Source organism: Sciurus vulgaris (assembly GCF_902686455.1).
Source record: "Sciurus vulgaris genome assembly, chromosome: 5".
Classification (NCBI taxonomy): Eukaryota; Metazoa; Chordata; class Mammalia; order Rodentia; family Sciuridae; genus Sciurus; species Sciurus vulgaris.
In genome coordinates this window covers 62251956-62512894 of record NC_136465.1, presented here as the reverse complement: position 1 = coordinate 62512894, position 260939 = coordinate 62251956, and the positions used below count along the sequence as shown (strand labels likewise).

The 260939-nt window shown below is 35.3% G+C and overlaps 1 protein-coding gene across 6 annotated transcripts; it reads left to right on the top strand.

Moving 5' to 3' along the window:
• Positions 1-17745: 17745 nt before the first annotated feature.
• WRN (WRN RecQ like helicase) lies at positions 17746-150419 on the top strand. Of its 6 annotated transcripts, none has more exons than XM_079140207.1 (34): positions 17754-17934; positions 18541-18653; positions 27508-27653; positions 28735-28883; positions 29589-29738; positions 31090-31159; positions 35052-35166; positions 38084-38513; positions 40462-40542; positions 41446-41581; positions 42943-43018; positions 44674-44741; positions 45020-45128; positions 46819-46887; positions 56962-57044; positions 61780-61886; positions 71328-71515; positions 74330-74504; positions 89340-89521; positions 90759-90860; positions 91337-91429; positions 95770-95911; positions 103008-103178; positions 103255-103352; positions 103908-103980; positions 105025-105098; positions 116769-116844; positions 117086-117198; positions 120297-120411; positions 130753-130881; positions 133149-133311; positions 139404-139600; positions 146465-146596; positions 148476-150419. In XM_079140207.1, exons 1-34 carry the CDS (start codon positions 17839-17841, stop codon positions 148596-148598), a joined length of 4344 nt encoding a protein of 1447 aa, XP_078996333.1. In that variant the 5' UTR covers positions 17754-17838; the 3' UTR covers positions 148599-150419. The 6 variants fall into 6 exon arrangements, 5 of the variants coding, with proteins under 5 accessions (XP_078996334.1, XP_078996333.1, XP_078996332.1 ...); XM_079140206.1 differs by having other exon boundaries at positions 105022-105098; XM_079140208.1 differs by lacking the exon at positions 103008-103178 and having other exon boundaries at positions 17752-17934; positions 105022-105098.
• The last annotated feature ends 110520 nt before the right edge of the window (positions 150420-260939 follow it).

The following is a 260939-nucleotide window of genomic DNA, read 5'->3' as shown; positions in this document are numbered from 1 at the left end:
TTTTATTGTTATAATTGTGATTATTTGCCTGAATGTTTTTGATGGCTTTTGTGTTATAATGGCAGACTTGAGTAGTTGTGACAGAGACCATCTGGCTCACAAATCCTAGAATATTTATTGTCTGACTCTTTAGAGAAAAAGTTCGCTAATTCTTGTTCTTTAGTATGAAAAATAATTGTAGCCTTGATTGTTCATTTTTAAAAACCTTTGCCCCTTTTATTATCATCTACCTTTTTTGGCCCCCTTATTAATAAAAGGAACACATGTTCTATATTATAGAAATTTGGAATATATAAGAAAGTACATATAAAGCAGAAAATTAAATACCATCTACAATTACTGAGATAACCAGTAATATTTTGGTATACATTGCTCCAGAATCTCTTTTTCTCTCATGCACATACACCATATGCATACATAAAATTAGAAAAATTGTTTTTAAAAACTGTATTATGTTGTTTTATGTATGTACTGTAATTTTTTATTTAACTGTAATAATTGTTAAAAACGATTATCAGTTTGAGCACAAGAAGCTAGTTTATAGGTTGCACAGTTAACATAGCCCTGATGGCATACTATTCTCCAAATCAACTCTTTTTTCATGCTTGTATGGAACCCTGTTTGAAACTAGTGAGGCAAGGGAGGTTGAAAAGTTGCCACTTTCAAATATTCTGTTAGAAGATATGTTGATGATTTGTCAAATGACATAGAGACAACACTAATTCAGGAAGATTGTTTAATCAAAAAGGTGTTCATTTCAGATATGAATCCATAAACTTTGATGGTGATCCCTAGAAGACTATAGAATCCTTAAAAATAATATCTAGAAGACATTACTTGTTTGGCAAAGAAGTTCCTAAACTAACCAGGGATGAATTCTTCAAAGTAATAGATACTTTAAAATGTACAAGATATTTGGAAATAGGAAGGCACCAAGGTTTTACTTTAAGTTCTATCTAAAAATATATTATAAGTAATATGTTGTCTATTCACAGAGAAGTGATTGTATATTAAAACTTACCTTTATTTTATTTTTTTATTTTTCAACATTTTTTATTGGCATATTATAGTTATACATACTGATGGGATTTGTTGTTACATATTCATACATGTACACAATATAACAATATAGTTTGACCAATATCATTACCCAGCACTTCTCCACTCCCTCCCTGCCTCATACCCGTGAGTCCCTTTCCTCTACTGATCTCCCTTTGATTTTTAGGGAATCTACCCCATCTTTGTTTTCCTTTTTCCTCTTTAGTTTCTGCGTATGATAGGACATATACAACCCTTAACCTTCTGAGGTTATTTTGCTTAACATAATGGTCTCTAGTTCCATCCATTTTCCTGCAAATGACATAATTTCATTTTTCTTTACGGTGGAATAAAACTCCACTGTGTTTATACACCACATTTACTTCATCCATTCATCTGTTGATGGACACATAGGCTGGCTCAATGGTTTGTCAATTGTGAATTGTGCTGCTATAAACATGGGTATGCATGTATCCCTGTTGCAAGATCACTTTAATTCTTCAGAATAAATACCCACATGGTTGTTCCATGCCTAGTCTTTTGAGGAGCCTCCATACTGATTCCCATAGTAGTTGTACTAATTTACAGTCCCACCAACAGTGTCGAGTGTTCCTTTTTGTCCACCTCCTTTCCAGCAGTTATTATTATTTGTATTCTTGATGACTTCCATTCTGACTGGTGTGAGATGAAATCTCAGTGTAGGTTTGCATTGCCCTAACTGCTAATGATAGCGAACATTTTTTCATGTGTTTGTTGGCCATTTGTATTTCCTCTTTTGAGAAGTGCCTTTTTAATTTGTTTGCCCATTTATTAATTGGGTTATTTGATTTTTTGCTGTAAAGTTTTTTTATCTTCTGAGGTCTTCAATTTCTTTCTTCAGTGTTCTATAGTTTTCATTGTAGAAGTCTTTTGTCTCTTTGGTTAGATTTATTCCTATTTATTAATTAATTTATTTTTTCTGAGACTATTGTGAATTGTTTTTCTGATTGCTTTCTCAGCAGATTTGTTGTGGGTACATAGGAAAGCTTTTTTTTAAATGTTGTTTTTATAACCTGCTACTTTGCTGAATTTGTTTATTGGTTCTAGTAGTCTTTTAGTGGAGTATTTTTGGATCATCTAGATATAGTATCATATCATATGTGAACAGTGATAATTTGACTTCTTTCTTCCCTATTTTTATCCCTTTTATTTCCTTCTCTTGCCTAATTGCTCTGGCTAGAATTTCTAGCACTATATTAAGTAGTGATGAGAGTGGACATCTTTATCTTGTCCCAGATTTTAAAGGAAATCCTTTCAGTTTTCCCCATTTATTATAAGGTGGTTTTTCATGTATAGCCTTTTTGGATGTTGGGGTAGCTTCCTTGTATTTATAGTTTCTCTTCACTGTTTATCATGAATGGGTGCTAATTTTGTTGAAGGCCTTCTCTGCATTTATTGTGATTACTAAGTGATTTTTGTCCTTAATTCTGTCAAGTGATGAATTGCAATTAATGATTTGTGTATTTTAAGCCTCCTTACATCTTTGGAATAAAACCAACTTGATCATGGTGTACAATCTTAATATGTTGTCGAACATGATTTGATAATATTTTATTAAATATTGGTGCACCTAAGTTCATTAGGGATATTGGTCTATTGTTTTCTTGATGTGTCCTTATCTGATTTTGGTATGAGTGTGATACTAGCTTCATAGAATGAATTTGTAAGTGTAAGTGTTCTATTCCTTTCTGTTTCATGGAAATTTGAGAAGTATTAGCATTAGTTATTCTTTAAAGGTTTGGTAGAATTTAGCTGAAAATTTATTTTTTTTTATTACTGCTTGTATTTCATTACAAATTAGTGGTCTGTTTAGGTTTTCTCTGTCCCCTTGATTCAGTTTTGGCAGGTCAGAATTGTCTAGAAACGTATCCATTTCTTCTAGATTTTTCAATTTTTTGTAGTATAAATTTTCAAGAGTCTCCAGTGATCTGCTGTATTTCTTAGATGCCTTTTTCATCTTTATTTTTATTAATTTTGTTTTTCTCCCTTTTTCTTTTGGTTAACTTGGCTAAGGGTTTATCAATCTTGTTTATATCATTTTTTTATTCTCAAGTTCATTGATTTGAGCTCTGATCTTAATTTTTTCCTTCCTTCTACTGATTTTGGAATTGGATGTTCTTCTTTTTCAAGGGCCTCGAGATGCATAATTAAGTTGTTTATTTGGGATTTTTCTTATGTAGGCACTCATAACTATAAACTCTCCTCATAAAACTGCCTTCATAATGTCCCAGAGGTTCTGGTATATTGTATCACTGTTCACATTTGAATCTATGAATTTTTAAATTTCTCCCTTGATTTCTTCTATCACTCGTTTATCACTCAAAAGAGTTTTGTTCAATCTCCATGTGTTTTTATAGTTTCTGTAGTTTTGATTGTACCGATTTTTAATTTCATTCCATTGTGATCTGAAAAGATGCAAGGAATTTTATCAGCTTTTTTTTTTTTTTTGGTAGTTGTTAAGAGTTGCTTTGTGGCCTAAAATGCGGCCTATTTTGGAGACGTTTCCATGAGTCACTCAGAAGAAAGCATATTCAGCTGTTGTTGGGTGACATATTCTATAGATATCTGTTAGGTGTATTTGCTTTATAATATTTTTCAGGTCCAAAGAGCCTTTTCCAAGTTTATGTCTGAATGACCTGTCAAATGTGAGAGAGGTGGGTCAAAGTCACCCAGTATTATTGTACTGTGCCTATCTGGAGCTTCAATTTGAGTAGCGTCTCTTTTATGTAATTAGTTGCACCCATGTTTGGGGCATAAATATTTATTATTTTTTGTTTTTATATATGTATATATATATATATTGAGTTACAGATGGACATGATAACTTTATTTTTATTTATTTATTTTTTTATGTGGTGCTGAGGATCAAACCTACTGCCTCACATGTGCTAAGCAAGTGCTATACCACTGAACTACAACCCCAGATATTTATTATTGTTATGTCTTCTTGTGGATTGTTCCCTTTATCAATATGAAGTGACTTTCTTTGTCTCTTCTGATTAATTTTGGTATTAAATATGCTTTTTTTTTTTTGTGGTGCTGGGGATTACAAGTGTGTCTCTTGCAAACAACATACAGTTGGGTTTTGTTTTTTAATACATTCTGCCAGCCTATGTCTTTTAATTGGAGAGTTGAGACATTTACATTCAGTATTATTATAGAGGAATGTTTATTAATTCCTGACTTTTCATTTATTACTTGTGTTTAATTTGGTCCTATTTCTCATTTGGTCAGCTATTCAAATGAGATTTGTTCTTTTGTGAATTTGGAGGTATTTCTTCTTTGTGCAGTATTTCTTTAAGTAAGTTATATAATGCTGGTTTAACAGTCAGGAATTCTTTTAGTTTTTGCTTATCTTGGAAGGTTTTAATATCATCTTTCATTTTGAATGATAGCTTTTTGGGATATAGCAGTCTCAATTGATGGTTATTTTCTTTTAGGACTTGGAACACATCATTCCAAGCTCTCCTGGCTTGTAGAGTTTGTGCAGAGAAATCAGTGGTGATTCTGATTGGCTTGCCTCTAAATGTGGCCTGATGTTTTCTCTTTAGGCTTTTAAAATTCTACTCTTGTTTGTTAAGAAGTTCATTTTTGATTTTGTCTATTTGGGTTTCTGAATCCCTCCTGTATCATGGTGTCCATCTCATTCTGATGGTTTGGAAAATTTTCTGTTATTATTTCCCTGAAGAGTTTATCCATTATGTTATCTTGAATCTTACAGTCCTCCTCAATTCCAATTTTTTTTTTTTTTTTTGGCACCAGGGATTGAACCTAGGGACATTTAACCACCAAGCCACATCCCTACCCCCTTTTTATATTATATTTAGAGACAGGGTCTCACTAAGTTGCTTTGGGCATCACTATGTTGCTGAGACTGGCTTTGAACTGACAATACTCCTGCCTCAGCCTCCCAAGCTGCTAGGAATACAGGTGTGCTCCACTGTGCCTGGACCAATGATTCTTAAATTTGTTCTCTTTATGTTGTCCCACAGTTCTTGTCATTATTACTTATTTTCTTTAATACTCTCTGAATGTTCAAGGCTGACCACTTGGTCTTCCAGCTCTGAGATTCTGTCTTCAGCGTGGTCTACTCTCTTAGACTTTCAATTGAGCATTTTATTTGATTTATTTGATCTTTTATTTCCAAGATTTGTTTGGTTCTTTTTCAGTATTTCTTTCTCCTTATTGAATTTCTCACTCATATCCTGTACTGACTTTCTTAATTCATTCAGTTGTTTTTTCGTGTTCTCTTGGAATTAATTGATCATTTTTACAGTGTTTTTTTGAATTCGTTGTCTGGTATTTTGTCTACACTCAATATTTAGGGGGTCATTTGCTAGTGAATAACGAACTTTGGGAAGTGTTGTTTTATCTTGCATTTTCATATTTCTGTAATAATGTCTTGGTTTTATGCAGCTGTTGGAAGGGATTTCTCTTCTACTCTTACATGTGAACCTTTGTTGGGCACAGTCTTCATTTGCGAAAGTGTCCTAGAGTACTCTGAATCAAGATTCCCTTATAGGTGTGGTGTCTACAGCCTTTATGTTATTTGTTTTTGTTTTTGCTGTATCAATGGATATCTATAGGTAGGATCTGGAGGTCCACCCCTAGCTGTTTCTCCTTGGTATCTGCTTGGTTGTTTGGTCTTTTTTCTCTTTGTATTGTAGTTGAAGATTATGTGTCATTAATTTGTGTGTGGAGCAAGGTACACTGTCTTTTAGTTGAGTTTAGTTCAACAGCAGAATTTCTATCCTGTGAACCTGTACACAGGTTCCCAGTACCTCACAGAATAGGGGAAACAAACAGTGCAAACAATATACAGCATTAAACCAAATACTTGGTCATCTACAGTGTTAACAGCAACAAAACCCAGAAATTATAGGGTCAGTAATTGCCAGCTGCAAAAACAGTAAGTATCCATGAACTTTATCTGATATTTAAGCAAACAACAGGTGTCAACTACGTCACTCACAGCAGTAATAATTTTAACCACATTAATGGTGGGGCAGGAGTTATGTAGGCCAATTAGTACTAAATGATGATAAGAATACACTTCAGAGAAAATGTGATAGGAAGGTAGAAAAGAGTTTACAATTTGAAAAGTGTACAGAGAATGAAAAGGGATGTAGGATGTGATGGTTATAAGGAAGGAGGGGGGAAATTGAAGTACAAAGTAAAGGGAGAGTGAAAGAGGTATAATATAGCTGTTAGAAGAAAATAAAAACAGACAAATGAAAAACAATATAACATAAAACCAACATATACTGAACAAAAATCCTAACCCTCAAAGGACAATACAAGGAAAAGTAACTACATTTAAAATAGGCTAAATATGAAAAAAAGAAACAAATATGTATATGTATATATACGTACATGAACCATGAACCAATCAGCACAGCAAACACACACACACACACACACACACACACACACACACACACACAAGATTCTTTGGGCCTGACAAACCTGTGGAAAGTGGGAGACTATGGGCAGTACCCTATGGGGAGCACAGGTTGGAGAAAGTGGAGAAAACTGGGATCTCTCTAGTTCAGTGAGTCCTAAAGTATATGGGGATGGAAGGGACTAGCTACAAAGGGGGTAGGGAAGACTGGAAGAGGGCTTGAGGGCATCTTGCTATAGGGTTGCCCAGCCAACCAGTCTGGCACCCACCAGACTGGAGCTACCATTAAACTTCAGACAACCCTACCTATCAGTGGGGAAAGGAAGCTGAGAGAAGTTTTGAAAACCAGTGGAAGCATGGTCAATTTTCTGTAGAGACTTTCCCTTTCTTTCTTTTCCCTTGGTTTCACCCCTCTGCCTCACATCTCTACCATCTTTGAGTCCAGATGTTTTTTATGCATCAGTTTATTGAATAGTGAGATGTCTGAATAGTATAGTATAGTTTGGTTGGATATTCTTATGTTTTTAATTTTTTTAATTGTATATATTTTTTCTCTCACTTATCTGTCTCCGTGAATGCTTTCATTTCTCTCATGCTTATAGACAACTTCTATTCCTCCTTTTACTATAAAATGTTACCTCTATCTTCTCTCCTCCCTCATAAACATCACATCCTACCCTACCTCTGTTCCCTCTTTCATTTGCAACAGTAAACCCTTTTAGAAAACTTAATGTTTGTATTGTAGATAATAATTGAACATATCATTTCTGTTTATTGTGACAAAACTGTAAATACCCTTAATAGGAGCTTTTTGGTTTAAGGTTGTATATTGTTTGCAAAGTAAAGGGAGAGTGAAAGAGGTATAATATAGCTGTTAGAAGGAAATAAAAACAGATGAATGAAAAACAATACAACATAAAACCAACATATACTGAACAAAAATCCTATTGAGTGCTGTTAATATTGTTCTCTTCCTTAAAGGTGAGGTGCTAGAAGCCTTCAGGGACACTATAAGAATATAGATTAGAAACTGTACTGCCTCAGATCCCTACCACTAAATGGGAAGACACACAAAAACATGAAAAAACAAGGGATAAAGCACCTTAAACCAAGATATTCCAACAATGGAATCCATAGACAACATAGTAGAAGAAAGGTCAGAGAAGGAGTTTAGAATGTACATAGTATTAAGGAATGAAATCGAAGAAGTGAAAGAACACTTCGATAAAGAGTTAGAGATTGTGAAAAAAAATCAGGCAGAAATCCTTGAAATGAAGGAATCAATAAACCAAATTTAAATTCAATAGAAAGCATCACCAACAGACTAGACCACTTGGAAGCTAGAACCTTGGACAATGAAGACAAAATATATATCTGGAAAATAAAATTGACCACACAGCAAAGATGGTAAGAAACCATGAACAGAACTTCCAAGAAATATGAGATAACATGAAAAGAACAAATTTAAGATTTATCAGAATAGACAAAGGTTTGGAGATACAGATCAAAGGAATGCACAATCTCTTCAATGACATATCAGGAGTTTCCCAAATCTAAAGAGTGAAATGGAAAATCAACTACAAGAGTTTTACAGGACGCCAAATGTACAAAATTACAGCAGAACCATACCAAGGCACATTATAATAAGAATGACTAACATACAGAATAAGGATAGAATTTTAAAGGGCTGTGAGAGAAAAAAATCAAATTACATATAAGAAAAATCAAATTACATTCTGAATTTCAGCTGATTGCTTAATCCACATCCTCAATGCCAGAAGGTCCTGGAACAACATATATCAAACTCTGAAAGAAAATGAATGCCAACTGAGAATTTTATATCCAGCAAAACTAAACTTCAGATTTGATGATGAAATAAAAACCTTCCATGATAAACAAGAGTTAAAAGAATTCACAACTAGAAAGCTGGCACTACAGAACATACTCAGCAAAATATTCCATGAGGAGGAAATGGAAAAAAAAAAAAAAAAAAAAAAAACCAATGGGGGCCTTCCCTCCTACTCGTGGTGCTGTAGTGTTGCAGGCTGCTGAAGGCTGGTTTGCTTTGCTATGGCCATTACCCTCACTCAGCCTGTTGCTGGGCTGCCGAGTCTGTACTGCTGTTGCTCCCTCGCTATAGGTTTGCGACCTGGGGGCTCGTGGGATCAGGCCCTACTGGCAGTGAGCTGGACCTGATTCCCACTGGGAGCCAGAGGAGCAGGAGCTGCAGGAGTTCCAGAGGTACCTCCTCTTTTCCAGGCTGCCAAGATTTCTGTATGTGGATAGCCACTTTGGAATAAGAAGAATTGATGAGCCTGGAATATGAACACTTCTTGGATCACTGTTCCCAGTCTTTGTATCTTCAGTATTCCCCATTATTGCTTAACTTTTGTATACTGAAAATCAGTGTTGTTTCTGTGATACTTGCCAATAATATGTTTGGGAGGAAGTTAAAAGTTTGCCTTCTGACCTCATTTTTTTCCCCTGATCACTGAACACTTAACAGTTTTTGAGTAAATCGGTTGTTTTATTTTCCTTAGGTGCAAAAATAAAATGTAGGGGTTTGTGTTGAAAAAAACAAAAATAAAAACAATGAAATCAGCAAAGGGAGGACTACACTAAAGGAAAAGTCAATGAAAAGAGAAACAAAGTCAATTCAATAGAAAGCATCACCAACAGACTAGACTACTTAGAAGCTAGAACCTCAGACAATGAAGACAAAATATATACTCTGGAAAATAAAGTTTTATTTTTTTTTACAAACAATAACCAAAATGACCAGGAATACAAATCATATCTCAATAATAACCCTGAATGCTAATGGCCTAAAGTCATCAATCAAAAGACATTGCCTGGTCTGGGGTTGTGGCTCAGTGGTAGTGCGCTTGCCTAGCATGTGTGAGGTACTGGGTTTGATTCTCAGCACCACATATAAATAAGTAAAATAAAGGTCCATCAACAACTTAAAAAAAGCATAGACTGGCAGATTTGATTGGGAAAAAAAAAAAAAAAAAAAAAAAAAAAAAAAGACCCAACAATATGCTGTCTTCAAGAGACTCATCTCCCAGGAAAAGACATGCACAGACTGCAGATGAAAGGTTGGGAAAAAAAAAACAAAAAAAAAAAACAAAAAAACATCACTCACATGCACTGTGTAAACAAGCAGGGGTTTCAATCCTTATATCAGATAAAGTAGACATCAAGACAAAGTTAGTCAGAAGAGATAAAGAAGGACATTTCATACTGCTTATGAGAATTATACATCAAGAAGACATAACAATCACAAATATTTATGCCATGTCCCCAGTAATGTAGCATCTATGTACATCAAACAAACCCTCCTCAATTTCAAGAACCAAATGGACCACAACACAAAATTACTTGATGACTTCAGTACACCTCTCTCAGCACTGGAGAGATCTTCCGAAAAAAACCTTAACCAAGAAACTATATAACTCAATAATACAATCAATAATTTAGACTTAACAGACATATATAGAATATTCCATCCATCAATGAGAAACACTTTTTTTTCAGCAGCACATGGATCCTTCTTAAAAATAGACTGTGTTATGCCACAAAGCAACTCTTAGCAAATACAAAAAAATAGAAATGCTACCATGCATTCTATCAGATCATAATGGAATGAAAGTAGAAATCAATAAAATAAAAAATAGAAGCTACTCCAATACATGGAGATTAAATAACATGCTATTGAATGACAAATGGATAGCAGTAGCAATCAGGAAGGAAATAAAAAAATTCTTAGAGGTAAATGAGAAAGTTGATATGATATATCAAAATCTCTGGAACACTATGAAGGCAGTGCTAAGAGGAAAGTTCATTGCATTGAGCTCATTCATTAAAAGAATAAAAAGTCAACAAATAAATGACCTAATATTACATCTAGAAACACTGGGAAAAAAACAAATCAACACTAAAAGTAGTAGAAGACAGGAAATAATTAAATCAGAGCTGAAATCAATGAAACAAAATTGAAATAAAAGAAACAATTGAAAAAATTGACAAAACAAAAATTGGTTCTTTGAAAAAAAATAAATAAAATTGATAAACCCTTAGCCCACTACTGAGAAAGAGAGAAAACTTAAATTACTAAAATTTGTGATGAAAAAGCAAATATCATAATGGATACTTCTGAAATACAGAAGATAATTAGAAACTCTTTTGAAAATTTATACTCAAATAAAATAGAAAATCTTGAAGACACTGACAAATTTCCAGAGACATATGATCTACCCAAATTGAAACAAGAGGACATACACAATTTAAACAGATACATTTCAAGCAGTGATACAGAAGATGCCTTCAAAAGCCTACCAATTAAGAAAAGCCCAGAAGCAGTTGGATTCTCAGCTAAGTTTTACAGGACATTCAAAGAAGAATTAACACCAATGCTTCTCAGATTATTCCATGAAATAGAAAAGGAGGGAACCCTTCCAAATTCATTCTGTGAGGCTAGTGTCATCCTGATACCAAAAGCAGACAAAGACACATTAAGGAAAGAAAATTTCAGACCAATATCTCTAATGAGCATAGACACAAAAATTCTCAATAAAATTCTGGCAAATTGCATACAAAAGCATATTAAAAAGATAGTCCACCATGATCATGTGGTGTTCATCCCAGGGATGCAAGGTTGGTTCAACATATGGAAATCAATAAACGTAATTCATCACATCAATAGACCAAAAGACTTTGATTATCTCAATAAATGCAGAAAAAGCATTTGACAAAATACAGCACCTTTTCCTTCACCACTCCTATTCAACATAGTCCTTGAAACTCTAGCTAGAGCAATCAGACAGACAAAAGAAATTAGAGGGATACAAATAGAAAATGAAGAACTCAAACTACCTGTATTTGCTGAGCACTTGATTCTATGTTTAGATGATCAAAAAAACCCACCAGAAAACTTCTAGAACTAATAAATGAATTCAGCAAAGTAGCTGGATATAAAATCAATGCCCATAAATCAAATGCATTTCTATATATCAGTGATGAATCTACTGCAAGAGAAAGAAAACTACCCCATTTACAATAGCCTCAAAAAACAAACAAACAAACAAACAAAAAACTTGGAATCAATCTAACAAAAGAGGTGAAAGACCTTTACAAAGAAAACTACAGGACACTCAAGAAAGAGATTGAGGAAGACCTTAGGTCTAAATCTCTCCCATACTCTTGAATAGGCAGAATTAATATTGTCAAAATGGCCATATTACGAAAATTGTTATACAAATGCAATTTGTATATAAATTCCCAATGACATTCTTCATAGCACTACATAAAGCAATTGTGAAATTCATTTGGAAAAATGAGACCTAGAATAGTCAAAGCAATCTTTAGCAAGAAGAGTAAAGCAGGAGGCATAATACCAGACCTTCAACGATACTACATAGCAATAATAGCAATAGTAACAAAAACAGCATGATATTGGCAACAAAATAGACAGGAAGACCAATGGAACAGAATAGAAGACAGTGACAAACCCAATTATAAATACAGTTATCTCATACTAGACCAAGGTGCCAAAAATATACACTGGAGAAAAGATAGCCTAGTCAACAAATGGTGCTGGGAAAACTGGAAATCCATAATGAAATTAAACATTTATCTCTTACCCTGCACAGTGGATTAAAGACTTAAGTACAGAGAAGGCCCTTGCTGGTTACCAGATCTGCTTGGTGCCTTTGCACCTTGCCAGCACTCTTACACTGCAAGAAGTTTTAAGAATTCCCCTCCTCCTTAGCCTTCCATACACTACTGTCCACTGCATCCTGCTTCCTCCTTGATGATCCAGAGCTGGAGAGCACAGGTTACACTTGCTGCTTTGAAGGACAAGGTTGTTTCTGTTGAAGAGGAACTCGTAGAATCGCAAGATCTAGAAAATGAGCAGAAAACCCTTATTGAAGTGTATAAAACTCAGGTACAAAAGTTGCAAGAAGCAACAGAAATGGTGAAAAGCAGGTGTGAAAATTTGCTCTATGAAAATAATCCAATAACAAAAAGCAAAAATAAAAATTAGAGAAGATTGAGGAAAATCAGAATCTTATATCAAAACTTTCTTTGGAGGAGGAAAATTAGCTAATTCAGTTGAAGTGTGAAAATCTTAAAGAAAAATTAGAACAGATGGATGCAGAGAATAAAGAAGCTGGCAAACCAAGAAGAATGCCTTAAGCACAGCAATCTGAAGTTTAATGAGAAATCTGCATAATACTTAGCATTGGCTAGGCAGCCGGAAGCTGCTTTAGAAGAAGGAAGACAAAGTGTTCTGAAGAAATAGAGAAAATGTCATCCAGTTATGTTAGTTACACCTATGCTACACCGAGGGCACTTGCCAGAACAGTGTAGCCATATTTGCTTCCATCTCCCAGCTCCTGTAGCAAAAACTGCAGCCTGACCATCTCAAGTGGCTGGGGCTGATCTCAGCTCTTCCAGGCCAGCTGGAAAACACAGCACTTTTTAAGCACCAGTGCACAAAACAAACTTCTGGATTAGCTAAGGGCAGGCTGCTTTTTTGATCTCAGATTTTTTGGTACTAAATTGTCCCCTTGTGTTCCTCTGTGCTCTCCCTCCTTACAACAACACTACTGAAGCCAACACTGCTGCCACTACACTGCAACCCACTTGGCTCCAATTTAGTCTGTCTTCTTTGTTTAATATACCCAGATTTCTTAATCTCTACAACACTCTTGACTGTCCAGTATTGAATTTTGGTGAAATCCCTTTTACCCATCTTGCAGAAAAGCGGTTCTACCATTGCTTGAATCCCAAGCCACAGAGTGACTAGGAATACAGCCTTCCTCTAGCCTGCCATCTTGACTCCCCTCGCCTTTAGTTTTGAATTCTACATTAAGTGATGTCATAAATATAGTGAGCCTAGTGAAATTCAATCTCCTCTGTTACCTTCTTTTCAGCTTCAGGAGAAGTGTGCAATTAGCTAAGTTCATTATTGAAATGTGTTGACAGTCCAAAGGAAGTTTTTAAGCTAAAAAGAAAATTTTAAATTATTCCTCATGAATGTTTCTTATTTTGTTTTATTGAAGTAGTTATTGGCTCCAAAAAATGGCACATTAACTGACATTTTTAGTACTTGAATTATTGAATCAAAAATGCAGTGATCATGTGGAAAATATATTAATTGGTACTGCCAGTTTATGAATTCAGAGCAAAAATTCACCTCTAGAAAAGTGAAATAGCAGTGGTTTTAGAAGTGATTTTTAATTAGTGTTATTTGAATCCTAAAGAAGACTTAATAGTACTAATTGAGCAAAGTCTGTGTGTGAGACAAACCTTTACTATTTTGAAATATTTGACATAAAAATTAAATTGTATTAAAAACATATCAGAAGAAATTAGAATATTTCTTAAAGAAAAAGAAAAGGTATTAGATTTAAAGAATTTTTGCTGAAGAATAATTAAGGAGATTAAGTTACTGGAATAGTGGTTAATGATGAAAAGGAGATTTAAGTTTGTTGAGGCAAAAGCTTCTCTTTTGCGCTTTACTAACACTTGTTTTTTTGTGATGGTTGCTGTGTAGAATTTGAAGAAAATATTAAATCTTGATCAGAAGTGGAGTGTAGCATAAAACCTAATATGTTTTAACATTTATAGTGGGAAAGGGATGAGTTTAATAAGTCAGAAAAAGTAGAAGAAAAGGAATCTGAAGAAAATAAGATGAATACTAATTTAGTCAAAGTACAGTGAAAAGGGAAAACTCAGGCTGCCTATGAATGAGATGAATTTCCCTATTGAAAGACAAACCTGTTTAAATTGGGCTATTAAAAATAAAAATAAAAATAAACAATAGCAAAAAAATCTCTTGACAGCCTTAAAAATTGGGATCAAGGTTGAAAAGTATTTGATAGTAGTACAAGGATAGGCAAAGAGATTTCAGGAAAGTCCAGTAAAGTCCAAAGAAAATCAAGACACATTATTTATTTCAAAGGTGTATTTAATTTCTTTTAAGGAAACAACATGAAGCATTATAAAATGTTAAAGACATGATTTTGGAAAATGATGGGTCAAAGTTGCTCATGTGTAACAACACACCAACTAAATATGTGAATGCAAAATTCTTTTTTGTGTGTGATTTTGTGTGATTTTGATGCTTTCCAACAATAACCGTTGTTCAATCAAGAGTTTAAATCCTTACGTACATTAAAGGATTTCCCTATTGCAAATTATCCCACAACTTTAATTTTGTGTTTTTTTTTAACCCCAAGATCTAAGTAAACTTGTCAAAAATGTTGGATTTGTAAACAAATTTACTTTTCAAATTCTTTACCTGGAAGTATTTAGATCAAATTTTATGTGCAAAAGAGACTTTATATCTAAAAATTAGATAATTCAAATTAAAATGATCTTAGGTAAGAGCTTTTAATATTTGTTTTTGTTTTGAGAGTGTAAATGAATTACCTAAAAATTTCAGGATTCTTGGTTGTTCTTATAGAGTTTGCATTATTTTCTGAAACCTAGTTTTCTGTCATTTTGCCAGTGATCTACTCTGAGTATAGCAAAAACTAGTTTTCCAACTTTATAGGCATACATTTGAAGATTAAGAGCAGATCATATATATACAATTTGGGATAAACTTGACTTCTTCAAGGATTTTGAATTTGTGGCAGATATGATCTTATTAACCACTAACATTTGTAAGATGCTTTACAGTTTATAAAGCATGTATATTTTGCACATTTTGTTACTACTTATAATGCATATGGTAACACCAAGAGTTGAGTTGTCAGTTCTGATTCGGTGAATCATAGGTCTTACCCAATCCCAAACTTTCCTGATGATTCAGAGAATAATTTTTTTTTTTTGAAGGAGTCTTCTGTATTAGGGAATGACTTTGAATTAAGAAACAAATTTTGAGCAATGTGTGCAAAATCATTGCATAAAGGCAGTTTTGGAATTCCTATTTTATATTCTCATAATCATACAGCTGTTTTCATTACCCTTCATGTATTAAGGAATCTGTAATTCCGGACTTATTTACAATAAGCAGTTTAGATGGTTGGGCTCTACCTTGATGATCACATTTTCTAAATAGGTATTCCTTGGTTTTTCTTCTAGTAAATACTCTTTTTTTTTTTTTTTTTTAGGTGTTTTTTTTTAGTTGTTGGAGGACCTTCATTTTATTTATATGTGGTGCTGAGAATCGAACCCAGTGCCTCATACATGCTAGGCAAGCGCTCTATCACTGAGCCACAACCCCACCCCCTAGTAAATACTGTTAAGAGGTTATGAGGCTACCATTTGACTTGAGGTCATTAGGTCATTAGCATGTTTGCTTAGGGCCCCTGATTGAGCTTTTCATTCTTCCTCCTCTTCCTGTAGTCAGAGTGTTACAAGCCCATGGTTAATTCTTTTTATTCCAATGCATAAGAGTAATGGATTTTATTAAGTAGAACAAAAAATAAGAAAAGGTGATGGATTTTGTTTTGTATGGAAAATTTAAGTTTGATAAAGTAATTGTTTTAAGTTTTTTTGTTCCATAAATTATCAGTGTTCTTAGTTTTTAGTTCATGCTTTGAGAAATGAGCAATTAGGGTTAGGGGTTGTATTACCAAATAGTCTCAAACATAACAGGCTATCCCTAAATCCTAAGTAGTGTTGACTGTTTAATATCATGTTTCATCATGAAAATCTTCAGGAGTATGTTTATAACTGCTACTCCTTTGTTAGAAATTTGATACAATATGAAGTAAAGATGAGATTTGTTACTGAAAACATAAGGCTTCTTCAGTTTAGTGTAAGTCACATCAAGGTATGGATCCATTAGCAAAAAGAACATGTTACGATTCTCTGATTCTCTCATTCATAGTTTTCTTTTCTTTGTTTTGTTTTTGGTACCAGGGATTGAACCCAGGATGCTTAACCACTGAGTTACATCCCCAACCCTTTTTTAATTTTTTTTTGAGACAGGGTCTCACTTATGGCTTTGCTAAGTTTCTGAGACTGGCTTTGAACTCGCAGTCCTCCTGTCTCAGCTTCCTGAGCCCCTCAGATTATGAGCGTCACGCCCGGCTCATTCATTGTTTTCTCATTCTCTGTTTTCTTTAGCCATACTTGGAAGTTTGGTTACATTGTAGAGAGCCCTCTAAATGTGGTGTGTGTGAGTATATGATGGAATGTTACTCAGCTTTAAAGATGAAAGAAATTCTGGCATTTGCTGGTAAATGGATGGAGTTAGAATATCATGCTAAATGAAATAAGCCAAAAAACCAAAGTCCGATCTCTGATATGCAGAAGCTAATTCACAATAAGGAGGTGTATAGTGAAGAATAGTTACTTTATATTAGGTAGAGGGGAGTGAAGGGAAGGGGAAGGTATGGGGGTGGGAAAGATAGAGCGAAACAGACATTATTACCTCATGTACATGTATGACTGCATGACCAATATAATTGTGCAATATGCATAATCAGAAAAATGAGAGATTGCGCTCTATTTAAGTATGAGCTATCAAAATGTATAAATACATTCTACTGTCATGTACAACTAATTAGAACAAATAGAATAAAAAATTAAGAAAAAAGAATACTGGTGGCAGATCACAGTACACACACAAAAAAATACTAGTAACAAATTTTAAAAAATCTCTAAGAAATTCTTAGTTTTAGGAAACATGCACTTTCTAGGAAAGGACGTAATAAAAAAAATCCTTAATATCAAAGAGCTATTATCTGTCTTAAAAGGAAATTTTCAAGTGTACTTGTAAATAAATCTAATGATCTTGCTTACTTTACTTTGATCTTAGATAATAATCTTTATATACAGAAAATTAATGTTGTTGATTTTATTTTTCTTTTGCTGTACTGGGTATTGAGCCCAGGGACACTCTACCACTGTACATCCTTAGCCCATTTAATGTTTTATTTTGAAACATGGTCTCACTAAGTTGCCAAGGATGACCTCAAATTTACAATTCTCCTGTCTCAGCCTCCTTAGTCTCTGGGATTTCAGGCATGTGCCCACAGTACCTAGCTGAAAAAAATTTAATATTTCATATATCCAAGGTTTCTCTTTGTTAATGAGGTAAAGGTTATTTGAAAGGATTAAAGTCATAGAATAATAGAATTTTGAAATTGCTGGGACTTTAGAAAGAACTCAATTAAAATAACCCACTTGCTTTAAAAGACAGATACTTAATAGATCTATAATATTATGTTTATTTTGCAATTCCAACACTTATACTATACTTGGGCCTAGATGTGATAATTTATTATGTGTGTCCAGTTTTAAGTCTCATTGATACAGCTCTCTCTTGAGTTTTCTTTCAAAGATTTGTTTTGTTTTTTTTAATTTTTTTTTTAATTTTGCAACTAGGGCATTTTAAAATGGATGAAAAGGAGTTGGAAACAAACCCACAGCAGCGGAAATTTCCTGAATGGATGTCAGTGCAGAATAAGAAACGTGCTGTAGAAGAAAGAAAGGTATTTTGTTTATTGATTATTCTTTCAGGTAGGAAATTTAACTTAAATCTGGCTGTAGAATGAGTCAACCCCACTCATAAACTTCAGGTAATTATTTAGGTCAGTTGTGAATGAACCAGCATCTAGTTGTTGAATGGGTAAGTAGTAATAAATTTTAATTGAGTTTATTGTATATTTCCCTTTTATGTCCAATTTACGTGGTTGGCCTTAGTAGTTTTTTCTAATTCAGATAATTTAGAAACACTAACATACGTGAAATTTTGGGGTAAACCAGTTTAAATCCTCTTAGAATTAAGTTCTGACAACCAGTTGTCAGCATTTTAAGGCCATATTATTACATACAGAATAATAATATAATTACCAGATAAAAAAACCTGGGTGAAATAATGCTTTTATGAAAAGGATGAGAAGTTTAAAAATAGACTTATTAGAAAAAATAATTTTAACAATGGCATAGATTTTGTTAAAGTGACCTTATCTAGAAAAGCATTAACTATAAAACAGAATTGTACATTGACTGTTTCAGTGGACTTTATTATTTTGGTGAACATTTATTATTTGATATGAACTTTACTTGTATCTGTTTTGAATTTTATTTTACTGAAGGCATGTATTCAGAAGAGTGTTTTTGAAGATGACCTCCCCTTCTTAGAATTCACAGGATCTATTGTGTATAGTTATGAAGCTAGTGATTGCTCTTTCCTGTCGGAAGATATTTGGTAAGAGATTTGAATTTCCTAATTTCATTGATTTTGCATCCTTAGAAGATAATAACTATTTTGTTAATATTTATATATTTAGTAAATTTTACAGTTGGGGAATTATTTCTACATGTAGGCTATTACTAAGTTCTAATCTACTTTTTAAATAAAAATAACATTATAAAAATACAATTTGTAATATATGTTCATTCATAAGCTTTCCTATTACTTTTTTTTACTTTCAAACTTAAAATGTTATTTACAAAACTACTGAACACATTTTGTTTATTACCAATTTAGAAAAAAATGCAAGAATTATTCAACCTCTAAATGTTGAGTAATATAATATAAAATCTTATTAAAAGCACCAATATAGTAATATTGAATAATGGCTATGATTGGTTCTTTTATTTCCTTAGTGACAGTTGTACCAAATGATCCTTAAAAAGAACTTTAGAAATGACTGACTGTTAGTTTTAATAGTTGCTGTAACACAATTATCACAGACTGTGTAAATTATAAAGTTATTTCTCACAGTTTTGAAGGTTGGGAAGTCAAAGACCATGGCACTGGCATTTTGTGAGGGCCTTTGCACTGTGTCATAACATGGTGGAAGGACAAGTGAGAAGAGAAAGGAAAAGGGAAATAGGGGGTGGAACTTGATAACATTATTAGTCCATTGAGGAGGATAGAGTCCTCTTATTAGCCACCTCTCCTAACATTGTTGCATTGAGGTTTAAATTTCCATATGAGTTTTGGAGGGGGTATTTAAACCATAGCAAATTAGAACCATAATCTTGCAATTTAAACCTCTTGAAACATTTTACAGAAGTAGTGAGGAATTAATTCGTATCTTCTTTATTTTTATTTTTTCTTTTATTGTAAATCATAATTATACATAAAAATGGATTTATCATGCCATATTTGTACATGCACATAATTTACTCAATCTCCTTTTCTACTGTCTTCCTTTTTTCTACCCTTCTCCTCCATCTTCTTTGAAGTTGTTACAACTGTTTTTTTTTTTTTCAAACTGTTACACATTGGGTTAAAAAAATAGAAGTAAATTAAGCTATTTATTAATGTTCTCCTGGTGGTAGCTATAATCTAGAGATAGTATTCAGTTGTCCTGACTTTCACTCCAGTTCTTTGGGTTTTATTGTATTGAATTAAATTAGACTCACAGATAAGGCATATTCTTTATATATATATATATATATATATATATATATAAATTTTTATTTTTACAGACTGCATTTTGCTTCATTTTACACAAATGAGGTACAACTTTTCATTTCTTTGGTTGTATGCAATGTAAATTCACACCATTCATATAATCATACATGTACATAGAGTAATACTGTCTGTGTCATTCTATTATCTTTCCTTCCTCCACCCCCTTCTGCTCCATTTTCTTCTATACCATCCAAAGTTTCTCCATTCTTCTCTTCCCCCCTGCCGTGACCCCCCTTGTTATATATCGTCATTCACTTCTCAGAGAAAACATTCAGCCTTTGGATTTTTGGGCTTGGCTTATCTCACTTGGCATGTTATTCTCCAACTCCATCCATTTACCAGCAAATGCCATAATTTTATTCTATATGGCTCAGTAATATTCCATTGTGTATATATACCACAGTTTCTTTATCCATTCATCAGTTGAAGGGCACCTTGGTTGGATCTACAATCTAGCTATTGTGACTTGAGCTGCTGTGAACATTAATGTGGCTGCATCACTGTTGTATGCTGATTTTAAGTCCTTTGGGTATAAACTGAGGAGTGGGATAGCTGGGTCAGATGGTGGTTCCATTCCAAGTTTTCTGAGGTATCTCCATACTACTTTCCAGAGTGGCTGCACCAATTTGCAACTCCACCAGCAATGTATGAGTGTGCCTTTCCCCCCACATCTATGCCAACACTTGTTTTTGCTTGTGTTCTTGATAATAACCATTCTAATTGGAGTGAGATGAAATCTTAGGGTGGTTTTAATTTGCATTTCTCTAATTACTAGGGATGATGAGCACTTTTTCATATATTTGTTGATCACCTGTACATCTTATTCTGTGAAGTATTTGCCCAGTTCCTTAGCCCATTGATTGAGTTCTTTGTATTTTTGGTGTAAAGTTTTTTAAGTTCTTAAGTTTTAATTTATAAAAATTTTGGAGATTAGTGCTCTGTCTGAAGTGTGTGTGGAAAAGATTTTCTCCCCTCTGTAGGCTGTCTTTTCACATTATTGATTGTTTCCTTTGCTGAGAAAAAAACTTTTTAGTTTGAATTCATCCCATTTATTGATTCTTGCTTTTATTTGTTACACTCTGGGCGTCTTGTTAAGGAAGTCTAGTCCTAAGCCAACATGATAAACATTCGGCCCTTCTATTTGGTGAAGGGTCTCAGGTCTAATTCCTAGATCCTTGATCCATTTTGAGCGAGTTTTGTATAGGGTGAGAGATAGGGGTTTAATTTCATTTAACTGTGTATGGATTTCCAGTTTTGCCAGCACCATTTGTTGAAGAGGCTATCTTTTCACCATTGTAAGTTTTCGGCCCCTTTGTCTAGTATGAGATAACTGTACTTATTGGGTGTGTCTCTGTGTCTTCTATTCTGTACCATTGCTCTACATGTCTGTTTTGGGGCCAATACCATGCTGTTTTTGTTACTATTACTCTACAGTAGAGTTTAATGTCTAGTTTTGTGATACCTCCTATATCACTCTTCCTGCCCAGGATTGCTTTGGCTATTCTGGGTCTTTTGTTCTTCCAGATGAATTTCATGATTGCTTTCTCTATTTCTGTGAGGCATGTCTTTGGGATTTGAATTGGAATTGTGTTAAATCTGTATATGGAAGTATGGCCATTTTGATAATTTAATTCTGCCTACCCAAGAACACAGGAGATCTTTCTATCTTCTAAGGTTTTTGTTAATTTCTTTCTTTAATGTTCTGTAGTTTTCATTGTAGATGTCTTTTACCTCTTTTGTTAGATTGATTCCCAAGTACTTTATTTTTTTTTTTTTTTGAGGCTATTGTGAATGGAGTTGTTTTCCTAATTTCTCTTTCAGATGATTAATTGCTTATGAATAGAAATGCATTAGATTTATGTGTGTTGATTTTATATCCTGGTGTTTTTTTTTTCCGAATTCATTTATTAGGTCTAGAATTTTTCGGGTGGAGTGTTTTGGATCCTTTAAATATAGAATCATTTTGTGGGCAAACAGTGATAGTTTGAGTTTTTCTTTTCCTATTCATATCCCCTTAATTTTTTTTTTCTGTCTAATTGCTCTGGCTAGTATTTCAAGCAAAATGTTGAATATAACATCTAGTCTTGTTCTAGTTTTCAAAGGGACTGCTTTAAGTTTTTCTCCATTAAGAATGATGTTGGCCAGGGGCTTAACATAAATAACCTTTATAATGTTGAGGTATGTTCTGACTATCTCTATTTTTTCTGGTGTTTCGAGCATGAAGGGATGTTGTATTAACTTCACTAACTACCTTTGACTTTGCTATAGTATATCATGTCTGACATTAAAAAGCATAAATGATTTGGAGAATTAGGGAGTTAATGAATTATATTTATTTTATAAAAGGCAGAATTGTTTTGGTTTTTGGTTTTTTTATCCCCTGTCATGTGGTCAATTTTAAGATTTATACCATCTGTCAAACTAAAAAACTTCTTCCCAGTGAAGGAAGCATCCAAGAACACTAAGAAAGCCCACAGATTGGGAGAAAATCTTTGCTACCTGCACCTCAGATAGAGCATTGATTTCCAGGATATATAAAGATATAAAAAAATTTCATACACACACACAAAACCAATTAATAAATGTGCAAAGGAACTGAACAGGCATGTTACAGAAGAAATATGATTGGTCAACAAATACTTGAAAAAATGTTCAACATCTCTAGCAGTTAGAGAAATGCAAATGAGATTCTATCTCACTCCAGTCAGAATGATAATTATCAAGAATACCAAGTAACAATAAATATTGGTGAGGATGTGGGGAAAAGTTTCACTCATACATTGCTGGTGGGACTGCAAATTGGTGCAACCACTCTGGAAATCAGTATGGAGATTCCTCAAAAAACTTGGAATGGAACCACCATTTGACCCAGTTATCCCACTTCTTGGCATATACCTAAGGGACTTAAAATAGGAATAGTATAGTGAGACAGCCACATGAATGTTTATAGCAGCTCATTTCACAATAACTAAACTATGGAACCAACTTTGATGCCCTTCAGCCCTTCAACAGATGAATGGATAAAGAAAATGTGACATATATATATATATATATATATATATATCTAGATATATATATATATATAGATACACACACACACACACACACGGGAATACTACTTAACCATAAAGAATTGCTGGGGTCCAGCTCTAGTACGGTTGGGGATCCTAGGTGGATGGGAGGCATTGGCGCAGTGGAGAAACAGCACACAGAGACACCAGACATTCTGAGGCTGAATCTGTCTTTATTTTTTCTGCCAGCCTTTTTATAGATATTGTTCTTTACTAATGATCATATCATTTTATGGTTGGTTTAAAATAAGAAAAACCTTCAAAAGTACAATCTATGCTTCTTCTCAAAGTACACATTCTCTCTGTATGACAGCCCAGACCAAAACAACCTTATTTCCCAGCTAGCTTAAAACAACCTGGTCTCCCAGCTAAACTGAAACAACTTTGTCTCCAGCTAAGCTGAGGGCACCATGATCTGCCAGTCTTCAACCTTCAGAACAAACACATCATTAGATTTTCTAAGAAACTATCCCCACCATGAACTCCAGTGTTTAACAGTGAGAAACTTTTACTATTATTAAAGGGCAAAGAAATCAACTTATAGTTAATATGTAGTCTATTCTAATTTCATATAATAGACTACAGTCTTATTCTGATTCTTAAAGAATTAGACTAAACATAGGAAAAGCACAAATTATACTTATGACTAACCTAAATGTTTTTATTATGTAAAGTATCTCTAGAATCAACTATTGAAACTAAGAAAGCAACAAAGGCTAAACACCACATCCAAGATCAGAGAAATGCCTCTTTATCCATTTATTATTATACTAAAGCAATCACAGGCTCCTTTTAATTTGAACACAGCTACAGTGGTTTATTTTCATATATTTTATCTATGTACTATTGCCAAATTTTTATTGGGCACTATTTTGTGTCCCAATACAGTAAAACCTTCCCAATGTTTTTCCAATAATTTTCTAAATGATATATTTATTATTATTAAAAAGCAACTACACGTAGAGACATGCCATGCCTATGGCACCCAAGAGAGAGGACGCTCAACAGAACTGTGTCAAGTGTTGAGTCCTTTATTCCAACAGACCATGTCAAGGGTCGGATCCTCTACTCCAACAGACCATGTCAAGTGTCGGAATGGCAGGAAATAGATGCAGCAGAGAATTGAAATTATGGTATTTGCCAGTAAATGGATGGAACTAGAGACTATTATACTAAGTGAAATAAGCCAATCCCAAAAAACCAAAGGCTGAATGTTCTCTCTGATATGCTGATGCTGACTCACAATAAGGGGGTGGGTGGGCAGGGGAGAATAGAAGTACTTTGGATTAGACAAAGGGCAATGAAGGGAATGGAGGAGAAATGGGAAAATAGGAAAGAAAGTAGAATGAATCAGACATTACTTTCCTATGTGCATATATGAGTACATGACTAATGTAATTCCACATCATGTACAACCAGAAGAATGGGGACTGGGGTTGTGGCTCAGTGTAGAGCTCTGCCTAGCATGCATGAGGTCCTGGGTTCAATCCTCAGCACCACGTAAAAATAAAATAAAGTTTTTTTTTTTTTTTTTTAAATATAGCAACCAGAAGAGTGGAAAGTCATACTCCATATAGTGTAATACATTCTACTGTTATTCATAATTAATGAGAACAAATAAAAAATTTATAGCCATTTAAAAAAAGAAGTGGACCATAAACTGAATAATTCCTAGGTATTAGAATTAAAAGACCTTAAATTCTGAGAAGTCGCTACAGAAATTCTTGGTTACCTGGGGTAATTAGCAAAGACTCCAGAAGAATCATACCTTTTCATAAAAAAGAAGTTAAAAAAAAAAAAAAAAGATGTATACCATCACAGGTTTCCAGCAATTTATGATGTGCCTTTGTGTAGTGTGGTTATCCTGCTTTGGATTCATTGAGTTTTTTTTTTTTTTTTTTTTTTGGTGGGTTTATTGTTTTCATTGTATTTGAGAATTTTCTTCAAATATTTTTCCTCTAATACTGATACACAAATTAGAGTGCTTGATACTGTTTCTCTTTTTTCTTTTTTTCTCTTTGTGCTTCAGTTTGAATAGTTTCTTTTGCTATTTCTTTAAGCTATTTTTTCTTCTGTAGTATCTAATCTATTTATCTCTTGTAAATTTTTAATTTTAGTTATTATATTTTTCATTTCTAGAAATTCCATTCAAAAGTATATATCTGCCATTTTAGGTCTCATCATATTCATTTTTTAAAAAATTCTTGAATATATTTAGCATATTTATAATAGCAGTTTTAATGTTCTTATCTCTTAATTTCATTATTGTAGCTTTTTTTTTTCCCCCTATTGAGTCTCCTGGTTATGAAAACATTTTCCTGTTTCTTCTCATGACTTTTAATTTGTTTTTATTAGAGATTGTGATTATTTTACCTTGTTGAATTTTGTTGTCTTTCAAAGAAAGGAGTTTTGTTTGTCAGATAGTTAAGTTACTTAAAGATCAGCTTTATATACATATATATTAATATTTTTAGTTATAGATGAACATAATACCTTTTATTTATTTTTATGTGGTGCTGAGAATCAAGCCCAGTGCCTCACATGTGCTAGACAAATGCTCTACCACTGAGCTCAACCCAAGCCCTCAGCTTTATATTTTAAGGATTAATTTTAAGCTTTATTAGAGCCTCTAATTCTTATGGGTAATTTAACCCCATGAAAAGGTATGATTCTTCTGGAGTCTTTGCTAATTGTCCCAGGTTCTGGAGTCTTTGCTAATTGCCCCAGGTAACCAAGAATTTCTACTGTGACTTCTCAGAACTTAAGGTCTTTTAACTCTAATACCTAGAATTTGTTTAGTTTATAGTCCACTAGTAGTTTCTTGCGTAGGCTGATAGTTTGTCTATGCATGCTTGTCTTGGTATTTTACAAAGACTCAAAGATGCCCTAGAAATACTTCTGGAGCTCTTTTCCTGCCTCACACCCTTCTCTCCAGAAAGCTGCCCTACAACTTCCAATTGAGTTACTGTCTCTTTCAGAGCCCTGTCTCCCCATCTCATCGCTCTCTCCCTGGATTTTTCTTCCTCGCTCTCTCCCTGGATTTTTCTTCCTTGTCCTTAGTGAGCTATGCTATTAGAACTATGCTATTAACATAGACCAGGCACATTGTGTCTTTCCACAGATTATTGTTATTGAATCAATTTACAAGCTGCATCACTTTTACTGATTTTAATTCACTGAAAATACCTAGGGTTAATTTGGTGCCAGGACCAACGTAATCACCAAGTTTTTTTATTTCATTTTATTTCTTCTTCCCTGCCTCCCTTCCTTCCTTCAATCTTAATTACTAATAATCTGTAACTCTCAAGTCACATATTCTACTTCACAAAATGATATACATAGGTTACAGTAAAACTAAGAAAGGATTAAGACAGCCAAGGTAGCCACAGGGTTTCAAGGAGGCAGTACCAAGGAGAAAGACAGTGCACAGATACAGAACTGTTGTATGAGGTCAGATAAGGGAACCAGTTTAGCAGAGTTGAGGCAGGGTACAGTTTATAGTGCCCTTTGAGATAACATCTATCATGAGTTCAGTGTTCAGCATTTCCTCAATGGTTTTTATATTACTTTATGATTTTATATCCTCATATTATTTTGTCCATTTAAAAACATGTAAAAATGATGTCAAACTGCATGTGTACTATTTGTATTTTTTAGTCAACATGTTTTTGAGAACTTTTCATGTTGATCTGTGTAGTTCCATTTAACTTTTATATGATTATATGATATTTCATTGTTTCAGTATGATATAATTTGTGCCTTCTCTGACAGAACTTCAATTTCCAATTTTATGCCAGTAGGAACAATGTTGCAATTAACATTGTTAAACATGTTTATCTCTTTGTATATATGTAATAATTTCATATATTTGTAAGGAAAATAGCCAGGTCATAGTGTTTATACATTTTCAATTAGATATTGCCAATGTTTTTTTTCCAAGAGAATTTTACCAATAAATGTTCATTAATGAACATTCTCACCCATATATATGTCTGTCTTAGCACTTGATACTGTGAACCTTTAATTTTTGCCAGTCAGATACATGTGAAAGAGTAGAGAAAATTGGTGTCTTCACATAATAATTTGATTTATTGGCCATTTGGATTTCCTTTTGGGAGTTGCCTGTTACTGTTTTCCTCCACTTTTCTGCTAGATTATTTGTCTTTTTCCTCCATCCCTCCCTCCCTCCTTTCTTCCTTACTTTCCAGAGGCGTTTTACCACTGAACTGCACTAGCACCTTTTATTTTTTGTTTTGAGACAACCTCTAATAAGTTGCTTAGGGCCTTACTATGTTACTGAGGCTGGGCTACAACTTGTGATCCTCCCACTTTAGCCTCCTAAATCACTGGAATTATAGGGTGTACCACCATGCCTGGCTTCTTAATAATATTTTGAGGAACTTTTAATATTTTTTGACTAGTCATTATCAGTTGTTTATGTCACAGATATCTTCCGCCATTCCATGGTTTGTCTTTTAGTTTTTGTCATTTAGTTTTTAAGGTCTGCAGTTGTTTAAAATTAATGCAATTAACTTACACTATTCTTCTTGCCCCCCTCCCCAAAGCATGAATCTGTCTGATGGAGATGTGATAGGATTTGATATGGAATGGCCACCAGTGTACAATAAAGGGAAACTAAGCAGAGTTGCACTAATTCAATTGTGTGTATCTGAGAGCAAATGTTACTTGTTTCACATTTCTTCTATGGCAGGTTGGTTATCTCTTTTGGTTTCATTTTTATATTGTTGATAATTATAATATGTTGACTCTATCCCTGTAAAGTTAAATTCTTTCATTACCTGTTACTTCTCTCATCATCTTACATTTATTTAAGTATTTAGTTTCCATCTGATTCACTCATATTCCCTGTTTTATTTAATTTTCATAGCATCCTGTGAAGCATTGGTGTTTTTCCTGTTTTAAAGAAGAGAGAAATGAAGTTTAAAGGGTCTGAATGACCAAGAATATACTGTTGGTTCTAGCAGAGTATTCAAACTCATTTTTTCTTTTCTTTTTTTCCCCCACATTTTTAATTGTTGCATTATGGTTGTACATAGTGATAGGATTTATTGTTACATATTCATACATGCACACAATATAACGATAACATTTGGCCAATATTACTCCCTAGAATTCCCCACTCCCTCCCCAACTCTAACCTCTGGTCCCTTTCCTATACTGATCTCCCTTTGATTTTCATGAGATCCCTTGCCTCCACTTTTCCTTTTTCCTCTCTAGCTTCTATATATGAGAGAAAAACATACGATGCTTGAGCCTCTAAGTCTGGCTTATTTTGCTCAGTTCCATCCATTTTCCTGCAAATGATAAAATTTCATTTTTGTTTATGACTGAATAAAATTCCCATTGAATGAATGAATATATGTATATATATCACTTTTTAAAATTTGTTCTCTAATTAGTTATATATGACAGCAGACTGCAGTTCAACTCATTATACACAAATGGAGCACAACTTCTCATTTCTCTGGTTGTACATGATACAGTCACACTGTTAATGCAATCATATATGTACGTAGGGTATTGTCCATCTCATTTCACCATCCTTCTCAGCCCCACACCCTTCCCTCCCCTAACTCCCCTCTGCTCAATCCAGTTTTATTTTTTCTTATTATTTATTAATCAGGAGTTTTTGATTTAGGCAAGAGAAATACATAAAGTGTGTTTCTGAATTAAACTTAACATAAACACAATTTAAAAATACAAATGACATGTAAGAAATAGAGATTAAATCCATCATACTTAATAGAACTTATGGAAATAAAATGTTATAGTTTTTCCCCAGGGATTAAAAATGCTGCTTGAAAATAAAGCAATTAAAAAGGCAGGTGTAGGAATTGAAGGAGATCAGTGGAAACTTCTACGTGACTTTGACATCAAATTGAAGAGTTTTGTGGAGTTGACAGATGTTGCCAATGAAAAGGTAGAAATAATAAGTGTATCATTTTCATAAACAAGATGATACTGTAGTTTTCTCTCTGAATGTTATCTTGTTTTTTTAAAAAAATAAACTTAAGCTATAAACTATTTTTGTATCAGTACAGAAATTCTGAGTGAATGTACCATAATGAAAACCAATTTTAATCCGTTTTGACCTATACTTAGTTTCTTTAAGCAAGTTTCCTGTCTTCCTTATCCCTAATTCTTGATACTGTTTGACTTTATTTCCTGTATTTGCAAATTTAAGTTTTTAAAGTATTTGTACTAGTGCCTTTTTTTTTTTTTAAAGGGAGAGTATGAGGTAGCTATTGTGATATAATTCTCTGAGTGGAAGTTTGACCACTAATTCCACTTCCTGTATTTCACATATTTTATTAATGAAGTCATTAAATTAAATTCTCATATTTGACTGGGATGTGGAAAGCCTACTAAACTATTCAGCTTATTTTTCCATGAATAATACTTACAAAATCTAAGAATTTCAAAATCTGCATTGGCAAGATTCCAGAGTTAAATTATTTTACTGTAGACCACAAATGAGGTGTTTAGTGACAGAAAATTTACCGAGGATTGTATTTTGGCATAAGACTTTCAGTTTTATTTGTAGTCTGGTCATGTGATAGTATTTAGGAGTATCTGACAATAGAAAAAAGTAATTTTTGCTATGTTGCTTTTTTATTACTTCTAGCTGAAATGTATAGAGACCTGGAGCCTCAATGGTCTGGTTAAACACCTTTTAGGTAAACAACTTCTGAAAGACAAGTCTATCCGCTGTAGCAATTGGAGTAATTTTCCTCTCACTGAGGACCAGAAACTGTATGCAGCCACTGATGCTTATGTACGTACTTAAAGATTTTTAGGTTATTACATATTTTTTAAACCTTAGCATAAATTACTTTAGAAAAACTTTATTGTGGAAATGGCATAAATTCTACTAAGATACTTAATACAGTTGGGCATTAAGAATGCTTTCATGAAGTGAAACAATTCTTGGTATTAATTAACAATTATCAGTTAATAAATTACTCAGTGCTCATTATTTTCATTGTCATGAAGCCAAAATCATGTCCAATTTGTATGTAAAAGTAATGTGAAACTTGCTGAAATCATGAAGGTCTAATAAGCTCAGGCTCAGAAAGCATAAATGGTATTGATGATGTATTTGATAAGCAATTCAGAATAAGAAAAAGTATAAGGAAATTTCTATATTGAAACTAGCTTTATTTCTTATATTTGTATTTAAACTGTGGCAAAAATTTAGAAAAATTGCCTCTAAGTTTAACTCACTGCTTCTGTTAGATATGTTTTTATAAGTACAAATTTATATATAACCAAATCTGAGCTTATCTTTATAGATAGTACTATTTGTGTGTATGTGTTTAATATGAGGAATATATTTTGTTGCACAAGGAATATTTTTCCCTAATTCATACTTTAATTTTTTGATGAATTTGTTTTCCATTTTTCATCTATTTTTAGGAATGTAAACTTCTTTAATTTGTAACCTGAAAAATAATTTTTTTTTTGTCAGGGTAATAGGGTGATACTTTTCCTTTCGAAAAATTACAATACTTTTTCAAACTACCAAAAATTCTGTAGCATCTTCATTCGTGAAAAATCAGTGTTACATGAATCAAACAACATTACCCTATGTAAATTTATGATTACACAAATGGTATGCCTTGACTTCATGTACAAACAGAGAAACAACATGTATCCCATTTGTTTACAATAAAAAAAGAAAATAAAAAATAAATAAAATAATATCTATGTATTAAAAAAAAATCAGTGTTACTTGACGATTCCTGTTAACCATGCTCAGAAGAGAACTGCTCATACATTAACATTCTCAGCTGATTTAACGAAATGGAAGAAAGTAGATATCTGTAATCAAAGGTGATTTCTCTTACTAGAATGTATTTTGTTCAATTACATTTATAAGTCATATGATACCTGCTTGTAATAGTGAGTGTTAATAAATGAAAATTCATATTTTAAGGCCAAGGCAGGTTATTTTCTCTATTCTTACAAATTGAATGGTGATTAAATGAAGACATTTGTGTAACATAGGAGGTTGAATTCAGTATTCCAGGTGCTCTGGATATCACTCTTTTGGATTTATAAGGATGTGACATATACCTTTATTTTGATAATCTTTAACCTGCTCATTATTTTTCTCTTTTCCTTAGGCTGGTCTCATTATTTATCAAAAATTAGAAATTTTGGGTAATGCTGTGCACATGTTTGCTATAAGTAAAGGTATGTTATGATTTTAAATGATATAAGGTGAATTTGCTCTTATGAGATTTAGCTCCAAAAAAGACAGTATTCATATATTTCAAAAGTATTTTGCAATATTAGAACTTTCAAATGTCTGTGCGGTGTTAATGTGAAGGTGAGATCTATCAAGGTCAAAGATTAGAGTTTTTGGTATGTTACTTGTGGTAGAGCACTTTTGTTTTGTAGCATTGCTATACATTAGCTTTTAGAGTTGGGGTTTGTGGGTTTGATAATATCAGTGAGGCAAAAAGCTTTTCTCCAGGCTGGAGATTGCTATAACTATTTAAAATGCTTTATATATATAATACTTTAAAATGTTTAAGTTGCTATATGTTTTTCTGGTTTAAATTGCCATATTTTTTCTGCTGCTTTTCTTCACTCAACTTAAGTGCCCTTGTCAGATGTTGTGATAGGTCAGTGACTGCAGAAAGAGTTACGTGAAATGGATGAGCAGGCAGCTTTTGTGTTATGTAGACCAGTGGTTGAATCCCAGTCATGTGACCTGGGATATATCTGTTTCCCTATGTTTGGAATTTGGATAATAGCAAATATCTATCTCAGAATAGTTGTGAGCACTAAAAGGGACAAAATATTTAAAGCCCCTATATGCAGTGGTAGAGAGAGTTTTTAATGCAGATTGAACTTCTCTAATCTGAAATATGGAAGGCTCTGAAATCCAGAACTTTTTGAGTGCCAACATGATGTGTGTATTTTGAGGTATTCAAAGATATTTCCTGGAGAAAGTGATGTTTAAGGCAAGACCTTAAATATGAGCAGGATTAGCTAGCTGAAGAGTAAGGGAAAAGTGTTGTAGACACAGGAAACAGCAGGTGCAGAGTTTCAGAGGTCAGAGATATGCTGTTGTGAGCAATTAAAAGTAGTTTGGTATAGAGAACCATTGAGTTTGACAGGGCGAGTAATATAGGAGAAGCAGAAAAAGGAAAGAAGAAAGGCTATGTTAAGGAGTTCACATTTCCTCCCAAGAGCAATTGAAGCTATTGAGTGTTTTAAACACAGGAGTGAAATGCATTGTTTCAAAACAAAGCAGATCAAAACAAAATTTGAGCTATAAAGTAGAAAGTGGATCATAGAAGGCGAGAGTCACAGTGTGAAGACCTTTTGGGAGGCTATGAGAGTAAACCCAAGTGAGAGGTAATGTTAACTTACCGGTTCTTTGTATTGAGTGATGTGTATAGCTTCAAACTACATTTAATAGATCAGTGTTATCAACAGAGTTTGAGAGAAGGATGAGAGGCCAGTGTCAAAGACCATTCCTGTGTTGTTGGCACAAACAGTAGAGATGAAAAACATTGTGGAAGAAGAGCAAGGCTTGGGGATGAGGAGTCATGGTAGGATTAAGATGTTAAAGGAGAGAAACTTCTAAGATACAAAGGGGAGGTAGCTTATAGGCACTTAGATATGTAGGCTGTATCAGAGGACATTGTGAGTTAGAGATAAAGAATTGGGACTAAGCTATAAAGAACACTTGGTCTTTAATGTTTGTGTAGAGAAGGGAACACCACAGGAGTTATCACAGACAGGGAGAAATTCGAGTGAAGAATATGTTCTAAGTAGGAGGATGTTATCAACTGTTAAATTCTGTAGAGTTTGAGGAACTGATACCTAGAGTTAATCATTAGATTTGGCAATATGGCAATGTTTGTAGCCTTTTACTATAGTAGCTTTAGTGTACTGGGTGACAAAAGAGAGACAGTGGTCATTTGGGACATGTGCTATTAAAGAAGAAAAGGATCTCGAGGCTTTGATAACATGAAGGTGTCATAACCATAGCAAGAGTTGAGTAGTGGAATTATATGGTTGGAATCATATTAATGTGAATAAAGGAGTAATTAAATCTAAGGAATGGGATCTTAAGTGTTGATTGGGTTATTTGTATTCTTGGTGTAGAGTTTTTTGAGTTCTTTATATATTCTGGAAATTAGTGCTCTATCTGAAGTATGAGTGGCAAAGATTTTCTCCCACTCTGTAGGCTCTCTCTTCACATTGCTGATAGTATCCTTTGCTGAGAAAAAGCTTTTTAGTTTGAATGAAATAAAGAAGAGAAGAGGTATTGACATCAAGGACACTCCAACACTTAGGTCAGGAAGATAAGAGAGCCGCAAAGAGAACTGAGAAGGGGTACTAATGAAGCAAGAAGTATAGGAGCGTTCAGAAGTCAGGTGAAGCTGTTTTAAATAGGAGGAAGTTTTCAGCTGTTTTAAATCTCTGAGTTTGAGTGAGGTGAGGATTCAGGGTTAACAGTTAGGTTTAATAAAGTAGAGGCCATCACTAACATTTCCAGTAGGCAGCTTTGCTCTACTGATGGGGGTGAAAGATTAATTGGAGTTAGCTTAGGAAAAAATGGAGAAAATTTGAGACAGTGAGTATGGACAATTCTTTTAAGGATTTTTGCTGTAAATGGAAATAGAGAAATGAATACAAAACAATATAAGGTTTGGAAAGTAGGAGGATGAGGTAGTTCTCTTATTGTTTCTATTAGTGAAATTAGAGGTGAAGCTGTTTCTTGAGTAAAAGGAGGAATAAGCGGGTGTTGGAGGCTCAAAGAGAAAGAAAAACGTGTCAAATAATCGTCTTTCCAGTGGGAACTATAGATCTGTGCCAGGAATTTAAAGTGAAATGAGTTATTCTCGTTGTGTTTTATTTTTATCTATATTCTTCTGCTTGGGTATAGGTAAAAAACAAAACAAAAAAACTGGATTTAATTAGAGTAGGGGTTTTGCCAGATAAATACCATTGAGGGGGAGAATAAAGTTGTTGAGTCTATGCATCACAGGAATGATTACTAAAATGGGAGTAAGAAAAGAAAGTAAGACAATGGAGTGGGACTAGGAGAATAATGGATAGGAAAAGGTGGTAGGATCAATAAATTTGGTTCTGAAATTGTCAAAAAAATTGGAGGGAAAGAAAGGTAGGCATGTCAGTGTTCATGGATAGAATACTTATAATTGAGCTTTTTTATGTTTTATTGATGTGTACTTGCACTTGTGAAATGGTGATTTTATTGGCAATTACAAGGTCAAGGATATATTTATGGGAATAGGTGGCTGAGGTCAGTTGAGGAAAGAACTGTTGGAAATGGAGATGTCAGGGAATGGAAAAAGCCACACTTTTGGATGGACCATCTCTGTGAATGCTGAAATCACCCAGGAATAATTGTGGAGGGAAAGACAGTTCATGAACCAGGTGTTAAAATCAACAAATAAAAGCATGTGATTTTGAGATGATAGGATAATTGTAGTAATCAGGAATAACAGGTTATACAACCCAATGTCATATGCTTTACAGCTAGACTTTTTGAAGGACAAGGGAAGTGGTGATGAAAAAAATGCTAAGAAAGGAAAGGTTTGGGGACAGGAGGACTGAGATTTGGTATCGATGGAGAATGAGATTTAATGAAATTGCGAATTTGGAACATGATCACTGATTACAAGGTCTTGCATTTTATTTTGGTTATGACTGGTAGTGAGGGCAACGAGGAGTTAGATTATATTATGTTTATCAAACTGTATCAAGTAACAACTCACATGTGGCTGTATGAATTTCTGATTTAGAAATAGTGCAGATGAGCCCACATTCTCATTTCTGCCTTCTCCTTCTTTCTAGGTCAATGACCTTAGGTTGTAGTATATATAAATACACATCACTTTGAATTTATTCTAAAATTTAAACAGCAAAAATTTTAAAGGGAAGCCAAGGGAGATGATTTGGAGAGTAAATAAAGAAGTTTTTTATTGGAATTCATTTAGGGAAAGAATATGAAAACATGAGCTCTAACTACTTAATGAAGTAGATGAATAAATATCTCTGCTTTGTAATTTGAAAATTAATACTGATTTTTATTTTTCCCTAGAGGAGAAAATCCTACCTGGTGGAATGAAGAAACAGTTGATTTCAATATCTGAGGACATGATGGATCTGGTTAAACATTTTCCTGACGGTTGTAGAAAATTGGAAAATGCACAGAGGTTAAATATGTTTTTATCAATTACATTTGTTCTTACTCCTATATATGAAGAATTAACTCTTCATTAAGGTAGATTCATACATCCAAATGTCTAAGGATTTTCTGACTTCTTTTAGGCTATTTTGAGAAACATTGGATTTTTGACATTACATTTGTGTTTTTAATTAAAGCAAAACAATATGCACATATTAAGGGAAATACTTGAGCGAAAGTTATCTTTTTTTGGTTATGAACTTCTTTTCATAATTATATTTATGAGCATATTTTTAATGATATTTATAGTTTGTTCACTTGAAATTTTTAAATAAAAGCAAGTTTTATACTTAATAGCTTCATTGTTATCAATAGGTTATTATCTGATTATTATTTAAGACTCTTACCGAATTGGTAGACAATTAGAACAGAAGGCATACAAATTTTAAAAATTGTTTTGTAGCAAAATCACTAGATAAGCCAAGGTACTTGATGGAATATTCTACACAGATTCATAGACCTTAGACTCCAGGTGCTATGTTGCTAAATCATTTTGGAACCAAACCTTGCTTAGGTCTGAATTGCTGAGCAGGAATGTTCTTGAATGGTGAACAATGTAATAATGTAATTCGTGGGCAAAGATATTTTGTAGAATGTGAAGCACTTAGTTGAAATAGAAAATATTTGACATGGGGTAAGTGCAGTGTTACTGTATTCTTATTTGGATGAGATTTGTGATAGATTTTGATTAAGAGGTTAAAGAATACAGCATAGAAATTCAGCTTTTTCAAAGTCATTTTTTCCCCTAAGTAGTAGTTTTGGTGGTTTTTTAGGTAACAGAGAATCTCCAAAAGATATAACTTTTAAATGGGTAAGAAACCACTAAAGCCATTTCTTTCTCATTTTTACATTTTTTCTATAAAATTAGAAAAATAATCTTTTATGTGATTTTTTTATATGCCTTTCAGGTTTTTGTACTGGCATATGAAATATATACTTAGGGTAAATTGCATATGCTTAGTGCTTTTCTTCATAACAGCAAAGCTAAATAGATTTTCTTAAAACTTGAATAAGAAATACTGGGTCTTATAAAGTTTTAGTGTCAAAACAAGAACTAATCAAATCTCTTATTTCATGTTCTTTGTTATATGTCTACAGTAAAACATAACTTACTTAGATTATACTTCTGAACTTGGAGGGAGCAAAAAAGGCCTCTCAGCAGCCAAAATACCTGCTATGTGCTCACTTTCTGCATTTCCAGTGGAGTGAATAAGCCACATTCAGAGTACATTTGTTTTTTGTTTATAGATTCCGTCTGACAGGCTTGGATATCTAGTTAAAATGACAATGATATGAATAAAGTATGGTATGCACATGACTGCAGCTAGAACTGACAGCTAGCAATCTATGAAGGAATAGAAAAAACTATAAAAATCCTGTGCATTTAACAATTAAACTGTGTTACATAACTGTTCCTACTAAACTCAGACAGTTCTTCAATTTGAATAACTGTGTATAATGCTAAATATTATTTATAGTTGTATAAAATGCTCAATATTCTTTATAAGATTTAGAGAATTTTAGAATGTTAAAATCAGTGTTTTTAGTTTTTGAATTTAATTTTGCTCTCGATTTTGTGTTAATGTAGACTTTGCTTACAAGCTTGTGTCCAGCTTTGAAGTGCTATTAATGATACAATTTTCAGTGTAGAAATAACTCCTGAAACAACTTAGCACTTTGACAGTTGGTTCTCATAAAAGAGCAAATTTTTATTTGAATCCTTAATAAAAATTTAAAAGGCATGTTGGATTTTATTATTGATTTTTAAACACTGAAAAATTAGAAGACATACAAAAGCACTAATTACATGGTAAAATATGTCTCTCTTATCATACTCCCATTAATTAATTTCTACTTTTATGAAGTATCTAAAAATTACTTTAATAAGACCTACAACTAAAAAGCAAAGATGTACCTACTTTTACACTCTAATAGTGGTTTTCCATTCTAATTACTCAAGTTTGGTGATAATATAGTCAAATAGTTAAAATGTTGTATGTTAGCAACTGCAATTTAGTTAAACTCAGTTAATATACATCTTATCTGTATTTTCTCACTTGTTACTTGCATACTGGTGGGAAATTTTTCTTCTGTATTTCAAAGAATATGTGTTCAGTTTTGAGAATTTTGAAAATGCAAAACAGTATCATTTTAAAATGGCAGCATAAACACTATTAGGCGTTGCATTTGGGACTAGTAATTGATCAGTAAGTTGAAAAAGTTAACTATAAAACAGGATCATGAAAGTTTGCTTTTAGCACATATTAATATATTTGTTCCCAATTTTTTGGTATATACCAAGACTTTTTCTTTATTTATAGACCTCCTGTTGGAGTTCTTCAGAGTATATCTGAACAAAGGATACATTTTTCTCATTTCAGTTTCTTTAAAATGGAGTGGAAAATTAAGATGCTTGAAGCAATCTGAGTGTACAGTCCTGCAAATTTTCCTCCAAATTTTTATTTTTATTTGACTATAGTTTATCAGAGAACTTTTTTTCTTTTTAAAAAGAAATTTGCTAGGTCTTTCCATGTGTTCAACTCAGAATTTAATGAAATAGTTTTTCTTTTATGTGGTCATGTATCATTGATTTTACTTTATGATTAATTAAATTAGTTACCCTTCCCCCACCAAATAAGTATAGATGATATAAACAAGTTGAACAGAAACACTGCTCACTATTAGCATACAAGTCAATTGTTAGATGCAAAAGTACCTAACTGTGCTAGAGTGTCTATCACCTATAATCACATGGGCACTAGGGAATGAAGAGCAACTTTTATCCAGTGGGTCTTCTAGCAGAAGATCAGTTTAGAAAGCTTTAAAACTTTCCAGTATAGTTATTACAATTGAAATTGAATAATCTTTCTTTAAAAATGTTTTAGGGTTTCTATAATTTTGAAGAATATTTCAGAAAATCTGTGTTCACTGAGGAAGATGATATTTGGTTCTACTAACACTGAGACTGAATTGAAGTCCAGCAATAATTTTAATTTATTATCATTGGAGGATTCAACTGTTGGTGGAGAACAACAGAAACAAATTAGAGAACATAAAATTTTAACTAAAGTTAAAGATGAGCCATGGGATATAGCACTTGATAATTTAGTTAAACATGATGGAGAAGATGTACTTGGAAATGAAGTAAAGCAAGAAGATGGATTTAAAGATGAAATAGAAGACAATAAATTAAAAGAAAACATGGAAAGAACTTGTTTGATGTCATTAGATATTACGGATCATGAACTCAAAATTTTGGAACAGCAGGCTCAGGAAAAATCTCCTCGTAAAGATGTTTCTTACCTATCTGCTGAGGTACTAAATAAAGAGAAAACACTTTGTTTTCTATTCATTATAGGGGTTGTCTGACATTTTTCTGTGAAGGGACACCTAGCAAATATTTTAGACTTTATGGATCATACAGTCTCTGTTGCAGCTACTCAGTTTTTCCACAGAGACAGTTTTGTAGTGTCACTGTGGCCATAGACAAATATAAACAAATGTGCCTTCTGTTTTTTAATAAAACTTTATATGCAAACATTGGGCTGTATTTGGTTTGTGAACCATAGCTTGTTGCCCTGGACTTAGTATAATAAATAGCATTGTATAGTAGAAAAAATTTATCGTATCAATAGACATTTGTTGTAATTTCCTATTTTATAATTTCTTATGCTTTTTTTCTTCTTATTTTTTTATATAATAGGTATCTAATTTTTGTGAATTCTTTACGTATCTGCTAGTGTTTACTTTATGAAATTTGACTTTTGGGTAGTTTTTACCTCATATAGAATTTCTTTACCTGCTATAAGTTTTTAGTAAATATCTTTTTTTTTTTTTTTTGTGGTGCTGGGGGTCTTATGTTTTTGCTTGACATGCCTTTGCTGTCATCTGTAGAGTCAGTAACTTATATTTTCCCCCCTTAATTTCTCATTTGTTTTTCATTAGTTTACAAATTAATTAAGAAGTTCATATTCTCTGGAATTTTATACATTTTTTGTAAGAAAATTTTAACTTTTGAAAACTTTCTAATACGACTCTCATTTTTCTAATGGAATGACATTGGAGAAATTGTTTTGGTAACTTCAATAATAATCATTTCTATTATTATATAGATCTATTTTGTTTTAAAATTGCTTTTCAAATATTCTCATTTCAATCATTTGTAAAGTAGATTCCTCCATTGGGTAATACCATCTTTTGCTACATCTATCTTACCCTTTAATTTTCTAGAAATTTCTTTTTAGATATATACTTTATTTTAAAAAAAAAAATTTTTAGTCATTGATGAACCTTTATTTTATTTATTTTTTACATGTGGTGCGGAGAATCGAACCCAGTGCCTCAAAAATCCTTGGCAAGTACTCTACCACTGAGCCACAACCCTAGCCTCTGGATATATACTCTAAACTGATATTTTTCATATCCTATAGAATTATGATGATATTTCATGACTTTATTTTTTAAGCCAATTATAATTTTATTGTATAATTATTAGCAGTTTTTCCTTTATTCATTCGTTCATTCAGTTTTTTCAATTATTCATTCAAGACCCTGTTTAAAAAGTAAAAGAACTTTTATCTCTTAGTAAAAAACTTAAAGTCTTTTTTTTTTTAACTTAAAACTAGCACATTAATTAAGACTATATTTTTCTTCCTTATAGCTTAAATATGCATTTTGGGGGTGTTTTTCTATATTCTTTTGTGAGTTTTTGAACACTTGATTTATTGGGGATTGCCAAATTATTATAAAGATTCCTCATATCCAAACTGCAACAGCAGACCAAGTAAATAACTGGATACTTTTTCAAATATGTGTAGATTTTCTTGGAAATTTACTGATTTATTTAGAGATACCACAATCATAGTATATTAGCTTCTGTATCTTTTTTTTTCTAATCAGTAGATATAAAAGGATAATTACTGTTCTTGGCTTGTATGGTTTTTCAGCACTGTGAAGAGTTTCTTGTACTTAAAATGTTTGGGAGAGACAGTTTGACATTGTTTAACCATAGTTGAAGTTTGTATTCTTATTTAGAGCAGGAATTTTATTTCATGTATGTTTATCTAACTCGTCTATCTTGCTGTGTTTCTTTTTTTCCCTTTTTGATTCTTTTCTTTTGGTCATTCCTCCTTCTCCCCTTTTAAATACATTTGTTTAGTAGAGAAGAGGAAGATATCTAAAATTATCTAGCATATGGTAACTTTATTTTTTAGGAAGGATGGTTAAAATCTGGAAATTAATATTTGAAATACTTTTTTTAAAGCATTTATCTCCCAATGATAATGAAAAAGATTCATCTTATGTAATTGAAAGTGATGAAGATTTAGAAATGGAGATGCTTAAGGTATGTTTTAAATTTTGGAAAAGTTACCTATTCTTTTTAAAGGACACTTAAGTAAACTACTACCTGATTCTAAACCAGCTTCCACAACAATGAAATCACTACTAATTATGTAACATTAGATTATAATGTTTTTTGATTCATATTTCTGTGTACCTTTATATGGTCTATGAAAGTCCTTTAGTCAAAATTATAAAAAATAATAATAAATGGAAGTTTTAATAAAAACATAAAATGAGAATGGTGGTTTCATGGTCTTCCATATCACTTCTTTGTAAAAACTTTCATGACATAATTTTGAAATATCCTAATATTCTTGAAGTAGATAATCTTTATTTAGGGGAAAAATTAGATATTATGGAACCAGAATAAAACCAAATAATTTTTTTCACATATGTAATATTGTTTTCTAAAATTATTTTAGTCTTGGTTTCTTTTTTTGTTTTGATAATTGCAAAAACATGTTCATTGTTTGCTTATGGTTTAAATCTTATCCTTACTTAATAAGAATGACTGACATATGATGTAGAGAAACTTATCACAAAAATAGCATTGAAATCCATATTTACTGCTTCGGAATTGAAAACATTGAAATACAACAAAGAAAAAGTGTTTAAAATTATCCAAATTTAAAATTTATGGTAGATTTCCCTAGGGGCAGTTCATTGTATGCTATTAATGAACCTTGTTTATGCTGGAAGTATTCCATCTTTGGCCTTGTGCCTTGGAAAACATTCTTAGGCACATATTTATAGAGAAGCACACATGTTCTTTTGTGCTATTCCTTGCACATCTGCCAGCTTTGAACAAAATTGTAGGCTCTGTTAATAATACTTCTTTGTGTTTGATGAAAAAGATATGATACTGTCAGTGGTTTTGCTTTTAAAATTTCTTTTAAACTTTCAGTCTTTAGAAAACCTAAATAGTGGCATGGTAGAACCAATTCATTCTAAATGCTTAGAAATGGAAAGAAATCTGAGAATTCCTACTGAAGAAGAAGATGAAGATAAAAATGAGGTTATTGAAGAGGAAGAAGAAAAGGGTAAGCACTGAAAAGTGTTTTCTTTAACTCTTCTGATCCACACCACTGTGTTCAATTTAGAGTATAGGTTTTAAGTGTTCTGGAGGTCAGGGACTTTGTGATATATGGTTACTGTCACAAAGTAACTATAAACTTGCTATAACCTATAAAGTTGGTATTAAATTCCTTAGTGCTCTTGTCTCCATAAAGCAGTCTTACTCTTTATAAAAATGGAATAGAAGTGTTGTGTCATTCAGTGAATGTGGTCAATTATATATTCACCTTTTTCATCCTGAATTATATTTTTTGTCTATGTCTTAATGATGGTCAGAATTATTTACTAATTACTTATATTAAAGATCATTGTAAGTCACATGCATGGAAATGTAGCATTGTTCTTCAGGAACTTATTAATTAAATAAATAGGACAATGTAAAGGAACAAAATGGACTTATTTTCACCTGACTGTATGTTAACTATAGTAAAGAATGTATTAAATGAACTTTCTGTGTAAGTGTAAATAATCATATTAATTTTGGGAAATTTTGGTTATTCTCATAAAGTAGGACTCTTACAAGACTTAGGCTTCATCACTGATACATGAAAATTTTAAAAATATTTTGTAGGTGGAAAGTATATATGAGTATGTTGATACATGTTTTCCTCTGTTTTCTTGTATTACATACAGGCATACTTTTTCCAAATCTGTTTCGTTTTCTATCTACAATTGTTAAAGTCAAGAAGTAAAATAACTTTAAATTTTTTAGTAATAAATTATCTTGATTGTTTTGAGCTTTCTTGGTCACACATGAGTTTTTCAGCCAAAGGATAGATGGTGAAAGTCACTTGGGTAGAAATAACATAACTCCATTGTACTGTGCAGTGAGAATTTTGATCAGATAGGTAGTTAAGTTTACCTAACTAAATTGGTTTTTGTTTAGATGTAGGTTAACTAAATTTGGGTAATTAGATTGAGTTTTAGGTAACTAAATTTTTATTTTATCTGTAGACTTCATTGTGACACTAGTGTAATTTCTGATTACCATTAATTATAAGTTAATTATATTATAAATTATGGATTGATATATTTCTTGTTATGGTGAATTCTAGATGTTAGAAATTTAGCTGATTCCAAAACATCAGTTTTTTTGCAGTGCTAGTAGAGGCTGAACCACAACAAAATTCTAATACTTCAGTAGTAATCAGATGTTCACCTGGAGTCATCACTGATACCCAGAGGACCAAACTGGGTTGAAATTAAAAAGTAACCTCTGAAACCTACTACTGTATTCTTTAAAAGAAACCAATGAAATAAACTCCTTCTTCCTCTTATTTAATATATTTCTATTTGAACATAAATGCCCATTTTGTTTTATTTTAAGATCTTTTACTGCCAGAACCCCATGCAAAGCATATTATTTGCCTCAAGACCTACTTTGGCCATAACAGTTTTAAACCGTGAGTATACTCTCAATTAACTAAGTGAAATACTTAGTATTTTCTTCACAAAGAACGAAAAGGTAAATAACCCATTCATTTAACAGTACCAGCACAACTTCTCTGTAGTCATGCATGCCACACTATATTTCTTATACGTAACTATACAATTATTTCAATGTAGTATTTATATAAAACTTATTTCTGAAAATTGGTTTTATAAGTAAGGAAAAATAATTTTTGTTTTAACTGAATGCTTCTGTTTAGAAACTAGCTTAAATATATTAAAAAGTGAAATTTCATTTAATGCTGATTTTTTCCATTAAATAAATATCTGTGTGCCTTTTTTGTGCATCGTATTTTCCATAGTATGCTAATGTAATAGAAGTTCATAAGACAATAGTTTAAAGAACAGTGGCAGTTTTATCTGTTTTAATATACTCAAATGTATTCACATCTAACAGGCACATTTTTGCAAATAAAAAGATGAATAAAAGTGAGAATAAGTAAATTTGAATAAAAGTATTAAGAGTATAAAAATGTGGACTGTATTCTTCCAGTTTTGAGAATTTGCAGAAGAATCTATTGAAGCATTTTTTTCCTTAAAAGATTTTTATTTAAATATATCCTACATACAGAAAAGTACACATAGGTGTACAGATCAGTGAATTATATTAAAATTTTTTTTAGTCGTAGATGGACACGATTTATTTATTTATTTATTTATTTATTTATTTATTTATTTATTTATTTATTTATTTAATGTGGTGCTGAGGATCGAACCCAGTGCCTCACAGATGCTAGGCAAGTGCTCTACTACTGAGCTACAACTCCAGCTCCAGATCAGTGAATTTTGATGAACTGGGTACCCTGTGTAACTAGCACTTAGATAAGAATAGGTCATTATCAGCATAGCAGAAGACCAGCTCTCCAATTGTTTTTTCCCTTGACATTTTCCTAAGAAAAATTTCTAAGATACAGTAAGTTGAAAGGATTATTATTGTTATTACTACTACTACTGTGGACATGTGCATATCCACCACCTAGATTCTACAGTTAACACTTTAGTTGTTTTATCACATATCTATTTATCCATCTCTCTATCCATTCATTACTCCATCTAAGTTTTAAAATGTGTCTCAGGGTCAACTGTGGACACCATTATACTCCCAAAGTACTTCAGAGTATAAATCTTTGATATAGTATTTATTTACAGTTTTTGGTGTGAAATTTACATATAAGGGAGTGTATAAACCTTCAATGTATGTTTGCAAATCTCAAGTGTACACACCCACATCCATATAACATAAGTCTTTATTAAGATAGACAACACTATCACCATGAAGTTCTGTCGTTTTAAACCTGAAACATTTGTTTTAAGCATTGATTTTTTTGACTATCTAGTATAAAGCTTGGAGTTTATTTTATATTTTGTATATATGTAACAAAATTTAATACATATACCAAATGGAAACTTGTGGTTCTTCAGTCAGCTTGAATGGGAAGTTGATCAAATGAAGTTCTTTGTTTTAAAGCTCCAGGTTTTGAACATATTTATACATGAAGCTCAAAACTATAAAAGAAATTTTATTAACAGAAGTAAAAAATTTAATAGGTTTTAACTTATCCATTGAATTTCTTATTAATAATATAGCTTTATGCTTTTTACCTTCAAGGGTTCAGTGGAAAGTTATTCATTCTGTATTGGAAGAAAGAAGAGATAATGTTGTTGTCATGGCAACTGGTAAGTTATACTAAGCGAGTAAACTATCCTTTAAAAAATAAAACTTGGAAGGTTTAAAAATGTTTAATTTCTCACTAAACTCTCAAAATACAAATAAAACTGCTGTAAAATATATAAGACTGGGTACAGGGGATAGATGCTCAAATTTATGCATGAACAGTCTGAGGAAGATGGAATGTTAATACTTACCATTCAGCTATACAAGTGTATTATAAGAAGAAAATTAAAGTTTCAAGGATTTATTTTAATTTCTGTGAATGTATTATTTTTATTTTAAGGATACGGAAAAAGTTTGTGTTTCCAGTACCCACCTGTTTACATGGGCAAGATTGGCATTGTCATCTCACCTCTTATTTCTTTGATGGAAGACCAAGTGCTCCAGCTGGAGTAAGTAATGTTTGCATTGCCACATCATTGCCCTCTTCTTTTATTCTATGAGAAGAACTCTGATTTATCATGTATGTTAAAATTTAGTTCACACTAATGCATTTCTAAAAGTGCTTGCTTTATTTTTATTTATTTATTTATTTTTGGGGTACCAGGGATTGAACTTGGGGGCACTTGACTACTATGCTACATCCCTGTTGTGTTTTGTATTTTATTTAGAGACAGGGTGTTACTGAGTTGCTTAGCACCTCACTTTTTGCTGAAGCTGACTTTGGACTCTTGATCCTCCTGCCTCAGCTTCCTGAGCTGTTGGGATTACAGGTGTGTGCCACCATGCCTGGCTTCCTATCTTTATTACTAATAAGTGAAATGACACTTTGGAAGAAGAGCTTATCTTTTTTTAAGGAACAAGCTCCACCACTGAGCTTTCATCTCCAGCCTTGATTTTCTTCATTGAGTTCTCTGTAATTCAAGGCTATTAGGTGGCTCTGCTAAAACTTTCTGAAAAAGCATTATTACATTATGCCAGTTTACTATTGACTATTTCAAAATTCTTTTCTAGTTCTGTTACCCATATTCTTTAGCTTGGTATGAAGTAAGTATGTAGAAGTATATTTTTTAATCTATGAAAACCTTCCCATCTTCTTCAACCTGAGCTTTCAGTCTTTTTTAAAGACTCGCTTTAACAACTGCTTTCTGATGTGGCCCTTGAGAAACTTTATCAAGTTAGTGAGATACAAAAAGGGAGATTTCCTTTTGGTTTTTAAGTTTTAAAAAGCCTAATATATCTTTTTTTCTACATTATTTATTGATGCATTATAGTTGTCATAATGATGGGATCTGTTGTTACATATTTATACATGCACACAATGTAACAATATAATTTGTCCAGTATCACTCCCTAGCACTTCCCCCTCCCTCCTCTCCTCTCACCCCTTTGTCCTTTTCAACTACTGATCTCCCTTTGATTTTCATGAGATCTGCCCCCACCTTTCTTTTCCTTTTTTTCTCTAGCTTCTACATATGGGAGAAAACATATGACCCTTGATCTGAATTTGACTTACTTTGCTTACCTTAATGGTCTCTAGTTCTATCCACTTTCTTGTAAATGACATGAGTTCATTTGTATGTATGCCACATTTTCTTTATCCATTGATAGTTCCATAATTTGGCTATTATCAATTTTGCTGCTATAAAAATGGGTGTGTATATATATCATTATAGTATGATGACTTTAATTCTTAAGGATAAATGCTGAGGAGTAGTATAGTGGGTCAAATGGTGGTTCCGTGCCTAGCTTTTTTTTTTTTTTCTTTTTTTTTGGTGGAGTGCGATAGTGGGGATTGAACTCAGAGGCACTTAATCACTGAGCCACATCCCCAGCCCTATTTTGTATTTTATTTAGAGACAGGGTCTCACTGAGTGCCTCACTGTTGTTGAGACTGGCTTTGAACTTGGGGTCCTCCTGTCAGCCTCCCTCACCACTGTAATTACAGGCATGCCTAGTCTTTTGAGGAACTTCCATACTGATTTCCATAGTGGTTGTACCAATTTAGTCCCACCACAAAAAGGGAGATTTCAAATGAAGTGTAACATGTTATTATATTTTTTAAATTCCTTCTCACTTAAGAATGATGTTGATATTTGTAGTGTATACATTGGTCCAGAATATTTGTCTTTCTTCTTATAGAATGTCCAACATTCCAGCCTGTTTTCTTGGATCAGCACAATCAAAAAATGTTCTTGAAGATATTAAATTGTGAGTAATTTATATGATTTCTAATCATGTCAGTTTTCTGTGATATTTTGTACACACACAAAATTTATTGAATCCATGAGTAAAATGACCATGATTTTAAGATGTCTTTTTTTATAGTTCATTTGAAGAATTATTAACTTTAAAATCTTCAAAACTTAAAGATATCTGTTATTCTTAGTTCTTAGATTAGCAATGAATTATCAAATTTTGATTTTGAAAGAGAACTTCGAGAGTATCTAGATTTGTCTCATTTTACAGATGAGAAAACTGAAGCCCAGAGGTAAATCATTTGCCACTCAATGAATTTATGGTTGAAAAGGGACTGGATTCTAGGTCTTCTTGTCTCACTATTTCTATCATGATTAATTCCTAAGAAGAATATCATCTCAGATATACATAAAAACGTGTATATATTAATATATGTATATATGAATATACATTCATATACATGTATATTTACTGAGTAACCCAAACCCCATCAAGATAATAGAATGTTACTGTTAATCTGGAAGGTTCCTTCATGTCCCTTCCTAGTCAGTCTTTCTCATCTTGTATCCTGGGGCAAAGCACTGTTCTAATTTTTCCTACCACAGTTTAATTTTATCTTCTTTAGAGTTTCCTGAATTTGGAATCACACAATATGAACTCTTGTGTAACATTTTTTCAATCAGCATAATGTTCTTGTGATTTCCTTTATATTGTTACATGTGGCAGTAGTGTTTTAAAAAAATTTCTGAATTAGGGCTGGGGTTGTAGGTCAGCGATAGAGCACTTGCCTCAAATGTATGAGGCACTGGGTTTGATTCTCAGCATCACATAAATAAATAAAATAAAGGCATTGTGTACATCTACAACTAAAAAAACAAAATAGTTTTAAAAATTCTGAGTTATATTTCATTCTACAAAAAAAATAGTTTGTTTTTTACGTTTCCTCATTGATGGATTTCTAGGATATTTTTGGTTTTGTGCTGTGAATCATAAAGCTAATTAAAACATTGTTATAATAGTCATTCATGAACATCTGTTTTGTTTTTAAAAACATTTTAATTAACTTTATTGAGATATAATTTATATATAATAAATTTTACCTTCTGAAAATATATAACTAGATAAGTTTGATGTATTTATATACCTACAAAATCCTCATCACAATTTATATAATGAACATATCCATTACATGCAAAGTTTACTTATACCTTTTTTAATCCATTCCTTCCTGTCCCTGCCTTCCCCACTCTAGTCATCAAGTAGCCATTGATCTGCTGTCACTATTAATTAGTTTGCATTTTCTAAAATGTATATAAACAAGAGTCAGCCATACATCTGTGCTCTTTTTAGTCTGGTTTAGATAATGCAGCATAATTATTTTGAGATTTATGTATACATTAACATTTATTAATAGCTAATTCCTTTTATTATCAAGTAGATTACATTATATGGATATGTTGTGATCTGTCCATTTACCTGTTGATAAATATTTGGATTGTTTCCATTTTTTTTGTAATATAATTTTTAAAAAAATTTGTGTAATCATAAGTTTACATAGGGTAATGTTGTTTGATTCATCCTGTTATTTTTCCCTTCCCCCCACCCTCCCACCCCTCTTTACCCTCTGTGCAGTCCTTCCTTCCTCCATTCTTGCCCCCCTCCCTAACCCTAACCCTAACCCTAACGCTAACCCCTCTTACCCCCTCCTTATATGTCCTCATCCGCTTATCAGCGAGATCATTCGTCCTTTAGTTTTCTGAGATTGGCTTATCTCACTTAACATGATATCCTCCAATTTCATCCATTTGCCTGCAAATGCCATGATTTTATCATTCTTCATGGCGGAGTAATATTCCATTGTATATATATGCCACATTTTCTTTATCCATTCATCAACTGAAGGGCATCTAGGTTGGTTCCACAATCTGGCTATTGTGAATTGAGCAGCTATGAACATTGATGTGGCTGTATCTCTGTAGTATGCTGATTTTAAGTCCTTTGGGTATAGGCCAAGGAGTGGGATAGCTGGGTCAAATGGTAGGTCCATTCCAAGTTTTCTAAGGAATCTCCACACTGCTTTCCTGAGTGGCTGCACTAATTTGCAGCCCCACCAGCAATGTATGAGTGTACCTTTTTCCCCACATCCTTGCCAACACCTATTGTTGCTTGTGTTCTTGATAATTGCCATTCTAATTGGGGTGAGATGAAATCTTAGGGTAGTTTTGATTTGCATTTCTCTTATTACTAGAGATGTGGAACATTTTTACATGTTTGTTGATTGCTTGTAGATCTTCTTCTGTGAAGTGTCTGTTCATTTCCTTAGCCCATTTGTCAATTGGGTTATTTGTATTCTTGGTGTAGAGTTTTTTGAGTTCTTTATAGATTCTGGAGATTAGTGCTCTATCTGAAGTATGATTGGCAAAGATTTTCTCCCACTCTGTAGGCTCTTTCTTTGCATTGCTGATAGTTTCCTTTGCTGAGAGAAAGCTTTTTAGTTTGAATCTATCCCAGTTATTGATTCTTGCTTTTATTTCTTGTGCTATGGGAGTCCTGTTGAGGAAGTCTGGTCCTAAGCCAACATGTTGAAGATCTGGACCTACTTTTTCTTCCATAATCTGCAGGGTCGCTGGTCTGATTTCAAGGTCCTTAATCCATTTTGAGTTTAGTTTCATGCATGGTGAGAGATAGGGGTTTAGTTTCATTCTATTGCATATGGATTTCCAATTTTCTCAGCACCATTTGTTGAAGAGGCTATCTTTTCACCATTGCATATTTTTGGCCCCTTTGTCTAGTATGAGAAAATTGTATTTATTTGGGTTTGTGTCTGTGTCCTCTATTCTGTACCATTGATCTACCTTTCTATTTTGGTACCAATACCATGCCGTTTTTGTTACTATTACTTTGTAGTATAGTTGAAGTTCTGGTATTGCGATACCCCCAGCTTCATTTTTCCTGCGAAAGATTGCTTTAGCTATTCTGGGTTTCTTATTCTTCCAGATGAATTTCATGATTGCTTCCTATTTCTGTAAGGTACATCATTGGGATTTTAATTGGAATTGCATTGAATCTGTATAGCACTTTTGGTAGTATGGCCATTTTGACAATATTAATTCTTCCTATCCAAGAACATGGGAGATCTTTCCATCTTCTAAGGTTTTCTTTAATTTCTTCTTTAGTGTTCTGTAGTTCTCATTGTAGAGGTCTTTCACCTCTTTTGTGAGATTAATTCCCAAGTATTTAATTTTTTCGAACCTATTGTGAATGGGGTAGTTTTCCTAATTTTTCTTTCCAAAGATTCATACTTATGTATAAAAATGCATTAGATTTATGAGCATTGATCTTATATCCTTCTACTTTACTGAATTCACTTATGAGTTCTAAAAGTTTTCTGGTAGAATTTCCTGTTTCCTCTAAGTATATAATCGTATCATCAGCAAATAGGGATAGTTTGAGTTCTTCTTTTCCTATTCATATCCCTTTAATTTCTTTGGTCTGTCTAATTGCTCTGGCTAGAGTTTCAAGGACGATATTGAATAGAAGTGGTGAAAGGGGGCATCCCTGCCTTGTTCCAGTTTTTAGGGGGAATGCTTTCAGTTTTTCACCATTTAGAATGATATTGGTTGGTTCCACAGTCTGGCTATTGTGAATTGAGCAGCTATGAACATTGATGTGGCTGTCCATGTACAAACAGAGAAACAACATGTATCCCATTTGTTTACAATAAAAAAAAAAAAGAATGATATTAGTCATGGGCTTAGCATGATGGCCTTTACAACGTTAAAGAATGTTCCAACTATTCCTATTTTTCCTAGTGTTTTGAGCATGAAGGGGTACTGTATTTTATCAAATGCTTTTTCTGAGTCTATTGAAATAATCATATGATTCTTAAGTTTAAGTCTATTGATATGGTGAATTACATTTATTGATTTCCTGATGTTGAACCAACCTTGCATCCCTGGGATGAAACCCACTTGATCATGGTGCACTTTCTTTTTAATATGTTTTTGTATGTGATTTCCTAAAATTTTGTTGAGAATTTTTGCGTCGATGTTCATTAAGGATATTGGTCTCAAATTTTCTTTCCTCGATGTTTCTCTGTCTGGTTTAGGTATCAGGGTGATACTGGCTTCATAAAATGAGTTTGGGAGGGTTCCCTCCTCTTCTATTTCATGGAATACTTTGAGAAGTATTGGAATGAGCTCTTCTTTAAAGGTGTTGTAGAACTCGGCTGAGAACCCATTTGGTCCCGGACTTTTCTTTGTTGGTAGACTTTTGATGACTTCTATTTCATTACTTGAAATTGATCTATTTAAATTGTGTATGTCCTCCTTGTTCAGTTTAGGCAATTCATATGTCCCTAGAAACCTGTTGATGTCTTCGCAATTTTCTATTTTGTTGGAGTATAGATTTTCAAAATAGCTTCTAATTATGTTTTGTATTTCACTCATGTCTGTTGTGATATTTCCTTGTTCCTTCCGAATTTTAGTGATTTGGGTTTTCTCTCATCTTCTCTTTGTAAGTGTGGCTAAAGGTTTATCAATTTTGTTTATTTTTTCAAAGAACCAACTATTTATTTTGTCAATTTTTTTGTATTATTTCTTTTGTTTCAATTTCATTGATTTCAGCTCTGAGTTTAACTATTTTCTGTCTTCTACTACTTTTGGTGCTGGTCTGTTCTTCTTTTTCTAGGGCTTTGAGCTGTAGTGTTAGGTAGTTTATTTGTTGATTTTTACTTCTTTTATTGAATGTGCTCCATAAAATAAATTTTCTTGTAAGTACTGCTTTCATAGTGTCCCAGAGATTTTGATATGTTTCTTTGTTCTCATTTACCTCTAAGAATTTTTTAATTTCCTTCCTAATATCTTCTGTTATCCATTCATCATATAATAGCATATTGTTTAATCTCCAGGGATTGGAGTAGTTTCTGTTTTTTACTCTTTCATTTATTTCTAATTTTAATCCATTTTGATGTGATAGAATACCAGGTAGTGTCTTTATCTTCTTGTATTTGCTAACATTAGCTTTGTGGCATAAAATGTGGTCTATTTTAGAGAAGGATCCATGTGCTGCTGAGTAGAAAGTGTATTCGCTCTTTGTTGGATGGTATATTCTATAAATGTCCGTTAAGTCTAAATTATTGTGTTATTGAGCTGTGTGGTTTCTTTGTTCAATTTTTGTTTGGAAGATCTGTCCAGTGGTGAGAGAGGCGTGTTAAAATCACCTAGTATTATTGTATTATCGTCTATTTGGTTTCTGAAATTGAGAAGGATTTGTTTGACATACATGGATGAGCCACTGTTTGTGGCATAGATATTTATGATTGTTATGTCTTGCTGATTTATGCTTCCCTTAAGCAGTATGTAATGTCCTTCTTTATTCCTTCTGACTAACTTTGGCTTGAAGTCCACATTATCTGAAATGAGGATGGATACTCCACCTTTTTTGCTGAGTCCATGTCCATGGTATGTTTTTTCCCATCCTTTCACCTTGAGTCTGTGGGTATCTCTTTTTATGAGGTGAGTCTCTTGCAGGTAACATCTTGTTTGATCTTTCTTTTTAATCCAATCTGCCAGTCTATGTCTTTTTATTGATGAGTTCAGGCCATTAATATTCAGGGTTATTATTGATATATGATTTGTATTCCCAGTCTTTTGGCTCATTTTTTTTTTATTATTATTTTTTTGACACGACTCTGTTCCTCCTTTATTTTACAATTTATTTAGGATAGTTCTTCCCTTGCTGATTTGCTTCTTTGTTTTTCATCTCTTCCTCATGGAATATTTTGTTGAGAATGTTCTGTAATGCTGGCTTTCTTTTTGTAAATTCTTTTAGCTTTTGTTTATCATGGAAGGATTTTATTTCATCGTCACGTTTGAAGTTTTGCTGGGTATAAGATTCTTGGTTGGCATCCATTTTCTTTCAGGGCTTGAAAAATGTTGTTTCAGGCCCTTCTAGCTTTTAGGGTCTGGATTGAAAAATCTGCTGATATCCATATTGGTTTCCCCCTGAATGTAATTTGGTTCTTTTCTCTCACAGCCTTTAAAATTCTGTCTTTATTTTGTATGTTAGGTATTTTCATTATAATGTGCCTTGGTGTGGGTCTGTTGTAATTTTGTGTATTTGGAGTCTTATAAGCCTCTTGAACTTGATTTTCCATTTCATTCTTCAGATTTGGGAAATTTTCTGATATTTCATTGAATAGATTGTTCATTCCTTTGGTTTGTTTCTCTAAGCCTTCCTCAGTCCCAATAATTCTTAAATTTGGCCTTTTCATGATAGCCCATAGTTCTTGGAGATTCTGTTTATGATTTCTTACCATCTTATCTGTTTGTTCAACTTTGTTTTCACGGTTAAATATTTTGTCTTCAATGTCTGAGGTTCTGTCTTCCAGGTGTTCTATTCTATTGGTTATGCTTTCTATGGAGTTTTTAATTTGGTTTATTGTTTCCTTCATTTCAAGGATTTCTGTTTTTTTTTTTTTCAGTATCTCTAACTCTTTATTGAAATGATCTTTTGCTTTCTGTATTTGTTCTTTTAACTGTCGATTGGTGCGATCATTCAGTGCCTGCATTTGCTCTTTCATCTCATCATTCAATGTCTGCATTTGCTCTTTCATCTCATCGTTTGCTTCCCTGATCATTTTAATTATGTACATTCTGAACTCCCTTTCTGTCATTTTTTCTGCCATGCCATCATTGGATTTATTGATGTAACATCTCCTTTATACTGAGTCCTGGAGCAACATGAAATGCAGCTACCCTCTAGTCCACCATCTTGAAAATCCAGATTGTTTCCATTTTTGAACTGTTACAAATAAATCTTATGAACCTTTGTACATGAATCTTTGTATGAACATATGTTTTCTTTTTATTGGTATATACCAAGGAATGAACTGATGGGATCAAGGGACATATATATTTATATATTTTCTTAAGGTTTCTTTTTTCTAATTGGGGTTAAATTCATATAACATGAAACTTAACCATTTTAACCATTGTTAAAGTCTGGTGGTTTTTAGTGTTGTATGTATTTCCAGAACATTTTGTTAACCCCAAAGTTACTGCCACACTGATGAAGTGGTTACTTCCCTTTGCCCCCTTTTCTACTTCATTCCAGTCACTAGTCTAATTTGTGCTTGTTCTAGACATTTTAGGTAAATGAACTCATAGAGTTATGTGGACTTTTGTATCTGTCTTCTTTTATTTAGCTTAGTATCATCATTACTTCCTTTCCTTTTATTTCTGAATAATATTCTATTGTATAGGCATTCCTGTACAATAAACAATTTTTATCCATTCATCAGTGATGGATATTGGGTTGTTTCTGCTTTGGGGCTGTAATGAATAATGGTGCTATGAACATTTACAAATTTTTGTATGAAAGTATGTTTTTAATTCTTTGTGTTTATGCTTAGGAGTGGAATTGCTGGACCATATGGTGAATCTTTGTTTAACTTTTTAAGAAACTATTGACCTTTTTGACAGTGATTATACCATTTTACATTCCCACCAGCTGTTTGAGCGGTCCAGTTCCTCCTTATCCTTGCTGTTTCTTGATGTGATCAGTCTTTAATTTTAGCTATTTTATTAGTATCTCATTGTGTTTTAAATTTACTTTTCCCTAATGACTAATTATGCATCCTTTCATATACTCATTTGCCATCTGTATGTCTTCTTTGGGAAAACATCTAATCATTCTTTTTGCCCATTCTTGATTTTTTCTCTTTTTAAAAAATTTATTTTTGCATTGTAATTATACCTATTGGTGGAATCCATTGGTATATAATCATGTACACAACATAATTTAGTCAATTTTGTTGTTTCATTCTGTTTTTCTTATTGAGTTTTGATAGTCATTTATATATTCTGCATTCAGATCTTTTATTGTCCTTTATTTTATTTATATTTTGCACATATCCACATTTTTTATTGATGTATTATAGTTGTCATAAAGGTGGGATCTGTTGTTACATGCACACAATATAATTTGTCCAATATCACTCCCTAGCACTTCCCCCTCCCTTTTTCTTCTCCTCCTTCTTAGTCCTTTTCCCTTACTGATCTCCCTTTGACTTTCCTGAGATCTGCCCCCAAAAGTTTATGGCTTTTCTCTTTACTCTCTTCACAGTTCTTTGGAATAGCACCAGTTTTTCATTTTGATAAGGTCCAGTTTGTCAATTTGTTCTTTTTATGAATTTTTACTTCTAGTGTTTAATCCAAGAAATCTTTGCTTAGTCTAAGGTCACAAAGATTTTATGTTTCTCTTAAAAGTTTTATAGTTTTAAGTTTTACATTTAGATCTGTGATCCATATTTTAGTAAATTTTGCATATTGTATAATGTAGTAATTGCAGTTTATTTTTCACACAAGGATATCCATTCGCTTGAGTCTACCTCTTAAAAAGTCTATCCTTTCTCCACTAAATTGACTTTGTACCTGGATCAAAGATAGGTTAACTACATTTGCTGTGGATTTGTTGCTGCTCCATTCTTTGTCCTGTAGGTCTGTTTTTCTTGATTAATGTTTAGACTATTGTAGCTTTATTACATTGAAATCAGGTTGTGCAAGTTCCTTCAGTCTTCTTCTTTTCTTTCAAAGTTGTTTTGGCTATTTTGGGTTGTTTATATTTCTGTAAGTATTTCAACATTACTTTTTCAACCAAAATACCTGCTGGGATTTTGATTTTTTAGTTTACCTTGAATCTAGAATTAGCTATCTTGATACTTATTTTTATTATTGTTTTACACTGAAGAAACAGGCATATTAGAGCTAACTTGCTAAAGACCACTCAGTTTGTAAAAAGTAGAACTGAAATTCCAACCTGGGCAATCTGATATTAGAGCTTGTTATTTCTTTTGTGTCTCATGCTAGTTAGAATATTATATTAATTTCATGAAGGTAAAGACATGTTTGTTGTGTTCCTAATCGATTCCTAATGAAAGTACAATGCTTAGCATGGAATAGTCACGCAGATATTTGTTGGATGAATGAATTAAATATTTTAAAGTTATTTTTATACAGAAAATTATGTTTCATCTTATTTAACTATCTCTGGCTTCATTTGCTGAAATGGAGAAAACACTCTGTAAATATTTTGCCTAAGACCTAGCCTTCATTACAAACACTGTCTTTATGATTCTTTCTGCCTAGAAAAAGAAATGAACTGCCACTAGTTTAAGCAAATACTGAATTTTATATTAGGGGTAATGTCTCTTATGTATTCAGCTAAAAAGAAGTTAGCCATCCCCCCTTAGGAAGAGATTGGAATTGGGTATGGAAATACAGAAGGGCTTTCTTTTTATTTGCATATGTGTCTTTGTCATTTTTCTTTCTGAAGAGATTAACTATTCTTGACTTTTCTTGTCACAAAATAGAAAATGGCTACTCTGCAACTTTTTTCTTTTTACAGTTGCACTGACTGGTTGTTTCTTGATCAGATCTCCAGATTCTAATGCAAAAACTTTTTGGCTTGACTTTGACACAGTGTCTTTCCAAGGCCCAATAAGGTTTAGACAAGAAAGCATAATACATAGAATAAACATGAAGGCTGAGGATTTAAGCATAGGAGAGCAGGGATTCTGGGCTGTAGTTCTCAGAGAAGTGGGTGGTATGTGGCTGGGATTACATTGTGAAAAGTTTATTAAGGCTTGATCATTTAACAAATACTTTAATTTTGGAATTAGACTGGTAGAAATCAGGATCTAGCTTTTAATGTCACCTTAGTGCTAAATACTCCCTGATAAGCATTTTTTATTTTTAAAAAAGCCCTTTACTTTTTATTTTCTTTATATGTGGTGCTGAGAATTGAACCCAGTGCCTCATATGTGCTAGGCAAGCACTCTACCACTGGGCCACAACCCAACCCCCTGATAAGCATTTTGACACATTTTATTTTGATATATTGAAGAGAAATCAAAGAATTATTTATGTGAGTATAAAATTTTCAGTTTTTCATAAGTGGCATAATATATTATTTAAAAATTTATAAGACGTTTTGATTTCAAGTAGTAACTCATTGAGATGATTATTTTCTTTATTGTAGTGTGTTTCCTTTTCATTTTTCTTTTTCTTTTTTTGTTTTTTACAGAGGAAAATATCAGATTGTATACATGACTCCAGAATTCTGTTCAGGTAATTTGGACCTACTCCAGCAACTTGAGGCAAATATTGGTAAGTGACAGATAGGATCTATGTAAATACCTCCTGAATTGATACTGGATTTCCCTTCTGATAAGTTTATTTCAAATATTATCTCCTCCAAGGAATCTCTGATTCTCTAACTAGGTGTTTTTCCTGTCTAATCTCTTAGAACACTATAATTCCTTTTGCCATAGAAATTGGGTCCCTGTATTATAATTACCTGTTTATGTATCTGTTTTGCTTCTCTAAGACTATAAACTTTTTGAGTGAAAAATATCATTCTTGTTTATATTCCCTGAGTGTGTTGCTTGGCACATAGTTACTTAAATATATCATTAAATGAATGTTGACTACTAGATTCTATGGAATTATAATTTACCTTTTTTCACATTCTAAATATGAATTAAATCAATGCAGTTGTTCTTTACCTTTGTTGTTTGTAAGATTCACCCTTTGAACTATAGAAAAATGTAGGTAACCCGCTCTGACCTTGAAAATTCTGATCCAACAAGCTTGGAATGGGGCCTGGCAGCTCGTTGTTCATAGGTGATTCTGATGTATAGCCAGAGTTGGAAACCATAGTACTTTTAATTATAAATGACTATGCTTGATTACAGAAGAACAAAACCCAGAAACTTTGATAATCTAAGTCAGAGCTCATTTATTAGGAAATGTAAATATAGAATTAATCAAAATCTGATGCCATTTTTTTGTCTTTCAATAAGAGAATAAATATATCTTCTTTTAGTATGCCCATACAACAAAATGTTACTCAGAAAAAAACAAGAGAAAAAAATACCAATACATTTGTCAACATGGATGAATTCTAAAAATATGCTAAGCTAATAGAGCTAGATACAAAAGAGTATATCCTGTATGATGCCATTTATATGAAATCCCAAAACTAATCTATGGTGATAGAACTCAGAAAATGGTTTTGTGTATGTGTATGTGGTGTGATCAAAGGAGTAATGAGTGAACTTTCTGGGGTGATGAAAATGATCTCTACTTTTTTTTAAATAGTGGTTATATGGTTTGTACAGTTATCCAAACTTATCAACTGAACACCTAAGTTCTATATATTTTATTGTATGTTAATTATATTTCCAGAAAAAAAAAATAAAAAGAGGACTGAGGGATGTTACTCAGTGGTAGAGCACTTGTCTAGCATTTGTGAACACTTGGGTTTGATTCCCAACACACACACATACAAACACAGGGAATATATAGGGCATTGGGGTGAGCCTCCCCTTCTTGTCATTACAATAAGACAAGAACAGAAGAAATAAATTTGCTTATCAACTTACCTCTGGGACAGAGGCTCAACAGCTACCTGAGTTGTCATTTTCATGCCCTTTGGGAAAACTTTGGGGAAAGAAGAGATTTTTCAGGTGGTCACTTATAATACTCTCAATGGGGCCCAGTTGCTTCCCAAAGAAGTGATATTGAAACCCACTCAACAATGTTCACTTCCACATTGCTAAAGTATGATCAGGGTTCCAAGTTAAAAGAAAGTACACATAAAACAATAGATAGGCCCAGAAGAAAAAAATGTTAAAACCATAACAATAGCTAAGTCAGAGCATTGTTCCAGAGCTGCCACTACTCCGTCTTGAGGTTTTGCAGAAGACATGACTTTCTCTGGACCACAGTTCTTTCCCTATAAAATGAACTTTTATTTTAACTTTAACACTGTAGGATTTTAAAACTCTTATAAGTTCACGTGGCCTCCAGGATCAGAGGGGAAAGACAGGCCATGTGTTTCCCCTGAGCACTTCAGAGATTTACCTATTTTTTTTAGTTTAATGAGACCCCCAGAGGGATTCTGCATATCATTTAAAATAATTCCCTTCCTCTAACACACTTGTGGAATTAAGATTCAGGGAGAAAAGCAACAAATTTAAGACATGAAAAGTTAATAATGTAGCAAACCCAATATGGCATGGAATGAAAGAGTAGATATTACTTTGTACACATTATCTCATTTAATCCTCACAAGAACTCTGTTTAAATCAAGTTTTTACCCCAATTTTTATTTTATTTTTTGTGATACTGTCGTTTAAACTTGGGGGTGTTCTACCACTGAGCTACCTCCCAGCTCTTTTTGTTTATTTATTTTTTTAAATTTTGACACAGGGTCTCACTAAGTTACCCAGGCAGGCTTGAAATTTGTGATTTTCCTAGCTCAGCTTCTTGAGTGATTGGGATTACAGGTGTAGGCCACTACGCCCAGCTTTATCTCCATTTTACAGATGGAAAAATTGAGGTTCAAAAAGATCAAGAAACTGCCCAAGACCACTCAATGCTACAGGCTGGATCTGAACCCAGGTCTACCACACACCAAAGTCTATGCTGCTTCTGCAGCTATTTTGCAGGAAATAACGTGAGATCCTAAATCCCAAAGGGGCCCTGTGGAATCCTAGCATTTTCTTCTTACATTTAGCTCATTTTATGTTCTCAGGCAGCCCCTGGCATTACACAGAAGAAAAGGATAAACCTATAGTGAGGAAGAGGAAATACCCTGGAAAATTGAAACACATTTTGTGGTTCTGATTAAATTTCACACTCCTTTAAAGCCATATCCACGTTTGAGAAACAACTCCTTCCCTCCTTAGCCTCCCACCTGCTGCCTGCCTTCAGACTAAGTTGAAGGAGAGAAAGGGAAGAAGACTATACATACATCTTTGTTTAGTGCATATTTAAGCTGGAGGTGAGCAAACCCAAAATAGGAAGAAGTACTATGTGAAAAAAGTAAAGGAATAATGCTTTCTCATTTCTAATTGAACCAGCATAGCGGAGAACTTTATGACAAATCATAAGGGGATGGATTTCTGCTGGGGAGGAGAAGGCAGAATTTAGAACAATCCCCATTTACACCTGTCTCCTTGTCTGGTATTTTATGTTCAAGTGAACTCTGTATTTCTGTCCATGAGAGTTATGTCTTCTGCAGGACAGAAAATGGGAAGATGGAAACGTTAATTTTTTTTTTTCCTCCTTGATACCCCTTTGACCAGATTCCTGCTCATGACAGTGAATATAGCTATCTGGTATTGGAAGTCAACTGGACAGAAGATGTTTGCAGGAACCTGTTTTATCTTATAGACTCTAGGGTAGCTACCTAGACTAAAAGTGGGGGGAAAAAAAAAAAGTCAAAAGCAACTGATGTAATACTACAACATTGTACAATCAGAAAAATGAGAAGTTATACTCCATTTATGTATGATTTATCAAAATGCATAAATGCATTCTGTAAATGCATAAATACAATGTTTTTTAAAAAGTTTTATTCTTTTTAGGTATACATGACAGTAGAGTATATTTTGACGTATTATACATACACGGAGCATAACTTATTCTAATTAGGGTCACATTCTTTTGGTTGTACATGATGTGGAGTGTCACTGGTGGTTTGTATTCATTCATATATGGATATAGGAAAGTTATGTTCGATTAGTAACCAAAGAATTTGATGCTAATCAACCTACTTTGCTAATTTGCTTTCTTTTTCCTTCATGCTCACAGCTAGTAAAATCTCAATGAATTGCCATTGTTTGTGTGTCTGTCTTCTCTTTTAGAATTGTGAACTCGTCAATGTTTCTTGTTAATCTTTCACTTTTTATTCCTAGAAAAGGATTTAGATCAAAATGACCATGTAATAACTGTAGTAATAATAGTATTTTTTAATTAAAAACTGTTTTTTTTTTTGCATCAGGCCCTATCATTTTATGTGAATGATATCATTTAATCTTTAGAATAATAAGAAATGTTAGGTACTATTACTATCCATAGTTTACTTGTGAGGAAACCAAGACTTGGAAAACTTGAATAACTTGTTCAAGAAAGTACACATGGTAAGTGGTGGATCCACAGTTTACATTCAGGCAGTCTGACTCCTGAGCACAGATTTTTAATCACCCCCCTGGTGGAGTATTATTAGTATTCACATAAAGGGAAATTAATTTTGTCTTAAGTATTAATTTGGAAATCAAGAACAAAAGTAATATTAGTCATGACTTTGAAATATTCAAAGACATTCTAATGGATGGTTTTGCAATGAAGTGCGTTACTACACACTATTGACTATATTAGTATATGTTTATAGTGCAGGGAAGAGTAGAAAGAATGCTAGAGGGAAAAAACCAAATTATATTTCTTCTTACCTGCTTTGTACATAGTGAGATTTAGTTCTTTCTATACCATTTTACATTAGACAATGTGCATTTTATCTTGTCTTCTAATTCTGGCATTTCAGAGGAACTTTCTCAATATGATATGTAATCAATCATGGATAGTGATGCACTTAATCTCAGTGGAAGTATACTGACTCTTTTCATCTCTTTTGATAGCTAATCCATGAGATAAGATTTAAAGTATGAGGAATAGAATGGTTCTTTTTTTAAGGACATTGTTGTGGGATTGTTCATAAGTGATAGTTTTTGGATAAAATATAAGCCATTCATTTTCCAAGGAATAATAATAAAAGCTGAAATTTAATAAATTTATTTGAATTAATATACTTTTCCCTTTTTTTATCCTAATGTCTTTCATCCATTTATCTTTCATTCTCCTGTTCCCAATAATGTTTTTTTAATGTTATCTGATGCTATTTATGCTTATGTTTTCATATGAAACAAATATTTTGGTTTGGGTTATTGTGTTTTTTTGGCAAGATTATATATAGTCTAACTGAAGAAAATAATGTTGATTTAGGTGAGTTTTTCTTTTTGAACTTTATTTTTTTCATTTATGTTTTTCTGTTTTGTAGGTATCACACTTATTGCTGTGGATGAGGCTCATTGTATTTCTGAGTGGGGGCATGATTTTAGAAGTTCATTTAGGATGTTGAGCTCGCTAAAGGCAACTCTCCCAATGGTAAGCTTTGCCAAGTCCAAGGTGTTGTAATGAACATTTTCACCAACTAGAGCATTCAGGTCTGGGGAGTGGCCAAAAAGATGAAGACTTCCCTATTAAAAGGCAAATGGATGATGTAATCAGGGGAACCTTTTTTTAAAAAATTCTAACCTTGGCTTCTTTATAAGGCTGTCCTATAATTTATTGAGAAATATCACAGAATAAGGCTTGGTAAACCTTTTCTGAAAGGATCAGATAACAGTTATAATAGTATCCCCCCTTATTAAAAAGGTATATGCTCCAAGAGCCCCAGTGGATGCCTGGAACAGCATATAGTACTAAAACCTATATATGCTATATACAGCATATCGTACTAAAACCTATATAGTACTAAAACTTATATATGCTATGTTTTTTCCAATACTTGCCTATGATAAGGTTTAATTTATAAATTAGGTACAATAGGAGATTAACAAACATAACTTATAGTAAAATAGAATGTAACAATATACTGTAGTAAAATTGCCAGTACTAGTACTCCTACTTTCTGGAGCAGTTATTAAGTAAAATATCTGAATACAAGCACTGCCATATCTTTTTTATTTTTAATTTTTTATTAAAGCGTCATGATTACACATAGTAATTAGGATCATTTTGACAAAATCACACATGCAAAGAATTTGATTTCTCTACATTGTGTACAACCATAGAAATGAAATTATGTACCCCATATGTGTACAATGAATCAAAATGCAGTCTGTAAATAATTAAAAGCTAAATAAAAAAAAAAGAAAAAAAAAAAGAATTTGATTTCAAGCTTCATTCCCCTCTTTTTCTTCCCCTTCTCCTCCCCTGTTCCCTCTCCTCTCCTCTATTAAACTTCCTTCTACATATACACTATTCCCTTTGGTATAGTGATATATGAGTATAACATGATTTTGTTAAATTCATTCCATTTATCTTCCTCTTTACCTTCCTCCCTCTTCTTATCTTACATCTGCTCCACTGATCTTCCCTATATCTTTGTGATATCCCCCCACCTTCTACCTCTTTTCCCTTATTTTGTTTTCGTTTCCACATATGAGAAAACATTTGACCTTTGATTTCCTGAGTCTGGCTTAGTTTACTTAGCATGATTTTTCTCCATTTCTATCCATTTATTGACAAATGCCATTATTTCATTCTACTTTATGGCTGAGTAAAACTTCATTGCAAGCATTGCCATATCTTGACTATTAGTCTGATAACCAAGATAGTTACTAAATGACAAACCAACAAGTAGCATGTACAGTATGCATGTGCTGGACAAAGGGGCAGTTCACTTCTAGGTAGTAGAGCTAATGGGAGTGATTTTATCACATTACTTAGAGTGGTATATCATTTAAAACTTATAAATTGTTTAATTCTGGAATTTTCCATTTAATACTTTTGGACTGTGGTTGACCATGAGTAACTCAAACCACAGACAGCCACACTGCAGATAATGGGAGACTAGTGTATATGTCTTTGTAACATGTTCCTCTCTCTTTCTCTCGTTTTAAACAAACTTTTAAAAATGTAAAGCGCTACTGTATATTCTTTACTTGTGGGCCATAACAAAACAGGCTGTGGGCCATAGTTGTAGGCTGTTGCTTTAGAAACATGGTTAGATTACCATGCTTCTCAGTGATGTTTCACCTTTAAGTTCTTTTACTCTAGGATGTAGTAAATCATAGTTATCCCCACTTGCATCATATTAGAAATCTAAAAATTCAGGTATTCTAATAGGATTTAAAAAAATATGCTTAGTTGTAGATGGACACAATACTTTGTTTGTTTGTTTGTTTGTTTTTTGGTAAGCGGTGCTAGGGATCAAACCCAGTGCCTCACGTGTGCTAGGCAAGCACTCTACCACTGAAACACAACACTAGCCTCTAGGGATTTTTTAAAAGAAGCTTTTAGTATTAGAATTCCACTTTAGGGCTGGGGAGATAGCTCAGTTGGTAGAGTGCTTGCATCACAAGCATAAGGCCCTGGGTTCAATCCCCAGCACCGCAAAAAAAAAAAAAAAAAAAAAAAAAAAAAGAATTCCACTTTATTCCCTTATAAAGAAAAACACGTGTTTTTACATGAATGTTCTACATGAATGGCATATTTTACATGAATGGCTTGAAAACACATTATTGGCAGTATTTTTTATTTTGAAAAGCTAAAGATTCTCAGGAAATTGTAAAACAAAAATATGTAAGGAGGTCCTGTGTACCTTTCACCCAGTTTCCTCAGTAATTGCTTGTGTGACTGTAATATAATATCAAAACTAGGAATATGACAACTGTACAATATCCAGAGTTTTCATATTTCATCATTTTGTAAGTTCTTGTGTGTGTACAATGTATGTGTGTGTGGTATTCGACACCATTTTATCTCATGTAGATTTGTGTTACTAACTTTGCAATCAAGATATAGAACTTTATTCTAGATTCTTATGGGAATTTTATTCCCATAAGGCTTCCTGGTACTATCCTTCTGTAACCACACCCACAGTCCTCTCCACCCCCAACTTTAGTCCTTGCTAATAATTCATCTGGTCTTCATTCCTCTAAACTTGTTACTTCAAGAATGTTATATAAATGGATTCACAGTTTATTGCCTTTTGGAATTGAGTTTTTTTTTTTTTTTTTCTCATTCCCTTGAGATCTATCCAAATTATCATGTATTTCAAAGGTTTGTTCCTTTTTATTGCTGCACAGTATTCCAGTGTGGATGTACCGAATTTTGTCCATTTATCTATTAAAGAACTTTTGGGTCATTTTTCAGTTTTGGGCTATTATGAATAAATTTACTATGAACATTTGTGTGCACCTTAAAGGTCCTTCATTAGGGCAGTGGTTAAACAACCAGTGAGTATATGTTTTTATTTCTCTGGGATAAATGCCCAGAGTGTAGTTGCTGGGTCCTTCAGTAAATGCATGTTTTGTTTGTTAAGGAAGTGCCTTACTGTTTCCAGAGTGGCTGTACTGGTTTCACTTTCCACCAGCAATGCATGTGAGATGCAGTTTCTTCTCATCCTTGTCACTTTTTGGTGTTAACATTCTTTCTAAATTTTAACCATTTTGAGAGGTATGGAGTGATATCTTGTATACTGAATGTACATTTGTTTAATGATGAATGATATTGAGCTTTTTGTATAATTTGCCTATTTGAAGAAATCCCTGATTTAATTGGATTAAATTTTAATTGTTTTAAATTTTTTTCTGTCAAGTATTAGGAGTTTTAAAAAATATGTATGTATATATACATAACATGCGTGATATTATGTTATACACACACACACACACACACACACACACACACACACACACAAAATAGATATGAGTCCTTGGTTTGCAAATGTTTCCTTCCAGTTTTAGCTTCTCTTTTCATCATTTTCACAGTGTCTCTAAAAGAGCAAGCATTTAAAATTTTGGTGAAATCTAGTGTATCAATTTTTTCATTTAGGACTAGGCTCTGTACTTAGCCCTAGATGGCAAAGATTTCTCCTATGGTTGTTTTCCCTTAACTTGTTATAGTTTTATGTTTTACATTTAGGTCTGTGATCCATTTTGAGTTCAATTTTATATAGGGTGAGGTTTAGGTTGAAGTTCATTGTTTTCCCTATACAATGCTTCAGACCATTTGTTGAAAAGGCTGTTCTAACTCTGCTGAACATTTTTATACTGCTTCTTGAATCCGTTCTTTACTTGTCACAGAACAGCATACTCTCCTGGTTTTCTTTCTTGCTTTTGCCTTAGTCTCCTTTGTTTCTTCTCATCCCTTTATCCTTTTAATGTTGGCATACTTGAAACCTTGGACTTTTTCTCTTGTACTTAAAACCCTTGTCATTTTATATAACATATAGGATTTTTCTTTTTGCAGTACTAGGAATTGAATTCAGGAACTCCTGTAGGCTAGGCATGCATTCTAACATTGAGCTATAACCCCAGCCCTAGTCTTCCCACCACATCTCCCTGTGTTAGGCATTGAACCTAGGGTTGTTCTACCATTGAGCTACATTCCTAATCCTTTTAATTTTTATGTTTTGAGACAGGGTCTTGCTAAATTGCCAAGGTTGACCTTACACTTGAAATCCTCTTGCCTCCTAAGTCTCAGGGATTATAGTCATGCACCACCATGCCTGGCCCAACATATAGTTTTAACCATATATATCCTTCAGATTTATATTGTGGTCAGCAATATGTGAGTGATTCAGTTTCTCTGCCTCCATGCCAGCACTTGGTATTATCATTATTTTTTGTTTTAGACATTTTATAGAATATAAATATAATACTTCAAAGAATATGTATAGAATATGTATGTGTGCATACTTATGTGTATATGGTATACATACACATATAAACACTCGTGGATATATTGTTACCTTCTGAAGATTTATCTACTTAGATGTCTAATAGGTATCTCAACCTATTCCAGACTGCTTTTTTTCAGCAGCTCCATCCTTCTGGTATTGAGATCAAAACTTTTAGAATTTTATTCAACTCTTTTCCTTTTCTCATTCTCTATCATACATTTAAACAATAAGGAAATCTTGCAAGGTCTTCAGAATATACACAGAATCTAATCAGTTGATCCCTGCTATTCCCTGGTAGAAGCCTCCAACTTCTTTCACCTGCACTATTGAGTGATCTCCTGCTTTCACTCTTTTCCCTTCTCTCTATTTAAATATAGCATTTGGACTAATACTTTTAAAATATGTCTGATAGATTCTGCTCCAAACCCTCTGGTAGTAGCATGCAGACATTGATACCATGACATTGATATCTCATCCTAAATGCCTCTTCATTCACTGCATTCCAGCCATTCCACCTTCCTTGGGCTTTAAATATACTGTCATACTTACATTATTGGATAGGGTCTGAGGAGGGCCCCCTGAAGGAAGAAGGGATCTCAATTTGGCTCTGGCATTTTCTTCAGGATGCATCAAAAGAGGCTCAAAGGAAATAGGCTGAGTTGTAATAATTATAACCAAAGGTATATACAGTGGTCCACTTCACCTTTTGAATATAGGTCTGAGGCTTACTTTTAAAAGAGACATGTTTTCCTTTTCCTCTTCATCCTCTCCCAGTCCCTAACCTGGGAGTGGGGAACAAGATTATGGCCTGTGCTCCACAGGAAGGAGGTACCTGCCAGAAGATCTAGGAAGTGAATATCTCCCAAATTAGCAAGTGAATGTTAACACAACATCAGGCCTCAGGGCAGGAGTCCCCTGTGTTTCTCCTTTGCTAGCAAAGCAATAACACAACTTTTTCATTTTTCTCAAAAACCATGTCCTCATTATTAAATTGGCATTAATTGGCATTGGATACAAGGACTGAGCTTTCAGCAACAGGTTGGCCAGGTGCAGAGGCCATGCTTATAATCCCAACAACTCAGGAGGCTAAAATAGTAGGATTACAAGTTCTAGGCCAGCTTTGGCAACTTAGTGACACCCTGTCTCAAAATAAAAAATAAAAAGGGCTGGGGATGTAGCTCAGTGGTAAAGGCCTTGGGTTCAAGTCCCAGTACCAAAAAAAAAAAAAAAAAAGAGGCACAAAGAAAACTATGTAAATGCAGAACATTGGAAGTGCCTGTGGAGATTTGACATCACCCTGGTGAGTTCAGTTTCATGGAGCACAGTGTGGCCTGATCCTTTTAATATCTCTAAGTAGAAATCATCCAGTCAATAAATTGTGTTTGGAATATACTCCTATCATAAGTCTCAAACAATAATTTCTCTTGGCTTTTTTAGTCTAACAAAAATACATGGTGTGTGCTAGCAATGTATGTAGGTATTAATCACCTGTACTCACAATACTTTTAAGATCAAAGATATTTTAAGAATTCAGACCTGGAGGAAAAGAGGCCTTGGTAGTAAATGTGCTGGGTGTTCATGGACCTTCCTTGATGTAAAGTTACAGTTTCTTTTCCCTTCCCTGTTAGTTTCCTTTCTATCCATATTTATTTCTTCTGTCCTACCTCATTTCTACATCAGGGCCTTGCCCCTGACATTCCTTCTTCCTGAATTCTTTTCACCCAGTTAATTATGTGGTTTGCTCCCTTATCTCTGTCAGGTATTCACTGAAATATTGGTATCTCATTTAGGTCTCTTGGGCTACCATATTTGAAATATCATATTAATCTTCCCCAACATGAAGCCTTCCTCATATACCTTTGTTATTTTTAGAAGTAGTGTTTATCTCTCTTTAACTTCCTGTATTTTGTCTGTTTTCTGTGAGGCCCTGCTAAAGTATTTTTTTGTGAGGAGGTATTTTTGATTTGTTTATAAAATCTGTAACAGTACCTGTCTCATAGTAGATGCTCAGTAAATAATGGGATGATTGAATGAACAAATTCTGATCAGAAAGCTGAGAATTAATAACTTTCCCACATAGGTAGCTGTGAAAGAGTTAGGCAATAACTAGCTATACCAAAGGACTATGCTAATTTTTATAGTAAATGATTTGGAAGAGGCATAAAACAGTTTCTACCTTCCTTCAGGTAACTCAAGGTCTAGTAAAAAAAGTTTAGATTCATACATATAAAAATAAAATCAATACTCGCATGCACAAGACTCTGAATTTGATTCAGCAGCAAGCACACCCCCCCCACACACCCACACAAATTAATAGTACCTAACAATATAAAGTATATGGACTGGCACAAATAATACAGGAAGATTAATAGCGTTAATAGTACATGTAATAGAGAAAGGATTTCTATGGTGAAAGCTCCTAGGCACAGTGCCCTAGAACTGATTTTCATTAATTTAGAATGGTTTAAAGTAAGCTTTTGGAAACTAGGAAGATTGCTTTCTGTAATCTTTTCCTAGACCTTTGATTCTGAAAGGATTGTTTAAAAGGAGTTTTAAATATTTTATGCAGTCTTAAACACTTTTCAGGTGGAATTAAGTCTTTTATTATGTCTGGTTATTGACGTCATTGTATCTTTTTCATTTCTTGGGATGATTTAAATATTGCATGTTCCTTCTATTGAACCTCTGGGGCAGGGTGTTTGTCAAGCAGTGGCTGAGAAACTGTTGTTTCCCTGGTGTTTTCAAGAATCCTCTTTATTAGCTAAGTGGTGAGAAATGCCACCTGGTGGTTGTAGCCCGTCATTGTTCTTGGTGCTGTTTTTCTAATTCCAGTGTCACTAGGACAACTGATGAAAACCTGGAGTTCTTACTGTATTATTTCAGTAAGTCTAAACATAGCAAAGAAATCACTAGACCACTTGGCACAAAGACTTCTCTTTGGAGGTAATTACCAAAGGGAGCCTTGAGAAAGGGCAGCCAGGCATAAAGCTCTACATTAGTTTTCAGCATTCTGTGATATTTAAATAAGGGAAACTGTGATATCCATGAGACATGTTGTTCCTTTGGATTACTTTCTCCCCAGCACCTATCAGAAAAAAGATGAGCACATAATAGACACTCAGTAACTTTTTGAAATGAGGGAATGAATTCTCTGTGTATTATAGAGTATAGATTAAAATTAACAACATGACCCAAATTACAAGCAAATGGAATATAGTTTTCTCAGTCTTTGGGTGTTACACAACTGAAATATAAGATAAATATCTTCCTGGATTTATAAAGTCACAGGATTAGTTTATATTTTGTTGCTTGTTTTGGCAAAAATTGGTGACTATAATCAAAGAAACCAAGACTTGGTGATTCAGATAATTAATTTTAAGACTTAATAACTTGTTACAACTAGGTGGCAGTATAATTTTAGCATCCATCCAGATTGCTTCTGAAAATTTAAGAATTCAAACTATTAATTATGCTGTGACTACAAATATATAAACCAGGAATAGCCTAGCAAAATGAGGATGTATGATCATCCTTCTCATAACCTGCCTGTTATTTTTTAGTTTGCTTATAAATTATGTGCAGTACCTGGAATTGAACCTAGGGCCTCACTCATGCTAGGCAAGTACTCTACCACCGAGCTACATCCCCAACCTTGTTTGCAAGATCTTAACATCATAAAGTACCAAAAACTTCAAAAAATAGGTTCTGTTAATTTTTGAAGCGAATCTTAATTTTTTTCTTTGATTTTATTATATTCTGTTACTTTATTTTCTAATTGCAGGAGCAACATTCTAAACTATGACTTTTAGAATGTTGAAGGCAAAAGAGTGAAAATTTATAATAATTTCTACTGTCAGCAGGTCACTGGACTTGGGAATTTCCAAGCAAATGGGGATTTTTAAATTTCAGGGGTCTAACAGCCCCCTCTATCTCATTTTTTGATGAAAAAAGTCAGTGGCAAATCTGGGACTAGTTAGTGTCCATGTCTGTGAAATTTCCATACAGAAATCTTTTTAATTGTTGCAATAATAATAGTAGTTACATTGAAACCTTTTGAGTGTTGTATGCCATCCATTATATTCTGCATTTTACATATTTTGTCTCCCTTGGTCTTCACAACAACTTAATGAGACTGGTTCTATTATTGTAGCCATTTTTATAGGAGGAAACCAAAGCTCAGAGAACTAGATACACAGCTAGAAGACCCATATCTAATAAGTGGCAAAGACAGGATTTGTTTCACTACTGTGCTATTTGTTCTTTTGCCTGATTTTTCTATTAACTTCTTGAAGATGTGACAATTTCCTTATTTTCATAAATGCATTTTCTGTCTACTGATACATTATATTGCTTAGAAACAAATCCAACCCTCTCTTCTTATGGGCTATATCCTAAAAACTTACCTTTTTATCGGCATATGCAGTTTAACAAGTATTTATTAGTGCATTTATAAATAGGTTGATTAAAGCACTTAACGAAAATGATTTATTGTGAGGGTGAGAATGTGTATGTCCTAACAACTTCTAATATTTAAACTTCCCCATTCTCAGCCTTACATATGCTAGTACCTATATATTAACACAGAAATGTATCTATATTAAGTCTTGGTTGGAGAAATTAACTTCTTTGTAAATCAGCCCATTCATCTTTACTTCCATATGTAGGCATTTAAAATTCAGAAAACAGTCTGATTTAGAAGCCAGAGATCAATAAAATTAATTTTGGGGTTAAGTTTTTTAGAAGTATTACAGAATTTAAGGATAAAGAATACAAAAATGATACCAATTAATTGGTCATACTGGTTTTGCCTTTTTTTTTTTTTTTTGCAAAACCTCCCAAATGAGATAATTTTAACTTATTAAATCTATATTAATTATAAATGTAGTTAGTAATTTGTAATAATTGTAGTAAATTATATCTCATGTTTAAATGATTTCTGATTTTTAAGAATCTAATGTATTTAGAAGGCCAAAAAACAAGTAAGTAGTTTCTTTTTTCTTTTATTAAAAAGAATAATTTTAAGGCATTTTTTGACAGGGTACCTTCTGTAATAGTCTTGTTGTAAGAAGGCAGTAGAAATGTTCAGAATTAGTGAGTGCTCCCCTTTTTTTAAAGATCACATTTACTTCACTCAGGTTCCAGTCGTTGCCCTCACTGCTACTGCAAGTTCTTCAATTCGGGAAGACATCGTACGTTGCTTAAAACTGAATAATCCTCAGATTACCTGTACTAGTTTTGATCGGCCAAATCTATATTTAGAAGTTGGACAAAAAACAGGGGATATCCTTCAAGATCTAAAACCATTTCTTGTCAAAAAGACAAGGTAAGAATTTAATGGTTGATGAATTTGGGTAACTGTTTCTTTATAGAAAACTATTTTTTACTATTTCTTCCTAGTACATGTTTAACATATTTCAGATTTTATTTAGTTATGGTTCAAGTCAAGTGTGGTATTATATAATCACTTCAGTGACTTGAGAAAAAGTGTCGTTTTGACTAATTCTATTATTTTTATATTCCTGTTGATGCTTGAATCTTTATTACTTTGTCTATTTTTTTTTGGTAACTTTTTTTTCCTCAATTTTTTGACACTATTGGTCTCAATGTCTTATGCAAACATTTTCTTCTATTTTTTCTGTTAATTCTGCTAAGTGATGTCTTTGTCCAGATTAAATCTCTCCTAACAGATTTCCCTTCTCCTTAGTGCTTGTTATACTCTGTATATAACTTTCAGATTTATCTTTATAAACGCACACCTTTTAAGTCTTGGAGCACCTTTCTGGAATTCTTTTCTATGGAATGAAGATTAGGCTCCTTCACTTAATATTCAAGACCTTCTAAAGTGTCAATATTTAATATGAAAAATTTTTTTGAAAACCAGATCAAGAAAGATTCTATACTCATTTTCAGTCCTCTTCAAGCAGAGTATGGTAGCAGGGAACCACTGAGAGTTAGAATGCTTTCTATAGATCTGAGGCATGAAGTAGAGGGTAATTAAGGCTTCAGATCAATGACTTTTATTTCCATTTTCTTCTCTTCCTTTGATTCTGCTATTTATCAGTATTCACATTTTTTTTTCTATTGAGTTAAATGTTTCTTAAAATAGCCCTATTTTGTTTTTACATTCACGTTATATTTAAATTAGGTAGTTAGATGAACCTCTTTTCCCTATCTCATTTAATAGTTAAGAAACCAGACAGGGACTGCTTTCTGTTTTTACCTTCAGGAAATTGTTATGAAGATATAACAGTCTTTAATAAGTTACTTGGCAAAGTTATGACTCCTTTTGTAAAAGAATTTGTTAGTTCAAATTTATACATATTATCTATGTCTTTTTAAATTTTAAGTCTTAATTCCAATTTGAGTAATACAGATGCACATAAGTTGAAAAATGGCTCATTTTTCAGTCCCATTTCTTTATGTATATTCGCTATTGATACATATTGATATTATGTATATTCGCTATTGATTCGCTATTGATATTGCTACATAGACTTCTTTGATTCTGTTACTGTGCAGATGTGCACCCCTATTTTGTCATTGTTAAGTTTATAAGAAAATAATTTCATACCATATCCATTTTTTCTTTTATTTAAAGTGTCTTTCCATATATTTTATTTTCTTAAATTGGGACTTTAATAGGCTATCCAGATTTTGGTGAGCAGTTTTTTCTTCTTTGAAAATATGTTTTTAAAATAAGATTTTTGTACACTTAAAAATAAAATGAGTATCTTTTCTCACTCCTTTAAGAGTTTACTATGCTTGGATTATTCAGTAAGACTCTTGCAGTAAAAATATTACCTGATTTTTCTGTTTAATTTGTATAGCCTCTGCCATAGTCCTTCTTAAAGATTTTGTAAGGATTTAATTTTTAAAAATGTTTGCTTAGTATCCCATTGTAGGAATATACTTAATGATGAATATTTAGGTTATTTTTCACTATCATAGTATTGCTCTGAATATTTGTATATATGTATCTTTTGGCAGATAAGTATTTTTGTAAGATAAATTCCCAAAATTGAAATTGGAGCCGAAAGTGGTAGCACATGCCTGTAACCCCAACCAAGTGGGAGGTTGAGGCAGGAGGATAAGCAAGTTTGAGGCTAGCCTTGGCAAATTAACAAGACCTTGTATCAAAATAAAAATAAAAAAACGAATGGAAATGTAGTGCAGTGGTAAAGTGCCCCTGGGTTCCATCCCTAGTACCCAGAAAACAAACAGTCCCTAAATTGAATTTGCATCAAAGGGTATATGAATTTAAGTTCATATTTATTTAAATATTTATATTTATCTAAATAAAATAACTTAAAAATAATTTTTTGTAGTTGTAGATGGACAGAATGCCTTTATTTCATTTGTTTATTTTATGTGGTTCTAAGAATCAAACACAGTGCCTCACAAGTTCTAGGCAAGTGCTGTGCCACTGAGCTACAGCCCCAGCCCGAAAATAACTTTTCATGAATCTAAAACAGTTTTCTGTCTATAATGATTAAGTCAACATAAATTAATATACTTAAGTAAATGAATACATTGAGGTATTAAATGTTTTGTGGAAATCATTGTTTATATTCTTAATAAGTAAACACAAATTTCTACAGTGGACATTCTAACATGTTTTTTCTTAAACATTCATGGTCTCCAGATTGCTAGTAGTACTTCTTTGAATTATAAAAGCAGTCTTACAATATTACAAAGCTCTTGTTCTTTTAGTAAATAATTTTAATTTTATGAACATAAGAATAAGAATTTTTATACATATTTCTATATAAATATTAACTTCTATATAAATCAAGACTAATTGTTTCTCTGTTGTGTTAAATTCCTAGAATATTTTCATCAATAGTTGATACATTTTTATCATGGCTTCTGCTAGAACAAGCTAACTTATTCTTGTTTTAACTTTGATTTTAACCAAAACTGAGTCAAAAGTTTTTGGAGCTTAATACAATTCATGTCACATTTGATTCTCTGTAATGTTTTAGATTTTCATTCAGTTAAATATATCATTTTTTTTGTATGCTTTCTCCTTTTAGTTTTTTACTTAGTAGAAAGGGAATGTTAAATAAGATAAAACCCAGACTGGTCTGAAACACATTTTCTCTCTCTCTCTCTCACTATGTTTGTTCTTTTTTTTCAGTTCTGATTGGGAATTTGAAGGTCCAACTATCATCTATTGTCCTTCCAGAAAAATGACAGAACAAGTTACTGCTGAACTTAAGAAACTGAAGTTAGCCTGTGGAACATACCATGCAGGCATGAGTTTTAATATAAGGAGAGATGTTCACCATAAGTTCATGAGAGATGAAATTCAGGTGTGAGAATTGATTATAATTACTCTCTGTGCTCCTTAGAGGAAATAGATATTTCTCAAATTTTATCATGTCTTTATTGAATACCCCTCTGATTAAGGGAATCAGTCTATAATGTGAAAGGCAAGTGTATGAAAAAAACTATTGCAGATTAGTATAAAAAGCAATCTGAGGTAAGTTTTGTAATGTGGGTTGAGCATCCAGGAAGGTGCAATTTGAGTAGAGTCTGAAAATGTAAATAGAATTTTGTAGGCTTGTAGGTGATGAGGGCAAAAGAATTGGTTATAGAATTCCAGGAAGAAGGACTAACAAGTGCAAGGACTGTGATGTGAGAGTGCATGCAGGGCTCAGCAATTTATGAGTGGTTTGGAATGACTGGAGAGAAATAGCAAGGGATAGGACTGGCAAAAAGTATGGATAAAGAGGCAGTGAGGAACTGTTAGAGACTCCTAAGAAAAAAGTTGAATGGATTGGTTGACCAGGTTATGAATGGCTTTAAAACTTCCGGGAAAGAGACAGACTGGGCTTGGTGTCAGATTCCTGTAATTTTTCCCAAATACTTAGCCTTAGAATTTTTCTCTTAAATGAAAATTTAATAGGTAAGACACAGTAAATAATAATTCTAGTTGAAGTTGCCATGAGGGAGAAGGGAGACCTGAACTTCCCTGTCTATAAGATAGCTTCTGTAGGTGTTTTATAATCCTTAGCATGCCACAGAGAAGAGTTTGAAAATTAACATGATGGACTCTTCTGTGTTTTTGAGCAGAATGATATTATCATAAAAATAGACTGGTAGCATTAAGTAGGATTAATTTTAAGGGCAGAAATTGAAGAAGGGAAAGGTAATGATGAAATTATTGTGAGGTGGTGCTGCTGAGATTCCTGTAATGATTGACCTGGTTTAGTAGGCAACCTATAGAATATCTGGGAGAATTTAAATTCAAGTCACATGAGTAGGTTTCGATCAACAATTTGATGCTGTCAGGATCATAGCCACATGGTCACTGTAAGTCAATAGAATAGTCCTCTGTAGATGAACTTAACATCAGCTTTGGAATTTTCCTTCCTATGGAGCCGTCCCTATGATAGGTAGTTGTCTACTTCAAGCCAGCATTGTTCAAATATCTTAAGACTTAAGTATGATTCATATGAACTGTCTATAAAGTTCACTATGCATAGGTATGCTGTAATGCATATCTGCCCAAAAGCATCTGTTTTCTTCTTTCCACAGATAGAAACAGCTGGCACAACTGTACAGAGATTTTATCCAAATTTGTGAATTTTTTTTATTATCTCAGTGGCTTGAAAATTGTCAGATAAAAATTTTTAACTGCTACTACTAAATCTTGGCAATCAATCTTCAAGCCATTAACTGACCAATGGTTTATTCTTTTTTGAGGTATTCATTTAATTTAATAATTATTCATTTAGACTAAAATATCTACCAAAGATATGACAGAGTACAAACTTTATCCCTGTTATTTTGTGATGGGAGACTTCATTGGATGCATCTGATTTTCCTACCAATATACAGCTTCTTTAAATATCAATATTTTGAAATATGACTTAAAAATCCTTGTAATCTTTCATTATACCTAATCTCTAGGTGTATGTATATATGTGTTACTATAGTCTCCTTTCTATGGTAGGATTTTTATACATAGTATGAAGATGAATAAGTTGATTATTTCACTCTAGTCTTGTTTTATTTAGTAGCTGGTCCAGGTAGTCCTTTGTCATTAATAGTTCAGAAGTTTCACATTTGCATCAAAAGTTCTAAAATCATTTTTCAAGTGATGAAACTACATTTAATCTTCTTTATGGAAGAGTCTAATGCTTTTACAATTTATTACTTGTCATTGATATTTATTTGGTGCCTAATGAATGCATAAATATCCTGAATTCTAAATATTCACTTTTCCTGTCTTTTTTACAATTTACTCATACCTTAGTGCAGCACCAGAAGTATAGCTGACCTCTTCAATTCTTAATATCTTACACTGAGTGATGCTTAGAATCTTAATATTTTCTCTTTTATAATTTTGGAAAAAAAGACGTTTGTGATTATTATAACCAAATCTAACTTTTATATTTGCATGTAGATTTGCTTTTTAGTCTGTGACTGTTCATTCTTATATTAATCCTAGCTTTTTGTTTTATATCCATTTGTATTTTCATTTGTCCTTTCATGATGCCTTAAATGCTCTTCCTTTCTGGAATGAGGTTGAAAAATATTTATTTGATAAAATATTTTTATTTTTATCTGAAAGTTCATAGGAACATTTTGAAAATCAAGGCTGTAGAATTGGTTGATCTCATCTAAAAATAGTATGATTAAAATTAGAATCATTATTGTGTTGCTTATTAACTCTTAAATATAGAAAAAAATGCCTAGTCTTCTTTGCACAAAGCTTTAACTTATTATTACTATTTTTATTCCTGTATTTATTTTTCTCTCACCCTTCTTATCATCCTTTAACTTGTTCACTATTTTTTTCTTTCTTCCTTTTTATTCTCCGGTCCTATCTTAGCTCACATATTTTCTTTAAAATGGTACTTTAATTTTTATCAGTTATACATGAACTCTAACTAGCCGCTCATGAGCCTTTAGATGTTTACTGCTATTTCTGAGTTGCTGAGGTTGTCTTTGAATTTGTGATCTTCTTGCCTCAGACTCCTGAGCTGCTTGGATTACAGGGTGGGCCACCATGCCCAGCTCTTTTTTCTATTTTAAAATTTTTTTTAAATTTTTTTGTTCTTAGTAGTTATACATGACAGTAGAATGCATTTTGACATGTCATATCATACATAAATGGAGTATAACTTCTCATTATTTTGGTTGTATGTGATGTAGAATTATATTGGTTGTGTAATCATAATGTCCCTTTCATTCTATTATCTTTCTACCCCCCATCTCCATTCTCCTTTGTCTAATCCACAGTACCTCTATTCTTCCCCTATTGTAGTCTGCCCCCTTATTATGAATTAGCATTTGCATATCAGAGAAAACAATTGGCTTTTGGTTCTTTGGGATTGGCTCATTTTGCTTAGCGTGATATTCTGCAGTTCTATCCATTTCCCGGTATCTTATTGTTAATACTTAAGATTTTGTAGTTTATATTTCCCATTTATTCTTTCTTAAATTTTGCCCACATCATGTAGATCTTATCTTGGTATATTCATTCACATTAGATATTCTATCATATCTTCTTAAAGATGTGGAGATAAAATTATGTTTCACTTCACCATCTTTAATGAGAAGTTTCCATCTTAGAATCATGTTAGAATAAGATACTTTGCTATCACATAAGATTCTTGAAACTTCAAGGTAGTATAAACATTTCATTTAGTACAAATAAATATTTTAAAGACCCTCTTTTGTGTCTCATATTACAGATGTTCAGAGAAACCACTTTATTTTATGCTTTTTATAGAGAATGAACAGAAGTCTCACTTTATAGTTACTAATCTTTTTTAAAAAAAATTATTTATTTTGATTCATTGTAAACAAATGGGGTAAAACTTCTTTCTCTGGTTATACATGAAGTAGAGTCATACCATGTGTGTAATCATACATGTACACAGGGTAATGATGTTTGTCTCCATCTGTTCTATTTCCCTTCCCCCATCCCCTGCCATCCTTCTTTCCTCTATCCTTCCTCCATTCTTGCCTCCCTCCCCCCGCCCCCCCCGTTATGTGTCACCATCCACTTAACAGAGAGATCATTCGTCCTTTAGTTTTTTGAGATTGGCTTATCTCTCTTAGCATGATATTCTCCAGTTTCATCCATTTGCCTGCAAAGACCATAATTTTATTATTCTTTATGGTTGAGTAATATACCATTGTGTATATATACCACAGTTTCTTTATCCATTCATCAATTGAAGGGCATCTAGGTTGGTTCTACAATCTGGCTATTGTGAATTGAGCAGCTATGAACATTGATGTGGCTGCATCACTGTAGTATGCTGATTTTAAGTCATTTGGGTATAGGCCAAGGAGTGGGATAGCTGGGTCAAATGGTGGTTCCATTCTAAGTTTTTTAAGGAATCTCCACACTGCTTTCCAGAGTGGCTGTACTAATTTGCATTCCTTCCAGCAATGTATGAGTGTACCTTTTTCCCCATATCCTCTCCAACACCTATTTATTGCTTGTATTCTTGATAATTGCCATTCTAATTGGGGTGAGATGGATTCTTAGGGTAGTTTTGATTTGCATTTCTCTTATTACTAGGGTTGTTGAACATTTTTTCATATATCTGTTGATTGCTTGTAGATCTTGTGTGGAGTGTCTGTTCATTTCCTTAGCCCATTTGTTGATTGTGTTATTTGTATTCTTTGTGTAGTTTTTTGAGTTCTTTATATATTCTGGAAATCAGTGCTCTATCTGAAGTATGAGTGGCAAAGATTTTCTCCCATTCTGTAGGCTCTCTCTTCACATTGCTGATAGTGTCCTTTGCTGAGAAAAAGCTTTTTAGTTTGAATCTATCCCAATTATTGATTCTTGCTTTTCTTTCTTGAGCTACGGAGTCATGTTACAGAAGTCTGATCCTAAGCTGACTTGATGAAGATTTGGACCTACTTTTTCTTCTATAAGATGCAGGGTCTCTGGTCTGATTCCAAGGTTCTTGGTCCATTTTGAGTTGAGTTTTGTGCAGGGTGAGAGATAGGGATTTAGTTTCCTTCTGCTGCATATGGACTTCAAGTTTTGCCAGCACCATTTGTTGAAGAGGCTATCTTTTCTCCATTGTATGTTTTTGGCACCTTTGTCTAGTATGAGAAAACTGTATTTATTTGGGTTTGTGTCTGTGTCCTCTATTCTGTACCATTAATCTACCTGTCTATTTTGGTGCCAATACCATGCTGTTTTTGTTACTATTGCTGCGTAGTATAGTTGGAGTTCTGATGTTGTGATACCTATTGCTTCACTCTTCCTGCTAAGGATTGCTTTAGCTATTCTGGGTTTCTTATTTTTCCAAATGAATTTCATGATATCTTGCTCTATTTCTATGAGGTACGTCATTGTGATTTTAGTTGGAATTGCATTGAATCTGTATAGCACTTTTGGTAGTATGGCCATTTTGACAATATCAGTTCTGCCTATCCAAGAACATGGGAGATCTTTCCATCTTCTAAGGTTTTTGAAAAATTCTTTCTTTAGTGTTCTGTAGTTCTCATTGTAGAGGTCTTTCACCTCTTTTGTTAGATTGATTCCCAAGTATTTTATTTTATTTTTTTTGAGGCTATTGTGAATGGAATAGTTTTCCTAAATTCTCTTTCAGAGGATTCATCACTTATGAATAAAAATGCATTAGATTTATGAGCATTGATTTTTATATTCTGCTATTTTACTTAATTCATTTATGAGTTCTAGAAGTTTTCTGATGGAATATTTTGGCTCCTCTAAAAATAGAATCATATACAACCAGCAAATAGGGATAGTTTGAGTTCTTCTTTTCCTATTCATATCCCTTTAATTTCTTTGATCTGTCTAATTGCTCTGGCTAGAATTTCAAGGATGATGTTGAATAGAAGTGGTGAAAGAGGACATCCCTGGCTTATTCCAGTTTTTAGGGGAAATGCTTTCAGTTTTTCTCTGTTTAGAATGATATTGTCTGTTGGCTTAGCATAGATAGCCTTTACAATGTTGAGGAATGTTGCCACTATCCTTATTTTTTCTAGAGTTTTGAACATGAAAGGGTCCTGTATTTTATCAAATGCTTTTTCTGCATCTACGGAAATAATCATGTGATTCTTAACTTTAAGTCTGTTGATATGGTGAATTACATTTATTGATTTCCTGGTATTGAACCAACCTTGCATCCCTGGGATGAAACCCACTTGGTCATGGTGCACTATCTTTTTAATATGTTTTGTATGCGATTTGCAAACATTTTGTTAAGAATTTTTGCACCTACATTCATTAGGGATATTGGTCTGAAATTTTCTTTCCTCAATGTGTCTCTGTCTGGTTTAGGTAACAGGGTGATATTGGCTTCATAGAATGAGTTTGGAAGGGTTCCCTCCTCTTCTGTTTCATGGAATACTTTGAGGAGTATTGGAATGAGTGCTTCTTTGAAGGTATTGTAGAACTTGGCTGAGAATCCATCTGGTCCTGGACTTTTCTTTGTTGGTAGACTTTTGATGACTTCCTCTATTTCATTACTCGAAATTGATCTATTTAAATTGTGTATGTCCTCCTGATTCAGTTTGGGTGGATCATATGTCTCTAGAAACCTGTTGTCTTTGAGATTTTCTATTTTGTTGGGATATAGATTTTCAAAATAGCTTCTAATTATGTTTTGTATTTCAATCATGTCTGTTGTGATATTTCCTTTTTCATCCTGAATTTTAGTAATTTGAGTTTTCTCTGCCCTCTTTGTTAGTGTGGCTAAGGGTTTATCAATTTTGTTTATTTTTCCAGAGAACCAACATTTTTTTGTCATGTTTTTTGTTTGCTTCTTTTGTTTCAATTTCATTGATTTCAGCTCTGATTTTAAATATTTCCTATCTTCTATTACTTTTGGTGATGCTCTGTTCTTTATCTAGGGCTTTGAGCTGTAGTGTTAGGTCATTTATTTGTTGATTTTTTCTTCTTTTATTGAATGCACTCCATGAAATAAATTTTCCTCTAAGAACTGCTTTCATAGTGTCCCAGAGATTTTGATATGATGTATCTTTGTTCTCGTGTACTTCTAAGATTTTTTTTATTTCCCCCCTGATGTCTTCTGTTATCTATCCATCATTCAATAGCGTATTATTTAATCCCCAGGTGTTGGAGTAGTTTCTGCTTTTTATTCTGTCATTTATTTCTAATTTCAATCCATTATGATCTGATAGAACACAAGGTAATATCTCTATCTTCTTGTATTTGCTAACAGTAGCTTTGTGGCATAAAATATGGACTATTTTAGAGAAGGATCCACGTGCTCTGAGAAGAAAGTGTATTCGGTCATTGATGGATGGAATACTCTGTAAATGTCCGTTAAGTCTAAACTATTGATTGTGTTATTGAGATCTGTGGTTTCTTTTCTCTTTTTTTTAGATTCTGACATTTTTTAAAAATTTTAATTGAAAATCATAAATTTACATCGGGCAATATTGTTTGATTCATTCTGTTATTTTTTCCCTCCTGCCCCACCCCTCCAACCCCTCTTTTCCCTCTATACAGTCCTTCCTTTCTCCATTCTTACCACCCACCTTATCCCTAACCCTAACCCTAACCCTAACGCTAACCCCTCCTACCCCCCCTTATATGTCCTTATCCGCTTATCAGCGAGATCATTCGTCCTTTAGTTTTTTGAGATTGGCTTATCTCACTTAGCATGATATCCTCCAATTTCATCCATTTGCATGCAAATGCCATGATTTTATCATTCTTCATGGCGGAGTAATATTCCATTGTATATATATGCCACATTTTCTTTATCCATTCATCAACTGAAGGGCATCTAGGTTGGTTCCACAATCTGGCTATTGTGAATTGAGCAGCTATGAACATTGATGTGGCTGTATCTCTGTAGTATGCTGATTTTAAGTCCTTTGGGTATAGGCCAAGGAGTGGGATAGCTGGGTCAAATGGTGGTTCCATTCCAAGCTTTCTGAGGAATCTCCATACTGCTTTCCAGAGTGGCTGCTCTAATTTGCAACCCCACCAGCAATGTATGAGTGTACCTTTTTCCCCACATCCTCTCCAACACCTGTTGTTGCTTGTGTTCTTGATAATCGCCATTCTAATTGGGGTGAGATGAAATCTTAGGGTAGTTTTGATTTGCATTTCTCTTATTACTAGAGATGTTGAACAGTTTTTCATATATCTGTTGATTGCTTGTAGATCTTCTTCTGTGAAGTGTCTGTTCATTTCCTTAGCCTATTTGTTGATTCGATTGTTTGTATTCTTGGTGTAGAGTTTTTTGACTTCTTTATAGATTCTGGAAATTAGCACTCTATCTGAAGTATGAGTGGCAAAGATATTCTCCCACTCTGTAGGCTCTCTCTTCACATTACTGATAGTTTCCTTTGCTGAGAGAAAGCTTTTTAGTTTGAATCTATCCCAGTGGTTGATTCTAGTTTTTATTTCTTGTGCTATGGGAGTCCTGTTAAGGAAGTCTAAGCCAACAAGTTGAAGCCAACAAGTTGAAGGTTTGAACCTACTTTTTTTTCTATATGATGCAGGGTCTCTGGTCTGATTCCGAGGTCCTTGATCCATTTTAACTTGAGTTTTGTGCAGGGTGAGAGATAGGGATTTAGTTTCATTCTGTTCCATATGGATTTCCAGTTTTCCAAGCACCATTTGTTGAAGAGGCTATCTTTTCTCCATTTCATATTTTTGGCCCCTTTGTCTAGTATGAGAAAATTGTATTTATTTGGGTTTGTGTCCATGTCCTCTATTCTGTACCATTGGTCTACCTGTCTATTTTGGTACCAATACCATGCAGTTTTTGTTACTATTGCTTTGTAATAGAGTAGAAGATCTGGTATTGTGATACCCCCTGCTTCGCTCTTTCTACTGAGGATTGCTTTAGCTATTCTGGATTTCTTATTCTTCCAAATGAATTTCATGATTGCTTGCTCTATTTCTGTAAGGTATGTCATTGTGATTTTAGTTGGAATTGCATTGAATCTGTATAGCACATTTGGTAGTATGGCCATTTTGACAATATTAATTCTGTCTATCCAAGAACATGGGAGATCTTTCCATCTTCTAAGGTTTTCTTTAATTTCTTTCTTTAGCGTTCTGTAGTTCTCATTGTAGAGGTCTTTCACCATTTTTGTGAGATTGATTCCCACATATTTTATTTTTTTCAATGCCATTGTGAATGAGGTAGTTTTCCTAATTTCTCTTTCTGAAGATTCATCACTTATGTATAAGAATGCATTGGATTTATGAGCATTGATCTTGTAACCTGCTACTTTACTGAATTCACTTATGAGTTCTAAGAGTTTTCTGGTGAAATTTCCAGGTTCCTCTAAATATATAATCATGTCATCAGCAAATAAGGATAGTTTGAGTTCTTCTTTTCCAATTCGTATCCCTTTAATTTCTTTCGTTTGTCTAATTGCTCTGGCTAGAGTCTCAAGAACGATATTGAATAGAAGTGGTGAAAGAGGGCATCCCTGCCTTGTTCCAGTTTTTAGGGGGAATGCTTTCAGTTTTTCACCATTTAGAATGATATTGGCCATGGGCTTAGCGTAGATGGCCTTTACAATGTTAAGGAATGTTCCCACTACCCCAATTTTCTCTAGTGTTTTGAGCATGAAGGGATGCTATATTTTATCGAATGCTTTTTCTGCATCTATTGAAATAATCATGTGATTCTTACTTTTAGTCTGTTGATATGGTGAATGACATTTATTGATTTCCGGATGTTGAACCATACTTGCATCCCTGGGATAAAACCCACTTGATCGTGGTGCACTATCTTTTTAATATATTTTTGTATGTGATTTGCTAAAATTTTGTTGAGAATTTTTGCATCGATGTTCATTAAGGATATTGGTCTGAAATTTTCTTTCCTTGAAATGTGTCTGTCTGGTTTAGGTATCAGGGTGATATTGGCTTCATAGAATGAGTTTGGGAGGGTTCCCTCCTCTTCTATTTTATGGAATACTTTGAGAAGTATTGGAATGAGCTCTTCTTTAAAGTTTTGTAGAACTCGGCTGAGAACCCATCTGGTCCCGGACTTTTCTTTCTTGGTAGGCTTTTGATGACCTCTTCTATTTCATTGCTTGAAATTGATTTATTTAAGTTGTGTATGTCCTCCTCGTTTAGTTTAGGTAATTCATATGTCTCTAGAAACTTGTTGATATCTTCAAGGTTTTCTGTTTTGTTGGAGTACAGATTTTCAAAATAGCTTCTAATTATGTTTTGTATTTCACTCGTGTCTGTTGTGATATTTCCTTGTTCATTCCGAATTTTAGTAATTTGAGTTTTCTCCCTCTTTCTCTTTGTTAGTGTGGCTAAGGGTTTATCAATTTTGTTTATTTTTTCAAAGAACCAACTATTTATTTTGTTAATTTTTCCTATTGTTTCTTTTGTTTCAAATTCGTTGATTTCGACTCTGTGTTCTACTACTTTTGGTGTTAATCTACTCTTCTTTTTCTCGGGCTTTGAGCTGTAGTGTTAAGCCATTTATTTGTTGATTTCTACTTCTTTTGTTGAATGTGCCCCATGAAGTAAATCTTCCTCTAAGTCCTGCTTTCATAGTGTCCCAGAGATTTTGATATGATGTGTCTTTGTTCTCCTGTACTTGTAAGATTTTTTTTATTTCCCTCCTGATGTCTTCTGTTATCCATTCGTCATATAATAGTGTATTATTTAATCTCCAGGTATTGGAGAAGTTTCTGTTTTTTATTCTGTCATTTATTTCTAATTTTAATCCATTATGATCTGATAGAATACAAGGTAGTATCTCTATATTCTTGTATTTGCTTACAGTAGCTTTATGGCATAAGACATGGTCTATTTTAGAGAAGGATCCATGTGCTGCTGAGAAGAAAGTGTATTCGTTCTTTGTTGGATGGTATATTCTATAGAAGTCAGTTAAGTCTAAATTGTTGATTGTGTTATTGAGATCTATGGTTTCTTTATTCAATTTTTGTTTGGATGATCTATCCAGCGGTGAGAGAGGTGTGTTAAAATCGCCTAGTATTATTGTGTTGTGGTCTATTTGATTTCTGGAATTGAGAAGGATTTGTTTGATGTACATGGATGAGCCAATGTTTGGGGCATAGATATTTATGATTGTTAAGTCTTGCTGATTTATGCTTCCCTCAAGCAGTATGTAATGTCCTTCTTTATCCCTTCTGACTAGTTTTGGCTTGAAGTCCACATTATCTGAAATGAGGATGAATACTCTAGCTTTTTTGCTGTGTCCGTGTGCAGGGTATGTTTTTTCCCATCCTTTCACCTTTAGTCTCTGGGTATCTCTTTCTATGAGATGAGTCTCTTGCAGGCAGCGAATTGTTGGATTTTTCTTTTTAATACATTCTGCCAGTCTATGTCTTTTGATTGATGAGTTTAGGCCATTAACATTCAGGGTTATTATTGTGATATGATTTGTATTCCCAGTCATTTGACTTATTTTTGTTTATTGACATGATTTGGTTTCCCCTTTATTTGGCTATTCCTTTCAGCTAGTTCCTCCCGTTGCTGATTTGCATCGTTGTTTTTCATCTCTTCCTCATGGAATATTTTGCTGAGAATGTTCTGCAGTGCCGGCTTTTTTTTGGTAAATTCCTTTAGCTTTTGTTTATCATGGAAGGATCTTATTTCATCGTCAAATCTGAAAGTAAGTTTTGCTGTGTATAAGATTCTTGGTTGGCATCCATTTTCTTTCAGGGCTTGGTAAATGTTGTTCCAGGCCCTTCTAGCTTTTAGGGTCTGGATTGAAAAATCTGCTGATATTCTTATTGGTTTGCCCCTGAATGTAATTTGATTCTTTTCTCTTGCGGCCTTTAAAATTCTATCTTTATTTTGTGTGTTAGGTATTTTCATAATAATGTGCCTTGGTGTGGGTCTGTTGTAATTTTGTCTATTTGGAGTCCTATAAGCCTCTTGTACTTGAATTTCCATTTCATTCTTCAGATTTGGGAAATTTTCTGATATTATTTCATTGAATAGATTGTTCATTCCTTTGGTTTGTTTCTCTGTGCCTTCCTCAATCCCAATAATTCTTAAATTTGGCCTTTTCATGATATCCCATAATTCTTGTAGATTCTGTTCATGATTTCGTACCATCTTCTCTGTTTGGTCAATTTTGTTTTTAAGATTAAATATTTTGTCTTCAGTATCTGAGGTTCTGTCTTCCAGGTGTTCTATCCTATTGGTTATGCTTTCTATGGAGTTTTTTACTTGGTTTATTGTTTCCTTCATTTCAGGGATTTCTGTTTGGTTTTTCTTCAATATCTCTAACTTTTTATTGAAATGATCTCTTGCTTCCCGTATTTGCTCCTTTAACTGTTGATTGGTGCGATCATTTAATGCCTGCATTTGCTCTTTCATCTCCTTGTTTGCTTCCCTGATTGTTTTAATTATGTACATTCTGAACTCCCTTTCTGACATTTCTTCTGCTGTGCTGTCATTGGGTTTTATTGATATAGTATCTAGGTTTGTTTCGGACATTTTCTTCCCTTGTTTTCTCATATTGGTCAGATATCAGTGGGACTTTGCGATATTGCAGAATTCTTCATTGGCTTATAGTGTCCCTGTAGATTTCCAGTGTCTCACCTTCCTGCCTTCAGTAGCCTGAAGTCTTGGAGTAACTTGATAATGCAGTGCTTCCAAGGAAAGCTGCCCCTAGTCCTCTCCTGGTTCCAGGACTTGGAGCTGGCTCTGTGTGGAAAGGCTCTCACTGGGGGGGCCCTGCTCCGAGAAACTAGCCTGGAAAGGCGCTTCCCACCGGAGGGGTCCGGACTGCGGTCTGCTTGGGGAAGTCCCTGGCTGCCGTGTCCTGGTCCCTGAAGCAACCCGCGGGCAGGAACTTGCCGCCCTGGTCCAGGGACTTGAAGCTTGGTTCTGTGCAGAAAGGCTCTCACTGTGGGGCCTGCTCCGAGATGCTGGAAAATCTGGCCCTGTGGGAGCAGCCCACCGCCGGAGTGTGCAGAGTTTCCTGGGGCAGACTCTAGCTGCTCTGCCCTACTCTAATAAGCCACCCGAATCCGGGCCTGCCACCCGGTCAGCGCTTCACCGGGTGGGGGAGACTCACCCCGTGGCTCTGTTTTAGTCCAAATCTCTCAATGCCTCCCCTTCTTGAATCCTGGGTTCTGGAGCGACTGGAGATGCAGTCACCCTCTAGTCCGCCATCTTGGATCGCCCCATGGAAAAAGCGAGATCTGTGGTTTCTTTGTTCAGTTTTTGTTTGGAAGATCTGTCCAGTGGTGAGAGAGGTTTGTTAAAGTCACCTAGTATTATTGTGTTGTGGTCTGTTTGATTCCTGGAATTGAGAAGGATTTGTTTGATGTACATGGATGAGTCACTGTTTGTGGCATAAATATTTATGATTATTATCTTGCTGATTTATGCTTCCCTTAAGTAGTATGAAATGTCCTTCTTTATTCCTTCTGACTATGTTTGGCTTCAAGTCCACTTCATCTGATATGACGATGTACACCCCCACTTTTTTGTTGAGTCCATGTGCATGGTATGTTTTTTCCCATCCTTTTACCTTTAGTTTGTGGGTATCTTTTTTCTATGAGATGAGTTTCTTGAAGGTAGCACATTGTTGGGTTTTTTTATTAATCCAATGTGCCAGTATGTCTTTTAATTGATGATTTCAGGACATTAATATTCAGGGTTATTATTGAGATGTGATTTGTATTCCTGGTCATTTTGGCTTATTTTTGGTTTTTAACTTGACTTGGTTTTTCCTTTATTTGGCTATTCCTTTAAGGGAGTTCCTCCCTTTGCTGACTTACATCGTCGTTTTTCATCTCTTTCTCGTGGAATATTTTACTGAGAATGTTCTGTAATGCTGGCTTTCTATTTTTAAATTCTTTTAGCTTTGTTTATCATGGAAGGATTTTATTTCGTCGTCAAATCTGAATGTAAATTTTGCTGGAAATAAGATTCTTGGTTGGCATCCGTTTTCTTTCAGAGCTTGAAAAATGCTGTTCCAGGCCCTTCTAGCTTTTAGGGTCTGGGTTGAGAAATCTGCTGATATCCATATTGGTTTACCCCTGAGTATAATTTGATTTTTTTCTCTCACAGCCTTTAAAATTCTATCTTTATTCTGTATGTTAGGTATTTTCATTATAATGTGCCTTGGTGTGGGTCTGTTGTAATTTTGTGTATTTGGAGTCCTATAAGCCTCTTGTACTTGATTTTCCATTTTTTTTTTCAGATTTGGGAAATTTTCTGATCTCATTTCATTGACTAGATTGTTCATTCCTTTGGTTTGTTTCTGTCTGCCTTCTTTAATCCAAATAATTCTTAAATTTGGTCTTTTCTGTGATATCCCATAATTTTTGGAGATTCTGTTCATGATTTCTTACCATCTTCTCTGTTTGGTCAACTTTGTTTTTAAGATTAAATATTTTATCTTCAGTGTCTGAGGCTCTGTCTCCAGGTCTTCTATCCTATTGGTTATGCTTTCTATGGATTTTTAATTTGATTTATTGTTTTCTTCATTTCAAGAATTTGTTCGTTTTTTTCTTTTTTTCAGAATCTCTATCTCTTTATTGAAATGATCCTTTGCTTCCTGCATTTGCTCTTTTAACTGTTGATTGGTGCAATCATTCAATGCCTGCATTTCCTCTCTTATCTCATTGTTTGCCTCTCTGATCATTTTAACTGTGTACATTCTGAACTCCCTTTCAGACATTTATTCTGCCATAATGTCATCGGATTTTATTGTTGTAGCATCTAGGTTTGTTTGGGACACTTTCTTTCCTTGTTTTCTCATATTGCTCATGTATCTTCCCCTCTCCTAATCTTTAGTAGTCTGAAGTCTTGGAGGAACTTGATAGTCCAGTGACCCAAAAAATATGCTGCCCCTCTAGGGATGGTGGACTCTAGGTGGGGTATATTCCCTTCTAGTGGGCAGAGGCACCTCCATGTGTTGACGGATGGTCAGCTGTAGGGATACTAGACTTTGGGCTGGGTCCTGGCTGGTCAGGTCGCAGCTCTGGGCCTACTTCCCCAGCAGGTAAGTCTCGACTGGCGGCTCTCTAGTTACCAATCTTTAATGAGTAAATTGTGCACTCTTTTATTCAATAGGTGATTTGTTGAAATTATATTAAATTCAGTTTTATGCCAGTTACTTTAATGATTGAATTACTGTTTCAAGTTTTAATTCTTTTAAATATGTTTTTCAAACTATTCTGTTATTTATTCTCAGTGCGTCATAGCTACTATAGCTTTTGGAATGGGCATTAATAAAGCTGACATTCGCAGAGTCATTCATTATGGTGCTCCCAAGGAAATGGAATCATATTACCAGGAAATTGGTAGGGCTGGCCGTGATGGACTTCAAAGTTCTTGTCACATACTCTGGGCTCCAGCAGACTTTAACTTAAATAGGTAAAAACTATTGTTCTCACCTCACATCTTTCTTTCTTTACAAGAAAATATTTGAGGCTGGGTTCAAAATTTCAAGTAATTTGTGGGTATATTTAAGGTATAAAAAAAAAAAAACAAAAACAAAACCAAAAAACCTAAATTAAAAAAAAAAAACCCAAATCAACCAAAAAAAAAAATGATAGCAGAAATCCAAAACAGACAACATTTGTGAAGAACATTGACAGTAAATGTTGCCACATAGAGGAGATGACCTAATTTTAGCCATTTCTCAGTGTGAAGCATTACCTGAATCACTTCTATACTTAGGCATATGACATAGGTCTTCAGAATACTTTCCTACTGTTGCACATAAAGTGAATAGTACTTTTTTCCTCCTCATATCTTCTCTTGTTGTAATATCTTCAGCCATAGTTACTTCAGAGTCTAATTTGTTTATTCTTTCATATGTATGCGGAGTATAATTTCATGAAATCAGTTTCATTCTGTAGTTCCTTTTCCTTTCCCTCTTCCCTTCCAATTTGCCTTCTGTTTATTCTTGAAAAGGTGTGCAAAACTATTAAGGAGAATTTTACCATTTGATAATTGTTATTTATAGAATTTCTTCACAGAAGACTAGAAATAAACAGGATGAACTTAGTTGCACTGATTTTTTAGAAGACAAACAAAGTGGGGTGTATCCCTTCTAGTGGGTAGAGGCAGTATGTTTTAATACTGTTTAACAATTTTAAATAAATTCAGGATTGTAGAACCCCAAAATACAAAGATAGTTTTGGAGGATCAAGAAATCCACTGAAGAGATAGTAGGGATAAAGGCTTGTACTGGTGATGAGCCTCTTTTGGTATTCCTTATATAAATGTTTTTAGTTTCTTATAAAGAATAGACTTTTCCTGAGAAAAGATCAAAATTCATATATAATAGAAGACTTTCTGGAAATCAAAGAAGTGTGTGACAAATAAATCAAAATGAAAAACTAGCATTTTTAGTAATTTTTCAAAGACAGCTAAACAGTTGATACTTGGACATAGGTAGAATTCTTTTGAAAGCAATTTTTATAAAAATTACAAAAGTGCTTGCCTCTTTTGGGGGCATTGACCGGGAAGATATATAAGAGAACTTACTAGGGTAATTAAAAATATTCTTCATCATAATATGAGTGTGGGTTTTATAGGTTATAAATAATAAATGGAAAAAATTGCTAATAGTTGTACATATCCTTGTGAAATTTTGAATTGACAGGAACTGCCTTACTGAGATACGTAATGAAAAGTTTCGATTATACAAATTAAAGATGATGGCAAAAATGGAAAAATATCTTCATTCCAGGAGATGTAGGCGACAGTATGTATTATTTATTTTATTTTATTTTTTTGTACTGGTGATTGAATCTAGGGATACTCTGCCACTGAGCCGTATTCCCAATCCTTTTTATTTTTTGTTTTGAGACAGGGTCTTGCTGAGTTGCCCAGTTTGTGTAGGAACTTGTGATTCTCCTGCCTCAGCCTGTTGAATAGCTGGGGTTATAGGCATGTGCCACCATGCCCAGCTATATTATTTATTTTGTATCAATTACTTGCCTGGGTTTATGGATGATGCTCTTTTAAGAAAAACATTTGCTAAATAATTAGGATTATTTGGAAAGAATATTTTGATGATATTATGGTTTGCTAAGTTTTAAAGGCAGCTTTCTTTGTGGCTGAGTAAACTCAAATAATGAGGTTCCAGGTAAATAATTAATGGTGATTTTATCTAATTTTTAGCAGTGAACTTAACATATATTTTTTCTTTTATTTAATTTAAAAATTTCTCTTGCATAGAATCATCTTGTCTCATTTTGAAGACAAACAACTAAGAAAGGCCTCCATGGGTATTATGGGAACTGAAAACTGCTGTGATAATTGCAGATCCAGGTACAGATTTCTTCTTGATTAACATTCTAAAATTTTTGTTTCTCTTTCAAGAGCATGTTTAAATCGAATTTTTGTTGAATATGTATTTTAGTTTTTTAAAACTAAATGGATTTATTTAAAAATTAAAAAGCAAATAATTTGGAGTATTTTACTTTGTGTAATAGGTAATATAAAAGAATGGTAACCTAAACCTAAACAATAGTTAATTATGTGTAAATTGTATAAAAATTAAAGGCATAAATTGTCAGAATTGGTTTGAAAATGTAACCCTATCCTATGTGAGGTAAGAAATCCATTGCAAGTGTACTTATATAGCTAGGTTAAAAAAAGAATGAAACATGGTATACCATGAAAACATAGGTCAAAAGAAAGCTGAAGTTGCTGTTTTAATGTTGGGTAATGGACACTTTGGGCAAAAAATACATGGGTAAAAAAAGGACATCTCTTGATGTAAAAGGATAATTTCACTCATTTACTAGTCAGGATTCTCCAGAGAAACAGAATGATTTCATATTAAAGGGGGGAAGAAGGAAGAGAGGGAAGGAAGAAAGGAATTATGAGGGATTGGTTATAAGAAATTGGCTTACATAGTTGTGGGGTTGGCAAGTTAAAACTTTAAGGCAAACAAGCAGTCTGGAAACATGGGCAAGTGTTGATGTTGCTCTCTTGAAGTAGAATTCTTTCTTTAGCAAACCTCGTTTTTTGCTCTTAACACTTTCAACTGATTGGATGAGACTTTTCCACGTTATTGATAATAATTTCCTTTAAAGCCAGCTGATTATGAATATTAATCATAGCTACAAAGTATTTTTGCAGCAACATCTAGATTAGTATCTAACCAAACAACTGAGTACCTCAGACTAGCCAAGTTGACACCTAAAATTAACCATTCCAACCAAGAAGACATAATCCTAAATGTATATATACTCAATGAAAGAACCTAAAAGAACTGAAAGGAGAATAGAGAACCCACAATTATAATTGGCGACTTTAACATCTTCTCTCAGTAATCAGTAGAAGTAGTAGAACAAAAAATCAGTAAGGGGACAGAATGAACAGAACTGTCAACAACTTGCATTTAACCATAGAAATGAAAAGATGTGCCCTATTTGTGTACAATGAATCAAAATGCTGACTATAAAAAAAAAATCTGGAACTTGGAAAAACAAAAACAAAAATAAAAAAACCACCACAACCTGAATCTAATTAGTTTTTATAGAACACTTCACCCGACAGCAGGAGAGTACACATTCTTTTCTGGGGAAAATGGAATGTTTACGAACATGAATGATACTCTGGGTCATAAAATGTTAACAAATTTGCAAGTAATCTATTTGGATAAAGTATGTGTTTTGACTATAGTGGAATTAAACTAGAAAGTTGTAACAGAATGATAGGGGGAAAGTCTCCAAACCCTTGGAAATTAAATAGCACACTTCTAAATTACCTATGAATCAGAGAGGAATTCTCAAGGGAAATAAGAAAATATTTTGAACTGAATGAAATAAAAATACAAAATGTATAGCATACAGTTGATACAGTACTGGGAAGGAAATTTGTAGCATTAAATGTTTATCATATAAAGGGAGAGAGGTTTCAAACCAATAATTAAGCTTCCAACATAAGAAACAAGAAAATCAGAGCAAAATAAACCAAAAGGAAGTGGAAGGAAGGAAATAATAAAGATAAGTGCTTAAAGTAGTGAAATAGAAAACAGAAAAATGGTAGTGAAAATCACTTTACTCAAAGGTCGTTATTTGTTAAGGTCAACAAAATCGAGAAAAACTGCTAGCAAGACTGACAGAAAAACAGAAAACAAAATTTATTAGTAGCAGGCATGAAAGGGGAATTTTGCTGCAGACCCAATAGATATTAACAGGGATAAGAATAAAACACTATGAACAACTCAGTATATAAATTCAGTATTGTAGATGAAATTACTTAATTTGATTACTTTATAACTTCAAATTAACTACTGAGCCACAATGAAATAGATAAACCTGAATGGTCTCCCAACCATTAGAGAAAGTGAATTTCTTATTAACAGCCTCCAAAAATAAAATTTCTAGCCTAGAAGGCTTCAGTGACAAATTCTAGCAGACATTTAAAGAAGAAATGATAACAGTTCTACAGTATGGTTCCATTTATATGATATTCTCTGAAACTTGTAACTAAACTGTAGGGATGAAGAAAGATCAGCAGTTGCCAGAGGTTAGTGGAAGGGAGAAGGTACATAAAATGGTAGACAGAAGAGTCTTTTGGAGTGATGGATTTGTTTTGTGTCCTGATTGTGGTGAGGGTTAGATGAATCTATGTATATGAATTCATGAAAATTGTAGAATTCCACACAAGTATGACTAATGTAACTATATACTGATTGAAAAATTAAAACAAATGGTACACCTGCTTGGGTTAGCTGTATACCTCAGTGTGGTAGCTATATTATTATAAAACAAAAGAAGTGGTCTTAGGATTGGATATCTTCTCTGCATAAATGGTTCCTTCACCAAAAGAACATTTTTTTTTTTTTGTCTCAAAAAACAAGGTAAAACAAAACAGAAAAACTCCTATAAATAAAGCACAAATTGATAGAAACTGGAAGAAATCTACCTTCAAAGTGGGAAAATTTGATATAATTTTTAGTTATTGTAGGTTAAACAGTCAAAAAATTAGCAAGTTATAGGAAATTTGGTCGATAGAGTATAAGTTTGATTTATCAGGCACCTAGAATGTAGAACCCTTTATTAAGCAACTAGAACAATGTATCTCAAATTATTTTACTTCATGATCCCCATAGAAAATGATAATTATTTGTATCCCACACTGGACTAATTGTCAGAATCCAGATAACATGGACTGAAATAATTAACCTTTCTTCGGCCCATCTAGAATCTGTTCACTGCACACTGGTTGGGAAAAACTGAATGAGAGCCTATACTTCTCAAGTATACATGGAGTATTTGTAAATACTGACTACAAGAGCAGGGATTGGCAATATGGTCTTTGGGCCAAGTCCACTTGCTACCTGTTTTTCTGTAAATAAAATTTTGGTGTAACTTAGCCATGCTCTTCTGTTTATGATGGCTGCTTGAGTTAAGTAGTTATCTATAAAGTCCATTGTGATCCACAAGGCCGGATATAGTTATTATCTTACCCTTTATGGAAAATGTTTTCTGATCCTGTACTAAACTATAGTTTCTCTCAGAATATTTCAATGAATTGGATACCAATTCACCACATTTTCTGACCAGAATGCAGTTGATTTAAAAGTAAATTAGAAGATAAAAAAATTCTTATGCATCTGGAAATTTTAAATAACATTTTTTTTTTTTTTTTTTTGCGGTGCTCAGGATTGAACCCAGGGCCTTGTGCTTGTAAGGCGAGCACTCTACCAATTGAGCTATCTCCCCAGCCCCTTAAATAACATTTTTAAAATAACTTAATCAAAGAAAAATCAAACTGGAAATTAAAAAAATTTTAGAATTTATTGACAAGTGTATTAAAAATCAATAAGATGTAATACAGGTAGTTCTTTATGGGAATTTGATAGCTTTAGTTACTCTTATTAGCAGAGTAATCATCCTACTAAAGAGGTAATCATCCTACTAAAGAGGTTAGAATAGCAGAATAAGCCTAAAACAGTTTTTTTCCCCTCCCTCCAAACATTATTTTATCTGGAATGTTGAATGCATTCTTATTGCTCTTTCAAAGATACCAATTGAATTAGGTAGTTGAACTATATTAGTTGATTTTCCCTAAGGATTTTTTTTTGTTCTCATCCTAAAAATATTCTCACTTGTATTAGTAAAAGTTTCACATAAACCCAAAGGATGATTTATAAATTTAATTCCTAGATGTATTTAAATGAAGGGTTTATAATCTGTCGTGATTTATAGTTTAAATTTAAGTTAGAGTTTAAACTAACAATTGATTGGATAGGAGATTTTCTTTTTAAGTTAAAATTTTCTTTTGCAACAACTCCTTTTTTTCCAACAAAACCTAAAGTGAAAATCCAATGTTCATATAATTGATCAAGTGGAACTGTTGTGCTTTCTTGAACTTCTTAGTCTTCTTCCATCTAAGGTCTGAGACACTTGCCATGAAACTTGGTTTCTTAGGGCACTAGAGGGGAGCCATTAGCATAACATTCTGGGATGCTGTATTATAGTTTATTTTTCATGTTTGAGATATTTCACATGCTCTTGGCTGTATAAATTTTGTATCCTCTGAAGGAGTTGACACATTTGAGATATTTTTTACTTGACTAATTGTTAAATCTTTTTATTTCTTAAGGTATGTACTTTGTCTATGCTGTCTTAATAATTATTGTTTTTATTCAGATTGAATCATGGTGATTCTAGTAATGACTCAGATGATACATCACAGGACTTTGGTCCACAAGCATTCCAGCTCTTATCTGCTGTGGGCATCTTAGAGGAAAAGTTTGGAATTGGGGTTCCAATTTTATTTCTCCGAGGATCTGTAAGTATATGTGAATTGTGAATGACCTTCTTAGTTCTTTTTTTTTTTTTTTTTTTGACTCCGTTATGCTTCCTTTAGAGGTTTATTGTGTTATGATTGTAGCTTTGATTTTAGGTGAATTATTAGAAATGCAGGAAAACACATTAATTTACATTTAAGCCCTGCAATTTGTTACTTTTGACTCAACATATGTGTGTCACATCTATTGTTGTTTTGATGTTCCAAGCTTATGTTCAACTTTGCATCTCAGTCTGAAGTATTATATTAGTTTATTACATTGCAGTTAGGTGAATCCCTAGACTGATCTTTCTTAGGATAATTAAGGAAAGTTAACTTTCATTATCAGGGGGCTGGTAGAACAAATTTGTGTTTTTTAGCATCCAGGAAACTATTAAATTGAGCAAAACTGTAGTTTGGGGGTTATTTTGTGAAAGTTTTAGTTCATAACAATATTTGGCAGCTTATGTTTTTTTTTTTCCCTCTTCTATTTCCTACCAGAATTATTTAAAATTCCAAGAAAAAAATTTTGACTTTACTTGTGTTTTGTAAAATAAAATATGATTTTATTCCTGATAAAATAAAACTAAGTAGTCTCTATTGATACTAGTTGACTAAACCAAGAGTGGAAGTAGGATACTTTATAATTATGCATGTTTATTTAAAATAGTCTTTAAAATTCTTATTTTGTATGTAGAATTTATAAAATAATTTTAGGGAAGTAGTTATTTGTTAAATAGTCAAATGCTCCTTATAAATATTTTTTAGTTTTTATTTTGTTTAGAAAGGAATCTGTTAACTTAGTTAAGAAATATTTTTAATGAAATATGTTGAAAATATATTAGCTTTTCATTTACTGATACTTTAATATTCTGAATGGTGTTTAAAATTTTATTTTTAAATCACAAGTTTGATCAGAAATTTATTAGAAGTATCACCTAAAGAACTTTGTTTTAACTCCTATGGGTGATACTATATTTTTTATTAAAAAAAAAACTTCAATTGCATGAGATAGCTTAAATATAATTTTTATAGATCTCATTTATATTTTGTTACCTTTAACCTTTATATCCCAGTTGAATGTATAACTTAAAAACATTATCCTTGTTTTAATTTGGTATAATCCAGTGGTATCCAGTATCAACAAATAAGTTTAAGTGGGCTCCTAGACCAACTTGAACTGGTCACAAGAGGGATCAGATTTCACCTATTATTTGAAAACCAAGTCAGACCTTTTATACTGACAGTATCTTTGGGGAGTTCTCAAATTAAAAAGTTTATCCTTTGTGAAATTTTATACTACCCTTGCTAGATAAAAGTGTGAAACTTTTTAAAAAGTACTACTTAATGAAAATTTAGAGACACTAACTGCAGAGAAAATAAGGCAAGTTCCCCATCCACCCCCCATTTCAGTGATCTTGCTTTCTACTGGGATATTATTTAAAAAATCATAATTGTAATACCTTTGAGAATTGTTCCCCTTAACCAATTTAGGATACATTAATATCTTTGTAGATAATTTTGATCTGTAAAATAATGTGTCTTAAACTGAGAACCTTTGGAGTTTTTAAAGGAAATAATGTATGTGTATAAATATATAACAAATGCAGTTTCAGTAGTACATGATTCTACTCTTTTACACAAGATTTTCTAAATAACAAACATTTATGCAGCTTATTTACAAGTTTGTAAGTGGAGTTTAAAATTTTGTTTTAAAGGACATGTTATATTAGAAACTAAATCATCATAGTATTGCCTAAAGAACTTTGTTTTAAATTGTTCACCATCTAAAAAATTTTAAACCCCTATGTGGATATAGACAAGATATGCAGTGGCCTTAATTTTATAGATTAGAAAATGGAAACATAATCATTAATCTGTATAGGAAAGATTAAGTGAAACTTCTTTTCCTGATCACATTATTATGGCCCTAACATTAGATAACAGTTTTGATAAAAGATGATTTTACCTAGGCAGCCATTGGAACTATTGGTAAGTTTTAATCAAACTCTAATTTTCAAAGTACCTAACAGTAAAGGACTATCCCTTGATTTTTCTGGACAATCAATTTCATCTGATTGAAATATATTCCTAGATAATTACTGTTACTTTGTCCTATGATTTTATTTTACATAGATTAACAGCTCAAAATGACTTTGTGAAGCCCTAAAGTGGTAACTGTGAGCCTCTTTTGCTTGTAGGAACTGAGGAAGAGCCTCTGTGTGTGTGTGTGTCTGTGTGTGAGATATTTAATAGAAGCTCTGGGTATGTTTTGTACCCTAAGAACTTAGAAATTAAAACTTCTTGAGTTGACGTTTTCAGCTATTTTTCCACTAGCTATTAAACGTCTATTTTTGTGTAAGGCATTATATTATATTTTGTAGTGTATCCAAAGTTGAATTACATGAGTCTTATGATCTAGTATAGAAAAGGTACTTGGGAAGAAATAAGTATAATATAGTATAGAAAGAAGTAAAGGATATATGAACAGATTGAAGTTCTGGGGAGAGTGTTCTTACGGGAATAGAAAAGTCTTTGTGACGATTTCATTGGAGCTTTCTATTTTATGGGGGATAGAGTAGATTTTTGAGAGGTGTAGTTGATTTGGACATTTGGAGATAGAATGAAGGAGGAAGGATGGAGAACAATGCTTCTCCCAGCAGAAAGAATTACTACAAAAAGTAATTGTGAGTTTTAAAGAAGTTAATTTGGAAAAGTGGCAAGATTTTTATATTTTGTTTATCTCTGTCAGATACTGAGACAGAGAATTACTTATCAGAAACTCATATTTCAGGTGGTATACACTGGCTAGTCAGTTCTCTTTATTCCAACTCTTATTCATCAATTAGATTTCCACATCCAAAGATATGCCTTAGTTTTGTTGACCCTTGTTTTTCCAACCTAATTTTCAAAGGAAAATAATGAGATGAAAATTCCTTTTTCAGACTACATCCCATAGAAGTGTAGATTCTTGGTGCCAAAAGTTGTCAAAAGGACTGTTTGGCACTATAATTTTATTTTATTCTAGTTGAAAGGTAGTTTTAAAATGACTTGGTCTTGGCCATACTGTTACTCTGTGCCAGAATCAGGAAGGACAAACAGCTTTCCTGACAGTGCCTTTTGTGTTTATTATGCTTATTAAATACAGTTCTAGATTTGTATCTTTAAATCAAATGATACACAGATAATAGAATTTGTTGTTTTGTTGGTTGACAAGTGATGTATGTATAAAATTGTGCCCTCCTTAAAAATCAATGCTCAAATCCCTTTATTCTCTCAATAGCAACTTTCCCATTCCAAGCAGTATCTGACAGTAGATAACCTGGAGAATTAAGTTAACTGGAACACTTAAGCAATTAATGGAGGATTCCTTGCTCAGTGTGAGAAATCATCCATCATTTGTTGTTGAAAGTTCTTACTATATTTCACTTTAATTCTTTTTTTTTTTTTTTTTTTTTTTAAGTTACTTGGTTCCATTTGGTTCCATATATTCCCTTTTCTAATTGAAAAGGGAATATATGATTTCTTTAAAAACAAAAATGCTCTTTATCAAAGAACAGAGATACTTTATTCTCTGCATGGCTATTACCATAGAAACAAGACAGCATAAATTTATTCACATAGTACTCAGTATTCACAATGATTATTAATCATAAAGGGAAAAGACAGTTACTCCTGACTAATCAGGAAGTCTTATTACGTCATACTAGTAGATGTACACAAATTCAGTTTCTTTCTGCTTAGGAAAGGATGATCTATAAGAGTAATTTTTAGTGTCTAGAGAACTAGAAAGTGCTAGTTAGGCAACTTAATACCTTTGGTGTTACTAGTTTATAAGCAGTAGAATATCCTACAGTAAAAATGAGCCCCATAGCAGATGTACAGGACTGTTAGCAAGTGTTCCAGAGGAGATCAAAACTGTTAGATTAGGAAATTCAGGTTGAGTTAAAGGATCATTGGTTAACTAGTAAAAAGAAAGTTAATATTACTGAGACAGGATTTGTCCTACTTACTCACTTAATCTGTATAATATCCCCAAGACATAGAAACTATTATTATACTTGTGTATCAAGCCAGGCCATAGAAGCATAGTTAAGTAACTTGCCAGAGCAGTGACTTAAACCCAGGTCATCTAACTCAAGAGCCTACCTATATATCTGTATTGGTTGTGTGTGTATGTGTGTGTGCATGCATGCAGAGTGCATGTAAAACTAATAAAAATTTGGAACCAGTTGTCTGGAGACCTGTGTTCTAATCCTAGCTGTAGTACAAAGACACAGTGGGACATGGCATAGCATGTTTGAACCTCTAATTATTTGTTAGCAATATAAGAAAAAGTGACTTAAGATAGATCAAACAGATTCAATTTTCCTTTCAGTTTTGAAATTCTATGATATTTTCTTTTACTTCACTTATTTTTCTAAATAAATTTTATTGTGTCTATTTTTAAGGTAAACAGCATGATGTTTTGGGGTATATAAATTTAATAAAATAGTTCCTGGAGTGAAGCAAAATAATGTATCCATCATCTCAACATAATTACCAATTTTTTGTTTGTTTTTGTGGCAAGAGTAGCTACAATCTATTCATTTAGCAGGAATCCCAAATATAATAGTGTTTTATTAACTATAGTCCTCATCTTATACATGAGGTTTGTAGATTTGTTCATCCTACATATATGATGTTTGATTATTAAACAGTCTATTCAAATCAACCCAAGGTGAGTGTTAGCATAGACAAAGATTGTGGATAAGAAAAAAAGGTGCCATGTTTTACCTAGTTGTTTTATTTTGCTAAATCTTGTTCTAATAACACTTTTATAAATATAATCATCATGCTACTAAAATTCATCACTTAGCTGTTTTAATAAGACTTCTATTTTTATTTTAAAAATTTAATAGAGAGCAATTACAGACTGTTAATTACTCCTGTTGGAAACATTTATTTGTATCCCAGTATCTAGGCACTGATGTCTCTCTCTCTGGTGGGAACTTATCCTCCTTTACTTTGTTTCATCTAGCTTCCTTTTTATGAGGGATATACCATATTTAGGCTATTTTGGAAATCTATGCCTTAGAAATGGTAGTAAATGACATAAATGTGTAAACAAACCTGTTTCGAATTCACATTTTTGGGCTGGGGAGATAGCTCAGTCAGTAGAGTGCTTGCCTAGAAGCACAAGGCCCTGGGTTCGATCCCCAGCACCACAAAAAAAAAAAAAAAAAAAAAAGAAAAAAAATCACATTTTTAGAATTACAAAATGATAACCCTGTAACCATTATGTTCTCATTAGTTGGATAAAGCCAAAACATTTTTAATAGAGCCTTCAGTTCCCTGTATTATGTCTATTGCAACTTATCCTAGATATTCTTTTAATTTTGACCCCTGGATTTGTATATACATTGGTTGTTAAACTTTCATAGATAAAATGTAAAACTGTTGAATTATCTTCCCAATTCTAAAATTTTAGGCTGCATGTTATATCGAAGTATTTATAATATAATCATCTCTTCACATATTGAAGGGATGAATGTTTTTTTATAGCATAAATATAACCTAAAATATAGTACTTGTATTAGAAAGCTAATGATCATTCTAGTTAATTTAAACAGAAAGTGTATTAAGTGACTTAGGACATTATTGATAAGATTACTTTGCAAAGTAGTCCATCAAAGGAACAGCTATCTCTTCTGTGACCAGGAAGCTCTCAACTTGGGAAGCTACTGCTCTGATACTTTACTCCAAATTGCACTGAACTGGAAGCCATAGTAGCACTTGGGAAGGTTCTGTTTTTGCTGGCTCTGAGAACCACAATGTGCTTGCTGTAATCTCTATCAACAAAATGAATGCCTCTTGATACTTACAAAGCTAATAGTTGTTTGCTGGGTTCCTTGCTAATGTTCATAAAAAACAAACCTTGCAATTATATATTATCTACAAACTAGTAGAGGAATAGCTTTTGCCTCGCACTTTGCTTTTGCATATCATGCAAATATACATCTGATGAGCAGAACTTAAATCATATCCAGAGCCCTGGCTGAAAGAGTTCCAGAAATAGTGTTTGTGACTTCTGAGATTAGGCAGTAGAAGTGGATTGAGGTTAAGATGACCCTTGAATTATAATCTGCCATATTCATCTCAAGTACATTAGACAGGAATAATTGTCTATAAAACCTTCTGTTCATATATTACCATACATTTAAACTGATATTTAAATGTGTAGGATGAATGAAAGAGGCAGAAAGAGGGTGATGTGAATGGAAAAGTACTTTATAGGGAGTGTAGGTGGGTAGAGCCCTCTCTGTTAGAGGATAAGCAAATTGCATATGACAGACTGAATTTCCCAGTGTTTCTAGAACTTGTTGCTGTGAAGGATCTCCTATAAGAATTCTCTCATCACTTAGGGGAAAATACCTTTAAAAAAATCAGCTGTTTAGCATGCACTTGTTTTCCTTGTTATATCTCAGTGAAGCAAATAAATCATAAATGATTAAATAAGCTATATAGGATATAATGAAGAAATGCACAGTAAAAAGAACCATGCATGGAAGACATGAATTGTTACAGGACTATCGTGTCACATTGTATTTTAGCGCTCATTGTTCTGAACTTGAGCTGTAGATTGTGATCATCTTTTTAAACAATAATGTATGTTGTTCGAAGGTCTAAAGAGCAGAGATTAAATATTCTAAACACATATTTAAACTAATACATTGGGAAGTGCACCTCAGTTATATGTGACTATTTCTGTGATTATTTAAAATATAGAAGGAATACTATATAAGTTGGATACTCAGAACAAGCAGGATAGGTATAAAAGTTTTATAGGGGTCTGGGGTTGTAGCTCAGTGGTAGAGTGCTTGCCTACCACATGTGAGGCTCTGGGTTTGCTCCTCAGCACCACATAAAGATAAATAAAATAAAGGTATTGTGTCCATCTGCAACTAAAAAAGTTTAAAAATTTACTTTAAAAATTTAAAAACTGTTAAGGTTGAATTTTTTTGGTTAAATCCAAAGAATCAATGGATGGGTTTGTTTTTTATTTAGTCTATTTAATTGAATAAGCATTTTTAGATATTAATTTTATTCCTGATTTCAGAGTTCTCAGCGTATTGCAGATAAATATCGTAGTCACAGTTTTTTTGGCACTGGTAAGGATCAAACAGAAAGTTGGTGGAAGGCCTTTTCCCGTCACCTCATAACTGAAGGATTTTTGGTAGAAGTTCCCGGGCATAACAAATTTGCAAAGATTTGCACCCTTACGAAAAAGGTAAACAGTGTAGAAGTCTACCTGTTTCACTTAATTTTTCTCAACTATGCATTAAGATTATTTTTGCTTTCAATAGGGTAGAAATTGGCTTGATAAAGCCAATACAGAATCTCCTCAGAGTCTTATCCTTCAAGCTAATGAAGAGTTGTGTCCAAGGAAGTTTCTTCTGCCAAGGTTCATTTTTCAGTTTTTATTTTTTCCCTGTTAATTATGGGTTCTTGATGTTGTTGTTGCTGTTTCAATGATTCAAATTATTCCAATTTTAGGTACAACTCAGGTAAAATGAGTTGCCTGTTTTTGCATATTTACTTTAGTTAATTTGGAGGAAAGGGAATCTGGGGAAAAGATAAATCACAGAATATTTTCTTGGTTGATGGGAAGTAGCTGACCATTAGAGAACATCTTTCCCATTGATTAAGTAGCATTGAAATGAATGCTGAAGAGTTCATATACCACATTTCCTTCTCATGTGTAGAAGGTAGGAAGGGAATGAACTTATTGCCTACTTTTTAATACCTTTGCATGTTATTGGTTCTGTATCATTTTTTTCTTTAAAATATCTTTCTTTTCTGGGAAAAGAAATCACTTTTAAAAGTCATCCAGATAATTTTAAAAGGAAAGGGTAATATAATCTCATCTGCTTTTCTGAGAGAGTGGGGGGGTATGATGATTCATGATTAGATAATTGCATTTTCACATTTGAGATAATTTAATTTTACTATTTTTCAGTTCTAAAACTGTATCTTCAGGCACTGAACAGCATTCTTCTAATCAAATACCAACTGAATTAACTGCAGAGAAGGTTTGTTTTAAAGAGGTGGTTCTTCTTTCTTTTTTTTATTGATGCAACTCTCGTTTTAAAACGTTATATTAATTTCCCTTTATATGAAGAAGAAAATGCACATATAACAAATCATAAATTGGAAAGAGAAATGATATGAACAGAGTAAAATCTGATATGTGATTTCTGGAGCTATTAGAAGAATTAGAAGTATTTGAGGAAAAAAACTTAGTTTGATTCTTTTAAACCTATTTGGTAACTAATTTAGCTTAGAGTTTTCATATATTTATAATACAGTTGATAGAAAAATAAGCTTACTTCCTAAATATTCTCATTAAAGCTACACTACTCACATACATACACACACGCACACACATACACACACACACACACACACAAACACACACACAGCCTCTCTCTTACGTGCTTTGTTGGGATCTTAGAAAGCTATTGCAGATTAAGGACTTAATTAACTCACAGGTGGACATTAGCTAATTAGAATGTGGAAAGTAGATACGTAGGTGAATTAAACTTTCTAGTGTACTTTTTCTGCTTTATTAAAGTATTCAGAATGTAATTGCATCAGTTTTGTGACTTGGGCTCTTACTGTGTTTTAGAATATTCTTTTAATCATTTAGCAGTTTTGGAGCAGTGGAACATTGGGCTGTATTTTTGTGTTTTATTTTTTTGGTACTGGGGATTAAACCTAGGGCCTTGAGCATGCTAGGCAAGTGTCTGCTACTGAGCTGCATACCTAGCTTTTTTATTTTGAGATGAGGCCTCACTAAGTTGCTGGCCTTGACCTTGTGATCCTCCTGCCACAGCCTCCAGAATAGCTGGGATTATAGGAGTGTGCCATTGCACCTGGCTATTGAGTTGTATTTTTAATTGCCTTTAGAATTTTAGAAGTTGATAATTTGAGAGCTTATTTTCAATTGATTTATATGATGATCTACTTAGTCAAGAGGACAGATTGTCATTCTGAGATTTTGTGCCTTTTTTCTTTGTATTTAAAGTTTTTTGAAACTTCTAATTTTTTAAATACCTTTATGTGTTTAAAAGCAGTCTGACTTGGAGAGGACGTCTTCTTCCAAAGTACTTGCTAACATTTCTTCTGGGAGTAACATTCCTAAAAAAAGGTACAGCGTTCTAAATATTTATTTTCTATAGTTACATTATCACCACTACTTTCCTTTCTTTCCTGAAGAAAAAGGACTATCACATGTTGGCTATTGCATTGACTGAAGGAAGTTAAAGCATAAGCTTCCAGTTCCATAATTATTAAAGTAGACCCATACAAGGATAGTATCAATTTAATAGGTACCATTTCTTGGGTATTATTGTTCGCTAGATTCTATGTTAAATGCTAAGCACTTCATATGTAATACCTCATTCAATTCTTATAATAGTCTATGAGTTAGCACTCCTATTATTTATCTCCGTCTTATAGTTGAAGATACCAAGGGTTAAGAGGTTAACTTGTTGAAGAGCATATAGCAAATGGCAAAGATGACTTTTAAATCTATATTTGTATACACCTAGCTTTAACCTCTATTATTATATTTGTATGAAATATACCCACTTCATTTTCAAAAAAAGGTATAATGGCAACATAAACTGGTGAACATAAAAGTTGAGAGAGAATAAAGATATTATACTTGTTGAACATCTAGGCTTACTGTTTGATTTGCTGACTTAAGAGTGGGAAGTGTACAAATTCCAGAGTTTCTGAGTGTTATGGGGTGCAACTTAAGAACAGACCGATCACCACTGAGAAGTCCAAATTTGAGAGTCTTTATTAAGCTGGCCAGCTGACTGTCTCACACAATGCCCCAAAAAATGGCTATTAGGAGAACAGCCCCGACCACAAGGTTGTAGGGGTTCTTATACCAAAAATCACATTAATCATTAAGTGTCTATTGCTATGATTTGAAATTACACATTAACATCATGAGATCATGGACACAGGGGGGAAGTGGGTCAAAATGACCCTTACCTAGGTACAAACTAAAGAATGGTTACTAACATCCTCACAATCACTGTTCACATGGTACATTGTTTAGGAGCAATAGGAATCAAAAGAGAGCAATTCTTTACTACATAGGAGTTGCCATTGTATATTATTAAACGTGTCACACCAAGTAACTGATGATGGGCACAGAGGTGGGGTATTCCCATGGGAGAAGCTTATTTCCTACATAACATGGAGTCTCAGAGCAAAATGGAGTCTGTTTAGTCATTTCCCTTGGAGTCTGGCCTATAACATTCTCATGGAGTCAGATCTGTCAGCCCATCACATTCCCCACTGGTTTTTTGTACATAATCAAATCACTGATTTATTAATAGTGTTTAGGTGATTATAGTGAGTGTGCAACACCATTAGCTTAACAGACTGGATTCTATCTCTACCGTATTTAAGTCCAAATCTATTTGTCTACTTAAAGTTTTGAAATTCTGGTTTCCAGTAATCAGGACAGTGGTTCCTACAGCTGTGGAGCCCACTATACCTATTCCCGCTAGGAGTGGTACTAAGACAGGGGCTGCTTGTTTAGATAGTAGTCCCATATGTTTTCTTCTTTCCTCTTTATCATAATAGTACACCTGGGGAATGATGTGAACAGTAACACAGAATTTATCCCATTTGGTAATCTCAGAAAGTTGAAGGACTAAACATGGAGTTATTCCTGACAGTTCAAGCAAGAGAAAAAACATGTTTAACATTTTTTTAGTCTTATCTTTAGATGGTGGTTGGGGTCTCTGAGGGCTGTCCATTTTTCTGTTTTCTTGACTCGGATGTGATGAGTCCATGTTGTGAGTAAGGTCCCTTCCATTTCAGCCGGGTATTAGTCCTTTCTCTGGAACAATTTGATGTAGACATAGTCCTCTGACAGAAATGGGTGTTGGAAATCAGTGGTCTCTTGGGGCTGGTTCTCTCATAAGTTGAACCTGTTAGAGAGACTTAACCCCAGGTTAGAACAGGAGCAGGTTCTTGGTAAGGGTGGAGGAAGGGCTCTGAAAGCATTAACATTTTAATCTCTCAGAGGTCATTTGCCTCCAACTTTCTGGACCCAAACTGGCCCTTATTTTTGTGATTTAGCCCAATTTATCTATATTGACTGTCTTTTTAAAATTTTTATTATTACCCCTCTAATTTTAGGGACTTTTTACTGCTGTAAGGAAAAAGGGTGATGACCGCTCTTGCTGCTTCGAGCTGAGAGGGAGGCGATGTGGGGTTGGGCAAGCAGTAAAAAGTTCCTTTCTAGGGGTAAAAGTCTTGTTCTGTGAAAGAAACAAAAAACCATGAGTACAAAATAAATAGCATCTGGAACATGTCAATGAATATCATGAAGCTGGTAGAAATTAATAATCTCTTCTTACCAGGAGGTGGAAGAGCTTGAGAGGTTGTTCCCATAAAAAGGCCTAACAAAGTCTAACAAGACTGGAGAGGATAAGGCCTTAATTGTAAGTCTTTAAACTGTCGGAGTTATCAGGAATGTAAGCACAACATTTAGTTAGGTTACTCAATGTCATCTGATTTTTGTAAAATATCTTTTTACTGGCATGATCTTTTTGTTTAGTAGAGATCCCTTTGTTTTTGTTACCTTCAGTTTTATTTATTTTGGGGGCTTACACAAGGGTACATCTTAAGTTACATGAAAATAACTATTGTTTTATTTTTAAAATGTCCAGGAATGACTGTGTTTTGGTTTTAACTGTTTTGCTAGGTGTTTAAGACCAAGCTTGTCAAATTGACCTTGTTCCTATCTACTGTTAAGAGTCAGCTGAGTTCCCACAGGGGTCACTCTTGGGAAACTTGAGAGCAGCTTCTTAGCTCCTTTAGTGCCATTCACCTGGTAGGGTCTCCTTGATAAGGTGGCTTCCTTTTAGGGATGTCTCCCTTTCCCAAGGACCTTCCTCTGCAGCAGGTACACTGATTGGCTTCTTATCCTCTAGTGGTCACACCAGTCTCCCTGATCAGAAGGTTGTGTGGCCCAGAGTTGCAAAGCTCCTTAGAGAAGTTCTCTTGTTCCCTGGGTTTAGGCTGACTCTGAGGGCAAGAGCCAAATATTGATTCTCTTGACCCCTTTATTTTAATCTCAATCTTTAGGTTTTGATCTTAAACATCCAGCAAGTCAGTTTCACCAGTCATACAGTAAGAGTACTGGGTTTTAACTTTAATGTCTATGACTTTATAGTCATTTACCCACTTTTATTAAACTGGGGTCTACATTATCTGTCCTATAGGTGATGGCTTATTATCACAAATTAATTTAGATTATTCTTGAAACAGTACCTCTGTAAAACATTAATCAGTCAACAGTTAACAGAGTTTACAAGGAAAATACAAAATGGAATTCAAAGAAAGCTGAGAGAGCTTTTAGCTTTCCTTTTGTGTAGTAAAGTGGCAAAATGTTTTCCTGTTTCATGATATTAACTTTTAAACAGATCAGACTCTCATTATATTTTAGAAATACATTTACATTTTTATCCCAGTGCAGAAGGTAACATAGGGTTCAGGTCCAGTTACAGAACACTAAATGATATAAATAAATCCCCAATAAAATTTCTTATTCTGATAAGTTTAAAATTACCATTACAACTTTAGGTAGAGAACACCAGCTTGATAAAATGTTCTTTAAAATCTTTTAAAGACTTGCATACCTGGAAGATACGAACACATTTAATTTATGAATAAGAATAATAGAATCATAATTACATTGATGTTTTTATATTGACCATGTTTAACTTTTAAAGAAAATTTAGACTTTGTAATGTAATACAGTGCTCTAACAGTTGCTATTTAACCAGAGTTGTACAAACCCCCAATTTTTAAGACTAGTTGCTCTAGAGAATAAAATGTGACAGACACACTGTTAAGAGTAAGTTAATATTTTAAGAATTATTGGTCATTTCAGCGTATAGACTAAACTTTGGTTTATATCAGTACATTAATATTTGACCTTAGGAAAAATCTTGAATAGTTTTAACTGTTGTGTTACTTACATATACATGTAAACCTTTCAAAATTTACTCTTATTAACATTTTTTAATCACTTAGACACTGTTGTTTACTTAGATGTATTACAGTCTTATTTTATCACAAAGACTTTTTTTTATCTAGAAACATTTTTATTAAATATATTTTTATATCTAAAACGTTGTAATGTTTTAATCTGTGGATCCCCTTTTAAAAATTTATATTCTGAAACAATCTTTATAAATCTCTTAATTCAGATAAATTACTCCATTTTAATCCAATGAAATACTTTGTTACTTACAGAACTCTACTTAAATACAGTTGAAACTTTTGGACCCTTTATATAGAATAATACCTGTTAAGACTTTTAGTAATCATGTTTTTAGTGATAACATAAAGTAAATTTAAACCCTTTTTTATTTACCAATTTATGTAAACACCAAAAATGTTTTAAGTATGTTACCCTGTGGAATTTAAGGAGTTAAGAGTACTTGATGTTATATTTAACAGTTAGCATTTTAACTCTCTAAACCAATCAGATGTCTCTAACAAACACATCCATGATCAATCCCATATATGTTAAATCTAATTTAGTTATTTTTTTAAAAAGTCAAGTTATCAGAGAATTGTATTGAGCCATATCAGTCATTTCTTTCCTGTTGAAGAAAAACCTAGAAACAATGGATATTAGACATTTTATAAAATTTATTTTTTGACCACCTGGAAACAAAACTGTGTTAGTAACTTGAAAGACATATTTTTGTTTACCCAGTTTAAAAACCTTTTAAGTCATGTAAATCAAAGTATTTGGATTCATTTTTTAAAATTTTAATTTATGAGCTCACACGTTAATTTTGGTACCAAATATATGTAGACATGACAATACACTAGTGTACATATACATAAAATAAACAGATGGACAAAGACTTTATAGCTTATTTTTAAAACCCATTAGATTGAGAGTTAACCTTTGTAAACTGGCCTTTGAATGAAACAGCATTAAGAAAACTTTATAGTTGGATAAAATAGGTCTGATAAAAAAATTAACCTAGGTGCACCAGATCGAAATTATGAATTCAAAAAAAAATTGAATTTTTAAAAGTCTTTGGCCTCCATCCTAATATGGTCCTTCTTGTCAGAGATGAAAAGGAATTAAGAGAATATAGACAAAGGTTATGCCCTATCCTTCCCTGAAGGAGTTTCCCGAAGAGGCAGCAAGGGAGCTGTTTCCATTGGTCTCCTTGGGAGAGCCCCCTCAGGTTGGGGTCTTGTTCAAACCATTTTTCCTGGTCTCTTGGATAGCAGCCATCAAAATTTTAGCCTAGCATTTTGGTGGACCAACTCCCATAGTTGGAAGTTCCTATTGGCAGCAGTTCCTTCAGTGAACATGGTTAAAAACCCTTTTAACCATTTTTTTCCCCAAATTTGACTATAAAACATTTGATCAGTATGTTCAGGCTGCCCAAAGATAATTTGGTGGTCCCTTGAGGGGGCCATCTGACCTCAAAAGTTGGTCATTCTCTCTCACAGAATTTAGAGAGAGAAAAGACATTGCAGCAGGTTCCGTAGTCACTGGTTCTCTTCTGGAATTCCTGGAAATTAGTTAACATGCACTGGAGGGGAGTACATGACTGACATGAGGGAGACTGACCCATGCTTACACTTAAGGGCAACAAAAAAACATAAAAGGACAAACAAACACAGAACAGATAAAACACCAAAGACACCAAAGACAAGTGGCCACTCCAGATTCCAGACCAGAGGAACTGAGCAACGTCTTGCCAGTCCCGGACTTGGAAAGTAATGCTGCGTCCAGCCTTCCTTAGAGTCCGCAGATGCGGATCCACCAGAAACAGACTTACCGGTCCCTCAGGGGTGCAGAAACTGGTGACTCTCTCAGAGAATTTAGTTCAGTCCTGGGGCAGGCTCCACAGACCGTGCAGCCTGGGGCTGAGGAACGTCTCTCAGAGGGCTTCCCCAGGAGCAACGTTGTGGCCTCTCCCCTCTGCAGGAGTTTCCAGGTCAGTGGTGAGCGGTGGTTACCCACCAGGCAGCGAGGATCTCGCTGGGGCCTCCAAATGTTATGGAGCGCAACTTAAGAACAGACTGATCACCACTGAGAAGTCCAAATTTGAGGGTCTTTATTAAGCTGGCCAGCTGACTGTCTCACACAATGCCCCAAAAAATGGCTATTAGGAGAACAGCCCCAACCACAGGATTGTAGGGGTTCTTATGCCAAAAATCACATTAATCATAAGTGTCTGTTACTGTGATTTGAAATTACACATTAACATCATGAGATCATGGACAGAGGGGAAAGTGGGTCAAAATGACCCTTACCTAGGTACAAACTAAAGAATGGTTACTAACATCCTCACAATCACTGTTCACATGGTACATTGTTTAGGAGCAATAGGAATCAAAAGAGAGCAATTCTTTACTACATAGGAGTTGCCATTGTATATTATTAAACATGTCACACCAAGTAACTGATGATGGGCACAGAGGTGGGGTGTTCCCATGGGAGAAGCTTATTTCCTACATAACATGGAATCTCAGAGCAAAATGGAGTCTGTTTAGTCATTTCCCTTGGAGTCTGGCCTATAACATTCTCATGGAGTCAGATCTGTCAACCCATCACACTGAGGAAGGAGAATTTGAAAAACTTGTCAGAGCCTGTGTTACACATACATAGTTTAAATGGACTGTGTTTACATTCATATCAGGTCAAAGTATATAAATGTGATCTATGATTGTTATGCACTTTCTGATGCTTTGCTCACTTTGATAACAGTACTTTGGGCTGACAAAATGTTTATCATAATATCAGTTTTCCATCCCAATAACTCCTTTTTGTTTAAATATGTGGAATGTAATTACCATTGTTTTATATGAACAGAAAGTATAAGGAGTGTAACAAAACAATATGTCCATTAAATATCCTGAAGCATTTCTTCATTTAAATATTTATTTTGTTTCGACTAGGCTGCTTCTTAGTTTGAGGTGCCATTTTAGGCTCTGAGATTCAGTGGGAAATAATGGAGACATGGTTAGCAGCCCTCGCAGAGTTAATACTGTAATGGGATATATAGGAAAGGGAACATAAAACTACAATTCAGGAAATAATATTTCAGAAACAATAGAGGCTTAAACAGGACTTCCCAGAAGTGATACTTGAAGCTCGAGTAGAAGTCAGTCAAGTGATGTGAGGAAACTGTTCTAAGCAGAGAAACTGTCCACATGTAAAAAGCTGAAAGCAAATGAAAATATGAGCTCAACAGTATTGCTAGAAATTACCTGGTCAGTAGGGAGTGGTAAAATTTAAGACTAGAGAATTAAATAGGGACCAGAATATCCAGTTTCTTCTAAGCACTTGACTAGATCATAAAGGCAGTTAGGAATCTAAAGAAGTGTTTTGAACAGAACAGTGATGTGGTCAAAGCTCTACTTCTGAATAAGGGTTGACAGACTTTTCTGTAAAAGATCAGATAGTAAATACTTTAGTCATTGAAGGCCAGAACTTCTGTGACAGCTGCTCAGCTTTGCTCTTGTAGCCTCAAAGCAGCCACAGGTAATATGTGAAGGAATGAGTGTGACTGTGTTCTAACTAAACCTTATTTATGGACACTGAAAATTAAAGTTTATATAACTTAACATGTTCCAGAATGATCTTCTTTTGTTTTTAAATCTATTTCAAAGTATAAAAGACACTTTTTTAGCTAAGGCCTTACCAAAACAGACGGAGTTGGCCTGTGGACCACTGTGTGCAAACCCTTGATTAATCTGTTCATTGTGGAGGGAATAAATTGCAGGAGGGTTAGAGTTGTTGTAGAGACACAAACAAGGAGGCTATTACAGTGGTCTTTGCAAGAGGTAGTGGTAGCATAGAGGAGGGAAATGGCAATGGGCATGGAGAGACACAGACTTGTAAGATATTTAGACTTCTAAGCACTTGTTTTCTTCAGTGCTGGGGATTGAACTCAGAGCATCACACATGTGAGGCAAGCACTGTACTACTAAGCTTCACCCTTGTCCTGGCCATAGAATTGTTAGGACTCAGTGATTGAAAAAATAGGTGGGTTAGGGTTAGACATACTTAATTTGGGATACCTGTGAAATGGTCTCGAAATGAATTTAAATTATAGATTCAGTGTACAGAAGCACACAAGGCACTTTTATTTTCATCAAATAATACACATGAAAAGTCAGTGATACTTCAAGGTTTGTAACACAGCATGCCAGTCCACTCCCTTCCCAGGCCTACTTAGCTCTCTGTTCTATAGAAGCTATCATTTTCCAGTCTTCCAGCTGATTTCTCTAGTACTTATCTTTGTATTTCTAAATGACATGCTCAGATACTATTTTATGACTTATCAATTTTAGAAATATTTTATTGAATTTCTGTCATGATAGGTTGCTTTCCTTCAGTCCTCCTCTCATAATTATGTTTTGGTCATATTAATAATTTATTTTTATATTATCATAGCCACACAAATATTTTATACTAAAACCAAACTCTGTTATTATGGCCACCACTACCTTTATTTTTCCTTATGTTAATGTCTTTTCTTCCCCCCTGATTTTCTCCTATTTTCAATACTTTTTTGCTTGTTTGCTCTCTTGGAGAGTTCCTTTACTTTTTTATCACCTCCCATCTAGTGAACATTGAATTTTAGTTATCAAGTTTTTAATTGCTGAGAATTCTTGTTCTCTTTTTATTTCTTTAATAACATATAACAGGTGTTTTCTTGTTTCATAAATATAGTATCTTCATTTATCTCTCTAATGGTATTCATTATAGTTATTTTGAACCATTCTTCTGTGAACTTGTAATGATTTTCTTAGCCAGCCCATTTGTTGTTGTTGTTGTTGTTGTTGTGAAACTCTTTCTGAAACTGCCTGAAACTGCCTCAGGGATGTTACCCAGGATTTGACCAGTATATATAATAATAAAATTTCTTTTGTGAAATAGTTTAAAATCATTTTGCACTTTAGTATAAAGATTCTATAAATACTAACATAAAGGTTAATATGTAAAGCAAATTTATGATTTTCTTGATTAACCTGATAGTACTAATTCTTTGAACTGGAGTTATCTTTCTTCAGGTTCGAGTCTATTTACTGTAGTGATAGGATTTGATAATTAATACTTAATTTGATATTTGTGCAATCCTTTATACTATAGTTTCTAAATTCTTATAACAGAAAAATCTATAAACATCTCTTAAATATCAAATATGTTCTCCCCTTAGTCCCCAAAAGCAGGAATTTATTTAAATGTGATAGCTCTTATGTAGACTTTTCTTTACAATTTCATTTTTATAACTTTTTCTGTTTCCAATTAGTTTATCAATGAGAAATGCCTCTTGTAGAATATCTAGTTTGCTGCCTAGCATCTTTCATACCATGTTTCCTCATTGGGTATAGTCTTTTCCTATTTTGAAGTGTCCAAAACAAAGCAGAATTACTTTTTTTGTTACTGGGTATTGAACTTTACCACTGAGTCATATCCCCAGCCCTTTTTATTTTTTATTTTGAAACAGTGCCTCACTTAGTAGCTTAGGGCCTTGCTAAGTTGCTGAGACTAACCTCAAATTTGGCAATCCTCCTGTCTCAGCCTCCTGAGTTGCTGGGATTACAGGTATGTGCTTCCTAGTCTGGCTACTTCTTTTTCTTTATACTTGTTTGATTTTGAAGAAAGTTCTGAATAATATTATACTTCCCATCAACTGAAAATCAATGATTTTAAATCAAGAATTATAGATTGTATCTGTATTAGTTAAGAAAAAAAATGTCATATGGATGGATAAGCAGTATTTTCTTTCAAAACATTTGTCTGAGGAGGAGGATAGGATAGATACTTCTCTTAAGTATACCAATTTTGTAGAGAACTGAAATTATAGTTTTAACTTTATCATTATAATGACCATATTTGTTCTGAAATATTTAAAATCTGTCTGTTGCCATTTAAGTAACAATTACCCTCCTGGCATTTTTAAGAATAAATATTTGTACTAAGTTGGAATTTTTTTTAAATTTATTTTTATTGTAAACAAATGGGATACATGTTGTTTCTGTTTGTACATGGAGTAACAGCATACCATTTGCATATTCATATATTTACATAGAGTAATGATGTTTGATTCATTCCGTTATTTTTTTCCTTCCCCCCCACCCCTTCCACCCCTCTTTTCCCTCTATACAGTCCCTCCTTCCTCCATTCTTGCCCCCCTCCCACCCCCCATTATGTGTCATCATCCACTTATCAGTGAGATCATTCGTCCTTTGGTTTTTTGAGATTGACTTATCTCACTTAACATGATATTCTCCAATTTTATCCATTTGCCTGCAAATGCCATAATTTTATTATTCTTTATAGCTGAGTAATTTCCATTGTATATATATACCACAGTTTCTTTATCCATTCATCAACTGAAGGGCATCTAGGTTGGTTCCATAGTCTGGCTATTGTGAATTGAGCCGCTATGAACATTGATGTGGCTGTATCTCTGTAGTATGCTGATTTTAAGTCCTCTGGGTATAGGCTGAGGAGTGGGATAGCTGGGACAAATGGTAGGTCCATTCCAAGTTTTCTAAGGAATCTCCATACTGCTTTCCAGAGTGGCTGCACTAATTTGCAGTCCCACTAGCAATGTATGAGTGTACCTTTTTCCCCACATCCTCTCCAACACCTATTGTTGCTTGTGTTCTTGATAATCACCATTCTAATTGGGGTGAGATGGAATCTTAGTGTAGTTTTGATTTGCATTTCTCTTATTACTAGAGATGTTGAACATTTTTCCATATATCTGTTGATTGCTTGTAGATCTTCTTCTGTGAAGTGTCTGTTCATTTCCTTAGCCCATTTGTTGATTGGGTTATTTGTATTCTTGGTGTAGAGTTTTTTGAGTTCTTTATATATTCTGGAAATTAGTGCTCTATCTGAAGTATGAGTGGCAAAGATATTCTCCCACTCTGTACGCTCTCTCTTTGCATTGCTGATAGTTTCCTTTGCTGAGAGAAAGGTTTTTAGTTTGAATCTATCCCAGTTATTGATTCTTGCTTTTATTTCTTGTGCTATGGGAGTCCTGTTGAGGAAGTCTGATCCTAAGCCAACAAGGTGAAGATTTGGACCTACTTTTTCTTCCATAAGATGCAGAGTCTCTGGTCTGATTTCAAGGTCCTTGATCCATTATGAGTTGAGTTTTGTGCAGGGTGAGAGATAGGGAGTTAGTTTCATTCTGTTGCATATGGATTTCCAGTTTTCCCAGCACCATTTGTTGAAGAGGCTATCTTTTCTCCATTGCATATTTTTGGCCCCTTTGTCTAGTATGAGAAAATTGTATTTATTTGGGTTTGTGTCTGTGTCCTCTATTCTGTACCATTGATCTACCTGTCTGTTTTGGTGCCAATACCATGCTGTTTTTGTTACTATTGCTTTGTAGTATAGTTGAAGTTCTTGTATTGCGATACCCCCTGTTTCATTCTTCCTGCTAAGGATTGCTTTAGCTATTCTGGGTTTCTTATTCTTCCAGATGAATTTCATGATTGCTTTCTCTATTTCTGTGAGGTACATCATTGGGATTTTAATTGGAATTGCATTGAATCTGTGTAGCACTTTTGGTAGTATGGCCATTTTGACAATATTAATTCTTCCTATCCAAGAACATGGGAGATCTTTCCATCTTCTAAGGTCTTCCTTAATTTCTTTCTTCAGTGTTTTGTAGTTTTCATCTAAGTTGGAATGTTATTCTCATTTTTGTGGGCCAAATAAAAATAAAATTAGGAGAAATAAAATTTTCCATTATTTGTTTATTTTTTAATATTTTAGTATCATGGTGCAGTCATCAGAAAAATCTTACAGTTTCTCAGATCCTGTTCTTTTGGCCCAAGAGCAACAGTCTCAGGTAAGGTTTTGGTGAAAGGGGGTAATTAGTTTATGAGAGGGGAGTTAGTATTCTATAAATGCTTAAAAATCTGCCAGTTTATTAAAAATTGTTCTTTAGCTATGAATCTGAGATAGAGTTCAGTTTGTTTTTGTCTTAAGGGAAAATGTAGTACTTGAAGTTCTGCACATAAGGACTGAATTTTTCCAAGTACATTAAAAAAATGTTGATTTCTTTTTTCTTTTTTTTTTTTGTTGTTCAGGTTATGTTATATTGCAAATTGGTAGAAGCTAGACAGAGACATGCCAATATCATGGATGTTCCTCCAGCTATTTTGGCAACAAATAAGATACTGTTGGATATGGCTAAAATGAGGTAAGCTATTTGTTTATGTTCTAATATATTTCCCTCTGACATAATAGAATTGTGAAATATATCATTAATAATAATCTGAGCAGGGCTGCAACTATCAGATCTGTGAACTATCTCCCAAATCTCCCATGTTGCTATGCTGATCTCTTTGCTAAGCTTTAGTTCACGTTTCTACATGAGTGAGAATCAGCTATGTTTATAGCAATCAGATTTAGTATATATAAAATCCAACTCATTATCCATTTACCTCCCATAATAGTTCATCCAAATGCCAGTACTCTTCTCTCTGAACCCCTCATTTTTAATGGTACTATGATGTGTTTAATTACATGTTTAAAACCTGGATATTGTTTCCACTCCTTAACATATATCCCCCTTCTGTCTGTTACTCAAAAAATTTCTATTTGAATGTTTTGGTGTTTATCTGTGTATGCCTTCCTGCTTGTTCATAATAATCTCATGTTATTGCAGTAGCCTTTTAAGTGGTCCCTCTTCAGTTTATCTCTGTTTTATCTGATATGAGTACCAATTTAATCATCTTTTACCATGTTTTACTTCTGAAATGTTTTCCACTATCTTAACTTCTTCAGTCTAGAATTCAGGCTCCTCCATTTATGGACTTAAACCTGCTTTTTCATCTAAATCAAGGAATTCAGAATGATTTATCTTACCTGGATTGTCTTATCATTTATTGAAGATTTCTTTTCAACTTATATATATATATATTTCTTTATAGTCTTGCTTTTGCCTTGTGTTTCCTTGATTTCTCAAAATCTTCTAGAAGAAGTCCTTCAAGATCAAGTTTTATTACTTTTTACTCCATGAAGCCTTTTATGGTATTAATCAGCAAAGTAATTCCTCTCGCTTGAATTCATAAAGGACTTTTAGATGAATTCTAAACATGCTTTTATGGTACTTATCACAGAATGCTTTATTAATTTTTTGTAATTAATGGTAGACATATACATCTTATAGATTTTAGTCTCTCCGAATAAGATATTTTTTCCTTATCTTTTTGTGTCTTTCACAGTACCAAGCACAATGCTAATAAACACTAGGCATTTAATAAATATTTAGAAGAAATTATTTCCAAAAAGTAGTTGCTGTATTCATATATATGTATAAAAATATATACATATATATTTTTAGTTTTACATGTACACAATACCTTTATTTTATTTTTATGTGGTGCTGAGGATCGAATCCAAGGCCTCACACATGCCAGACTGACACTCTACCAGCCCTGCTGTATTCATTTTTATACTTCCTTCCAAAAATGTGTTTCTGTCACTAATTTTCATTTATTCATTTTTATACTTCTTTTAAAAGATTGTTTCTGTCACTGAATTTCATTCAATAGATGTTACTCTAGTGCAGAATTTTTTTTTTTTTTTTTAGTTGTAGGTGGACTTAATACCTTTATTTTATTTTTATGTGGAGCTGAGGATTGAACGCAGGGCCTCACTCCTGCTAGGCAAGCGTGCTATCACTGAGCCACAACCCCAGCCCTAGTGCAGAATTTTCTAATGATATTACAATGCTTATATTTTACAATAATATTTTGTTAAAAAGTCTGTATTCTAAGCAACACTTTAATATTCAGATAAGACATTGAAGAAAAGAAGTAATCATTAGATTGGTGGATTTTTAGAAGATGATGGTCTTTTGAATATTAGACACAATAAGAAATACAAATCAAAAGCCTAGTTATAGCAGGTTTCTATTATAGGTAAACATTTAAAAAATATTTTTAGTTGTAGATGTACACACTACCTTTATTTTATTTATTCATTCATTTTTGTGATGCTGAGGATCGAATCCAGTTCCTCACATGTGCTAAGCAGGCACTCTATTCCTGAGCTACAACCCCAACATTAGGTGAACATTTTGTAGAAGAAAATGATTGAATCTGTCTTCTGAGAGTTTTTAAGCCCCTTACTTGTCCTCAATACCTCCTAGTTTTCACTTTTGTAATAATAACCAGTAATAGTGCAAGATAAAATGTTAGCCTACTTTTTTTTCATGTATAATGGAGTATAATTTCTCATTCTTCTAGTTATACATGATGTAGAATCCAACCAACCATATAATTATATATGTAAGTAGGGTAATAATGTCTGATTCATTCTATTATCCTTCCTATCCCAATACCCCTTCCCCTCCCTTCACTCCTCTCTGCCTAATCTAAAGTAACTCTATTCTTCCCTAACCACCGCCCCCCATTGCGAATTAGCATCTGCATATCAGAGGAAAACATTGGCCTTTGGTTTTTTGGGATTGGCTTATTTCACTTAGTATGATATTCCACAGCTCCATCCATTTACCTGCAATGTAATAATTTCATTCTTCTTTAAGACTTAGTAATATTCCATCCTTTGGTATAAACCAAAAAGTAGGATAGCTGGGTCAAATGGTAGTTCCATTCCAGGTTTTCTTAGGAATTTCCATACTGCTTTCCAAAGTGGTTGCACTAATCTGCAGTCCCAGTAACAATGTATGAGTGTGCCTTTTTCCCCACATCCTCACCAACACTTATTATTGCTTGTATTCTTGATACTTGCCATTCTGACTGGAGTGAGGTGAAATCTTAGAGCAGTTTTAATTTGCATTTCTCTAATTGCAAGAGATGATGAACATTTTTCATGTTTGTTGTATTTCTTCTTCTGTGAAGTATCTGTCCAGTTGCTTAGCCCATTTATTGATTGAGTTATTTTGTTTTTTTAGTGTTTTTTGAGTTCTTTGTAAATCCTGGAGGTTAACGTTCTATCTGAGGTGCATGTGGTAAAGATTTTCTCCCATTCTGTAATTAGCCTGCTTCTTTCTGACAATAACCTGTTTACCAGTTAGTACAGCTACTATGTTTTAGTGGTGATGGGAGGGTAGTGGTGGTTTCAGTCATGAATTGCTAAAACAGCAAATCTGTAAGAGGAGGAAAGCAAAGAAAGAAATTTATAAAGCTCTTGCCTGCTTGTAAAATATGTTTTTTTTTATTTTTGAAAAAAATATACAGTTATTGAATATCGCTGTGAAACGGAACATCAGCTGTATTGCTGGAGTGATGCTGTTTCATGGCTTATTGATTTTTTTTTTTTTAATTATAGACCAACGACAGTTGAAAATGTAAAACAGATCGATGGCGTTTCTGAAGGCAAAGCTACTATGCTGGCTCCTCTGTTGGAAGTCATCAAACAGTTCTGCATAGTAAATAGTATTCAGGTATAATGCTATGGTTTTCAGGAACTATTATATACCCTTTTTTGGACCATTTCAAAAGCGACATTTCAGCCATTTAAGACAGTTATTTGCATTTTCATACTGGACACTTAGAAAATGGTTTCAGATTGTTTTTCCAGTAAATAGTTATAAAAATGTGTTAGTTGCCTTTTAAAAGCTGAGACTAAAGCTATTATCTGGGAAACTGTTGTTTCTGTTTCATTGGTAGTTTGAAATTTGAATAAGTCCTGTATTTTAGGTTGATAAATTCTTTCATTTCATTTCATAGCTTTCATTTTATTATTTTTAGTCTTCATAGTATTTTCATATCCTTTTATTAGTCTTAATAGTTTTTCATATCCTTTTATTATTTATTGTTCCACCTTCAGTGACCACAAGTATCATTTGTGTGTTTTTCTTAAACTCCACATGCACATCAGGCTACATGGTACAGCACAGGTAAGACCCTGAGAGGTTGTGGAAAGATTACAGGACTCAGAATCAAGGAATTTCAGTTCTTTATGGTTTACTTGGTGATTCTGAACATGTTCTTTAACTTCTCTGAGTCTCTATGTCCTGACTTACACAATGGAAGTGATATTTCCTTCTCTATCCAAGGAAGCAACTGGGTAACATTAAAAAGATAAGACATGGGATGCTTGTAAAAAGCTGGAAGAGTTAAAAACACCCAAGACTGTCTTTTAAGAGGTTGTTTTTTTCTTCCGTGAACCTCATGTAAGCTTTGGGCAGACACTTACGGATCCTGCTCTAGAAAAATCATTCTTGAACTCTATGTAGAAAACTCTTCTCTTTTTGTATGTAGCATTTCCTTTTTTGAAATAAAATATCTTTGGCAAGTTTAAATTTTCTTTTTCATACTCGTATAAGACATGTGAAAATTTCTTATATTTCATGTTAAATACTTTGAGAATGAAATTAGTGTCTTAATGATTTGATAAAGAATGTCATACCTACTAGCAGTAATTGAATAAGTTCCCTCTCTTTGGACATTTAATAGTAATATCTTCTTTCATGAATTAGTGGCATTATTTAATAATGAATGATCTCATCCTGTCCCCACTAAGGAGAGGAAACTGAAGTAGGGCAAAAGGTAAATGCTCTAAAGGGTAGCTTTCTGAAACTTCCGGTTAGAAAAAAAATGACTTTTTTTTTTTTTTTTTTTTTTTTTGGGTACCAAGAATTGAACCCAGGGCACTTAACCACTGAGCCACATTTCCAGCCCTTTTAAATTTTATTTTAAGACAGGATCTGACTAAATTGGTTAGGGTCTGCCAAGTTGCTGAGGCTGGTTTTGAATCTGGATCCTCTTGCCTCAGCTGCTGGGATATAGGTGTGTACTACTACATCTGACTAAATGCTCACTTTTAAGGTTAGGAATTATCTGGATTATTCTGTAAATTAAAACCATTGATTAAAGAAATACCCATTAATGTTTATTAAACCAGTGTTGTTATCATGACTTTTGTTAAGTTTTTTAATATATTTATTTCAAATTTTGAAATAAAACTTAAATACTACCATAATACAAATCTAAAGTTACAAATACAAGCTAGGTGTGGTAGCATGTCACTATGGTCCCAGCTACTCAATGATATTAGGTGGGAGGATCATTTGAGCCCATTAGTTTGAGACTCTGTCTCAAAAATAAAGTAAAATAAATAAAAAAGGAAGTTATAAATATGACATGAGTTTTAAACCCATTAATGACCATTTTGGAAAATATGCTAAGGTCACTTTATAAAAATACATCTTATGGAGAGACAAATACATCTTATGGTGCACTAGAGGGCAACTGCATCTCATGTCACTCCAGAACTCAGGATTCAAGAAGAGGAGGTATTAAGAGACTCAGGACCAACTCAGAGCCACCAGGTGAGTCTCTCCCACTGGGCGAAGCTTCCCCGACGGGGCAATAGTCCTGGAATGCAGGGAACTTCATGGAGTAGAGTTGCCCAGTGAGACTCCGCTGCTGGAGCTGTGAACCCAGACAACTGGGAGCATCGTAGAGGAGGGGTCGCTCAGCGAAACGCTTCAGAGGAGAGCAAGGGTCCCAGGACCAGCGGCAGGACCGGACCACGGGCAGCTTCTCGGAGGAGGGCCACCCAGCGAGAGGCTTTGGCACAGGGTGAGATTCCCCGGCCCAGGCAGTATTCCGGACTCCAGGGAACGTCGCAGAGGAGGGCTGCCCAGCAAGAAATCACTTGCAGGGCAAGGCTCCCTGGCCCAGGAGGTAGGTCCGGACCCCTGGAAATATCACAGAGGAGGGCTGCCCAGCCCAGGTGGTAGTTCTGGACCGAAGGAAACTTCTTGGAGGAGAGCTGCCCAGTGGGACTTCCCCACCAGGTGAGGCTTTCCCACCAGGGCGGTAGAACCAGAGACACAGGCCCAGACCAGCCATGCCCCAGCCCACAGTCTAGTCCCCCTTTTGACTCACCATCAGTCAACAAGTGGAGGCGCCTCTGCCTACTAGCAGGGAATATACCTCACATGAAGGCCGCCACCACTAGACGGGCAGCTTCCTTGTGGAGCACTGCATTATCAAGTTCCTCCAAGACTTCAGGCTACTGAAGGCTGGGAGGTGAGTTATTGGAAATCAACAGGGACACTATAAGTCAATAGAAGAAATCTGCAATATCTCAGAGTTTCACTACTAGAGGGGTAGATACCTGAGCAATATGAGAAAACAAGGGAAGAAAGTGTCCCAAAAAACCTAGATGCTACATCAATAAAATCCAGTGACAGCATGGCAGAAGAAATGTCAGAAAGGGAGTTCAGAATGTACATAATTAAAATGATCAGAGAAGCAAACAATGAGATGAAAGAGCAAATGCAGGCTTTGAATGATTGCACCAATCAATAGTTAAAAGAGCAAATGTGGGAAGTAAAAGATCATTTCAATAAAAAGTTAGAGATACTGAAAAAAAACATCAGAAATCCTTGAAATGAAGGAAACAATAAACCAAATTAAAAACTCCATAGAAAGCATAACCAATAGGATAGAACACCTGGAAGACAGAACCTCAGACATTGAAGACAAAATATTTAATCTTGAAAACAAAGTTGACCAAACAGAGAAGATGGTAAGAAATCATGAACAGAATCTACAAGAATTATGGGATATCATGAAAAGGCCAAATTTAAGAATTCTTGGGATTGGGGAAGGCTTAGAGAAACAAACCAAAAGAATGAACAATCTATTCAATGAAATAATATCAGAAAACTTCCCAAATCTGAAGAATGAAATGGAAAATTAAATATAAGAGGCTTATAGTACGCCAAATATACAAAATTATAACAGATCCTCACCAAGGTACATTATAATGAAAATACCTAACTTACAAATAAAGACAGAATCTTAAAGGCTGCGAGACAAAAAAATCAAATTACATACAGGGGGAAACCAATACGGATATCAGCAGATTTCTCAACCCAGACCCTAAAGGCTAGAAGGGCCTGGATCAACATTTTTCAAGCTCTGAAAAAAAATGGTTGCCAACCAAGATTCTTATTCCCAGCAAAACTTACCTTCAGACTTGATGACAGAATAAAATCCTCCCATGATAAACAAAAGGTAAAAGAATTTACAAAAGAAAGCCAGCACTACAGAACATTCTCAGCAAACTATTCCATGAGGAAGAGATGAAAAAAATGTTATAAATCAGCAAAGGGAGGAACTACCCTAAAGGAACAGCCAAATAAAGGAGAAATCAAGTCATGTTAAAAAAAAAAAAATAGTGAGCCAAATGACTGGGAATACAAATCATATCTCAATAATAACCCCGAATGTCAATGACATGAACTCATGAATCAAAAGATATAAACTGGCAGATTGGATTAAAAAGAAAGATCCAACAATATGCTGCCTGCAAGAGACTCATCTCATAGAAAGAGATACCCACAAACTAAAGGTGAAAGGATGGGAAAAAACATACCATGCACATGGACTCAGCAAAAAACCGGAGTATCCATCCTCCTATCAGATACTGTGGATTCAAGCCAACGTTAGAAGAGATAAAGACGGACATTTCATACTGCTTAAGGGAAGCATAAATCAGCAAGACATAACAATCATAAATATCTATGTCCCAAACAGTGACTCATCCATGCATGTACTTCAGACAGATCGTCTCAATTCCAGGAATCAAATAGACCACAACATAATAATATTAGGTGACTTTAACACACGTCTCTCACCACTGCACAGATCTTCCAAACAAAAACTGAACAAAGAAACCACAGATCTCAATAACATAATCATTAATTTAGACTTACAGACATTTATAGAATATTCCATCCATCGATGACCGAATATACTTTCTTCTCAGAGCATGTGGATCCTTCTCTAAAATAGACCATATTTTATGCCACAAAGCTACTGTTAGCAAATACAAGAAGATAGAGATACTACCTTGTTTCTCTCAGATCATAATGGATGGAAATTAGAAATAAATGACAAGAATAAAAAACAAACTACTCCAACACCTGGAGATTAAATAATACACTATTGAATGATGAATGGCTAACAGAAGACATCAGGGGGGAAATAAAAAAAATCTTAGAAGTACACGAGAACAAAGATGCATCATATCAAAATCTCTGGGACACTAAGAAAGCAGTTCTTAGAGGAAAATTTATTTCATGGAATGCATTCAATAAAAGAAGAAAAATATCAACAAATAAATGACCTAACACTACAGCTCAAAGCTGTAGAAAAAGAACAGAGCAACACCAAAAGTAATAGAAGATAGGAAATAAAATCATAGCTGAAATCAATGAAATTGGAACAAAAGAAACAAAAAAATTGACAAAAAAAAAATGTTGGTTCTCTGGAAAAATAAACAAAATTGATAAACCCTTAGCCACACTAACAAAGAGAAGGAGAGAGAAAACTCAAATTCCTAAAATTCAGAATGAACAAGGAAATATCACAACAGACACAATTGAAATACAAAACATAATTAGAAGCTATTTTAAAAATCTATACCCCAACAAAACAGAAAATCTCAAAGACATCAACAGGTTTCTAGAGACATATGAATTGCCTAAACTGAAACAGGAGGACATACACAATTTAAATAGACCAATTTCAAGCAAGGAAATAGAAGAGGTCGTCAAAAGCCTACCAACAAAGAAAAGTCCAGGACCAGATGGGTTCTCAGCCGAGTTCTACAAAACCTTTAAAGAAGAGCTCATTCCAATACTTCTCAAAGTATTCCATGAAATAGAAGAGGAGGGTACCCTCCCAAACTCATTCTATGAAACCAATATTACCCTGATACCCAAGCCAGACAGAGACACATCGAGGAAAGAAAATTTCAGACAAATATCCTTAATGAACATCAACAGGAACATTCTCAACAAAATTTTAGCAAATCGCATACAAAAATATATTAAAAAGATAGTGCACCATGATCAAGTGGGTTTTTTCCCAGGGATGCAAGGTTGGGTCAACATCTGGAAATCAATAAATGTCATTCACCATATCAACAGGCTTAAAGTTAAGAGTCACATGATTATTTCAATAGATGCAGAACAAGCATTTGATAAAGTACAGCATCCCTTCATGCTCAAAACACTGGAAAAAATAGGGATAGTGAACATTCCTTAACATTGTAAAGGCCCTCTATGCTAAGCTTATGACCAGTATTCTAAATGGTGAAAAACTGAAAGCGTTCCCCCTAAAAACTGGAACAAGGCAGGGATGCCCTCTTTCACCACTTCTATTCAACATCGTTCTTGAGACTCTGGCCAGAGCAATTAGACAAACCAAAGAAATTAAAGGGATACGAATTGGGAAAGAAGAACTCAAACTATCCCTGTTTGCTGATGACATGATTATATATTTAGAGGAACCTGGAAATTCCACCAGAAAACTTTTAGAACTCATAAGTGAATTCAGTAAAGTAGCAGGATATAAGATCAATGCTCACAAATCTAATGCATTTTTATTCATAAGTGAAGAATCTTCAGAAAGATTCACAATAGGTTCAAAAAAAATAAGATACTTGGGAATCAATCTCATAAAAGAGGTGAAAGACCTCTACAATGAGAACTACAGAACACTAAAGAAAGAAATTTTCAAAAACCTTAGAAGATGGAAAGATCTCCCATGTTCTTGGATAGGTAGAATTGATATTGTCAAAATGGCCATACTACCAAAAGTGCTATACAGATTCAATGCAATTCCAATTAAAATCTCAATGACGTACCTTACAAAAATGGAGCAAGCAATCATGAATTCCATATATACAATGGAATATTACTCAGCCATAAAGAATAATAAAATTATGGCATTTGCAGGCAAATGGATGAAATTGAAGAATATCATGCTAAGTATATAACCCAATCTCAAAAATCCAAAGGACGAATGATCTCCCTGATCAGTGGATGATGACACATAGTGGGGGGTGGGAAAGAGGTAAGAATGGAGGAAAGAGGAACTATATAGAGGGAAAAGAGGGGTGGGAGGGGCGGGGGGAAAGGAAAAAATAACAATGAATCGAACACTATTGTCCTGTGTAAAAGTATGACTACACAAATGGTATGCCTTACTTCATGTACAAACAGAGTAACAGTATGTATCCCATTTGTGTATAAAAAAATAAATTCAGGGCTGGGGAGATAGCTCAGCTGGTAGAGTGCTTGTCTCACAAGCACAAGGCCCTGCGTTCCATCCCCAGTACCGCAAAAATAAATAAATAAATTAATTAATTAATTAATTAATTAAAAAAATGTATGATCAAAAAAAAAAAAAAATCCCAATGATGTACCTAACAGAAATACAGCAAACAATCATGAAATTCTTCTGGAAGAATAAGAAACCCAGAATAGCTAAAGCAATCCTCAGCAGAAAGAGCGAAGCAGGGGGTATCACAATACCAGAATTCCAACTATACTACAAAGCAATAATAAGAAAAACGACATGGTATTGGCACCAAAATAGACAGGTAGATCAATGGTACAGAATAGAGGACATGGACACAAACCCAAATAAATGCAATTTTCTGATACTAGACAAAGGGGCCAAAAATATGCAATGGAGAAAAGATAGCCTCTTCAACAAATGGTGCTGGGAAAACTGGAAATCCATATGCAACAGAATGAAACTAAACCCCTATCTCTCACCCTGCACAAAAATCAACTCATAATGGATCAAGGACCTTGAAATCAGACCAGAGACCCTGCATCTTATAGAAGAAAAAGTAGGTCCAAATCCTCACCTTGTTGGCTTAGGATCAGACTTCCTTAACAGGACTCCCATAGCTCTAGAAATAAAAGCAAGAATCAATAACTGGGACAGATTCAATCTAAAAAGCTTTCTCTCAGCAAAGGAAACTATCAGTAATGTGAAAAGAGAACCTACAGAGTGGGAGAAAATCTTTGCCACTCATACTTCAGATAGAGCACTAATTTCCAGAATATATATAGAACTCAAAAAACTCTACACCAAGAATACAAATAACGCAATCGACAAATGGGCTAAGGAAATGAACAGACACTTCACAGAAGATCTACAAGCAATCAGCAAACATATGAAAAAATGTTCACCATCTTTAGTAATAAGAGAAATGCAAATCAAAACTACCCTATGATTCCATCTCACCCCAATTAGAATGGCGATTATCAAGAATACAAGCAACAATAGGTGTTGGAGAGGATGTGGGGAAAAAGGTACACTCATACATTGCTGGTGGGGTTGTAAATTAGTGCAGCCACTCTGGAAAGCAGTGTGGAGATTCCTCAGAAAGCTTGGAATGGAACCACCATTTGACCCAGCTATCCCACTCCTCAGCCTATACCCAGAGGACTTAAAATCAGCATACTACAGAGATACAGCCACATCAATGTTCATAGCTGCTCAATTCAAAATAGCCAGATTGTGGAACCAACCCAGATGCCCTTCAATTGATGAATGGATAAAGAAACTGTGGTGTATATATGCAGTGGAATATTACTCAGCTATAAAGAATAATAAAATTATGGCATTTGCAGGCAAATGGACTAAGTTGGAGAATATCATGTTAAGTGAGATAAACCAATCTCAAAAAGCCAAAGGACGAATGATCTCGCTGATAAGCGGATTATAACACATAATGGGGAGTGGGAGGGAGGCAAAAATGAAGGAAGGTGGGGCTGTATAGAGGGAAAAGGAGTGGGAGGGGTGGGGGAAGGAAAAAATAACAGAATGAATCAAACACCATTATCCTATGTAAATGTATGATTACACAAGTGTTATGCCTCTAGTTCATGTACAGAGAAACAAGATGTATCCTATTTGTTTACAATAAAAATAAATAAACATTTTATGAAAATTATCTTCTTGTGAATCATACCAGCAAGTCCTTAAAGATTTTAGTTTCTGAGACAAAAAAGTATTTAGTAATATCCAAGACATTTGGCAAAACAATCCAAAGTAATAATCTCAAGAAGTTATGGCTGGAATGTGACTTCAGTAATCAGAAATTTAATGAAATCATATTGAATATATATAAAAGACTTTTTGAACACAGTGGTAAATTATGGAAGCATAAATAGGAAAGGTATAAGGACAAATGTAGGCAAAGCCTACCTATGTGCTTTTCAGATAAGACAGTTTGGCTAACTAGTTTTGAACATTATATTTTAACTGGCAAGGAGAATGCCTCAGTTTACCTTTGTTATTAAAATTACTGAAGACACTATCTTAAATTCCCATTTTATATTCCAAGCTTACTAAACAACTTTCAGGAAGGCTGGCTTCCCCTATAGCTCAGACAGAGCACAGCAGTTGGGCCAAGTGAAATGTTCTGGTTGTGTGCCTCACTATAAATAAATGAATTTTTCATCTTAGTGTAAACACTTTTAAGTCCCAAAATGCATCTGCTCTGTAACAAGGAACATCAGAGTTTTAAAGTTGCAAGGATGAGGACTGAAACCCTACACTAAACCATGGCAGAATGCCACGGTGTGGGGACCAGTCTGACAAGCCATCAAGGCTTTCCTAGAAAACACCTATCCTGTCTTGATGTGTCCTTTGTAAAAACTCTGAAGTGCAGCCATTCTGAAACTTCAAAATAGAAATAGAGACGTGAAACACCTGGCCCCATTTTATTTATACCTATTGTGCTCAGAACATCAAATCCCCACCCTTCGGGTTATTTAAAATTCTCTTTGATGTTAATGTGAAAGTATAGTTCTGAGATTCTTTTTTTTTTTTTTTAATATTTAGTTGTAGATGGACACAATATCTTCATTTATTTACTTATTTTTTGGGGTGCTGAGGATCGAACCCAGTGTCTCACACATGCTAGGCAAGTGCTCCACCACTGAGCCCATCTGAGATTCTTAATGAAATTCTCCCAAAGGTTTGGAAAACATGTAGGATAATTCAAATTCTAAAATTAGGTATTGTATATGTAATAAAGAAAAAGTCGAATGTATTTCTCGCCAAGCAGTAAACCAAAACTTACATAACAAATTTTTAAATTGAACTCTCTAAATGACCGAATATGGAGACAAAAAAGTAAATGGCTTTCCCAAAGAAAACTTATATTCTTCCTTATGTATCTAAACAAAATTTAGTAAGCCATAGTGATAAAAAAAACATTGCCAAAATGATAACAGTGAGGACTGGTATCATCAGGAGATGAGGCTCTTTATTAAACTAGTTTGTTATTGGTTTTTTGATGACTGTAGTAGGCTGTTTTATATATGATTAAGAAAACAGTTGTCTATATCTTTATGATTTTTTTTTCAGGCTTTAAAATATTCCAGTATTTCTTCATTAGTTTTATTTTTACTGTTTTTTTCTTTTACATATCTGTTAAGGAACCATATTTAGAATTTTACATAATGTTTAAAGGTTAGAGCTCCAGTGAGGCTATATCTTTTAAAATTAATTATGCATATGTATGTATCACATACATATATATATATGCAATATGCAGTATGCTTTATAGATATAGTTATGATATATTAGCCAAATTTGTGATTGTGGTACCTGAAATTGAATATTGATTTTGTTTATTCATTCAGTGTTAACTTGGAAACGATTAGGGATATAGGAGCAGAGTGTTTCAAAGTATAGTTCCTTTTCTGATTGACTAAAGAGAACACTAGTAAAGTTTGTCATCACAAATATTTTATTAGAAATTTATGTCCTCTAGCATTACTTTTCCTTTTAAAATCAATATGTAAAAAATTCAACTTCTTTTTGAGCTCCCCGTTAGAATTCTTGGCTAACTTCATGATTTTTTCCTAATGGGAAATGACTATATATTGATATTACTATATCTATCATTGATGTTAGTATCGATTACTCATGCTACTTTTACAATTATGTAGGCAGACCTCTTTTCAAGTACAACACCTCAAGAACAGAAGAAGAGTCTGGAAGTGAAAAATAAAAAATGCTCACTCTCACAGTCTGTGGCCTGCACATATTCTTTATTCCAAGAAAAGAAAATGTCTTTGGTAAGTGTTTCTTTCATGTTACAGAGAATTTTTTAGTTTATTTAAACTTGTGTTTTATTAACTTTTCTACATTACAGGTGGGAGTTGGGATCAATTTCTTCTAACACTACAAGATGTCTAATTTTATCTTTAATTTTAAAACAGAATGACATTTCCTCTAGTAAGCCCATTCCTGTCAAGCAGGAACAGCAAGACTGGTTTTGTTCAATCCCCAGAAACCACACACACACACACACACACACACACACACACACACACACAAAACAGTATCCAAGATACACTAAGTTTAAAAAAGGGACATGCACAGTGGTGTAAAAAACAAACATAAATGTATACATTCTTGCTTTTATATTCACATGTCCTTATATATGTCAAAAATGTGTACAGTATCTCTGAAAGGATATCTAAAAGCTGGAAATAAATTTCAGAAAAAACTTTTCACTGTCTCCTAGCACTGTTCTTTTTTTTTTTTCTTCTTTTTTCTTTAAAGTGGACAGATGTTCTTTGGTTAAAAAAAAAATTACTGAAAAGAAATCGCCATTCCTAACTTTTTTTATTGTTCTTATATAAATTCTTAAGGCTATTGAGGTTTTGTTTATTTGTTTTGATTGGTATACCAAATGAAGAATATATCTTAACAGAATAAGGACAGAATAAGGCTTCTAGCTAAGTTTAATTGATTTAAATTCCTGTCCTCTTTGCATTAAATTGATTTGGAACATAACATGGGCTCCAGTGCCAGCTTTTCCTATCCACTGTGCCTCAGTCTGCTAAGCTGCATTATACATCTTTTACTCAGCTCAGAGCCCACTGTAAATAAGAATAAAAACAGTTCATAGTTTATCTTACTGACATAATGATCTAATTAGATAGGTTCCTCAATTAAAAGTACAAAAGTTGGACTGGTGATATAGCTTAGTTGGTAGAGTGCTTTTTGTGAAAGCACAGGCCCTGGGTTCAATTCCCAGCACTGCAAAAAAAAAAAAAAAAAAAAAAAAAAGTACAAATGTTATTATATGAGAAATCAGATAATTCCATTGTACTATTTTTGTAACAAAATACATGTTGAATAAGAATTTTAAGTTGAATCCTTATGTAAATAGTAATTTACACATACATGTTAAATATGCCTGTATATCCATGATTTGGCCATATATGTATGGGAGAAATGGATATAGTTATTAAGAAAGTCTGGTACAGTCTCCATATTTTCTGAATGAAGCTCATTCTATAGCCATGATATGAGGTTTCATATGTTATATTACATATTCATGGTTAAAGATACAAACAATGGTATATCTTTATTTATGTCTTTTGGTATTATTTGGTAGTATTTTATTGTGTGATATGATGGTTAATTATTTGTACCTCCCTAGAGTCTGAGAGGGTCTTGCCAATTAACCACCAGATTAAACATGCCTAACAAGTAATTAATCAGGAGCAATACAATTAGTGAGGTAATTTGATGCCTAGTATCAAATAACCATGATATTATGCACACATGGTGCCCACTTTTTAGTAAAAAGGGTAGACATTAAATGAAAGTAATTTAATACTTCCTTTGAAGGATGAAAGTATCACCTTAAGTGAACTGTTCTGTGAAGTATCAACATTCACAAAAATAAAGTCTACAGACTTTAGAAATTTATTGGGAATATTATGAAATATTAGAGCGGAATGACTAAGCTTTCTGAGTGTTGTGAAAAGAATGTTTGACCTAATACATATTTTAAATATATTTGGGGTCACATTTGTTTTAAAAACTGTGTAAATATGAAACACTGTCCTAAATTTAAAATAATTTATGCTAAGTTCAATAGTTAGATAGTTGTGACAGTCCTCGTTAAAATTATTGTTATTATTTTGTGAAAGAGCCAATTTAAAACATCTGTTAAAGTCTTTGCATGAATCTTTTATAGAATGCATCTGGAGTCTTATGTTATCACTAAGCATTTTAGGATTTGTCTCTTTGGAAATTGATGTATCTAAATCACTATCATTTCAAGTATGTAGAATATTAGAATTAGATTTTCTTTATTTTCAGTAGGTTGTGACAGCTATAAGGCTTACATGGAATGGCTTCTCTCTGCCACTAATAGTTTTCTAAAGTGAATAATTAGGGATGAAGATTGAATTTTGGATAATTTTGTTTTAATCAATATAATGAGTAGAACCTGTGGAAGTCTATATTAATTTTAAATAAAATGAAAACTTTAAGTAGTGGAAAAAAGCCTTTGTTTTCTTTTTTTTGGCTACTGTTTTTCTAGATTAGCATAGCTGAGAAGAGAATTCTGCCTCTCACAGCAGTTGGCATGCACTTAGCCCAAGCAGTGAAAGCTGGCTACCCGCTGGATATGGAGCGAGCAGGCCTGACTCCAGAGGTTCAGAAGATTGTTGTTGATGTTATCCGAAACCCTCCCGTCAACTCAGGTGATAAACATGGCCCTTCTTTGAAGCCTTAATGACTTGAGTCACTGAACCCAGTTGAAGTAAACAAGCAATCTGCTAAGGCTTTTCACTTAAACAGAATTGACCCTTTATGCTTTTTATTGTTTTAGAAAAACAAATTTTCTTCCCAGTGTCATTCAGAGGAAAGTATACTGAGAAATTCTTCTTTTCTTTTCAACTTTAGATTACAACTTCCCCAGCCCCCAAACAGGACACTTTACCCTTTTCTAATTTCTACCTCATCACTTGAAAAAACACTTCTGCACATTCATTCCCAGCAGCTTGCTGACTCCTTGTTTTCCCCTAAACCTTTCTGATTCCTTGTCACCCTGTTTCACGTGAGTAATCTCTCTAATCCCCAGAATGGTATCCCTCACTGTGTCATGGAATGAATAGGCCAACCTCTGTAGCTCCTGTAGGAGGATTTGCAGAATCTCAACTGTGCTCATAGAAATCAAACCTCTTTGCTTGCCTGCAGAACATTTTAAGTAATAATCCATTGTTTACAGAATAAAGTTATGGGACATTAGAGGACTTCTCCCTTAAATGTATAAATATAACCTTGGTGTGTTATAATTCATTGTATCTGAAAATTTTTTTCAAACTATTAGTGTAGAGCAAACATAAGACCTTATCTTCAAAACCACATGAATAATTATGTTTTATTACCTCAAATTCTTTCCCACATGGAAACAACAATATTCCTCCCAAGAATTTGAAAATAAGGGAAATAAGATCACTATCTGAAAGCAGTCAGTAGTATTTAATTATCAGTGCAAAATTAACAAGTCATCTTAAAAGACAGCATTATTTCTGGATTAAGCAAGATTTGACTGAAAGTGTAAACAACAAACACTTTCCATTAACCCACTGTGGAAACCCAGAAAAAGGAGAGACAGGCAAATTCCAATGGAGCTCATTCGAGATCCAGAGATAAGGAGTGGTGGCCTGTGAGCCTGTTGATATATTATATCAAGATAATGTCAAATACTCTTAACAAGCAATTCAGCTTGTCACTTTCTAGCTTTCTGTTTATATTTTGACTTCCCATGCATATCTGTCTATAGGGAAAGCATGCTCTAGTCACACTTATTTGAGTATCTATGTGATAATTGTGTATTAATTATAAGAATAAATTGGAATTTTGTGAACTCAGTGTGAATCTGCTAAGGGTTAAATTAGGTTTCTAATTTTGAAAGCTGAGGGCCAAATCCCATGCAATAAAATATTCAAGGTAATTTATCTGTAGGTCATCTTCTTAGAAAGCTAGCCAGCTCTCTTGGTTATAGTCTATTCTTTCTAACATCAGCAGCCATTTTGCTGGTAATTAAGGCAGAGGAAGGAAAACAGAAATTACTTTGAGGGATTGGATTTAGGTGGTATAGACCTGTTTCTTCTTTGCAAAATGACACTGTTTTAAGAAAAGTCAGACTCAAATGCCTTCTTGATTTTAATAATATGAAATTATTTTTTCATTATAATTGTATTATCTCTCAGGACTCAGAAAACAATGTGTCTTTTGATAAAATTTTGAGTGGTAGGCAATATTCTCTGAGTTTGCATATATTTCCTTTTTTGAAAAGGAAAAATGTTTGCTCTCATTTGACTGCTTTCCTTAAATCCTGAAGACTCTCAGATGGTTTTACCTAGTCAGTGAGAGCAAAGGCTCAGGCACCAGATAGATATGTGCTCAGACCTTCGCGCTTCAATTTCATCGTTATGTAACCATTAACACATATGTCCGGCCAGAATTACTAAAGGTGTATGTTTCTGTAAAATACACTTGGCTATTAATATCTGTGGGTTCTGCATCCCAAGTCTCAGTTTTCTCATCTTTTTAATAGGGAGTGATAATACTGCTTGTCTTACAGAGCTGTGAGAAATAAGTTTGATAATACACAGAAAGCCCTGGCACATCACAAATAGTAAATGGTGGTGCTAAAAGATGATGATTGAAGTAGATGGTAAGATCTTACAGCATCTTAAAAATGCTCTTTAAATCTGATTAATTTTATACTTTATCCTTTTTAATAGCTAATTAAGAATATATGAAGTTGATAAATAGCTATGTAAGAAGGAAGATTTTAAAAACTAGGCATCCGCAGTGTTTGTGGAATATTGGTTTCAGACCCCTCCTCTCACCACCATGGATTCCAAACTGTGGATGCTGAAGTCTCTTATATAAAATGGTTTAGTATTTGTATGTAATCTACATAATCCTTCTGTATATTTTAAACCATCTCTAGATTACTTACAATAAATACCTACTACAATGTAAATGCCATATAAACATTTACTATATTGTTTTAAGAAATAATGACAAAAAGTGAACCCAGGACATGAAATCCAGTGATGCAGAACCCACAGATATCAATAGCCAAGTGTATTTTACAGAAACATACACCTTTAATAATTCTGGCAGGACTTAATGACCTTTTGCGTGTGTGTTCATCCTAAAGAGTTCTTGGGCAGGAGGATCACCACTTCAAAGCCAGCTTCAGCAACTTAGGCCCTTAGTGAGACCCTGATTCAAGATAAAAAAATAAAAAGGGCTGGGGATGTGACTCGGGGATGTGACTCAGTGGTTAAGCATCCCTGGGTTCAATTCCTGATAACAAAAAAAAAAAAAAAAAAAAAAGGAGAGAGAGAGAGAGAGAAGGAGAACGAGAATAATTTTATTATTCTTGGACAGTATTCTTCAATGACATAAAAGGAATGTTCTAATCTCAGTTCACTATTGGCAGGGGGAAATAGTAAAGGAAGATTTAAGATTATATTATTCAGTCAAATATTAACAACATCTATTTTATTTTATTTGTCTATGGTAAAGAATTGAGTTGCTGTTAATTTCATTTCTAAATAATATTTTTAAAATTTATTTTTATTGTAAACAAATGGGATACATGTTGTTTCTGTTTGTACATGGAGTAACAACATACCATTTGCATATTCATACATTTACATAGAGTAATGATGTTTGATTCATTCCGTTATTTTTTTCCTTCTCCCCCACCCCTCCCACCTCTCTTTTCCCTCTATACAGTTCCTCCTTCCTCCATTCTTGCCCCCCTCCCACCCCCCCAATTACCTGTCATCATCCGCTTATCAGTGAGATCATTCGTCTTTTGGATTTCTGAGATTGGCTTATCTCACTTAACATGATATTCTCCAATTTTATCCATTTGCCTGCAAATGCCATAATTTTATTATTCTTTATAGCTGAGTAATATTCCATTGTATATATATTCCACAGTTTCTTTATCCATTCATCAATTGAAGGGCATCTAGGTTGGTTCCATAGTCTGGCAATTGTGAATTGACCTGCTACAGAGATGTGGCTGTATCTCTGTAGTATGCTGATTTTAAGTCCTTTGGGTATAGGCCGAGGAGTGGGATAGCTGGGACAAATGGTAGGTCCATTTCAACTTTTCTAAGGAATCTCCACATTGCTTTCCAGAGTGGCTGCACTAATTTGCAGTCCCACCAGCAATGTATGAGTGTACCTTTTTCCCCACATCCTCTCCAAGACCTATTGTTGCTTGTATTCTTGATAATCACCATTCTAATTGGGGTGAGATGGAATCTTAGTGTTAAATCATATGTTTTGGATACTTTATATTTGGAAGAAATTGGAAACATTAAATTTTCTCTTTCCCGCTTACACCCTATTTTAGAGACAGAAAAGTGCAAAATTGTTTTAATACCATATCTAAGGTTAATAACTGAGCAAGGTTTTCTTTTACTATAGCCTGTTTAAGTTGTACTGTCAGTTAACTTAAAAAAAGAAAGTAGGCAATTTATAATTCTTATAGGATTCAGGCTTATAAACTTCTAACTTGATGAGTAAAATAAATTAGCTTTTGTTTCACTTAATAACCACTATTGTCTTTAAATACTGTCTACAATATCTAGTATCCTTTATGCTGAGTTTAGCAATTTCAGTTTCTGATGTTAGATGGATTTTTAAATTAAACAATATTCAAATCAAACAGAATATGTAAACATGAATAATTCTTATAATTGAACAGTGTGATTTCAACAAATATCAGGGAGATGAGAAAAGTGTTTTGTAATCATTAGTGACTAAAATATTAATAAAACATTTGTCTTTACCACACCATATGCAGAGTATGGCATTAAATAAATTTCTATTTGGAGATAATATCAAACTGAAATTGCAAAAAACATGAGAGTATTTTAAGATATACTTATTAAAAACATATTTTAGCTTTCTGTCAATACATTGTGTATAAGTTGAATACATAATATGAAAAAATATATTTTTGTGGCCTACTTTACTTCCAGAGCCAAAATGGAGAAAGTTAAGAAGGTTGTGATAACCATGAGGTCTGACTTTTATTTCTTTTGATAAAGTATATTTATAGTCTGTAAGATACCAAACATTGATGTGAGACTTTACTTTTAGATTCTTATTTTTCTTTGATAAATACTATTTGTTTTCATACTGCAAAAAACACCATTGAGTTATAAATGATAAGAAATCAAGATCTACTTACTATGTTAGTATATGTTATTTTCATCTTTTATTTAACTGTAGCCTTATCACATAATTGTGTTTTAATGAACAAGTTTGATTGAAATTTAAATTTGGCACAATCCTGAATTGAGAAATTTTTCTGGATTTTATGTAACATAGCCTTTACCTAAAAATAAAGTGCTGGTATATTCAAATCTTATTTTGATACACCCTTACTTGCTAAATAGATTTTGGCTGTATAACTTAATATTAATAGGAATTCTATTCCTTTTTAATTTTCCATATTTATATAATTGTAAACTTATTGAGTTGAGATTCTAACTATGTTTAATAATAAATGAAGCAAGGCATTTAATGAGGTGTGTAGATAATATTTTGAATAATTTCTTTCTCTGGCATTTTATGTGCTTGTAACTGGAAAATTAAAGGTGGCTTCCGAGGGACCTGCCACAAAAGTAGGGGTAACATGATCTAAAAAGCACTAAAGGAAGGAGTACAGCTAGTATTATCATTTAATTCTTCAGTAGATATATTCAGCTCTTATTTACATGGAAAGTTGGAGTGGAATAAGATGGATCCTTAAAGCTAGATGTCACTTAGTCTCATATATATAATGAAGGATGACTTTAAGATAGACATATAAAAGGTTCTTAAATGTGTTAAAAATGTGAATTTTCTAATTACACCTAAAAATATATTAACTTTATGCATTTCTTAAATCACTAACAGTGGTTTAACACCAGAAGCAGATATTTATAGATTTTAATTTTATGAAAAAGAAAACATAAAGTTAGAAATTAATTGATTCAAAATATCTTCTTTATTCTTTTTAAAATAACTCATTTAGCTTATATGACACTATGGTAGTTCAAGATTGTATGAATTATAAAAAAATTGGTTTGGAAATATTACATTTATAACATGAAGAAATTAAGGGCATATTTAATTTTTAAATACCTACAGAAGAATAATGCCGTACATTGTAGTTGTATTAATTGATTAGGTTGTGGGACAATTTATAGTTTTCTAGAGCAGCACTATTCAATGGAAATATGATATGAGCCACTTGTGCAATTTAAAATTTTCTAGTAGCTACAATAAAAAAACACACAGCTTTAATATCAGTTTAATTCACTTGATATACTAACATTTTATTATTTCAATAGTTAGAATCTTAATTACAAGTATGATTAGCTCCTATTTTAAGAATAAATTAAGAAATACTAATTTGTATTTGATGTTTGTAATTCAAAGCATTTTCCCGTAGAAACTTTTCTCTAAATGGTTGTTTTGAGTCTCAGGGAAGTCTACAAAAGGCAGTTTGAAACATTAGTTTATTCAAAGTCAAAAGTACTGACCTATCTTGGAGCCAGGTGGGTTGAGGGAATGCAGGAGTTGAGGGGGACATGTTTTTACTTCATTGCCATTTTGTAGGGCTATCAGCATGTGAAAGAGGTAATTTTTCTTTGGTAGCCTTCCTCCTTTCTACAAAATATTTCCTACTGTATGTAGCTCATAGGTTTTCTAAAGTATTCTGCATAATTTGTTTTAAAACTGTTTTTTCCATTTTTTACAGATATGAATGAAATTAAACTAATTAGAATGTTAGTTCCAGAAAACATTGATACATACCTTATCCACATGGCAATTGAGATTCTTGAAAACAATCATGATAGCAGTCTGTTATGCGCGCCTTCATGTGATTCCAACAAAAAGAGATGTTTTCCCAACTCTGAAGAAAGCTGTTTAAGTTCTAAGAGAAGCAAGGAAGAAGTAAGCACCAATACTAAGGTGTTAATTAATTATATGCAGAGTTTTCATAAAGTATCAGTTTGTTCAGTTTGCATGTTCTAATACTAGAATGATCTGTACTTTTTCATTAATTCAGTATAAATATAATATTGGTGTTCATTTAGACATAATTATACAAGCATGAAATATAATTTGCTCCAATTTAGTCCCCAGTACTTCACCTTTCCTGCCTCTTCTCCCTCCCCTATTGCTTCCCCTTCTCCCTTCCCCTATTCCCCTTTCTCAACTCTACTGACCATTCTTCTGTTTACTTATACTTTTTTAATTAGTTAATTATGGATATACATAATGATGGATATACATGGATATACATACTTTGGTATGTTCATGTATGTACATAGGAAAGTTTGGTCAGTTTCTCCTTCCCCCTTGGTCTCCTTCCTTTACTCCATTGTTCTCCCTTCTATTTAGTTGATTATGTAGTGTATCCACTTAAATTGTACCAGTATTGACTTTACAACCTGGAAATTCCTTTTTATTTCAGTGCTGTAGTCAATTAATTTAAGCATATGGCAATTTATACAGTTAATGAAAATAAAAATGGAAACAAATTCTGTTATAAATATTCCACAAGCTTGTTAATATATTATTCTGTCAATTCATCATGTTTGAATACATTGAATACATGGGGTACCAGGATAATTATACTCACAATTCTGAGCATATCCATACAGTGTTTTATGCATGATCAGAGAAATACTACAAATTTAGTATTATTTTAGATGGTATATTAAAATCAAATGTTTTGAAAATTGTTGTTTGATGTGTTAATATGAGGTGAAAATCAGGGAATAGTTATTCTTTGACAAGGTGATTCTTTAATGATTGTATAAATTATAAAATTTGACCTTTGGTATCTTCCAGATCTAAAATTATATGAGTCCATGGTAAAAGTTGTTGAACATTTAGTAATACACTAAAAACTTACTTTAGTTCCTAGATGATAAATTTAGTATAATAGTAGGTTGTTAATATTTACATTACAAGATTAGGGACTACATTTTAGTTCTAAGGTAATCTATATAGGATTTCATACAAACACCTACTTTGCTCAATACCTTAAAAATAAGGTATCTGGTCTTTTGAAATTCTGTACTTAGGTTTGTATATAGTCATGTCCTAGATAACCTAATGAGATTTAATTAATTGGAAATCTTTACATTTTTTAAATAATTGAGAGCTGGGTATGTGGTTCAATGGTAGAGGGTTTGCCTATCATGCACAAGACCCTGGGTTCAATCCCCAGCACTGCAAATGAATGAATGAATGAATAAATAAATAAAATAATTGAATAGTTCTAAAATGGACATAGAAGTAAATATATTTTGGGCAGAATTAATAAAATTTATCTTCTGTGCCCAGCTTTTATATATATATATATATATATATATATATGGAGAGAGAGAGAGAGAGAGAGAGAGACAGAGAGAGAGAGAGAGAGAGGGGCAGAGGCTGATGGACCTTTATTTTAGTAATTTATTTATATGTGGTGCCAAGAATTGAACCCAGGTGCTCTACCACTAAGCTACAACCGCAGCCCTGTGCCCAGCCTTTCATTTGTTCATTTATTAGGTGCTTAAGACCCTCTTATTTTTTTCCCAACTTCTACTTGTCAATACAGAAGAAGATATAACTCATTTTCCCTTGTTACTTTTACCTTTATAGTAAAATATCATTCTAACCACACATTAGCATTTTTACTTTTTCCACTGAAATAGCAACAGATGCCAACAAGAGAATGGGGAGAGATTTTGGGAGATGGGTGAGAGGAAGTCATACTAATTTTACTGGATTCTAAAGATATGCCTAATTAAGCCCCCTTTTTCCCCACTTAGGGGAATAAGAGTATTGAGGCATGAAGTGGAGTACATTATTTGGTGAGCGAGCTATCAAGGCATCTTTTGTCAGCCTCCTTGTATGGACAGGTGCTTTATTGGAGGCCTCCTTTCAGAGCCTTTTGTGTGTTAACATTCATCTTCTTTATTGACCTGGGTTTTACCCCTTCTTCTGTCCCATTTTATCATTATGAGGCTTTTGATAAAGAATGTCATTATAACGAATTATTTTTATTAGTTGATGCATTGTTATAATTATTATGTCAATTGTATTTGCTATTAAAATAGAAGCTTGATCTAGTCTTTGTTTAATGGAAGAAGACTATGTCTTGTTAATGGTAGTTTTGATTTGAGATACATAGGCATACAGTGGGTTCCTTGAATATGCAGATTTTTATTCTGGAATGTTTTCTTCAATTGTGGCTTTAAATTTTTTTGTTTAATTTAAGAAAGTTTTCTTAAATTATATTTTCACTATGTGTTCCATTGTTCTGTATTTCTTCTTCAGGGACTTCTATCTGCCTTACCTTCCTTCAATATTGGTTACTTCTCATGAATACTTATTTTTCTTTACAGTTTTTTCTACCTATTTCTACTATTTCTGTTTGGACATAATAGGTTGTGTTTATTATTGTTTTCTGCTTAATTTAATATTCACTTAAATTCTTTCTCTTTTTTTCTTTCATTCTTTTTTCTGAAATTTTCCCTTCAATTTTGAGTTTTCTGATTTTGGTTTATGATGTTTTTCATGTCTTGAATAATATTCTTAATGTTTTTCAGCTCATTTTCAAAGGTTACTGTTTTATTCTGAGTCTACGCAGGTCTGATGTCTGAGATGTGACCTTGATTCTTTTCTGTGCTCATTTTAATGTGAAATTAGTTTCCCTGCACTTTAAAAGAAGGCATGTGTCAGCATACCTTTTCCAATTTCACATAATTCTAATGTTGTTTTAATATTCAAAATTTGAGATATATAGGGCTTTCTTTTCCGTTTGTTTCAGTTGTACACATCCTGCTCAATTTTGATAACTCTAGCAGTTTTTTCTGAGTGTGGGGCCTTCTCCTGGAAGAAAGCTTTGGGTAGTCACAGAATTCATCAAAGGTCTAGCTACTTCAAACACCAGTGGAAACTCTTCACACTCACTTACTAATTGGGTTAGACAGAAGCCCTTCCATTTTCAGAAGCTGTCCTTATATTACTCTGTCATTTCTGTCACACTTTCTAGTGTGTACTGGTGGACTGTGTTTGTTTTTGTTTTTGGTACCAAGGATTGAACCAACCCAAGGGTGCTTAACCACTGAGCCACATCCCCAGCTCTTTTTATGTTTAGTTTTGTTTTTTGAGACAGGGTCTCACTCAGTTGCTGAGGCTGGCTTTGAACTCACCATCCTCCTGCCTCAGCTTCCCAAACTGCTGCGATTACAGGCATACTGTGTAATCCCAGTGGATTGTTTTGGGGTTCTCCTGTTTACAGACACCTCACTACTTGCTGCTGCTTTTTCTCATACAGGTGTTTATCATGCTGGTCTTAAAAAAAAAAAAAAAATTGTTGTTATTATTATTGTACTGAGAGGATTGAACATAGGTGTGCTTAACCATGAGCCTCATCCCCAGACCACCCTTTTTAAAAATTTTGAGACAGAGCCTTGTTAATTTGCTGAGGCTGGGCTTGAATTTGTAATCCTCCTGCCTCAGACTGAGTTGCTAGAATTACAGGTATGCATCACCACACTCAATGGCTCTGTTGGTCTTAATGGCTGTGGGTGGTCTGTCTTCTTAATAGTTTGGTTTTCCCTAGGATACCTCCAAGCTAATTTCCTTATAAATGTAAAAGATGAACTTTTCCCATCCCCTTAAATGCCCTTCATAATATGAAGTCAAACTGCTTGTGGTTTAATATATAATTCATAACATTTTTTGTTTTCATTTTCAGTAAAAATAAAAATGACCATAACAGAAAAGTTGAACTCAAAAAGAAAAAGATGGATTTTGGTTTTGCTATCTACTTTAATACTGGGATTTAGAAATATTAAAAAACTATGCTGCTGCATGCTGCCATCTTTCCAGTACCTTTTCTTTCTTTATCACTTTTTTTTTCCTTCTTATTTTTCTTGACTACTTAAGCCCTGCTTCCCCACCGCCCCCCCCTTTTTTTTTTTTGGTGCTGGGGATTCCAGGGCCTTGTGCTTATGAGGCAAGCACTCTACCAACTGAGCTATCTCCCCAGCCCCTCCCATGGTTTTTTATTGGTGCATTGTAGTTGTACATAATGTTGGAATTTGTTGTTACATATTCATACATGCACATGATAAAACAATATAATTTAGCCAGAATCATTCCCCAGCATTTCCCTTTCCTTCCCTTCCTTCCTCCTCCTGTTCCCTTTCCTCTCCTCTACTGATCTCCCTTTGATTTTCATAAGATACCCCCTACACCTTTTTTTTTTTTCTTTTTCCTCTCTAACTTCCACATGAAAGAAAGCATATGACCCTTAATCTGAATTTGGCTTATTTCATTTAACATTATGTTCTCAAGTTCCATCTGTTTTCCTGCAAATGACATAATTTCATTCTTCCTTGTGGCTGAATTATATTTATTTTATTTATCTATTCATCTGTGATGTACACTTAGTCTGGTTCCATAGTTTGACAATTGTAAATTGTGCTGCTATAAACATGGGTATGCATGTATGACTATAGTATGATGACTTTAATTCCTGAGGATAAATTCCAAGGGTGGTATAACTGGGTCATATGGTGTTTTCATTTTTAGTCTTTTGAGGGACCTCCATACTGATTTCTATAGTGGTTACACTAATTTAGTCTCACTGACAGCATAAGTTTTCCTTTTTCTCCACATCCTCTCCAGTATTAATTATTGTTAGTACTCTTGCTGACTGCTGGAGCGAAATGAGATTTCAGTGTAGCTTTCACTTGCATTTCCCTAATTGCTAATGATGTTGAACAAATTTTCATGTATTTCTTGGCCATTTGTATTTCTTCTTTTGAGAAGTGTCTGTTTAGTTCACTTGCCCATTTATTAATTTGATTATTTGTTTTTTAGGTGTCAAGTCTTTTGAATTCTTTATGTATTATGGATATTTAGTCCTTTGTCATAAGAGTAGATAGCAAAGATTTTTCTCTCATTATTTAGGTTCCCTTTTCACCTTCTTAATTGTTTCCTTTGCTGTGCAGAATTTTTTTAATTTGATGCCATCCTGCTTATTAGCTCTTGGCAGCATTTCCTGAGCTTTAGGGGTCCTTTCAAGAAAGTCATTGCCTGTGCCTAAATGTTGGAGTGTTGACCCTATGTTTTCTTCCAGAAGTTGTATAGTTTCTGATCTCATTCCTAGATCTTCGATCCACTTTTAGTTGTTTATTTGTGTATGTGTGTGTGTTTGTGTGTGTGCAAGGTGAAAGTGGATATCCAGTTGTCCCAGTACCGTATGTTAAAAAAACCTATCTTATTTCCAATGTATGTTTTTGACACTTTTGTCAAGGATCAAATGACTACATTTTTGTGGATTTGTCTCTGTTTTCTATTCCATTGGTCTTCGTGTCTTGCTTTTATGCCAGCAACAAGAATTTTTTTTTAAAATGTATCTGTGGTATAATTTGAAGTCAGCTATTGTGATGCCTCCAGCATTGCTTTTATTTGATTTAAAATTGCTTTGACTCATCTGGGTCTTTTATTCTCCCAAATGAATTTTAGGACTGTGTTTTCTAGTTCTGTGAAGAATGTTATTGGTATTTTGATAGGGACTGCATTGAATCTCTGTATATTGCTTTTGGTATTATGGCCATTTTAACAATATTAAATCTGCCTACCTATGAACATGGAACTCTTTTCATCTTTTGTCTTCTTCAGTTGCTTTCTTGAGTGTTCTGCAGCGTTTACTATAGAGAGGTCATTCACCTCTTTGATTATATTTATTCCTAAGTATTTATTTATTTTTTAAAATTCAGATGTGTATTTAATAACCAGAAACTTTATATTTCATAAAACACATTTATAAAATGTATTTGCATGCTTGCTTATAAGCATCTCAGGCGGATACTGAAGATTATAAGCCTCTTGAAGGTGAGAAGCAAGCTTTCTTTATTACTTTATCCACAGCACCCATTTTTTTTTTTTTTGAGGCTATTGTGAGTGAGATTATTTTCCTGATTTCTTTCTCAGCAGACTTGTATTGTTATGTAAGAAAGCTGTTGATTTTTGTGTGTTGACTTTGTAACCTGCTACTTTGCTGAATTTGTTTATTAACTCTAGCAGTCTTTTGGTGGAGCTTTTTGGATCTTGTATGTATAGATCATATATCATCTGCAAATAATGATAATTTGACTTCTTCCTTTCCTATTTTTATCCCTTTTACTTCCTTCTCTTGCCTAATTACTCTGGCTAGAATTTCAGATACTATATTAAATAGGAGTGGTAGGAGTGGACATCTTATTCCCGATTTTAAAGGAAATACTTTCACTTTTCCCCCATTCACTATGATATTGGCTTTGGGTTTTCTGTAAATAGCCTTTATGATGTAGAAATAGTTCCTTTTATCCCTAGTTTCTTCGGTGATTTTATCATGAATAGGTGCTGAATTTTGTCAAAGGCTTTCTCTGGATCTATTGTGATGACCGTTTTTTGTCCTTAATTCTGTTTATGTGATGAATTATCTTTATTGATTTGTGTATGTTAAACTTTCCTTGCATGCCTGCGGTAAAACTAACTTGGTACAATCTTGAACAGTCTTTTTAACAATTTGAACAATCTGCTTAATATGTTGTTGAATATAATTTTCTAATATTTTATTAAATATTTTTGTATCCAAGTTCATCAGCGATTATGGTCTTTCATTGGTGTGTCCTTATCTGGTTTTGGTATGACTGTGGTACTACTGTTCTTTTTTAGGCATAGGCTTTTGTGTTTTTTTTTTTTTTAACTAAGTGAACAACACATGTCATAACTATTTTACATTTCATAAAAATTTTAAAGGTTGTTGGAACACATTCTGGCAATTTTCCAATGAAAGACAGAGATCACGGAAATCCCCTAAGACTAACTTCTTGGAGTCAGCAATCCAACCACCCAGAAAAAGAACATTTATTCTTAGATTTTCATTCACAGGTAAAATCGATTTTTGAAACTTGTTTTCATGACAAATATACCAGGCTTGATAACTAATATGTTTAGCTTTTTCTTAGTTATATATGAAATTAGATGTGAATATGACTTATTTCTCTTTGCTTATATATGTGTGTGTACATAATCAGCAAATGAGCTTATGTTTTCTATTACAACTTAATGGCAATAGTATGGTGATAGAATTAGTAATATCAAATAGAGGTAAATAGCCTCATAAAATTCCTTTTTATGGTGACGAGGAGTTTCATTGTTCCACTGATAAAGGAAATTGACACTGGAGGGCAATATTTCTAATAAGTGACTTAGCCCTCATAATTAAGGTCTCTTCAGATAATTATTGTTGAAACACAAAAGACACAGAATATAAGTATGTATTTCCCCCCCTTTTCTCAGTGAAATAAGATTATCGACAAATGCTATAGAAATATTGTAGGAAAACAATTATATTGGTGAGTGTCAAGAATAAGTCAAGGTGTGTTTTGATATTTCATTTCATTTAACTCAAATACTTCAGTGATGCTATATACTATCATTCCCACTTTCTGTGGAAGAAATAGAGATTTAAATAACTTGCATGAGGTCATACATATTGCAGGTGGCTCGATTGGAATTTAAACCTAGTTCTTAGGACAATTTTTTTTTTTAACAGTACTGAGGATTGAACCTAGGGATGCTCTACCACTTAACCACACCCTCAGTCCTTTTTAATTTTTATTTTGAGATAGGTTCTCACTAAATTGCCCAAGCTGACATTGAATTTTTGATTCTTCTTTCTCAGCTTCCTCAGTAGCGGGGATACAGGATGGCACTAACAACTTTTTTAAAATATAAAGTTTCAGAGTGTATTACCCATGATCTTTTGCTTTTTTTCTTATCCTTAAATATTTTAATCCATTTTTAAACATAACAAACAATAAAACATAGCCAGCAGTTGATAAATAATACATAAATAAAGCCATCAGTTTTAAAAATAAATTATGTTATAGCTGTACCTTAGGCTAACAGATTGTAACTTGGATGAAGCCACCTTCTGTTAAAGCCTTTAAATAGTACCAATAACTAAGTTAACTGTGCTTGATTCCAAGTCATACTCATGTTAGAATGATTTCTCTGTCGTGTTATTCTGAAGATCTAGTATTCAAAATAAATGCTCAGATTTATGCTATTATAGATTTAGGGAATTCTTGCCTATTTAAATTTTTTTTTTCATGTGCAGATAGTATGTGTTCTTTTTTTTCCAGGGACTTTTAACCAGTAGTGAAGAGGCTTTTTAGTGCTTGAGTTTCTAAAATTGTGTGCAATGTTGCACTTTTGTTCATTTATCTCCCCGCTACTGGGAAGGGGATATGTAGTTGTCAGTAGAGTCTCAATGGACTCTGATTTTAAAAAAGATTTTTTTTCGTTTATTCATTGACTGTTGTCTGAGTGTCTGCTATGTCTTGATCACTCTTCAAGGTGCTGATAATAAGTGGACTACTCTTCTAGTTTATCTGCCATTGTGGACATTAGAAGTTATGTTCTTTTTCAAATGCCTAATGTATAATTCTGTGTGTGTGCGTATATGACTGTATACCTTTCTCAGAAAATTGAATTCATCATTTTGGTCAACCCAAAGCAAATTCACCATGAGAGTAAAATAATGTCCAATTTCTTCCTTTACCAAATTAGTGTCTAAGAACAGATAACAAGTAATTGCCTAAAGAAATGATAATGATTTCTTCTCTTTTTTAATTAGCTTTTTGACCCAGAAATGAATACTATTTGGTTTGGTTTGGTTTTGTGTGGGGAGGAAAGGTGGTTGTATATTCAGGAACCTGTGTTACTTTTTTTGCAAATGATATTTTTTCTTTGTTTCCTGTAGACTTCATCATCAGGAACCTCAAAGAGAAAACTACCTGAGTGGTTTGCCAAAAGAAGTGAAACATTGGCTGCCACCAGCAACAAAACAATGACCAAAACAAAAAAGGAAGGTCTTTTTAGTTAAATTGGCAATTATTAGAATGACTTTTTATGACTTATTATATTATTATAAGAGGAGAGAGCTATATTTTATTTTTGAAAAAGAATGAGGAGTAATAGTTTAGCTTAAAAATTATTCTAATCCCAAAGTCAAACTCACCTGTATATTGAAGGACTGGCATCTTAAATTTCCACAGTTCAGATAAAGTATTTGGGTCTTCTGAGAATTTAAGTGACTATATTATAAAATAGAATATTAAATTAGATTTTCTTTTAAGATTGCTTTTGGAAACTGTGTTGCTGTCCTGTTTTTTAATTTCTTTTTTTTTATAATAATATCTTTGGAAAATGTAATGTGTGATGATTTAATATGTAGAACAGATTAATAGTTGTATAGTGATTAGGTGATATAAAATATTCTTATTTTACCAAAAATCTGTCTTGCAAGTGTAAGGAAGCATAGTTATTTCATAAATTGTCTTTATTACCTTTCATGGAAGCTTTTGTGTGCATTATAGATGGTATTAGTTGACCAGACCAGTGAAAATGAAATGATATTTTGAAATAAAAAAAGAAAAAAGAAAAAAAGAATCTAGTTGCATTAGGAAGCTATGCACTTTGTATTTTCTAGTTTCTGTTATTTTTCAAATAATAAAAGAATTCCTTCATATTGATTATTATAAAGATATATACATATATAACTTGCATTTACTTAATACTCCAGGTACCTTTTTTTATCTGAGAATGTCAGCATTGGATTTTAATATCTCTTATATAGTACAAATGAATATTTGAAGCTCATACTCTGACAGTTTGGTAAACCATGATTATATAACTTTAAACAATTCATCATACAATTTATAAATACATGCCAGAACCTTGATTGCCTCCCATCCCCCCAGTACTAGGGATTGAACCTAGGGGCATTCAACCATCGAGCTTCATCCCTAGACCTTTTTATTTTTTATTTTAAAATGAGGTCTCACTAAGTTGCCCAGGCTGGCCTTTATCCTTCTGCCTCAGCCTCCTGAGAGATGGGATTACAGGCATGTATCATCATACCTAGCTGATTGACTTTTTTGTTAATAAAAATAGCCATTGTTAATAAAGAAGAAATATATGTGTATTATAAAAGAATTAGAAAATCCAGATAGTAGAAAAAAGAAGACAATAAAAATCACCCTTAGTTCTACTAATAGATAATCATAGTTAACCCCCTTTGTGTATCTTGCTATACCTTCTCATATTTACTCCTTTCCTTAATTGGTTATATAAATAATACATGAATGAATTTTAATTGTAAAACACTCTACTTAAAAATTAAATGTTCTCTATGTTATCATTTTCTCACATCTCATTGCCAGAAGGGACCACCTATTAAATATGTCATTCATAGTTTTCTAGTTACTTCTACATTTCTATGCCTTTGCAATCTGTGTGATGAAGTGGCAAGTACACATAAAACATTCTTGCTTCATGTCAAAGTATGATGGTCATCTCCAGGAATTTGATTTTGTTTGATTGTTTGAGTTGTGAATTGACTTGGCAAAGTATGTTTCATGGAATATAATTTTTACCAAAAAAAAAATAATAAAATGACAGAAAACTTGGTTATTCAGCAACAGTTTCTCAAGATTGAATGATGTCAGCTTCTTGCTTCAAGGAAAATAACCAAGAGATTTGTTACCAATGATAAAATTTGAAATTCCTAGTAAAATTTATAATTTTGGAAAACTTGTATCCTTTACCAAGAACTTGTCACCTGCCTTAAAGACTTATCTAATGAGATGGATAATAGTTTTAAAATTTGATTCTGATATTAAAGATTTTATATATGTTTAAAAGATTTGCATAACTCAATCAGTATTTTCTGGATGATTAATACATGATGTTATATAATTATGCATGTTGGAAGTGGAAGATAGACTGATGGATTTTAATATAACAAAGGATGAAAAAGTTTCAGGTTATACACTGCAACTATCTGAAAGAAAGTACCACTTGTCCAGTTTTGTTATAATTTCAAAAACTGTCCACCATTACCTGAAAAAGCTAGTAAAATGTTCCTCTATTTTCCATCTGTATACCTGTGTGAAGTTCAGTTTGCCAAAACAGCATGTCAAAATAGATTAAATGCAGAAGCAGATCTGAGAATTCAGACACTTCTGTTAAGCTATGCAATAAGATTTGCAGAAATGAATGCCATTCATATTTTTAAAAATCATATTTATGTTAGCATGTAATGATATAATATTTTTAAACAAATTAACAAATATTTTAAAATATTCCTAAGTTTGACTTCTTAAATGGTAATGATAGCTATAAACCACATTAATAAAAGCTCTTTGGGGACTAGGGTTTTGTGACTCAGTGGTAGAGTGATTGCCTAGCACATGTGAGGCACTGGGTTCAATTCTCAGCACTGCATATAAATAAATGAATAAAATAAAGGTCTATCAACATCTTAAAATTTTTTTTAAAAAGAAAAAAATAAAGCTCTTTGGGATCTTCAATACATTTTAAGACTTTAAAGGGATACTTTGATGTCAGAGAGAGAAAACTGCTGATATAGTATTTTATTATATGTGTACACAATGAATTATTTAACTGACTTCTTACTGTTGGACTCTGAAGTTACTTCTAATTTTTCTGCTATTTTAAACAGCAGTGTTTTGAGCATTCTTGAAACAAAATAGGTATAGTCTGGTGTCAAATACCTACCCAAAGAGAGAGCACTTTTTTTTTTTTTCTTTGTTAGACTTTATACCTTTGCAGTGTAACTTCTTTTTTCTCATTTCCTGTGGTTCTGTTTTTTTGTCTGGGTTGATTCTAAGGAGGATCATTCCAACCTGGATTTTGGATTGGCACCTGTGGCCCTATCTAAGCCAGTTGCTGACATCATCATTTGAATCTGGGGTAGGTTCATGGCCTGAGCTGTCATAATTAGAGTGAATCTCAGTATTCTGTGTCAAAATGCTGGAGCAAATGTGTTCTCTTTTCCCCTGATACTACTGAGGAGGAAGTTTTGAGGCCGTTTTAAGACCATGAAAAATCATCCTTTGGTAAGGCTGGCACTGAGGTAGGCAGTTCAGAAACATGGAAAGAAATTAGGTTATTGGTGATATTGCTGAGCTACTAGTTCATATCTTTCCTGACATTTACCTACTTTTGAATACTTCAGATAAGTAGAACATTAATTTCTCTTTATTTATATTAAACCTGTTTGAAGGAGGATTGCTTTTTAAAATTTTTTATTTGTTGTTTTCAGTTATACCTGACAATAGAAGGTATTTTGACGTATCATACGTACATGGAGTATAACTTCCCATTTTTGTGGTTATATATGATGTACTGGTCATGTATTCATATGTGAACATAGGAACGTTATGTCCAATTTATTCTATTGTCTTTCCTATTACCATCCCCTCTCCTTCCCTTCATTCCTCTTTATCTAATCCAGTGAACATCTATTTCCCCACCCCCACCACCACATATCAGAGAGAACATTGGGCCTTTGGTTTTTTGGGATTGACTTATTTCACTTAGCCTGATAGTCTCCAGTTTCATTCATTTACTGGCAAATGCCATAATTTCATTTTTCCTTAGGGCTGAATAATCTTCCATTGTGTATATGTACCACCGTTTCTTTATCCATTCATCTGTTGAAGGGCATCTAGGTTGGTTTCATAGCTTAGCTATTGTGAATTGAACTGCTATAAATATTCATGTGGCTGCATCACTGTAGTATGCTGATTTTAAGTCCTGTGGGTATATGCTCGAGTGGATATATGGGTCAAATGGTGGTTCCATTCCAGGTTTTCTGAGGAATCTTCCCCACTGCTTTCCAGAGTGGTTGCACCAATTTGCAGTCCCACCAGCAATGTATGAGTGTACCTTTTCCCCCCACATTCTTGCCAACATTTATTTATTTATTTATTTTTTTGCAACTCACAAGAAAAAAATGATTTTATTTAATAACCAACTATACACACATTCAAACATTCATATAACTAAAACAATGTTTACTCTTCCTGTGTGGGTGGCATTGTGAAATATTCTACTCTGTTCTTTCATTAAAAAAAATGCTGGTCACAATTTAGTACAAAGGATATTGTAAATCACTAATATAAAGCTTAATTACTTTAGAACATCATCAATGCCAATTTATAATTTGAGGGAAATTTATAGTCTTCCTCCTTCTTAGAATTGGCCCACAATAGTATTCCAAGTACTCAGGGGAAAAAATATTAATGTAGACTTGTTTCCATGTGTCCAGCTTGGATATGGTACATGCTTTCAACTTGTGTTTAAATCATCTACCTTCCCAGGCCAAAGTGCAGAGAGAATGATTTGCAACTATATAAAATATCCCTACATCTGTACTGCACATTTTATTGTCTTTTTAATTACATTATTTCATTTGAACCTCACAACAACCCTGTGAGGTAGGCAGGGAAAATACCAGGTTCATTTTACAGATAATGAAGTTGTCAGCTAAATGACTTTCCCAATTATCATATAACTAGTAAGAGGTAGAGGCAGAGATAGAATAAAAACCATTGAATTTCATGTTGTGCCTCTTTTCTCTAAAACACAGAATATAATATAACCTCATAAATATATGAGAGGTTTTTGTTTTATTTTTGTTTTTTTGATGCTGGGGATTGAACCCAGGTCTTGCTCATGCAAAACACATGCTCTACTAACCTCTAATATTTTTAACATTTAATTCTCATTTTTACATTCTTGATTCAGCTTTGTGTAGGCTACAATAAAGGACCTAATTCCAAACTTTCCATGCCAAGTTTGTGCTTTCCTACCAAGAAAAACCTATGGGCATAGAACATATTTTTTGGAATGCACCATTTTATTGGGTCTTGTCTAAAGGAACATAAGCAACATGAAAGACCCTAATGGTCAAGGAAACTAATTCAGGGGAAGGGATATTTTAAAAGTGTATTAATGGAGTTTGGTCCCTTTCAGCTTTCACTTTTGTGAGAGGGTTCGATGGAGAGCTTTAATACAGATGACACTTGAAGCTTTTGAAAAGGATCTAAGTCTTGATGTGGTTACTCAGCTCTTGAATGCATAATTATGGTGAGCCATGGTCTTCAAAAACTTGGTACTTGCTGCTCTCCCAAAGTGCTAGGATTTGAATGCCACAATACAAATTGATTCATGTTTTGTCCATTAATGGTCCCTGGGTTTCTTTAAATGAAGTCCATGTTAAAGTCCATAGATAGCAGTGTTCTGTAAAAACTGCCAAGGATCCAACGCTCCCAGAGACCACAGATGCCCCGCCCCGCCCATCATGGTGCCCTCTGCCGCCAACATTAATTGTTACTTATATTCTTGATAATTACCATTCTGACTGAAGTGAGATGGAATCTCAGTGTAGTTTTAATCTGCATTTCTTTAATTGCTGGAGATGTTGAACATTTTTCCATGTATTTGAAAATACTTTGACAGATCGTATTCTGTGAAGTGTCTCTTCAGTTCCTTTGCCTATTTCTTGATTGGGTTATTTGGTTGTTTTGGTTGTTTTTTGAGTTCTTCATATATCCTGGAGGTTAATGGTCTATCAGATGTTCATGTAGCAAAGATTTTCTCCCATTCTGTAGGCTCTCTATTCACGTTCTTGATTGTTTCTTTGCTGTGAAAAAGTTTTTTAGTTTCACACCATGAGTGTAGTTTTATTTTAAACTTCGTGTGTTCACTTGTCACAACAGTACAGTTGTGTGATTGATAGACCCTCCCCCAACAGACACAGAATATGTAAAATTCCTTTTAATTGGAAAGGATATAGAATCTGAGTTAAAAATAGAAAGAAAACAGCATGTTCCCAGTTGAGGGCATAGACTTCTTAAATCTCCAAATTCTCTTTTGTATCTTCCCAGCTCCCCTCCCCTTACTCTTTTTGCCATCTGAGTGTACTTTAGAGGCTCTGGCTGTTTGTACCTAGGGATCACCAGGTGTAATTGGTACAAAACGATCTCTGCACATTATACAGTATTTGCTACAAGAACAGGTGGACTGAATTTGATTGCCCACGTGTAGCATGGTCTTTCGGCAATCCCAGGTCTCAAGTTTGTCTCACGTTCATTCTAAAAAAAAACAAGGTATATCTTTCAGGACACTATTCTTATGTTTTCTCCTCCAAGAAATGTTGTTTTCTCTTCTGCATTGTCATTTGAGCCTAGAATCGTGGCCAAAGATTCAGTAGACACCCTGACAGTTATTAGACTTCAAAAAAGATGAAGCCCTAAGGAGGCTTAAAATAAGAAAACAATGTAGAATTCTTCCCATTCAAGTAGGTTACATAGAATTAACTCTGCTGTAGAGTAGAGCAAGGAAGTGAGGAGAAGGGAGGGAGGAAGGGAAAGGGGAGGGCCTTGGGAATAAGATTGATCAAATTATATGATGTGCATGTATGAGCATGGCACAGTGAATCCCACAGTTATGTATAATTATAATATACCAAAACAAAACAAACCCCAGCATGAAGGATCCAGTGGAATGACTTTAGAGCTAAATAGACCGTCAACTCTCTTAGGGGAGTCAGTGAAGTACAAAACCAGAAAATACTGAAGATTGTTAGCCCTGATTTTGAAGATTTTTTTTTTTTATTTTTTTTAAAAGATGTTGATAGACCTTTATTTTATTCATTTATTTTTATATGTGGTGCTGAGAACTGAACACAGTGCCTCACACATGCTAGGCAAGTGCTCTACCACTGAGCACAACCCCAGCCCAGCTCTGATTTTGATGGGACCTGCAAACTTCAGCAATCTCAGCTATCTGAGAAGGTATCGCCAATATTTTGGTTGGGAAGGCAATCCAAGTATCCTTTGGGGTAGCATACTTTTTTTTTTGTACTGGGTAAATATGTTAAAATCTTGGGAAATTTTAGAAATAGATAAGAATATATAGTAAATGAAACCTTTGGTCATATACTTTAGGGTTAAGGTGTATTAATTACATATTTGATATTTGAGATCATTTACCTCATTTGAATAACATTACTTTTGCAATTCCCATATCAAATGTAACATCGAAAAATTAGTATATACTTGTGATTAAGTGGAACTCTTTTGAAACGTTTTTTTAAATATATGTATATATTAGTTGTTGATGGACTTTATTTTTTCTTTTTTTATTGTAAACAAATGGGATACATGTTGTTTCTCTGTTTGTACATGGAGTCAAGGCATACCATTTGTGTAATCATAAATTTACATAGGGTAATGTTGTTTGATTCATTCTGTTATTTTTTCCCTTCCCCTTCCACCCCTCCCACTTCTCTTTTCCCTCTATACAGTCCTTCCTTCCTCCATTCTTAACACCCTCCTTAACCCTAACCCTAAACCTAACCCTAACCCTAACGCTCACCCCTCCCACCCCCCATTATATGTCCTCATCCGCTTATCAGTGAGATCATTCGTTCTTTGGTTTTTTGAGATTGGCTTATCTCACTTAGCATGATATTCTCCAACTGCATCCATTTGCCTGCAAATGCCATAATTTTATCATTCTTTATGGTGGAGTAATATTCCATTGTATATATATGCCACAGTGTCTTTATCCATTCATCAATTGAAGGACATCTAGGTTGGTTCCACAATTGGCTATGGTGAATTGAGCAGCAGTGAACATTGATGTGGCTGTATCTCTGTAGTATGCTGATATTAAGTCCTTTGGGAATAGGCCAAGGAATGGGATAGCTAGGTCAAATGGTGGTTCCATTCCAAGCTTTCTGAGGAATCTCCATACTGCTTTCCAGAGTGGCTGCACTAATTTGCAACCCCACCAGCAATGTATGAGTGTACCTTTTTCCCCACATCCTCGCCAACACCTATTGTTGCTTGTGTTCTTGATAATCGCCATTCTAATTGGGGTGAGATGGAATCTTAGGGTAGTTTTGATTTGCATTTCTCTTATTACTAGAGATGTTGAACATTTTTTCATATATGTGTTGATTGCTTGTAGATCTTCTTGTGTGAAGTGTCTGTTCATTTCCTTAGCCCTTGATGGACCTTTATTTCATTCATATGCGGTGCTGAGAATCAAACCCCGTGCCTCACACATTCTAGGCAAGGGCTCTACCCCTGAACCACAACTCCAGCCCCTTAACTTTGTTATTACATAGAAATATTATCAGTTTTTACTTGTAAGAGAAAGAAGTTTAATATTATAATTACCATTAATATTAAAGGTAATATTAATATTAATAACTTCATTAAACCCAGAGTTTGTGTCTCAGAAAAAATAAAACTTCATCCTCACATCCTGCTTCATTTTCTGACTCAGTTTTTAAAATACTGAAAAACACGTTGTCATTTTGTCTTCATTCAGTAAACATTTGCATTTATAGTATGCAAAACTGATTGACCTTATAAAAGATGGATGAAATAGAAGAAAAAGGAACCTATATCCTATGCTTAAGAGAGGGTAAGATTGACTCTGTGACAAATCAATGAAAAAACATCTCACAAAAATATTTCCCCACAAGAAACAAAACATTTTTAAGAAAATTTTACTTTACATAATATGAGAAAAAATTGTGTGAATGAACAAAAAGAGATCATGAAGGAATCATAGCAATAGCTTTCCTAACTATTAGGCATTTGCATGTGTTAAACTTCTGTACCACCTAAAGAAATAGAGTAATGCATTTGTCTCCTTGCACTTTTTTATGTTATAAAAATGAGAAAAGAGACCACAATATGAATATGTAGCCAGGTGGGGCTAGACCAAGTGGACTTCCCTGATTTTCTCAACTTCAACCAAACTTAGAATTGATAGCAAAAGATACCAAATGCTCCAGATTCTACCAGTGCTTCCTACTGTGGGTATGAGAGTGACTTTTAACAAGATTGGCACTATTGCCTTTCACCGTACCATTCTACCTACGAAGAGGAGTATTGGGTGGAGCAGGAACTAACTTTATGAGAACATTGGGGAGAACAACAAATCATTCATGAGACAGGAGGCTTTTCATTCAAGCCTCCATCCTTATTCCTAGATTGAAGGTGTTGGAACTATGCAGGAGACTCAGGAGTGTGATAGTCTTTTTTTGAAAGCTTCTGACTTACTGATCCAATAGGGTACCTGATGCTCAGAGGCGTAGAGATAGGATGGGGCTGAAAGAACAGGCATTTGGGGGGGGGGGGGGGGTCATGTGATCTTCCTATGGGCCGAGTGCTGGCTGATGGGCTGTTATGGCTGAAATTAGTGCCCGCAGAAAGTTGAAAACCCCGCGGGCAACGATGTGAATGTTAAAGATTCTCAGGAGATTCATGGATCGCAAGGACACAGTGGTCTAGCCTTGCTGATTGAAGTTATATGTTCTCATCCTCCAAAGAACCAAGAGAAAGGTGAATAGATAGACTGAGTCATTCTTGTCTCTGAGGATGGGAGAACTCCATAACATCAGAGGGGCTTATCTTGGTGCTGTTAGTGATCCGATTGCCTACCTCCTGCTAGACCTCATAGTAACTGAAATTATAGAGAAGAGCTCCCCATGTTTTCCATGGGGTTGAGGACTGTTTGGAACCAACAGGATACATTCACTTGGCCCTCACATCTGTCCCCCTTTACTAGCCTATCCCTCCAGTGCATAGGACCCCAGAACGATACCTGGCCCCAACAACCAAGCCCTCTAGTATCTGCAGGACCTTCTGCCCTTGGTTCACTCTTTGGTTCACTCTTTTTTCTTGGTATGAAGGGTGATCGAGAATGACTGTTTCCTGGGTTATGGACAAGGTTTGGCTGTCTGGGCTGAGCGCTCCTATGGCACAGGAGAGCCTTTCTGGTGGATGAGAGAGCCAGGGGTAGAAGGAGCCGGTTTACCTTAACAAGGGAGTGGAGGAGGGGAGGAGGGTTGAATTAAACAAAGGGGAATGAAGGGAAGGGAGGACGGATGGGAATAGGAAAGAGTAGAATGAATCTGACAACTTTCCTATGTTCATATATGAGTACACGACCAGTGGAACTCCACATCATGGACAACCACAAGAACAGGATCCAAATTGGAATGGGTTTCACTCCATGTATGTATAATATGTCAAAATACACCCTACTCTCATGTATATCTAAAAACAACAGCAACAAAAAAAGATTCTTTGTGTACCAACAGCACAGAATTCCAAGGAATCTGAAAATTCGAAATTCAAATTCACCCTCCCAGGTTATGTATTATATTTTACAATATAATGCATAACTTCACAAAAGTAGATGAGGAAAGAAAAAAAATCAGTGGTTTTATTATGTTTGTGCCAACCTTCCAGAATGGTGTTAAATGTATGAAATTGCAAACAAAATGAAACCCAAAACCTCCAAACTGCAACATCAAAAAGCAGTTTGGTGAACGCTGTAACTTGCAGCTTACTAAAAGTGCCTGTCAAAGCCATGCTTGGGTTTTTCAGGGGGAAAGTTTTCTCTCCTAACCATTTTTCAAAATAAAGCAAAATACAACTTTATGTAATAGAATTTCACAAACTTCAAATTCAACAGTTCAAAAATGTTGCTTCTACTTTCTGTAACTCAGAAATCTCTATTTTAAATCCTAATTCCTCTTGATAGCAGACAACATAATCTTAACCCCCTCCCTCAGAGGCTTGATAGCTTCAATGTTTTCCTTTCTCCTTTCCATGAGTGAAACAGAAACTCTTAGAGAGGCCTGAGGGCCCTGTGGGGGTCTGGCCTCAGTAACTCTCTGACTCCTACTGTCTTGCCCTTGTGCTATCTCCCTGTCCCCATCTTTGCTTCAGCCACACTGGACTCTTTACTATTCCTGAAGACAAGGACATTCTGTCTTAGGGTGTTTGCATTGACTGTTCTTTCCTCTTGCAAGGCACTTCTGTTAACCAGTCAACTTCCTAATTCCTTCTAGTCTGTTAAATGATTAGAAGGTGCAGCTCAGTGGAAGAGCACTTGCCTAGAGCATACTGAGGGCTATGGGTTCCAACCCCAGCATAGCAGGAAAAAAAAAAAAAAAAAAAAAAAACTATACTCCCAACTAAACTTCTTTAAATTTCAGTACTTTGTCCCTCTCTCTTACCTGTTCCAGTTCTCCCCACAGTACATCTCTTTCCAATACACTGAAAATTTACTTATTATGTTTGTGATCTCCCCAGATAGAATATAAACTCCATGGGGATAGATTGTTGTCTGCTTTGTTCAGAGCAGTGTCCCCAGGAAACACCTAGGAAAGAGAGTGGCAGAAACTTAGGAAATATTTATTCAGTGAATAAATATGTGGGAATATCCAGCTGCTGCAGGATTCTGGCCAAAGCTCTGACAGGGGAGGCATGTGGACCCCTAGTCATCTCTACTTTCCACACAGGCATCCACCTGGTCCTTGGTCTCAGTTCTGTTAAGATGCCTGGTTTTATCTGGTTTCTCATCAAATGGACCACAAAGCTTCCCTTTATAACTTTGCCTCTGGACCCAAGACTAGTCACACAATCAAGTCTACAGTTCTGCCATCTATTAGCAAATTACTTAGACACACCAAGCCTCTTTTAAATGCTTTTTAAAGTGTAGAGATGTTTCTGGGTCTTAGACACAATGTGTGTAGATTGTGTAACAATGGTTAGCACCCACCGTTGGTCTTCATTCTTGTAACTGTAGAAACATCTAACAGGAAAGACACAGTCAGTGATCAGGAGTCCAGAGAGGCCATCTATCCCCCACACATTGCTTGGTGAGCAATTCTTGGTGAGATCACAATGGTTCTGTGTGTGCCTCTTACTGTGCTTGGTTAGAAATCTCAAGTGTCAGCAACTCACACTGGATCCTTCTTATTAGGGCAGATTCAGGCTCTCATCCAAGTTGACAGAGCCAGAAGTAAATATTCAACAGATAATTTATTGAGTAACTACTATGTGCCAAACACTTTTCTAGGTGCTGGGGATACGGTAGTGAACCAAATAAAATGAGTAATTTGTTATTCCTTAGGCAGTGGTGATAAGTGGTAGGAAAAAAGAACTATATCGTTCCACCTGCCAACTGAAAATGTCCTGCAATCCTGGGTTCCAAACACCTACCACAAACAATGCAATTCTAGAATTATCTGATATTTTCTCCTGGCAATTTCACCTCAAAATGGGGGTCTATGGGTTCAAGGACCATATTTATGAACCAAAATTTAGGATACATACTCTGATTAAGTACCAAGTATATTCCCAGGGACAATGGTTTGCACCAAAAAAAACCCCCAGGATATCTGGCTACTGAAATTGCAATCTTCTCAACAAATCTACATACAAGGGATTAAAAGAATTCAGTCACATAGATTATGGAAATATTAACAGTTCATTTTCCAATCAACCAGGCAGCTGTAACAGGCTTCAGTGCTGCCTGTATTCACAGGGATTGGAAGTCTCCCACTCTGAGAGCACTGGGCCTTTTTTGTCTACGGGATTTATCTTGGCTCCTACTACTACTTCTGTGACTCCATCCTTCAGAACGCCCGCTGCGCCCACTGGAATGGAGCTTTGCCCTCTGTCCCTATGCCTATTCTTGTCTTCTCTTGCCTCCCTCCTGCTTGGGTCTCTCCTTCTTGGACTCCCTTTCTGGGTCCTCTGCTCTACCATGGCAGGAAATCCTGATATCAGGGGAGTATGGGTAGTGCTTCTGTCCCTCTCTGGATTCTGACTTCTTGCTGCTGTGCTTCTTAGGGGTAGGGTCATTTTTTTATTGTCTTGCTTCTGAACGATGAAGAGAATGGCTGCTGTGCCTTTACCTCCCTGTCAGTCTTCTCTCTCTCTCCTTTCTCTCTCTCTCTCTCTCCTCCCTCTCTCTCTCTCTCTCTCTCTCTCTCTCTCTCTCTCTCTCTCTCTCTCTCTCTGGGTTTGCCATCTTCAGAACCCTCGTATGAACTCGAGGGGTGCTAGCCCCACATCACTTCTGGAGTTCTTTGAGAATAATCAAATATTTGCATGAAATATTCTGGTTTGTGAATTTGTTAAATCACAGTTTTCATTCCTCAAGGGCTTACTATAGGTGATTAAGAATATGGGTATTTAAGCTGGGGAAGGAGCGCTGAACAGCAGAGAGAAAAAAGCATTTTCTGTAACTCTCAGAAGATGAGACTTGGCAAGCGCTCCAGGCCCATTTTGTTTTGGGCCCAGTAGGGGCAGTTTATTACCTTTATTAAATAATTTGAATTTCATACTGTTTAAGCAATAGGAAACTGTGTCTTGTACCCCGCTCCCCCCATTTTTTTTTTTTTTTTTTTTTTTTTCCGATTTTATCCCCCTTTTGCTCCTTTGGCTCACGATTTTCACATTGGGAGTAACTCGAGCAACATTTTACTTCACTGGTTCAAGATCACCATCTACTGGTCAAATCTGGCAATTTCAGGTTATATGGTCCATAAAATCAAACATCAAACATTATCTTTTGGTTTTGTTTGGATTTGGTCATCCACTTATTAAAGCAGTTTTCTAGGTGCAAAATAATGTGAAGATCAGGAGGGTAAGGGGGGTACACAGAGTGCTTCTTACGCCATAGGTAGTGGGAAACTCAAGACTGAACCTCTAACACCGTTAGATAGTTCAGCAGAAACTTATCAAAGAGCAAAACTGACAACCAGCTAAAAGTGGATCCCCGCACTCCAAAGTAAGCTGGGTGTCCTGTCTACACAAATAGGATTGACAAGGTCCTTTCTGACGAACTTAAAAATCCCCCAAATCTCAATTGCACAGGCATAAATGGTGAAGTGAGAGGTCACTCAGAGGCCTAGGGCAGCTTTTGGAAAGAGAACTGTCACCTAGCCTGCAGGAGCAGGGCAGGCTTCTGGAGATGATGTCTAGATGGCCTGGGGAGTGCAAACAAGGAACGAACAGGTGGAGAGCAGAAGGGCGTGACAGATGCAGGGAACAGCCTAGTCAGGGCACAGAAGTGCATGCGAGGGAGTGATGAGATGTTGGTCTTTGTCAGAGAGTAGAGTCATGCGGGGCATTATCAGACTGGGAATCAGAGAGCAGTCCCCCAAGAACCTGAGTGCTGGGTTAGGAGGCTTTGTCTTAGATTATCCAGCGACCCACCAACATACTTGTTTTATTTTCCACTTATTGTTTCTTCCTTCTTGTCTAGACTTTAGGTCCACCAACTGCACGTCTTTCTTTTAAAAATTCTGTTCAATAAGGATCGCAGATCTGGTCAGAATAGAACAGGAGAGGCATGAATGTAATACTTGCGCCCCCTGGTGGCAGTTTCAGGATCGTGACCCTCTGTCTTCTCCAAAGAGGCCCAGAGGGAGGAGAGGGTTTCCTACCAAGAGGATTTCTTGTCAGTGAGTGAGTTAGAGTGTGACTGTAATTATATGAAGATACAGAAAGATTAATATTTGCCTGGAACTGTGGATAGAATTAGTATCACCTTACTTTTGAGTACCTACTCTGAATTAACCATTGTTTCAATTAGGAGTTTCTTATTTTTGAAAGCAACTTTAAATACATTTGGATGCATTGTCAAGTCCATGTCATTTTTAATGGCCACACAGTGTTCTATTTCATGATATACCATGCTTTTTTTCAATTAATCTATTTTTGGATGGAGTAGTTCTGTTTCTTTTCACTAATATAAATAATGCTGCAATGGACATCATTTTAAATATTTTTAAAAGTGAAAAATTTTTCAGTATAAATTCCTGTGTATAGACTTGCAGGGTCAAAATTCCCCCTTTGGAGGATATGTGTACATATTATCCAATTGTCTTACAGAAAGTGTTCTTTTCTGTAACCTCTCCTGCCCTGCCTACTTTCAGTATTTTGCCTTTTTGTCAACCTGCCAAATAATCAAAAATTATCACTTACTTAAATTATCACTTATAATGATGTGAATTTCTTTTATTATATATGAAGATCAAACATTAATCTTACAAATTTATTGGTAATTTGTATTTTTTTTAAACTGGGTATTCATTTTTTAAAAACATTATAAAACTATAAAAGCTGTCCATCTAGAATTTATATTGGAATAAGTTGTGAGTTATATAATATCTAAGGTCTCTGGATTTTCCAGTTGCCCCAGGACCAGTTATTGTACACTAATTTTTTAATTTTTTGGTACTGTGGATTGAACCTTGAAGTGCTTAAACACTGCTGAACCACATCCTAAACCTTTTTTTTTTTTTTTTCCCTTAAATTTTGAGGCAGGGTCTCACTAAGTTGCTGAGGGCCTTGCCAAGTTACTGAGGCTGGCCTCGAACTTGCGACCCTCTTGTCTCAACTTCCCAAACCACTGGGAGATGTGCACCACAACTCAGTTATTGAACACTAATGTGTTTATGGTATTACCTTCTAAACTATTCTACAATGGGGTCTCTTTTGGACTTTCTATTATATTCTGTCAGATCCCGAGTCAGTGCTATGCTATTTTAAATATTGCAGCTCTGTGACATTAATGTCTATAAAGCATTCCTCATAATTTTCAAAAAATTTCTGGCTATTCTCCTAAATTGGTTCCTTTAAATGAATTTAGAATTATTTTGTTAAATTCCAGAAAATTCTTTCAAACTTTTGATTTGGATTGCGTTAATGTTATAGATTAATTTGGGAGAAAAAAATCATATAACAGTATCAAAATTTTTCAACAGGGAACACAGCTTATTTCTTGTTTTTCTCCATTTTTAAAAATATCTCTCAGAGTCGCGGAGCGAGCTGGCAGGTGAGCCAGGCTGCCTACATCACTGGAGGTAGGCGGAGGGCAGCTAACCCACCCAGCCAGCAGGCCAAGGACAGACATCATAACTGAGTGACCCCGCCTGACCCCTGCACCTAGGTCGGTGCCATCACTGGTTGGTCGTAGTCTCGGAGTGGGCTGACGGGTGAGTCAGGCCGCTTGCATTCCGGAGGTAGCAGGCGGGCACCCAACCTGCCTGCCTTGCGGAGCTGGACAGTGGGTAGCCAACCCGACCAACGACCAGGCCAAATACAGACACAGTCACTGAACAACACTGCCCAACCACTATGCTGAGGTTTGTCGCCATCATGGAGTTAGCCAGAGGCTTCTTTATAGGCTGGTGCAGGCATTTTGAATTACTCCTGAGCGCGTGACCATCATCATTGGAAGGGCAGCTCCCTTCCTGAGACACCTACAGGAGGCTAGAGGAGCTTTGACAAGACCCAGGAACCAAGAAGAGGAGGTGTTGAGAGACTTGGGACCAACTCAGAGCCACCTGAAGGCCACCACCCGTAGAAGGCCAGCTTCCTAGTGGAGCACCACATTATCAAATTCCTCTAAGACTTCAGGCTACTGAAGGCTAAGAGGTGAGTTATTGGAAATATACAGAGACAATATTAGTCAATAGAGGAAATCTGCAACATCCCAGAGTTTTACTACTAGAGGGGTAGATACCTGAACAATATGAGAAAACAAGGAAAGAAAATGTCCCAAACAAACCTAGATACTATATCAATAAAACCCAATGACAGCACAGCAGAAGAAATGTCAGAAAGGGAGTTCAGAATGTACATAATCAAAATGATCAGGGAAGCAAATGAGGAGATGAAAGAGCAAATGCAGGCATTGAAGGATGAGATGAAAGGGCAAATGCAGGCATTGAATGATTGCACAAATCCATAGTTAAAAGAGCAAATAGAGGAAGCAAAAATGTGATCATTACAATAAAGAGGTAGAGATACTGAAAAAAACCAAACAGAAATCCTTCAAATGAAGGAAACAATAAACCAAGTTAAAAACTCCAGAGAAAGCATAACCAATAGGATAGAACACCTGGAAGACAGAACCTCAGACACTGAAGACAAAATATTTAATCTTGAAAACAAAGTTGACCAAACAGAGAAGATGGTAAGAAATCATGAACAGAATCTACAAGAATAACGGGCTATCATGAAAAGGCCAAATTTAAGAATTATTGGGATTGAGGAAGGATTAGAGAAACAAACCAAAGAAATGAACAATCTATTCAATGAAATAATATCAGAACATTTCCCAAATCTGAAGAATGAAATGGAAAATCAAGTTCAAGAGGCTTATAGGACTCCAAATACACAAAATTACAATAGACCCACACCAAGGCACATTATAATGAAAATACCTAACATACAAGATAAAGACAGAGTTTCAAAAGTTGCGAGAGAAAAGAATCAAATTACATTCAGGGGAAACCAATACGGATATCAGCAGATTTTTCAATCCAGACCCTAAAAGCTAGAAGGGCCTGGAACAACATTTTTCAAGTGCTGAAAGAAAATGGATGCCAACCAAGAATCTATTCCCAGCAAAACTTACCTTCAGATTTGACGACGAAATAAAATGCATCCATGATTAAAAAAAAAAAAAAAAGCTAAAAGAATTTACAAAAAAAAAGCCAGCACTACAGAACATTATCAGGAAAATATTCCATGAGGAAGAGATGAAAAACAATGATGTAAATCAGCAAAGGGAGGAACTACTCTAAAGGAACAGCCAAATAAAGGAGGAATCAAGTCATGTAAAAAAAAAAAAAAATGAGCCAAATGACCAGGTATACAAATCATATCTCAATAATAACCTTGAACGTTAATGGCCTGAACTCATCAATCAAAAGATATAGACTAGCAGATTGGATTAAAAAGAAAGATCCAACCATTTGCTGCCTGCAAGAGACTCATCTCATAGAAAGAGATACCCATAGACTAAAGGTGAAAGGATGAGAAAAAACATACCATGCATATGGACACAGCAAAAAGTGGTGTATCCATCCTCATATCAGATTATGTGGACTTTAAGTCAAAGTCAGAAGGGATAAAGAAGGACATTTTATACTGCTTAAGGGAAGTATAAATCAGCAAGACATAACAATCATAAATATCTATGCCCCAAACAGTGACTCATCCATGTACATCAATCAAATCCTTCTCAATTCCAGAAATCAAATAGACCACAACACAATAATACTAGGTGATTTTAACACACCTCTCTCACCACTGGACAGAATTTCCAAACAAAAATTGAACAAAGAAACCACAGATCTCAATAACACAATCATTAATTTAGACTTAACGGAATTTATAGAATATACCATCCAACCAAGAGCGAATACACTTTCTTCTCAGCAGGACATAGATCCTTCTCTAAAATAGACCATATTTTGTGCTACAAAGTTACTGTTAGCAAATACAAGAAGAAAGAGATAATACCTTGTATTCTATCAGATCATAATGGATTGAAATTAGAAATAAATGACAGAGTAAAAAACAGAAACTACTCCAACACCTGGAGATTAAATAATATGCTATTGTATGATGAAGGGATAACAGAAGATATCAGGAAGGAAATTAAAAAATTCTTAGAGGTAAATGAGAACAAAGAAACAATATATCAAAATCTCTGGGACACTATGAAAGCAGTTCTTAGAGGAAAATTTATTTCATGGAGCACATTCAATAAAAAAAATCAACAAATAAACAACCTAACACTATGGCTCAAAGCCCTAGAAAAAGAAGAACAGATAAATACCAAAAGTAATAGAAGACAGGAAATAGTTAAAATCAGAGCTGAAATCAACGAAATTGAAACAAAAGAAACAATCGAAAAAATTGACAAAATAAATAGTTGGTTCTTTGAAAATATAAACAAAATTGATAAACCCTTAGCCACACTAACAAAGAGAAGAAGAGAGAAAACACAAATTGCTAAAATTTGGAATGAATAAGGAATTATCACAATAGACACGATTGAAATACAAAACATAATTAGAAGTAATTTTGAAAATCTATACTCCAACAAAATAGAAAATCTCGAAGACATCAACAGGTTTCTAGAGTCATATGAATTACCTAAACTGAACCAGGAGGACATACACTATTTAAATAGATCAATTTCAGTAATGAAATAGAAGAAGTCATCAAGAGCCTTCCAACAAAGAAAAGTCCGGGACTAGATGGGTTCTCAGCCGAGTTCTACAAAACCTTTAAAGAAGAGCTCATTCCAATACTTCTCAAAGTATTCCATGAAATAGAAGAGGAGGGAACCCTCCCAAACTCATTCTATGAAGCCAATATTACCCTGATACCTAAACCAGACAGAGACACATCGAGGAAAGAAATTTCAGACCAATACCCTTAATGAACATTGATGCAAAAATTCTCAACAAAATCTTAGCAAATCACATACAAAAATATATTAAAAAGATAGTGCAACACGATCAAGTGTGTTTTATCCCAGGGATGCAAGTTTGGTTCAACATCCGGAAATCAATAAATGTCATTCACCATATCAACAGACTAAAAGTTAAGAATCACATGATTATTTCAATAGATGCAGAAAAAGCATTTGATAAAATACAGCATCCCTTCATGCTCAAAACACTAGAAAAAATAGGGATAGTGGGAACTTTCCTTAACATTGTAAAGGCCATCTATGCTAAGCCTATGGCCAATATCATTCTAATGGTGAAAAACTGAAAGCATTCCCCCTAAAAACTGGAACAAGGTATGGATGCCCTCTTTCACCACTTTTATTCAACATTGTCCTTGAAACTCTACCCAAAGCAATTAGACAAACCAAGAAAATTAAAGGGATACGAAATGGAAAAGAAGAACTCCAACTATCCCTATTTACTGAAGACATGATTATACATTTAGAGGAACCAGAAAATTCCACCAGAAAACTTTTAGAACTCATAAGTGAATTCAGTAAAGTAGCAGGATATAAGATCAATGCTCATAAATCAAATGCATTTTTATTCATAAGTGAAGAATCTTCAGAAAGAGAAGTTAGGAAAACTACCCCATTCACAATAGGTGTGAAGAAAATAAAATAATTGGGAATCAATCTCACACAAGAGGTGAAAGACCTCTACAATGAGAACTACAGAACACTAAAGAAAGAAATTAAAGAAAACCTTAGAAGATGGAAAGATCTCCCATGTTCTTGGATAGGCAGAGCTGATATTATCAAAATGGCCATACTACCAAAAGTGCTATACAGATTCAAAGCAATTCCAATTAAAATCCCAATGACGTACCTTACAGAAATAGAGCAAGCAATCATGAAATTCATCTGGAAGAATAAGAAACCCAGAATAGCTAAAGCAATCCTTAGCAGGAAGAATGAAACAGGGGGTACCGCAATATCAGAACTTCAACTATACTACAGAGCAATAATAAGAAAAATGGAATGGTATTGTCACCAAAATAGACAGGTAGATCAATGGTACAGAATAGAGGACATGGACACAAACCCAAATAAATACAATTTTCTTATACTAGACAAAGGTGCCAAATATATGCAATGGAGAAAAGATAGCCTCTTCAACAAATGGTGCTGGGAAAACTGGAAATCCATATGCAACAGAATGAAACTAAACCCCTATCTCTCACCCTGCACAAAAATCAACTCATAATGAATCAAGGACATTGAAATCAGACCAGAGACCATGCATCTTATAGAAGAAAAAGTAGGTCCAAATCTTCACCTTGTTGGCTTAGGATCAGACTTCCTCAACAGGACTCCCATAGCTCAAGAAATAAAAGCAAGAATCAATAACTGGGACAGATTCAAACTAAAAAGCTTTCTTTCAGCAAAGGAAACTATCAGTAATGTGAAGAGAGAGCCTACAGAGTGGGAGAAAATCTTTGCCACTCATACTTCACATAGAGTGCTAATTTCCAGAATATACAAAGAACTCAAAAAACTCTACACCAAGAATACAAATAATCCGATCAACAAATGGGCTAAGGAAATGAACAGACACTTCACAGAAGAAAATCTATAAGCAATCAACAAACATATGAAAAAATGTTCAACATCTCTAGTAATAAGAGAAATGCAAATCAAAACTACCCTAAGATTCCATCTCACCCCAATTAGAATGGCGATTAACAAGAACACAAGCAACAATAGGTGTTGGCGAGGATGTGGGGAAAAAGGTACACTCATACATTACTGGAAGGAATGCAAATTAGTGCAGCCACTCTGGAAAGCAGTGTGAAAATTCCTCAGAAAGCTTGGAATGGAACCACCATTTGACCCAGCTCTCCCACTTCTTGGCCTATACCCAAAGGATTTAAAATCAGCATACTACAGAGATACAGCCACATCAATCTTCATAGCTGCTCAATTCAAAATAGCCAGATTGTGGAACCAACCTAGATGCCCCTCAATTGATGAATGGATAAAGAAACTGTGGTATATATACACCATGGAATATTACTCAGCCATAAAGAATAATAAAAATTATGGCATTTGCAGGCAAATGGATGCAGTTGGAGAATATCATGCTGAGTGAGATAAGCCAATCTCAAAAAACCAAAGGATGAATGATCTCACTGATAAGTGGATGATGACACACACAGGGGGTGGTAAGGGGGCAAGAATGGAGGAAGGAGGGACTCTATAGAGGGATACGAGGCATGCTAGGGGTTGGGGGGAGAAAAAAATAACAGAATGAATCAAAGACTATTACCCTAGGTAAATGTATGATTACACAAATGGTATGCCTCTACTTCATGTACAAACAGAGAAACAAGATGTATCCCATTTGTGTACAATAAAAATGAATTTTAAAAAAAGTCTCTCAGTAAAGCTTTGCAGTTTCTTTAACCTAGGTCTCATGTATATCTCAAGTTTATCTCTAGGTAGTATTTGTTTTCCTGTATGTGCCATTATGAATGGGGACCTTTCCCTTTACATTTTTATCTGGCTAGTTATAATAGTAATAAAATTATATATTTGTTTTGTTCATTTGTTTGTTATTTCCGCAATCTCACGACGCTGGGGTCTCGAATCTGGGCCTTGCGCATTTGAGGCAGGCACTCTATGTGATGGGCTATATCGTCAGCACAAAATTATATATTTGTTGAGCAATAACAGTTATATATGAAATTTTCATTGGTTCTCTGTTTTTTCAGGGAGACCATCATATCATGTGCCATTCATGGTATTGATTTATCTTGCCGTGTACTACAGATATCTCTTAATCATTCTTTTCTAATTGCGTTGAATAGAACTTTCAGAACAATGTTGAAAAACTGTGGTGAAATCAAATATGCTCATCTTGTTTCTGGCAATAATTTCGTTTCACCATTTATTATGTTTAATAGTAATTTCTGACAAATACTTCGTACTATGTCCAGGAAGTTTCCTTCTATTTGTAACATTCAGTTTCTAATTTTTTCCCAGAATGAATGTTGGATTTTTATCAGATGCCTTTATTGACAACATCCACTATGTTTATATACTTTCTTTTTTTAATCTTTGGTTTGTGAATATGATGAATTATCTACATAGATTTTCCTAATATTACATACATTTTGTTCAGTGTTTTTATGATAGTGATGAGTTATTTATTTAAGTTGGAGCCAGATTTAATAGACTCATTTCATTTTGCATTATGTTCATAAGAATGATTCACTTGTTTCCTTCTTTCTTCCTTCTCTTCCTCCTAGGTTTCGGTGTATAGCTATCCTAGTTTCATTAAAAATTAAGACATTTTCTTCTTTGTTATATATGTTTCCTACTTTTTTGGTTTGTTTTCCAAAATAGCATAATTTCTTCTAGAGATGACTGTGGTAATGTATCTTTGTATAGGAATTATTAATTTGATCAAAATCATCTTATTCATTGTTAAAATCATCTCATTTATTGTGAAAACCACACAACGTTGTCTCCTAATTGAATTTTTTCCCTCTATATCTGTTATTTGATTCCATTTCTGTTTCTTATGTTTTCATTTTTTCCTTTTCTGTGTTAGACTTGCCAATTGTTTGTGTCTCTTATTGATTTTCTCAAGGAACAGTCCTGATATTCGTTTGTTGATCTTATTTCTTTTTTATTTAATAATTAGTTAATTTCTAATTTTACCATAAATAATTCTCACTTCCTGTTTTCATTTAATTTTTTTTTAGTTCCTTCAATTAGTTGATTTTTTAATTTTTAAAAATGTAATCGTGAAAATATTTAAAGCTCAAAATCTTTTTCTGAGTATTTGGGGATTATTTCTCTGTGCTTTGTTGTATATTGTTATTATCATGATTGATGTAGATGGTATTATGGTTCTTCATTTTTCTTACATTCAAGGGTTTATAAGAAGACTGATTTTAAGTTTGCAAGAGGTTTGACTTCTTGAAGTTCCAGACTTTTTAAAATTGTTATTTTTATTGAGTATGGCATATAATGCTATTTGCATAACAGATATCCATCTCTTCCATTTTTCTCTAGTAGCTGAACTCAGGTTTTGCTGAGGGCAGCAAACTATGCAGCTATAATTGTTCACTTTTCTACACACCTTGTAGCTAATCCTGGCATAGGGCACGGTTCTGACCAGTGAGATGTAAGCACAAGTCTCTGGAGTCAGAGTCCTCTTTTGAACAAAAAGGCAAAGACTTACCAATAGAAAGCTCATTTACTTCATGCCCTTTCTCCTTCATCCTTGCTAAATTTCCTGAATGCAAATGTAATGCAAATGTTATGTCAGAAGTACAGGAAAAGTCAAGGGTAAAGTCTAACAGGCTAGGGATGGCAAAGCAGAAAGAGGGAAAGGAACTTCGTGACTTCTGATTACAGAGGCCAATGAATACCTCTCCTGCTAATAATCTGTGCTTCCTGCTACTTGCAGCTGAATGAATTTCTAATTACCCTGTTAGAAAATGTGGCTTGCCAGAAGTCTACCTTCCCTTATCAATTATGCTAATTACTATAGCGGATGTAAATCGCACTGGTCCTAATTTCTTTGTTTAGGTGTGAACATGGAGCTTAGCTATGACCACTCAGACAATGGTGGAGGTCAGATGAGTTGAGGATGCTTCTGGTCAATCTTTCTTTGCTTCAAAAAGAGGATTGGAATGGAAAAGTCCTTTATTAGTTCTCCCTCATGACTAGAGAGCAAAAGGGAGGAAGAGGAAGTGGGTGGGGTCATTACATCCCCTTTAAGGGCACACCTCCAGCAATCTGAAGATCTTCCACTACACCCCACCTTTTAAAGGTTCCACCACCTCACAATAGCACCAAGGGGAGAATCAAACCTTTAACACATGGTCTTTCGGGGGATATTTCAGATCCAAATTATAGCACCTTGTTAGCTTAATCTCATAGGTAAATCTGCCTATAGTTTCTAAGGTTAAAATTTGAAATTCCAAGATGCAAGGATCTCCTATCTTTTCTGTGGTTTTATTTTGTCACTTATTTCTGATGGACTGTGAGAATCTTCAAAAGAGCTGTAGGTCAAGGCAGTACAATGGACCACAGCTTCACAACTGAGCCAAGCTACTTTCCATGTTTATTGTGGCAGAAAAGATCATCAGAGGCTCTGCCTCTGGCTCTACCTGACCACCCTCATTGTGAACCTACCATGGCAACACCCCCAGTTGGCACTTAAGTGAGGTGGGCACTAGGGCTCTCCCTTTTGTACCCATATTTAGTTTTCTAAAGTTGATTGTGCGGTCAGGTTTTGTGTTCTTACTATCATCAGTTAAGTTCCTGGCCTCTCTGAATTGGAGAACAATGTTTGTGCTTGATTAGAATCTGTTGGCAGAAGCTTGGGTCACAATCAGACATAAAGCAAGCAATTTTGTTTTGGTGTCAAATATTTCCTTGATGCTATTGTTCTTCCTTTTACTTCTCAGGGGTTGGCATTTGCTGTTCTACAGAGCTGTGCAAAGATTTGGTCTTCATTCCGACTCTCCCTGTCCTGGATCTTATCTATTCCCTTCTTTAACATTTTTATTTGGGTAATACTTTATTCTCCCTCAAGAAAACTACACTGAATTCTCAAGATGAAATCTTCTGTCTTAGTTCCTACTTGAGTACATCTTGCATCTCCATGAGCTTATTGGAAAAGATAATGTTTGTCTCTGTACAACTTTTTAGCCAGGAGAATGGGCTGGATTTCCGGGATGGTGAACAGTGGTTTAATTCTATGGTAGTTTCATGTCAGCAGAACTGCCACAGGTGCACATCAACTAATCACCTGTCTGAAAAGCAATTTTAATAAATGATTCAGTTTATGTAAAGAAAACACACTGGCTCTGCCTTTAGAAATAATGGACCAATTATTGTGCTGAAGTGTATTGGGCTATTTCTTGCTCTTTATTAGTGCTCATGAGTTTTAGTGTCTGCTTTGTTTATTAACTCACAGCATTAAATATGAGTACATTCTATGTTTTTTTTTTTTTTGTTTTTTGTTTTTTTGTTTTTTTGTTTTTTTGATGTGGTACCAAGGACTGAACCCAGGGGCACTTAACCAGTGAGCCACATCCCCAGCTCTTAATTTTTTTTTTTTTTTTAATCTAAAAAATGTCAGGGTCTTTCTAAGTTGCTTAGGGTCTCGCTAAGTTGCTAAGGCTGGCCTCAAACTTGGGATCCTTCTACCTCATCCTCCTGAGTTGCTGGGATTACATAGGCAAGTGCCACTGCACCCAGCAAGTATGTTCTTTTTATAATCTTTGGAAGGTGGAAAGTTTTTTTGAATTCAAATCAAATTCCCCCCTTCATATGGTATATCCCAAATGTCAATTGCTAACCACCGTCTCCTACCTTTCTTCAGTAATCTTGCCATTATTGGCTTATTCTATCTGATGAGCACATCTTAGAAAAGTCAGGAACTCTTCCCAGGGCTTTTATCCCTTGAAACTAATCCCAGGTTCTTATGATGTACTTGGCTTCTGTATCAGGACATGAATCTTCTGTCCACCTTCCTCCATCCCCTGTCACACATATCAGTTTGAATGAAGAAGTTATTGTCACTTAAATAATTTATTTAGACAAGAAGATTAATAAAATGACCTCAGTCTCTTTAGTCTTGACACACAGCCCCTCTTAGTGTTAGCTGGAAGAGGGGCATATTCTGGTGCTTTATTTCTTCTTACCCTTCCAAACTTCTCCAAGTTGATGTTTGGTCCCTGTGACCCTCACACAGCCTGCAATCTCTCCATCCCTGTAACTCAGAATGTGCAGAGATATATAATTTTATTCCCTCTGAGGACTCCAACTCCCTTTTCCCTGAAATGGTTGGGCCTTCTTTCAGTTTGATTTTAGTTGTACTATATCTTGTAGTATTTTTTTTAGAAGTTTCTGAATTCTAGTAAATGCCATATTAAGTCCCAAAGTTGGCATAGATTCTACCATATTGGTATATTTGAGATAGAGTTAAATAAGTAGACTTCTGATGCCATCTTGAAGTCAGTATCTTTGGCTTAATCTCCCCTATTCATTTTTCTCCACAAACTGTCTGTCACCCAGACTGATTAGCTCTGTTGTCAGGAGCTCACACTGCACTGGGTTGTTTGGAATGCTCTCTTCTTCATCTCTCTAAATTCTGCTATTCTTTACAAGCCAACTCAAATTCTTCCTCTCCTATTAAAATCTTCCAAAGTCCTTCTATCTCAACAAGACATGACACAGGGGCTGGGGATATAGCTCAGTTGGTAGAGTGCTTGCCTCACAAGCATAAGGCCCTGGGTCCAATCCCTAGCACTGAAAAAAAAAAAAAAAAAATACAGTACAATTCTGAACATTGTAGTGAGCATCTTTACCTTCTTCTGGTTGAAGAGCTCTTTAGCAAGTCAACCAAGGACTGCTTAATAGACTCCTTCTATTGCTATTTACCCAACACATGTTTTAATTTTGTTTCTGTAACTACATTTTTTTTTGAGGGAATCATTTTTATATGTTTCATGGTACTCATTAAATACTGATTTTTGTATTTTTGATTTACTTAGCAATAGTTTCTAAGTGTTCATTAGAAAAAAGTCAACAGTAGTAAGATAAATATAATACTTTGATTTAAGGTCGTAGTTGTTCTTTGGGTTGAAAGGGGGGATATAGTTATATCTGTAATAGTTATATCTAATCATGTGGGTTTAGGGAAATTAATTTCATATAGATTCATCACAGCCCAGAACCATTTGTATTTCTTCTCTACTTCCAGCACTAGCCATTCTCTTTCAGGGTCTCCAGATCAATTTCAAATAGCAAGGTGATGGTGGCAGTGGAGGGTTTGAAGGATTGCAGAAGCCATGCCAACAATAGAGGTCTGGAGGCATTAATGAACCATTGGGATTGTTGACCAGGGAAAAAGGAGCTAAAGAAAGCTGAAGTTCTTAGTTTTCAGATGACTGTCAATTCCCAGAAATGCCCTGGGTTTCCACTGTAATTTTCTAATTAATTAGATTAACTTGACCCCAAATGGTATGATCACTTTATTGTATTCTGACTAATTAATCTTGCTCTATGCCTTGGCAAGTCTCCATAATCCATACATCAGTCCCAGCCTGTTGATTAATCAATAAGCCTGCTCACAGTTCTGTCAAGTGAGCAGAGATATTGATTTATCAATAATATAATGTGCTACTGGGCTTTGATGATATTAAAAGGGCAACTAATTTCTCAAAGTATGCTAATTCAATATTAAATAATAAATAAAATTGCCCTGCATTTAGAGATATGTGATTGTAGAACCTATCTATTAGTTTGCTTCTGAAAGTTCAGTTTTTCTAGTGAAGGATAACTTACTGATTTAGTTTTGGTAGCTTTAACCCTGAACTTTTGGTAAAACAGCAAGCAAACAAAAACCCAACCCAAATATATGCAGAAGCCTCTAGTTTTCTGGGTATTTTCTTAGCCAGATATATTTTCTGGCGTGAGAAGTAGAAGTCAAGTCATCTTTATCATTTTTGCCATGGGGCCAGTGCTTTCTGGATGCATTCATGTGTATGTGTGTTGAGTTACATGATTATATGAATTCCTATCTATTGAACTCTTAAAACAAAGCAAAGCATGAAAAGCAAATGACCCAGACAGGTCAATTTCCTGAGTAATGACTTGCACCTCCATAATAATTTATTTAACCCTAAGCCAAATCAACCTTTTAATTAAAAAAAGCCTGTATGATTTTATATGTATTTTTCTTTGTTTTTCATTTGTTTTCCATCTCTTTTCCTTTTACCTTTATTTTCTCTCTTTTGCCCTTTTCCTCTATTCATGACTAAAGCTAATGATTCTGTCATATTCCTTCACACATTCTGTTGTTTGTTTTCAATGGGCATTCTAATAAAGAATTCAGTGGCTAGAAAAAAATCCAATTCCCAACAAAGACATTCAGAGTTTTAATTCGTGCAATAAGGTAAATGATTAACAAGCAGTATATAGAATTTATTAATAAATATTAATTTTAGCAATTGTGTAGTCATAACACATTGATTTTCCTTCATTGTGACCAGAATAATAAAATATTTAGAATTTAAATGTGTGTTAGAAACTACATAGTAATTGTTCTACTGGCCAATAAATAGGAATGGATAATACCCCTCAGAACAATGCTGTGAAAAAAATATAAAATTTTAATTTTAAGAAAATTGTACGTTCAAATGCAGTTGTAAGAAATAATATAGAATGCTTCTCTGTACCTTCACCTAGTTTCCCTGAGTGGTAACATTTTGCAGATGTAACACCCAGGGTAATGACAGTGATAGAGTCCAGATACAGATGTCTTCATCATCACAAAGAAGCTTGGGGTCACTCTCTTAAAGCCATACCTGTTCCTCTCTCCCCTTCCATTTATGATCTCGGGAAACAACTAATCTGTTCTCTGTTTTTAGAACTTTGTCATTTCAAGAATAGTATTTAAATGGAATCACACAGTTTGTCATCTTTTGAGATGGACTCTTCGACTCAGCATAATTCCCTGGAGGTAGATTCACATTATTACATGTATCAATAGCTTGTTCTTTTTTCTTGCTGTGTAGTTTTCCATAGTAGAGAAGTGACAAAGTTTAACTGTGTACTTGCTGAGAATATCTGTTACTTCCAGATTTTAGTCATTATGATTCTTTAATCATGCTATGAATTTTTGTGTACAGGTTTTTGTATGAATATATTTTTCATTTCTCTGAGGTAAGTAAATGCCCAAGAATGCAAAAGCGGCTGTATGTTTAGTTTTATAAGAAACTGCAAAACTATTTTCCAGAGTAGCTATACTATTTTATATTCCTACCTGCAATGTATAAGGATTCAGTTTATCCGCTTTCTCACCAGCATTTTTTGTTCTTGATTCATGTTTATTTTAGATGCCCTGATAGACATGCATCATCATGCCGTTGTGGTTTTAACTTTCAGTTCTCTAATGCTGATTATGTAGAACATCTTTCATGTACTTATTTACCATCTGTATTTGTATCCTCATAGGTGAAAGGTTTCTTCATGTCTTTTGCCCATTCTCTAAAAGGACTTTTAAAATTATTGAGTTTAGAGAATTCTTTTTTTTTTTTTTTTTTTTTTTTTTGTGGTGCTGGGAATCAACCTACGACCTTGTGCTTGCAAGAAAGCACTTTACCGACTGAGCTGTCTCCCCAGCCCCTAGAGAGTTCTTAATATATATCCTACACGCTAGCCCTTTGTTGGATATGTAGTTTGTACATATTTTCTCCCAATGCACAGCTTCTGTTTTCATATATGTTAAGGCTTACATCTGCATTTTATTGTTTGTTTTCTGTTTATTTTTTGTTTCTCTTTCCTCTGTCCTCTTTTTCTGTGGGTTATTTGAACAGTTTTTAGGGTTCTATCTTGATTTATTCATAGCATTTTTGGGAACATCTTTTGGTGCGGTTTTCTCAGTGGTTGCTGTAGGTAGAACTGTCTATCTGCAAAGCGTCTCATTCTACTGCTGTCAGTGTTTTCCCAATTCAAATGAAGAGTAAGAAATTCACCTGCATTTAGGTTCCTTTACTCTTCCCTCTGTTAAAATATATTTTTAAAGTACTTCCTCTATATTCACTGACCTCCATACCAGATGGCATTATATGTTTTGCTTCACTTATCAAACATGATTTTTTTTATTTTAAACAAATGGGATACATGTTGTTTCTCTATTTGTACATGGAGTCAAGGCATACCATTTGTGTAATCATAAATTTACATAGGGCAATGTTGTTTGATTCATACTGTTATTTTTCCCTTCCCCCGACCCCTCCCACCCCTGTTTTCCCTCTATACAGTCCTTCCTTCCTCCATTCTTGCCACCCTCCTTAACCCTAACCCTAAACCTAACCCTACCCCTAACACGAACCCCTCCCACCCCCCATTATATGTCATCATCTGCTTATCAGCGAGATCATTCGTCCTTTGGTTTTTTGAGATTGGCTTATCTCACTTAGCATGATATTCTCCAATTTCATCCATTTGCCTGCAAATGCCATAATTTTATCATTCTTCATGGCAGAGTAATATTCCATTGTATATATATGACACAGTTTCTTTAACCATTCATCAATTGAAGGACATCTAGGTTGGTTCCACAATCTGGCTATTGTGAATTGAGCGGCAATGAACATTGATGTGGCTGTATCTCTGTAGTATGCTTATTTTAAGTCCTTTGGGTATAGGCTGAGGAGTGGGATAGCTGGGTCAAATGGTGGTTCCATTCCAAGCTTTCTGAGGAATCTCCACACTGCTTTCCAGAGTGGCTACACTAATTTGCAACCCCACCAGCAATGTATGAGTGTACCTTTTTCCCCACATCCTCGCCAACACCTATTGTTGCTTGTGTTCTTGATAATTGCCATTCTAAATGGGGTGAGATGGAATCTTAGGGTAGTTTTGATTTGCATTTCTCTTATTACTAGAGATGTTGAACTTTTTTTCACATATCTGTTGATTGCTTGTAGATCTTCTTGTGTGAAGTGTCTGTTCATTTCCTTAGCACATTTGTTGATTGGGTTATTTGTATTCTTGGTGTAGAGGTTTTTCAGTTCTTTGTATATTCTGGAAATTAGCACTCTATGTGAAGTATGAGTGGCAAAGATTTTCTCCCACTCTGTAGGCTCTCTCTTCACATTACTGATAGTTTCCTTTGCTGAGAGAAAGCTTTTTAGTCTGAATCTATCCCAGTTGTTGATTCTTGCTTTTATTTCTTGTGCTATGGGAGTCCTGTTAAGGAAGTCTGATCGTAAGCCAACAAGGTGAGGATTTGGACCTACTTTTTCTTCTATAAGATGCAGGGTCTCTGTTCTGATTCTGAGGTCCTTGATCCGTTTTGAGTTGAGTTTTGTGCAGGGTGAGAGATAGGGGTTTAAGTTCATTCTGTTGCATATGGATTTCCAGTTTTCCCAGCATCATTTGTTGAAGAGGCTATCTTTTCTCCATTGCATACTTTTTGCCCCTTTGTCTAGTATGAGAAAATTGTATTTATTTGGGTTTGTGTCCGTGTTCTCTATTCTGTACCATTGATCTGCCTGTCTATTTTGGTACCAATACCATGCAGTTTTTGTTACTACTGCTTTGTAATAGAGTTGAAGATCTGGTATTGTGATACCTCCTGCTTCACTCTTTCTGCTAAGGATTGCTTTAGCTATTCTGGGCTTTTTATTCTTCCAGAAGAATTTCATGATTGCTTGCTCTATTTCTGTAAGGTACATCATTGGGATTTTAATTGGAATTGCTTTGAATCTGTATAGCACTTTTGGTGTTATGGCCATTTTGACAATATTAATTCTGCCTATCCAAGAACATGGGAGATCTTTCCATCTTCTAAGGTATTCTTTAATTTCTTTCTTTAGTGTTCTGTAGTTCTCATTGTAGAGGTCTTTCACCTCTTGTGTGAGATTGATTCCCAAGTATTTTATTTTTTTCGATGCTATTGTGAATGGGGTAGTTTTCCTAACTTCTCTTTCTGAAGATTCATCACTTACGTATAAAAATGCATTGGATTTATGAGCATTGATCTTGTAACCTGCTACTTTACTGAATTCACTTATGAGTTCTAAAAGTTTTCTGGTGGAATTTCCAGGTTCCTCTAAATATATAATCATGTCATCAGTGAACAGGGATAGTTCGAGTTCTTCTTTTCCTATTCGTATCCCTTTAATTTCTTTGGTTTGTCTAATTGCTCTGGCTAGAGTTTCAAGGACAATGTTGAATAGAAGTGGTAAAGGAGGGCATCCCTGCTTGGTTCCAGTTTTTAGGGGGAATGCTTTCAGTTTTTCACCATGTAGAATGATATTTGCAATGGGCTTAGCATAGATGGCCTTTACAATGTTAAGGAATGTTCCCACTATTCCTATTTTTTCTAATGTTTTGAGCATGAAGGGATGCTGTATTTTATTGAATGCTTTTTCTGCATCTATCAAAATAATCATGTGACTCTTAACTTTAAGTCTGTTGATATGGTGAATGACATTTATTGATTTCCGGATGTTGACCCAACCTTGCATCCCTGGGATAAAACCCACTTGATCGTGTTGCAATATCTTTTTAATATATTTTTGTATGCAATTTGCTAAAATTTTGTTGAGAATTTTTCCGTTGATTTTAATTAAGGGTATTGGTCTGAAATTTCTTTCCTCGATGTGTCTCTGTCTGGTTTAGGTATCAGGGTGATATTGGCTTCATAGAATGAGTTTGGGAAGATTCCCTCCTCTTCTATTTCATGGAATACTTTGAGGAGTATTGGAATGAGCTCTTCTTTAAAGGTTTTATAGAACTTGCTAAGAACCCATCTGGTCCCGGACTTTTCTTTGTTGGTAGGCTTTTGATGACCTCTTCTAGTTCATTGCTTGCAATTGATTTATTTAAGTTGTGTATGTCCTCCTTGTTCAGTTTAGGTAATTCATATGTCTCTAGAAACTTGTTGATGTCTTTGAGGTTTTCTGTTTTGTTGGAGTACAGATTTTCAAAATAGCTTCTAATTATGTTTTGTATGTCACTCGTGTCTGTTGTGATATTTCCTTGTTCATTCAGAATTTTAGTAATTTGAGTTTTCTCCCTCTTTCTCTTTGTTAGTGTGGTTAAGGGTTTATCAATTTTGTTTGTTTTTTCAAAGAACCAACTATTTATTTTGTTAATTTTTCCGATTATTTCTTTTGTTTCAATTTCGTTGATTTCGGCTCTGATTTTAACTATTTCCTGTCTTCTACTACTTTTGGTGTTATTCTGCTCTTCTCTTTCTAGGGCTTTGAGCTGTAGTGTTAAGCCATTTATTTGTTGATTTCTACTTCTTTTGTTGAATGTGCCCCATGAAATAAGTCTTCCTCTAAGTACTGCTTTCATAGTGTTCCAGAGATTTTGATATGATGTGTCTTTGTTCTCGTTTACTTCTAAGAATTTTTTAATTTCCCTCCTGATGTCTTCTGTTATCCATTCATCATATAATAGTGTATTATTTAATCTCCAGGTATTGGAGAAGTTTCTGTTTTTTATTCTGTCATTTATTTCTAATTTCAATCCTTTATGATCTGATAGAGTACAAGGTAGTATGTCTATCTTCTTGTATTTGCTAACAGTAGCTTTGTGGCATAAAATATGGTCTATTTTAGAGGATCCATGTGCTGCTGAGAAGAAAGTGTATTACTTCTTTGTTGGATGGTATATTCTATATATGTTGGTTAAGTCTAAATTGTTGATTGTGTTATTGAGATCTATGGTTTCTTTATTCAATTTTTGTTTGGAAGATCTATCCAGTGGTGAGAGAGGTGTGTTAAAATCGCCTAGTATTATTGTGTTGTGGTCTATTTGATTTCTGGAATTGAGAAGGATTTGTTTGACGTACATGGATGAGCCAATGTTTGGGGCATAGATATTTATGATTGTTATGTCTTGCTGATTTATACTTCCCTTAAGCAGTATGTAATGTCCTTCTTTATCCCTTCTGACTAGTTTTGGCTTGATGTCCACATTATCTGAAATGAGGATGGATACTCCACTTTTTTCTGCGTCCATGTGCATGGTATGTTTTTTCCTATCCTTTCACCTTTAGTCTATGGGTATCTCTTTCTATGAGGTAAGTCTCATGCAGGCAGCATATTGTTGGATTTTTCTTTTTAATCCAATCTGCCAGTCTATGTCTTTTGATTGATTAGTTCGGGCCATTAATATTCAGGGTTATTATTGTGATATGATTTGTATTCCCAGTCATTGGACTCATGTTTGTTTTTTGACATGATTTGGTTTCTCCTTTATTTGACTATTCCTTTCGGCTAGTTCCTCCCGTTGCTGATTCACATCATTGTTTTTCATCTCTTCCTCATGGAATATTTTGCTGAGAATGTTCTGCAGTGCCGGCTTTTTTTTGGTAAATTCCTTTAGCTTTTGTTTATCATGGAAGGATCTTATTTCATCGTCAAATCTGAACGTAAGTTTTTCTGGGAATAGATTCTTGGTTGGCATCCATTTTCTTTCAGGGCTTGGTAAATGTTGTTCCAGGTCCTTCTAGCTTTTAGGGTTTGGATTGAAAAATCTGCTGATATTCTTATTGGTTTCCTCCTGATGTAATTTGATTCTTTTCTCTCGTGGTCTTTAAAATTCTGTCTTCATTTTGTATGTTAGGTATTTTCATAATAATGTGCATTGGTGTGGGTCTGTTGTAATTTTGTATATTTGGAGTCCTATAAACCTCTTGAACTTGGTTTTTCATTTCATTCTTCAGATTTGGGAAATTTTCTGATATTATTTCATTGAATAGATTATTCATTCCTTTGGTTTATTTCTCTAAGCCTTCTTCAATCCCAATAATTCTTAAATTTGGCCTTTTCATGATATGCCATAATTCTTGTAGATTCTGTTCATGATTTCTTACCATCTTCTCTGTTTGGTCAACTTTGTTTTCAAGATTAAATATTTTGTCTTCAGTGTCTGAGGTTCTGTCTTCCAGGTGTTCTATCCTATTGGTTATGCTTTCTCTGGAGTTTTTAACTTGGTTTATTGTTTTCTTCATTTGAAGGATTTCTGTTTGGTTTTTTTCAGTATCTCTACCTCTTTATTGAAATGATCTCTGGCTTCCCGTATTTGGTCTTTTAACTGTTGATTGGTGCAATCATTCAATGCCTGCATTTGCTCTTTCATCTCCTCCTTCAATGCCTGCATTTGCTCTTTCATCTCCTCGTTTGCTTCCCTGATTGTTTTAATTATGTACATTCTGAACTCCCTTTCTGACATTTCTTCTGCTGTGCTGTCATTGGGTTTTATTGATATAGTATCTAGGTTTGTTTGGGACATTTTCTTCCCTTGTTTTCTCATATTGTTCAGATATCAGTGAGACTCTGAGATATTGCAGATTTCCTCTATTGGCTTATAGTGTCCCTGTAGATTTCCAGTATATCACCTCCCAGCCTTCAGAAGCCTGAAGTCTTGGAGGAACTTGATAATGCAGTGCTTCTGAAGAAAGCTGCCCCTCGCCTGCTACTGGTTCCAGGGCTTGGAGCTGGCTCTGTGCGGAAAGGCTCTCACTGGGCGGCCTGCTCTGAGAAGCTGGCTGTGGAAGGAGCTTGCTGCCAGAGGGAGCCGGGTTGCTTGGGGAAGTCTCTTGCTGCCCTGCCCTGGTCCCTGAAGCCACCTGTGAGCCTGGGCCCGCTGCTGGGTCCGGGACTTGAAGCTTGGTTCTGTGCAGAAAGGTTCTCACTGTGGGGCCTGCTCCGAGATGCTGGAGAATCTGGCCCTGTGGGAGGAGCCCACCGCTGGAGTGTGCAGAGCTGCCTGGGGAGACTCTAGTTGCCCTGCCCTACTCTAATAAGCCACCTGAATCCGGGCCTGCCGCCCGGGCAGCGCTTCACCGGGTGGGGGAGACTCACCCCGTGGCTCTATTTTAGTCCGAGTCTCTCAATGCCTCCCCTTCTTGAATCCTGGGTTCTGGAGCGACTGGAGATGCAGTCACCCTCTAGTCCGCCATCTTAGATCCTCTCAAATATGATTTAAGAAACTCATGAGAGGGTAAACTATTGTTCTTTTCCAGTTTTTCTTTTTTACTTTCCTTGATGTTCCTTCTTTTCTGAAGTTTCTGTTGTCAGAGAACATTCTTTATGTCTAGGGTACCCTGGAGAAATTTAGCTCTCCTTTTTTTTTCCTGGTGGTACTGGGGATTGAACCCAGGGCCCATACATGCTAAGCAAATGTTCTACCATTGAACTAAACCCAAAAGTTAAAAAAAATTATACATTTTATTTATTTTCCACTGTTTTTATTGATGCATTATGATTGTACATAATGATGGGTACCTAACACTTAAGAATTTTTAAAAAAGTTTTTGGTACCAGGGATTGAACCCAGGGGTCCTTCTTAACCATTGAACTACATCCTCAGCCTCCACCCCCACCCCCACCTTTTTTTTGTTAAATCTGCAACAGGGCCTTGCTAATTTGCTGAGTCTGGCTTTGAACTTGGCGATCTTTCTGCCTCAGCCTCCCTTGCTGCTGGGATTTCAGGCATGTGCCACTAAACCTGGGTTTGTTTTTTAATTTTGAGACAGTATCTTGCTAGGTTGCCCAGGCTGACCACAAACCTCAAACTTGCTATTTTCCTGTCTCAGTCTCTCAGGTAGCTGGGCTACCAGGCATGTGCCCCTGCACCTGTTTTCTTTAGCCACTTTTTAGGAGTGGATTTGATGGCAACAAATTCTTAGTTTTTCTCCATCTGAGAATGTCTTTATTTTTTCCTTATTTATTTATTTTTTTCTGGTGCTGGGGATTGAACCCAGGACCTTGCACAGGTGCTCAACCACCGAGCTAGCCCCAGCTCCCCCTCATTCTTACATCATCTATGTCACTGGATAGAGACTTCGTGAGTGATGGTTCTGTTTTTCTTCAGGTACAGGTACTTGAAAAATGGCGTGCCACTTCCTGTCTTTTGTGGTTTCAGAAGAGAAATCTACTTCCACTCAAAGTGACATTTCCCTACCAGTATAAAACATCTGACTGCTTTCAGGATTTTGATGTTAGTTTTTAAAAGTTTAATTATGATGTATCTTTGTGTGATTACTTTTGGGTTTATCCAACTGGTGGTTCACTCAGCTTTTTTAATTGATATGTTTATTTCTTCTACTACATTTCAAATAATTTTTCACTTAAACTTTATTTCTTTGCCTTTATCTATACATTGTATTCTAAGAGAAAAATCAAATTGCCAGAAGAGGGAAGGTCAGACTGGCCTCTGCTGCTCTCCTTGTACACCCCCCAAACCCATTATTTAATGCTAGGAGGCAATGGAACAAAGTCCACCAAATTCTGTGGGAAAAAATTCTTTAAAAATTATTTTAAGTTGACACATTAATAATTATACATATTTATGGGATAGTGTGATATTTCCATACGTGTATACAATGTAAAAGCATCAGATTAGGGTAATTGTCATGTCCATCACCTCAAACATTTGTCATTTGTGTTGGGAATATTAAAAATTCTCTCTACTAGTTCTTTTGAAATTTACAATTAATTGTTTTTAACCACAGTTGTCCCGCAGTGCTATAGAACATTAGAAGTTATTCCTCCTATCAAGCTACAACCCTGTACCTATAAATCATCCTTTCTCCATTCCTCCCTCCTCTCCATTCCCAGCTTCTGGTAACCACTATTCTACTCTCTAATTCTGTGAGATCAACTTCTTTTAGCTTCCACATATGATTGAGAACATGGTTTTGTCACTCTGTGCCTGACTTACTTCACTTGTATGTCTCTACTCCCATTCATATTGTTGCAAGTGACAGGATTTCATTTACAGCTGAATAATACTCCATTGTGTATATATACCACATTTTCTTTATCCATTTATCCACTGATGGACACCAAGTTTGTTCCATATCTTGTCTACTGTGTATAGTGCTTCAGTAATCCTGGGAGTGCAAACATCTCTTCAACTTTACTTCAATTCTTTGGATATAGACCCAGTGGTAGACTTGCTGAATCATATGGTAGTTCTATTTTTTTTAATTTAATTTTTAAAATTTATTTTTATTTTTACACACTGCATTTTGATTCATTGTACACAAATGGGGTACAACTTTTCATTTTTATGGTTGTACGCAATGTAGATTCCCAATTCAAGTAATGATACATATACATAGGGTAATACTGTCTGTTTCATTGTACTATCTTTCCTTCCCCCACCCCTTCCCACCCCATTTTCCTCTACACCATCTTCTCTCTCCCCAACCCCTGCCCCCACCAATTATGTATTGTCATCCACTTCTCAGAGAAAACATTCGGCCTTTGGTTTTTTGGGCTTGGCCTATTTTACTTAGCATGATATTTTTCAACTTCATCCATTTACCAGCAAATGCCATAATTTTATTCTTCTTTATGACTGAGTAATATTCCATTGTGTATATATACCACAGTTTCTTTATTCATTCATCAATTGAAGGGCATCTAGGTTGGTTCCACAATCTAGCTATTGTGAATTGAGCTGCTGTGAACATTGATGTGGTTGCATCACTGTAGTATGCTGATTTTAAGTCCTTTGGGTATAAACTGAGGAGTGGGATAGCTGGGTCAGATGGTGGTTCCATTCCAAGTTTTCTGAGGAATCTCCATACTGCTTTCCAGAGTGGCTGCACTAATTTGCAACTCCACCAACAATGTATGAGTGTACCTTTCCCCCCACATCTATGCCAAATGAAATCTTAGGGTGGTTTTAATTTGCATCTCTCTAATTACTAGGGATGATGAGCACTTTTTCATGTATTTGTTGATCACCTCTATATCTTCTTCTGTGAAGTGTCTGCCCAGTTCCGTAGCCCATTTATTGATTGAGTTCTTTGTATTTTTGGTGTAAAGTTTTTAAAGTTTTTTAAAAACTTTGGAGATTAGTGCTCTGTCTGAAGTGTGTGTGGAAAAGATTTTCTCCCACTCTGTAGGCTCTCTTTTCACATTATTGATTGTTTTCTTTGCTGAGAAAAAGCTTTTTAGTTTGAGTCTACCCCATTCATTGATTCTTGCTTTTATTTCTTGCGCTATGGAGGTCTTGTTAAGGAAGTCTGGTCCTAAGGCAACGTGATGGAGATTCGGGCCTACTTTTTCTTCTATTTGGTGAAGGGTCTCAGGTCTAATTCCTAGATCCTTGATTCATTTTGAGTTGAGTTTTGTGCAGGGTGAGAGATAGGGGTTTTATTTCATTTTACTCCATATGTATTTCCATTTTTGCCAGCACCATTTGTTGAAGAGGCTATCTTTTCTCCATTGTAAGTTTTTGGCACCTTTGTCTAGTATGAGATAACTGTACTTATGTGGGTGATAGTTCTATTTCTAATATTTTTAGGAACTTCCCTTATTTTTTCCATAATGGTTGTACTAATTTACATTCTGAGGGAAGAGATTTTGAGTCAAGAATATTTTACACAGGTAAAGCTATATTTAACTAAAGACTTCTGGTGTATATTAACTAATATAAGGACATGAAAGAAATACAATATCAAGTAAATTTTTTTCTAATTAGTCTAGAAAAATAAGAGTTGAATCAAAATGAAGAATAGAGAAACTCTAATAACTTGACTAGGAGGTGTATCAAATTTATTCAAATATGAATTTCAGAGTAAACCGCACAAAAATTGTTTAGAGAATACAAAGAAAATGATATCACTCTGAAAAATGTAAACTAATAATATAGAAAGGAAACTAAAGGGATCTGGAGAGAGGTTTCAGAAGACAGGGGATTTCTTAATTCTGTCTAAAATTAAAATATGGAAGGGGAAATGGCAGAAAACTCACTTTTCCTCAATCTTTTTTCTTATCCTTTGAAAGTCATTTAAGAAATACTATCTTGTGAAGAAAAAAACATTAATTTGATTTTCACAATCCCAGTTTATTTCCTTCTGTTAAATTCAAGTGAAATTAAATTCCATATATTATATAAGAATGATATGATAGCATGTAAGTAAATGCCACTTATTCCATCTATCCCTCTATCATCGGTCTATGTACTGACCCATAGATGGGCCATATGCAGGCAAATGTTCCCTTTGGAGGAGATGGAGATAGAGTATTTTATTTTAACCCCAGCCTGTGAGGGCTTGGATGGACATGGGGGACAATGGGATAGTTTAGAGATGTGTTCACCACAGCTGGGAGACTCCAAAGACTGAGGTCTGATAATAGCATAGGAACTCCAGAGGTGAGAGGGCTAATTAGCTGCTTCAGTTGCAGAGCAAGAAAGAGTGCCTTCTGTGCTGGAGGCAGTCTGCTTTCAGAGAGCCTGTCAGAGAAACTGATGTGGAATGGATTCTTGTGGACACATTTGGGAGAGAGACCTGGTGTGGGGTTTTTTTTCAGGCCTGTTTTATTGACTGACAAAAAAGAAGATGCCAAGAATCATGGGAATTTCACGGAGAACCCACAAATTACCACCACACAATTACCACCGCAATCCATGTGTTAACAAACAGCCAGATCAATTTGGGAATTCTAGGCTGCAAAAATCCCTTACTTGCCTACTCATTGGCAGCTGCTTTGACCTTGGAGGGGTGTCTTAGTCTATTTTGTGTTGCTATAACAGAATACCTGACACTGAGTAACACATTTTTTTTTTTTTTTCTGAAAAAGAGATTCAGTTGGGTCACCATTGTGGTGGCTGAAAAGTGTCCAAGCAATGTGGTGCTGACATCTGGTAAGGGGATTCTGGCTGCATTACAACGAGGTAGATGGCATCACATAGTGGGAGCATGAGAGAGAGAGAGAGAGAGAGGGAATGAATTCATGGTGAGAGAGAAAGTAAGAGATTGGGGAGGAGCCAGGCAGTTTCATTAGGATCAGTCTTCATGCACTTCAAGCACTTCATGATTCCCTTTAATCTCTGCATGAGGATGGTCATGACCCAGTCACCTTCCACTAAGCTCCATCTCTTAAAGATCCCCCCACCTTGTAGTACCAAGCTTCCAGCACATGAACCTCTGGGGGACAAGGATTCTGAAACTGTGGCTTCCTAGGGGGGGAGGAAGTAAGCTCACAGAGTTTGGAGAGTTAGAAGAACCATACATCATTCCCTACTCCACTTCTAAACTGAAGCCAGCTAAAGTTAAAGGGAGGAGAAAAGAGAAGACTCAGTCAAATTCTGGAATGTTCACTGTTACATGGGACTAGATATTTTAATTTTTAAATTGAGGGCTTTTTTTGGGGGGGTGGGAAGGTGATGGAAGGATCTTCTAGAAGTTCAGAAAAGTCAAGTACATCCACACCAGCCATTTGCTTGCTGTAGGTGCCCAGCAGCTTCTCACTTTTGTACCTTTGCTCATGCTGCTGTCTTTCTAGAATGCTCTCCCTTCAAGCCTGTTTCCAATGTCCTCTCCACCATGAAACCTTTGTGGACCTACCTCAAATGGAAACTTTTACTGACTCCTCTAATATGCCTCAGCACCTTATAGTATTGGCTGAGTGTAACACAAACCCTACCACAGACTTCCCTCAAGTCTATTGTAAGCGTACCCCAAATTAATTCACTAACATAAAAGTGTGCTTCTATGTTAGTCAATCTGTGCTCATGGGAAGAGTAGAGCAATATCATTTCAACACTTGATGGAAAAGAAAATTAAATTCTTAGTCCAAGGGCTTAAAATCATGAACTGCCATCTTTGTCAACCTAGCAAGGGTCCATACCTCTACGAGACAGGCATTTAGGAAACAGGAACACAGCTGAAGTGATAGTTCTTTATTTACCCTTCCTGCCTGTGACAGTCAGCGTGCATCAATATATCCCTGCTTTTTCTGTGGGGCCTTGCTCTCTTCGTGATATGTAGTTCATTTTATTCTGAAAGCCCCTTCCTGCCAAGGGATGTCTACCATGGGATACATAATACTGCACAAAATGAAAGAAGTTATAGAAACAGACCATATAATATTTCAGGTTGAGGTGGAGAAGTTGCTACACAAAAGATATCATGACTGTGAAGTCCCAGAGTCCCGGAGTCCCAGGATGTTGATGGAGCTGGTATTTTCCTTTGTATGCTGTTTTATGGTGGCTGAGAATTGGAGCTGCCCAAATGAAACTGTTTTTTATGTCTATGGCAATAGCCATGGTACTATCATCTAACACTAAACAAAGAGAAGCAAAATGTGCCACATTTAGAAGATAACAATATTATTCCCAGCAGAGGTCAGTGTGATGACAGTGTTGGAGAAATAGAGTTTGTTACAGGGGAAAGGGAAAATGAAATTATTTTTCCTCCAGTGAGAACTTACAGTGTCTTCTTGGCTAAGTGATTTAACTTTTCAAATGTCTTCAGTGACATTTCCAGTTTACGTTTGAAAAGAAAAAAAAAAGTCAAAATTCCCCTGCAAAAAAGGAGAGTCTTCTAAAATCAAAGCAAAGAAGGACAAAACAAAAACTTTCTCTCCAGAAGTGACCATAATTAATAATGTGGTGTAAATAACTAATATGTAATTGGTTACCAAATATCCATGACATGTCTTAATTACTTTAAATCATTATAAGGATTCTTCATAGAGTCTAGGTTTTTTAAGCTAAACTCCAAACAAAAAAACCAAGAGGAAGAAATAATCTGGCTGTATAAAACAAGAGTTAAATGTTTCTTCCATACTTCATAACATCCTTCCAATGAGAGAGTGGTTCAGGTCATTTGAATTTAGTTAAATTAGTGTAAGAATGACATATTAAAGATTAATATGGGGATAAACTGTACTGTAAGTATTAAAAAAGCAAGTTTCCCAAGCCTTTCTTGGCCTATAAAGCCTTAGCTATCTGAGTCAGCAAGAATCCAGGAGAGTCTGGATAGTTTGCTAAAAGAATAGAGAAAAGAATAGAAAAATTCAAATCTCAAAGTTGTGCACTTTTGGAATGAATGTAACCTTAGCATTCTAAAGAGATCATTCAATGTGATAAATAGAAAGATTTTCCATTAGGATAATTAGAAAATCTAAGAGATGTGTTTAGTCAGACTGTATATCATTTAAAATAGTCTGTTTTCTCCAACAAATGGTGTACAGTTTTTTTGTTGTTGTTGTTTATTTGGTTGTTTTTACAGGGGAAATATTTTGGGAAAATGAACATAATGTGCTCTTGTATATGAGATTTCAAAGCTCTTTTCTGAACAACTCAGCATTTTGTTTTGTGTTTAACATTTTGTTATAAGGAGCAAATAGCTTGAAAAAGCTTGATTTATTTTCAGAGTCTTACTTTTGGGTGGGCATTAAAAGAGCACTTTCAGCTTTCAGTACTCAGTTATTAAGTGGTGGCTCTCTTCCTGGCTTTATCTTCTATCCATTTTCTAAGTGGAGAGGTTTGGTTTTAGTGTGATCTGCGTCTCTGTGGATTATCTGCTAGAAGTGATAGGAAGAAGGTGTTAAAAGCTTTGATGTGTTCCCTAGTGGGAGAATGTTGTTAGGTAGAATAATGTTTTGTTCCCCAAATAGAAAATTAGCCTTAGTAGGTGGGGAGAACTCCATATGATCTCTGCAGAATTACTTGCAAAGTCAACTTAATCTTAGATTAATGAGGATGAAAGAATTTTGAAATGTCTTCTCATCTGTCTCCTGTGTTCAGGTAGGACACTGCATAGGCAGTCTTTCTATGTTCTGTCCTATTTTCCTTCTTTTCTTTGTGTCCCTTTCTTCTGTTCCCTTCATCTCATGGAACTTTTACAACTTCTTTCCAGATTGCCCCTGTGCTATAGTTTGGATCTGAAATATCCCCCAATGACCATGTGTTAAGGGTTTGGTTGCCAGCCTGTGGTGCCATTGTGAGGTGAGGGAACCTTTAGGATGTGGGGCCTACTGGAAGGACGTTAGATCATTGAGGGTGTGAACTTGAAGGTGATATTGAGACCCTGACTCCTTCCTCTCTTTTGCTTCCTAGCTGCCATGAGGTGAGCAGCTTCTTTCACAACATGCTCTCACCATGATATACTTTGCTACCACAGGCTCGAAGGCAATGGGGCCAAATGACCGAAACCATGTGCCTTTCCTCCTTTGATGTTGGTTATCTTGGGTATTTTGGTACAGTAACAAAACTGATTAAACTAGAAAACCCTGAGTCAGCCAGAGTTCAAGGGAGAAGATGCTAGCTCAGGGATCATAAGATTTAAGCCCAAAGCACGTAGAGAAGTGGCTATTTAATGAGAGCACAAAGTACACAAAACCCAGAGGAACTTATCGATTGGTCCACACTCTAGTATAATTCTGGTTCAGGAACCAAGTCTCATTCCATTGTACTGGTATCTTAAGACAATTGCAAAGTCTGTGGTGTTAGTGAAGATCAGATGGGAACACAGGCATTTTGGAATAGGCTGGCCTACACGTGCCCATTTGGGGGTTTGTGTTTCTGTGGGTTCATTCATCCCTAAGGTCACCACTTAAGCACTCAGGGATTATTTTTTACTGGCTCAACTGTTTCTATTTTTGTGAGCCAAATGTAACACCACCAGGTATTAGTGCTTCTTTTTTATTTTTAGATAGTTTCTGAGGAGTACTTTTTAAAATAGTTTTTTTTTCTTATAATGGTATTTTTAATGCATAAACTGACTCCACACTTACTTTCTGGAGCAGATGCTATGATGCTGATTCTTCTGTGGGTTGGAAGGACTTAGTCCCCAGCTGCTGGGAGTGTTGTCAAAAGACAGCCTCGGCCATCGGCTCTCAGGAGATTGCCCATAATTGTTTTTGGTGGCAACTACGACTACTGAATAGTTTCTAGGAGAAAAATAATGGGACACATACAGCCTTGCTGCAATGCAGGACAACTCTGAGGCCTTCTCAGTTTCATTGTCCCCCATGGGGTCAGCAGAGGCCTTTGTTGAGGTCACATCACACCTCGGTTTTTCTTTCTACTCAGTCCTACTCCCTCCACTCGGCTTCATGCCAAGAGTATCTTCTATATTCCTACATACTAATCCCCATTTCAGAGTTTCTGTCCAGGGAACCCAAACTGTAAAATTCTACTTTCTTAATCTTCCAAGGAAAGCTAATCACAAGCCAAACTCAACAAAACAAGATAAAACCCCAAAAAACCTTTCTCATCAATTATTAGCATAACAGCACATTACACAGCCTCATGCTTTAGCATGCCAAATAAAGATATGCTGTCATTTTCTTGGTTGGGCTGCAGAATTGGGTAGATAGGACCCCAAACAACTGAGAGGAGCAGAGATTTAAATTTTCCTACAGAAAAGAAATTTCCAGGACTGACCCAATAGCAGCTTGAGGCGGCTTCCTGCAGGGGCCAAGAGCATAGACTCTTCCTTAGTTTGAATTTTGGCTCTGCCCTTCATTAACTATGTCTCTCTTTCACTTTCTCCTCATTTACGAAATAAGAATAGGATTGTGAGAGACTAAATGTACAAATGGACAATCACCAACTATATGTAAACATAGGACCCTCACTCAGTCTTCAGCAACCAGCACAAAGCCAACCCAATATCTACAGTAAGCAGCCCAGGAAGCTTGACTACCATCTACCAATCAGACTACTGTCTCTAGCAAGCAGGCTAGAAAGTCCAACGATAATCCATGTGACTATTGGTCCCAGACAGCCAGGATTTAATTAATAAATGATAGCTTTCCCAATTTTTGTCCCTCCTTCCAACTTAGGATTAACCAGAGAAAGTCAAATATGCTTCCCTAACCAATTGGGTAGGAAGCCCAGCTTCTAGTCAACCTCCCTGCAGCTTCCCCAGTCTGGGCTGACCTGCAGCTTTCCTCTTCACTCTAAATCTTTGCCTTCCTCTCACTGCTTTCCAGTCTATGCTAAATGCAAGTGATGGTGGTTGACTGCTGAATAGCTTTTGCTTCCCTCATTTAGCTGCTCTTTATTTTCATAGTGTGTTATGAACAGTAAATGTCTGAACCTTTGTATATCACTTTGAAACAATGTTTGGGATATAATAAATGCTATAAAATGTTTTAAGTAAAACAAATAGCAGTTAATGACTTAGGGGTTATACCCATCTTAATCATTTTCTCATGTAAATTTTGGTATTATAGCCTTTATTATAAGGATCCACTTTCATATCTGGTAGTTATTAATTTTTGGTAGTGCTCAAGAAGAGAAACTTACCTACATTGTCTGGAGAGGGTTCTGTATCAGACACTAAGTCAGACAGGTGTCCTTTTCTTTACTCCAGATGGCTTCTAGGTAGGGTTTCCAACATATGCTATAGGCTCTGCTTCTAAGTTTCTCAAGTGTTCTGATAATCCCTTTGATTCTGTTTATCCCTCCGGGCCTCAGACCTTCAACTGTAGAAAGTGTTTTCCTTTATATTGTTTTTTGATCCATAAAGGCTACCCTTGTCCATTATGGTGCCACATTTGCATACCACTTATATTATCTTTTCTGACCTTGTTTGAAGGGAAAACATTCTATAAAGGAAGTATATACACCAACCAAATGCCAAAATATACTAATTTATATCTCTGATCTGTAAGAATCCTGACTTTTTCCCCTATGGTCTGGGTAGAGAAAATTCAGCTCAACTAGAAACATAGACTTATGAATAGACACTGCCAGAAATGGAAGATGGGTGGCTGTTAGGTGATTTGGGGTTCTGGTAGACTGGTCTTGTTTTCACATTATGTGGACCTTGGGGTAAAAGTGTTCCTAGAGGTACCAAGATGGGCCTCTATAGTCTTCCTAATTTTTCTGGGTCCTAGGGCCTTTGGTTCAGATAACCAGGACCCTAGATCCCGAAGGAGAACAGACTTTAGGGTGGTTAGGACCCTAAAGTCTGGACTTAAAGAGAAGACTTTATGGTCCTGAGCTATTCTTGGGCTTATTTTTTTGAAACCATCTATCAGAGAACAGGAGACTTGTTGTGATGGGCCTGGCCTATGGCCAAACAGTGTGGCTTAACGTTGCCTCTAGAAACTCCAGAGTATGTTTGGTCTTGATATCTTTGTTATGGCAATAAAAGCAAGCAGGCCTAGTGGATTTAGTTGTGTGCGGGTTGGAAAGGAACTTAATCCCTATGTGAGCAAGAGGCAGGTCAGCTGGCATCAACTCAGACTCTGCAGCAGAGGCATTAGGACATGGTCTTTGTTCTCTGTTGTCAACCAGGTGGCCCTTTGGGAAAGGGAGATACACTTCATTGAAGGGAAATTAATTGATATTGAAGAAGAGAACTTTACTAGTGTGAGAACACTTAACAGTAGAAGCAAAAGAGGGTGTGGGGAGCAAGTTACTAGTGGAAGAGGGACTGGAAGGAGGTAATTGGAAGCTGTCTAGGAGGGTGATAGTTTGGCTTGAAAGCTTCAGAGTCAGGGGCTAGAGTTCAGCAGTGAGGCCAGTAGGTTCCAAGATGTAGCCCAATTTCTCTAAGAGGCACTATCCCTTTCAGAGTGAGCCTTTTCTCAGGTCTGTTGGAGTCTCCACCCAGGTAAAAATCATCCTGTAGAACTGACTCCTCAAAAGTAAGCTTTGTAGCAAAGGAAAGATGCTCTGCTAGTGACAACCGACAGAAAAGTCATACACTGAAGGACTATTTATTTAACATAACAGATGACTTGGAGTCATCAAGTAAATATATTCTAAAAATTCTAAGAAAGAGCAAATCTGTATAATCTGCTTATAAATAGATTGTTACAAATAGTTCAAATAAGAACTTCAGTAATCTAGAGAATTTGCTGATATGGAATACTATTTCTCAGTGTGATGGCTTTTTCAGTTCCAAGGAACATAATTCTACCAAACTCTGTGACAAGGAAAATCATTGGAGGGATTCTGGGCTTTCCCAGGGAATGAGGATAGTGGGTATTACTGGGCCTCATGGATACTGAAACCAAGGACTAGAGAGTCAAGAAAAGAGATGATTCTTTTTTTTTTTTTTTTTCTTCTGAGGCCATATAGTCTCCTTTCAGATCTCTTCATATTTACTTCTTTAATATCCCCATTTTCAGATCAGCTCTTTCTGTGTTAGCATGCATGTGGCTGTGCTATCCCAGCTTCCTATGACCTTGTAGATCAACAGCTCAATAAAGGCTCACCTCGAATCCTTATGTCTTTGGGTTCCACTTCCCTTAGAACATTGGCTAATGTTCTAATTGTCTAATATGATTGACTGATAATAAACCAATGACTTAGTTCTTCTTGGGTCATGTGCCCAGCTCTAGCCCAATCAGCTATGGTCATGGGTGCAAAATTACAATAAGTGAAGTTTTATTCATTCATTCATTCAATAAATATTTATTGCGTATTTAAAATTTTGTTTGTTTGGGTTCGAGCTGGATTTAATCTTGAGCTAAACATACATACATGGATCTTACTGCAATGGGCTTAGGGTATATATTGAGGATGGCAGATATCAGTGAAATACCACACACACATATATATAACCAGATGCTCTTTGGTGCTGTTTGGGATCCTGTTTTCTCAATTTGACTTCTAAGGCTCACACCGAAGAAGCACAACACCAAGCATTTGCAATCTAAGGAGGACTATCTGTTCTCGGCCAGTTACACTGCTCAGAGTTTCCTGAAAAGTACTTATTTAGAAAATAGAGTCCACCATGTCCCACAACACCATTCCTCCTTTGGATATAAGAAAAGGCCTGGAAGGGGGATGCCATCTTTTGGATGAGGGCAGTACATGTGGTGTGAAGCTATTCCTGTTCCTCTGCTGTCCAAGGAGGAGGGATAGCAGACATTTTCCATTATGTGGCTAGGATAAGGAGGCCCCCAAGAGAATCATTAGTGAAGGAGCTGCCTTACATTCATAACAAACAATTCAGTGGTTAATTACGAGTTAAGCAACCTAGAGTAGAGGGCATGGCATTTTATTCTCTGATTAGATACCTTATTATTTAGCAGCTCCCCGGACTGCTTCTGTGTTGTTGGGGAGATCTGTAGTGGAGGTCTGTCAGGTGAGAAGGACATCATAGTTTTCCTATCTCAGGTTAGGTTGTTGCTGAGTATAGGGGCCAGATACTACAAGAGCCTGCTGGTTGAATAGTTGGATACAAGGGAAGAAGAGATTAGGCCTGGGATTACTTCAGTGTGGGATAAATTGATGCACATACCAAAGCCAGCAGGCCTCAGTCAAGACATAAGCAAGTCTCCCTAAGAACCACCATCCATTTGGTAGAGAGCCCTTCTAGGGGCTTGCTGGAGTGTCTATTTGTGTAACTGACCCCTAAGACAGAGATCAGAAATGTGATCATGAGTCTTTTGGGGGAGGATACTGAATTCACTATTGCTCCTCTTTTTCTAACACCAAATGCATAAATATAAGGAAGAGAAAGAGAAAGGGAAGTAAGAAAGGACCCAAGACTGTTTCCTACAATACCCACCCCCTTTCCTCAGCTACTGGAGCCACAAGGAAAGAGATTTGATTGACTATTGATTAAAATTTTGAAATGAACAGAGCCTTTAAGAAACAGAATGCAGATGTTCTGTTTGGAATGAATGGAAACTTCATCAAGACTACCATGGTATTCAGTAGAAGAGGGATTTGAAATAAATACAGGAGGGTGAAAAGGATACAGGTTTTGAGGGAGGAAGGCCAAAAGCTGGGTGACATCTTGACTGTGTGATAAGTTCCATGTGGCCAGAAACTTAGACAAGAAATCCAACAGCGTGAAATGAACTTCCTCTAGAGAGATATGGGGGTTTGCTGTCAATGCGAATTAGAAAAAAGATTTTGTGGTTATAGGATCTAAATATTTTGACCCAGATCTTTAGTGCAAGCTTCATCTTACAAAGGAGAAAAATAGGCCTGTGGAGGGGAAGCGGACTCCTGGATTCCATTCAGCTAGTTGGTGAAAAATGGTCAAGAATGGAACTAAGACCAGGCTGACCTGTGTAGTCTGGTGTGTTTATTCTGTAACACTCAGCTTCCTTCCACAAGGGGGTGAAAAGGCAGAAGGACCCTTAATGCTTATGACAATTCTTTTCCCCTATAACATTTCTTGTGGTTGGTCCTGGCTTATTGGACCCCAAGATCAGCTATAATGGCCTAGCATAACTGTGAGAAAGGTGCTAGCTATCCTTTGATCAGATCATTGAGGTTAATAAACTGAACAGAACTTTTTTTTGGTACTGGGGATTGAACTCAGGGGCACTTGACCACTGAGCCACATCCCCAACCCTAATTTAGAGACAGGGTCTCAATGAGTTGCTGGCTTTGAACTCACGATCCTCCTTTCTCAGCATCCCGAGCTGCTGGGATTACAGGCATGTGCCACCACAGAACTTGTGTTGGAAACATTCAGATTAATTGACTTGTGACAATTGCCTAATCATTTTTTAATGTTTCTGGGTTTAGCATAAATAACAAAATGGCAAAGTAAGTAATACTAATTTCAGTCACTTTGAGAGTTTTATTCCTAGGTCAGTTACTTAATCCTCAAAATTTTATGAGTCTATCCCACTCATTCATATATTCATTTATTCTCTACACATTTATTAAATATCTTCTTGATGATAGACTCAAAGATGAGTAAAGTACAGTCTATCTACTTTGCTTCTATCTAGTAGGGGAGACAAGTGTGTAGAAAAATAATAGCCAGTAGGATGTGATAGTTGCTAGCTTAGACATATAATGAAAGCACAAAGGGTAGTTGAAAAAACCCCTTCATAGAGATGTGAGTCTTGAAGTTGGGAAAAATGAGAGAAGGGTTTCCAGGGGAGATATGATGAGCCAACATGGAGATATGACTCCATGTCATGATTAGAAACTTCAAGATTCGTTTGTGGGAGGGTGGGAAGGAGGAGGGAAAGCAATAGCATTCACAATTGGGAACGGCAGTTGGTAAGGGTAGAAAAGGGGGCACTGAATCTGGGGACCTAGAATGCATGTGGAGGGCCTATGACTTATGGGGAACCATCCAATGATCAACTTAACAGAAAATGTGCTTTGTAGAAAACGTCAACCAGATAGTTGTGTAAAGAGTGGGTTAGGATGACAAGACTGGAAGCAGTGTTTACAGTTTGGCTTATTTTTTTTTTTAAAGGAAGTAATTTACATTCTGCCTCATTACAAAAAGAATTTTATGAAGAATTGAAGGGAGGCATAGGTAGGGAGAGAAAATGAATGTGGAAAAGAAGCCTCTTGGGGTAAAATTATATCCTAAAATGTATGTCACCTACCTAGAGATGGGTTGCCTAATCCTGGTGTTGATACTTATAAGGAAAGTAGTATATTAACACAGTGAATGATGTCCTCAACATCTTTATTGTGATACAGACTGTCCTGAGACTCCTGGATCCCATATTTCTCTCTTAGTTCACAGGAGGACTGTGTTTTCCATCCTCACTTTTAGGATGGTCAGAGGGTACTGGCTAATGGGATGTCATTTCAGGCTTGGCCATGAAGAACAACTCTTGCATCTTCCAGCTCTGTCTTCTTCTGCATAGACCTTGCAGTACTTTCCCAATAGTGTAAACTCTGATACACTTTGGACTTTTAGTGAAAGAAATTAATCCTATGTCTTATTACTACAGTGTATCTTAGCTTCTCCTGATGAATAGAAGCCTTATTGCAAATACACATATGCATCTTTTGGAAAGTAGAGAAAAATTAAGTTTCTTAGTTGGTAGCACTAATCTAGTCAGTGCCATTATGGTTAACATGGTTCTGGTGGTGATGCCTTTTCTCTGCATGTACTGTCAAAGGCCCTTCTTTTTTCTTCAAATATCCTGGAAATCATGACGAGTTTTGAGTCCCTTCTTATGGTTTTGATCAATAGCATGGTAATAATTATGATTCACTTCAAATGTAGAAGGATTTCCAACAACTTCTGATTACATATCAACCTTTCCCCTAAATTTTCTTGTCTGTTTCTTTTAAAGCACATCCAAGTGCAAGAAGATTTCTCTTTTAACCTCCACCACAATATTCTTCCTCTATTTCTTTGAGAAATGTTGAGCACTGCCACTTGTACAATTTTTGTTATGGGTCAGAATAACAAATGGAAGGAAGAGATGTTTACAGCAGAATAACAACATAGATTGCAGAGCACACTTAGTTTGGAATAGAGGTCTCATGGACTGAAAGGTTCCGTGTGGTGTGCTAGAGATCTTTGGTTGGGAGTGGATGGTCCAGTGGGCTGGGCCAGCTCTCACTGCCTAAGAATGTACATAGCAAGCACAGCATTGGGAAAAATATATACTATATACAGTTATATATAAAAACTGTATACTAGAGCACTTCATTTCTACTTTTTAGAAAACTATTTCAGAATCAGGTGGTTTATAGCAAATCAGTACTGATAAAAGATTTGTTAAGGAGGTATTATAAAGGATTTTATATAACTGCTTATTATACCTTTCAAATCAAGCTGCTGGTACAGTACCACAGAACAATTCAGTGTAAGTTATTCTGTGAGAACTAACAATGATGTTGTCCTGGTACCCAGTTGTCTGATTGTCAGGAGAGAATGGTCCTTTTATAATCAAGCAATTACCCATAAAATCATGCCTTGAAACTGAGCTTTTGATCAGTATTAGATGGAAAAATTGTTTCCATCTGTATGGAAACTGTAAAATTCTTTTACAGATTTTTAGGGATGACGTTCTAAGTTTCTCATTTGGGGAAGACACCTAGAGTTTATTAGATAGAGGTGGATATAGCCAAATGTATGATTTAGAGCTGTGAGCTTTTTTTTTTCATGAATGAAGCACTAAGTTTTTTATGTAGTTTAATTTTAAAAATTGTATTAAATAAAAAAATTCAGGAACTTCTCCAATACAAAAACAAATGGGACAATGAATTCCAAGTTTTTACATAACATAGTATGGTTATAGTTTCCTTAGGCTTTCCAACATAAATAGGGAAAAATACATCTAAATTTAAGTAATATTAGTTTTTGGTGAATTCATCAAGATAAAGTGACATACCCCTTAGTAACCAAATAATCTCACAATATGGAGTTTTGGGCATTGAATATTGGATGACATTGTCTAAAACCTTGAATCATTGAGCATTAAAGTTGCACAATTCACCAGAGGAAATTTTCCTTTTCTTTTCTATTTTAAAAAATATACATGTTCATGCTGTTGTTTTAATCTCTGAAACAAAAATCATAAAAGCTAATTTTTTGCTTACTTAATAAGGGATCTTCAGGAATCCAAGGGTGACTGTTTATAAAATATCATTAACTATCCTGTTCCCCTTAGAAAGAATTGTTAGGTAAAATATTAAGGATTAGGTCCCACTATTTAAAATGGCTATATTTTCATTTTGTTTTGTTTTGTTCTGGTGCTGGGGATCGAACCCAAGGCCTTATGCGTGATAGGCAAGCACTTTTTACTGAGTTATCTCCCCAGTCCTTAAAATGGTTGTTTAATATATTTATTTAGTGCTCTATTATATTTATTGTTAAGTTAAAAACAATGAAACAGAGCACCTATAAATTAAAAGCCTGGCTGCTTCTTCCCACCTTAACTTTTACTTTTTGACTTTTAGCCTTTTTTTTTTCTTTTTACCTCCATATTTCCAGATAGCATTTTATATCACTATTTCTTGACTACACCTCATGCTAACTTCCATTTTTAAAATATATTTTTAGTTGTAGATGGCACAATGCCTGAGGATTGAATCCAGTTCCTCACATGTGCTAGGCAAGTGCTGTACCACTGAGCCATAACCCCAGCCTTAATTTCCATTTTGTAAAATGAAGATTTAATATTTTAACCCCCATCCCTCCATGCATAACATTTTATTTTGCTAATATTATTACATATGATATCATATTACATATGATAAATTGGTATTATGTTTGTTATTATAGCTATGTAAATATTATCTATAGTAGAAGTATGTAGTATATCATAATTTTATTTATGTTTTAATACAACTTTTTGCTTTCTATGGATTAAACATATCATTCATTAAACAATTTTTAACTTTTCTATTAACCATTGACTTTGGTCTCAAACTATATCTGTTAGAAATATAAATTTCCCGCAATACATTCAAATACATTGGATTGCTTTCCTTCGTCCCTTTCCCTTCTTTCCTCTTTCCCTCCCTCTGTCTTTCACTCTTTTCCTTCTTCATGACACCCTTTCTTCTGCATCAATTCTTTCCAAGAAGGTATCTGAATGTATTGATTTTACTTTTACCATCATCCTCTTGGCCTCTTTTCTGCATTAGTCCATGCTTCCTCTTTCTTTATTTACTCCCATATTAGGTCAAAACATCTTCCAGAAACTTCTTTAAAAATGGCGTATGACAGGTCATATTGTGAGATTTCATGTTTGAATATTTTCATTCTTCCTTTAAACTTGAATGATTGCAAATTATTTATCAGTATGCCCAGGCTGCCATAACAGAATACCACAGACTGGACGGCTCAAACAATAAACATTTATTTTTTTGTAATTCCAGAGGATGGTGAGAGTTCTTGTCCAGATTTGCTTCTTTCTTGCTGAGTTCTCACACGGACTTTTCTTGGTGCATGGGTGTAGAGGGAGAGATAGCAAGAGCAAGCCCTTTAGTGATTCTTCCTGTAAAAGCACTAGTTATATTGGACCAGGACCCCACTTACACAACCTTATTTAAATATACACATATATGATATATGTATATACATATCTACACACACTATATACATACTATACATGTAAATATATTAAAATATATCTAATTATTATATCTTTATTACTGTATAAATATTTATGTAATTGGATTTAATTTTATTAGTTATTAATATATAATTATTATATATTATTTAAATATATGTACTACATATAAGTATATATACATACGTATAGCTTTTTCTCTAGGTTAGAAATATTTTTTCTGTAGTAGAATTTTGAAGGCGATTTTCCATTATCTTCTAGCATTCAGTGTTGCTAAGAGGTCTGAGAGCATCCTTAATGCTGATCCTCTTATTGAACTGTTTTGTCTTCCTGGAAGCTTTTAAGATCTTTTCTTTATCCCCAGGCTTTTGAAATTTCATGTTGATGTGTTTTGGGGTTTTTTCTTTTTTTCTATTCACTGGAAAAAAAGAAAAGTGCTGGTCACTTGGTGGATATTTTCTATTGGGAAATTCATGTTCTTTTATCTGGAACATTAAAAAAATGTTTTTGAGATAATTTCTCCTCTGCTTTTTTTTCAAAAAGATTTCCCAATTTTCTGATTTAGATCTCCTATTTGATTCCTTATTTTTTTAAATTGAATTTCATCTCCTACATTCCATCTTTGTTTTTTTTTTTTAGTGTTGGCAGCCTGTGTGTTGAATTTTGATATGTCTATATCAAAATTGCCCTTAGGCAAGATAGTAAAGATATACTGTTTCTCCTACTACATGAGGGTAATTGTTTCTAATTATATTTACTAATAAGAATGAAAAAATTGCTAAGTGCACAGTAATTGCCACAGGCTGTGTGCATTTGCTCCAGTGAAGATAGCACATTCGAATTGCAGCATTGATTGGCATCACCATCTGCTACTGTTTGTGATATATGTAGACATCTTTGTGTCCTACCTGGCTTTTGCACTGGGAAAACACATGCATTTAATGATGCTGTGTTAAGAATTATGCTTTATGGCATCTAAAGACATCAAACTCATAGAAATAGACAAGTAAAATGTTGGTTTCCAGGGACTGGGAAGAGGAGGAGATAGGTAGTTTTTCCGTAAGGATAGAGCTTCAGTATTATGAGATGTAAGTGTTCTGGAAATCTGTTGCACAATGTAAATATATATATAACACTGTTTAAATTTGGGTGAGATGATAAATCATATAATTTTTAAGCATAATTTTTAGAAATAAAATAAGAAATTAGGATCCCCAGATTTCTCAAATATTTGATGGTGGCAATTATTGCTGCAATGATCCTAGGGATGCACTACTGTGTTTGGTTTACTATCTTGGTAAGGATCTAGTTAGTTTAAGGGGCTTTCACTCTGCCCTTCCTACTCCAGTAACCCTCAATTCACAGGTAAGTTAATCAAAATGGGAATTTTACCAGTTACTAAATCTATTTTCACTCTACTTTCAGCAATTAGGTGAACAACCAGCCTTTGATAGGATTGGTTCCCAGTCCCATTGGCCTTATTGGAAAATCCATCTGGATCATGACCTTCTATCCTCTGACCTCCTTCAACCTCTGCTCTGACTGGTGGACCACAGTGGTCATTTGAATATCTGGAGAATAGGATCACTTCAGAGACAGATTCTGATAACTCCAGAAGGTCTGGTATTTCATCTTCCCCCATGTTCGGCTAATCTCTTAAATGGCTGTAGGCATCTCTGGGAAAGCCTTGGGGATGATCTGTGGAAAGCATCTGTGGCTGCACTTTAGGATCCTTCCTCATACTTCTTGCTCATTGAGGAGTTTCTGGGTCTGTGAACTTATTTAGGTGTAGGAACTAGTTACAAGGCTGTGAATTCTTCCTTATAGGGACTTATTGTCTTTCCAGCACACCTGGAATTTTTCCACCTATAAATGCCAAGCAGCATCTTTTGTAGGCTGTCCACCCCTTTCATTTTCAGGGATTCCATGATCAGAGTCGGATGTGAGGGCCATCTGGCTGCGACATCTGTCACCCCATTTGTCGCCAGGGTTGATTCGGCTGATCTGGCTGGCTAGGCGGGTGTCCCCTTCCTCCCTCACCGCTCCATGTGCGTCCCTCCCGAAGCTGCGCGCTCGGTCCAAGAGGACGACCTTCCCCGATAGAGGAGGACCGTTCTTTGGTCAAGGGTATACGAGTAGCTGCGCTCCCCTGCTAGAACCTCCAAACAAGCTCTCAAGGTCCATGATCAGAGTCGTGTGAATCCAAATGTTCTGTTATAGTTTAAATCTTTAGTGTTCCCCAAGGACCTGTGTGGTTGAAGTCTTGATCCCCAGAATGATCCTATTGGGAGGCAGTAGAACCTTTAGGAGGTGGGGCCTCCGTGGGAGATCTTTAGGTCACTGGGCATGCACTTGAAGGGGTTAGTGAGACCCTAGCCCCTTCTTTCTCTCTTTTGCTTCCTGGCTATGAGTTAAGCATTTCTGCTCCTTGACATGCTCCCTCTTATGGTGTGCTGTTTTGTTATGGACCAAAGAGCCGCAGGTCTAACCAATCATGGCTGAAACTTCCAAAAACCGTCTTTTGTCTTTATAAGTTAATTATCTCAAGCATTTGTTATTGTAATGGAAAGCTAATAACACACTCTCTGATGTGGTTCTAGTGGCCTATTGTGGTTCTTGTGCCCACTTTTCCATGATGGTGAAGGCTACCACCAGTTCACTATTGCCCCTGAGGTGCCGTTTTTTCTACTGAAGCCAGGAAGCATGGTTCCACCGCTACATCTCCCCCATCCTTCATTGATATCGAGGACAGCTACCACAGAGTTTCTCAAGACGCTGATTACCCTCTTTCCTACCAGTAAATGTTTTACCCTTTCATTAGTGAATAACTTGATTTCCTAATGTCTTGGGATGAGAGTGTCTGTGGGTTCTTTTAGATGGTGAGGTTAGGGATGGTTGCATAGGTCACTCATAATCTGTTTAAATATGTACATCTTATGGATGCAGAATATTCCCCATTTCTATAGTATACCAGACATTTAATCTTATTGACAACTTATCATTGTTGAGTCCAGGCTTCAATCAACCAATCAGCCCCACTCCCTGGCACCAAAGTCAATTCACTAGATGCTAATTCCTATGTAATTGTACACAGCAGTACATGGAGTCCAATCAAGCTAAATGTTTCAATTTCCCTGGTGTCATACACTCCCATACATGTTCTTCAGAATCCTGTAGCAGACACTGAATTTCAGTCTGACTCTGTTGGTATCAAACTCCCATTATGAACTTGGAAGCAAAAAAAGTTGCTTCTAACTTTTGAGGAGCTGGGTCCTGAGGAGAATAAGCATCAATTTTTGAAGCAATCATCTCAGGTACAGTTGATGAAATTTTTTTCTCTCCCAGGAAAAGGCTGCATCCCTGAAATGGGGAGTAGGGAGGGCTTAATTTGACTTTTAGAAAGGTTCAGAAAGATTTGGGGATTCAAAATTTTCAACTTCATTTCTGAATGTTCAAATGACCCTCTCTTAATTTCAGGTTACCATTCCTTCATTACCAACCAATACCCTTGTCTTGGTAAAAAGACATGATGGGACTGAGCACTTAATAGGTTTAATAACTCTACATTTCCCAAAGTCAGGTGGATTCTTGGTTCTCAGCCAGGTTTTCTCTGTTTCTACATAAGATGAAAGACTTTAAGCTCTGCCATCGAATCTTTCTGGTTTTCTACTTGTGTTGTGAGTCAGATGATCACAGATTCTAATTTCTTCTTTTCCCTGGGTACACTTTCTAGGGAAGCCAGAAGAAGCCAACTGGCTCCTCAGTCTTTACAGTCAACCCTACGAGTTTTGTAGGTAATGTTGCCACAGCAATGATGTGCCGCAGACATTTTCTCACTCAGCAACTTGACCTCTACCTGCAGTTCATCTGTGCCCTACCTGTGGTAATTATGATGTATTACTAGAGTCCCACTTCCTCTTTACAAGGAGAATGTCTGCGAACTTCTCAAATACATGACAACCTAAACTAAGAAGCTCATTTTGAAGGTCTTTTCCCTAGAACAACTCCAAGTAACACTGTATCAGTTGGGGTCCTGTCAAGAAACAAATGGCGCACTCAGACTAGTTATTTTAAGGAGGTTTAATAGGGGGTTATTTATAAAGGTGTGGGCAAGGTTTAAGGAAACCAACAGAGGGTAATGTAGTATTGTGTGTTAGTAATTGTGGGGAGCTGATACCAGTCTGGCCTGAGGAGACAAAGGAGGGCAGAAGGAAACTCTAGGTACCAGCCTATTCACAAGAGCTGTGGGAGAGAAGGAGGCAGCTAACTCAGAACAACCCAGAGAGGAGGGAGAAGAGGAAATAAATCCCTTGGCCTTACTCTTCTCTTCTGATTTCTTCCCAGTGCCTTCCATTGCTTAAATCCTACCAGAAGCTGGAAGGCAAATAATCTCATTAAAGTTCTGGGTTAATCTCCTTGGGCTCAGATTAAGGTAGAGAAAACTTGAGAGTAAATATAAGAGGGCAGATGGAGGCTATTCTGCCAAGTAATTAACAGTAACATAATCTAATGCATGGGCCTGCTTGGCAGATATTGGTGTTAAATTTTCCCCAGATTTATAATATATTTATCTATGGTGAATTTTTTTGGATGTGCTATGGTTTACATATGACGTATCCCCCAAAAGTTCATGTGCGAGATGATGCAAGAATTTTCAGAGGTGAAATGATGAGATTATGAGAGTTATAACCTAATCAGAGGATTAATTCACTAATATGGATTAACTAGGAGGTAACTTTAGGCAGGTAGGTGTGGTTGGAGGAAGTAGGTCATCTGAGGTGTGTCTTTTGGGTTTCTATTTTGTCCTTGGTGAGTGGAGCTCTCTCTGCTTCCAGGTGCCATGTCCTGAACTGCTTTCCTGAGCCATGCATGTCCTTCCACCATGATGTTCTGCCTTACCTTGGGTTCAGAGCCGTGGAGTTGGCCATGTATGGACTGAGACCTCTGATACCATGAGCCAAAATAAACTTTTCCTCTTCTATGTTGTTCTTGTTGGGTCTTTTGGTCACAGTGATGATAAAGTTGCCTGAAATAGGATATAACCCTATTGTAAGTCAATGTAACTTCAATTTTATAACCTGGGCAAAGTTCTTAGTAATTAGGTGATGGGAGTAGAGAGAAGAGACAAATTTTAGAGATGTTTAAATTCTGTAGGCTTTGGGGACTAGATTAAGGGGAAGAAAATGGGAAGGTGCCCTATTTCTTGCTTGGGTGAGTGGTAGGGTAGTAGTTGTTTAGCCAACACAGGGAGTGCCCGAGGAGTGGTGGGATGGTTAAGAAGACACTCAGTGGGTGTAGGCTGGTCGAGAGGTACTCTGGGACATGATGATGACATTGGAGAAGAGGCTGCCTTGGGGATGAAGAAGGAAGGCTTCGGAAATTCCAGTGACAGTTCCAAGCTTAGAGGGGCAGATTCAGACCCCTGAGCTTAGAGCTGTTCTGATGAAGTGGATAGAGGTGGTACTTATGCTAATTTTCTTTAGAAATGTCCTAGGAATAAGACAAACTAAAAAAAAAAAGTCCCCTATCTCAAGTGAGGGGAACTACTGTATCACTTCTGTTTAGGAGTCAAAAAGAGGAGGGAAAGGGCGCTCTGTGAGAATACTGTGGAGTGGGAGGGACTTTGGGTCACAGTTGGCCTCGGCTTAGCCCAGAAGGCTGTTTCTGAGGCATTGCAGTTTCAGGCGGCACTGAGCTGCCTCACAGGGTGGCCACAACGTGGATTCAGTGGATTCAGAGGGTGACTCACACTTGTGTAAAGGCAGGGAACTTAGGGCCACCTGCTTCCCTCCAGGACTGTAATTAGCCCCTGCTTTTCTGCTTTTTGTCATGTTAATTGGTGCCTGCCAGTGCTTTGCACGTGTTTAATCTGTGAGAGAAATGAGTGACTCACACCCCTTTCCCAGGCCACTCTTAAGGAACTCAAGCTTTCTTAAGGGGCCCCAGGGGAAACCCCTTAGGCTCCAAATGAAATTCATCTTTATTTCTGCATCACTCCTTTCAAATGAGTTCCCACTTCCTGGGGAGAAGCAGTCCTCTGCCTGTAAGGGTCCTGTATGAATTTCTCCTGTTTGCCAGAACTCTGAAGTAGCTGGTCTAATGTTCCCGCAAGTCTTGGTGAATAGCCAACCTCCACATCTTTCAAACCCACCCCACTGTTCAATAGCTTGTTTGTCTCAATCCAACCTTCAAATTCTCCATGAGTAAAGACCATGAAGAAGGGAAAGAGAAGAGAATCTGTCTGCAGAACAAATATCCACTTTAATGCCTACTCAGGGTCACCAGAAGGTTCACTTCCCAAAGGCTTGGGGACTTTTCTTTCTTTGGGCCTATACTTTGGTTTCTGAATTGATTTACTAGAAAAGTCTTCACCAGATGTGATGCTGCTCAGGCCATCTGCTTTCAGGTTTATTAACATGCTCCATCCCTTGCAAAGCCAGAATCTGTGATCTGTAGCCACACACCATTTGAGGTCACCTTCAGCACTCTGTTTATTTCTCAGAGCAGCAGCAGCAGCAGCCCTGAAAACAATAGCTATGTCCTTTATGGCAGTGATCTAAAATAGCTCAAAATAACATTTGCTGTTTAAAAGGCTTATACTGAGCGTACTCCTAGGGAGTTTCTTTTTAAGAGGCCCCATGAAGAAATGAGGGAAAGGGAGATCCAGAACCTTCCTTTATTTTTTTTGTTTTTTGCAGCAACAAGGTGGTAACCTGTCCTTCGTGCCTGTCATGATTTCTGGCTGACTGAGAGTGGCCAGCATTTTTGCTGGTGGAATGCTACCATCTTTGTGTATTTTCTGTTGATAATAACACAATACCATAAGACTAGGTGATTTGTAAAGAAAAGAGGTTTATCTTGTCTCATGGGGCTTGTCCGAGGTCAAGGGCCTACATCTGGCCATGACCTTCTTGCTTGCAGAGTCCTGAGGTGGCTCAAGGCATCCCACAGGAGAGACAGGGAGCATGTGTGTATGTCTCCTCTCGTCTCTGCCTCTTCTTACAGAGGCACTAGTATTCAATCCATCCTGATGACTTTACCTAATCCTAATCACCTCCCAAGGCCCTACCGCTAAACACCATAGTCAGATTAAGTTTCCATTCTCTTAATACCTCGCCATGAAGTTTAAATTCCGACCCGAGTTTCAGAGGGGTCAAACCATATATTTGCCATAGCAGCTACTATCTAGTAACTCTGTAGGGAAAGTTCCTATTGTATTTTTTGTTGTAAGAAGTAGAGCATTCTATATTTTCTTTCTTTCTTTTTTTTTTTTTAGTATCATATATAGTAATAATATTTTATATTTTAATAGCAATATGATATCAATACTATAGCATCTAAAACCAATACATAGCTGAACTGTGGTCTTTAAAACTGATGTGATATCTGTACTACAGCACCTAAAACTAATAATAAACATAATATATTCCAATTAATCAAAAAGAAATAGACAATAAAAAAAGAAAAAAAAAAAAGAAATAGACAATCTGAAAATTCAGTGAAAAGGGTATGACAAAAAAATAAAGTTATTTCTTAGAAGGGAAACACAAACGTTAATAAACATGAAAAGATGCTCAAGCTCATTAGCTCTCAGGGAAATGCCAAGTAAAAGCTTGTGTCCTCCTAGACACAAATTACAATCTGGTGAGACCTTAGTTTTCAGATCTGAGGACAATTGGAGCTTTTTCTTTTTTTTTTTAAATTCATTTGTATTGTAAACAAATGGGATACATCTTGTTTCTCTGTTTGTACATCAAGTAGAGGCATACCATTTAAACCAGACAGAGACACATTGAGGAAAGAAAATATCAGACAAATATCCTTCATGAACATTGATGCAAAAATTCTCAACAAACTTAGCAAATCGCATACAAAAATATATTAAAAAGATAGTGCACCACGATCAAGTGGGTTTTATCCCAGGGATGCAAGGTTGGTTCAACATCCGGAAATCAATAAATGTAATTCACCATATCAATAGACTTAAAGATAAGAATCACATGATTATTTCGATAGATGAAGAAAAAGCATTTGATAAAATACAGCACCCCTTCATGCTCAAAACACTGGAAAAAATAGGGATAGTGGGAACAGTCCTTAACATTGTAAAGGCCATCTATGCTAAGCCCATGGCCAATATCATTCTAAATGGTGAAAAACTGAAAGTATTCCCCCTAAAAACTGGAACCAAGCAGGGATGCCCTCTTTCACCACTTCTATTCAACATTGTCCTTAAAACTCTTAGACAGACAATTAGACAGACCAAGGAAATTAAAGGGATACGAATAGGCAAAGAAGAACTAAAACTATCCCTATTTGCTGATGACATGATTATATATTTAGAGGAACCAGAAAATTCCACCAGAAAACTTTTAGAACTCATAAGTGAATTCAGTAAAGTAGCAGGATATAAGATCAATACTCATAAATCCAATGCATTTTTATACATAAGTGATGAATCTTCAGAAAGAGAAGTAAGGAAAACTACCCCATCCACAATAGCTTCGAAAAAAATAAAATACTTGGGAATCAATCTCACAAAAGAGGTGAAAGACCTCTAAAATGAGAACTAGAGAACACTAAAGAAAGAAATTAAAGAAAACCTTAGAAGATGGAAAGATCTCCCATGTTCTTGGATAGGCAGAACTGATATTGTCAAAATGGCCATAATACCAAAAGTGCTATACAGATTCAATGCAATTCCAATTAAAATTCCAAGGATGTGCCTCACAGAAATAGAGCAAGCAATCATGAAATTCATCTGGAAGAATAAGAAACCCAGAATAACTAAAGCAATCCTTAGGAGGAAGAGTGAAGCAGGGGGTATCACAATACCAGACCTTCAACTATACTACAAAGCAATAATAACAAAAACGGCATGGTATTGCCACCAAAATAGACAGGTAGATCAATGGTACAGAATAGAGGACACAGACACAAACCCAAATAAATATATTTTCTTACATCCAAAATCCATCAGCATTTTCTTTGAGAGGAATGCCAGCAGTAGAGATTAATAGGGGCAGATTTTCTTTTGTTGTCGATAGCCCCGGTTCATGATTAGTCATTATTTTTTAGGTGATACAAGTAGGTTTCACTTCAATAAAATGTCTTAGTGAAAATATGGAAATTTAGCAACGTGTAAATTAGGGCCATGACGATATCACAAAATTTAGGTCTTTGCTTTATAAAAAATGTTTTGCTTATGAGAATCCCTAAAATGGTTTAATTATTTGAAATTTGATTTACTTGTATTTGACTATAACACATACAGCAAGAATTACCTCTATTCTGATACTGTAAAAATTTAAAGTATATACTTTTTAGCCCAAAGAAAAAGAGAAGTGATTGGGAGGGCATCAATAATCAAATACTAACCTCATTGTTTTATGCCTAATACTATGCTATCTAAAACACCAGGTTTATGTTAACTAGTTAACAAGTTGTAAAGGAATTACTTTCCTCAGGTTCTTCAGACAATAATAGTTTAAACTACAATGTTAGGTCCTACCTCCAGGGTGTGGTTGACTCACTAGGACGTGGGAGAAGCAAAGTCATGTGTTTTGCACTGATCCTCAGTGTTTGTGGGTGTCGCCTCCCAGTGGCTGGCACAGTCCCATAGGTATCCATGTGTCCACATGTGGGAAACAGGAAAAGGACCCAGCTCTATGAAGGTACCAAGCAGAAAGAAGATTGTGATTCTCTCTTCATCTTATATGACAGTCACTTCTTTGCAACTGGATGGGGAATAAGGAAGGTATTGAGTTTGAGGATGGCTCTGCTGCTGGCTAAGAGTTGACAGAGGATTATTCCTGTGTCAGGTTTAGCTACTTGCACATGCTAGGATGACTTTTTAATATACAGAGTGTTTGTCATTTTTAAGAGTCCCTAAAAAAAAAAAAAAAAGAGTCCCTGAGAGTGTTGTGTGGCACAGTTTTCCTTTCATCTGTCTCACAGGATATTATGGTTTAGATATGAGGTGTTCCCCCAAAGCTCATGTCTGAGACAATGCAAGAGTTTTCAGAGGTGAAATGATTAGGTTATGAGAGCTATTGTCTAATCAGTGGATTAATTGACTGACATGGATTAACTGGGTGTAACTGTAGGGTCACTTTGGGGTTTATATTTTGTTTCTGGTGAGTGGAGCTCTTTCTCCTTCCTGGTTGCCATGTCCTGGTTGCCCTGTTTCCTCAGCCATACCCTTCCACCATGATGTTCTGCCTCACCTCAAGCCCAGGGCGATGGAGGCAGCCAACCATGGACTGACCTCTGAAACCATGAGCCAAAATAAATTTTTTCTTCTTCTAAGTTGTTCTTGTCAGGTCTTTTGGTCACAGCAATGAAAAGCTGACTAAAACACTGGGCAAGCCTCCACTTAAAGACCTTCTTTCTAACAGGTGTCCTTAAGCAATGACCTCATCTCCCACATTGAGAGAGACTTTTTATGTTTGTCTTGGAATTCCTAGAGCTCTAGGAAAACTCTGAAAGATGTCTAATGCTAATGGAAATCTCTTTTGGTAAGATGTTTTTGGTTATGCTAAGAGGTAATGTATAATACTTGGAGAGAGGAGGGTTACATGGAAAAATTTGGTTTGATTTATTGATGAAGAACAGAGAACTATGACTTGAGTATTCACTGGGGTTAACAACATTGTACTCAGTGTTACAAGGAAAAATAGAATGAAGAGTTTGAAAAAACAGGTTTGTGTATTTATCAGAGGCTAAAATGTTGACTAATAACTATAAAATTATAACTATAAAAATAAAATTATTGGTAGGACTTAAATATTTTATAAGTATGTATGTATGTTGATGTGTGTCATGCATGTCTGCATGTGTGTTTGTGCAAGGTGAGTAGGGTGAGTAGACATTGAGTCTATAGGATTTTTAAAAAAGCCACTGGATTTTTCTCCCTAGGAAACTTTGTGGATGTGATTGAAGAATTGATTTATTTTTCACTTCTCAGTGGTGATACACAACTTTTCTTTAAGCATGATTCAGTTTCTACTTACTCTTCTTACAGGGCATTAAGGTTTAATTCCTGATCTTAGCTGTTGGATAAACGTACCATTAACCCTGCTGTTTTATAGAATCAGGCCCAACAGCAGTCTCTAATAGCTTTTTCCCCAACAGCCCCTTTGATGCCCTGAACTGACAGTATGCTCCGTGTGTCCAGGACCTGCATTTTGAAATTGCAGTGATGTCTAGTCCTTTATTGGCAGGGAGGGTATTCTTACCAAGTGTTATGGTTTGGATATGAGATGTCCTCCCCCAAATCTCATTTTAGGCAATGGAGCAGTGTTCAAAGGTGACATGATCAGATTATGAGAGCTGCAAACTAATCTGTGGCTTAATACATTTGCTGGATTAATTATTTGAAAGGGCTGCTATATTGGGTGGTTAACTATAGGCAGGTGAGGCATGACAGAAGGAAGTAGGTCACTGGGGGTGTGCCTTTGAGGTTTATATTTGTCCCTGGCACCTCGATTGCTCTCTTTGCTTCCCAGCTGTCATGAGCTGAGTAGTTTTCCTCCTCCATACCCTTCCACCATGATACTCTGCCTCGCCTTGGGCCCAGAGGCATGGAATGGACTGGCCATTGACTAAGACCTCTGAAACTTTAGGCCAGAATAAACTTTTCCTCTTCTAAGTTGTTCTTGTCAGGTATTTTAGTCACAGTGACAAAAAGCTGGCTAACACACCACAGCAGGGGTGTTAGAAAATTGGGGAATCAGTGTGGTTCAAGGAGCCCCCTAGGTATTAGTATGTCTATTTGTGGAACACCCAGAGAGAAGCCCGCTGTGAGAAGGCACCTTGGGGGCTGTATCGTTCAGGGAAACCGTGGAACAAAAGGCAGCGGTGGGATCCAAAAAAGTGTAGGAAGCTGAGAGAAAGAATCAGAGTTATGAAGAATTTATTGACATTCTAAAGAAAAAAAGGGAAAGAATCTGAAAACAGTGCCTTCTTGGGTAAGGCTGAAGGTGAAGCAATCAGTATAGCTGCCTCTTCTCTGCAGGGCTGAGGCTGTCCCTCAGTAAACATGTGGTGAGGACAAAGATGGGTCAGGTGCCAGTGTCACTTCCTCTGCAAGCCTCCTGCCTCTCTAGACAACTTTTGAAGCACTGGGGGACTTAGGTTGTCTGGTTGGGATTCTACTGACTTTTCCCACTTTGAACTCAAAATTTATCAATATAATATTTATGTATTTTGAAGTTCTGCTAACTGCTCCATGAAGAGATAGTGAGTTGACTTTTACAGTATGTTAATTACCTGATGAATTACAATCCTTCCACAGTATAATATCTTAACTCAGTGAAAATACACTCTCCTTAAAAAGACTGAAGAGTAATTCTTATGGCAATATAGAGGTGGAATTTTGCAGGAAAAATCAAGTTCCATTCTGTCATTTTATAACTGAAGGTAAGAGATCCCCACTGAGGTGAAACCACCCTCCAGAGTCATACAGCCACTTATTGCCTGGAAAGAAACCAGACCCGGTCTCTTGGCTCAGGGTCATGCACAAGGAGAATCAGAGTCACAATAGCATATAAGGAGTGCTATTGTGTGGATCTGGAATGTACCCCATACCCCAAAGTGCCATATATTAAAGACCTGGTTCTCAGCTGTTGGAAGGTATTAGACCTGACCTGGTTGGTGCTGTTGGAAGGTATTAGAAACTTTTAAGTGGTGGGGCCTAGTGGGACATATCTTTAAAGGGGACTGTGGGACTGGTCTCTTGATTTCTTCCTCTTTGCTTCCCGGCTGCCATGAGGTAAACAGCTTGTTTCATCATGCACACCCTGCCAGGATGTGCAGCCTTACCACAAGCTCGAAAGCAATTGAGTCAGCCAATTGGCCATGAACCAGAAACTCCTAAACTGTAACCCAAGATAACCTTTTCTTTTTTAAAGTTGATTACCTTAGGTATTTTGTTACAGTAACAGAAAGCTAACTAATAAAAGAGGGGGTGGAGGTTTTGTTATTGTTAGGGGCTTAAGGGAGCTTCCCAAATCACTGTTCCCTTTCTACACATAGAATTTTTTTTGTGGTGTGGGGTACAAGGGATTGAACTCAGGGGCACTCAGCCACTGAGCCACATCCCCAGCCCTATTTTGTATTTTTTTAGAGACAGGGTCTCATTGAGTTGCTTAGTACCTCACTATTGCTGAGGCTGGCTTTGAACTTGTGATCTTCCTGACTCAGCCTCCCAAGCTGCTGGGATCACAGGCATGTACTACTACATCTGTCCCCTTTCTACATGTAGGATATTATCCTTAAAGATGGCAGTAAAAGGGTGAAGACATTTATCCTGACTGTGAGGAGAGACTACAAATCCACTTAAGAGGTAAATTACATTTCTAGAGTAACCCCCCCCCCCCCCCCCACAGTGACTTGTGGAGCATAGTACTACCTCTTAAAAAAATTGGGTCTCATACTGCTCATATATTTCCCTAATTTTGGTTCCTTCTGCATTTCACAACTATCTTGTGTTACAAAATATATATGACAAATTCAAGGATCACCAAAGGTCTTTGAACTTTGCTGGTTACCTAATCTTTTTATGCTGAGGATGAAAAGCAAATTAGCTGTACTACTTTAAATCTTAATAAATAGGAGGAAATTGAAAAGCCTGTTCCTGAAATGTATCTCTAAGAATCTAGTTGTTCTGAAACTCAAGGAAGAATAAAATGGTTTTAAAAGTAAAATTTTGAGTTTGACCTCAGAATAGGAATAGTTGTAAAGTGAAAGAAAAATTAAGAAAATCCTATTAATTTTGCTTGAGGAAGAAAAGGATTTCCTTAGGAGAGAAGCTCATATTTTAGAGAGCAAGTCAGACATAAATGACATGTGTCCTGAATTCCTTTAAGAATTAGTTGGAAGGGATTTCTTATGATTGTTAATAGAGTGTTGTTTGAGAAGCATCCATTTACAAATGTTACTCTTCCCTGTCTAAATTTTGAACCAACTGTTTATGATAATGCCAGGAACACAAGGCTCAAAGGGAAACTGGACATAAAAAGGCTTTAAAATACATGGTATGGACACTAGGAGGTGAGGGAGTCTCAGACAAGACCTGCAGACTTGGAGATGCCTCCTTACAAATTTCTCTATTGTGCTAGAAGACACAGTATCTTAAAAACCATTCTGGGAAAGGGCAGACTACGCATATGTCACTTACTTATTTTTCCTAGAAAAAGGGATGTGTAATGTTGCAGTTTTTTGATGGTATAGTTCTCCTGAAATGATTCTGGTTTGTTTCAAATATGGGGTTTTGAGAAGAGTAGTGGAGGGGACTGGCCACTTGTTTGTGTTTTCTGTTTTGTGCCTGAGCTAATAGGGCTTCATGTCATCTTTTCCTATGTACTTTGGCCCTTTTGACAGTGGTTTAAGAAAGAGATTTGCTTTTGGCTAGTTCAATTTGGAAGGTGGTAAATTTGCTTTTTCTATGAAACTTCAGGCTGTGGCTTCTGCATGCATCTCTGTGAGACTTCCTGTCCAAGAGTAAGCAGTGTAAGAATTTTGGAGGGGATCAAAATTTTGGGATTAATTTTTCAGCTATAATGCATAAGAGGATCTTATTTCTGGAATTTAATTTCTCTCTAGACACTTACTATTCATATTGTTTCAATTTGGTGCATTTTTATATTGCTGCTGAAGGATTTGGGGATTTAAAAATATCCTTTGTGTTCCTTGCACGTTTTTTGGTGAGGTATGTTAGACAATGCAGCAGGGCATAACTTGAGATGGGAAATAGGTAGAGTGAATGTTGGCTCAGGGTGCAGTTTGGTCTTGAAGTTAATTTAGTAAATGTTAAGTTTAGGCAATTTTAGAGCCTTTAGGTACAAAAGTATTACCCACATGAGTCCAAGAAGTATATAGAAGGAAAAATGATAGGTATAGATGGAGAGGACCTGAGAAAGAGGGAGCCAAACCACCCAAATACAACACAGGTTTCCTCCCTAAGGGACAGTTGGTGTGTGTGTGTGTATGTGTGTGTGTGTGTGTGTGTGTGTGTAAAAGATGGGGGAGGAGAGAACAGGGAGGTGTTTTTGGTTTTAGATGTGGTGGTGAGGAAAAGCCTTCTCCATTATTATTTTTGTTGTTGTGAGGGAATTTCTCCTCCAAGATTCCTCTTTACAGGGAGGGTCTCATCTGTTGGTTGGATTCAGCTCTTCTGTAACTTGATCAGAGGTCATTGCTCTGGGGTGGTATAGTTTCTTGTCCTTGCTTCCTATAAACCATCTCGTTAGACTGTGTTTCTCTCACCTCGCATCTGGTAGGTTTCCCTACTCTGGGAATCCTGGTTTTCTAACTTCTCAGTGTTAAAGCCATGAGTTGTTGGCCAGGTCAGGTCTTCTGGGGCCTTCAGGGTCACGGGGAGGTGATTATTAAAGCTGATGAGTTGGTGCTTGTGGCAGGAGACTCTTTTTGGAAAAATACTGCCTCTCCAGGTCAAGACCCTTGCTTTGCCTTTTGCAATCAACAATCTACTTTTACCTGAAGAGAGAGGGAGGGAGGCTTGAGAGGCTGTCACTTTTGTTCTTAGAGCAAGACCCAAACCTTTTAATTCCAAAAAGTTGATCTATACAAGTTATAAGAAGAGAAAGAAATGGAACAACAAAACATACACCAAATTTCCTAGGTCTTTTGCCTGGGAACTTGTTATTCCTTGATACTACCATTAGACAACAGAGGAAGCTCAGCTTTCAGTGACAGAAGTCATCTCATCACTCTATCAACATGGATATAAAAGACAACTTTACTGTTGGGTAAGAGGGAGCAAGAGGTTCTCATTCTTGGGACTTGACTGTAGATAGACCTTTCTGTTGACTCTTTCTGAAACGAGTGGAAGGAGGTTTCCTCAGACTTTTCAATGAAAGGAAACAACACTTACCAGGGGAGGTCTGAGAAAGCACCTTTTGTGAAATATGATCATTGCTTAATGATAATTTGAGATAGTCATCATTTAAGTAGTAGATTTTGACTGATATCTTAGAATTCAGAATTTTCCCCGTACTGCCCCATGTTTATATTTATTTAAAATATGCCAAAGGGCGGGCGTCTTTCCTGATCTTTGGCAGAGAAACTCCCTTAACAGTTCCATTACATTATTTTGTTTGTTTGTTTTTTTTGTTTTTAAATTCTTTTTATTTGTAGAGGGACACAGTAACTTTATTTATTTTTTATGTGGTGCTGAGAATTGAACCCAGTGTCTCACTCACATGCTAGGAAAGCACTCTACCAGTGAGCCATGACCCCAGCCCCCCATTACATTATTTTTAATTAAATTTAAGAATCTGTCTCTTGTCAAGTTTATTAATCTTCTTCTAATAGCTTCTGTATTTGTATTATATTTGGATAGATTTTTTTCCTTGCTCACGTATTTATATGTGTCTATGTGTCTGCATGCATTACACAAACACATACACACATATATACCATACATGCCCATTTATTATCTACAGTTTCATTGGTTTACCTTATAATCATTGCAGGGAATATTCCATTTCCCACCTCAAATTATGCCTACTTACACCGTCTAATGTAGCTCACCAAAACATATACAAGAAGCAAAAATTATACAGTTTATTGGGTACCAACATGGAGGATGAGTGAGGCAATGCATATAGGATAAGAAAGGGGACTGAAAAACAAATTAGGGTTGTTGTGGTAGTAGCCACAGAGAGGACTGGAGATAATGGAGTCTCTCCAGGTGAGGGGCCTGGGCTGGACTCACGACCACTGGATGTGAATGCTGTGGGACAAAGGAGGGCCCAAGTGTTTGGACCGTGAGAAAGACCTGATGGAGGTACAATTTGCTGAGAGAAAACACCAGTGAAAGAAAGTTTTTGGGGAAAGTTAATGAATTTGGGAGATTTGAGTTCTGTATGTTTAAAAGGAATTGGAAATATGTTGAATGAGAAAAAGATTGTTTAGGCAGGTTCAGTTGTAGTGATGGTGGGTGAAGGTTGGCGGCAGTTGGAAGATGTTGGACAGGCAGTTGTCTGCCAAGATGTCAGAAGTGGGGAAGATTTTTGGTAGAAAATGAAGCTAAGCCTGAGCACCAACCTTTTTTCAATTTATAACTCTACCCATTAATTCATTATCCATATGTTTTCTATCTTCATCTCAACTAAGAAAGTCAAAGGTAAACTAACATTTTAGGATCAAAGTAACAGTTTTCCAGAAATAGTTTCTTGGCTTGGAGGTAAAAGTTGTAATAGCAACAATATATGTAGTGAATCCTGTATACTGGGCATGTCCCTGCAGTTTTTATGCTAGCCACTAGATGGCAGTCTCTGCCTACAGAAATACACCAACCAGCTCGCCAGAAGTTTATTTTCTAACATTAACAAAAGGAAGAAGTTGTTATAAAATCCAAGATCAGATGGAAAGTCCAGCATGAGGAAGTAACTGCTTAAGCTAAAGCCGGGGTCAGGTGGGGTTGGGGAGTGAGAGAAGTATGGAGGAACTTTAGATTATAGAAGGAAATGAGAGGGAGGGGGTTATGAAAAATGGTGGAATGAGACAGACATCATTACCTTATGTACATGTATGATTACATGAATGGTATGAATCTGCATCGTGTACAACCATAGAAACGAAATGATATACCCCATTTGTGTAAATGAATCAAAATGCAGTCTGTAAAAAATAAATAAAAAATAAATAAATGAATAAATAAATAAAAGCCAAGATCAATTCCTATATAGAAATGAGGAGAGAAACTTTAAAAATTACCCTTTTATTAAATAATTTAATTGAGTAAACTCCTTGGTATATAAATCTTATACCAGTTTATTGTCTTTTTAGTCCCTATTCCTTGGGACACCTGTTTTAAGATAGTAAAGATTAATTTAGACTGGACACGGTGGTGCACTCCAGTAATCCCAGTGGCTGGGGAGACTGAGGCAGGAGGATTGCAAGTTAAAAATCAGCCTAAGCAACTTAGCAAGACCCTATCCCAAATTAAAAATAAAAGGGCTGGGTGTGTGGCTTAGTGATTAAGCACCCCTAGGTTCAATCTCCAGAACCAAAAAAAAAAAAAAAAAAAAAAAAAAAAAGATTAGACAATTAGGTGGCAAATAACCATAGTGATGAAATTTTGTCCCTTAACTATATAAGTTGCTTTTTATTTATTTAAAAATTTTTTTAGTTGTTGATGGACCTCTATTTAATTTACTTATGTGTGGTGCTGAGAATTGAACCCAGTGCTTCACAGTGCTTCGCACAAGCTAGGCAAGTGCTCTACCCTGAGCCACAACCCCAGTCCATAAATTGCTTTTTATTCCAAGGTTCCACATTGCTAACATACTCTTAGTTTTAGAGTGAGGTGAGAAGCAGGTGGAAGAGGAGACAAGCTTTAGACTCAGGAATCATATTGCCAATCTTAGGCCAATACTCCCAGTGATCTAGGACAACTGGTAGACCCTCCCTTTTCTCTGGGTTCTTCATTATAAATTGAGATTACTTATATTTACTTGAGTTTCTCTGTTTTATGTGTGATGATTAAAGACTGCATTAAAGATTGATTTTTCATGAAGTTATGTCGTGATGAAGGTGATGGTAACAATGACTCTGAAGAAATAGGGGAAAGAGCCACCACTCTGGGAAGTCAGCCTTTTAGCCTGTTCCAGGGAATACCTAGTGTTCCATTGTTCAGAAAACAATTCTAGAAGTCTAGAAGTTGTACCAGTTTAGAAAATATCATGGGCCAAAGTAGTGGTGTTGTATCCATGGGTAGAATGATGGGGTTTTGTTTTGGTTAACATTTCAGGATTATTTGCATGATAAGTACTGGGGAATAGAGAAGCCCTAAGATGAAAAAATAGAAGAATATTTTTCTCATGATTCCCAACTGTCCTTAAGACAAACAAAACTTGTCATGTATGTATGTTAAAAATATCTACTTAAGTTATCAGATATCTCATTTCATAGAGCTAATAGGTTGTATGTGTGTGTATATGTATACATACATAATATGTATATATGTGTGTATTTTTATCTATATGTGTATAATATCTATGTATAGACTTATTTTAAGGAATTGACTAATGTGATTAAAAATCTGCAGATCAAAAATCTGCAGCATAGGCTGGAAGTCTGGAGACCAAAGAAAGATTCAATGCTGCAGATGGAGTACAAAGGCCTCCTACTATAGAAGTCTCAAGGCTGGGGGAGGGGATGGGTCAGCCTTCTGTTCTTCTGAGGCCTTCAGATCATTGAATAAGGCCTACCTACATAAGGGAGAGCAAAACACTCAAAGTCCATTGATTTAAATTTTTATCTGATCCCAGAAACGTCCCCCCAGAAACACCCAGAACACTGTGTGACCAAATTTCTGGGCACTGTGGTTCACTCGGGTTGACAAATAAAACTAACTTTCGTTGGTAAAATTTCATATTCATACTACAAGTTCCGCTTTGAAAATCCACTCTCCAGGAGACCTTTCCTAACTACAACTTCTGTGGCAGGCAGAATTCCAAGATGATCCCCAATGACACATGTGCATGTATAATTCTCTGTTTGAGTGTGGGCAAACTTGTGAATAGGATGAGGTACACTGCCAAGATTGTGTACATTGCATGGAAGAGTAAAGGGATTTTCGTAATTAAGGTTCCTAATCGACTGACTTTCAGTTAATCAAAAGGGAGATTATTCTGGGTGGACCCGGCCTAATTAGAACATCTTTGGAAGAGAAAACCACCATGCCGTGACCCGCCTGGTGCTGTGAAGACACCGCGGGGGAAGTGACAATGAACCACAGAGGACTGGGCAGTGTTTTAAGGAGTGAGAAGACAACTGCTTCAGAGAAAAGTAAGACAGGGACCAAGAAATACACACTGTATCACCTAATAAAATGATGGTCAGGGTACTTTTCAAAATGCGATCGCACTGGTGTGAATAGTGCAAATGCAAGATAATGAAGTAGATACAGCAAGCACGAATCAGCCTTTCAAGAAGCTGTATAAGGGGAGGGGAACACGAGAAAGACGCAGGACCGTGGGATGGTTTTCCATAATGGTCGAAGTATAGATGCCACTGGGAAGGGCAAAGCAAGATAGGAAATATTGACCGGAGAGCAAGGCACGGAATGAGGCGCCCAAGGAGGTAATCCTGAATAAAGGTGAAGCAATTTTCCTTGCAGAGGAGTGGCCTAGCTCTTCTGCTGTCCTTGTGTGGATAGTTGAGTTTGTGTAGTTGCAGATGAGTTTGGAAAGGAGATCAGCTAGGGCAGGAAATAGAAGCATTCTTACCAAGGACCACTATCTTCTCTGGGAAATAGGTCCATAATAATCAGAGGGCGAGTGTTCAGGCAGGGCTGGAGGAGCATGAAGAATTAGAAACAAAAGAAAACTTTAACACGCATGCAGAAAAGTATACAAGTCATAACTGTATTCACTGGTAAATAATTACAACATGAATCCACCCAGCTAGCCATCATATAAAGAAATAGAGGATTACCAGCACCCTCATAGAACTTCCCACCATGTAGCTAATGCTCTCTAAAGCAATCGCCATCCTGACTTCTAATATCAAAACTTATGTTTATCTTTTTCTGGTACTTTATTTGAAAAGAGAAAAATAATTTGCCCTTGACTTCTTTTACTCAAGAGCGTGTCTATAAAATTCATCCATGTCATTGGGCATAGAAGACATTAATCAATTTGCATTAATATATAGCATAGACATTTGTGTTGTTTCCAGTTATGACCATCACAAATACAGTTGCTATGGAAGGAGCTGCTGCTTGTCTTTTGGTGCCTATATACTGCATTTCTGTTTCATTTGGATAGAAACAGAAGTGGCATTGCTGAGCATTAGGCTGTACACATGTTTAGCTTTATAACTATTGCCTGGGAAGGAAAGAGCTGGCAGTAATCAATTTTCTCCATTTATTGGGGATGCCTGGGGAAAAAAAGAAAAATGACCCAGGTAAGTCCTTTGGTAAACATGCTAATGAAAGACCTGACAAATACACCAATAATAACTACTATTAAGGAAAGTCCTTATCTATGGAATGCTTTTTAGCAGGATGTACCTGAACAGCTTATGTAGCTTTTTGTAAATAAACCTACAGTGTATGTACTTAGAGGGCATGGCTTCCAAAAATATGTTATTCAAGCCAGTAATCATCAGAATATAAAATGTGGGTGTTTCATGACTGAAATAGCTCCCATTCGTATATGAGATTTGTCTTCATCCATTTGATGCTTCTGCAGCTGAATATCAGAGACTAGGTAATGTATAAAGAACAGAAATTTATTTCTCTCAGTTTCGGGAGCTGGGAAGTCCAAGCACGGGCATCTGGTAAGTGCCTTCCTTCTGTGTCTTCCCACAGTGGAAGACAAGAGGTAGCCAATACCTGCTGTCAGATCTTTTTATAAGGGCACCTGATCTTACTCATCCGAGAAGTGCCCTCATGGCCTAATCACCTCTTCAGGCCCCATCTCTTAATCCTTGGCCACACCTGAACTTTGGAGAGGACATATTCAAACTGTACCATGATGCCTCATATGCATCATGTACAGACCTAACACTAAGAAAAATCTGGAGAGAGGCAGGGGTGAGCACCAATTTCTCTTTTCTCTGCCCGTGCAGAGAAAAGAGAATCACCTGTGTTCTCACCGTGCAATCACCTGTGTTCTTGTAATTATTTGTTGATATGGAGTGAGATTTCAGAATTTTCTGAATCTAATTTGATAATCCAATTCTTCATGTTACCTCACTACTGAATGATCCTCCGCAGTGTTCCAGTTTGTCCTCACTACATTCATGTAAGAGAATTCTAATTTCATTAACAGCTGGCAATATCAGTCTTTTAAATCTCAGACACTTGGGGTGTGTTTTGTCTTAAAAATTGCCTTTATTATTTTTGCCATTTTATTTTCTATTAATTTTAGAACTTGTTTGTCAATTTCCACAACAAATATGACTCAATTTTGATTGAAATAGCATTAAATCTATACACAAACATTTTTCCCCAGTATTTTATTTTGTAGTTTGAACTATGACCCTTCTAAACATATGTAGAAGTTCTAACCTCTGATACTTGTGAATATATGTTATTGAAATTGAATTTTTGTAGATATAATTAAGTTAAAGTGAGGTCACATTTGATCTGGGTTGGAACTAAATCCAATGACTTGTGTCCTTATAAGGAGAAGATAATTGATTTTCAGTCTTCTTTCTTCTGGCAAACTCATTTAAGGCTGTAAACTTCCTTCTAATTGAAGATTTAGTTGCTTCACACAATTTTCAAAATGTTTACACTTTCTTTTTATTAAAAGTATTTCACTAAAATTATTTTCTAGATTTTTATTTCTTCTTTGACCCAGGGGTAATTTTGAAATGTATTGTTAAATTTGAATAATCTGGGTAATTTATAGTTGTATTTTTGTTATTGATTCCTAATTTAATTTCATTATGATGAGAACATATTCTGAATGATTCTGGTCTTTTGAAAGTTTTTGAAACTTGCTTTGTGGTCCAGCATATGGTTAGTGTTGGTAAGTATTCTATGTATCTTCTGTAGTTGGTAGGGTCAGTGTTCAATGTAAGTAGACCAATTCAATTAATTGTGGTGTTCACGTTTTTTTCTTTAACTGAATTTTTTGGTCTACATATTCTACCAGTTTTTCAGAAAGGTATGTTAAACTGTCACTCTGATTAAAAACTTATCTATTTGTACTTTTAATTCTGTCAGTATTTCCTTTTTTTTTGTTATATTATCAGGTATATATACATGTAAAACTGATATAACTTTCTGCTAAAATAATGCTTTACCATTATGAAATGTTTCTGTGTTAGTCACCATTCTGTCACTATGACAAAAATACCTGAGATAATCTACTTAAAAAGAAGGAAGATTTATTTTGGCTTACAGTTTTGGATTTTGCAATGCATGGTCAGTTGGCTCATTGTTTTGGGGCCTGCATCAGGGCAGTGTACCATGGCAGGAGCTTGTAATAGAAAAATCTGTTCACTTCATGTCAGCAACAAAGCAAACAGAAAGAGATCAAAAGGGGCTGGGGTCAAATATCCCTTTCAAGGATATATCTCTAATGACCTAACTTCCCCTAGGTTCAAACTCCAAGCCTTTAGCACATGGATTTTTGTGGGACACTTATCCATACTACAATGTTCCTTTACATCTGTAATCATGCTTTTTTTTTTTTTTTTTTTAACCAAAAATATACTTTATGTGATATTAGTGTAAGTATACAAACTCTCTTTTGGTTTGTGTCTCCATACTATATCTTTTCCAGTTTTTACTTGAGGCCTTTCTATGTCTTTATATTTAACACATATTTTTATAAGTAATAAAGAGATAAGTTTTATTTATTTTTGTTTTTCAAATGTACCAATGTAGCCAGGTGCGGTGGTGCATGCCTGTAATCCCAGTAGTTTGGGAGGCTGAGGCAGGAGAATTATGAGTTCAAAGTCAGCCTCAGCAAAAGGAACTCAGTGAGACCCTGTCTCTAAATAAAATAGGACTGGAGATATGGCTTACTGGTCCAGTGCCCCTGAATTCAATCTCCAGTAAAAACCTCCCCTGCAAAAGAAAAAATCAAGTGTACCAATGTTTGTCTCCTGGTTGGAATATTTAGTAAGGGAAAATTTAATGTAACTACTTAAATATTTGTGTTTAAGTTTATTATTCTATTTATTTTATGTTTTTCTAATCTCTCAATAGTTCCTCTCTGCTGCTCTTTTCCCATCTCTTTTGTATGTTTGCTGTTGATAATATATCTCGATTTTTGTTTGTTTGAACATGGAGTTATTAAGTTTTCATTTTAAAAAGGTATTTTTGCTGTGTGTAGAGTTTTAGAATAAGGCACCTTTGAAGATATTATTTCATCATTTTCTGGCTTGCATTATTTTATTTGAAGTGGTACAGATTTTATTATTTTTCCTATGAAGATAATCCTTTTGCTAACTTTGCTTTAAAATGTTCTCCTTACCTTTGATTTTCAGCAGCTTTACTCTATTGTACCTAGATATGATTTTCTTTGTATTTGTACTGCTGTGGGTTTGTATTTCTTTTGAATTTGTAGATCAATATCTTTCATCAGTTTTGGAAATTCTTAGCATTATCACTAAAAGTGTTGCTTCCTATCCATTTTCTCTCTTCATCTGGGAGCCCAATTACATGTGTCATACATTTTAATTACATTCTTTTGACTTTTAAAACTCTTTTTGAATTATCTTTTTTTTTCAGTCTCTGGGATTTATTCTGATGTTTTCTTTTGAACTATTCTACTATTTTGGGACTGAGGATTGAATTCAGGGTCTTGTGTGTGCTAAACATATGATTTACCACTGACCTAACCCCCAGCTCTTGAATTATTTTCTTCTCCTTAATTATTTCTTCGTTCGATTAATATCAATAATTGTGCCTTTCAGTTTTATAATTTCTATTTGATTTAAAAAATTTTTAGTTGTAGATGGACACAATACTTATTTTATTTATTTATTTTTATGTGGTGCTGAGGATTGAACCCAGTGTCTCACACATGCCAAGCAAGTGCTCTACCGCTGAGCTATAACCCCAACCCCTCCATTTGATTTTAAACTAGTTTTCAGTTCTGAAATCTTCTATTTTAACAAGTTTAATATTTGAATTTATTATGGCTGTGTTTCTGTTGTCTTTTTCTTAGTTTTCAGGCAATTCTTTTGATGTCTGATATTTTTAGATGGAATGTTCTATGTGGCATATGAAAAATTATAATGAAAAATTGAGACTCTGAACAATATTATCTATCTCCACTGATGATTCACTTTTGATCTTGAAAGACAGGTCTGAGGCTGATTGCCTTAACCCATTCAGGTCGTAAGGTGTTTCAAAACTTAGCATTAATCTTTGTGGGGGCTGGCTTTTACTGACTCTTGGAAGAGTGAAGCATCTATCTTTGCAGTAAAGTTCCCCTCAAGACTAAATGGCATTGGGCTGGGGTTGTAGCTCAGTGGTAGAGTGCTTACCTCGCATGTGTGAGGCATTTAGTTTGATATGCAGCACCACCTAAAAATAAATAAATAAAATAAAGATATTGTGTCCATCTACAACTAAAAAAAAATATATATATATATCTATATCTATCTATATGACTAAAGACTAAATGGCCTGTATTGGGTCATGTCCTTATTTGTGAATTGGTCACTTAGGGCTAAGGAATGTTATTAACACAGTGGCTTAGATCCTGTTTACCTTAACTAACTATGGCAAGGGTAGAGGGATCACCCTAATTAGGTTACAATAATCAGATCCTTCAGTGGAAGTGGACTTAATTCATTTTTCCAACAGCCACATGGTGGAAAGAGTAGATAGAAAAAATTCTGAGAGAGAACCATAGTCTAACAAACAAACTGACTGCAAGAATATTAAATCAAAACTTGGGAAATCTGAGTTTTAGTCTTGGCCTTACCATTGATTTTAATATGTAGACCTGGACAAGACACATCCTGTCTCTAAATTTGAGAGTCACCGTAAAATGAGGAAGTCAGATTAAATCAGTGATATGCACACCATGTCTCATATAGATATGCTTCTATATTTACTGTGGGCCAAATGTGACCCCACTTAACTTCAGTAGAATAGTCTAATTGTTATTTTAGTTTCCACACAAGATTTTACTTGGAGTATTTATTAGCTAAAGAAATATTTAAAAACTAGTAGACTAAATGATTTAAAATTTTTAAGTTTTATTCTTTTCTAGATGGAAGTTACTAGTCCTTATATATTTTCATGCTTATTTTTGAGTTTTTGATAAGAAACCTTTAATAACTACCCTATCTAATCTCTAAGAAATAGTTACTGCAAATTTCATTTTAGGACAAAAACGTAAGATTAGAAACCGTATGAAGGCACAATGTAGTATACCCAGATTGGCCGGGAACATGACATTATAAATAAAGGAAAATAATGAGTAAAGAACTTTCTTTATATTATGAAATTATGAAACATTAGAGCTTAGCTGAGGTTTTGGAAGGGCTGTGGTAGGCACAATTCTAATGTGGCCCCAAATTTCCTGGATCATGGTGTACACGCACCTTCTCCTAGTTGTTTAATCAAAACACTAATGTAAGTTTTTTCGAGTTCTTTATATGTCCTGGAGATTAATGCTCTATCTGAGGTTCAGGTGGCAAAGATTTTCTCTCATTCTACAGCTCTCTCTTTACATTCTTGATGATTTCCTTTGCTGTGAAAAAGCTTTTTAGTTTGACTCCATTCCATTTATTGATTCTTGATTTTACTTCCTATGTTTAAGAGTCTAGTTGAGGAATTTGATTCTTAAGCCAACATGATGGAGATTTGGGCCTAGTTTTTCTTCTAGTTGGTTCAGGGTCTCTGGTCTAATGCCTAGGTCATCGATCCACTTTGAGTTGAGTTTTGTGCAGGGTGAGAGGTAGGGGTTTAATTTCATTTGGTTACACATGGATTTCCAGTTTTTCCAGTACTGTTTGTTGAAGAGGCTATCTTTCTCTTCTCCAATGTATGTTTGTGGCACCTTTGTCTAGTATGAGATAACTGTATTTATGTGGGTTTGTCTCTGTGTCTACTATTCTGTACTATTGGTCTACATGTCTGTTTTGGTACAAATATCATGCCATTTTTTTTAAATTAATTTTTTATTTGTTCTAATTAGTTGTACATGACAATAAAATGCATTAATACATTTTGATAGCTCATACACAAATGAAGTGTGATTTCCCATTTTTCTGATTGTACATATTGTAGGATCACATTGGTCATGCAGTCACATATGTACATGAGGTAATGATGTCTATTTCACTCTCGTGCTATTTTTGTTACTATAGCTCTGTAGTATGATTTAAGGTCTGGTATTGTGATGCCTCCTGTTTCACTTTTCTCACTGAAGATTGCTTTGGCTATTCTGGGCCTCTTATTTTTCCTTTTATTTTTCATGACTTCTTTTTCTATTTCTATGAAGAATGTTGTTGGAATTTTAATAGCAATTGCATTAAATTTATGTAGCACTTTTGGTAGTATGGACTTTATTAATTAAAAATGAAAGTAGAATATATTTTGGCATATTATACATACATGGAGTATAACTTCCCATTCTTCTGGTAGTACATGCTGTGGAATTGCTTTGTTTGTGTATTCATGTATGAACATAGGAAAGTTATGTCCAATTCATTCTACTATCTTTTCTAACCCCATTTCCTCTCCCTTCCATTCATTCCTCTTTGTCTAATCCAATGAACTTCTGTTCTTCCTTATCCCTCTCTTATTATGAGTTAGCATTTGCATATCAGAGAGAACAGTCAGCCTTTGGTTTCTTGAGATTGGTTTATTACACTTATCATGATATTCTCCAGTTCCATTTACCAGCAAATGCCATAATTTCATTCTTATTTATGCCTGAGTAGTATTCCATTGTGTACATATAACCATATTTTCTTCACTCATTCATCTGTCGAAGGGCACCTAGGTTGGTTCCATAGCTTAACCATTGTGAATTGAGCTGCTATAAACATTGATATGGCTGTGTCTCTGTATTCTGCTTACTTAAAAGTCTTTTGGGTATACACCAAGGAGTGGGATAACTGGGTCAAATGGTGGTTCCATTCCAAGTTTTCTGAGGAATCTCCATACTGCTTTCCAGAGTGGTTCCACCAATTTTCAGTCCTACCAGCAATGTATGAGTGTACCTTTTTCCCCACATCCTCTCCAACATTTATTGTTACTTGTATTCTTGATAACTGGAATGAGATGGGATCTCAGTATACTTTTAATGTGCATGTCTTTAACTGCTAGAACTGTTGAACATTTTTTCATCTGTGACAGGTCTGTTCAGTTCCTTTGCCCATGTATTGATTGGGTTATTTTTTAAAAATTATTATTATTATTTTTTTAACTGAAGATGGATCTTTGCCCATATGCCCAAAAGGGATCTTCTTCTTAAAATAAAAACGGGGGAATGAAGGGACAGTGGGTTGGCAAGGCTGCAGCCATTTCTCCCCTGATTCTGCAACCCCCACACCATTTTACAATCTAGATTGTTAACTTCCTCATCAGTCATTGGTCCGATTAGCCCGAGAACTTCCACTACTTAAGACTAGTTCCCCTGACATTTTTTTTCTCTGTCTCTCTCTTACTCTTTCTCTCTCTTTCTCTCTCTCTTCCCTTTAAGGGCAGACACTCTACTCGTCTGCTTAGTAAAATCTCTTGTGTGAGTTCCCATGTCTGGAGTGGTTTTCTGTGTGCTTTCAAAGACCCTGCACTCTAGATTAGAATTTCAGCCTGGACCAACACCTTGATTTCAGCCCACTGAGATTCTGAGCAGAGAAGCCAGCATTGCCATGCCTGGACTTCTGGCCTCCCAAAATGTGAGGAAGTAAACTTGTGTTGTTTTAAGCCAGTAAGTTTATAGTAATTTATTATGGAGTAATAGCAAATCAAGACAAGGACACCTGAAAATTCTAGGCCAATCTCATTTTATGCATGAAGAAAATTATGGCCGAAGAATCACAAGTAAAATGATTTGCTGGTGAGGTCTGCCAGTTGGAGCTGAAGGGAGACAGCACCCCGGCAGCAGTGCTGTCAGTCTAGACCTCTTTCCACTATAATTTTTACTTCTTGGCTTCCTGCTGATGTAACCAACTAGGTTTTATTATTCAAAAAGAGCCTCCTGTCTCGAAATCCCCTCCTGTTTCTACAACTTTGTATAGATTCCTAGTAAAGCAGGATCCTTGTTCTACTTGTAAAGGCCCCTGAGCCTCAGGAATTCCCACCACTGTCTCACTCCAACTTCTAGAGAGTTCTTCCTTCTGGTTCACTTCTGTGCAGGGTTTATATAAGTGTGGTCTGCGGATCACTTCTATTTGAGTCACTCAAGGTGTGTGCGTGTAAAGAATGCCAATTCCTGGGCCCGCCCTGTGTGGTTGATGCAGTGGGTGATGCTGGTGCACATTAAAGTTGCAGAAACGCTGTTGCATACTTGATGCTGCAGTGTGTGCCCTTTCCTACTTGTTGGTTCCTCAGAGGAGATCGAAAACATCTGTTCATCATTCTATGCATAATAGACCATAGCATAATTTTGATTACCTCATTCCCACAAGACTCCAGTGAGATGGTTTATCTTATCATCATTGGAGAGTGTCCAATGTTAGGAACCTATATTCTTACCTCAGCACTTTGCCTGTTTTCCCCAGACTGCCACCATTTCCTTGTTCCCTTTGTTCTGCTTGCTCCAACAAAACACATTATTACCAAAGAAGAAAGGTTATTAGGACACACCTGTATGACTTCAATGATTAAGAGTCTTTTATTGACCATTTGGGGTTAATATGTAAAGATCCTGATAGTTTGTTTTTCAAGTGCTGTAAATACCGAGAGATTTGTGTTTCATCTGATGTTGGGGTTAAAAATCATCCTGCATATTTTGCTAGAAATAAAAGTTACCACCATTTTCACCTGCCAACATTAAGGAGGCTGACTTGAATGATGCTAGTCTCTGCTTGTCTGTCTTTATATGTTTTCCCAGTTGTCTACATGTGGTTGCTCTATGAATTTATGTTTCCTTTGTTAAGGTGCTTGCTTTCTATTTGGGTGCATGGTCATTAGATGTTCATTAATGAATTATACCAATGACCAACAAAGTTATGAATCTCAAGATCTGAATGATAACATGCTTTGTGTCCAGTGGTGACCTTCCTTGGAGCAGAAAGATCACTCTTCTACAGGCTATAATTTTTTAAGTTTTTAAATAGGTGCATTATAATTGTTCATAATAGTGGACTTTGTTGTTACATATTTATACATGGGTATAGATTATTATCTTTTATAAGGATGCATACTTTTAAAATGAACTTTACTAAATAGCTTACAAGTACTAAAAGTACTTTTATGGAATAAAAGTTGAATATAATCTGGGGGAAATTAAAGAAAAGTCTTGACTGGAATCTAGCATTATGGGGTATATAATAGTTCATTTGTTTATTGCCACATCTAAAGGTGGATGTTCTGGACTGGCCAAAAATGTAATCTGTTCTCCTTTGACCTTTAGCATAGTTGTCTCAGACTGTCTGTTCACAGGGTTGGCCTGTAGAGATTAGAGGGTTTAAAGAATTAGGTGAATTCAAGGGTTGGCAAATTCTATTAGTGATGCTTTGTAACTCCAGGAAATAAAAAAATATGCTCCAGGCTCTTGGTTGCTCAGTGGTGCAAAGTTACTACAGCCAAAATCTCTGTCAACTTGTATCTGTTCTGCCTCAGGCAATCAAAAGAGCTTTCACCAGAAGGGACTGGCTGGTTTAGCTGGGGTCCTGGCTAGTAAGTATGACAATGGAGAGGGGGTAGCCTGAAAACATACTCTTGTTGGACCAGTGTTCCTTCATCTACCATTTTTTAAGAGAAGTCAACAACCTGATTTTATGGAGAGATTAATTATTTTAACTGTTTGCAATGAATTCCATTTTCAGACAACATTGTGTGTGTCAATTAAGATACACTTGTGGGTACTACACTTTTAGGCCCCAAGTTGCCATTCAAGTTCCTAGTTCTTCATAAAGCTAAATTATATATCCTGAGAAGATCTAAGACAAAGACAAAAAAATCAAGTTGATTTTTCCTACTGTCACACTCAACACAACACAGAACACTTCTGTGACTGGATGTGTGGATTCTTGTCTCTTATCAACCACTTCTCTGACCCTGGATGTCCTGAGATTTAATTCAATTCTGACACTGTCGACTTGGAATAGGTCAGATCACACAGGTTGGGGACTCAGTCCCACAAGGCTGCCCCTATTTCAGATACCCACTGTATATCTGCACCTCCAGAACTGACAACTGGCTATATATCTGAGGTTGCCACCATCCCCACCTTGGGATTGATCATCTGCTAGAGCAGTTCACTAAACTCAGGGAAACATTTGACTTACTATTGCCAATTTAATACAAAAGATGTTTTAAAAGACTACAAATGCACAGATAGATGAAGAAGGGAACTGTATGTGGGAGCTTTAGTCCCCACGGAGTTGGAGTGGTCAGCCACCTACTTCCCTGCTTGTGTATAAATTCAGCAAACCAGCAGCTCTCTAAACATTGTTCTTTGGTTTTCTTTGGAGGCTTCATTATGTAGGCTTGATGGACTAAAACATTGCCTGCTGGTGATCAAGTTCAGCCACATTTACCCTCCCCTCCAAAGGGCTTTGGGTGGGATTGTAAGTTACAACTCTCAATCACCTGCTTGGTTCCTCTGGTAACCAGCTTCCATCCTGAGGCTATGCAGGCCCCCCCACCTCAGTTATTTCATTAGCATACAGAAAGACACTTTATCACTGCCGAGGTTCCAAGGGATTTAGAAACAGGATGAAGATCAAATATATACATTTCTTATTATAAATCATAATATCATGGAAGATTTTCTGCCTTGGGAGTCATTTGATGACTACTTTGAAACTGTTTGCCTAATCTCCTGAGTTGGTTTATTTTTATTAACTCTAGGGAAATGGCTTCAGTTGCTTTGGGCTAGAGTATAATTCAATTTTTTTAAAAAAGCAATCTTCTATTCCTCAACCCTCTAGAAATGATTTGCCTTTTATCTTATTAGTCATTCCTCAAATATATGCTCCTGTTGTGTATGCTGGGGTGAACCACCCAGATCTCCTCTTCTGTTTTGAGACTCTTAGAGGCCCATGTACTAAATAAAGGCTTGATCTCCAACCCATGGCACTACTGGGAGGAAGTGGAACCTTTAAGAGGTAGGGCCTACTGAAAGTAAGTTAGGTCAGTGGGGGCCATGCCCTTGAAGGGATCTTGGGATCTCAGCCCCTCCCTTCTCTCTCTGTATCCTGGCTGCTGTGAGGTGAACAGGCCTCCTCTGCCATGTTCTCCTGCCATGATGTACTGTGCCACCATACGCCCAAAGCAACAGGACCAAGCAACCATGGATTCAAACCTCTGAAACTGTAAGGTCAAAGAAACCTTTCCTCCCTTTAAGTTTATTTACCTCAGATATTTGTCACAGCAATGGATAGCTGACCAACTCACCCTTGTTTCCTCAGCTACTGCAAGTGCTAGCTTGTCATAGCTGACCGTCCCTTCTCTCTTTGGGAGTTGTAGACTATAGGGAGCTGCCTCATCATAAGTTTCAACTTCTCCTGGTACATGTGAGGCCAGTCTGCATTCAGTAGAACTGGTCAGTGTAGGGGTACCTAGGCCTGGAAAACTGACCTTGATTTGGGACAACTCTAAAGGTCTATCTCAGGTCCACAGTTGAGGCCTCACAGGATCCATCACAGGGTCAGCTAAATCCTCTGATGAGAAGCTTGTAGGTCAGAATTGATGGGAGGAGATGATGTTACAGAACTGTGCTTTGTGATAGATGAAGCCCTAATGGTCAAGCCCACTGCTTGACCACTGGAAATAAAATGGGTTCAATTATGAGTTAAATAGTAGGTTTGGAATGGTAACCGGCTGGGCTTGTATTTTGGCCAGCTATGGAAATGGTTAATAGCATACATCATTATTAGGGTCAATATAAATGACGATCAACAAGAGTATTGTTTATTTAAATAAATCAGATGGATGATCAGGAAGATAACACCAGTGAGTACAATAAAATGTCACTATCTTTGCTTACTTTCTAGATTGAGCCATTTCTCAGACATTGACTATAGGATAAAGTGTTTTCTTTTTCTTCTTTTTTTTTTTTTTTATTGTAAACAAATGGGATACATGTTGTTTCTCTGTTTGTACATGGCGTAAAGGCATACCATTTGTGTAATCATAAATTTACATAGAGCAATGTTGTTTGATTCATTCTGTTTTTTTTTTCCCTTCCCCCCACCCCTCCCACCCCTCTTTACCCTCTATACAGTAGTTCCTTCCTCCATACTTGCCCCCCTCCCTAACCCTAACTCTAACCCTTCCCTCCCCCCTATTATGTGTCAACCTCCACTTATTAGCGATATCATTCGTCCTTTGGCTTTTTGAGATTGGCTTATCTCACTTAGCATGATATTCTCCAATTTCATCCATTTGCCTGCAAATGTCATAATTTTATCATTCTTTATGGCTGAGTAATATTCCATAGTATATATATACCACAGTTTCTTTATCCACTCATCAATTGAAGGGCATCTAGGTTGGTTCCACAGTCTGGCTATTGTGAATTGAGCAGCTATGAACATTGATGTGGCTGTATTTCTGTAGTATGCAGATTTTAAGTCCTTTGGGTATAGGCCAAGGAGTGGGATAGCTGGGTCAAATGGTGGTTCCATTCCAAGTTTTCTAAGGAATCTCCACACTGCTTTCCATAGCGGCTGCACTAATTTGCAGCCCCACCAGCAGTGTATGAGTGTACCTTTCTCCCCACATCCTCGCCAACACCTGTTGTTGCTCGTATTCTTGATAATTGCCATTTTAATTGGGGTGAGATGGAATCTTAGGGTGGTTTTGATTTGCATTTCTCTTATTACTAGAGATGTTGAACATTTTTCCATATGTTTGTTGATTGCTTGTAGATCTTCTTCTGTGAAGTGTCTATTCATTTCCTTAGCCCATTTGTTGACTGGACTGTTTGAATTCTTGGAGTAGAGTTTTTTGAGTTCTTTATAGATTCTGGAGATTAGTGCTCTATCTGAAGTATGATTGGCAAAGATATTCTCCCACTCTGTAGGCTCTTTCTTCGCATTGCTGATAGTTTCCTTTGCTGAGAGAAAGCTTTTTAGTTTGAATCTATCCCAGTGGTTGTTTCTAGCTTTTATTTCTTGTGCTATGGGAGTCCTGTTAAGGAAGTCTGGTCCTAGACCAACAAGGTGAAGATTTGGACCTACTTTTTCTTCTATAATCTGCAGGGTCTCTGGTCTGATTCCGAGGTCCTTAATCCATTTTGAGTTTAGTTTCGTGCATGGTGAGAGATATGGGTTTAGTTTCATTCTGTTGCATATGGATTTCCAATTCTCCCAGCACCATTTGTTGAAGAGGCTATCTTTTCTCCATTGCATATTTTTGGCCCCTTTGTCTAGTATGAGAAAATTGTATTTATTTGGGTTTGTGTCCGTGTCCTCTATTCTGTACCATTGATCTACCTTTCTATTTTGGTACCAATACCATGCCGTTTTTGTTACTCTTGCTTTGTAGTAGAGTTGAAGATCTGGTATTGCAATACCCCCTGTTTCACTCTTCCTGCTAAGGATTGCTTTAGCTATTCTGGGTTTCTTATTCTTCCAGATGAATTTCATAATTGCCTGCTCTATTTCTGTAAGGTACGTCATTGGGATTTTAATTGGAATTGCATTGAATTTGTATAGCACTTTAGGTAGTATGGCCATTTTGACAATATTAATTCTTCCTATCCAAGAACATGGAAGATCTTTCCATCTTCTAAGGTGTTCTTTAATTTCTTTCTTTAGTGTTGTATAGTTCTCATTGTAGAGGTCTTTCACCTCTTTTGTGAGATTGATTCCCAAGTATTTTATTTTTTTCGAGGCTATTGTGAATGGGGTAGTTTTCCTAATTTCTCTTTCTGAAGATTCATCACTTATGTATAAAAATGCGTTGGATTTATGGGCATTGATCTTGTAACCTGCTACTTTACTGAAATCACTTATGAGTTCTAAGAGTTTTCTGGTGGAATTTCCAGGTTCCTCTAAATATATAATCATGTCATCAGCGAACAGGGATAGTTTGAGTTCTTCTTTTCCAATTCGTATCCCTTTAATTTCTTTGGTTTGTCTAATTGCTCTGGCCAGAGTCTCAAGAACGATGTTGAATAGAAGTGGTGAAAGAGGGCATCCCTGCCTTGTTCCAGTTTTTAGGGGGAATGCTTTCAGTTTTTCACCATTTAGAATGATATTAGCCATGGGCTTAGCATAAATGGCCTTTACAATATTAAGGAATGTTCCCACTATCCCTATTTTTTCTAGTGTTTTGAGCATGAAGGGGTGCTGTATTTTATCAAATGCTTTTTCTGCATCTATTGAAATAATCATGTGATTCTTGACTTTAAGTCTATTAATATGGTGAATTACGTTTATTGATTTCCTGATGTTGAACCAACCTTGCATCCCTGGGATGAAACCCACTTGATCATGGTGCACTATCTTTTTAATATGTTTTTGTATGCGATTTGCTAAAATTTTGTTGAGAATTTTTGCGTCGATGTTCATTAAGGATATTGGTCTGAAATTTTCTTTCCTTGATGAGTCTCTGTCTGGTTTAGGTATCAGTGTGATATTGGCTTCATAGAATGAGTTTGGGAGGGTTCCCTCCTCTTCTATTTTATGGAATACTTTGAGAAGTATTGGAATGAGCTCTTCCTTAAAGGTTTTGTAGAACTCGGCTGAGAACCCATCTGGTCCCGGACTTTTCTTTGTTGGTAGGCTTTTGATGACTTCTTCTATTTCAGTACTTGAAATTGGTCTATTTAAATTGTTTATGTCCTCCTCATTCAGTTTAGGCAATTCATATGTCTCTAGAAACCTGTTGATGTCTTCGAAATTTTCTATTTTGTTGGAGTATAGATTTTCAAAATAGCTTCTAATTATGTTTTGTATTTCCATCCTGTCTGTTGTGATATTTCCTTGTTCATTCCGAATTTTAGTGATTTGGGTTTTCTCTCGTCTTCTCTTTGTTAGTGTGGCTAAAGGTTTATCAATTTTGTTTATTTTTTCGAAGAACCAACTATTTATTTTGTCAATTTTTTGTATTGTTTCTTTTGTTTGAATTTCATTGATTTCAGCTCTGAGTTTAACTATTTCCTGTCTTCTACTACTTTTGGTGCTGTTCTGTTCTTCTTTTTCTAGGGCTTTGAGCTGTAGTGTTAGGTTGTTTATTTGTTGAGTTTTACTTCTTTTATTAAATGCGCTCCATGAAATAAATTTCCCTCTAAGTACTGCTTTCATAGTGTCCCAGAGATTTTGATATGATGTTTCTTTGTTCTCATTTACCTCTAAGAATTTTTTAATTTCCTTCCTAATATCTTCTGTTATCCATTCATCATATAATAGCATATTGTTTAATCTCCAGATGTTGGAATAGTTTCTGTGTTTTACTCTTTCATTTATTTCTAACTTCAATCCATTATGATCTGATAGAATACATGCTAGTGTCTCTATCTTCTTGTATTTGCTAACATTAGCTTTGTGGCATAATATATGGTCTATTTTAGAGAAGGATCCATGTGCTGCTGAGAAGAAAGTGTATTCACTCTTGGTTGGATGGAATATTCTATAAATGTCCGTTAAGTCTAAATTATTGGTTGTGTTGTTGAGATCTATGGTTTCTTTGCTCAATTTTTGTCTGGAAGATCTGTCCAGTGGTGAGAGCGGCGTGTTAAAATCACCTAGTATTATTGTGTTGTGGTCTATTTGGTTTCTGAAATTGAGAAGGATTTGTTTGACATACATAGATGAGCCACTGTTTGGGGCATAGATGTTTATGATTGTTATATCTTGCTGATTTATGCTTCCCTTAAGCAGTATGAAATGACCTTCTTTATCCCTTCTGACTAACTTTGGCTTGAAGTCCACATTATCGGAAATGAGGATGGATACTCCAGCTTTTTTGCTGAGTCCATGTGCATGGTATGTTTTTCCCCATCCTTTCACCTTTAATCTATGGGTATCTTTTTCTATGAGGTGAGTCTCTTGCAGGCAACATATTGTTGGATCTTTCTTTTTAATCCAGTCTGCCAGTCTATGTCTTTTGATTGATGAATTCAGGCCATTAACATTCAGGGTTATTATAGAGAAATGATTTGGTTTCCCGGTCATTTGGTTCATTTTTAAAATTTTGTTTATTTATTTGTTTGACACAACTTGTTTCCTCCTTTATTTGACAATTCCTTTAGGATAATTCCTCCCTTTGCTGATTTGCTTCTTTGTTTTTCATCTCTTCCTCATGGAATATTTTGTTGAGAATGTTCTGTAATGCTGGCTTTCTTTTTGTAAATTCTTTTAGCTTTTGTTTATCATGGAAGGATTTTATTTCATCGTCAAATTTGAAGGTCAGTTTTGCTGGGTATAAGATTCTTGGTTGGCATCCATTTTCTTTCAGGGCTTGAAAAATGTTGTTCCAGGACCTTCTAGCTTTTAGGGTCTGGATTGAAAAATCTGCTGATATGCGTATTGGTTTCCCCCTGAATGTAATTTGGTTCTTTTCTCTCACAGCCTTTAAAATTCTGTCTTTATTTTGTATGTTAGGTATTTTCATTATAATGTGCCTTGGTGTGGGTCTGTTGTAATTTTGTGTATTTGGAGTCCTGTAAGCCTCTTGAACTTGATTTTCCATTTCATTCTTCAGATTTGGGAAATTTTCTGATATTATTTCATTGAATAGGTTGTTCATTCCTTTGGCTTGTTTCTCTAGGCCTTCCTCAATCCCAATAATTCTTAAATTTGGCCTTTTCATGATATCCCATAGTTCTTGTAGATTCTGTTCATGATTTCTTACCATCTTCTCTGTTTGTTCAGCTTTGTTTTCAAGGTTAAATATTTTGTCTTCAATGTCTGAGGTTCTGTCTTCCAGGTGTTCTATCCTATTGGATATGCTTTCTATGGAGTTCTTAATTTGGTTTATTGTTTCCTTCATGTCAAGGATTTCTGTTTGTTTTTTTTTCAATATCTCTAACTCTTTATTGAAATGATCTTTTGCTTCCTGTATTTGCTCTTTTAACTGTCGATTGGTGCGATCAATCAATGCTTGCATTTGCTCTTTCATCTCATCATTCAATGCTTGCATTTGCTCTTTCATCTCCTCGTTTGCTTCTCTGATCATTTTAATTATGTACATTCTGAACTCCTTTTCTGTCATTTCTTCTGCCATGCTGTCATTGGGTTTTATTGATGTAACATCTAGATTTGTTTGCAGCATTTTCTTTCCTTGTTTTCTCATGTTGTTCAGATATCAGTGGACCGCTGAGATATTGCAGATTTCCTCTGTTGATTTACAATGACCCTGAAGATTTCTATATATATCCCCTCTTAGCCTTCAGTAGGCTGAAGTCTTGGAGGAGGTTGATAATGCGGTGCTCCACAAGGAAGCTGCCTCTCTAGGAGTGGTGGCCTTCAGGTGGGGTATATTCCCTGCTAGTGGGCAGAGGTGCCTCCACTTGTTGACCAATGGTCATCCAAAGGGGACCTAGGCTGTGGGCTGAGGCAAGGCCTGTTTGGGCCTGAGTCTCTGGTTTTACCGTCCTTGTGGGAAACCTCACCCAGCAGGGAAGACTCACCCGGTGGGGAGGTCTTGCTGGTCAGTTTCCTCCTAGAGGTTCCCCTCAATTTACAGCGACTGCCTGGGCTGGGCTGCCTTCCTCTGCAAAGTTTCCAGGGGCCCGGCCCTACCTCCTGGGCCTGGGAGCCTCACCCTTCGCAGATGAATCTCCTTAGGCTGCCCCTCCTCAGAGAATTTGCCCATAGGCCTGGAACCTTCGCTCCGCCCTAAGCCTGTCTCTGTGCGGCTCTTCCACCCAGAAGCCTCCTAGATCCTGGGACCCTGTTCTGCACCTAATCGCCTGGCTGCGTGGCCCCTCCTCTGAGCAGCCACCTGTGGCCCCGAACAATCGCTCTGAGTCCCAGAGACCCGCCACAGGCCTCTTCCTCCAGACAGCCGCCCAGTATGCCGGTGCGGTCACTAGGAGTCCAAGAAACTCACTTCGTGCCTCCTCCTCCCACCAACCACCCGTAGCCCGGGGCAATCAATCACTCCGAGTCGAAGTGACCCTGCCCGTTCCTCCTCCTTCTCCAGATAACCCCCCCGGGTGTTCAGGAGCAGTTCCTCTGAGTGGCTCTGAATCCACGTGACCCGCTGCACGGGTCCTCTGGGCAACCGCCCGGAGCTCTGGTGTGGCCCCTCAAGACCAAGCGTCCCACCACACTTCTCCTCCAGGCAGCCCCCCTGTGTTCAGGAGCTGTCACTTTAAGACCAAACAACTCACCACTCGCCTTCTCCTCTGAGCAGCCGCCTGGAGCGCTAATGCAGTCACTGCGAGTCCAAAGGACCCGCCGCGCTCCTTCTCCTCCTTCTCCTACTCCTCCGGGCAGGCCCCGGGGTTCAGAAGTGGTCAGAGTCCAAACAGCTCGCCACGCAGTCCCTTCTCTGGCAACCGCCTGTAGTTCCCGTATAGTCACCCGAATCCAAGCGGCCGCTCCTCTTCCTCCTTGTCCTCAGGGCAGGCCCCGGGGTTCAGAAGCGTCGTTCTGATTCCAAATAGCTCGCCGCGCGGCTTCTCCTCTGGCAACTGCCTGCAGCTCTGGCGCAGTCTCTCCGAATCCAAGTGGCCACGCTCCTCTCCTCCTCCTCAGGGCAGGCCCCGGTGTCCTGAGTCCACACAGTTCTTCCCGCCACTCCTCCCCCGGGCAGCCGCCGGAGCCCCAGTGGCTGCTCCGAGTCCCAGCGCTGTGCCGAGCGGCCTCCTCTATGGCGCTCCAGCGGGGGGAGGGGCGTCTCGCCGGCAGTTCTACTTCACAAAGTTTCCTGCGTTCCGGGACCCCCGTCCCATCCGGGATGCCCCCCCAGGGGGTGAGAGTCACCCGGCTACTTTGAGTTGGTCCCAAGCGTCTCAATATCTCCTCTCTTGAATCCTGAGTTCTGGAGCAACACGTAATGCATCCACCCTCTAGGCCGCCATCTTGAAAACCGGATAAAGTGTTTTCTATGAAGAAGAATGCTGAAACACTCTGGCAAGTGAATGCATTAATTGAAAAGTTTCCCATTCTTTTAAAAAGATGCCATTTACTCAGGTATCCCTACATTGAGAAAATCCTACACTGTGGAAATGGGAATATCTCAACATTTTAAAAGACCGTTTGACCCACAATTCAAGTTGATACTGATATGTGGGGACCAAAAGCAATCTGATACTTCTCAGGTGAAATGGTGATGATGTATGGCAGTCCAGGTAACACATAGAGTCCAGCTCACGAAAGGTCCATGATGCTCAGTGGTCATTTCCCCATTTCTCACATACTTAATTAGAGTGAATAGAATTCTAAATAACACATGGGTCAAAGATGAAACCACAAGGGAAAGTTAAGAAATAGTTCAAATTGAGTGATAGTTAAAATATAACATCAAAATTGTAAGATGCAACTAAAGCAACATGTAGAGGGGGGGATTTCTAGCTTTAAATCCTTATATTAGAAAAGAAAAAGTCTTCTCAGAATAGACATATTTGGAAATTATAGCATTGCCATACTGGTTTCTTGGCTTATGGGTTAAGAAGTAGGATGGGGAGGCTGACTGGAATCCTCAGAAACTGCCCCATATCCTAAGCAAGATGGCAGGTGGAAATACAACAGGGTAAGTGAGTGTACCTTTAGAGATTAATGTCCTCCCCTAAAGACTTAATATTAAAGATATCATTTAGTTCACCAGTTTTTATCCTATAAAAACCACATAGTTCCTGGCAGATGTAGTAGCATCAGTTGCAATTGCTGTGCCAGATATATTTTTGTTTAAGCAGATTAACACAACTCCAGATAAATGGGGAATACATTCTTTCTGTCCTTTCCAAGGAGGGGATTCAGAACAAGTTTTCGTTTATGTGGACTGAACAATAGTATATTCGTTTTTGGTCTTGCCCCCAGACTATGCTACCTTTTCTCCATCATAAGATGGGCTGAAGGAACTTGGATTATCTGGACTTTCTGAAAGAGTTTACATTGATCTATTGTATTAATAAGATCATGTTAGAGAGGATGAGAAATAAGTGGGAAATAACATGGGAAGACACATGAGTTCCAGGGTTAGAATCATTTATCTCCATTGGAGAAGGATGCCAATAGAGAGAATGGAAAAGCAGAACCAAAAGAGGAATGAAAGGGCAGACAACGACGGGGAGAGAAAGACCTCAAGAGTTTCTTGTCTTCTTTTGGACTTTTCAGGGATGTGAGTTAAGAAATTACTCTCTTTAAGTAGATTAATAGTCAGTATGTTACTGCCTAGGAATGCTGGGTTTGTTGTCTTCTTTCAGCAAAGAATTGAGGAACAGGACAGGAGAGATAGCAAGCAAGCAGCAGGTTTATTGCAAAAGTGACAGAGATAGTCTGGAGAGAACGGGCCCCAGAGCTGGGAATCCAGTGGGGGAGTTTTGGCTTGTCATTTTTATTGTCTCTGGAATTTCCTCCTTTCCATCTCTCTTCCCCTGTCTACATGCTCCTCACTATTATTGATTGGTGACCCCTCTGTCCCCACATCTGTTTTAGTTTTTCTGTTGGATCCCTGTCTTAGGAGCATGAATACAGCAGTGCCTGTCTGATTGGGTCCCCAGCTTGTGTCCATGAACACTTTTGTCAAGCAGGAAGCTGACTTCATCAGGAGACCCTCTCTAGGCTCCTTTGTTCTGGGCCTACTCCTGACCTCCTCACTGGCCGTACTGCCCCGACTGCCTGAGTCCTTCTACATCTCCCTCGATCCCCTTTTGGACTTTTCAGGGATATGAGTCAAGAAATTACTCTCTTTGAGTAGATAAGTAGTCAGCAGAAGCTAGAAGGGTAAGGGGGAGGGAGAAATGGGGAGGACAATGGGTACCAAAATCCATTTAGCTAGGAGGAATAAGTTCTAGTGTTCTACAGCACAGGAGGGTGATACAGTTTGTGACCATTTATTATACATTTAATAAAGAGCTAGAGGAGAACAAAAAATGTTTAAGGAGAGGGAAATGTTAGCTACCCATTGTCTACACATATTAAATTGTCACACTATACACCTACAAAAATATACAACTACAAAAAATATTGAGCCTGGAGTTGTAGCTCAGTGGTACAGCTCATGCTTAACATGATTAAGGACCTACGTTCAATCCCCAACACAGATCCCTGCACATAAGTGAATAAAAGTAAGTTGCTCTTTTATTGTAAGCTGGATTCAGTTGAAGTTTTGCCACATGTAATCATCGATAGTCACTGACAATCTGTGCAGATAATTTAGTTTCATAGAAAATGTAACCTTAAAATAAGGACATTCTTCTTTAGGGCACATGTGTCTTAGAGACTATCCCATTTTCTCCTTCATTTCACCCTGTTACGGAATAGAGAAGGTCAAGCATTCATTCATCTTTATACAGACATATAGCTTTATTATCATAGGTTAAGAGAAATCTCAGTAGACCACTGCCTTTATTATTATCTATTATCCTATGCCTTAAAGTATATAACTTAAACAACTGAACAGATAACTTATTTCATTTTCTAGGGGAATATGAAGTTTATTTTAGAGGGTTCAACATAAAAATACAACTCCTCAAGTAAGATGCAGTATGAGTACTCTTCAGAGATTCCTTTCTCTTTTACATAATCAAGCACTTGGTAATACTTTCTTTGAAAGTTTTCTAGGTTAAAACTATAGTGGCTAATCTCTATGGAAGTATCCAGTTAGCAGTTGCAAAGAAAAAGAAAAAAAAGATTCTATTTATAATAGCAACAAAAAAGGGAACATGTCTATGACTCATGCTAAAAGGAAACATGTGAATCTCTATGAAGAAAATTACAAAATTCAACTGTGAGTTGTATAAGAATTTGAATAATGCAGACACTTAAAATATTTCTGAAGGGAAGCGTAATTAATATGAAAATGTCAATTCTTCCTAAATTATTTTATTGCTTGTGCTACAATGCTAACTGAAATTAATATTAACATTTAAATATTCTATATGTTTAGAATTAATATATACATTTAAATATTTTCTTTTTGTCTTCAAGTTGTTGGGAACAGCATAGCACAGGCACAGGCCACCTGAGGAACTTGTCACTCTTCCTCTCATCCCAGTCACTTCTTCCCTACAGTCTAACCATCCCCTTCCCACTCTGAGTTCTTCCCATTGTGAGTTCTTCAAGATCACTCCATTTTCAAGCATGACTCATAAAACCTGATTGTGTTATTGGAAGGGATTTTTTTTGTTGTTGTTGTTGTTTCTTAAACAAAAGTCTCTTAAACTTCATGTTGGTCATAAAATCCTAGACCTTCAAAACAGAATACTCTCATTATTTCCATAAGATCAATACCTGATGAATCTATATCTAAGAAACAAAAGATAGGCCATGTCTCCATCAGATGCTCATAAAATAATTTAAAAAATCTCTCCTTAATCCAATAATGAAAAGACGATGAGAACAAAAGTTTGGTGCCTGGGGGCTTGGTTTTTATTGTGTTAAGAGAGACCTGTTAGCCAAGTAGAGAGGTGGAGTAGATAGTAGTGTGTGTGCATCTTGAGGCCAGAGCTTTAAAAACAAATGTGTGAGCAACTAGCATGAGGTGGTATGTAGAGCCAACACTGGACGAGAGCCCTGAAGGGTTAGGGTAGGTAGAGAAGACATGCACATGTCGGTGTTGGGTATTATATGCAGGGTATTGCATGTGAATCCAAAGAAACTTAGAAATTCAAGCTTGATATATGATGGGATTAAGCAGAAAGGAATTTCAGTGAGAATTACAGAAACTGCAGGCTTCAATACTCTATTAAATGACTAACATGGAAAAAAGTGAGAACCCATGGAAATAGTTACCAGGGAGACCTCAACATTCCAGGAATAAATTGAGTTGAGCAGACCTAATTGTGATATAGGAGACCTGAATAAAGGATGGACCCGCAATCCAAGCAGTCTTCCCCCTAGACTGAATATAGAAGAAACCTCTCCTTCAGGGATGGAGCCAGATGACTTCTCAGAGAACAACCACCAAAATTAAAATAACACTCAACTTTGCTTTGCTTATGTTAATCCAGTGTTCAGGGTATTCTTCACAGGAAAATGCTATTAGGAGATGAAGATTGGCAGGATTTGCGGATGGACTAGAAGTGGGGAGTTGACTGCTTAGGCTAGAAGGGGCATGGGCAGGTACCTGGGTAGCTGGGACAAGAGTTGTGTTGAAGAAGGGTAACATTGGGGGAAGGAAAGACTGAAAAGGCTGGGAATGCTTTTAATAATGGATTGAAGACATTAATGTGTCTTTCTGCTCTTTCCAGTTCATTAAATTGGCAGTAAAATAAGTAAAATTATTAAGATTTTAGGGGATGAGAGCAGAAACAATGATGGATGAGAAATGTCAACACATTTTGTGGAATATTGAAAGCAGAATAGAGGAAGATGGAAATCAAGTACGGCTGATGAATTCACACCTGTTCAGGATTTGGCAGGAACAGTTTCCATGGAGGATGAGTTGAGTCAGGGAGCTAAAAGCAGAGGGGTTATTTGAAAGTTTCTTTTTACACAGTCTTACTCCATCCTCACTTCCACCTGAAATGTCAGATCACTACCCTTTTCCCCCTCAAGAGTTGAGGCTATTCTGTAAATACCAGAGAATTTAAAGTGGAGAGAGTCTAGGTTAAGGGAAACATTATCTGATGCATTTGATCACACAGAAAACAGTTTTGAAGAGAATTTGCAAATGTGTGGGAGATAATGAGATTTTCTGATTAGAAAAGAAGCAAGAGGCATTCATAATTTCATGAAAACAAAGAAAACTGCTAGGAAAGAAATGTAATCATAATACATGTTTTATGTACTCCCAATGATGGACACACTAAATACTGAATTAATTTATACCTGTGATAGCACTGTATTAGGATGATGGAAAAGGGGCCATGGAGGTGGAGCAGAGATGAATGTTTTCATGATAAACTATGTATTACTCTTTGATTTCTTCAATCCTGTTCTTGTGTTATTTTGCTAACAAATGAGAAGCAATTAGAGAAATTTAAAAAAACCACTAGAGCTTAGAAAAAAGGCAAAAGGCAAAGAGAAGAAGGAATTATATATTAACTATCTTTGAACCACTCCTATAACCATCTCAATTTCCTTAGCATTTGCATACTTGGCACTGTAGAGTACCATAAACATTTTTTGCAATCTTCCATATAGTCTTGAGGAACTTGGTATTTAAAGATAGGTAGAAAAGTTGAAGTCTATCAAGGATAAAGAGAGAAGGGGCCAGAAATGTAGGATGAAATCAGGAGACTATTTGAAATTAAGAAGGAATTGTTAATAACCAAATGATACAGATTGGTCAAGTAAGCAGCTTTTTCTGTCTTGGCTCTTCTGTAAAGAGACATTGCTCGAAGTCTCTTGTGTACTGATTACCATGTACCTTCACAGTACCCCGCATCTACCTCCTTTACACACATATCATGTAGTGTCTTAGTCTACTTAAAAATTAAATATTTTTTATTAACAGTGTATTAATTGTACACATTTGTGTTAGCTTTTCATAACTGTGACTGAAATATCCAACGAGAACAACTTAGAGGAGGAAAAGTTTATTTGGGACCACAGTCAGTCCATGGCTGGCCAATATATTGTTCTGGACTGGAGGTGAGGCAGATCATCATGGAAAAACGGTGTGACAGAAGGCTGCTTAACTCATGGCATCCAGAAAGCAAAGAGAGGAAGGAATCAGGGAAAGAGTTTATTCAAGGTCATGCCTCCAGTGACCTACATCCTCCAGGCACCATTCAAATTATAATAGTCCATTCAAATTATTAATCCACCAAATGAATTAATCCACTGATGGGGTTACCACTCTGCTAATCCAATCTTCTCACTCAGAACATGAGTTTTTTGGGGACAGTCCTAGATCCAAACCATAACAATATTAATGATGCTCCTGAATGCCCATGTTTATTGAAGCACTATTCCCAATAGCAAAGATATGAAATCAACCTAAATGTCTATTAATGGATGAATGGATAAAGAAAATGTGGTATAAACACATAGTAGAATATTATTCAACCACAAAAAGAATGAAATCCTGTCATTTGCAACAAAATAATGGAAATAGAGGACCTTATGTTAGGTGAAATAAACCTTAGTATCAATCTCTTTGCTGCCCCTACAATTCTAAGTTTTTTAGAAGGATCTGTAACCTAGCGATTTATAGCTGTTTTACATATTTTGATTCTTCCATATATTCCATATATCATTCATATATAAAATTTCGCATTGTTTTTTTCTTAAATTTTCTCTGAACAGCCTTCATTTTGAGATTGAAACATTAAGAAAATATAGACCACAGAAGCTTCTATAATCCTATTATTTACATATTAACTTGTTAAAATTTTTTTCTAGGTGGTGTTAGATATAATGCTTAGGTTAACATTTCTTCATAAACATTTTGTATGCTGTACAACATACAACATGTTATTTGTGTACAGTAATTTGTAGTACTTAAAATTCTTTATTATTAGAAATATAGGTTATATCCATTCCTTGCCATGGTTGAATATTTTATGTTTACAGATTCACTCATATTTCTGATTCTTTAGATTCCTAGAAATGAAATTATTTGGTCAAAACATATAATTTTAAGAATTATTTCATGATACTAAGTGGCTTTCTGGACGGATTAAATCAATTTCTATACCTATGAGCAGGAAGAAAGAACTTTAATCTTAAAAACATTACATATTTTAAATAACATTCAATCAATTTGATAAATGAACTATTATCTCCTTGTTATTTGTATATCCTTGACTGTTAGTGAGGCTGTGTGTTTTCATATCTTTATTATATTTTTTATTCTGTTGTATAAATAATTTAATTTCCTTAGCCTAATATCCAACTTTCTTATTTCATTTCCTTAACTTAATATCCAAATTTTCTTACACATAAACTCTTTTAATAAGTGTGGAAATTTTTCTCCTTTTTATTGTTTTCCTATTTATGTTTTTCCATCTATATTTTGATTTTTTAATAAATCATCGTCACTGAGACATGTTATACAATTAAAATACATATGGCAAATGGTTGAAACTGGAGGTCATTATGTTAAATGAAATAAACGGGGTGCAGAAAGACATAAACTGCATGATCTCACTTTCATGTAGAATCTGAAAAAGTTGATCCCATAGAAGTGGAGAGTAGAATGATGACCAGAGGCAGGGGAGAGAGAAATGGGGAGAGGGGAAAATGTCAATCACTGGGTACTAAGTTATAGATAGGAGAAATAAGTTTTGGTGTTTTGCTGCACAGTAGGGTGATGATTTTTCATTCTTTCCTCTCTTTTTTAAAAATTCATTTTTTGTCTTTATTGGTGCATTATAATTATACATAATAGTGAATTTCATTGTGACATATCCATACATGCATAAAACATGATTTGATCAATCTCATTCCCCAGTACCTTCCCTTTTCCTCCTCTCCGCCCTCCTCCTGATTCACTTGCTCTACTCTACTGATCTCCTTTCTATCCTTATTATTATTATTTTAATTAGTGGTATGTTTATACATGGACATGGCACAATTAGGTATATTTCCTTCTCGGTACTTCCCCACGTCCTACCCTCTGCCTTTCCTCTTAGTCCCCTTCCTCTACTCTGTTAGCTTTCCTTTCTGTTTATGTGAGATCTTTTTTTTTTTCCATAGATATTTTATTTTATTTATTTATTTTTTAATTGTAAACAAATGGGATATATGTTGTTTCTCTATTTGTACATGGAGTCAAGGCATACCATTTATGTAATCATAAATTTACATAGGGCAATGTTGTTTGATTCATTCTGTTATTTTTTCCCTCCCCCCACCCTTCCACCCCTCTTTTCCCTCTATACAGTCCTTCCTTCCTCCATTTTTACCACCCTCCTTATCCCTAACCCTAAACCTAACCCTAACCCTAACGCTAACCCCTCCTACCCCCATAATATGTCCTCATCCGCTTATCAGTGAGATCATTCGTCCTTTGGTTTTTTGAGATTGGCTTATCTCACTTAGCATGATATTCTCCAATTTCATCCATTTGCCTGCAAATGCCATAATTTTATCATTCTTTATGGCTTAGTAATATTCCATTGTGTGTGTGTGTGTGTGTGTGTGTGTGTGTGTGTGTGTGTGTGTGTATATATATATATATATATATATCACAGTTTCTTTATCCATTCATCAATTGAAGGGCATCTAGGTTGGTTCCATAGTCTGGCTATTGTGAATTAAGGAGCTGTGAACATTTGAACATTGATGTGGCTGTATCTCTGTAGTATGCTGATTTTAAGTCCTTTGGATATAGGCCAAGGAGTGGGATAGCTGGGTCAAATGGTGGTTCCATTCCAAATTTTCTAAGGAATCTCCACACTGCTTTCCAGAGTGGCTACACTAATTTGCAACCCCACCAGCAATGTATGAGTGTACCTTTTCCCCCACATCCTCACCAACACCTATTGTTGCTTGTATTCTAGATAATAGCCATTCTAATTGGGGTGAGATGGAATCTTAGGGTAGTTTTGATTTGCATTTCTCTTATTACTAGAGATGTTGAACATTTTTCATATATCTCTTGATTGCTTGTAGATCTTCTTATGTGAAGTGTCTGTTCATTTCCTTAGCCCATTTGTTTTTTATTTATTTATTTATTTTAATTAAAAATCATAAATTTACATAGGGCAATCTTGTTTGATTCATTCTGTTATTTTTTTCCCTTCCCCTACCCCTCCCACCCCTCTTTTCCCTCTATATAGTCCTTCCTTCCTCCATTCTTACCACCCTCCTTATCCCTAACCCTAAACCTAACCCTAACCCTAACGCTAACCTCTCCTACCCCCCCCTTATATGTCCTCATCCGCTTATCAGCGAGATCATTCGTCCTTTAGTTTTTTGAAATTGGCTTATCTCACTTAGCATGATATCCTCCAATTTCATCCATTTGCCTGCAAATGCCATAATTTTATCGTTCTTCATGGCGGAGTAATATTCCATTGTATATATATGCCACAGTTTCTTTATCCATTCATCAACTGAAGGGCATCTAGGTTGGTTCCACAATCTGGCTATGGTGAATTGAGCAGCTATGAACATTGATGTGGCTGTATCTGTGTAGTATGCTGATTTTAAGTCCTTTGGGTATAGGCCAAGGAGTGGGATAGCTGGGTCAAATGGTGGTTCCAAAATCTTTCTGAGGAATCTCCATACTGCTTTCCAGAGTGGCTGCACTAATTTGCAACCCCAACAGCAATGTATGAGTGTACCTTTTTCCCCACATCCTCACCAACACCTATTGTTGCTTGTGTTCTTGATAATTGCCATTCTAATTGGGGTGAGATGAAATCTTAGGGTAGTTTTGATTTGCATTTCTCTTATTACTAGAGATGTTGAACATTTTTTTCACATATATGTTGATTGCTTGTAGATCTTCTTCTGTGAAGTGTCTGTTCATTTCCTTAGCCCATTTGTTGATCGGATTATTTGTATTCTTGGTGTAGAGTTTTTTGAGTTCTTTGTATATTCTGGAAATTAGCGCTCTATCTGAAGTATGAGTGGCACAGATTTTCTCCCACTCTGTAGGCTCTCTCTTCACATTACTGATAGTTTCCTTTGCTGAGAGAAAGCTTTTCAGTTTGAATCTATTGCAGTTGTTGATTCTTGCTTTTGTTTCTTGTGCTATGGGAGTCCTGTTAAGGAAGTCTGATCCTAAGCCGACATGTTGAAGATCTGTACCTACTTTTTCTTCTATAAGATGAAGGGTGACATCCCTTCTTTAAAAAAATTTTTATTAGTACATTACAGTTATACATAATAGTGAAGCTCATTTTGACATAATCATTCAAGCATGGAATACAATTTACTTCTTTTCAGTCCTCAGTACCTCCGTTTTCCCTCCCCTTCTTTCTTCCCCTACTCTCTTTCCTCTACTGATTTTCCTTCTATTTAATTATTGCTTTTAAAAAAGTTGCTGCTTCATAGATACACATAAAGGTAGAATTCACTTTGGTGTGTACACACACACACAGACACACACATAGTATAATTTGGACAATTTCATACTGCAGTTCCTTCCTTTTCCAATTCCTCTTCCCTCCCCCTCAATTTCCTTCCTCTATTCCATTGATCTCCCCTCTTCTTTTTGTGAGATGTGTCCCCATTCCGCTTATTTTGTATTGCTTTGGCATATGAGAGAAAACATTTGACCCTTGACTAAATTTGGATTATTTCACTTACCATAATATTTTCCAGTTTCATCAATTTACCAGCAAATCACATAATTTCATTCTTTTTTATGGCTCAGTGAAACTCCATTGTGCATATTTATCACATTTTCTTTATTTTATTAATTGGTTGACAGGCATCTAGACTGTTTCCATAACCTGACTATTGTAAATTGTGCTGCTATAAATATTTGTTTGAATGTTCAAATCTAGTATGCTGATTTTAGATCTTTTGGATAAATACCCAAAAGTGGGATAGCTGGGTCATATGGTGGTTCCATTCCTAGTCTTAAGGAATCTCTATACTGCTTTCTTTACATAGTGGTTGTAGTAATCTGTAGTCCCACCAACAATGTATTTCCCCCCACATCCTTACCAGCAATTATTGTTATTTCTATTCTTTTCAATATTTATTCCAACTGGAGTGAGATGAACTCTCGGTATAATTTTGATTTGCATTTCTCTTATTCCTAAGGATGCTGAACATTTTTTCATGTATTTATTGGCTATTATGTATTTATAGATTCCTACTTTTAATAAATGTCTGTTTAGCTCATTTGCCCATTAATTGATTAGGTAACTTTTTTTTTTGCTGTTAAGTTTTTGAGTTCTTTATGTTTTCTGTTTTTCTCCTCCCCTGTTGGAGGAGGAGCTGGCAAAGATTTTTACTCATTCTCTATTTTATTTCTTCACACTCTTTGTTTCCTTTGTTGTGCAGAAGCTTTTTAATTTGATGCCATCTCACTTGTTGATTATTGGTTTTATTTCTAAAGCTTTAGGAGTCTCATTAAGGAAGTTTGTGCCTACACAAATGTTTTGGAGTGTTGGCCCTAAGTTTTCTTCTAGCAGTTACAGTGTTTGTGGTCTAATTCCTAGGTCTTTAAACTACTTTGAGTTGATTTTTATGCAACATGAGAGATAGGGATCTGATTTCATTCTCCATATGGATATACAATTTTCCCAGCACCATTGTTAATAAGGCCATCTTTTCTACAGTGTATGCTTTTGGCAACTTTGTCAAGGATAAGATAAATATATATCTGTGTATTTTCCTCTGTGTCTTCAATTCTATTCTACTGATATGTCTGTTTTTATGACAATATTATGACAATATTATGCTAATAATTATAGCTCTGTGTATAATTTGAGATCAGGTATTAGGATGCTTCCAGCATTGTGCTTATTGCTGCTTTGGCTATTCTAGGCCTTTTATTTTTATGTGTGAAATTTTGGACTGTTTTTTTTAGTTCTATGAAGAATGTCATGTTGTGATGGGGATTGCATTGAATCTATAGATTGCTTTTGATAATATAGCCATTTTGATAATATTAGTTTTGCCTATCCAAGAACACAGGAGGTCTTTCCATCTTCTAAGTTCTTTATTTTCTTTCTTCATTGCTCTATAATTTTTAATCTACAGGTCTTTCACCTCTTTACTTCCAAGTATTTTAGCCCCAAATTTTTATTTAAGATTATTGGGATAGTTTTTTTTTCTTTCTTTCTCTGCACATTCATTATTGGAATACAGGAAAACTATTGATTTTTTTAATGCTGATCTTGTGTTCTGCTACTTTGCTGAATTTGTTTATCCTCTGATGAAGCTTTTGGGGTCTTCTAAGTACAGGATCATGTCATTAGTAAACAGAGATGTAGGATGACTATTGATAATAATAACGTACTGTATATTGCAAAAAAGTTGGAAGAAAGGATTTTTGAATGTTTTCACCTTGAAGAAATGATAAATGTTTAAGGAAGAGATAGATATGGTCACCATAACTTGAATATCGCAAAATGTAAACATATATTGAAACATCATAAGGCACTCCATAAAGATGTATACATTTTTGTGTGTCAAGTTAAGGAATAAAAATAAATGAAATGGAGAAATGTGTGTGTATATTATATATGTATAAAATAAATTACAACTATTTCATGTTAGTTTGATGAGTTTTGACAAGTGTATTTACCTATGTAACTTGCAAAATAACAGGTATGGAACATTTCCATTTCTCCATTACTCTAAGGAGCCCTTGCAGTCAGTAGGTAATCCCTCACCCCTAGCTCTTGGCAACACGACTTGCTTTCTGTCCCTGTAGATTGTTAGTTTTTTCTAGAGTTTTATATAAATTAAATTTTACTATATGTATTCTTATGTGGCTTCTTTTGCTTATAATGATGTTTGTGAGTTCCTCTCAGTTGTTGAATCTGTTATTGGTTGTTTGGATGTGAGACGTACCCCAAAACTCACATGTGAGACAATGCAAGAAGGTTTGAAGGAGAAACAGTGGGGTTACAGCCTTAATCTAATTAGTGAATTAATCCCTGATGGGATTAACTGAGTGGTAAATGTAGGCAGGTGGGTTGTGACTGGAGGAAGTGGTTCACTGGGGGCATATATAGTGGTTCATTTGGGGTATATATTTGTATCTGGCAAGTGGAGACCTCTTTTTCTGCTCTCTGATCATCATGTGAACTGCTTCCCTCTGCTACACTCTTCTACCATGATGTTCTGCCCACCTCGGGCCCTGAGGAATGGAGTGGGCCTTCTACGAACTAAAACCTCGGAAACTGTGAACCCTCAAATAAACCTTTCCATCTCTGCAGTTGTTCTGGTTGGGTCCTTTAGTCACAGTAGTGAAAAAGTTGACTAAAACAACATCTATCAGTAATCAATCCTTTTTATTATTGAGTCATTTTCCATTATATGGGTATTTTAGAATTTAGTTATTGATTTACCTACTCATGGACATTTTGGCTGTTTCCAGTTATTGGTTCTTAGGTATGAAGCTGATATGAACTTTTTTGTGCAAGTATTTTTGTGGCCATGTTTTTATTACTCTGGAGTAGAGTTGTGAGTCGTTTTTTTAGTGACTGTATTTGGTGTTTTTCTGTATTATAATTTTGATTTATAATTTAATTTTGTTGTGGTAAAATAACATAATTTGCAAGATTTCAATCTTTTGCACTCATGGAGCTTGTTTTATAGTCTAACATGTGCTAAATCTTATAAATGTTCTTTATACCTCTGAAAAAAATTCCTATTCTGCAATCAGTGGGTGTAGTGTTCTATGGGTATCAATTAAAGTGGTTGATAGTTATTTCCCCAAATCTTTTAGTCTTTATTGATGCTTTACCTCCTTATTTGACTGATTACTGCAAGAATGTGTTAAAATATCTGATGTTGATTTGGATTGTCTTTCTCCCCCCACCTTTTTTTCTTGCTTTACACCCTTCAATGTAATTGAAGCTATTTTATTAGATGTATATACATCTACAATTGTTATATCTTTCTGACTTACTGACCCTTCCTTATAAAATTTCCTTTTTGAACCTAATGTTCCCAGTCTTGATGTTTATTTTATTGAAGTTCATTTAGCCATTCTGTCTTTCATTTGATTATGTTTGTATGACATTCTAAGCTTTTCCTTTCAAACTATTTCTAAGGTGAGTTTCTTATAGATAGTGTGCAATCAAGGGTATCATCTTGCTTTTTAAAAACTCTCTGGGAAATCTCTGCTTTTAGGGATATTTAGAACTCTCTGGGAAATCTCTGCTTTTAGGGATATTTAGTCCATTTATGTCTGATGTCATTACTGATATAGTTAATTTACATGCACTGTTTTGGAATCTTATTTGGTTTGTCTAATTTTTTTGTTTTCTGCAGTATGTTAGTCAGGTATTATTTTATTTTATTTTAATTCCTCTATTAACTTTTTAGTATACACACACACACACACACACACACACACACACACACACCATTAGCTATTTCCCAAGAATTAGGCCAATTTTTCTTCTCACCAAAGTGAGTAACAGCACATTCTTGGAGTTCTTATTTACACTTGTAGAATCCAGAGCTCTCCGTAATCCAGTAAATAACATTTCTCTTCTCAATCAAATTAATTTATGGGATCATAAAGTTTTGTTGATGGTTACATGGTATTGCAGTATGAATATGCACACTGGATATAGAATAATGGACTCATGTATTTTTTTGCCTTCATATCTGTTTTAATTCAATCCCATATATCTCTTCCATTTGATTATGGAGTCCTTCTGGGTACTCTAGTGGTTTAGTGAATCAGTCAATTTCCAGGACAATATAGATAATTCTAGTTACATGTTCATTTGGCATCCCATGGCCAAGTGCAGATTCTCCTGAGGGTCCAGTAATCACTCAAAAGTTTTAAACAAAAGAATAATTACTAAAATTCTATAAGATTTTGCTATAATTTTTCTACTGGGAATTACTAGAGTCTTCACATAAAATCCTGATTGATAATGCACATTTTAATAACTGATTGTTCCTAAAGTTCAAATAGCAGAATTACTTGCTCCACAATGGGTAACTGGAGAGACTTCTATTGCTTTAAGCCTGTCCATGATTGAGAACCTTCTGGGTCACTTACTAAGTAGGCTAGCATAACCCACACAAATATGGTATATGTTTTCCACAAAATATAAGTGGACCACAAAAAGTCATGAGTGATGTGTTGGTAATATTAATGTGCAGCAACTTGTCTTTCTTATCGAAGAAGATATTTTCTAGCATTAACCAGATATGACACAGAACACTGGACCCCCAGAAATCTTGCTAAACAAGATGCTGAATTTTTCTCACTTTTTTGCATACATGGATCTGTCTACCTGCTATTTCCTGCTTACCAGGTTCAATTAGCATGATGTCAATGGAGTAGAATAGTGCAATGCCATGTGAAATGGTGAAACAATTGGTTTTAGAGAGGTGAATAGCATTGCGTCAAGATTTTGAAAGATTTTTGTCTGCCTAATGAAAACAAAATGCTTCTGACATATATATATAATATAAATATTAAATATATAAAGTATAAATTATATATATATATTTTATTTTGAGGGATAAATAAAAACCAACTTCCAGAACGATATCTGCTACCAGGTAATAAATAGGAGTTTTGTTGCTTTTTAAATTGTAATTTAACCACAAAAAAGAGGCCACATCTGGAATAGCATCTCCAATTAATCACCTAATTGATTGAGTTATCAATGAGTAAATGCTATCTTCCAGGCTCTACTTGTCTTCTGGCATAGACCAAATGGTGTTTCAAATGACTATATGATAGGAATCACCAATATTGAATCTTTCAGGTTATTTATGGTTGCATTAAATTTAGAATTTTCTAAGTGATATTACTTGTAGTTTAATACGTTGGTAGGGAGGAACTCTGGAACTTTTCATAATAATTCTTACTGAAAGGGTCAGGAAGCCAATGCAGATGTTTTGTCAGTTGCTGAGCATTTTTTCCACCACATACATAGAAATTAGAAAGATATTTCTGAAATAGGTTCAACATCTCAATGGACTGACCATATAGTGAACTTAGGTCACAACTCCGTTTGCCGTGTGACTTCCATGAACTCCCACTTTATGACATTAAGTGTGCTGTATATCCACAGAGATTAGGGTTAAGTCAAAACCAAAGGAAGACTTGACATCATAAAGCTGTCCATTATGAGTCACATTTATGTGGTCATTTGACTGGCGACCATATTGATGTTCAAAAGTACTTTGGTAGTGTTGGTTTGATTGGATATCAAAGCAGAAAAAAAAAATCTTGATTCTTATCTAATATGGCATAGAAAAATTCCAGAATAATAGATCTTGATGTGAAAGATAAAACAATAAAGCTCTTAGGAAAAATAGATTATTTTAATAATCAGGGAGAGAAGAAAAGATTTTCTAAAAAATTTGCATAAGAAATCTAGACAAAGATTTCTTAAAATGGTACATAAGATGGTAATAAAAGTATCAACAAAAAGGCCAGCCATGAAAGAAAAAATTGATAAGTTGGACCTTATTAAAGTTCAGAATGCGTTTAACACAAGAACTATTAAGTGAAGAGGCAAGCCTTAGAGTAGGACTTGTATCCATAATATTTAAAAAAACTTCTAAAAATTAATAAGAAAAAGAAAGAATGCCCAACAGAAAATGGGTGAAAGATGTGAACCCAGAAGAGCATATCCAAGTGGTAAGAAGCATGAAATGCTGGTCAAATTTACTGACTATATTAGTCAGCTTTGTGTTGCAATGAAATGCCTCAAGCAATTATAAACAGAAAAGATAAATTACAAATTTAAAATTTAATATTAAAATTAGAAAATTTTAAATTAGTTCACAGTTCTGGAGCTTCCACTCCATTCCATTTGCTTTGGGCTTCTGGTGAGGGCGCTGGGTGGCAACAGTAGGGAGTGCTCTGGCAGGGAGTGTGACTGAGGAAACTGTTTACTTGATAAGCCAGGAAACAGAGAGGCTGAAAGACCCAAGTTCCATAATCCCCTTCAAGGGCAGACCTCCAATGATTATTGCCTATATTCAGATCATAGTACTAGCTATCAGAGAAATGCAATTTTAAATCACGAATCACTAGTAACACACACATATGCACACACACAGCCCTCACACATTTGCTAAATTGAAAAAACTATAAAGATCAAGCATTGTAAAGGATGGGAATGACTAGAACTCTCACACATGGCTAATGGGAATGTAAATTGGTAAAATCACTTAGGAAATTCACAATATTTACTAACATTGAGTTACACGTATCCTATAACCTATCAGTAGATACCCTGCAAAAAATGCACACATTTTCATCCAAAGGCATGAAAATAACAAAAAATTATGAAAATCGATAAGCAGATGATAGCATCTCTGAATTCTCAGAATTATAAAGCCCCACTCATCTGTGTCTTCTGTCTCATTACATTTTGCATTTTCATTAATAATTTTTTTTAGGGTCTCACTGAGTTTCTTTATATTTTATTTATTTATTTATTTATTTATTTTTTATTGTAAACAAATGGGATACATGTTGTTTCTCTGTTTGTACATGGAGTCAAGGCATACCATTTGTGTAATCATAAATTTACATAGGGTAATGTTGTTTGATTCATTCTGTTATTTTTCCTTCCCCCCCACCCCTCCCACCTCTCATTAATAATTTTTAACACATTTTTATCACATTAAAAGTTTTAAAGTTCTGATGTGATCTTTCCAAATAGCAGCACTTTCTTGTTTTATAGTAAAAATTAAAAAAAAATGAGAATGCCAAATAGTTATCTGGTTTCCTGCTGTATCTGTTTCCTGTTGGATCCTGTGGTGGATAACTTCCAGATATTTGTTCTTCATTTTACTCTTTACAAGGAAAATCTCTTTTACTGTCTTGCTCTATTTTCTTCCATAGCCTCCTTGCTATATTTTTCTTTTATTGACTGTCAAATGTGCTGAATCCTTTCAAATTCACTGTATGACAACATTAACAGTATGTAGAAATTGTACTTGCTTTCATTTTCTGCACTTGTCTTATGGTTAAATTCCCCCTATGATCTAACAGATATTCATGTATATGGTTCTCTTCCAAGGAAGCATCCAAAACCCACTGCCAAATTCTTTGATTCTTTTGGACCAATGTATACCTGGTACCCTGTAAGTTCTAGAATGTACAGAACCACAGCTGAATTTCTTGCCTTATTCTCATTCTTTCCTGTTCCCTCCCTTGACTTGAGCACAGAATACAGCTAGCAGAACACTGAAACATTTCAAGTTCATGACTGTACTATGTAACATGTAACCATAACCTTCTACTTTGTGACTTTAGAAGGTTATCCTTTTCTTAGCTCCTCACCCCCACACCTTACCACTATCCCTAGCAGGTGGCTTTCCTTGGGGAACCATTTTTATAATCACCTTTTCAATGTTGAAGGTGAAGAAAACTATAAAGTTATTTTGAGATGAGAGCTCTGGGCTTTCAGCTGTGCTTATTGCTTAAATGACTCATTTCAGTTCATCCAATTTATACAGCATGTAATGCCAACTTGTGCTTCAGTAAATTTAAAAATTTTGGAATTTCAAGGGTACTACTTTGAAGTTAAAATATTAATTCTGGTTTTTGCTTCATCTGTCAATCTAATTTAAGTTGGTACTTTCTCAGTGGAATTCCAAGATTATTCAGGAATAGAAGGGACTGGGGTATTTTCAAATAAAGGAAACCAAATTTGGAAGACTAGGTTCTCAGTAGAAATTATAGCCATCATTGCTCCTAATCTGATACACTGTTTAAGTCTCTCTTTCATCCCTACTCAAAAAAAGGATCATTATTTGGGTTTTCTGTTCATTGCTTTTAGGAGCTGATCTCAGGCCTCTGAGGAGTCTTGGTTTACGTATTCTTCTATTTTTTTCCACATGCTTTTTAAGAATATAACATGACCATGCTTAGGAATAGAAGGGAAATAAATGGATTATTTCTCCAGTGCCCTCAAGTATGTCTTCCATTGTGCAGACAC

Bases quoted from the DNA above. Each gene is read 5' to 3' on its own strand.
- WRN (XM_079140206.1), top strand. From the start codon at position 17,839: ATGGATGAAAAGGAGTTGGAAACAAACCCACAGCAGCGGAAATTTCCT. The intron at 74,505-89,339 runs GTGTGAGAATTG...ATTTATTCTCAG, and splicing joins TCATGAGAGATGAAATTCAG to TGCGTCATAGCTACTATAGC. The intron at 91,430-95,769 runs GTACAGATTTCT...GTTTTTATTCAG, and splicing joins TGTGATAATTGCAGATCCAG to ATTGAATCATGGTGATTCTA.